Source organism: Cynocephalus volans, chromosome 12 (genome assembly GCF_027409185.1).
Source record: "Cynocephalus volans isolate mCynVol1 chromosome 12, mCynVol1.pri, whole genome shotgun sequence".
Classification (NCBI taxonomy): Eukaryota; Metazoa; Chordata; class Mammalia; order Dermoptera; family Cynocephalidae; genus Cynocephalus; species Cynocephalus volans.
Window position 1 is genome coordinate 7,766,033 of NC_084471.1, and position 286,607 is coordinate 8,052,639.

Genomic DNA, 286,607 nt, shown 5'->3' on the forward strand with positions numbered 1-286,607 from the left:
AAACGGCCCGAATGTCCATTACTGATGAATGGATTTTAAAATGTGGTATAAATGCACAGTGGAATGTTACTCAGTCTTAAAAGATGGAAGCCCTGTTGCAGCAGGTAACAGGATGGACCTTGAGGACATTATGCTCAGTGAAAGAAGCCAGTCACAAAAAGACAAATACTGTATGACTCCGCTTACATGAGGTCCCTAGAGTAGTCAAATGCACAGAGACAGAAAGTAGAGTGCGGCTTGCGGGGCGGGGGGAGAAGGGAGTGCGGAGGTGGCGCTCAGTGGAGCTTCAGTTCTGCAGAAGATAAAGTTCTGGAGGCTGGTTGCACAACAGCATGAATATACTGAATGCTACCAAACTCTACACTTAAAAATAAAGATGATAAATCTTATGCTATGTGTATTTTACCACAATTAAAAAGCAGTGGGGCTAACACCACTAATCAGTAGGGTTCCTGTCAGAGGGATGCATTGAGGGGAGTCTGGCCAGGCTCTCAGGCTAGAGTCCTGCACACGTAGGACCGGCTCCACAGGGCCCCACACTTGGTTTAATGCTGCTGTGGCCCAAGTGTTGGGGAGAGAAGGCAGCCAGTGAAGGTTAGGGGCAACCGCCGCCCCCAGCTCCACCACACTCCACCCTCTGAGGGGGTTCTGGGTGGCTGAGTGACTTGCCTGGGGCTCCCGGTGTGCGGGATGCAGGGAGCCAGGCCTGCACCCAAAGAGTCCATCCCACCCGCCTCTGGTTGGTCCTGGGTCCACTGGGGCTGTGAGGCAGAAGGAAGGCACAAGGCTGCCCTAGTGGTGATGTGGCATTTGGAGGTGGCAGAGGTGCAGTGGAGGCCATGGGATGGGAGCAGGTTGCCGCAGGTTGAGGGGACAGAGGGGCAGGAGGCGTGGGTGGGCACCAAAAGCAGAGGAGAGAGTGGCCAAAAGCCTACAGCACCTGGTATTCCCAGGCGATCTCCCATCCAAGTACTAACCAGGCCCAACCCTGCTTAGCTTCCGAGATCAGACAAGATTGGGCACATTCAGGGTGGCATGGCCATAGACACTGGTGGCTGTCCATAGGTGCCTCAAGAACCCACACTGCGGTGGCCTGTCCTGCCAATGTCCCCCAAGCACTGTTCTGCTGGCCCCTTAGCACCAAGACAGGCCAAGGGGGCCCTGGGGCAGGCCTGTCAAGGGTGGGCCTATGTTAGGCCTACCCGTGGGTCCCTTGGGCAGCCAGGCCAGCCCTTAGTGGTAGGAGGCCCTTACTGGCATGCCTGGCCAGGGCCATCTTTAGTGGCAGGCCAGGGCAGGAGGGGCCCTAGGGGCAGGTCTGGACTGCTGCTAATGGCCCCCCTGGTGTGGCCTGAGCTGCACCTAAGGAAAACCTGGCTTGGCTTCACCTGGCCTGCCACTAAGGGCCCTCCTGACCTGGATGGGTCTGTCACTCTGGGCCCCCCTGTCTGGTGCCTGTGATAGGATTTGACCAATGAGCATGCTCCAAGAAGAGACCAGCTGAGCATGTGGAAGACTATGTTACCCAACTGGGAACCACACTTTTTGTTGAATATTTGTTAGACAGTGAAACTTTAAAAGCCGGATCCCAGCAGAAGGCAGGGCTGGTGCTCACTCTCCTGGAGGCAGCCTGCACTCTGCCCGTGGAGTGTGTATTTCTTTCTCTTTGTATCAAACTTACCTTCAGCAAATGGCTGCTCACTCTCTTAAGCCAGCCTGCACTTGGTACTGAAATTTAAGTGTGTATTGCTTGCTCTTGTGTGAAACTTCGGGTGGGCTCTGCTCAGTCTCTGGAGCTAGGCCTCTCTCTCTCTCTCTCTCTCTCTCTCGCTCTCTCTCTCTCTCTGTCAAATCTGTATCGCTTCTTTGTTACATCAAACCTATTCTCACTTTGTTCTGTGACTCCACTCTTGAATTCTTTCCTGTAGCAGAGTCAAGAACCTGGTAAGAGGATGGGGTGGGTTCAGACTAACTACCAGGACCCCCAGACATCAGTAGGTGCCTCTTGAGTTGTGTGATCTCTCACGCCAGCACCAACTGTGAGTGATCAACCAATACTTCCCTGTGTTCTCTGTCCCCCGCGTGGGCCAAGTGTGATCATCGGTTCCTACTGAAAATTAGCAAAAACTCTGCCCTAGAAGAATCCCTCTATGAAATTCAAGTTCGTCTAATTATTGCTTCCACAACTCTGTTATGCCTTCAAAAATAGGATTTTTATAGTTTTTCTGGCTTTTTCCTAGTCATTGGGCTGTTGCAGTACCCATATCCTAATGAGAAGCTGAAGTCGTGGCACATTTGTTTTTTAACAGCTTTTATTGAGATATAATGTACATGCTGTACAATTTACCCATTTAAAGTGTGTGTGATTCAATGGATGTTAGTACACTCAGAGTTTTGCAATCACCACAATTGTAAAACTCTTTCATTCCTCCAAAACTAAATCCCTTAGTCATCATCCCCAAATATTCCATCCCCTCCAACCCTAGGCAATCATTAATCTACTTTATTTTCCTACAAATCTCTGTATTTTGGACATTCAATAAAAAGGGTATCATACATTACAGGTTGCTTTATGACTGGCCTCTTTCGCTTAGCATCATGTTTTCAAGGTTCACGCTAAGTTGTAGCGTGTGTCAGTACTTGAGTGCTTTTTATGACTGAATAATGTTTATTGACATGGATATCCCACATTTTATTTATTCATTCATCAGTTCATGGACACTTGGCTAGTTCCACCTTTGGACTATTGTGAATAATGCTGCTATGACCATTTGTACTCAAGGTTTTGTGTGGATGCGTAGTTTTATTTCTCTTGGCATATACCTAGGAGTGGAATTGCTGGATCTTGTGATAACTCTACACTGAATCATTTGAGGAACTTTCAGACTGATTCTAAAGTGGCTGCACCATTGTATAGTTTTCCCAGCCATGTGTGAGGGTTTTAATTTCTCCATATCCTTACAACACTGTTTTTATTCATCATCGTGATTATAGCCGTGGTAGTGGGTGTGAAGTGATATCTCATTGTGGGTTTGATTTGCATTTCTCTGATGACTACTGATGTCAAGCATCTTTTGATGTGCTTATTGGCCGTTTGTATATTTGCTTTAGAAAACTATGTATACAGATTTTTGGCCATTTTTAAAAAATGGGATATTTATCTTTATATTATTAAGTTGTAATTGGGTTTTTTTTTAATGTATTCTGGATACAAGCTCCTATAAGATATAAGATTTGTAAAATTTTTCTCCAATTCTGTGGCTTTCTTTTCACTTTCATTTTTCTTTTCACTTTCTTGATGGCATTCTTTGAACCACAAAAGTTTTTAATTTCGATGATGTTCAGTTTATCCATTTTTTCTTTCGTTGCTTGTGCTTTTGATGTCACGCCTAGAAAATCATTGCCTAATCTAAGATCATGAAGATTTACACTTATGTGTTCTTCTGACAGTTTTATAGTTTTAGCCCCTAAGTCTGGTTTTAAGGCATCTGATGGAAAATGCTGATGGGACCAGAGCCTGTGCTGGGAGGAAGGGGGTGCTGTGGGGTGTGAGAGGAGGAGCAGCTGGCAAGCAGGAGTGACCTGGATGGGACCCAGCTGGGAGGGGGCAGCTACGCTCCCAGGATCAGTGAAGGGGCCCTTGAGGAAGGGGGCGAGTGGAGAAGCATCTGGAGGACTGGATGGGGGTCTTTGGAGGTGGTCTCTGGGATGAGAAAGTCTGGGGCAGAGCTGTGAGGAGTCTGGAAAGCGACTGTGAAGTGATTCACTCTCCCCTTCTGTCCATTCCTCACCCACCTCCTGAGCCCTGGGGTCCAACGCCCCCAGGTCAGGGGTGAACTGGCACAGGAGGGTCCAGAACAGGGGCTGGAGAGCTGTCCCTCTGCTTTGCTGAGTGCCTTGAATTCTGTGACAACCCCCATGAAGGGTCACACAGGAGCTGCATGGGCACCAAGCAAGAGCCGTGCTCATTTTCCCAAGGGGAGCCCCCTCCCTGGGGTGGGTGGGGCCAGTGATCACAGCTTTCACTGTGACTCCACCCTTCCCTGTGTCCTGGCCATGCCCCCATTTGTTTCGTCTTTCTCATCCACCAATGGGCTCTGAGCATTGAAGCCACGCCCACTTCACTGTTGCCTAGCACCACCCCTCCCACTGTTTCTGGCTCAGTTGCACATCTGCACCATTGGCTAAAGGAAGCAATTCCCTAGTTCTTGGATAAAGGTGATGCAGCCCCCCTTTCCTTTTCCCTGCCCCGAGGTGTCAGAGGAAACCTGACAGAGGAAACTGGCTGTGGCCAAGAGAAAGGTATAGCATGTTGAGTTGCAGGCCCCAGACCCAGCCCGAGGCCCCTCCAGCAGTGGGACAAGGGCAGAACTCTGTGTCACTTCTGAGGCACACTCAATTGCCCCTCTATGCCTCTTGACTCCTCTCACCAAAGTCTTCTCAGCTACCCCTGTCCCCTCAGCGGCCCGGCCCCTGCCCTCTCCTGGCACCCCCTGTCATTACTGCCTGTAGCCCAGTCTTTGACCGGATGACCCAGTCCCCTAAGTGTTTTCACCATCTTCCTGGCTTCTCTGGTCATGGCACAAATTTCCATTTGGAAGGATACTCAGGACTAGTGGACTCAGGGCTGAGAGGTTTCTGGCTCCCTCACTGCCTTCACTTAGACATTGACAATCTGAAGCCTGCACTTCACCAGTGAGCTCGAAATGTTGACAATATCTCAGGGTGACAATTGGGAGTATGGGTTTGGTTTAGTTTTCTCCCAGGTTTCTACTCTCTAGAGACACTTTACAATTTATTTCTGAGTCTGTATCTCACATTAGAATTCCCTAGGATTCTAGGACAAGAGCACCTTTCAGTCAGTGCTCTCTGGAGGGAGATGTGTTTATTTTCTGTGCAACAAATCCTGGGCAACTGAACTTCACAGCTTGAATCTTGCTCAAATCATCTCAATCTGGGGTGGCACAGGATTCAGGGGGGGCATCTTTCTGAAGAATCAGATTTGCTTGATTCTTTTGAGAGAGAAAAAATCTATTAATGTAGTTAGGGGTGACATTCACCTAGATTTGTAAGATTGTAATAGACTTGTCTCTGAAATGATGCTTGGGTTGTTCTCTTTTTCTTAGGTCCCCAGATCCCTAGGGGTGTGCCCTCACTGACTTCTGCCATTAGGATACATGGACATAAACATTTGAGAAGTACAGCTGTACAGCTCTCATAGCTCTGTAAGAAAGGACCCCAATGTCTGATTTGTATTTGGCCTGCTGGCAGCTGCTGATTCATGACAAAGCCCCAGAAGACTGAAGTTAAGTTCCATTATATTGCCTTTTTATAGTCATGTTATCAGTCCATTTCTTCAGCCATTTAGTGATCATTACAACACCTTATAGGGTTGCTGGTGGCATTAAATCAGATGGTATAAGTAAGAATATTTTGTAAAAACTATAAAGTAGAATGCAAGTATAGGGGCCTACAGATCTCCTGAATATTACTGCTTTTTCTTTTCACAGTTAAGAGATTACCAGTGGAGACACAGCCCTGGTGGTCCTCTGGGAGCAAAGAACAAAATGAAAACTGGCAGTAGCCCTGATTCAGCCACTTCTGGGGGTTGCCAGTTGCCTAAGGAGGTGAGGCTCAGCTGGTCAGGCTCCTGGGAACAGGGGCTCAAGTGGGAGTAAGGGGTAATGGTAATAATCATGGAAGAAGTATCAGGCACTGGTTAAAAAGTCTAGGTTTGAATCCTACCTCTCCCCTTGCTAGAGATATGATTCAGGGCTCTTCTCTGAGCTTCTCTCTTGAAGCTGTATGCACAAAGATGGACACTGAGCTTGGCCGTCTCATTGGATCCAGCTGCAGGAAGCACAGGATGATGTTGATAACACCAAGGTCCAGGCCTCAATCCCTGTACTCACCACCACCACCAACACAACAACAAAAAATACAGGATGAGAGCTGCTCAGGAGGGGAGGGACAATGGAGCAGAGAGACCTTGAGAGGTGGGCACAGAGGGGCTGCAGGAGGAGGGCTTGGTCCAGGTCAGGCAGAAAAGAGACTTTTGCCAGTTGATGGGGAAGAAAAGACAGCAGAGGGACTTAGCCATTGAGGGGGACAGAGCATCTCCATGTGCACTCTAATCTCCTCTAGCCCACATCATACATCAGTGGGGAGGCCTTTGTGACATGTGTACATGAAGGGGCTGGAGGTAAGTGCCCTGCAGGCCAGCCTCCTGACCACCTCCCATGGTGGGGGCTGGGTGCCCCACTGCCAGCTGAGACAGCCCCCACGCCCACCCCTAATGATCGCTCTCTCTACCTCTCCCCCAGACCTCCTCCAACTCCTCCTCTCTGCGTGTGCCTCAGAGCTGGCGCCTAAATCTGGCAGTAGCCCGGGACACCAGCTACATAGAACATAAACATCAGAGGAGCATGATCCAGGAATTGGTAAGAGTTCAGTGGGGTCCCATGGTACCATGCTGCCAATACTGGGCTCCAATTTCCCCTTGGGGCTCTGAAGGAAGGGTCTGGGGTCCCCTGGTGCCAAGGGAGAATGGGGTGTTTGGGGCCTAGGTCTCAGCGGGAGGGACCCCAGACCATGTAGCCTGGCTCTTTCTGTTGCTGCCCTGTCTGCCCACTCTCTCTTCTCCAGACACCCCTGCTTGAGTCCTCACCACACGTGCCCTGGGCTGTCCCCCTGCTGGAAACTAGGCTGACTGTTGTCAGAAGCCCTGTGTTCCCACCCTGACTTAGTTCCTGCTTTGCTTTGTCTTTGGTTTTGGACAAGCCACCTCTCCTATATGGGCTTGAGTGTCCTAAAATAGAATTAGAAGGTGTCAAAGGTCGCTTTCACCTCTAAGAATGAAAGATTTCTAGGCACACTTGAAACATCAGGGAGACAGGGATCTTGCCTGTCCTTTTCATTCCTGGATCCCTGCTATTAAGAACAGTCCCTGACCCATAGTGTGTGGCTCGTGGTGAGTACATACACCCTAGTGAATCACAAGCTATGAGAAGGGAAGTCTTTCCTTTCTCAGCCTCCATTTCTAGAGGTTTCTGTGGCTGTCCTTTAAAGAGAATCCAGATTCAGACATTCAGCTCTGTAGCTGTGAGTGAAAACCAACGAAGAACCAAATGCTCTCTCCTTGGGAGTTCGAGGAGCGTTGGTCAATTTGTGTCCCCATATGGTCTGAGAGCTTTTCCTTGAAAATCCATTCCTGTCCCCTGCCCACCACTCTGGTCTGGGGAACGGAGCTGAGTGGGACAACCTCAGTCACCTTCCTGTGACTCTCCACACAGAAAAAACAGCACCAGGAAACTGGATCAACTGGAAAGAGGAACATGATCTCTTTGTTTCCACATTCCATGTCTGATGGCTTTGGGGACAGACCCAGATGGAGAGGCCACAGGCTTGTCCTGCCCACTCCCAACCTGGACAAGGCTCACCCCTGCACCCCACCCTCAGCCCTACAAGTCCCTGAGAATCTGGTCTCACTGGTGGGCCTGTCCTAGGCCATTGGTGGCATTCCGGGGTCCTGTCCCTTGCTGTTACATCTCTACCTCCCCAGTGAAAGATGTTTCTTCCCATAGCAGGAGAGTAGGTGTCAGCAGGTGAGCTCCCAGTGGGAACGACTGCAGGTGAGAGGACTGTACGGCATCCCTCACATCCCATAGAGAACCTTCCTTTCCCTCTCTCTCAGCACCTGTTTGGCTTTTCTCACAAAGGCTCAGTTCTGTACCACTGATGTCTTAATATCTAAAAAGGCACAGTTACAGAGAGCCCTGGCCGATGCTCACCATGAGTTCTGGCAGAAAGCAGGTGCAAATCTGGGCGCCCTTCCTCCCTCAACCAGGTGCCTTGGCGGGCCTTCGGGGGAGTCCTTTGGGCTCCATCGTGACCTCTGTCATTCCAGCGGAGTGTGAACATCTGGCAAGCTGCCTGTACCCACGTGAGCAGCAGATAAACGAGCTGCAGTGGAGTCTGACCGCTGTCTCCCCACAGCAGGAGGCTGAGGGTCTGAGCTCAGCCACCTGCCCTCACGCTTGCACCTCCACCCGCAGGGGAGAAAATGGGCTTAGAGAATTAGATAGACCCAGATGTTCACATCCCAGCTGTAAGCGATCTTAGCACTTAACCTCTAATACTGTGTATTTTATCTACAAAATGGAGATAATAGTGGTAACTCCCTCCTGTGGTGGATGTGAGGATTCAATGGATTGTTAGCATCATGCTGGTGACACACTCAGTACAGAGTCAAACGATGGTAATGACAGTCATAACAAAGGCAACATGGCCCGATATCCCTGGCCTGTCAGCCAGCTGTAAATCAGATCTCTTTCCCTTCCTCTTCCATGCTTACTGAGTTCTTAGTAAAACCAGCTGAGAACATGGGCTTCGAAATGCCTTGAAAAAGATGTCAAGTGTGATTCAGGGGGAGGAAATGTCACTGCCGAGTGGTTGCTGTGGGTGTCGGTGCTAGTGTGCCCCGACTACACCTTCTCCCTGCCGAATCCTGACTTCGCCTTTCTGTATTTGCAGTCCTACCATGACTTGAAGAAAGAGTGAGATGCTCTCCACCTGCGCTTGGAGGGCGACAGGTAGGAAGGGGAAGGTGGATGGCAGGTCTGGGGGCCTCAGCACGGGTGAGGTGGTGGGAGGTGGGAGGGTACAGGTGAGCACAAGGGGGATGCACAGGTTTGGACATGTGCAGAGCCAAGCTCCGGCCCCAGCTGTGCCAGTGACTCATGTGTGGCCTCAGGCAATTCACGTCCACTCTCTGGACTGGCACTTGTGACTTTTGGTTCTTGGGGTCTCCTTCCCATGCCATGGTCCTCTGGTTGTGTGTCAAAGTCAGTGCATTGATCACCAAAATGGTCCTTTCTGTTCCTCATTCTTTCCATTCTCCACCACCTCTGGCCATAGGAACAAATATGAGGACCTCAAGTGTCACCAGTCCCAACTGAAGGAGAAGCTTCTGGTCCTTGTGATGGAGAAGGCAGCCTTGAAGCTCCAGATGAAGGAGTTTGAGACATGGAAGCTCCTGCCACAACAAGTGAGCAGCTGCAGCCCAAGTTTTGGTTTTATGGGGGTGCAGTAGAGAGGAAGGTGGCAGCCTGTCCGTTCTGCAGCCGCTCCCTCCATGGCTCACGCCCCTGTGCTCTGGGCAGGTGCACACTTTGAGGGAGGACCATGGCCTGAGTCAGGTCCAGGAGCCGGAGACCTGCTTGGCTGATGTAAGCAGGCAGACAGGTAAGCTGGGACTGGGGTGGCCTGGGAGCAGGTGGGGGAAGAGAAAAGGGGTTGCTTCAGCAGATGGCAAGTCTGCTCATCTGAGCCTCAGTGTCTCTGTATGCAAAGAGGGGTGGAGTGCCCATTGTTAGCCACCCACAGTTGTCTTGAGCACAAGAATGTGAGAAACTCTATTTGAAAGTGTTGGAATGATTGACCATCATCTGGGCATGAGGAATGATTAGCCAGGAAGCCATGGTCTGGGGCTAGGAGCCTGAATTAAGAGCTATGGGTTGAGAAGAGGGTTTTGTGCAACTCCAGAAGCCAGAGGCCCTTATCATCTGATTCCTTTCTCAGCTGAGCCTCTGCCTCCAGCAGGACCCAGTGAGGAAGAATAGTGACTACAGGTAGAGGTGGGGCAGCTCCAGGTTCTGGTAAAGGACAATGAGGGTCTGAGCCACCTGAACCGGGAGCAGGAGGAGCGGCTGCTGGAGCTGGGGCAGCTGCTGGGCTCTGAGGCAAGCAGCACAGGCAGGTGCTGGAGGGCACTCAGTGCCACCACGCCACCACCAGCTGCTTGCTGTCCCAGGTCTATGAGCTCCAGGAGCAGATGGCTAAGCTGTAGACTAGCTTCATCAGCCTGGTGCGCCACCCACCCTGCCAGCCTTCCCTCCACACTCACCCCCTGGGCTTTTGTTTGCCCACCTGTAAAATGGGGTGGTGGAGACCTCACATGAAATGGTACCTGAGAAGGCACCTGCGAGCCAGTGCCCTGTGCTGTGGGTCTCCAGCTGCATCAGGGGGCCACCGATTGCTTCTCTCCATCCAGACCAATTAGAACATGGAGGTCCCCGGTGCACTGCAGTCGGGGCAGCATATGAAGATGGAGCTGGTTGCAAAGTTGGGCCAGAAAAGAAAAAAACAAAATAAGAAAAAGAAGAAGAAGAAAACACCAAAAAGGAGAGGAAAACACCAAGAAGAAGGAAAAAACACCAAGATGAAGGAGAAAACACCTAAAAGGTGAAAATACCCAAAAGAAGAACAAAACATCCATAAAAGGAAGAAAACACCCAACATAGGAAGGAAACACCTAGAAGAAAAAGAAGACACCCAAAAGAAGAAGAAAACAACCCAAAAAGGAAGAAGACCCCAAGCAGAAGAAAACACCCCAAAGAAGAAGAAATCACCCAAAAGAGGAAGAAAACACCTTAAAATGAATAAAACACCCACAAGAAGAAGAAAACACCCCAAACAGGAAAATTTCAACAAAATAAGAAAGCCCCAACAAAAACAAGAAACCCCCTGAAAGAAAACCCTAACAAAAAGAAGAAAACTAAAATAATGAAAACCCGAAACTCACCAAGAATAAGACTCTCATTAAAACAAGAAAATCCTAACAAAAAGAACCCCCCCAAAAAGGAACCACCCCCCAAATGTAGAAACCTCCCCAGAAAAGAAAACCCTAATGAAAAGAGGAAAATCAAAAACAGAGAACCAAAAATACAGAAGAAAGCAGAAGAAGACAGAAAAATACACACACACACACACACACACACACACACACACACACACACACCCAGAAAAAATACAAGAAATAAAAAATAGTAAAAACAGAGAGAAAAAACAGACAGCAAGAAAAAAGAAAGAAAAAAACCATAAAAGGGAAACAAACAAAAAGACAACAGGAAAAAACAAACAAAAAAGAACACACAAAAAGAAAAGACAGCCAGCCCATGGCTCACTTGGGAGAGCGTAGTGCTGACACCACCAAGTCAAGGGTTAAGATCCCCTAACTGGTCATTCTCAAAAAAAAGAAAAAGAAAAAGACAAGAAAGCAGCAGGGTGCCCTTACTGTTAGTCCAGCCTCAGGGGCCCATAGGGGAAGACCTGTGCAATTGGTCCCTTGAGCAGGCCAGGTCAGGGGGCCCTAGGGTCAGGCCAGGGCAGGGGGGTCTTTAGTGCCAGGGCAGGCCAAGGAAGCACTTAGGGCAGACCTGTCAGGCCAGGGGTGCCATTAGTGGCAGGACAGGCCAGGTAAGGCCAGGGGGGTCTTAGAGGCAGGCCAGGCTAGGCCAGGGGGGCTGTTAGCACCAAGACAGGCCAAGGGGTCCCTGGACAGGCCAGTGACAGGGTGGCCATTATGGCAGTGGTCTTCTAGGAGCAGACCAGTAAAGGGGGGCCATGTGGCAGGTCAGGCCAGGCCAGGGCAGACCTTAGCAGTAGGAAGCCCTTGGCAGAATGCTTGGCCAGGACAGCCCTTAGTAGCAGGCAAGGGCACAGAGGCCCTAGGGGCAGGCCAGGCCATGGGGGCACTTATTGGAAAGCAAGCCCAGCCCTCCCCAGCATCTTCACAGGGAGCAGGTCCTACAACACTTTATTTTTGGTCGTCTGGCTCCAGGACCATGAGAAAAAATTTCTGTTGTTCTAAAGCACCCAGTACTTTGTTATGGCAGCCCTAGGAAACTCATATAGTTAGTATACAACTGATTTGAAAACATAGTAAATAGGATATTTCTACGAAATCTCTATAGAAGGCTTTCCTTGAAAAAAATACACATTGTTTTTAATGATACATTATCAAACATAATAATTAAACCCATATCCAGGAACTTCATTCAGCTCTAAGTAACAGAAATCTCCCCAAATCTAATGTATGAGGAAGATATTTGTTCTCACGTACGCCTGGGTCAGCACATTTAGAAATACAATAGGTAACAAACTCCTGTGTGTTGTTTTCTTGTTTTGCTGTGACACCGTAGCTTTTTCTTGATGGAATGAGAGTCACAGAGCCACTAGAAGTATTAAGAGAACAAGATGCCAACCATACAAATTAGACCTTACACGAATATGTAAAGGTCTAGACTGGGGAATCAGAACATCAGAGATTGCCAACCACGACAGTCTGAGTCAGTGGCCTGGAGAACTGGAGGGTTTGCAGAAAAATTCAAATTGTGGGTGTCATCACACGGCTATATCCTTGATACCAAGCTCATGGACGAGTCTGTGGAAGACTATACCTCTGACAAAATGGAAATCAAGCAGTTGGTGTTTTTTTGATGATACTCTTGATTGGCAGGGCAAAGAATCCAGAAAATAAGCTGAAGGCTCGTATCCACAAAGCCCATATGCATCATGTCTATTTTCATTTATTGGGACCTTAAAAACAGTTATAGCTTCTTCATTTCTTCTAAATCTCATGCAAGTGAGGCTATTGGTAAATTCAAATATGGAACAAGAACGGGAAGGGATTCTGGCAAATGCAGTTCCTAACATTATCTACATTGACATACCACAATCCAGAAGAACTTGGGACTGTACTCTTTGAAGAATTTTGCATAATTACAAGTTCCTGCCAATTATTTGTTAGGAAAATGGAATAAGGTTCCTTTGACTGAAAAATAAAGTACTCTCCCAGTAAGAAAGGTAGAAAATACAATAGGCAAGTGATATCCAATATGTGCCACACTAAGTCAATTTTAAAAAAAGAAAAAAAATACTAAAGTGTCATTGTTTCAATAACCCTTTATTTAGAGAACAATTTAAGAAACTAAACAGAAATTAGGCCAGCTGCCAAAATTAAAACAAACAAAAAAGAAACTAAATAGAAATCAAACCTATGTGCATATTAAAAATACACCTCAAATCACCCATAAGTACAACAAGCTGTAAAGACAAAAGTTTTATTTACTGAATTGTAAGAAAAAACAATACTTGCCAAAATTCATGTACTATAGCTAAGAGTAGTTAGAATTATTTTTCCCTTAAATGTTTATTTGTGGACAAACTATAAACACACTCCTTACGTGCACACTTTAAGGATGAGGTTCTCATAAAGGCAATATTGTATTTCCAGCATTTATAAGATTACTGCCCTGGTGTGAGTTTTCTGAAGGACTACAGCTTAATCCATCTGCAGGAAGGTGTCCCACATCACACTTGTAGTGTTTTTTTGCAGCGTGTGTTCTCACGTGTCTTCTTAAGGATGAGGAACTGAAGGCTTTCCCACACTGCTTACATGCATAAGGTTTCTCTCCATTGCGCAGTCTCACATGCACTGGTAAAGATGATGGCCATTTGAAGACTTTCCCACATTCCTTCATTCATAAGTTTTCTCTAGAGAGTGTGTTCACGTGAGTGTGTGTTCAGGCCAACTGAAGGCTTTCCCATGCTGTGTGTGTTCATAGAGTTTCTCTGCAGCATGCCTCCTCATGTGTTTTTGTAAGGATATGTGGCAGTAGAAAGCTTTCCCACACAGCTTGCCCTTGTACAATTTGTCTTCAGGACGTATGTTCTCAAAACATGTTCTCAAAAACAGGCAGACAAACTGAAGGCTCTCCCTCACTGCTTACATTCACAGGGTTTCTCTCTAGTGTATGTTCTCATATGCCTTCATAAGGATATGGGCCAATTAAGAGTTTTCCCCCACTGTGTGCATTCGTAGGGTTTCTCTCCACTGTGCACTCTCAGATGTCCTTGAAAGGATGACAGATGACTGAATGTTTTCCCACATTGGTTACATTCATAGGGCTTCTCTCCACCGTGAGTCCTTTCATGTCTCTGAAAGGACAGGGGGTAAATGAAGGTTTTCCCACACTGTTTGCATTCATAGCATTTCTCTCCAGGGTGCATGTACCATGTGTCTTTGAAAAGTTGAGGACTAACTGAAGGCTTCCCCACATTCCTTACATTTATATGGCTTCTCTCCAGGGTGACTTCTCACATGACTACTAAGCTTGAGAAATCAGTGAAGGCTTTCCCACATTGCTTACATTCTTAGGTTTTCTCAGCAATGTCAATCCGTATATGCTGATTGAGGGAAGACATACAAGGAAAGGTTTTCCCACATAATTAAAAAGCACAAGGTCTCTCTCCATTGTGGGTTCTAACATGCATTCTTAGGTGTGAATGACAACCATAGGCCTGCCCACATTCCTGGCACTGATGATTTTTGTCCAGTGTGAACTTTGATGTGACTCTTGAGGGATGAACAATGCGTGAAGACTTTTCCATATGCACTGTATCCATACTGGTTTAGTCCAGCAGGAATTTTCTTGTATGGGTTAAGATTTGGAATCTGGCTGAAGGCTTCTCCTCACTGATTTATACTTTCACAGAGTCTCTCCACCATGTAATTTCTAGCACAAATGAAAAGCATGTTATTAATGTATTGATTAATAATTATTTATTAGTATTTATTAATAAGTATTAGGATTGCATTTTAGGTAAGTTTTTCAGTGAAAGAGTAGGTTTTCTATACTACCTGCATTGTTTGAAGGGGAATAAACTGAACGCTCTGCAAGAGCATTTGACCACTGCTATTATTAAAGGTGTTTCTAATATATGGGGTTTCTAGATAATTGCTTCCAAATGAATTATGTTTCCGACACTCAATGTTTAAGTCACATTTACAGAAATATTTTTTGTAAATTTCTGTGAATAAATTTGGAGCTGAGCTTATATGAGTTTTCTGTTTGTTACCTTTCTAAACTTCATAATATACTAAGTAAGATACTCTCCTGGAATACGGCTTTCTCTCTTTTTTTTTTTAAAAAGATGACTGGTAAGGTGATCTTGACCCTTGGCTTGGTGTTGTCAGCACCACACTCAGCCAGTGAGCCAACCAGCCATCCCTATATAGGATCCGAACCCGTAGCCTTGGTGTTATCAGCACCACACTCTCCCAAGTGAGCCACAGGCCGGCCAATACTGCTTTCTCTTGAGTGTGACTCACCCCAGATTTCTCCCCTGTTTTGCATGCTGATCTTCAATGCTAAGGTCTTCCCAAATTTTTCCTAAAACAGAGGCTCAGGAATCATTTCTGGTGAACTTTGCTACCTTAGTTTCCTTAGTTACTTTTTCTCCATAAATAACCTGCTGAGAAACTGACCCATTGGCCATAAATTGAGTTTCATCATCTGAAACAAAAAAGTGAATACATTTTATGAGAAACAAGGCACCTGTTAGCCAAAAAAGACAAAAGGCATTTATCCATTTTAGGACTTCATCAAGCACAAGGGGTCAAAATGGAAAGCAATTTAATGAACACAATAAAATCATCACTGGGCTGCAAAAACTAACTTCCCTGGGCCATGAAACATATCCATAAGGATGGCACTAAGGAAGATTTCTTTATAGGAAGAAAATTTCCCTTTAATACATAGATTCTCATTCTCACAGAAAAACTATTAGATTCTAGCTCCATGACAGCCATGACTACTTCTGTCTTATTTACCAGTACACTGTACTGCCTTTCCACATTCCAAGTCTTGGAACAGGCTCGATGTGTAAGAAATACTTGATCACTAAATGACTAAGTGAAGGAACGATGCCATCCTTACCTATTGAGGCCAGGTTCTGAAAAGTTTTGAGCATCACATCTCTGCAGAGGTCCCTCGAGCAGAATCCAGCAAAGCCCACTCCTCCAGGTTGAAGTCCACAGCCACAACCTCAAAGATCACTGAGTCCTGCAACATCCAACATATGTGCAGGATCATGGCTGCGACTGGAAGCCCGGGCACTGTACTCCGTCCATACAGAGTCCACACAAGATGCTGTGGCCTCCCAACATCTGCCCTGCAGCACTTGTCAGACCTCTTCCTCTGTCTACACTCGCTTCCTCATAGATTTAACAGCACCGCTAACACACTGAACTGGTCTCTACATTCTTACTAGGACCACTTCAGGACGTATTCCTATCAAAAGGGTTTAGAGATTGGAGATATCAAAGAAATGCTATCCAAATGAAACAAATATTTGCATTTTAAGGCCAACAGTCCCTTGTGACACAGACTCTTTTCAGCTCCCTCTCTGCTGCCCACTACATCACTCAGCACTCCATGAGCACAGAGTCAAACCCAGATGAGGTTTTAAGGTTTATCAAAGCACACTGCAGGACTGGGAACTTTTCCTTCTCTTCCCTTCCCCACACATGAGGCCCAGGGGTCTGTGAGGACCCAACTTGCAACAAGGGCTGGGAAGCCACAATGTCTCAAAGAACTCCAGGCCCAACTGGCTGAATGAAAACATTCTTTTGGAGAAGCACTAATTTTAATTTATTCATGTAATAAGTACCATAGGTTCAACCTCTACTTTTTCTCTCTGTGCATTTTCATGGAAACAGGAAGTTACTGAGAAATCAGAACTCAGGAAAGAAGGAAAAGGTGTGAGAATTTAGACCTCAGCATATTCCCTACACTGCTGAACCGGAACCTCAGCGGGGGATCTGGGCGGCCGAGTGACTTGCCTGGGGCTCCCGGTGCGCAGGATGCAGGGAGCCAGGCCCGCGCCCGCAGAGTCCATCCCACCCGCCTCTGGTCGGTCCTGGGTCTGCTGGGGCTGCAAGGCAGAAGGAGGATCTTTGGGGTGATGGAGATGTGGCAGGGGTCATGGGAGGGGAGCGGGTTGCCCCAGGTTGAGAGGACAGAGGGGCAGGAGGCGTGGGGGGGCCCCAAAAGCACAGGGGGGCTGGACAAAAACCTACAGCACCCAGTATTCCCAGGCGGTCTCCCATCCAAGTACTAACCAGGCCCGACCCTCCTTAGCTTCTGAGATCAGACAAGATCAGGCATGTTCAGGGTGGCATGGCTGTAGACACTGGTGGCTGCACCTGGGCACCTCAAGAACCCGTGCTGTGGCCATACCACCCTGTTTCCTTGTTTAGTTCTCCTTTTGCTTAATGTTGCGCCTTTTTTGTATGTTATAGGTTTCCCTTAACGTTTTTGGTCGACTGTCGAAACTCTCTCTTTGATGAGCCCTTCTCCTGGCTTCAGCTTAAATACCAGCGAACAGGGCTGCTCTCTAAGGACACTGGCTCAGCCGTCCCTTCACTAATTTTCTAGCCTACTGCCGGTGTATTTACCTTCTCACAGTCCCTCCTCTTTTCACCTTAAGATACTCGACGGTTTTGTTCAGAAAACTCACTCTTTCGGGAGGTTCTCTTTTTTTGCTTGGTGGCAAGTATTTGTCCTTATTTTTATTGGGATTTCCCCATTCGTCTGCTCTCATCGCTTCTTCCAGGAATTCCTCACTCTTTTGTCTGTTGGGAGCAGCTCTTCTAGTTCCAGCTGTGTCACAGATTTCTAGCAAATGGTCACTTAGGTGGAAAACCAAAGCTGGAAACATATCCATCCTGGATTAAGACTATTTCTGCAGTTTAAATATATTGTCACCAAAAGAGGCTAGTGTTCTAGAAAATAACTTTTAATAACCAACATACAGTGTACATATTCACACAACTTCATACAACTGGTATCCTTCAAAATGGTCAGCCACCAAAAAATATATATATATCACCATGATCATCCATTGTGCCCTGAGTAGCCCTAGATGAGACACCCCCATATCAGCAATCACCTTGCCGTGCCCAGCAAATCTCCCAGCACTAGTGATGGTGCATCCTCAGTGACCACAAAGGCATGAGTTAAAGATGGATGATCTTCAAACAAAACCTTTTAGAGTAATTCATTTATTTGGATGCTTTTGGTGTTTAGATTCCTGGATAATTAACCTCCTATTATATCTTTATATTTCTTCTGTCTTTTCCATGAGATTTTGGAGTGTGAAGAGATAAATATGTACATTAAAATGTATACATACATGAGCTGGCCAGTTAGCTCACTTGGTAAAGCATGGTGCTGATAACAGCAAGCTCATGGGTTCATAAACCCATACAGGTCAGTCACCAAAAAACAAAACAAAATGTATATGTATATGCATTAAGTATAATTTAAGAAGCATAAAAAATCTGAAGGTACTTTAAAAAGTTCATGGAAAGAGTCATATTGTTGTAGCAAGTAAGACTGAAGCCATGTTGGGACCTCAAACTGCATGGGCTCTAAAATATTTTAAAAGGACAGTTTTTCTTTTCTTGGCTTGAATTTCTCTGAATTCCCTCTTTTCTCATGGTTGTTTGACATTTTGAACCTCGGTTATGGGGCAAGAAGACATTATTTACATGAATGTAAAGTTGTTTTCCAGTCAGCCTGGAGCTGCAGACTTGCACACACTACCCAGACCTTAGGAAACCACGGAAGACATCAATAAAGCTGTGCTGATTCCACCCTCCAGCAGGACCCTGAGATAACAGCAAGGACAGGAGCAGAAACCAGACGGAGCCTTGGTGAGACCTTGCACCTGGCTCCTTGCAGGGAGACACAGGTTAGCCCAACATCTCTCCTCAGGTCACTGATATTCCTGAATAAAAGCTGACTTCCATTTTCACAAAAATTTGACTTTTGAGTAATTTGCTTTTGAAAGGGGGCAAGTAACCGGACTTGTGCACATTAAGAAATTTTGGGAAGCATCAGCCAGGAGCTGAGTGCCCCCCGGTAACAATGTTATCTCTCAATTCTATTTTACCAAGAACTTTAAAAAAATACCCTCATGTGTTCAGTGTACCACTTTAAAATTAGAAAAGGCTTTTTAAACTGTATTTTATGAAAGCTTTTAAAAATCATAAATTAATACTTTTGTCATACTAAAAAATTCAGACAATAAAAATATAGGCTGTAAAAAGAGAAAGTACCTTCTGCTATTCCAACTTCCAAAGAGAATGACTCTTAATGGTGTTGTGTATTTTTTTTTCAGATTTTTTATGTTTCTTAAATTCTATTTAATGCATATACATATATATTTTTAAAATGAGATCACACTACTCAAAGTAATATAACTTGTACTTTTTACTTAACATAGCACGTGTATATTTCCAGGTCAGTACACAAAGATCTATCCTTTCCTTTGAATAGCTAAATACTATTTCACCAAATGAGGAACCTTAATTTAGTCAACCACACTTCTGCTAAAAAAAAAATTATATTCTTTTCAATTTTTCATTATTATAAATAATCTGCTGCTGGTAACACTAAGGTCAAGGGTTTGGATCCCCATACTGGCCAGCCATCAAAAAAAAAAAAAAAAAGAAAAAAGAAAACAGAAAAGTCTGCCTTAAATGCTCTTGCATATATATCTTTATCTGTGAGATAATTCGATGAAATAAATTCCTAAAAATCCAAGCATATAATTAAAAATTTTGATGAATACTGCCAGATTGCCAGCCTTCAAAAAGCTGTGCTAATATTCCCTGCTACCAACAGTGAATGTGAGTTCTTGTTTTCCATATCCTTTCTAACATTGGTTGTAGCTATCTTCTAAATTTTTACCAATTTAACCAATAAAAATACCTCATTGAAAATTTTAATAGTTATTAATGATTTGGACATCTTTTCACATGTTTATTTACCCTTTATTTTATTTATTTATTTTTTGGAGGCTGGAAGGTCTGAACCCTTGACCTTGGTGTTATCAGCACCAGCCTCATGAGTTATGCTGTTTTTTGTTTTTGTTTCTTTGGACCTTGGTGTTATCGACACCGCACTCTAACCAACTGAGCTAACTGACTAGCCTTTGTATTTACAACTTGTGAGGATCTTTCTAGGCACTACAAGAAACCAAGTGGATGTACAGGGAAAAGGTTAATGGTTAATGTTAAAACTAAAAACCCATCAAGAAATCTGAAGTTTATCCTTTTTTACTTTTTCTTTGTGGCTAACCTATACATGGATCCAAACCCATGACTTTAGTGCTGTAAGGCTGCACTCTAACCAACGGAGCTAACCGGCCAGCCTTTCAGCTGAGTTTTATCTTGATGGCCATTGGAAGTCCGTGAAGACTTTTTAAAAATCTGTACATGATTAGATTAGCACAGTGAGTCAATCCGGCAGTTTCTGTCCCTTTCCTCTTGGGACTGCCTAGCTCCCAGTTAATTCTTCACATTGGCCAGAACTTTCCTAGTATTTACTATTCCTTGTAATGTTGGTCTCCTCCCACTGTATCAGAGCCTTCTGGTATTTTGCCTCCAGGTCACTGTATTCGAAATGACCTGTATGTTGCATAGGGGCAGAAGGAAGGGGTAAAACTATTAAACACCCTCCGAGGGGCTATCCACAAGGGATTTGAAATCTTTTCAACACTCCTGAGAGATGGAGATCATTATTCCCATTTCACAGTGAAGAAATTGTAATTAAGAGGCTGGGATTTGCCAACACCCAAACAGCTAGAAAGTGTAGGAGTGGAGATGTAAACCCAGTTGTTTCTCCTCTTTCACGCTCCTTCTAAAGTGCACGTTTACAACTGAGATGTCTGGGATGTGCTTTTTTATTATGAATTAAGTCAGCAAGTATTTGTGCAACTCCCCTGTGCTATACAAAGCACAATACCTTTTGATGTAGTTATCCCCAATTTACAGACGAGGAAACTGAGGCTCAGAGAAGTGAAGTGACCTGCATAAAGCCACATACCTAATCGACTTTTGGGGCTGGATTCAGATCCAGATTCGACTTCAGTTTTAAGGTCGTCACTGGCTCAAGTTGCCTCTGTCTAACATAAGTTTACCATATATTTTGAGGAACACTTCACAAATGAGGTGATTTTTGAGTGGGCCATTTATTGATTACTACATGCTCAGAGCAACATGTCACGTTATCCTTACAACACCCCCACGAGGTAGGTGCTACCGACAGTCCCAGTTCTCCAGATACCGAGGCTGAGCGGTGGGGGTACAGACAGCGCACCGGGCCCAGGGCCCTAACCATCACACTGCTCTACCTCCCACTTTTTAGGCTGAATCCCACGCCCCAGCTCCTTCTCAATCTCATTTCTGAGCCCTGCAGGTTGTGAGGGTGGACGGCTCTGCACTTTCCAGGATCTAAGCCAGCAAACAGCGGGCTTCCAATCAGGGGAACAGACACACGCCCGAGAAGCCTGACCCCGGAAGTAGTCGCGGTGCCGGCGGCGCGTCTTCAGTTACCAGGGCGCCGCCCCGGAAGTAGAGCGCGGCGGGCCGGTCTGCCGGGCGGCGGAGTCCTGTGAGAGCCGGATTGGGGCTGCAGGCGGGGCCGGGCGCGGCGCAGGGCGGCCGTCCCACGCGCTCTTCGGCGCCCGGAGCCCACAGTTGAGGCCCGCCAACGCGGCCGCCGCCTTCCGGGCACCGAGGGTGTGGCCGTGCGCCTGTGGGCGAGTGCGCATGCGTGAGCGGGTGTGAGCGCCTGTATCTACGCGGCGCGGTTTAGATGCTGGTCGCCGGGTCCGGGTCCGCGTCCGCCAGGAAGCCTGCGCTCACCATTGTGCATCTCTTCCTTCTCCGAGTTCCTATGACTTACCTGCTGCCGTCCGATCATTGTAATTGCATCGTTATTCTTATTCCCGATTAGCCCAGACTTTCATGGTTGCTAGACTTTTCCCATTCATTTGCAGTCTATTGTTTCTGTTGGCATCTTTTGCAGGGCGCAGTGTACCTGTGGAGAGAACTCGGAGCAGGAGACGGGAGCCTTGTGTTCCCCGTCCTGCTGGCTTCTCTCTCGGTGGCAGGACCAAGACAATTCTCTTGGTTTCCCCGTCAGTGAATAGGGCGGGGCGTGGGCAGGCCTTCGCTACGTAGAGCATCAGGGGCATCAGAGGGGATTGAGTCTAGAAGTGAAAGTATCTTGTAATTGTATGCCGTTTTGGAGTGCACAAAGCAGGTTCTTTGTTAAGGAAACATTTAATGAGTCCATTGCATTGCTAGGCGGTGGCAGTACAAAAAGATGGGCCCTGCTCTGCCCTCAAGGGATTACAGACACTGGTAAGCAGTCGCTGTGGAGTATGGCCCTGTCACCCAGTGGAGATGGACAGTGACAATACAGCTGCGAAGGAATGTCTGTGCTGATGTGAGGTCATTTATGTTGCTATTTATTATTTTCCTTAAAAATAGCTCTTTTTTCCTTTTCAAAGACTTGCTGGAAAAGAATCCATATGACCCAGAATCCTGGCCTCCCTGGGACTTCATTGAAATGGGTTGTGATCAAAATGTCTAGGATAGCAGGGATGGGGGGAGAGGGCTCCCATTTTTTGATGGCTGGACCCAGAAGGACGAAATGATTCTCATGAATGTAAGTTCTCCTTTGCTTGTTGTTTCTTCTGAAAGGTTGGCCTGACTTTTGTCTGGGGGTGGTAAAAACTGCAGGGAGTGAAAGGCTGGGGTTGCAGGCCTGTTCCAACAGGCAAATGTTCCCACACTCTGGAAGTCAGCTCAACTCCCAGCCTGGTGTTTCATGCTCCTGGTGAAGCTGTGGAAGTCTTTATGGGTGGTTGTTTACATGTCTCTCTCCCCTGTGGGACTGACAATCCCTGTAGGGCTGGACTGCACCTAATTCACTGGTTGATACAAATAGCACTTGTTTGATCATGTGTTGAGGGAACTCATTTATGTATTTTTAATTCATCAACTATTTATTGAGCATCTGCTATTGCTAGACATGGTTCTAGGTGCTGGAGATTCAGCAGGAGGGAAGGCAGGATATTCCTGCTCTCGTGATGCTGACATGTCTGCATAGAAGACAGATAATCATCAAAGAACCACATGCATGGACTAGACCAATTCCTTTTAAACTTGAGCGTTTGTAAGAATTACCTGAGAGCTCAAGATAGCCTCCTGGACCCCAATCCTTGGTGGTGAATTGTACATCGTTGGGTGAGCAGGAGCTCACGAATCTGTATTTCTAACAAGCTCCAGGGGATGCCGATGCTGCTGGTCCATGGTTTGGGTAGGGCTAGAGTGAACAATTTTGTACAACCTGAGTGCCCCAGAAAAAGTGAAGTGAGTTCGGAGGATTGAGATTGGGTGGTCAGTGAAAGCCACTTGGAGGAGGTGATCTTTGAGAAGGGGTCAGATCTGTGGGAAGAGCAAAGGCTTGAAAGAGGCTGCAGCTTGGTGGGTGTGAGGAGCTGAAAGAAGGCCAGGGGCTAGAGAGGAGTGGTGGGTGACAAGAGTGGTGGGAGACAAGGGCCAAGAGGTGATGGGGAGCCCAGATCACATAGGGCCGGCCTCATGGGTCTTGGAAGGACTGCAGGTTTTATTTTGAGTGTGGTGGAAAGCTACAGTGGGCTTATGAGCAGAGTGACCTGACTTGATTTGTGTGGGTCAGAAGATCCATCTGCTGTTGAGTGGGGAATGGGTTGCAGTGGGGCCAGCATGTTAGCAGGGACATCATTCGGGGCTTGCTGCGGTTGTCCAGAAGAGTGGGGAAGGTGTGGAGAGACTAGGATGGACTTGGAATCTTCTGTAGTAGACCTAACAGGATTTGCTGCTGGATTAAATTAATAATCACTTTGTCCTCAGGGCCACAGTTGAACTTCATTGTGTTTTCAAAACACTTTGCCATAGGGTGGGGTTTACAGCTTGTTGAATGTGTCTCTCACCCCCCTGGATCTGGACTGTCCAGTCAGCTTTTTGTCTCCCTGTCACATGCCTGGCACCTAGATGGATGAAAAGCTGGACTCTCCATAACCCCGACTCCCAGGCTGTCGTGGGAAACCTTTTTCTCAGGCTTGTGAAGATCCTTCCCACTTGCCCCTGGAGTGGGGCCCACATTGTCTGCTGAAAATAACCAGCAGCTCTCTGGTTTCAGGATGGCTTTTTGTGATTGGCACACCTCAGACAGTGACAGCCCCAACTACAATTTTAAGCTGTATTCAGCATAAAGATCAATAAGTTGTTCCTGGTTAGGTTTTTAGGATGCTCAGTCTTAAAAGTGGCTGACCAAGTGGCTTCACATTGAGATGTGGGGCTGGTTGGTGAGCTCAGTTGGTTAGAGCGCTGTGTTATAACACCAAAGTCAAGGGTTCGGATCCCCTTACTGGCCAGCTGCCCAAAAAAAAAAAAAAAGAGAGAGATTGAGATGCACCAATTCATGTGAACCAGTAGAGATGTAACATGTCAAGCTCATGACACAGTATATTAACCCCGCTTCTGTTTTTCTGTTTTAGGAGAAAGTGACAAACAATCTGACATCAGATAATTACTTTTCTAAGGAAAAGGGCTTAGTATTTCTTAGGGTTGGGAAGGAGTTCAGCCTACTCTTCTATACCTTGGGAATTGGACAGTTGGTTGATTTGTTTGTTCGATGCAATTTCTGAGCCCCCTCAACATGCCTGGCCCTGGCTGGGTGTTGGAGTAGAGAGACGATCCAGCCCAGTCCCTGCCCCGCAGGAGGCTGCAGTCTGACATGGGAGGCACATGTAAACCACAGATGCCACATGGTGTGAGGGGGAGGCCATGTAGGTTGTCTACAGGTTAGTCTCTCCTGTGCCTTTTACTCTCTGAGCCCCCACTTTCCTCCTCTGTAAAATGGGGAGAATACCTGCCTTATGGCATCCCATGAGCCATAACAACGTACATGGTAGAGAAGAATAGATATAAACTGCCCAATCCAGTGCCCCACACGTCCTAGTACTTACTAAGTAGTAGCTATTGTTATTAGCAGTAATATAATATGTCATTACTTACTCTGTGAAGGTGGGGTCTGGCTCCAGCACCCAGCCCAGAGCCTGGCAGGTCACTGTAAGAAGGGGCTGGATCGGGAGGAATGTGCGGAGTTGAATTGGGGAAGCTTCAGGCAACATCTCTTCTGCTGGATGCACTTGTTTCCAATCCAGTTAACTTTTGGAGTGCCCGCTGTGTGCCTGGTCCACATCTGCATTTCCTGCAGTAATCCCAGCAGAGCTGCGAAGGAGCTGGTGTTTGCATCTCCATCTTTTTGACTGGGGACGCTGAGGAGAGGACTTGCTGGTGTCTGTGGCTCAGCCATGTCCGCGCCGGAACTGAATGAGGTCTTCAAGCATCAGGTGTGGCTGTAGCTACGTTCCCTCCTTTGGCTGTTCCTGAGGCTGCCTTCTCATTGGTTCTTTGTGGTGGTTCCCACGCTGATTTGGAGCATTTCTGAAAAGAGAAGTGGCCTTAGTTCATTTCTTTCTTTCTTTCTAACCATAAATAACTATCTTGTCTTTTTGTGTATCACTTTGCTGTGCCCTGTCTCCCACATACATATTTAAAACTCTTTATGGGCATGAATTTCTCATTCTTTTTTCTCCCCTGGTGTCTAGGATGGTTACACTTGTGTTAGTTTCCTAAGGCTGCTCTGACAAAGTACCACAAACACAGTGGCTTAGCGAGGCCAGACATCTAAACTAGAGGTGTGGGCAGGGCCATGCTCCCTCTGAAGAATCCAGGGAGGATCCTTCCTTGTCTCTTTCAGCCTCTGGTAGCCCCAGGCAGTTTTGGCTTATGGCAGCATAATTGTGGTCTCTGCCTCCTTCACGTGGCCATCTTCCTTCTGTGATTCTGTGTCCCTGTGTTTTCACATGACCTTCTCCACCTGTGTATGTGCAAATGTTGCTCTTCTTATAAGGACATCTGTCATACTGGATTAGAGCCCACCCGAATGACCTCATCTTGACTTGATTATATCTGCAAAGATCTCGCCTCCAAATAAAGTCACATTTATAGGTACCAGAGTTAGGACTTCCCCATATCTTTTTGAGCAAGAGTTCAACCTGTAACCCATCTCCAGGGGAGTGACTATGGAAAGCAGAGAGTCAGGTTGAAAGGACTGACGTGTGAGGATTTGTCCACTCACTCCCTCGACCCATGGATATTTATGATGTGCCTAGCGCATGCCAGTGGGCCCGGTGCTGGAGATAATAGGGTCAGGCAGCATGGACTGAGCTGTGATGCAAATGCCCACATTTCAGTCTAGAAGGAATCAGTGGAATGAGTGGGAACAGGTGACTAAGCAAGTCCCTGCCCTCATGCATTTGTGGAAGGAACGTGCATAAAGGACCGAAATGCAAAGTAGGCAGTTCTCAGTGCCAACAAGGATGACAGGAGAGAGCACAGTGGCTGGGAGGCACGTTACCTGGGCTGAGGAGGGCTCCCTGGGGAGGTGGCCTCTGGACTGGGCCTCACGTGGCTGGTAGGAGCTGGGGAAGAAGCAGTGGTGAGGTGCCATTACGTGGGCAGGAGGGAACAGCACAGGCTTTCGGGCGGGAGAGGAGGGCTGGGTGCATGCACAGACCACAGGGAAGCAGTGGGGTCAGCGGCGCGAGGGGTGCATGAAGTTCAGGTGTGTGACAGCTGGCAAAGGTTGAACCAGTGAGTGACACGGTTCAGAAAGACTTATCATGGCAAGGGAGGACTGAGAGCATCTTCTGGTGTGTCCTGTGCAACCAGATGCCAGCCACAGAATGTCCTGGCTGGTCACGGTTTTGCTATATTCATAAAATTGTTAGTGTCTCTTGATTTTGTGCTCTGTACATTTTGTCTGTGTATTACTTTGTTTTAGGTGAGACCCAGAGGCAAGAGTCAGTAAGACTGAAGAGAACTTGGGCACTCCCATTGGCTCCATAAGTGCCTATGGTAGGTACAGCCTGAGATGGTCCCATTAGTGACATTTGTCCACCAGTGGGAGAGAGCGAGCAGGGGGCCGGGAGAACACCTCGTGGTCTGACTGATGCCTTGGCTTCCTCAGAGGCTCCGTTTCCTGCTCAGTAAAAAGAAGATGAGGATATTTGCGCTGAGTACCCTAGTGGTTTGGGGTCATCCACGTAGAAGCGTGTTAGGGCTGGAAAAGTACTGTACAGGAATAATCATCACCTTCCTTCTGCTGTCAGCCCAGGTGGGAGTCCGTGACTGGTGTGAGGTCACCCGATGAGATTGATGTTTTAAGTACGGTGTGTGGATTGTGCAGCCGGGGTGATTGTGGCGTGGGGTCACCTGGCTGCAGGGAGAGACTCACCTGAAATCCTGGTTCCGCAGTTGGACTCTAGGGGGCAGAGCACGAACAGGGTTCTTCCGGGATTCAGGGCTGTCAGCTGTTGTCATTACACTGTGCCTGAGGCACGTGGGATTTGCTCACACTCCGGGACCTGAGTTAACAGCATGTGGTGCTTTGGCTCTCACTTTCGTGCGGTGACTGCCAACGTCCCACGTGTACCATCACCAGTCACTAACAGCAATGGTCATTTATATGGCATCTTGTAGTTTGCAGAGAGCAATTCCATTTATCCCTCACACTGACCCTGTGGCCTGGGTATTGTCGGTATCCTGCTGAAGCCAAGTTCACATAGGGAAGTGGCGGGCTGTTTGGAAAGAGGTGGTGCTTTAGAGTAGGATCACCCTGGGTTTGAATCAGGGCACCGAGACTCCCTTGGATCTGCTTCTTACATGGGTTTGGTTTTTTTTGGCAGCTGGCTGGTATGGGGATCCAAACCCTTGACCTTGGTGTTTTCAGCACCATGCTCTACCAACTGACCTAACCAGCCGGTCCCTTACACAGGTTCTTAACCTTTGAGCCTCAGCTTGCTCATCCGTGCAGTGGGGATGATGACGATGATAATAGCGAGTATTTCCTGAGTGCTTTTCTACATGCCAGATGCTGTTCCCAGTGCTTGTCATGTGTTCACTCATTTAATCTGCACTGTAGCCCGTGAGATGGGTAGACACTGTTGTTATTCCCATTTTACAAATGGGGACACAGAGGTTCAGAGAGGTTAAGTAACTTGCCCCAAGTCACACAGCTAGTGAGTGGTGGAGCCTGGCCTCCAACCCAAGCTGCAGACCCCGTTCTCTACCACAGTTCCCTCTCTGTGACACTGCCAGCCGTGCCAGGAGTGTGAGAGTGAGCGGGCTGTTCTCGTGTAGGTGCTATCACAAGTGCCTTCTTTTCCCTTTCCCCAGGTATATCAGGGTCCCCGTCTCCACATCCCATGCCTTTTCTCCTACCAAGCTGCCCCAAAAGTGAAGTCGTTGCAGGTCCATGGAGGGGCCTCCATTTATGAAAGGTCCTCAGAGCTCATAGGGTGCCCTGGCTTTCCAGACTGGTTTTGCACGGAACCCATTCTTCAGATGAACTTGTACGTAGAAGTGTAACAAATACAGCCTTCTCTGTTGGAGCTGGGGTGGGAGCCCGAGCAGTTTGATAACCAGACTTTTTAAAGGAGGAAACTGAGGTCCAGAGAGGTCAGATAACTAGCTTAGAGCCACACAGTGCTGCTGACAGGCTTGCGGCTGCAGTCAGTCAGTCTGTGGGAAGTGGGCACCCAGCACAGGCCAGGTGTGGAGCTGGGCCCTGGGCATGAAGCCGTGAAGAAGAAAGCCAGCGCCCTTGGCTGCAGCGGGGACAGGGGATGTTAAATACTGAACTTCAGGGGTGTGGAGGGGTGGAATACTTGATGTGGAGGGTCAGGGAGACTTTGTGGAGGATGTGATATTCATTTGTGCTGGCAGATGGATGGGAGGTGGCTTAGACAGGCAGAGAGGCCCAACAGTGGCCAAGACCCTGAGCTGGAAGACCGTGTGGCAAGGACAGAGAGGGTGCAGGAGAAGGTGGCTGAAGATGTACCTGGAGAAGCAGGTGAAGGCCAGGGGCCTGCATATTTTAAGTACACTGGAGAGCTGTGGAGGTTATTCAAGGGGAGTGACGTGGTCAGAGAAGCACTTCAAAGATCACTCTGTGGTTATGGGGAATGAATTGGAGCAGAGCAGGAGAGGAAGCAGGAGATAGGACCTGAGGGGGGAGATGGGCTGCTCAGATTGAGAAAGGTTTGCCAATTCCCACCCACCCATCAGAACGGCTCAAGGGTCCCCTGCCCAGAGAGGGGACCCTTTCCCACTTGCCCTGTTTAGGGCCTGTGCTCCTGCCTCTGGCTCTCATAGCCCCATGTGCCTCCCACTTATGGTTCTTGGCATAATTGCAGTGGAGCATTAGTTGATGATTGTTTAACAGCTGCCTTTACCTCCTGCAAGACCAGTGTTTCCCAGCCTTGGCACCATGGACATTTTGGGCTGAATAACTTGTTGTGGTGCCATCTGTGCATTATAGGATATTGAGCAGCATCCCTGCCTCTGCACCCTAGATGCCAGAAGCATCCCCTCCCCAAGTTGTGACAACCAAAGTATCTCTAGACAATGCCAGATGTCCCCTGGAGACGGATCGCCCCTGGTTGGGAAACTGCCCCTGGGGTAAAATTAAGCTTTGTGTGGGAGATAAGAGCTTGTTTGCATGATGCTTAAAGGATTCCTTGGGTTGGAGAGCAAGTTAGTTGTTGAAGTTCTGTAGCTCTAATTACTCGATCTCTTCCAGGATTATGGCAGGAAAAGTAAAGTGGGTCACTGATATCGAGAAGTCTGTGCTGATCAATAACTTTGAAAAGAGAGGATGGGTCCAAGTGACAGAGAATGAGGACTGGAATTTTTACTGGTAAGTATAAAAAGCTGGATTTTTTTGTTTTCCTGAAGTCTACCTGTCAGTTCTTTTTTTTCCAAAGAAGCCCCATTTTATCAGAGAGATCATACAAAGCCTTTCCCCCTAGGAAAAGCTCTGCTCCTTGTCTTGGGGTGATGTGGGCCCCTTGCTCAGTTCCCAGCTTTCTCTCCCAGAGGTACTTCCCACAGTGCTCGGAGGGTTTGCAGAGACAGCTGACACGTGTGTAAAGGCTGTGCAGGCTGTCAGTGAGCATTTGATTTCCAACCATTTCCTTCTTTTGGATGCAATGCTGCGATAGTATTACTGATTCTAGCCCCTTGGATATGGAGTGCACCTTTTGAAGGATTGTGACTTCAGAGGTAGGTGTCTTCATGCCACCGTGTAATCTCCTGTTTCACAGTTTTCCTCCCCAGGCACTTGATGAGCACATGAGATAAAGCCATCTGTTAGTATACATTGTCAAGTCCCACACTTGCTGTTTATCAACCTGGAATGTGAAGTCCAAGGATGTTTCAGCAGAGCCAAGTGTGGTTAATACTGCGGGAAACTTGGATGAGAAACGAGAGCCTTCACTGCCGCCTTCCAGTGAGCATTCGTGCAGCTGGTGGCGTGGGGCAGGGAAGAGGACCATGGAAGAGGGTGTGGTGCCTCGTTTGGCTTCCCTCTCATAGGCCCAGGGGGTGCTAGTTGGACTGATTGAAAAAAAAACAATAAATGGAAAAGTGTCCCCACGAGGCACGACCCACCCACACCCTGTATCTCTCCATTCTTGGCTTCAGTCCTCACAGTACCTTGGGGACCCCAGGACTTAGGCACTTTGGGGTGCCCAGGGAGGTGTGGTTTTCTGCCACCCTGCAACCAACCCTGCTGGCCAAGGAGGCTGCTGGTGCCAGAATCCCCAGGGGGTTTGCCACAATCAGCTGCCCAGCACTGGGCCACTTCCAAAACTCTGGTGTCCCTTGGAGGGGCCCAGTGATACCATTACACAGAGAGAAGACTTGCCCCAAATCACTCAGCTACTCAGATGCTTGCCCCCCAATGCCCATTCCAGTTGAGGAGATCCAAGGAGTGGCCTGGGAAGTTGTGGGTGCAGATCAGGTAGCCCTAGAGCAGCGCTTGGTCCCCTCCCCAGGCCATCTAGGCACTGGGCATAGATTTCTGAACAAAGATGATTCCTGTGCCCCTGTCCCTTCCACAGTGGCCTCCATTCTCCTGGGAGAGATAAAGCAATAATAAAGTGAACTGTTATACAATGTTAAAAAAAAAAAAATAATAATAATAATGGAAAAGTGGGTCACATTAGGAAAGGAAAAGCAGTATTCTGGCATTGACTCTGGATGGTGCTGCACCCAGACAGAAGGTGGAGTCATCCTAGACTCCTCTCCCCGCCCTGTCTCCCCACCAGTTCGATGGGGAGAGGTCTCGTGTCCTCCTCCACTCTCTCTTCTCTTTTTCTCCTCCCTTGGCAGCCATGTGGCCTGTTCTGCTCCCACCCTCAGTGATAGCCTCTGAACCAGGCTCCTTGCCTTGGAGCAGCCTCCACCCTCTGACAGGATGCAGATCTGGACACTGCACTCTGCCCTCCCAGCCCACTGCAGCTCCCAGGGTCCGGGGCATTGCAGTGATTCTTTGAAGTGTTGGGGGGCTAAGGGAGGGGCATATTAGGGTCTCTGGGGGCTTTTGCATCCTACACATCCCACTTCCACTAGACACTCTCTCATTGCTGCTGCCACCTTGAGAGGTGTTACTCGGCCTCTCTCCAGCCACTTCCCTTCTTCCCCACTACCCCCAGTTCATTAGGCTGACATTTTTCACTGCTTACTCATGAAGACATTTTTTTGTACATGCTCTGCTTCCTGCCTGTCCCCTCCCAACCCACACACACACACACACACAAGCATGGTGAGCCCCAGCCCATCCTTCAGAGATGCAGTGCAGCCACGGGTCGGAAGCCCAGACACTGGAGCCTGATTCTGCCTCAGTTCACATCCTGGCCCCTCCACTTGCTGTCTATGTGGCGATTAGTAAAGGACTTGATCTCTCTTTGCAAATGCAGTTGTTTGTGAAGTCCAGAGCTAGAGCAGTGCCTGGCGTGTCCCGGCTGCTCTGCAACTGTGTGCCATCCCTGTCTTCTTCACTCACCAGTGCACGTGCTACCTGCTCCTGAAGCCACACTGCCTCTCCCAGGCTCCCGGTTGCTATACTTGGATACCATGGCAGCAAGTGCTATGTGCTGTGGCTTGTGGTCCCTGCCTGTCCCCTCTACAAGACATGAGAACCTCTTGAGTGAGGACCTTGCCTGGTTTATTTTGGTATCCCTAGAGCCTGGCACAGGCCTGGGCAGAGCAGGGAAGGACGACCCTTGCTTTGCTCCTAATGACAGTTAAAGTTGCCTGCCCCTTCAACCACAGCCCAAATTCTCTTCAGGAGCGCGTTGGTGGAGTAATTCAGCACCTGTGTACAGTTTGGCGTCTTTTGTATTCTCACTTCTCCATTGTGGAATGAAATCGTTCAGCCAGTGGCCTATTTTATTGGTGCTCTGAAAGAAAAGGCTGAATGAGACCTTTGTAGCCCACAGCTCTATGCCATGGGCTTAGCAGGAGCTCAGTAAGTTCTTTTTGGCAGACTCCTAGCAGGTAATCAATGCTTGGGCAGGGAGTTGAGTGCCTCCCTTCTTCAGGCCAAAGCTGAACAGTAGAATAGCTGTGGCTGTTTAATATGTTAAGAGCTCCTGCTGTAAGCACTAAGTGTACTGTCAGGTCTTATAATTGGTTAGGGTGAAATATTGGAAACAAATGTTAAGTACATTAATTGAATGAATTATGGTACAGCCATTAAAATAATTATGACTATTATAGAGCAGTTTGGAAAATTACAGAACACTAAGTAAGAAGCAAAAAATGATGAAATTGTGTTTGTATTCCGATACTATGCAAAAATAGTTTGCATATGAACAGGAAGTGGAAGGAACATGAAACATGAAAATGACTTTGCAAGGGTGGGTGTATCAGTTATCTGTTGCCAAATTAATGCTGTGTAACAAGCACCACAAAACTAAGGGGCTTAAAACAATCATTTTTTATTGTTCGTGAGTTTATGGGTTTAGCTGGGTGGTTTTTTTGGTATAGCAGGGCTTAGCTGGTCTTGTCTGGGCTCATTCATACATCTGCTGTTGGCTGGTGGGCAGCTAGAGCTTGGCTGGTCTAGCATGCCTCAGCTAGGATGATAAGGGCTTTTCCACCATCTCTCACATCCCTTCTGCCACCTACCTGGGCTTGTTGTCATGGTGATGGAGGGGTCCAAGAGGGAAAGTGGATGTTCTCAAACCTTTTGAGGCCTAATCTCAGGATCAGCATGCCATCATTTCTGCCACATTCTTTTTGGCCAAAGCAAGATAGAGGGTCAGCCCAGATTTGAGGGATGGGGAAATAGGCTTTTACCTCCCAATGGGAGTTGCCACAAAGTTACATGGGATGTGGAAACTGGAGGGATGGGGAGTTGGGGCTGTTTTTACAGCCAGTCTACACAGCAGGTACCTATTACAAAGAGCCCTTCCCATCTTGGAGAAATGACCAGTTCCAGACCTAAGGAAGAAATATGCACAGTCAGCTTGGAACAGCTTGTTGTTGCTGAAAGCAAGAACATTATCGAGGACTACTGGAGTCATGTTAATAGGGCTCAGGAGGCAACTTGAAGAGCTCCTTCTGCCCCAAATGGGGTCAATTTGAGCATCAGTAAGAATAATTGCAACAGACTGAAGCTCATTATTATCTGTTTGAAATACAAAACCAAAAAACCCCCAAGGCCATATACCCAACTCATGGCAGATGAAAGTTGGCCATGAAATTTTTGACACTGCTCCTTTCTAAAGGTGGATTCTTGGGGGCTGCCTGGTTAGCTCACCTGGGGAGTGTGGTGCTGATAACACCAAGGTCAAAGGTTACTGGACAGCTGCCAAAAACAACAACAAACACACACAAGTAAGTGAAGGTGGGGTCTTTGTCTCCTTCCCGTGAATTTGGGTTGGCTCTCTGACTGCTTTGACCAGCAGAATACAGTAAAAATGATATGTGTCTGGGCCTAGGCCTTAAGAAATTAGCAGGTCCCACTTCTATAAGAAACTTGCAAGAGGCGTGAACTGCCATGGAGAGGGTGACCACCATCCTGAGACTGTCATGCCACAGCGGCCATGTGCAGGCACGGTATGTGGCAGTTACAGCTGCACCTAGCCTTCCAGCCAGGCCTGCTAAGGTGCCAGACATGTGAACGAAGCCTTCCTGGACCCCAGACTAGCACATCTGGTGGCTGAAAACCACCGAGTGACTGAGTTAGTGCTACGAGGAGCAGCAGAACCCTTAGCTGAGCCCTGCCCTGGGTCTTGACCCACACACCATGAGACCCATTAAAGGGCTATCGACCTAAGTTGTAATGTTGGGGTAATTTGTCACGTGCTAGCAGACAACCACAACACAGCTCATTGCCCACCCAGGGAGGGTGGTGGGGAGCCAGCTTTTTATTTTGAAAACTGATAAAGGGAAAGAGTCAAGCACTGATTCTGTCGTTCTTGTATGAACTGTTTCTCAGGGTATCTAAAATGATGAAGGGAAGTTTCTCCTCACAGAAATATTCCTGCCGATAAATGAAGGAAGAATAAAAAAGTAGAATATCACCATGAAAAAATGAATGTAAAATATCTCATCAATAATCTCTCTATTTGTTATGTCGAAATGATAATATTTTGTTCTTTTTTTGTTGTTGTTGTTGTTGTTCTTATTATTAAAAAAAATTTTTTTTTTGGCAGCTGGTACAGGGATCGAACCCTGGACCTTGGTGTTATCAGCACCATGCTCTAACCAACCGAGCTAACCGGCCCGCTCCTCAAATGACAATATTTCATATATATTGGATTAAATAAAATATTTTCTTTAAAATTATTTCTCTTTTAACTTCTTTTTAACTTGGCTACTAGAAAATTTACAGTTCTAGATGTGGCTCTCAGAGGGTTTCATGTTACATTTCTGTTGGATGGTGCCACCCTAGGCCGTGCTCATGAATCGCTGACATCCCCCTCCCCGGGGCTGCATGTGCCTGCTGATGTCGGGACACATGCGGGATGTGGCCTCAGCAGAAAAATTCACCCGAAGCCAATCATCCCTCTGGGTCTGACCCCTAATGTATAGGAAATTTGGGGGCCAGGAGACCATGCTAAATAAGGAACCTGAGGGAACCCCTGCAGGACAGTAGCCAGTGTCCTCAACGATTACATTGCATAGGAAAAAAACAAAGAAAAGGGGGTGGAGAATGTTTGGATTAAAAGCGCTGTGAGAGGCTGGATGGTTACTCACTGGCTAGAGCATGGTGTTGTAAAAGAGACGTAAGAGACGGAACAACTAATCAAAGGTCTGGCCCTTATGTGCACAAACTATAAAAAATATTTACCAGAAAAAATATTCATCAGATAATTAGGGAAATTTGAAGACTGATTAATATTTGATGATATTCAAGAATTACTGCTTTTTCTTAGTTGTGATAATAGTTTACAATAGGATACCCATAATATAAAAAGGAGTCGTTAACGGTTAGAGAGTCTTACAGAAAGATTTTGGATGCAGTATCTGGGAATTGCTTCAGATTAAGCCAGTGCCGTGGGCGTGCGCGGGGTACAGACAAAGCGAGACTGGCCACATGCTGTCAGCTGTTGAAGTGGGATAACAGGGTTTCTTTACGCTTTTCTCTCTACTTTTGTGTGTGGTTGAGCTCTTCTATAATAAAAAGTCAAAAAAGGTTCCTTTTATTCTAGTGAATCAAAAGAAACCCCTTGGGTGCTCTAGGCACCCTCTTTAGATTTGTGCTGTGGGGTGGTGGTAGGGTTGCGGGGGACAGAGACCACAGAGCGACAGGCCGCCTGACAGTTTGCCTGATTTTGTGACTCAGCAGCTCCCTTGTGGGTACCAGCTCTTCCTTTCTGCATACCCCTTCCCTGTGGGGTTGGTGCAGATGGGTGGAGCAGGGAGACCATGGCTTTCTTTGCAGTTAGCCAGGAAGGGGATCTGATCCCTTGACCTTGGTGTCATAACACTGCACTCTAACCAGCTGGCCAGCCCTGACAGTGACTTTCTTAGAGGATTAGAGGGAATCCGTTTCTCTTTCAACTCTGTTGTCCCTCCTCCCCAGTGAGCTCTTCAAGAATATGAAGTGCTGACTCAGGGTCCTTAAATAACCCCTGTCATTTTGGTTTTAATGGGTCCTTGACCTTCCTGAATTTGGAACTATCGCGTGAATACTGTGTGAGTTTCCTGACTTCACAGTCTGAGCGGGCCTGCCTCTCGTTTGTTAGTTAGCAGCGTTAGCAGTAGTCAGTGCTACCACGCAGCAGTAAACATTTATTGAGCACCTCTGCTGGGCCAGGGTACAGAATCAAAACAGCTCCTGTCCTCAAACCGTCAGGTCATGGCCAGTCCCTGGACACATTCTGTGCCACTGCGGGCTGAGCAGCCCCTGGCTCAGGTGCTGGGTGTGTGGGGGGTACTGGTAGGGGATCTAGGGGGCGGACCTCCTGGTCGGGGGTTCACTGGGGCTGTAATGAGAACTTGTACCACACGACATGGGCTCTGACCACGTCCTTGCTGTGCTTGTGTTCTAGGATGAGCGTGCAAACCATCCGAAACGTATTTAGTGTGGAAACTGGGTATCGGCTCTCAGATGATCAAATAGTCAACCATTTTCCGAATCACTATGAACTGACCCGGAAGGATCTGATGGTGAAGAATATTAAAAGATACAGGAAAGAGCTAGAGAAAGAGGGGAGTCCTCTGGCAGAAAAAGATGAAAATGGAAAATACCTCTATCTGGGTTTGTGCTTTTTTTCTCTGGCTTCATTTTAAGTAAATAGCCGAGTGTTTTCCTTCAAGGGCACAGGCTGTGGGTGGTGGTGGTTTGCCGTGGTGGGTGAACATCTGTGGGTGTCTGTGTGGGTTGCGGTGAGCACATGCTTCATTTCAGTTGTCTGCAGAATGGAGGATGGGGTGGTCGGGTTTGGAATCTGGGTTTCTGTGGGTGCATGGGGGGCGGGGGAGAGACTTCCTTAGCTGCGTACTGCTGCAAGGGGTCATCGCTGCATCTAGCCATACCCAGGGAGGTCAGTGTGTCCCTGTCCCACCTGATGAAAACTAGACTGTTGGATAGTTTCAGAATCTCTTTACATACCTGGGCAGAATTATATAACCAACATCACTCGGCCTCAGTTTTCTTATCTGCCAAATAGAATGATAACAGTGCCTAGCTCACAGGTTGCTATGGGGATTAAGTGATACAGATTTGTTAAGTGCTTAGCCCACAGAGCTCAATAAGGAAGTCCTCATTCTGTTATATGCTGGGTGGGGGTGGGGGTGGTGAGGCAAGCCTGAAAAGGCCCTGGCAGAAGCTTTCTGTCCATGGCCACTGTTGGGCTGGCTCATTGCCAGCACTGAGTGTCCTTGCCTTTCAGACTTTGTCCCGGTCACCTATATGCTGCCTGCCGACTACAACCTGTTTGTAGAGGAGTTCAGGAAGAGCCCGTCCAGCACCTGGATCATGAAGCCTTGTGGCAAAGCCCAGGGAAAGGGTATCTTTCTAATCAACAAGCTCTCGCAGATCAAAAAGTGGTCCCGGGACAGCAAGACATCTTCGTAAGTGTGGGAAACCACCATTCTGTGTGCCAGGCCTGGTTGGCAGCTTCGTGCCGTTCTTTGGTCTTTTGGCCATGAGCTGGGTGGCCCTCATTTGCTTCTATTGGTGTGCATCATTTGTCACATGGTGTCCCAACAGGGCTCTGTGGCTATGATAGCATAACCATTACAGACTCCCTGAGGGAAATGGGTGCAAGTCATGGGCAGGGGCTCACAAACTGGTGGGAGACCTGGACAGGCGGGGTGGTTCTGAGGCAGCAAGGCACATGCTTGAGACCCGGTGCTCAGTCGTAGGCTCTTGGGTTTGAATCACAATCTGACACTTACTGGTCAGTGCCTTAGATTCTTCATCTGAGTAAACTGGGGACCCCCACAGCCCCCCTCATGGGGGTGTGGTGGGATGGAATGAGTTAACGTGGGAGGTGTCCAGGGACACCTGAGTGAGCGGGCATCAGGTCAGTGTGCTCCTGCAGTAGTCTGAAGGTCAAATCCAATGTCCTTTTGGGTCCACCAGCTCCTCTCTGCCTGTGCCATGTCCTTAGCTGCTCAGAAGTGCCCGGGAGCCACTGGAGCGAAACCTCAGTGTGATCTGTTCCCTGTGGGCCAGGGTGGCAGAGTGCAGTACGTTTCAATCTGATTACACTAGCCTCCAGGTGGATCAGGCCCAAAGAGTACTTCCCTGAGTGGGCTCCAGGGGCTGTCCTGCAGCTGCTGGCACCATCCCCTGCGGTGGGGCTGGGGGTCCTCCGTGGATACCACCTCTTCTTTTCTCCCTGATGAACCACTCTCATTTTATGAGAGACAGGCAGCTTGTTACCAACCAACTAAATACACCTTTGGTCTTTACCATTAATTTTTTTTATTAGTCTTTATTTTTTAAAGCAGTTTTAGGTTCATTGCAAAATTGAGCAGAAGATACAGAGATTTCCCATATAACCCCTGCCCCCGCACATGCACAGCCTCCCCCATTATCAACATCCCCCACCAGAGTGGTACATTTGTTATAATTGACGAACCAACATGGACACATCATCACCCAGAGTCCATAGTTAACGTTAGGGTTCACTCTGGATGTTGTACATTCTATGAGTTTAGACATATGTATAATGACATCTAGCCACCATTACAGTGTCATATGGAGCAGTTTCACTGCCCTCAAAATCCTCTCTGCTCTGCCTGTTCATACCTCCCTCCCCCCTAATCTCTGGCAACCACCAGTATTTTTACTGTCTCCATAGTTTTGCCTTTTCCAGAATGTCATACACAGTAGTTGGAATCATACAGTATGTAGCCTTTTTAGATTGACTTCTTTCACTTAGTAATATGCATTTAAGGTTCCTTGTAAGTAAGCAACATGCATTTATGTCTTCTCATGGCTTAAGAGCTCACTTCTTTTTAGCACTGAATAATATCCCACTGTCTGGATTTATCAGAGTTTATTTATTTGTTCACCTGCTGAAGGACGTCTTGGTTGCTCCCAAGTTTTGGCAATTATGAATAAAACTGCTGTAAATATCCTTGTGCAGATTTTTGCATGCTCCTAAGTTTTTAAGTCCTTTGGGCAAATGCTAAGGAGTGTGATTGCTGGATCATATGGTAAGAAAGTTTAGTTTTGTAAGAAACCACTGAACTTCCGAAGTGGACGTGTGCTGTTCTGCATCCCCACCAGCAGTGAGCAAGAGTTCCTGCTGCTCCGCATCCTCACTGGCATTTGGTGTTGTCAGTGTTCTGGATTTTGGCCATTCTAATAGGTGTATGGTGGCCTGTCATTGTCGTCTTAACTTGCATTTTCCTGATAACATATGATGTGAAACATATTTTCATCTGCTTATTTGTCATCTACAAATGTTCTTTGCTGAGATGTTCATTAAGGTCTTTGGCCCATTTTCTGATTGGATTGTTTGTTTTCTTATTATTGAGTTTTAAGAGTTCTTTGTATATTTGGAATAACAGTCATTTATCAAATGTGTCTTTTGAAAATATTTTTCTCCCACTCTGTGGCTTGTCTTTTTATTCTCTTGACAGTGTCTTTTGCAGAGCAGAACTTTTAATTGAAGTTCAGCTTGTCAATTCTTTCTTTCGTGGATTATCCCTTTGGTGTCATATATTTTTACATCTAATTTTTACTTTTTCTGACGTGTTTAGGTTCGTGTCTCAATCTACTAAAGAAGCCTACGTGATCTCTCTTTATATTAACAACCCGTTACTAATCGGTGGGAGGAAATTTGACCTGCGTTTGTATGTTCTGGTGTCTACATACCGCCCGCTGCGCTGTTACATGTAAGAATCCCTAGGGTTCTGTTGCTATTCTTAAGATTGTGTTTCAACCTAATATTTCTTTCTTTCTTTCTTTTTTTTAAAGATGACCGGTAAGGGGATTTTAACCCTTGACTTGGTGTTGTCAGCACCAGGCTCTACCAAGTGAGCTAACCAGCCATCCCTATATAGGGATCCAAACCCTTGGCCTTGGTGTTATCAGCACCATACTCTCCCAAGTGAGCCACGGGCTGGCCCTTAACCTAATATTTCTTACTCCTTAGCACCATTATGAGGTTAGTAAAGCAATGTATATACTGTGCCTTGCACAGGGTAGGTATTGAAGAAAACATGTGAATCTTACAAATAAGAAAGCAGCTGTTTTAAAATCTTAAAACCAAAAAGTAGCTCTTTTTAGAGAAGGAAATAGTATGTTTATTTATGCTTCTTCTCAGAGTCTGAATTAATCTAAATTCCCGCATAGGTATAAGCTTGGGTTTTGCCGGTTTTGCACAGTGAAATACACCCCGAGTACCAGTGAGCTGGACAACATGTTCGTTCATCTCACCAATGTTGCCATTCAGAAACATGGGGTGAGTATGTCTTTTCATTTATGCTTAAGGAAATGGACTGACTTTTTCTATTCTGCAAAAGAGGACAGGGTGGGTACAGTAGTGATATTCAAGGTATATCTTGACCTAAGGCCCTGGCACCGATGGGTGTGAGGCTCTAAGCATCAGGTGTGGATGTCCTGGGGTGCATCAGCTGAACACCAGTCTGGGGTGGGGGTCGTGGGGCACTTGGAGAAGGAAGGCCACAGGTTCAAGACCCTCCTTTCCAGTTCTGTGATTTGGGGCAAAGCAAGTCAGCTGGAGCCCCAGTTTCCCCATTTCTAAAGGAGATAATAGTATAGATGTTCCTCGACTTACAATGGGGTTATGTCTTGATAAACCCATCATAAGGTGGAAATGTGTTTAATAGCCTTAACCTACCAAGCATCACAGCTTAGCCTCACCTACCTTCAACAAGCTCAGAACACTTACCTTAGCCCACAGTTGGGCAAAGTCATCTAACACGAAGCCTATTTTATAATAAAGTGTTGAATATCTCATTTAACTTAGTGAATACTCTACTGAAGGTGAGAAACAGAATGGTTGTGTGGGCACTTGAAGTACAGTTTCTACTGAATGTGCTTTGCTTTTGCACCATTGTAAAGTTGAAAAATTGTAAGTCAGGGACCATCTGTGTGACCGCACAGAGTTGTAGGGAGGATTGCAGAAGCTGACCCACAGGCATAGCCATTCATCCATCAACAAATACTCACTGAGCACCTATGTGGGTTGTTCCCATTCTAAGTGCTGGGGTACAGTGATGGGCACAAACTACCTTGATTCCTGCTCTTGTGGAGCCTAGAGCCTCTGGGGGGAGACACTTGTCAAATAATCACAGTGCTGAATGTGTAATGACAAACTGAGCCGCTTGTCCTGAAGGTAAGGAGCCATCATCTAGAAGAGCATGGAGCAAGGGAATCCCCTAGTCCAGTGGTGCAGGAAGGCCTCCCCCCAGAAGTGGTACTCGAGCCAAGATCTGTACTATGAGCAGGGATAACCTGCAGGAGGTGGGGAAAGAGCCCTGGGGGGGGCACAGCGGGTGCCAAGGCCCTGTGGCAGGACGGGGCATTGCAGGAGCCGAACGGAAGTCAGCGTGCTGGAGCCCCCAGCGTGAAGGCAGACCTGCCGGCACTTGTGGGTTCTGTTCAGGATTGGGGCTCTAATCTAGTCCTAACAAAAACTGAAGTTTTCATTTCTTTATGAAAGACTCTTTCTTCTTTTTGAATCTTGCTTGAATGGGAAACCTTGAATACCCTGGTCTTTTTTATAATTTGAGGAGAAAGAGAGGGAGTATTGATATAAACTAAGCTTTTCTGAGTACATGGCTGAAGAGTTTGGTTAGAGCAGTCTGGGCTTCATCCGGTGCCCATCACTTACCTCTGTGTGACTTGGGCGAGTCATCCCTACACCTCATGTCTGCCAACAGGAGCCACACGTGGCTCTGCCTTGTTGGTCATGAAATGACCGTGGCCACTGTTTACTGAGGGCCCGAGTGGTCTTGTGTGTGAGCTGACCCCAGGTCACCTGCCCATCAGGCTTTCCCGAGAGCAAACCAAGTGAGTGTCATTGTCATACTTATAAAGGGTGGAGTAGAAAGAATGACTCATCCAAGGCCTTATTAACAAGAATTGGGAAATGATCTTGTGGGCAACTCAGCACAAAACTGTCAGCCTTTTGAGAAGTCTGAGCATCAGACCTCTTGCAGCACATTTAGTAGAGTAGGAGGTGTGGGCGGGAATGGCCATGACAGACACAGGTCTACCTGGTGTCAGCGTCCTTGGGGACCACACAGAGTATCTTGGCATGCCAGTCCTCCTTGACCTGGGAGGGGCCTTATCGGAAGCCTGGTTAGCTGGGTCACTTATTTACATCAATAAGAAACAGAAGCCACCTTTAAAAATCCCCAGGAGAGCACAGAGGCGGTCACATGTGTGGTGCTTTTAAATTGTAGTGGGCGGCACAGGTGTGTCTTAGGTTGGTTTCCCCAGGAAGGAGACCCTGAGGCAGACATCAGTGTGCAGGAGGTTTATTGGGGCCCAGTGTCAGGAGCAACACCAGAGAGGTTGGGAGAGGAGCGGGACCTGGCAGAGGGACAGTCGAGCTGTGACGCTGCTGCAACTGAGGCCTCAGGTGACCCTGGGGTTGGGGGGACGCTGTGGAGCTGGGGTGGCCCTGCAGAGCTGTCCCAGAGGGAAGCGGGGGTCTGACCCTGGCATCACCTACTTATATCATGCCAACTGCACCGAGGGAGGGTTGTAACCTTGGACTAGGCACATCCTTTAGCCAAGGGCCACTCCCAGGGAGGGTCTCAGCTGGAAGAACGCATGCCTTGGTCTTGAAGGGAGATTGGGTAACAATCCACAGCATGTGCTGTCCAGTATAAGTGAGAGGTTATGAGAATATTAGTGAGCTGAGCATTTAAAAATGTGCGCGTAATAGGAGGCCCAGATCTCCATGGGGCAGAGGTCCCATCTGCCTCGTCACTGGGTGCCGCACACCCAAGGGGCACTCTAGAAATGATTGAAGAATGAAAGAGCAAGCATTGGAGTCCCCAGGGTGCATAGCCCGAGAGGACCCCACCCCTTTTCCATCCCAGGAAGACTACAACCACATCCACGGGGGCAAGTGGACCGTCAACAACCTGCGGCTCTATCTAGAGAGCACCCGCGGCAGAGAGGTGACCAGCAAGCTGTTTGATGAGATCCACTGGATCATCGTGCAGTCCCTGAAGGCCGTGGCGGTGAGTGCCTGGCACGAGGGTGGTCTGGGCTGGGAGCCCGGGGAGCTGAGCGGGGAGCCAGCAAGCTGGCGAGCGGTTCTCAGGAGGTGTTCGGGAGTCGGGGATGCTTGGTGTTCTTTTGCTGAGAATACCTGTTTTCACATCCCCACTGCCTACACATCTGCCAGAGGCTGAGGCAGTTTCAGGAAGGGAGAGGGGCCAGCTTCCAGCTGGTGCTGCCCAGCAGGGGCCACGGCCAGACCCTCTGGCAAGGCCGCAGGCCCTGGATCCCTTGTGGAGGTGCAGAGTCCCCAGACACCGTTATCAGCTCTTCCTGTGCCCACTGAATCCATAGTGGACATTTTGGCATAAAGTGATGTTTTGGAGACAGCGTCCTTATTTTTAGGCATCTAGACTTTGCTATTTGGTAGATATTTAGGGCTGGAAATATTCCACGTTTTCTTTTTTTTTAACCTCAAATCTTATATTTGTTTGCTGGCTTGCAGTTTGTGTTTTTTTTTTACAGTTTTAAAGCAGGGAAGGAATAAACATTTGGGCACCAGCCCACTGGCCACAATTTCCAGTGCTGCACAGATGGTACCTCTGAGGTGTTTTATTGCTCCTCGCGACTCCTGAGAAAATGGAGGCTCAGCCCTGGAGCTGGGAAGTGGAGGAACAGGCTCTGGCCTGAGCCCACAAAGTCTGCCCATCTCACCTGTTGGCAGGGGGCGGGAAAGCAACCAGACCCTTCTGCCAGGGTCACTCACAGGGGTCTGTCTCTCTCGACCTGTGCAACCTGGGGACACATGGCCCAGGCCCTGGGGAGTCAGTGACATGTCACCGTGTAGAGAGATTATGTGTGGGGGGGATGGCGGGGTACTTCCCATTCTTTTAATAAAGGTGCTTCATCAAACTTCAGAAGCTTAAGGGATTGCCAGCAAGTTGAAAAGCAAAAAAATGCCCTAGCTGGAGGGCGGCGTGTCTCCCTGTCCTTGGAGCTGAGGGGCTGTGAGAAGAGCTTCACCCCACGGGGTCACACGTGTATGAAGTGGCTTTTCTGGAGAAAGTGTGGTGCAGAGTTGGCAGCGCAGTGGGCATGTGTGAAAATACTTAGATGAAACCTTCTTGGTGGAAGATGGAGGCCTTCTCTCCCATTTTCACCTGTGAACACGCCAGCTTATACTGAGCCTCCCTGTATGTGAAGAAAATTACAGACAGAGGGGTGACTTCTGGGGGCACCTTGACTTTCTGCGTCCTGAGGGAAGCTCTTCCTGCTTTTAGAAGTGCTCCGTGAGCATTGAGTGTGGTTTCACTCTTTGTCTTTGATTTGCAATGAGGATTTGAGGGAGAAAAACCCAGGATCTGTTCATTGCTGGAGAGGCATCTTGGGCTGAGTTACACGACTCTTGTCCTATTGACACCTCTTTGTGCCTTAGAAGTGTGGGTGGTGGGTCACAGGTGGGGAACAGTATGGAATTCTAGGCTCAGACGTGATTTCAAGCTGGCCCCACCACATTCCAACAGGTGACTTTGCTCAGGTGGCCAGCCTATAGGGCCTCAGACACCTCAACTGTGAAATTGGGACCATGACACCAATGTCATGGGGCAGTTATGTGAGCCGTGCTCTGCAGAGGTGAACTTAATGATTAGGAAGAGTTAAATGCCATTAATCCATTAACATACGTGACGGTGTGAATCTTTTTTTTTTTTCTCTGACCAGTAAGGGATCAGCATGGTGTCATCCGCACCACGCTCAGCTAGTGAGCGCACTGGCCATCCCTATATAGGATCCGAACCTGCGGCCTCGGTGCTACCAGCGCTGCACTCTCCTGAGTGAGCCACAGGCCAGCCCGACGGTGTGAGTCTTAATGCCTGATTAAACTACAGCCCTTTCCACTCCCTTCCTAGCTTAGTCTCCTCTGGATTGGCAGAGCTCTGAACAAAAAATGGCTGATTAGGTGGTGCCTGCTAAAGGTTAAGGGTGAATGACTTCGCTGGCTTGGGCTCTGGACAGCATTAGGCCCGAACGAATACTAATTTCACCACCCCGTAATCCAGCAGCCCAGCAGAGTCCAAACTGACCAGAGAGGTGGCTCCCCGGAGAGGCCCAAGACCCGAGGCAACCACACACACAAGGCACTAGAGGCCAACTGAGCAGTCACGGAGGTAGCCATACCAAATTGGCAACCACAGCAACATCTTAGTTAGTCAATAGTCTCAAAGCGGTGGACTGTGAAACCCCCTGCCACAATGAATAAACATGAAAAAAAAGATACCAGAAATACAAAAAGTCAAGAAAGTACACCACCAAAAGTTAATAAATCTCAAACTCTAGATCCTATAGAACTAGAAGCCTTGAAATGTCTGACAAGGAATTTCGAGTGATAATTCTAAGGAAACTGAATGAGATACAAGAAAACTCAGCTAGACATCATGATGAAACGAGGAAAAGTATACAGGACAAGAAAGAGGAAATGTACAAGGAAATCAATGTCCTGAAAAAAAATGTAGCAGAACTTGCTGAACTAAAGAAGTTATTCAGTGAAATAAAAAATACAACGGAGAGTTTAACCAGCAGGCTTGTCGAAGTTGAAGAGAGAACCTCTGAACTTGAAGATGGGCTGTTTGAAATAACACAAGCAGACAAAAAGAAAAAAAGAAAAAAGAATCAAAGACATTGAAGAAAATCTGAGAGAGATATCAGACAACCTTAAGCGTTCAAATATCCGAGTCATGGGTATCCCAGAAGGGGAGGAAAACGGAGATTGTATTGAAAACATATTCAACAAAATAGTGGCAGAAAACTTCCCAGGTATAGGAAAAATCACAGATCTTCAGATCCAGGAAGCTCAACGATCTCCAAACGTATTCAACCCAAAAAGGCCTTCTCCAAGACAGGTTATAGTCAAATTGGCAAAACTCAGAGACAAAGAGAGAATCTTCAAAACTGCAAGAGAGAAGCGTCAAGTCACCTATAAGGGAGCCCCAATCAGGCTAACATCAGACTTTTCATCACAAACCCTAAAAGCTAGAAAGGAATGGGATGATATATTCAAAATACTAAAAGACAAAGATTGCCAGCCAAGAATACTCTACCCTGCAAGGCTATCCTTCCGAAATGAAGGGCAAATAGTATATTTCTCAGACAAACAAAAACTGCGGGAGTTCACTACCACACGACCACCCTTACAAGAAATCCTCAAGGGAGTACTGGGTTTGGTTCCTGAAAAATAACTACCACTGCCATAAAAACCCAAGAAAAATCAAAACCCACTAGTATAATAAAAGTGGCATTCATGAAGAGAAAACAAACAAACAAAAATGCTATCTACAACCTAAGGAACCAACAAACACAGAAAACAAACAATAAATCAGAAAGCAAGGAACAAAAGACACCTAACACAACCAAACAACCAATAAAATGCTAGGGATAAATCAACACCTTTCAATAACAACTCTTAATGTAAAAGGCTTAAATTCCCTAATCAAAAGACACAGAGTGGCTGACTGGATTAAAAAGGAGGACCCAACTATATGCTGCCTACAAGAGACCCACCTCACCCATAAAGATTCACATAGACTAAGAGTGAAAGGATGGAAAAAGATTTACCATGCAAACAGAAAAGAAAAACGAGCTGGAGTAGCTATTCTTATATCTGACAAAGTAGACTTTAAACTAAAAACCATAAAAAGAGACAATGAGGGACACTACTTAATGATAAAAGGACTGATCCATCAAGAAGACATAACAATCATAAATATGTACGCACCCAATGTTGGAGCAGCCAGATTTATAAAATAAACTCTATTAGACCTAAAGAAGGAAATAGACACTAATACCATAATAGCAGGGGACCTGAACACCCCACTGTCAATATTGGACAGATCGTCTAGGCAAAGAATCAGCAGAGAAACACAAGATCTAAACAATACTGTAGACCAATTGGAATTGGCAGATATCTACAGAACATTCCATCCAACAACCTCAGAATATTCATTCTTCTCATCAGCACAAGGATCATTCTCCAGGATAGATCACATATTAGGTCACAAATCAAGTCTCAATAAATTCAAAATATTGGAATTATCCCATGTATTTTCTCAGACCACAATGGATTAAAACTAGAAATTAATAACAAATGAAACTCTGGAAACTATACAAACACATGGAAATTAAACAGCATTCTACTTAATGACATATGGGCCCAAGAAGAAATCAAGCAGGAAATCAAAAAATTTATTGAAACTAATGAAAATAATGATACATCATACCAAAACCTGTGGGATACTGCAAAAGCAGTATTAAGGAGGAAATTTATGGCATTAAATGCTCACCTCAGAAGAATGGAAAGATGGCAAGTGAACAACCTAACATTTCACCTTAAAGAACTAGAAAAACAAGAACAATCCAAACCTAAAGTTAGCAGATGGGAAGAAATCATTAAGATCAGAGCAGAACTGAATGAAATTGAAACCCAAAAAACAATACAAAAGATCAATGAATCAAAAAGTTGGTTTTATGAAAAGATAAATAAAATTGACAAACCATTAGCATGGCTAACCAAAAAAAAAAAAAAAAAGAGAGAAGATTCAAGTAACAAAAATTAGAAATGAAAAAGGCGATATTACAACTGATTCATCTGAAATACAAGGAATCATTCAAGACTACTATAAACAACTATACACCAACAAATTTGAAAATCTGGAGGAAATGGATAAATTTCTGGACACACACAAGCTCCCAAAACTGAACCATGAAGACGCAGAAAATTTGAACAGACCAATAACAATAAAGGAGATTGAAGCTGTTATCAGAAGGCTCCCAACAAAGAAAAGCCCAGGACCAGATGGATTCACAGCAGAATTTTACCAAACATTCAAAGAGGAATTGACACCGATTCTTTACAAACTATTCCAAAAGATTGAAACAGACACAAATCTCCCAAACTCATTCTATGAAGCAAACATCATCCTGATACCAAAACCAGGTAAAGATATAACCAAAGAAGAAAACTACAGGCCGATATCCTTGATGAATATAGATGGAAAAATCCTCACTAACAAACAGAATACAGCAACACATATGTAAAATTATTCACCACGATCAAGTGGGATTCATCCCAGGGATGCAAGGTTGGTTCAACATACGCAAATCAATAAATGTGATACACCATATTAATAAAGTCAAACACAAGGACCATATGATCATCTCTATAGATGCTGAAAAAGCACTTGATAAAATTCAGCACTCATTCGTGACAAAGACCCTCTATAAGTTAGGTATAGAGGGAAAGTATCTCAACATAATTAAAGCCATATATGACAAACCCACTGCCAATATCATCCTGAATGGGGAAAAGCTGAAAGCTTTTCCGTTAAGAACAGGAACTAGACAAGGATGCCCACTCTCACCACTCCTATTCAACATAGTGTTGGAAGTACTAGCCAGAACAATCAGAGAAGAGAAGGAAATAAAGGGCATCCAGATTGGAAAAGATGAAGTCAAACTGTCCCTGTTTGCAGATGACATGATCCTATATATTGAACAGCCTAAAACCTCTACAAAAAAACTCTTGGGATTGATAAATGATTTCAGCACAGTAGCAGGATACAAAATCAACACACTAAAATCAGTAGCATTTCTTTTCTCCAATAGTGAACATGCAGAACGAGAAATCAAGAAAGCTTGCCCATGTACAATAGCCACCAAAAAAATAAAATACTTAGGAATTGAGTTAACCAAGGAGGTGAAAAATCTCTATAATGAGAACTACAAACCACTGCTGAGAGAAATTAGAGAGGATACAAGAAGACGGAAAGATATCCCATGCTCTTGGATTGGAAGAATCAACGTAGTGAAAATGTCCATACTACCCAAAGTGATATACAAATTCAATGCAATCCCCATCAAAATTCCAAAGACATTTTTCTCAGAAATGGAAAGAACTATCCAGACATTTATATGGAATAATAAAAGACCACGCGTAGCCAAAGCAATGCTGAGCAAAAAAAATAAGCTGGAGGCATAACACTACCTGACTTTAAGCTATACTACAAAGCTATAATAACCAAAACAGTATGGTACTGGCATAAAAACAGACACACTGATCAATGGAACAGAATAGCGAATCCAGAAATCAACCCACACACTTACTGCCATCTGATCTTTGATAAAGGCACCAAGCCTATTCACTGGGGAAGGGGCTGCCTCTTCAGCAAATAGTGCTGGGATAACTGGATATCCACATGCAGGAGAATGAAACTAGACCCATACCTCTCACCATATACTAAAATCAACTCAAAATGGATTAAGGATTTAAATATACACCCTGAAACAATAAAACTTCTTAAAGAAAACATAGGAGAGACACTTCAGGAAATAGGACTGGACACAGACTTCATGAATACAACCCCAAAAGCATGGGCAACCAAAGGAAAAATAAACAAATGGGATTATATCAAACTAAAAAGCTTCTGCACAGCAAAAGAAACAATTAACAGAGTTAAAAGACAACCAACAGAGTGGGAGAAAATATTTGCAAAATATACATCTGACAAAGGATTAATATCCAGAATATATAAGGAACTCAAACAACTTTACAAGAAAAAAACAAGCAACCCAATTAAAAAATTGGCAAAAGAGCTAAATAGGCATTTCTCTAAGGAAGATATACAAATGGCCAACAGACATATGAAAAAATGTTCAACATCACTCAGCATCCGGGAAATGCAAATCAAAACCACACTGAGATACCATCTAACCCTAGTTAGGATGGCTAAAATCAAAAAGACCCTGAACGATAAATGCTGGCGATGTTGCGCAGAACAAGGAACTCTCATACATTGTTGGTGGGACTGCAAAATGGTGCAGCCTCTATGGAAAATGGTATGGAGGTTCCTCAAACAATTGCAGATAGATCTACCATATGACCCAGCTATCCCACTGCTGGGAATATACCCAGAGGAATGGAAATCATCAAGTCGAAGGTATACCTGTTCCCCAGTGTTCATTGCAGCACTCGTTACAATAGCCAAGAGTTGAAACCAGCCCAAATGTCCATCATCGGATGAGTGGATACGGAAAATGTGGTACATCTACACAATGGAATACTACTCAGCTATAAAAACGAATGAAATACTGCCATTTGCAACAACATGGATGGACCTTGAGAGAATTACATTGAGTGAAACAAGTCAGGCACAGAAAGAGAAATACCACATGTTCTCACTTATTGGTGGGAGCTAAAAATTAATATATAAATTCACACACACACACACACACACACACACAAAAAAAACAAAAACGGGGGGGAAGAAGATATAACAACCACAATTACTTGAAGTTGATATGACAAGCAAACAGAAAGGACATTGTTGCGGGGGAGGGAGGAGAGGGAGGAGCGAGGGAGGTTTTGGTAAGGGGCAACAATATAATCAACCACAATGTATATCGACAAAATAAAATTAAAAAAAAAAAAAAAAGTTGTAAGTACCCAAGAGCATCTGATAAACCTTCATTATGGATGTGATTTTAATTAAGGGCCTAAGAGTACTTGATTAAATACGTTCATAACTGATAAAAAAAAATAAAAAAGAAAAAAATGGCTGATTAATCAAGAAAACCTGAATTCCTGTATTCTGGCCCCCTGGCCCCTGGCCCCCTGGCACCTCTGAATGTCTCTGAAAAGCTGTTGGATTTCTAAGGCTGAGGGTCTTTGGAGCAGGGATTTATTTATTCAGTTTTTTTTTTTTTTTTTTTTTGGTGGCTGGCCGGTACAGGGATGGAACCGTGGACCTTGGTGTTTCAGTACCACAGCACCACGCTTATTTATTCAGTTTTTATTCATTTAGCAAATACCCGGGTTTTACCAGGTATGCTGTCTTTAGAGCATCTAGGGCGAGGCAGACAAGGAAGCAGGTATATGAGCAGGGCCTGGTGTAGCACCTGGGCTCTCAGACCATGTAGGGGTCCTGGACCCAGAACACAAGATGGGACAGAGAGACTGAGAGCACAGCTTGGTGGGGCGGGCAGCACGCTCAGAGGGCTGGAGACAGAGCAGTGTGTGGAATGACAGACGGGTTAGCCACTTCCCATCCTACAGACGCTTTCTGGGACAGTGGTCAGCACTGGCTGGGGCTAGGACACTGGGCTGTTAATGGAAATGCAATGCCACTAAATTATGTGAGGACACAGCCCACCAGAGCCTAGCTTTCCTCCCTCGGCAAGTGAGAAGGGTGGTCCAGGCTCTCTCTGCCTGACGAGCTTCCATTTTAAATCAGGCGTTTTTCATAAAGAGCCCCCACCCCACAGTGGATAAAAGCCTCACTGCCGCTGCCGTGTCTCTGAGGTTTGATAGCTGGTTCCTGGGAAGAGGTAAAGCTCCAAACTGCTGGGCCGATCCAGGAGATTTGCATCCGGGCAGGCTGGGGGCACCAGGGGTCTGCTTTGTTGCAAGCGGCTGGTGTTTCCTGTGCACTTGGAGAAGTTTCTCTAAGGCATATCTAGGTGAAATGGAATTGGAAATTACAAAGAGAATTCAAACATTCTCAGTAAACAGGTGTGCTCTTGTCACTGAGAACAGAGGATCATAATCTGGCTGCAGGCAGCCAGGTGGACAGCCTGTGTGTGTCTGTGGCGAGGCCGCCTCTACAGGCTCCCGAGCTTGGAGCTGGACTTCTGTCCCCTCTGAGGACAGTCTTGCGCCAGCAGCAACATTTAGTGTTAGTCGTCCAGCCTCTGATGAGTGAGATGTGGAGACACAGTTACTGCTTCACCAGGTCCCTCTCAGGTTGAAGGGTGCTCAGTCTCTAAGCCCTGTGGGAGCAAAAGGCGACGCAGAGGGAGGGAGGGAGGGAGGGAGGGAGGGTGGCAGGAGGGAGCGAGGCCAGCGGGCAGCCTCAGCAGGGAGGGTGGGAGCCCTGGTCACAGAGAGTCAGCACTGTGAGGAGGGTCCTGCTGGTCTCGGGGATGTTGGTCGTGGCTGTACCCTTTGCTTCTGGCTATGTAACCCGCGGGTCACTGTCTCTCCAGCCTGTGATGAACAACGACAAGCACTGCTTTGAGTGTTACGGCTACGACATCATCATCGATGATAAGCTGAAGCCCTGGCTGATCGAGGTAACTGCATGAGCACCTGTACCTGGTCACAGCCCCCCTTCCCGGATGCTTCTGCCCTGAATCAGGCTGGGGACAGGTGTTTAGGTTTGACAGTTTGCTGATGGTTGAGATACATATGCACACCCGGTCCTTCTCCCATGAGCCCAACCCACAGAGAGGGAGCTGTGGTCCATCTCAAGTGACGTGGTGGCTGCAGTGCTCAGGCCACCAGGGTGCTTCCAGACTAGTTCATACTCCATCAGTTCTGTACCCTGTCCCACGGGCCCTCTCCTGTCCTCACGCAGGGCATGGTTCCCATCCAGGAAAGGAGCTCACAAACCCCAAAGCCCTTGGCCAGCGGTAGCATGCTGTCCAGAGATAAGGAATGTTGTTATTCTTTGGCCTATATGGAGGCATAGCTTGGAAGTGTGTTCATCTGCCTGTTTCAAGGAGTAGAGAGGATGTAGCATGGCTGTTCCAGAAAGAGCGAGGTGCACACGCCATCACTGTTCAGCAGAGCCTTTTCCTGGGGACAGCCTGGCAGGTGCTTCCTGAGCAGCAGTGGGCGCTGGCGCACCATCTGAGACCCAGACCTCACGCTCCCCTTGCCAGGGTGCTCTGCAGTTGATCTGAAGCCAGGAGGAGCGTCAGGCCTCGGAGGGGACAGGGGTCAGACTGCACTGTAAGGAGGAAGGCATTCCAGTTCTGCCGGTTCATCTCCCTGGAGGTCCATCTCCCTGGAGGTGCCTCTGAGCACGGGTCTGCTCACCACGCTCATGTGGAGGTGGATGGCTCAGGCCCTTCAGCTCAGTCTCATTTTGAGCCAGGAAACCCGAGTCTCCAATAGCGAGTTGTAGGGAGTGGTATCTTGGGCGAGTCAGCGGGGACTCCTGCAGGAAGCTGCTGGGAGAGCCACGTTTTCAGAGAGCGAGCTGGTTCCACAATGGTGTTTTTCAGGTAACTCACGTTATGCTGGCAAAGTGGGGGGGGGGGGGGATAGACACGCAATATTTTTCTTGTCCTCCATCTTAAACAGAGTAATTTGTAACTTGAATGGAAGTCAAAGTTTCTTTGATGAGCTAGGATCTTAATTGTGAACATTACTTAATATAATAATAATAATTCTTAATCTTCACAGATTCATAATGAGACCTACAGTATTAAAACATACTACGGTGGTAACTTTAAGGGCAGCTGAAGTACATACAGTTCTCTGACACAGTACAAATTAGGTACTCTGCTAGCAGCACAAAGACACAGTCCAACTGGGAGAAACCTGAACAACTGGCAAATTCGCTGCTTCTAATCTCCCATGGCCTGAAGCAGCTAGCCGGGGTCATTAGAACTGTGCACAAGGTCGTGACTGAGGGTCTGTGGGACTATCTGCAGAGTAAATGTCTGTGTTTTAACATGTGGCTTTTGTGACACTGCTGAGCTTCTCAGAGGCCTTATGGGACGGACTTTCCATGTACTGGATGGGTTCCTCATTGAGTTAGAATATGGCCTTATTAGTGAGATATTACTCTCTCAGCAAAAAAGGAAGCCCACTGCCTTTACTTAAACCCCTAAGGGCGCTTGGTCAGGGTCCTGTGGTTCACAGATCCTGGCAAACCTTTGGGCAGCTCTTGGTACTGAGGACAGAGCTGATCACACAGGTAGGCACTGAAATTATGTTTGTGATGTGCACTGACCCAGAATTTGTGTGTGATAGCTGACTTGTAGATCATAATCCTAATTCTGTCTTTAAATATTATTTATATTTCATCTAACAGCTAATAAAAATAGATCACAAAATGCTTCCTGTATAAGGTGCTCTGAAGGTATTAGATATTAACTGTATATATAGAATATATAGATTTTTTTTTTTTTTTTTTTGGTGGCTGGTACGGGGATCTGAACCCTTGACCTTGGCCTTATAACACCACTCTTTAACCAACCGAGCTAACTGGCCAGCCCCATTAAAAATATTAAATGACAGCAACTTTACCTAAACTGTGTGGTAGCCAGCATTTTCTTCTGGAATGCACGTTTTCATTCAGAGGAGTGAGTGAGCCAAGTGAAGAATGTGGGTTTTTTTCTTCTCATAGGTTAACGCATCCCCATCTCTTACCTCCAGCACCGCCAACGATCGAATCCTTAAGTACAACCTCATTAATGACACCCTGAACATTGCGGTCCCTAACGGCGAAATTCCAGACTGCAAATGGAACAAGTCCCCCCCAAAGGAAGTTCTTGGCAATTACGAAATTCTGTAAGTTTGCATATGACTGTGCAGTTATCCTGTCAGACTGAGCTGTGCTGAGAACCAGTTTGGATTCTCTGGGTATATGTTGGCTCGCCGCCTTTGTGCAGAGTGGTTCGTTTAATGATGTTGTGGGATAGCTCATGTGGTAGCAGAAAAGCTTCTGTTCTTCTGCTTAATGAATATATAAGAAACACTTACACACTCCAGGTACTGTGTCAGCTGCTGGGACTGCTGGGAGCAGGGTGGACACAGTGTCTCACACAGGTCACGTGGGCTCTCACACCCTGGTTCTTCCACGTGGAGCTGTGGGACACTGAGGAGCTCACTGCAACTGCATGAGCTTCCTTTTGTACGCCTTTACATGGGGAAGGTATGATGTATCTTACAGAGTTGGGAAGGAAAAAATGATTACAGCAGCTAACCTTTGGGGGCTTACCACGTGCCAGAAGCTGCACTGAGTGCTTCACGCACATTACCGCATTTCCCTTCCCCAGCAACCTTATGAGGGGAGTGGTAATATTCGCTCCATTTTACGAAAGCTTAGAGAGGTCAAGTGACATGTTGGTAGTGACACAAGTGGGGACAAAGTCAGAGCTCATCAGGCGGGCATTGGTTGAACAAAGTGTGGTGCATTCATGCTGTGGAATGTTGGGTGGCCATGAAGAAGAATGACCTAGAGCTGTTCTGTGTGCCTGGAGGCTGAGCGAGTGAAACAAGCCACAGAAAAAGCACGCACAGTGACCTCAGACCCTGTGTGCGCCCGTGCTGCTGTGCGCAGTGGTTCGGGTGTGAGTGGATGTGCAGGGAGGTGTGGAAGGACACGCCTTAGGTTGTCACGTAGGTGCTGCAGGGCGGGGTGAGGGAGGGGAGGCGAAGAGGAAAACAGATGGTACCAAAAACAGAAGGAGGGGATGTGGTAGGATAATATTCACACCCTTCTGTCTAGGCAAAATGTGCATGCAATTTAAAATTTTTAGAAATGAAGAAATATTTAGTGACATTTATACGCACGCATGGAGATCTCAGGCTTGCAGCTGGTAGGCAGTGCTGGCTGGAGGATTTGCACCCAGACCCTGGACTCTGGAGGCCATGCTTGGCCACCCGCCGTGAGTGACATATGGTACCGGTGCACAGCGCAGCAGCTCATCTTCCAGGGCAGCGAGGAGGTGGAAGAGGGGTTCAGAAGGGAAGTAAGCAGAGTCTCCAGGCAGTGCTAGGGGCCTCCACAGGGTGGTGGTCATGAACTTCAAGGGCAACCAGCCAGTGTGGTGGACTGTTCTCTGCAGCCACGGTCAGCTGCCCAGGCTACATACAGGGTAGGCAGAGAGTTGGGTGTGACCAGGGTCAGGGGCTTGCCAGGCAAGAGGGTGCTGGTGATGGGAGACGAGGGCAGTGAGGGGCAGTGAGAGGGTGGCAGCTGATTGGCGTCCCATGGGGAGGAGGCACAGTGGTCAGAGGGGGAGGGCTTGCAATGGGGATTTTGCAGGGGTGCAGTTACTTAATGTTACCAGGTCAGGAGCTACCATGGGGAGGGGACTTAAGTGGGGTGGAGGTCAGGGTCATCAGAGGTCAGGGAACTGGGGAGGTCTCTTCTGTTTGCTGATTGCTCTTGCCGGCAACTATGAGCCAGGAGCTTGAATCTCCAAGGAATTAGGGCAGTGACCTCAGGATTAAAGGTGCCACACGAGGAGGGGGAAAGGGATAATTCTGCTGACCTGGCTTGGGAGGAGTTGGGAGGTTTTACAGAGGACACCCCCTCCAGGCCCAGGGGTATGACAGGTGGGAGAGAAAACAGCCTCCACCCAGGGAGATGACATTTTCAGGGAGAGCTGGGTTCCGTCAGAGCAGGAAGGGGAAGGACATGGTGGCAGGCACAAGGGGTTGCTGGTGATGGCTGGAGAGGTGCAGAATGCAGAGGCAGAGATTGAGGATAGTCAGACGGGGCCTGTGCAGAGAGGCATGGAACTGGCCGTGCGGAGGTGCAGGTGCTATGAGGGGTGGATGTCAGCTGCCATGGGGCCTCGTGGGCTCAGTCCAGAGGGACTCAGCGGTGGGCAGTTATGGGGGGCGTGCGAAGTGAGGCCTATGTCGGGGGAGTCCTTCCAGGAGCACGGGGGCCTTAGTGGGTCCCTCTTGAGTCCAGCTGAGGGAGGCAGAGAGGCTGGTGTGTTGGGAGCAGGTGGGTACCTTCCTGTCCAGCTCATGGCCTCCTTGAGGGAGTGGCCAGACACTCCATTTGCAGGTTAAGCAGCAGAGATGAGAGGCCTCACTGCTTTTAGTTGGAGAGACAAAAAGGTGACTCGTCCCTGGTCCGTTCAGCCATCATCTCCCCACTCCTGGGAGGTAACGGAAGGTTCTCGTGTGGAGCCAATAGTCCCTAAGCCCTTGCGTTCAAGGCTCGCTCCCCCTGACACCGCAAATGATCAGGGTTGAGAATCCAAGTTTGGTGTTCTGGTTCCGCCTCTTGCAGCAGAAGGGAGCAGTGTGACCGGGAGGGGAGGAGGGGCCATGCCAGGCACTCACGTGTCATTCAGTGCTCATAGGAGCCCTGCACAGTGGACCAACATGGAGAGCAGGAAGCTGGCAGCACGAGTTCACGTGCCCTCAATCACCCCCCTGGCCTTGGCCCATGACACCTGCCCCTTTCATCTGCCTCCTCCAGGCCTCAGTGGCAAAGTTGCCAGCTATACTTGTACAGCCTTTAAAAAAAAAAAAAGACTGTCCTGAATCCTAACAGTGTCTCAGTTGTGCCCACTGAAACCCGGAAGAAAGGCTGCTAGAGCAGGAACTTAGGAGAACCATATTCTCTCTGATTCTCCTCTGCATTAGCTGGATAAGTAGCCAGACCTTTCCTGATGCCAGCTGCTTGCAAATGCTCAGTTTTGTTTGTTTTGTATTTTAAAGCGGCACAGACCAGCACAGATGCACAGCAAGACTGGTGACCCATATGTGTTCCTTTCCTCCCTTCATGCAGCAGACCCTTGTCCCCCTACCCCCTCACCCCATGAGTGAGCTGCTGGGGACACCTACCGTGGGCTGATCAGTGTTGTCTTGTACATGTTTCCTTTGGGGTCACTGCTAAAGTTGCCCTAGTGGCCTATATAAGATGTCAACTGCAGGGAGGTGAGGTGGGGGAGGACTGTCCACAGTAGCAGTTTAACAAGGTTGTGCTTGTAGGCTCTGCGGCCTTGGGTAGCATTTGGTGGGCACGTGGGCTGGAACCAGGTGGGGTAGGGTGAGGGCAGGACCTGGTCAGGCTGCCCGTCTGGATGGCATCGTGTCTGCCATGCAGCAGCCCAGCAGCTGTGCATGTTGCCGGTGCTTCCAAACGAGAACTTACTGTGACCCCAGAGCTGTTTCTGTGTCTAGGTATGATGAAGAGCTGGCCCAGGGCGACGGGGCTGACCGAGAGCTGAGAAGTCGCGTGGGCCAGTCGCTAGGGCCCAAAGCAGGCCGGTCGAGAGACTCGGGGAGAACTATCCTCACGACCTGGAAGTGACCGCCTGCGAGAACAGAAGACTCCGACCTGGACCTTATCAAAACCACTCACTCTACCTGGCTCCTCCTGAAGACCTGTTTTGAAATTTCTTTTTTCTAGAGCTTTTCTCCTTTCGTACGCCCTGTAAATAAAGAAGCTTCTTTGGAAGGTTCTGGAGTCTATTTGATGAGGGCTGGAAGAACTGATTCAGATAAATGTATAAAAGTAGCTCTTTTGACAGAAAGTAACAGCTTCAGCATGTGATTTAGTTTATTATAAGGTATTCACATTAAAAAAATGTTTGCACTAAATTAAAAACCAAAGCAAAACCGAATACCTTACAGAAGAGTGCTGCTGTGTGAAAGTGGCGTGCTAAACTGACAGCTGTTTTAGTTTCATCCTTTTTACTTGACTGTGATTTTTTAGAAAATAGGCAACTAGAAATATTCCTCTCTAGTTTATCTTTACGAAGACCTTCGTCTAGGTGCTCTCAGAAGAGACTTGAGTTTTCTAGATGAGTCTGTCAGAAGTTGAGCAGATGTGCACAGGCGGTTCCCGCAGGGTGGCTTTTCTGATGTCGGCCTCTCGGTTTGCTGCAGACTCAGGTGAGCGCTGTTGGCGGCCAGCAGCGGGGACAGGCTGTATGATGTGGCATGTTCATGTGAAGCCACCTTGGAGTCCGGTGACTCATAGAACAATATGGGGAGGGACCTGAGTCGGTCAGGGGAGTTCTCAGCGAGAGCCTGTGACTGGCAGCCATATGATACCTGCTCGCTGATGGAGGCTTCGTTCACTGTCTCAAGTTTATACTTAAAACTCCTCACTTGTTTTTTGTTCGTGGTATTCTGTTGAGTGCACATGCTTCAGGGTAGGGGTCTGTGGTACTACATGTAGACATGTGTCAAGTGTACATGTCATATCATGTGTGAGTATATGTGTGCACATATATTTTTAACGATGTTTCACTGCCAATTTGGGAAAAGGTCCTTTTAAATGCTTGTGGTACAATATAAAGTGAGAGAACTGTAATATAAATGGTACTTAGCCAGAATCCAAATAAACTGCAGTTTGGGGGGATTCGTCTGCTGTTCCAGTTTAATGATCTGATTTATCTGTGCGTTTCGTGTGTTCCTTGATACTTAGGTTTAATGTCATTTGCTGTTGCTGGCGGGTGTGGGATCAAGTCTCTGAGTCAGACCTGAGTTTGAGGCCTGACTCTGCCATTTATTAGCTGTGTCCCAGGGCTGTCCCCTGGGCTCGTTGGACCTTTGTGTCCTAGTATATAAAATGGGGACTAATTATATTTGCCCCAGAAATAACGTGCCACACTACACAGGGCCCTGCTTGCCCTGCCTCACTTGCAGCTCTGGTCAGTCTTCCTGCCCCAGGGTGGCGTGATCTGTGCACCTGGTGGCCTCCCCCTTGCTTCTGCACCCAGTGGTGAAAGATGATTCCCGCTTGCCTTTACCAGCCTTCCCACCCAGACGCTCTTTAAGCCTGGTTCTCAGTTACGCTGTTTTGCTTTTGCCTCTCGAAGGCTCTGGGAGAAGGGTGGGGCCCCTGGCTGGAATGCCGCTCTCGTCTGAGCATCGAGGCCAACTCAGTCTTGTTGGAGCCGTGAAGTTGTTGGTTTGCCGAGGGCTGGTTGCTAGGTGAGAGTGAGTCTCCGCTAAATGAATTTATATCAAATATTGACTGTTACATTAGTGATGTCATGTTCTGGGGCAGATGTTTCCTCTGAACACTTCCAGAACACACCCGGGTAGGAAGTGTGCAGTGCCCAAAGCAGGCCATGGTGTCGACAGCACTGCTTGCCGCTCGGCCCACGGCTCCAGCAGTGGCCCTGCTTGGTACCTTCTGGGGTGACAGTTTCTGTTTTCTTGTCATCCCCTGTTATTTTTTCCCTCTCAATAGGGTGGGTTCCCAGGCCTGAGGGTTGCACCCTCTGGTCATTTTCATGATTTTTGATATGTTTGATTTTTTCCAGTGTAAACTCATCACCCACCAGCTCCCACATGGGCTGTCCCCAAGTCTTGGTGAGGTGCTTGAGCCCTGGATGCATCTTGTCTCCCCCAGCAGTCCCTGAGCCTGGCGACAGCCTCTTCTACTCCACCTCCTACCTGGGCCACTGCTGGAGTCCCCATGGGGCTCACCTGCAGCCCCGTCCCATCCAGCGTCTGGCCAGCCATTTTGTCCCCACACCCCAAGAAACCTCCTGTGCTTGGGAGGATGTGGGAGGCCCCCAGCCGCAGGCTTCCACCTGCCCGCTTGCCTGTCTCCTCTGTTTACCCTGCTGCACTCACCCTGTGTCCACCAGCCCCAGGCTCACCTGACTCTTCTCTGCATGGGTCATCCTTCGCCCTGGAGACTGGCCACTCCACCTCCCTTCAGGTGCCCTTTTCAGCTCTGCTGCCGAGTGCCCAGCTCTGGGTCTCCCCTACATCAAGCCAGCAGCCACCTGTGGCCCAGGGAGGCAGGCAAGGGTTGTTCTGCTGCAGAGCCCTGAGCTCCCCTGCTGCAGGGACCTTGGCCAGCAAGTCTAGACCCAGTGCCTGGCACTACTCTGCAACCCAGCACCCACAGGGTGTTTATCGTGTCATTTAACATGCACTGTGCCCAACTGGAGTGCCCTCGAGGTATATCAGGACCCTTGGTGAGCCAACGGGAGCACTGGCCAATTTTGTTTCCTGCTTCTCAGTTAGGAAGATGGGGCATTTCTACATCTTTTCTCATTTGCCCAACCTGAACCACATTGTATCTCACATGCTTTTAAGTTACAAATGGCATTCTCCTGATTTTGTCCCTAGGAGCATTCATTCGAAGTGAATCTACTAGCCCTCTGTTAGCCAGAACAACCCTAGGGGACTGCAGCATCCCCTGCAGGCAACCACAGGCTTCCCCTGCCTGTCACTTGGCCAACTTTTTTTTGGTTTTCAAGTTTAACACACTTGTTTTTCTTATATAAAGATGCTGTGTGGTTGTCCCAGCCAGGGTCTGGGCTCTCTTCTCAGGTCCTCTGGTGAATTTTCATGAGACAACGAATTGCTGAACAAAGTCTTCTTCCAGAGGTCAGGGGTGAGGAAGCTGTAGCTTGGATGGGACATTGAAGGTGGCCTCGCAGGGTGGCCCAGGGGGCTGTACAGCCCCGCCATCAGCAGCACCTTCTTGGGCACGGGAGCCGGGGATTCAGTTCTCTAGGGACCAAGTCCATCCCACAGAGCTGTGGTGCCAGAGGCTGGTGGGGGCTCCCCAGCCTTGTCCCCATGGCTCCTCTGCACAGTTGAAGCATGACCAGGGTGGCAGCCCATGGATGGCAACAGCTTTTTTCTTGGAGCCCTTGGCATCCCGACCAGCCTGGCTGTGGAGCCCCTAGTGCAGCCCAGGCTTGGAATCTGTCCTGCTGGGTCTATTTCTGCAGGGGCATCACCCGCAGAATCTCAAAGATATACAATTTCTTAGTGGGTGTGGTGGGTTGAGCAGTGCCCCCCCCATAAAAGTTCACATCCACCCAGAACCTCAGAATGTGACCTTGGAAAGAGGGTCTTGGCTGATGTAATTACTTAAGATGAAGTCATCCTGCTGTAGGGTGGGCCCTAAATCTAGTTACTGGTGTCCTTATAAGAAGCAGAGAGGAAATACGCACAGGGAAGAAGGCGGTGCAAAGACGGAGACAGAGACTGGAGCGAAACTGCCCCAAGCCAAGGGACACCAGGAGCCACCAGAAGGATTCAGAGGGAGTGCAGCCCTGCAGGCACCCAGATTTTGGCCTTCTGGCCTCTGAACTGTGAGAAAATAAGTTTCTGTTGTTTTAAGCCCCCAAGATTGTGGTCTTTGTTTAGCAGCCACAGGACACTCATACAGCGGGTAAGGATGGGAGTGGGCTGCGGAGGATCAGTCCTTGACCAGGTGCGCACCTGCTCTCGGGCTTGTCTCCCTGGGCCCGGGCCTCAGCCCTGCCCAGCCTCTGAGGGTCCCACAGCACAGGAGTGACCTGTGGTGTGTTCTCAGAGGGGAAGCCTCCCGGTTTTGACCTTCCCTGCAGGCCCTGGGCTGCTGCTTCCCAGCCCGACTGCTTGGACCTGGCTGCATCTCCATCTGTGATCTCTCGTTATTCTCTCTCTGCATTTAGTACGAGTGGACACGCCACACTGGTCCTTTTGTGTCTCTCTAGTGTCTGATTTCAGGGCCATTCCCAATGCCTCCCTCTCTCACCTCTTTTTTTGCTTTTTTGGCAGCTGGCCGGTATGGGCATCCGAGACCTTGACCTTGGTGTTACAACTCTGCCCTCGAACCAACTGAGCTAACTGGCCAGCCCTTCTCTCCCTCACCTCTTAATTCCATTTGGGAGCCACATCCCCTTGATTTTTCCTGCCCGAATTCTGTCCCCTCTGTCACCCCTGCCCCCATTCACTCTGCCACGCCACACGTCCCCATCCCCAGGCCCTCCCACCTCCCCTGCCCCTGGAACCGTCTTTCTGGAGAGCACGTCCACACCCTGGCCCCACGGGGCTCTCACACAGGGTCAGGAACAGAGGCTGAGGGTACTGAGGGAGCTCTTCCAGGGAAAGAGTGTGCCTGGGAGAGGAGCTGGCCCGGGGCTGTCCTGCCTGTTGTGGCAAGGACTCTGGGCAGGCTGGAGTATGAAGCCCCGTCTGCCAGCCCATTGGCTCGCACCTCGGGCCTGATGTCCGTTCTGGCTGGAACAGCACACTGGGCTGGTCAGGCCACCGGGCACAGAGATCCGGATGTACCCCCAGCCACCCACACAGCAGGGCCCTCTCAGGGGGGTGGGGGCTGTGGCTGTTCTGTTCCTCTTCTGTCCCCAGACCTCAGGTCCTGCCGGCCTGGAGCTGTCCACAGACGGTGTGGGATGACGGGGGGTGAGGAAAAGACTTCTTAGAGGAGCCCACAGAGGCACCAGGGACTGTTCCAGCTGGAGAGGAAATTCGTGGTGGGCTCCTGTCCTCTGACATTGTCCCCAAGAAAAAGCAGCCCCAAGAGAGGAAGTGGGCCTCTCCTCACAGCGTGGTGTCCTCCTGTTGGACACAATTGCACAAAACATCAACAGCAGAAAAGGCCACTCTGACTGTGATAACAAGACACAAACAAGACCCCTCCGTAATCATGTGTGAACACAGACAACAGCAGGAGCAGTGTTCAGACAAAGGCAAAAAACATGCAAACACTCCCCTGGCGCAGCTAACAGGGGTGACAGCAGTGGCTTCACCATCACAGCTCCAGCCTCGCCCTGGGCTCCTGCCCTAGAGACGAGGTTGTGAAGACAACAGAAGGGCCTGTGCATGTGACAGCGCCCGGTGCAGAGCAGAGCCCCGCCTCCTCAGCCCCCCCTGCTCCCCGACCCCTGCCCCCTGCGGTAAGTGCGTCCCACCACCTGCTTCCAGTGACGCCCCATGCTTCCCGCGCCTAGTGCTGTCCCTCCATCTGCGACAGAGGAGCCATCCCAGCACTCCGCTCATGCTGCTCACCCACGAGGCTGCTCCTGGTGGCCTTTGCGGGAGAACACGAGACTGTGAGAAACTTGAATGATTTAACGTGGGGAATCCCCCTAGCACTGACATGGCTGAGTTTTGAGAAAGATGGAACCCTTCCCCACGGTTGGCAGAGGCCCTGTTTAATCTCGGGCAACAGGCAATCCCAACTCCTCTTCAGCTGCTGCTGCAGACGCTGTGGGTGGCTCGTGGAGCCCCAGTGGCAGCTTGGAAAAGGAAGCTGCCCTGGGGCTCCCACACACAGGGTGCTGCCTTCACTGGCAGGTGGGGAGAACCGGGCAGCAGTGTCCTTACTTAACTTTCACAAATTACATTTCCCACAAAGCCTTCGGGGTGCACTGAATTTTAAAAAGCACTACCACCTAACTTGAGAGCCACGGGATGTTGCCATGGGAAGAAGCCTTGGCCCTCACGGGTTCAGTCCTTCATCAGGCAGAGGGGGAGCAGACCACGAGAAGGGCAGTGACTCCCCAAGGTCACACAGGTAGCAAGGGCAGAGGCTGCATTGGGATGTGGTGCATGTGACTTCCCATCTGGTTCTTTCCAGCGCACAGTGCTGCCTCCATATTGAAAAGGCAGAGGTGGGTCTGGCCGGTTAGCTTAGTTGGTTAGAGCAAGGTGTTATAACACCAAGGTCAAGGGTTCAGATCCCTGTACTGGCCAACTGCAAAACCAAACAAAACAAAACAAGAGGCAGAGGTGGAGGCAGAGACTGTATTAGCAGGGAAATACCTGGTCACAATGACAGTGGGACAACATCCAGGTGGTGAAATTGGAGATTAAAAAACCAGCAAATACTGGTGGCCACTCATTACATATAAGGTTTGGGAAATCAGAAGATGCACATGGGAGACTGCAGGGGGTGACAGACAAGGACAGAATTAGGCATCAGAAGACCAGGGCCCTCTTCCTGCCCTACTGCTTGCTCGCTGTGTGACCACAAGCAAGTTACTTAACCTCTCTGTGCTTTGCTTCCTCATCTGCCTGGTAGAGATGATAACTTGTGCCCCATCTACCTTATATGGCCATCACAGGGAAGAGAAGATAATGATTGAAAAAGTGTGAAGCCAGTATTAGTTAACATTTTTTGCTATAACTTCTATTTTAAGACCTGGGGCCTGCCCTCGAGGAGTTTACAAACGTATGTGGACAAGGCATATGCAGGAATGAGACAGACAGTGGAGGCTCGGTGCCACAGAAGAGCATGGACGGTAGGTGCTCCAACAGTCCTGATCTGGGCTGGCAGGGTGATCCGGGCTGGCTTCCTGGAGGAGCAGCTCGAGCTGCATCTTAAAGAGTGAGTGGAAATGGCATGGGAGGTAGGGGACTAATGGGGGATAACTTCAGAGAGAAGGTTCATGGCCAGATTATGAAGGCTATCTAGATAAAGAATTTGGACCGATTCCATAGGCACTAGGGAGCCATTGAATGTTTTTGAGGAGTAGAGTGACAGGATCGGTGTTCTTGGAGATGTGACTCTGAGGGCAATCCGGAGGTGGGGAGAGGCTGGAGGGAAGTCCAGCACTGAAGGCGGCTGAGGAGCTAGGATGTGAACTAAGGCAGGCACTAAAGCTATTAGCGTGAGGAGCTGTGTTCAGGAGAGACTGCGCACAGAGAGAGGATTGCTGGCGCCAGGAGCAATTCTCAGATGCCCAGCAGGGGGCAGATGTGTCGAAGGGGGTTGAACCTTGAAAACAGAAGTAAACTTTGCAAGGTTGCTTTAACTTTCCAGAAGCTGTTCAGAGAGGTCACATCACTCATGGTTATGAAATTATGCTCCTTCGAGGTAAAGATCAAACAGCAAGACAGTCACTGGTTAGCTTCACTTCCTGCATCTTGTACTAGTTAAAACGAATCAGAACTTTCAGAATAAGAATTAAAATAAGGTCTATAAGAAGTCTAGACTTGTAGGCAAAGTCTTCTTTTGTGCGCAGGCATCTTGGACAGAATCCTCTCCCCAGCAAACAGAAATCCACTTTCTCATTCAATCAACCAATATGGACAGAGCATCCACTATGTGAGCAGCACTAGGTGCTGGGGGCACAGCTGTGAACAGGACAGCCAGGCCCCTGCCTCATGGAGTCTAGTCTCAAGGGGAGAAAGGAGAGAAGGGAACAGTCAGAAAGGAAGGGGAAGAGCTGTGGCCGGAGAGGCAGGCACTGGAGGAGCCCCAGGAGGGGACAGCCAAGGGCCTGGAAGGAGGGAGTGCAGCCGGGTAGAGGTGTGCGGGGATGGAGGGGCGTTGGGCAGCAGGGCGAGGAGGCTGGGCTCTTGGGTTGTGTCTGGACTGATGCTGAGAGGATCAAGAGAGTGACAAGTGGTGTGAGGTGGCTTAGAAGGGCTGGTGCTGGGCACAGGTGACGACTCCTTGTCTGGAAAGAGCCCTGAGGTTCAGAGTGGGCCTCAGGGATGAGTCTGTGCCAATTGGGGCGGTCTGGGCCCCTCACTTAAGCTGGCCCAGTCGGAGCTGCTCTCCCAGAACTTAGCAGCTGAGTTGTTGAGGTGGAGTCAGTCCCCTTGAAGATGAGTTCCAGAAGGAGGCTGAGGTCCTGGGGTGCACGGCTCTTCCTTTCCCTTGCCCTGACCATCCGATGCTTCCTGAAACTTCACGGACCTCCGCTCGTCTCCTGTGACACTGTCCCTTCTCCTGCTGTGTGTAGCCCGAGCTAGCTGGAGTTGGCTTCCGATGCCTGTAACCAAAAGAACCTCAACCTATAGAAAGACCACTCGGGTTACCATGTGGGGAACAGATGGGAGAACAGTCATCCAGGCTGGGGACAAAGGTAGCCTGGGGTGGGCTTTGGAGGCGGGTGAGGGAGAAAAGGGAGGTTTAGGAAGGAGATGGACAGGCCTTGGTGGGGAGGGTGGGTGAGGAGGGGACACGCAGGTTTCTAGATGGGGGCCATTCACAGAGGGTGCTCTGGGCGGGGGGTGCGGGGGTGGGTGGACAGGGTTCTGGGGAGGATGGTGACTTTACTTTTAGAGATGTCAAGCTCAAGGAATCTCGGGGACATTCAAGTGGGGTATCACATTGGCATCCTGGGAGTGTGAAGGCGGACTGGGGTACGGAGCTGAGGGCTCTCAGCGTGGAGGTGGGAAGGGCTTCTGCAGGAGGGGCTGCAACTGCCGACGGAGGAGGGAGGCTGTCCCGGGACAGAACCTCAAGGAGCCACGACAAGGGCGTGCAGAGGAGCAGGCGGAGGAGCCGGTGCAGCCCCTCACGTAGGGACATGTGACGAGAGCTGCCTGGGGTCATGGAACCTGAGACTTGAGCGGTGGGTGCCCTTGGACTTGAGTGCGGGGGGCCGTGCGAGCCTGGCCAGAGCACTGCCATCGCGTGCTAGCGAGGCCTGCGACCGTGCAGACGAGTCTTTCAAGTGGGGCGGCGGGGAGAGGAGGACGGAGGGTCCTGGAGGGGCAGGCACTCAGCTGAAGGCCCTGCGTCGTTCTGTGTTGTTTTTGATGACTGGCCTGCACGGGGATCCAAACCCTTGACCCTAGGTTATGACGTTTTACAAGCTTCATTCGTTCACGTCACCAGTATGGACACTGGGTGCTTGCTACGTGCCTTAAGCTGTTCCGGGTGCCGGGGATGCTTCGCTAAACAGGACGATGCAGTCCCTGCCTGATGGAGTATAAAGTCCGGTGGGTGCTAGAAAAAAGCATCTTTTTGAATAGCTTTATTGAGATATAATTTACAGCCGTAAACTCACTCATTTTAAGTGTAGGATTCAGTGGTTTTTAGCAAATTCAAGAGCTGTACAACCGTTGCTACTATCTAATTTAAACCAGTTCCGTTATCCCCAACCAGATCCTGCACGCCCCTGTGCAATGCTCACCGTTCCTACCCCAGCCCCTGGCAACCGTGAGTCCACTTTCTGTCTCTACAGATTTGCCTCTTCTGGACATCTCATGTCAGTGGGGTCCTGCAGTGTGTGGCTTCTTCATCCAGCTTCTTTCACTTAGCTACCATGTTTGCGTTCCGTTCCTTTCCGCGGCTGAGTGCTCTGCCATTGTGTGCACGGATATACTGCGGGTTTCGTCTCCCCATTTCCCGGTGGACGACATTTGGCAAAAGTGGTTTTCACCTTTTGGCTGTTGCAAAAAATGTTGCTATGAGCATTCGTGAACAAGTCTTTGTGGGGACAAATTCTTTCATTTCTCTTGGGTAGATACCCAGGAGTGAATTTACTGGGTCATAGGTAAATTTATGTTAAACTTTTTTAGAAACTGCCAAACCAGTTTCCAAAGTGGCTGCACCATCCCACATCCCCACCGGCCCTGTGCGAGGGTTCCAGTTTCTCCACATCCCCAACAACACTTGTTACCATCGGTCTCTGATTATAACCATCCTAGCGGGTGTCTTGTCCACCACACATGCCCACACCCGGCATGTAGGAGGCACTGGATAAATGACGGTTGAATGACAGAAGGAACCCAAGGTGTCTACGCATTTGTGATAGTCCTCACCTTCCACTGGCGTCACTCCTGGTGGTCTTTGCTATCCATCCCCAGTCTGAGATAAGGAAATACTCGAGGGCAGGGGTGGCATTCTGTCCTCTATGCCCAGGGGACACTCAGTGGTCACTTGGTGCAGCATTTCTGGACCATGTCAGACCAGCAGACATTGGAGGGCACTGGCAAACCAGAGAAAGACCAGAAGGCAGGTGAGAAGTGGTTACAAAATTGAAGACATTTAGTCTCAACAGGAGAATATTTAGGGCTGATGCAAAGTGTTTAAAGGCTATTAGTGAAGAGGAGTGACATGTAACGCGTGTGCTTCGGAGGGCAGGGGCAGTGGGCAGGAGAAACAGGGAGGCAGACGCTGGCTCAGTTAAAGGAGGTGTGCTGCGAGTGGGGGAGCAGGTCCCCCATGCAGTCTTCCAGGCTTATCTCAGCATGGCTGTGGGAATCACACTCAAGGGAAGCATGGGCCGCCAGCCCAGTGGCAACCACTGAGCCACTGCTGGAAGTGCCCTGGGCTCTCCTGAGCCCAGGTGGTGGGGGGCCAAGGGCTCTGGCCATGATCCCCTGACACCTGCAGCCAGCGCCCCATGGCAACCACCAAGCTGCCGCAGGAAGTGCCCCGGGCCTTGGGCCTCAGCCATATCCCCCTGACACGTACAACCAGCCCAGCGACGACCACCAAGCTGCAGCAAGAAGGGCCCCAGGTTCCTGAGCTGGGACGGTAGAAGGTGAGGGCTTTTCCACAGCCCCCCGACATCTGCACCCAGCCCAGCAATGACCAAGCTGGAAGCTCCCCAATCTCTCCTCCCTCCCAACTGCTCCGCGACAACATCCTAGAATATAAGAAATAATATTAATAAAATTTCATTTTCTTTAAAAAAAAGAGAGAGAGGTGTGGGAAAGAAGAGGAACAATTATGCTCGCAGGTCCTAGAAAGGGAGGACAGCACACCATGCAAGGGCCTGATGGAGCTCCTGGGGAGCAGGCACCACCGAGCGTGAAGGGAGCCACCAGAGAGTGAGGGCTGCCAGCAGCTGCCTTTCCTGGTGGTCAGAGTGGAGGATGCAAGGAAGAGACCTGAGAGGGTCCGTTGGTGTGTTTGCACGTAACTAGGCCACAGCCAGGGGATGGCGAGAAGGAATCTTGGGGCAGAGACCAGGCTTGTCACACTGGTGCACTTGGTCGCCAGGGTATTCTCAGCCTGTTTGGGGGGATGCTGAGGCATCAGGAAAATATAGTTTTAAAAACTTACAATACAGAGGACCTTCCTGTCAATGTTGCCTGGGTGTCAAACGGTTCATCTTATGAGGGAGTGAGTCTCCTGTGACAGGGAGAGTTCAAGCAGAGGCCTGATTCCTCCTGGGGGTGTGGCAGGCAGAGAGGACACATGGAGGAGCAGGCTGGAGCAGGTGGCCCATACGGCCTTCTGCCTCTGAGCTGCTGTGAACCCCTTAGCTGAAGGCACAAACTGTGCTGACCCAGCTTTCAGGGGAGACCTGGAATTTTGATCTGAGACTTCTGGAAAAAGGGAAAGAGCCATTGCAGCGTTGGAGAAGAAAGACAGCTGTGTGCAGGCGCCAGCCCGAGCACTGGCCGGCAGGCAGAGGACGCGTCCAGCTCTGTGCTCTGAGAGTGAATTTCTGTTCAGTCGCTGATCTGTGGAGTATCCCTCTAACCCATGGAAGGTCTGCCCCATGAGGGCAGGGATTTGTTATCTCATTCACCGTGGCATCCCCGGTGCTCAGAACAGTGTCCAGCACATAGTAGGTGTTCAGTAAACCTCCAGCTTCAAAGCCTGGGCTCTGGAATCAGAGTTGCTCGTGGGAATTCCTGACCACCTACTGGCTGTGTGATCTCAGGTCAGCTTCTTCACCTCTCTGAGTCTATTTCCTTGTAGATGGTGACATAAGGGTGACGGTTATCCCTAGCTGCCAGGTGGACAGAAACAGTGGCTCAGCTTGTGCACCTTCACCTGGGTCCAGCCCTGGTTGCCTCCCTACTATTCTTAGCAGTGATGATGACACACCTGTTGTTGGGTGCTGCCCATTCCCTTCCCACTGTCCCCTGGGCAGGCAGTTTTCAGCCCCTGCCCACTGCCTGCCAGCTCAGCTTGTGGATAGCAGCCCGTCTGGTGGAGCTGGAACATGGGCGAGAGCCAGAGGAGGGGGGGTGCAGGGCTGGCAGAGCTGAGTCACAGCCAGAAATCCGGGGGTGTGTCACGGTGACACACACTCAATTCCGGCCTGGAGGGTGTTGTGTCTCATGCCTCGCAGGCAAGTGAGCCCAAACAGAAAGGCTTTGAGAAAGGAGGAAAAACAGGAGGACAAGTGGAAATTTTTGACTAACAGCTGCCCAGGCATCCCTTCAGCTTGAGAGCAGCTTTGGAGCATCAGCCCCCAACCCGGACCTGTCACTTGGCCTGGAGTGGTTTTCCCCATTGTGGATACAGTCGATCCTTCCGGCATCCCCCTGCCCAGCCGTCTGTGCCCCTAGCAGTCCCTCGCTGTCCTGCCTCAGGGTCGCAGCTCATGTAGTTCCTATACCGGGCATACTCTTTCCCTCCTGCCTCCACCTGCTGAAATCCTTCTCATTCCAAGGCCCAATTAAAGCACATTTCCTTGAGGCTTTCCACCATCTTCTGGAGCAGCCCCTGCCACCACCCTTTGCCTGGCCTTGACATTGCAGGCCTTGGATAGCACCTGGCACGTTGGGGCGGGGGCTTCCCCACTTCCCTTACTCTCAACCCTCCCTCCTCTGCTAAATCATCCGTCCTTCCTCCACCCCAGCTTGAACTGCTGTTTGATAGTTCTGATGACCTCAAACATATAACTCCACACGTTTACCCAAATTTCTTATAGGTGCTTTTACTGTTCTTACAGTTCTCTGACACAAGAGTCTGTGCCATGAAACGATATCCCCATTCCTGTATTTACCCAAAGGAGTTGAGAACTGATGTGCCCACAAAAACCTGCCCACACATGCTTACAGCAGCCTTATTCATAATTGCTAGAACTTGGAAGCAACCAAGGTGTCCCTCAGTAACTGAATGGACAGACAAACCGTGGTGCATTCATACAATGAATAGTATTCACTGATACAAGGAAAAGGATGCTCGAGCTGTGAAAAGACATGGAGGAACCTTAAATGCGTATTGATAAGTGAAAGAAGCCAGTCTGAAAAGGCTCCATACCATATGATTCCTATTATATGACATTCTGGAAAAGGCAAAACTGTGGAGATAGTAAGAGATGAGTGGTTGCCAGGGGTCTGGGGTGGGGAGGGAGGGATGAATAGATCGAGACAGGCGACTTTTAGGATGGTGAAACTGCTCCTTATGATGTAGTGTGGATGGACACAGGCATCGGTCAAAACCCATAGACAGTGCAGCACAATGAGGCCTAATATAAACGGTGGACTTTAGTTAATAATAACGTATCAATATTGGTTCATCAATTGTAGTGAATGTTCCATGCATATTATTTACAGGATGTAAATAATAGGAGAAAGTGGGGGAGGGAAGAAGGAGGTATGTGGGAAATCTCTTTACTTTCCCCTCAATTTTTCTGTAAACCTAAAACTGTTCTAAAAAAGCAGTCTGTTATTAATTTTTTTTTTTTTTTTGTCTTTTTGTGACCAGTAAGGGGATCGCAACCCTTGGCTTGGTGTCGCCCGCACCGCGCTCAGCCAGTGAGTGCACCGGCCATTCCTATATAGGATCTGAACCCGCGGCGGGAGCACCGCTGCGCTCCCAAGCGCTGCACTCTCCCGAGTGCGCCACGGGGTGGCCCTATTATTAATTTTTTAAGAAATCACCACTGTTTCTCTCCAGCACTGAGGACGCTTACGCTCTGTCGTTTCTTCATTCTTCCTTTGGAAGCCTGCATTCCCTCTGCGACCCGTCGCCTCCTCAGAGGCCTCGGCCTCAGCAGGCGCAAAGAGGCATCTGTTAAATTTCCTGTGGCGCTGTGGGCGAGCTGGCCACGGGCGACATGGTGTCTGCTGCCAAGGAGCTTGCACATTGGAATTCGGTCAACAAACAGTTTCCCAGACCTGGGATGGGTGACCACGGTGGGACTGGGGGGCTTGGGTCAGGCCTCACATGGGGCAGGGGCTCAAAAGGCCAGGTCAGGGCCGACCCCGTGGCTCACTCTGGAGAGTGCGGTTCGGATCCTGTATAGGGATGGCCGGTGCGCTCACTGGCTGAGCGCGGTGTGGGCGACACCACGCCAAGGGTTGCGATCCCCTTACCGGTCACAAAAAAAAAAAAGGAAACAAGGAAAAAAAAATAATAATAAGGCCAGGTCAGAGATGGCTGGATTTGGACCCTGGCAGCATCCTCACCCTCTCGAGCAAGGTTTTCCACTTCTCTGAGCCTCACTTTTCTCTTGGGTAAACCAGGAGGGCAATTGCTACCTCACAGTGGCTGGAAGGGTGAGGTCCACTGTCAGATGTTACATTCCTGGTCCCAAGGGGAATCTGTAAATGGTGTCACTTTCTGGGCACCCTCCCCTACAGTTAGGCACAGGGTGTTGCCCCTGCCTTGGGTCCCATGTCATCTGGTTGGAAAGGGGAGGCCAGGTAATTTGGGAAAAATGCAAAGGTTACATAACTGCAGTTTGGCAAACAAAGAGAGAAGAAGAGTTACAGGAGACAATGTTTGCTTTCTCAGGAAGAGGTGCCACATCTCCAAAGAGGGAGTGGGTGGTCTCAGGTCATCCAGGGAGAGTCTCCCGAGGAGGGTCTCTAGGGAGGAGCACCACGTGTTTGGGAGGGCCTTTTGGCAGGGCAGGGGAGCTGCAGGAGCCAAGGCGAGGAGGTGGGAGGGGCGCGGGGACTGGATGGGTGAGGGCACCACACAAGCAAGCCTGGAAATGAGCTGCCCGCATGTGGCTTGGCTCCACAGCCAGGGCTCAGAGAGGCCAGTGGGCCCGGAGGACTGGCCAGTGATGTGGCCTCTGCTCTCCCTGTGCCCGTCTCTGTTGAGAGACTCAGCATGGTGTGGGCGAGTGCAAAGGGCTGGCTTTGGAGCCATATGAGTGCTATGCGACCTTGAGCAACTTACTTTACTCAGTTTCCCCAAGTGCAAAGTGGAGTTGTTGTGAGGAAACGAGTGGCTATGTAGAAAGCACTAAGCACATGGCCTGCCACCATGGGAAGGGGTCAGTTGGGTGGCAGCCAGCTCAGCCCCTCGGACCCTTCGTGCACCCAGCACAGGGTCTGCTCCAGTAGGTGGCTGACTGACCCACTGACTGCATGCATGAGTGAGTGGGTGGCTGTGTCCCAGGACCAGTTCCAGGAAAGGCCTGGCTCTGGGTACCGGCTGCCTGGGCACACAGCAGGAGTGATATGACCTGTAATTAACCCAGGCCAGGCTTGGCAGGTGGGTGGGCGCGCTCTCCCTGGTGCCCACATGATACTCCCATCAGCTGTAATGAGGGCACGTGCTGCAATCTGAAACCCAAGCCAAGGACTGGAACCAGTTGCACAGAGAACAGAGTTGTCACAACAGGAAGGGCGCGTTCAGAGCCAACGGAGGGACAGCGGGAGGGGGCCTTGGCCTGCTCTCCTGCACTCCAGGCCACCCAGGAGTTGCCAGGACCCAGAGGCCTAGAGGGTGGCTGCCAAGAGTGTGCCCTTGTAGGGAGCCCCTGACCTTGGTCTTAAGCTGTAGCGACAGTTGTTTGCCCGCAGCCTTTGGGATCTGCCTGTGCTCCAGCCCTTCACTGTCACTGTACCATACCTGTCTCTCAAATGTGTGCTTCCAAGTCCTGCTTGTCTTCTAGGACCTGCTCAAACTTCACTTCCAGAGCCTCCCCGGGCCCACCATGCACTGCCCGGGCCCCCTCGATCCCTGCTCACAGCTTCTCCTCTGGTCTCCCATCCAGCATGAGTCACTTGAAGGTGGTGAATGTGTATGTTTTGCTCATGCCTAGCACAGTACCTGGCATTGTGTGTCTGTGGAATTAAATGAGAGGGAGGGAGAAGGCATTTGTAGAGAAAGAATACCGGAGCAGGAGCCAGGAGACCTGGGTTTGAGAGGGTCTCTGACGCTTGGCCGACTCGCCCGACTTCCCTGGGCCTTAGAAGGAGGTTAGGACTCACCTGGCCATCCTTTGGGGTTCTGGCTTTGATGGTCTGTGGTCCCAAATGCTTGACATGGCCGCCTCCTGCCACTCGCTCCTGCCCACTCCCTGCCCAGCACTGCACTTCGACATGCACTGGTCCCCCACGCCTGTTCACTGTCTGACGACACATATGGTCCACTCGCCACCATTTATGCACTGAAGAGGGAAGGGAATATCCCTTCGTCACACGCTTCTGAGCATCTGCACGTGGTATGCACAGCTCTAGGTCAGATGGTTCTAAAGCCATCATTGACCCAGGCTGGCTTGGACCTACTATCTGCTGCCCAGACCCAGGGAGAAGAGAAAGTGGGTGACAGTGGGCAGCTGTCAGAGCAGAGGGGGTGCTTGACCTTGAGGTGGAGTTCGCCTCACCCTACCCGTGGGAGTGGGCACGCAGGCTGCGGGGCGGGGTGCCTGTGGGATGGAGGGATGGTGCCTGCATTCCTCTGTGGGTGATAACACCAGTGAGCCGAAAGTCCAGCTCCCCTGTGACACATCCACCCTCAGGAGGCGGCGCCCCATGGCTCCACTGGTCTTGGGGCAGGGAGTGGGGGTGGCAGGGCATCCGAGAGTGAGCCTGCCCAGCGCCTCAGCACTTGCTCTTCCCCTTTACAGACCGGGAGGTGGCTCTGGGGCAGGGCATGATGACATGGGCCCATAGCCAGCACGTGGCTTATAAAGGAGGTGTGGGGGTGTGTGTGGGATTCCAGTTCATCTTTGTTTTTGTCCCAGGATGACAGGAGGGGATGTTGGCTAAACTCTTGGGCACAGGTTTATGGCATAACTTGCTGTTTGTTTGTTTCTGTTTGTTTTGTTTTTAATAATTCAGTTCATTTTCTCTCCAGCGTGAAGGTATCCATGCTCATTATAGAATATTTGGGATATATTGAAAAGTAGGTAGGAGAGAAAAAAATCACCCATGGGCTTAACCATATTGACATGTCGGCATATGTATTAGTTTCCTGGGGCTGTCCTAATAAAATACCACAAACTGAGAGGCTTAAAACCACAGACATTTATTCTCTTACAGTTCTGTAGGCTAGAAGTCCAAAATCAAGGTGTTTGCAGGGCTGTGCACCCTCTGAAACCCGTAGGAGAAAATCCTTTCTTGCCTCTTCCAGTTTCCGGTGTTGCTGGCAGTCATTGGCATTCTTTGGCTTGTAGAGGCATCACTCCAGTCTCTGCCACCATGGTCACTTGGCTGTCTTCTCCTGGTGTGTCTGTCACACCAGTCAAGGATGAAGGGTCGACCCTACTCCACTATAACCCCATCTTAACCTTATCCATCTGCAAAGACCCTGTTCCCAAATCAGGTCACATCCACAGGTACCAGAGTTAGGACTTCAACATATCTTCTTAGGAGAACAATTCAGCCCCTAACAGTGTATTTCCACAGAGGCGGCACAGTGGTAAAGCCCACTTACCTGCTGCACAGCCTTCCCTAAGCTATTGCACCTCTCTGTGCCTCGCCTGAGACGTGCGCCTCTTAGGGTCATTGTGAGGGGGTCACATGAGAACACCGCCTCTTTCCTAGTTAGCCTTCAGTAAATATTAATTATTGTTATTTTAAGTCTCCTACTGTACATTTTATAGAGTGTATATACGAGGGTACTTCAAAAAGTTCATGGAAAAATAGAATTAAAAGATAGTAAAATCTTTCAATAAACTTTTTGAAGTACCCTCGTCTATGTGTGTGTGTGTGTGTTTGTGTGTGTGTATTTATACCCACACGATTTTGTAGTGTGCTTTTTGTATTTCTTCCGTGTCATGAAATATTCCTCATTATCTTAACTGAATGCACATAAACAAATCATTTACTACACATTTATTAATTGTTTCTGTTGTCTGTCTTTAGTTATGTTTAGAAGGCCCTTCCTTACAGAGGTGAAAACAAAAGAGAGTGGAGAATTCAACTGAAACAAAAATGGACCCTTGATGAACACTCCATACGCCATCCTGGGTTGGACGGCAGTGGCGGGGTGGACAGGAGCAAATCTAGAAGATGCGTACGCACGTTCTTTTGTTCATTCACCCAAACATTGCCTGAGCATCTCATCTGGCCCTGGCCCTGCTGTTAGGGTTGGGGACACAAGAGAACAAAGGCAATCCTGGCCTCAAGCTCACAAAGACAATGCAGCATGACAAAAGTCACTCAAGGAACTGGGGAGGGACACCAGCTCAGCCTGGGCACCAGGGCAGGCTTCCTGGAGGAGGTGATGTGATGCCTCAGCAGAGTCCTGAGGACCAGTCAACAGGGACTGGGTGGGGCCTTCGGGACCCAGAGGTGGGAGAAGCCTTGGAGGCCTTAGAGGGCTGGAAGCAGCTCAGGACGATCGGTGGCATGCAAGGTGCTTTCCTGCCTGTTTTACTAATAATCTTTTGAAAGCCCAAGAAACTGAAACAGTTTGTAAAGAAGAGGCTGGAGTGGGCAGGCTGCCTTGTATGCAACCACCCTTTGGACATGCTTGTTGAGTTGACTAAACAGAAGCCAAGACCTTCATTCAATAATTCAGCAGAGTTGTTGGGCCCAGCAGTGACCCAGGTGGTATGCCAGGTGCCGGGGGAGCAAACCAACCTTGCTCTCCAGGAGTTTTGAGTCTAGAGAAGTGGTTTGCAACTGCAGACCCCAGACATTTTTGGTCGTTGTTGTTATAACTCGGGGTGGGGGGGAGGCACTCCTGACATCTAGTGGGTAGAGGCCGGGGATGCTCCTAAGCACCCTGCAATGCACAGGACAGACCCACGACAAAGTTCTTCAACGTCAGTGGGACCAAGGTTGACAAACCACAGTCTAGAAGGGATAGTTGAATTGAATAAAATCACATCACAAATATAGACAGTCATGTGCCACGTAACCTTTTGGTCAATGACAGACTGAGTATACAGTGGTGGTCCCTTAAGATTATAATACTGTATTTTCACTGTCCCCTCTCTATGTTTAGACACATAAATACTTACCGCTGTGTTACAACTGCTTACAGTATTCAGTACATGACATGCTGTGCAGGTTTGTAGCCTGGGAGCCAGAGGATATACCGTCTAGCCTATGTGTGTGGTAGGCTACCTAGGTTTGTGTAAGTGCACTCTGATGTGCGCACAAGGATGAAATTGCCTAACGACGCGTCTCAAAGCGTTTCCCTGTCGTTAAGCAACAGATGACTGTAATTACAAACTGTGATGAACGTTCGAAAAGAAAAAAGTGGGAACCTCTGTGCCTTTGACTGGGTGCTAATTGGCTCAGTCCAATTCAGCTTTCCTAATTGCTGGGGGTGGGGCGTGAAACTCTTTTTAACCCTGTGTCACCCAGGCCTTTCCTCCTTTCTTCTGACACCAGAAAGTGACTGGGACCCAATTAAATACTTAGCCAGAGGGTGAGGGTCAGTGGGACCAATGCTTACTGTACTGCTGTTGTGACTGTGGCGTCATGCTGCGTAGGATCCCGTGCCCAAGACCATCCCACCTGGCAGTACCCCTTCAGATGAGTTGTAGACGCCCCCAAGGCAGAGTCTGAGCTGGGAAGAAAACTTGGCAGACTCTGTCCAGTCTTTCACAGATGGAGATCCAACAAGTCAGGCAGAGGCACAGGGCCAAAGCCCCACTGCCCAGCAGGACCTTTGTAATAGCTGGTCTGGGGCCTCGTGAGGCCCTTGATGGCTCCCCACTGTCTTCAACTGTGGCTTCAAAACTTCTTTATGTTTTTAACTGTGGGACTTTCAGTGAAATATTACATGTAATCAATAGCAGCATTTTATTTCTCTTGGTGTACACTTATTTTACAATGTACATATTGGTGTATAAGTTATTATTATTATTATTATTTTGGTGGCTGGCCAGTGCAAGGATCAAACCCTGGACCTTGGTTTAGAAGTTCAATTTTGCAACATTTATTTGTTATAAAGTGAAACAGAAAGAGCAATGTCACTTTTTAGATGAATGCACATTTTGAGACTGTTCTAGTTTTTTTAAAAATTAGTCTCAGTGTCTAATTTCATTTTGTATCAAGGAAATCTGAATTTGCAGAAGTAGTTGCATATGATAACATTTTTTAAAAATCTGATTTACAATCACTAGATACCCTTCAATTGATTTGATCCAGGAGTTCACAAAGGGTAAAATGGTACTTTGATTTCAGAATGGAATCACTGTGGCTCTCAGGATCTCCTCCTGTTCCCTAATAGCAGGGACTCAAGGGGGCAGTGTCCGAGGGAGCTTATATCTTCATCCTCTGGTAGAAAAGACTGTACCTTAAAATGTATCACATGAAGTCTGGGCATTGTGTGGTTTTTATTCAAAGTTTCAAAACAGTCACTTTGAAATTGTTGACACTTGGTCCACTTTGGTGCAGATGGTGACACTGTAACCCTGAACCCTCCAAAGGTGCTTTTCCACTTAGTAGAAGATAGAAATATCCATCAGGAGTGGTGCTCTTAAACAGTGGGACGTATAAGAAGCAATTAAATAACTTGAGGAAAATGGAGTCATCCTGATTCAGGGTGTCCTGGAGGTGCCCACTTTGGAAAGCCCTGTCCATATGATGTACCGTATGTGCCTTTGGGTGGGAGCAGGCTGTAGTTGAACGGGGCACTCGCATTGGACTTCCTGCTACAATTTTAAATGAGCAGACGTGAACAGGCCAGAATGGAACAAAACAAAACAAAACCAAGCAAGAAGGCCAGGGTAATTGGCTTCTAATCAATGACACATTTACAAGGAATTTGTATCTTTACACACACTTGGCAGGGGAGCCCTTCATTCTGAGGTATATGCAGAAATGTGTTCCTGTGGCCACAACAGTTAACGCTTTGGTGTCTCCAAAATATTAGCAGTTGATGCAGAGCACATGTTCTTAGGTCTGTTTTCCCCCCTTTTAATCACAATTAAAGAAAAAAATATATATATATATTAATATATCCTGAAGCCCTTGTATAAAATGCGTAGAGGTTCTTGAACTCACTCAACGACCACCAACTGTGCCAGGCCCTGTCCTAAGAACATTGCAGATATGAACTCATGAATCCTTACAGTTTTCCTAAGCACTAGGTTCTGTATTGGCCCCATTTTATGGTTGAGAAAACTGAGGCCTGGAGTAGGGAAGAAACTGGCCAGGGTCTTGCAGCCCCTTGAGGCTCTGCTGCCTTTGCCACCCTGCTTGCCCTTGCTTCTCCTCATGCCTACAGAGCTCTGGCCCAGAGGAACCCTGCTCTCTCCCTGGAAAGCAGGATTTCTTGCTTCTGGCCTTTGTGGTCTGTCATCTTCCATCCATCTCAGCTCAGTTAAACATTGCTGTCTTCAGTATTGTTGCCCTTCTTCTGTTCTAGACTCTATGTTATTGCCAGATCTTCCCAGGAGCATGAGCAGAACCCAGGTCCACCCTTGAACCAACTGGCCCTGCTCTGCCCATTCTAAACTTTGGAATTAATTATTGAGTAAATGCCTATAACAGATTTTGATTTTTTTTTCTTGAAAGAAACATTTATCGCTGTACAAGAAAGATTATTTTACCAGCAGTACAATTTTGGCTGGATGTTTTTATTTCTTTTTGGAGAATGTTTTGTTCTCTGTGAAAGTATGTTTTAACCTGGACTGTCTGTTTATCCAGGCTGCTTAGTGGGAGATGGTTAATCAAGGACTAACCCAATCCGGTTCAACTGAAGACAGCTCTGTCGGAGCTGTCCTCATGCGCACATTGTGTGGGAAGGAAGGATCAAAAGAGCAGTTGGCAAAGCATGACCACGTGTGCGCTGCCCTGACACTGAGCACTCCCAGCCACGCACCCATACTGCTTTCCATGCTCTTAGCCCACAACCCTGCTGCTCTGCCACTATCCTCTGTCCTGATAGAGACACAGGACAGACAGCTGCAGTGACATGCCCTAAGACCCTTGGCTGGGAAGTGTGGGGGCTGGATTGGGCTGTTTGAATGATTGAAGAAGGAGGCTGGACGCAATGTTGTGAAATGTTTGTGGGGAACAGGGTTGGGGTGTTTGCAGCTGGCAGAGGGGTGCTCTCTTTGGAAAGATACCCATACGCTGCCGGGACAGAACGTCTCAAGACCTGAAGAGTTCAGGTAACGGTGTCAAACTGCCGGCCACGAGAAAGTGAGAGGATTTTGTTTTAGTCTCAAGAAGGAGAGGGAGAGGATAGGAGAGGGAGTGTGAAGGGAGCCGCAGGCATGTGCAGTGGCTGGACCACTCTGTGGGTTGCGTGGCCCAGTGGTGCCCCCTGGGGCCAGGAGGCCAAAAGGTCTCAGGAGGTCTTGCCTTGTTGTGGGGCAGTGGCCAAAAGGTCTCAGGAGGTCTTGCCTTGTTGTGGGGCAGTGGCCAAAAGGTCTCAGGAGGTCTTGCCTTGTTGTGGGGCAGTGCCTGGCTTATGCCTCCGTGTGGCTTCCAGTCTCCAGGAGCCCCTGCGAGACTCACCGGTGCTTGCTGTGAACTCTTCCAGGCCCTATCCTTGTGTGGTAGCAATTATAGAGCTCGTACCATTCTGTATCCAGCTTTGACTTTTACCGTTTCAGTTTAAGCATTTTTCCATATTGCCACACCGTCCTCATTACCATTCCCGAGGTGGTGGCCTGGAGCTGGCAGAGGCCTATGGTCGGTCGTTCGGTCGGTCGGTCATTCGGTCGGTCGGTCAGGCCTGCCACTTTCCTGCTTCATGTCACCCCCCAGCAATTTACCTGGTGTCATCTTCCTAAAAGCTCCCTTGGGCACGCTGTTACCATCCTCTGCACCAGGGCTACCTGAAGCCATGCGGGAAAGAAAGTGCTCAGAACAGTGCTCAGCGAATGTCTGCAGTTTTGAACTCACGATTATTCCCCTCTGGAATGGGATTACCACCCTATCAAGCACGGCTGTGAGAGAACTGGAAGGAATGTGCGCACACTGCGGGTGCCCAGCCGTCCTGCGCTCTCCGGCGGTTACACGTGCGGCCACGCCGCTCTGCCCTGTTTAAACTAAGCGCGCTCGAGTGCAATACGTTCTGATGGCGCGAGTCTGCGGAAGCCCTGATGACATGTGCGTCTCTGAGTCCCCTAGGAGAGGAAACTTTCTGAAGGACTGGTTTCCTTTAAGTCCCCGTCAGATGCGGTGCCGCCCTGCCGAGCCCCGAGCCCCTGGGTGCCAGCAAGGTTGCAAAACTCTGGCCCCAGGGAGCAAGCCCCGCGGCCTACCACGGGGAGCAACTCTCTCTACTTTGGCCGGGTCGCCCTCAGAGCAGATTGAATAGGCGCCCCCTCCTTGATTGACAGAAGAAGCCGCCAATGCGCGCCCAGGGGAACCCCCTTGTGCGCACCAGGGGGCGTGCCGCCTCGTCGCTCCCCTGGCCCAATCCGGGGCGCCGAAGGGGCTGTGGGGCGGGGCTCAGCGCCCAGCAGCCAATGGGGCGAGCACAGCGGGCGCGGCGGGGGCGGTGCGGTCGCGGCTGGCGGCAGAAGTGGCCGCGGCGTTTCTGGGCAGGGCAGGGCAGCTCGGCCGGATCGAGGGCTGGAGCCGGGACCGGAGGCAGGGGCTGGAGACGTGGTCGCGGCCGGAGCGGGTGCGCTGCGGATCCGGAAGCGAGCGGTGCCGAGGTGAAGGGCGCGCCGCGACGGTTGGGGTGCCGCGGGCGGGACGCGGACTCGCCAGTCGGCGGCCGGGCCCGCACCCTGTCAGGGCCGCCGCGCCGAGCTCCGCGCCCGGAGGGAAGCCGTCGGGCCGCGCCGGCCGGCGCGCGAAACTTCCTGTCTCGGTGGGAGGGGGCGTGTGTTCGGGAGCCCGGGCGGCGCCGGGAAGAGACATGTTGGGGGCAGCCGGAGGGCGAGCGGGACCGGCTTGGGGAGGGGGTGGGAGCGGGTGAGTTCTCCGGGGTTGGGGGCTTGGCGGAGAGGGAAGTTGAGGAGCAGGGCCATCGGGGGTTAAAGGGCTGCTGACGGGGGCGGGGGCTGTCGGCAGCTGCAGAAGGGGGAGGTGGGCGACTTGAGGAGAGCCTGGGAGGGAGCCGGGCGTCCGAGGGGTGCAGAGGGGCGCGGGGCGCGCGCGGTGGGAGAGAGCTGTGGCCGGGAAGCGCCGGTTAGAGGGCAGGGCTTGGTCCGGGGGTGGCGTGGCGTGGCGTGGCCGGGCGGGACGACGCGGGAGCAGGCAGGGCGCTTGCGGATGCGCTTACTGGGGGCGCTTCGGTGACCGTCCTCCATTTCCTTCCTTGTCACCCTCCCCGTCGTGGCTCTACGTGTGTGTTTGGGGGAGGTGAGGGGAGCAAAGCCCATCCTTGCGAGCAGGTCCTAGGGCTGGGGGATAGGCAGGAGAGGCTGGAGGTGTTTGCCCTTTTGACCCTCGGAGAATCCCCAGACTTCTTGAATGGGAAATGTGAACTCCGTCCCTCCTCCTCTGGGACTTTCCATCCTGAGAGGTCAGTGCTCGGAGAGGTAGTGATTTCTGCTACTGAATTTCAGTGATTCGTTGGGTTTCGGCACCATCAGAGACGTTGACTTTCTTTTTAGGAGTTGGTCAGGGGTGCAAGCTCTGCTGTGCCCTTGGGGCACACACAGCAGCAGCCTTTGAGGTAAACACGCCCTGGAAATGCCGCTCTCAGGCACTTGGGTGGGGTGTGCTTACCATTCCTGGGTCTTCTCTCCTTTACCCCAACTGTGCTGTTTTTATGGTTGAGGAGAGTAAGCTACTCAGAGTCTCCACGGCTACTCCTTACACTGTTTACTAAACACTCCCTGGCTGTCCTGATGAAGATCAGGAGAACACTGCAAAGAATTTAAACCTGAGCTGCAGATGGTGAGTCCACACCTTCCTTCCCTCCTCTTTGTTTCCTCCCTTTGGAGTTATTCCGATATGCTGATGTTCTGTTTTAACCCTCCCAGGATTGCCAGTTGGAGCCCAGAGCAAGGGGATCAGCCAGGTGGGCAGGGTTGAATGCCAGCCCTCATGTTCTTGCTCAAAATGTTCTTATTCCACTTGATTCACAAGCCCACCCGCAGCCTCTGCCTAGAGGCGTTGAATGGGTGCCAGTGCAACTTGGATTTCTCTTGATTCACCTGGAAAACTTTCATGTGTGTGCATTTAAACTTAATTCTAGAGTTTGGCAGTCTCCTTGGTGAGGTTGTGCTAGTTGAGATATGAGGCCACTACATCAAAAACTTTTCTGTGGTGTATTTTTCTTTTGACAATAGTCTTGAAGCTTTAAAGAAACCGGCCATTAGGCTGATGCTATTTATTACTTGGGGAAGAAATGTAAGGAGTAGATGAGTGATTAAGTCTGTACTGTATTCACTTTTTTAAGAATAACAACTCATGTGAATGGAAATGGCACTCTTAGCTCATGCTGTTATGGGAATTGGAACGTTATAACTTTTAGTCTCAAATGTACAAGAGGCTGTAATATTTAAATAGAGGCTATAATATTTAAATAATCTAAAAGTACTCATATGTAAAAAACAGAATCTGGGTTTCCAACATAGCCAGCTGCAGGGAGATAAGATTGGTTTTCCCCTAGTCCTGGGCACCCAGTCCAGATCTCTGATAGCCAGGCGTTTCTGGGGTGGGAGCAGAGGGGGCATTCGTCTTTAGCCTTATCGTTTCTTCTCTGTCACTTGAAAGTCCGTGCTGACTGAGTTAAGGGCATGATGCTCAGGCTTCCTGCTTCTGAAGGGGTCACCAGTTGATGATTCCAGAATGTTGTGGAATGTCAAAAAGATTGCAAAGTTGTTTTTAATAATAGTAATGGCACCCTGTGTTTAGAGATTGCCGTAGCATTTACCGAGTGCTCTCTGGCCATCCTCACTTGAACCTCCCAGCTGACTTGGGCCTTCCTTATCTGCCATCAGATTGTAATGGCAGTTTCGTGGAGGCCACCCTGTAGATTATGCTGGTAATGACCATGTTCACGAGAGTGATAGTGCAGGCTCAGTTTTTTTCTAATGAGATTGTTTGAAACTACCTGCATACCTGAAGGTAGCACAGCAATGCCTTAGTTACGAAGTCAGTTTGCATTCCACAGGTAGAGTCCTTTCTTTATGGCATGGCAGTGATCCTTCTCATACCTGAAAGCAAATCCTTCTGTGCCTGAAACTTGACTCCTGATGGGTTCCAGTGGTCCTTGGAATAGTTGTGTAGGAATTCCTTTAGATTTTTAGTATTCAGATCATTGCTAACTGGAAACAGTCTTAAAAAAAGAGTTCTCAAAATATTCTGTGCAGTGCACCCTTTTTGACATCTCTGTAGTTCCAAAGGTAAACTGCTCAAGGGACCTTGGCCATCTGAGAGCACAAGTTTTGGTATTTTGATTAAAAACGCACATAAGACAAAAAAAAACCCCAACTTCTTTCTTAGATTATATATTGACTTGTGTTTGTTCCCATGATTGCTTGTTAATGTATTGCTTAATAAAACAGCACCATGTAGTCTTATTTTCTTGTTTCTTAGAATATAGTCCTTTTTATTTTCAATCTTAAAAAATCATTTATATGTTTCTTGGCTCCAGGCACTGAATTAGGCAGAGATGAGAGTATAGAAATGAATAAAGTGCTGTCTCCATTATCAAAGACCTCAACAAGTAGCCTTAAAAGGGATAAGTAAGGATAGAAACTTTGCTGTAACTTTAGAAATCGTGTGTGTGTGTTGGCTTACATAACATACTCTGTGGCTATATGAAATTTATGTGATTTTTCTTACTCCCCAGAACATGGGATAGTGTGTGGGAGGAGCGTGGATGGAGACCAGGAGCTCTGGGCTCTTGTCCACTTTTTCCCTGACTAACCCTGAGCTCTAGGACAATCAACACAGATCTTAGGGTCTTAGTTTTCATATTGGTAAAATGAGAGGCTTAGAGGTTCTTAACCTCTAAGAGAATCTGATAACAACTGTAACCCTTTCCCAGAAAGCACGCGTGTGGACAGCTTCAGGGGTCTGGACCCAGATTAAGAATTGGATCATACCATCTTAAGTTCCCTCTTGCCACTGATATTCTGTAATCCTATTTTCCCGGTCATCTTTGAGCTAGTAATAATGATGACTTGTATTTATAGAGGACACACATTCCAAAGCATTTTCACCTATCACTTTTTTGTCCTCAAAACATTTCTGATTGGTGTGGGTGGAGATAGATGTTCCTTCTCGTGATGAAAAAAGGGATGCCAGGTTTGGCCACCATTATGATGGGATCAGACAGCCAGAGGCCTGTCTTGGAACCAGAACTGGGGTTCCTGGTTGCCAGCTTGGGGTTTTTCCATTAGGTTTTGCTTCCTTGGTGTTTGTCATTACGAGTTATGTTTGGCAGTGTAAATGTCCCAGAATGTGTCACTTGCAGAGGAAACTATTTGTTCATCTGCTTAAAGACTGTTTTTCTGTCTGAATTTTGATCACTAAACACCTTTCTGCCGGACTGTGAAAAGTTTCTTTGTTTTTGTTATTTTTTCTTGCCACATTTTTCATTGGGACAAATTTGTAGGATTTGGGTGGGTTTTTTTTTTTGTTTTTTGGACCGGTAAGGGGATTTTAACCCTTGAATTGGTGTTGTCAGCACCATGCTCACCCAGTGAGCTGACCCGCCATCCCTATATAGGATCCAAACCTGTGGCCTTGGTTATCAGCACCACACTGTCCCGAGTGAGCCATGGGCTGGCCCAGGATTTGGGTGTTTTGAGCAGGTTTATTTCATGTTTATTGATTAAAGAGTACATTGAAATGATTACTTCTCAGTTGCTTAGCACTTGAAAAAATTGTGAAATAAATGTTAAGTGAATATTCCAAATATTTGACTTGTCCCATCCAAATATGTCCTCATAGATGAGATGCTCCCTGCAGCCTAAGAGGCCCCTCTTTGGGCCCAGAGCTGCTTGGGTGGGTTTGAAAGTTGGGTGTGGATTGTGCCAGTGACCATGACTGTCCAACAGTGGCTTCTTGCGGCCTTCTAGCCAGGTTCCTAAAATTTACGGGCTGATTTTTTTCAGTTTATTAGAGTACAGAGTACAGAGTCTCAGCTATATGAAGACTTCATGTATGCAAAAGAACACTAAACTTTAAAGCCTCACACATGTTAGATAGTCTATTTCTGATGAAAATAATCATCATAATAAAGATGTTTTGAATACTCAGATATGGAAGTTGATAATACTTCATACAGTAGGTATCACTCAAATGTGTGTGTGGAGGAATCCACCTGTCCTTCTGTTTCGTTATGTCTGGTACCTGTAAGGGGAGGGCTGACCATTAATCACTGTTGAGGCATGGGGGAAGGTATTTGTTCATTTTACAATACATTCTTCAGGACATCTGAGAGGACAGGCAAACATGGACATTGAGGCTGTTGGAAGAAAAGACTGAAGTCATATGTCAGCTTCCCTAAGTGAGGAACTGGTGGAGGCAGTCAGTGAATTTTGAACAACAAGCAGTAGAAAATTGCCAAAAGTAGAAGCCTGGTGAGGAAATGAGGCTGTCAGAGAGCAAGGCCTGGGCTGGAGTGTGCGCCAGGCTGCTGCCCCTGGCAGGATGGCATCTAGCCAACCACACGAATGTGCAGCGTGGACCTGCCATGCACCTCCTTCATTAAACTCTGCTAGTATTTGTGAGCACTTACTCTGAAGGTCAGCCCTTCCCTTCCGTTGGCCTCCCGTCTGTGATTTAAATATTGATAAGAGTGGCAGAGTTGTCAGCACTGAGCTGGAGGACGCTGTTAAGCTGCTACGTGAAAGTACCTGCTTTTTATTTTCATGTCATTACCTGGGCTGAGAGCATTTGCAGGCTATCTCAGCTGCTCGTGTGGAGGGAGTACCCATGGGTGAAGGGAAATGGGTAAGGTAGGTCGAAGGGGGCCATCCTGGCTTCTGCGTTTGTGGTGCCCCTGGCTCTGCCCTCAGCTCCGGGATCCCAAGATTAAGGTGACTTGCACTCTTTAGAGGCAGCTCAGTGTAGGATGCAGGCCTAGAAACAATCCCTTATCACTGTGACAGTACCAGAGAGGAGTGTGTACAAAGTAGAGGGGGATAGAAGAGGGTGAGTCTGACTGCCCTTAGGACACTGCAGAGAGCTGTGGGAGGTGACTTTGGAGGGGTTTGCAGAGCCACAGGTGCTCTCCAGGTGGTCATGATGGCAAGGAGCATTCTGGGCAGAGCTGCAGAGTTGTAAAGAATGTGGGATACAAGTGGCGTGACCTGATAGGGGCTGTGGTGGATGGAGGGAGGGTGGGCGTCAGGTTGTGACTTGCCTTGTAGGCCAAGCTTGGGGATTTGGGCCTTCCCTTGGAGGATGGAGTTCAATGGGGAGCCATTTCAGGGTCTTAAACATATCAGGATGAAGATCTTTGGTGAAGCAAGAGGTCAGTTGAGAAGTCAGATGTAGATGGGGGAGGGGTGATTTAGGTGACTCATTTTCATAAAGGTCGCCAATGTCCTTGGAGGCTTAAGGATTGCCATCAGCATTCCTAAGAAGCAGTGGTTCAGCTCTAATGGGGCTTCCAGAGTGGGAATGGATGGCCTCGGTCTCAACCCAGCGTCTGCCTGCATTTATGGTTTGGGTTGGTAATGTAACAGCTGCCTGGGCTCTGCGTCTCTTTTCATATGGCTTGTGCTCACAAATCCATGAGGTTAGTATATAACGTTCACTGTCAGTTCCTGCAGAAGAACCATAATATTGCAGTAAGGTGTCAGCAGTTGAAAACATGGTTTGGAGTCACACAGCCCTGCGTTTGTGTTCCAGCGTCACCACTAGGTGACTGTGTGACCTTCCTTGGCCAAATGCTTCAGCATCTCCATAACCAGGTGTCTTGGTCAGTTTGGGTTTCTATAACAAAACACCATAGACTAGGTGGCTTGTAAACAACAGAATATTTCTCACAGTTCTGGAGATTGAAAGTCTGAGATTAGGGTGCCAGCACGGTTAGGTTCTGGTGAGGGCCCTCTTCTGGGCTGTAGACTGCTGACTTCTTGCTGTGTCCTCACAAGGTGGAAAGAGTGCATGAGAGCTCCTTAGGGTCCCTTTTATAAGGGCACTAATCCCATTCAGAGGGTTCCACCCTCATGACATAATTAGCTTCCAAAAGCCTGACCTCCTAATACCATCACATGGAGGAGTAGGATTGTGACATTTGCATTTTGGGGGGGTACAGTACCCTTGTACCAGGAAACTGACGGCCCCTTTCCCCTAGGATCATGGTGTGGCCCTGAGAGCTCAGCACATCTGCCTGGTCTGTAGCGCTTGCTCCGTAACTTTGCTATTGCTTGAAGTGCAATGTCTACTCAAGTGAATTTGCTAATTAAGCAAATATATCCTTAAAGTGCCCAAATTGACTTTATTTTATCCAATTTTATTGAAAATTCTTCCAAAATGTGTTATTTTTCCCTCCAGCCAAAGTATATTTAAAGTGTTTGGACTGTTCCTTGGTGACTTGGAGCCACAAGGATGCTGTCAGGGGTCATTGGTGTGGGCAAAGCCTCAGGCCCTACATGCAATACCTGTGTATCCTGGTACTTGCAGGGCCTGTCTCCTCTCTTCTCACCACCTCTGAGCTTCTGTCTGCTTCTGTCTCCTTTGTCAGGCTAAGGGCCTGAGAGTGGTTGTATGCTCTCTGCCTTGCAGAGGCCTTGCTCCCTTCAGGGTTGTGAGGGTTCTAGAAAGCCTGACCCTGGGATGAAGGGATGTTGTTGTGACTACATTAAGGGACTCAGAGTTAGAAGGGAGTGTGTATGATGTGATGATAGCTCATATGTAGGTGATGAAAAATAGAAGGGCTTGAAAAAGCAAGTGATGAAGCCATATGTACACTGATCACGTGTATAAAATATTGTTAAAATAATCTGCAGCAATGCATATTTTAAGGTTGTCGAATTATGGAAATTTTCTCCTTGTTTTCCAAACTGTACCATTGCCCTTTTACTTTTAGAATTAATATTTAAGTACTAATATGACTTTATAATGAAAATAAGTGTATATATAACAACAGCTTGGTACAAAACAGGCATTTGGGGTGTGTGTGTGTGTGTGTGTGTGTGTGTGTGTGTGTGTGTGTGTGTGTGTGTGTGTGTGTGTGTGTGTGTGTGTGTGTGTGTGTGTGTGTGTGTGTGTGTGTGTGTGTGTGTGTGTGTGTGTGTGTGTGTGTGTGTGTGTGTGTGTGTGTGTGTGTGTGTGTGTGTGTGTGTGTGTGTGTGTGTGTGTGTGTGTGTGTGTGTACCAGCCCTGTATAGGCAAGAACTTTCCCACAGCCCTAATTTTGTTTTCAGAATAGCCTTGTTGGTTTGCTTTGCTCTTCATTTCAGAGGAGAAAAGGAAGGGGCATTTGAGGGGTCAGTGGCTTTGCCTGAGGCCACCAGCCAGGACCCCACTTGGGCCTCTGAGCCTAAGCCCAGAGCTCCCAGGGAGGCTACCTGCAGGGTGGTCTTTAATCACTGTGGTTAGTGTTTCAAAGTTTCTTATTGAATTAAATGAAATTTTATTATTATAAAGTGATGCCCAAACTGTAGTTTGTGAACATTTTCATATTTTAAACTATGGTGGTGTTCTATTATACCAAATTATGTTGTCGCCAACTGAGCATGCCAAGATTGTGAACTGTGGTTTTCAGAGGAACCACAGAGCAGGCTCTGCTCCCTGCGCAGGCCTCCATGCCACTATTAGAGGGTTTTGTAGCTGGTCGATTTGCTGGAGCTGGCCTGCCTGGGCACCGTTTAGCTTGGACATGGCAATGTTTTAATTGTGACCTTTGCATCCACAAATGTGTCATCAGATGAGGAGTCTGGCCATGTGCCACAAAAGGGGACGTGTATGGGTGGGGCAGAATCAGTGGTGAGGGGGCTCACCCTCTGGGAGAGGACCACATGTGCTGAGACTTTCAGAGGGACCATATGAGAAGCTTTACATCCCTGCTCATTTTTAATTCTTGCAACAAGATGGTCACCATCAGAGTCGACCCTCAGCCTGGCTCCGAGTCCACTCTTGTTTCTCTTTGTCTTGCTTCCTTGAGTAAGTCGATTCTGAGTTAATTAATCTTCCTTCTCCACCTCTGAGAAACATAGAAATGAGGCAAATTATGTGGTCTTCTGTTTTGTTTAGGATAGGATCTATGCTTGCAACTAACTTGGTTACGATTAAAACTGAAAGTCACAATAATTTCCACAGCAGGGAGATAAGGGCAGCAAAGGGAGAGTTGCTGGCTTGTGGTCAGGGCGGTGGGCGACTTGGTCCTCCACCCTCTGGTGCTCTCCCATATGGGACAGTGCCCAGGATTCCTGAGGCTCTGGCTTAGGAGTGCTGTTGCTTCACCTTTGGTAGCTGCATTCTAAAAGGTGTCTATATGCTATTTAAAAGCGGTTAGTGGAGGGAGTAGAAATTGCATTTCCATAGAGCATTCATTTTGCACTGCACTTTGTGAAACTGTGAGAGGTCTTCACATTTTGTTTATATTGTGATATCAAATGAATATCATTTGCGCAGGTACATGTTTTTTCTTATGGTTGTGATAACTCATTTTTGTGTCAAATGACTTTTTTTTCTTTAAGGTTTTAAAAATAGAAGGTACAACATAGAAAATAGAGTTTTCTGATTAAATAATTTTCTTTGTACTTCACTTTCTACATGCACAGGGGTTTTTATGTACCTTAGATGAAGTGACACAGAAGCAGCAGTTGCCACCGATTGGCTGCCTACTTTGTACCAAGCTTCGGAAGAGGCAAGAGAGATGTGTTGCCTCAGTCCATTCTCACAGCACTGCTTTGAGGTTATGAATTTGGACATGAGGAAGCTGTAGGTAGTGAGATCGAGTGCTGTGTCCAGGGTCATCCAGGTTGTAAACAGGGAAAGGATTTGAAGCCTCACATGCCTGTCTTCTTTTCAGTAATTGACACTCTTACTATAATGGTGTTATTCAGATTTACTTAAATGTTTCATCAGATATTTTCCATGTTTTACCATCATCTTGAAAAAGATTATTAATGGTTGTCTTATCCTGTTGTAGTAATGAGATTAAAACTTTCCCTAGTACTGGACATTTTAGGTTATTTCCACTTTTTTTGCTAATGTAGATGAATTTGCAATTTACAGTTTTACTTCTCTTTTTTCATGTGTGTAATTAGTTTCTCGGGATAAATTCTTAGAAATAGAAATCTTGTATTAAAGGGTATGAACATCTTAGAGTGTTTTGAATGCCTGCTCTGCTGCTTATAAGTTTATTTTTCTGATATTTTTGGTAAAAAAATTTGGGGGATTCTTTCTCTTTAAAGGTGCCTTGTCCTTTAGAACTTTCAGGTGTCTGTGAGATAAGAAACTTTGTGAGGTTTCTTAAATGAGTCACATTTCCTTCCTAAGTTTCTGGATATCATTTTACTTGAATTGGATGCTTTACTTTCTTTTTGTTTTTATTTATTTATTTATTTATTTGGAGGTGGCTGGCCTGTACAGGGATCTGAACCCTTGACCTTGGTGTTACCAACACAGTGCTCTAACCAACAGAGCTAACTAGCCAGCCCTGGATGCTTTACTTTCATAAGCAAGAAATAATCTTTTAGAAAGTTCTTACTACTTTATTATTAATCACCTGAGCTAATGTTTTACATTCGCAAGGTCGTAAATGTTTGTGATTGCATTCCTTCATCAACTCAGTTGTCATGGTACTCTGAACCACAGTATCTCATAGAACTTGTTCTGGTTTTCTTTTCCTCACTTATGATATGCATATTGGGGAAAACTATGCAAGGTTATTTCTGCTGATATCATTCATAAATCAGAACAGCCTGGTGGGCCATGTGATCCTTTGGAGTTTGCCTCTGTAGCTTCTAGATGCTGCTCTCATGGTTGTTCCTATCTCTGTTGCCGGAGACGAATATTGCAAAGGGAATATATTGGGAGGTTTATAGCATTGGTGCTTATTCTTCTTGTGTTTTTATTTGATTGTTTGCTTTTTCTGTTCTGAAGTCCACTGTGTCCTTCACTATGTCTCCTCCGCATGGGATGACATACTTTTCCACCTTCCAACTGTCCCTTAGGTATTCATTCTTAGACTGAGCAGAGTCCTCCTTTCCTTGTGGCTCATTTTCCAGGGTCTACAAAGGACAAAGTGCTCAGCAGGGACAAGGAGGGGCTCCAGGTGTGGAGCAGTGGCCGGAGGCAGACCTCAGCTCTCGCCCTTGGGTTCTCTCCCTTGGATTCCTACTGGGCCTCTGCCATATCCACCCCTTTTCCCTCAGGGGCCGTTTTCCATTTAGTTCTCCTGTATTACCATAGGCAAAAACTCGCTTTTCTTGGTTCTTCTTATCCCAGCTAAGAAAAACTGACATTCACAACAACACAGAACAAAAAGACCTTACAACACACCAAGGTAGAATAAGAGGATGCAATCACAAATAACACAGAACCATAACATGCGTTTTGTTTCCCAAGCTCAAGTGGGTTTTGATGCCACCTCTGTAGGGCTAGTCTAACTGCATTGGCTCTGCTAGGTGCTGCTGAGCTTCCCACTTCCCCTCCCCACCCCTGTTTATTCTGTCAATAAAACCAAATTTTAGAGTAATGCTTTGCTCTGTGCTTGGCAGTCTGCATTTTTATTACAAGTATGGAAATTGTACTTTGCCCTGGTTTCTACAGATGCCTAAACATGCCCAGGTTGCTGTTGCCTAGGCAACTGGCTGAGCTGTTTCTTGTGTGTGTGGTGAAGGCTCTGGCAGGGGCTAGATGGAAGCTCCAAGTCACCCTTAGAGTTTTTCAACCAAGCTGGTTGGTCACCACCATGCCCCAGAGGCCCGTGCTCTTAGCTTCCCTTTGACTTTTTCAGGTTTCTCATTTTATTTAACCAAGAAATCCCTATGCAGCTGCCCAGACTTGACTGGGTGGCATGGAATGGGGCTGGTTTGTTTTGAGACTGGACCTTTGGTAACTGACCGTGAGGCATGATTCCTTAGCAGCCCTTGACCAAGCTTTATTCTGTGTTGGACAGGGTGCAGGGGCTCCTCGTGTTGTCCCATCAAGTTCGTTTTGCTTCTTAGACCTGAGGTGGGTTGGTGGGGCCCAGAGCTGGGCCTTGCCTGAGAGTCCCACAGAAAATGGGGTCTTGCAGTGGTCAGAGTGGTAATTCTGACCATTCATAATTCATGGGAAAAAAATAATGTAATTGTATTACTGGAGTGCTACAGTGTGTCTCCTTTTAGGAAGATTGAGTGAAATGGTTGGTGTAATAAATGCCAGACTTATCCTTTGTTATTTTCTTTAATACTGCTTTTATTTCCTTTTTGGATCTCCTTTTTTTTTTGGCAGCTGTCCTGTATTGAGATCTGAACCCTTGACCTTGGTATTATCAACACCTGGATTTATTTTTTCCTTCTTGTAAGTGTGGGTTTGAATTGCTTGATGGGGATGGGGAATGTCTCATTGCTTTTCTTTAAAGCTCAGACAAGTCACCTTCCTTGACATTTTTATTTTTGTGTGTGCTTATTTCCAGAGTTGTGCTTATTTGGACCTATGCTTTTCTGTCTGCTACTTGTACCAGGAACTTACAGGTTCACGAAATTTAGAAATAGTTTAAAATAACATGCATTCTTATTAACAAGTAAAGAGGTGAGGGGGGAAAAAAAAAAACCCTCAAATCCCTGCTCTCCAAAATCTTCTGTTAGCCATGGCAGAGGTGGAGACAAAGTCTCAGCCCACTGGGAACTCTAGGGAGTGCAGGATGTGTGTGTGTGTGTTGCGGGGTGGGGGGGGGGGGCGGCGGTCCCTCCCTGGGGTAGAGCTGGTGAATTACCAGACCCTATAAAGGCTGTGAAGCCCTGCTCCCCAGTCCCTCTGCAGGCTTCTGCCGCAGAGGAGGGGCTGACTTTTGGAGCCCTGACCTGGAACCCAGGTTGCTTTTCTTTTAGGAAGGCCGCTCTTGGAAGCAGTGGGACAGTGACAGGCCTCTCTTGAGTTCCAGTCTTGGGCCAGTCCAGTGCCATGGGCCTACAGGTGTGTATGGCTCACAACCAGTCATTATTAGGTAAGGAGCTTGGCAGCCAGATTGCCCAGGCTTGAATCCCAGCTCTGCAATTTATAGTGAGATCTAACTCACCTTTAAAATGGGGATAATGATAGGATTGTTGTACGGGTTGGACGAATGAACGTGTGCCCTGCACTGGGGACAGTGCTGCTCCTAGAGAGCTCCATGTAGCACAACCTGTTGGTGAGTCTCTGAGCCTCCTGAGCATCCTGTCATGGGGCTTTTTGGTTCCCACTTTACAGTTGAGGAAATGGGTTCAGAGAAGCATCATAACTCCTCAGACCCAGGTCTGCCCCAGGGTTCTCTTTTTAGTGTATCAGGGGTCCCCACAGTGGCCCTGACTCCCCAAGAAGTTACGGGGTGACTGCAAAGGGACTGCTTCCTCCAGGCATAGTTTGTAGATGGACTTTTTAATGCCCTAGTACACCCCCCCCCCACACAAACAAAAACATTTATATGTTACTGTATATAAATGATGCTGTGATTATTATTAAGATACTAACCCATTTTAAAACTCATTTTAAAGGCTATTATAGTAGCCTTGTTGGTCTTAAAAAAGGGACCCTTTTTGGGGAAGAGTTCAGTGGAAGGTTATTGTTGCCCTTTTCCTGTGCCTGTATTTTAGTTTGTGTCCTTCTGTCTGTCTGGCATTTGCATGCCTCATGGATCAGAGCATGTTGGGGAGATGGAGTCCCTGGTGTGCCTGGGCTGAGTTGTAAACTAGAAGCAAGGTCCGGAGCCTAGAATCCAAACCAGGCTCAAACTAGAAGAATACCTGAAGTCCCCATGGGAGCAAAGAAAGTTCGCAGTGGCTCTAATAGGATTCTGCTGTGTCCCTGGATTCTCTGGGGACATTGCACTGGCTCACCCTCACCTGTCTTTCTTCGGTGCCTGCATGGTACTGAGTGATTTTTATTTTTTATTTTTATTCAACAAATTCCTACATTTCCTCCTGCTCCCTCTTTAACCTGACACTCTAGTTACAAAGTACATTCCTGAATCTAAACCTCAGACTTAAGGGCTGGAGACTGTCCCTGGCTAAGTGGGCGATTGTGCAGAAGCCTTCTCTTTCCTAGGAAAGCTCTACTCTTTGTTAAATTTTCCTCTGTAATTTTACTGCCCTACTCACCTAATCTTGGTCATTGGCATTCTGAGACACATGGGTAGATCTCAGCAATGTCTCTTGACTGGTTTTCGGGTCTCATGTCTCCTTCAGAACTTCATGAAAATAGATGCTCTCCCCTCAGATATGGACTCAAACATTTTCGCATGCAATTCTCATGGGCTCATAAATCCCCATTCATTCATTCAACACGTATTTGAATAGCTGCCACGTGCCAGGCGCAGTTCTAGGCACTGGGATTACAACAGGAACAAAATAGACCAAGACCTTACATTCTAGTCAGGGGAGACAGAGCATGATTAAACATTCCCTGGCCCAGTGTGGAGGGAAGGCCAGCCTCAGTGGTCTGGAGGGTCCAGGCCCCATCCCACGTGTGTGGGGCCAGGTTCATTGCCAAACTCCCAGTTTCCTTCCAGCCTTCACCTTCCTGAACTGGTTTTTGACTTCACAATCATTATCATAATGATTTTTTTTTTTAAATTTGGCTGGGCGGTATAGGGATCAAACCCTGGACCTTGGTGTTATGAGCACTGGTCTAACCAACTGACTTTTTAAAATTTAATATTTATTGAAGCTTATTTTGTGTCAGGTGCCCAGTTCTTGCATGATCACACTTATCCTCATGACAACTTTGTTTTGCAGTGAGAAAATGGCTTAGGCGAAGTGACAGTCCTCATAGCTAGGAAGTGTGGTGTGTTTTTTTGATCAGTGTGCAGCTTGGGGTTATGGAACTCAGCAAGCCAGGCCTGAGGACACCATCAGAAATGCCAAGAAAAAAAATAAGTGTATTCATTTGTCCTGGATCTCCATTCTCTGCTGGTTCTTTAAGCAGTCAGAAATTGGTTACACAACTCTCACAATTGCCTTGCTCAAGGAGGGGAGATGTGGGTGGAATATGGTTTAAGGCCTCTATGTGGTGGACATTATAGACACTGGGAGTTATCAAGTATTTATATTTACTGTTAGCAAAATTGCATAATCCCATCCTCAGTCTCAAATAATGGCCTTGTGAATGACATTTGAAATGCATATTATTTAGTTCTTAGCTGAAGAGATTTATATGCACACTGGTTTTTCCACACCAGACAGTTGTTTTCTTGTTGTAACTTTTAAGGCACTGCCTAATGGATAGAGTAATTTCCTGAAAAGATGCTTTAAGAAACCTTGTCTCTTCTGTGGAGGGTGGAGTGAAATAGCATTAGTGATCTTGATTCAGCCTCTGACATAACAGAATCATTATTCTGACTGGAAGTTTGCAAGCTGCTGTCTTCCTGGCATGGACAGCTGCTAGTTCTTTAAATATTTACATTTAATAACTTTGTAGCTCTGCTTCCTTCTAAGGCTTGCCACACTTCACATCAGACACAAAACTGCGCTTTTGGAGTTATTTTGAAACATGACTAAATGCCAGGGTTGTTTCTCTACAGTCAGCTCACATTATGGAGGAAGAATTGGACTGCTTTGGGCTCAGTGCTAATTGCAGCGCAATGTCTTGTCTGGACGCTGGCAGTCGGGGTCCAGAGCAGCCCTGAGGCTGGGAGGGAAGACGTTGTCCCCTTTGTCTGAACAACCAAGGGGTGATTGTTGGAAGCAGAGTCCCAAGGGAGGGTTGGGGAGGTAGTCTAAATGGAGTTTCCGGTCTCAAGGGGCACAGCACGGTTGGGGGAGTCCTGGTCTGAAGTCCAGTAAGATGGAGACTGGTAGTGGGGGTGGGATGGGGATTGCTAACAGGAGAGAAGGGTCTCTGAGCCAAGGAGGAGGCCGCTGTTGTGACTGCTTTCATTGGCTATGAGGCTGTGGCTCCAGGTGTGGATGTGCAGTGGCGCTCGGGGGGGCTACAGGGGCGCCCCTGGCCTTTCATATGTCTGGATTGCCCTAGATTGGGCATGTGGGACTCCTGCCCTGGGCCTTTCTGTGTGATTCTCCCCACACCACAGGGTGAGGAGTCTGAGAGGCCAAGGGGTGGAATCTGCCTGAAACCTGTGCCTCCCCTTCTAGACCATGCATGGGGACAGAGACCCTGGAATTCCTTGTCCCAGTAACCACAGCCCACTTACAAGACATGCATGGGCCTCTTCCCTGGGTGTGCACATGCCTGGGGACGAAGATGTGGTGGCCGTGTGCAGGGAGTGTATGGGGATGGAGCTTGGATGTGCAGGCTGGGGTGCCCCCACATGTGCGCGCAAAGGTCCTTGTGCTGCAGGATGCTGCTCGGGATTCATGCGTATACTTGGTTTCTTGAAATAATAAAGCCCATGCTTATTTATTGGGTGTGTTTGGTCTGACAGGTGGGGCTGGGGTCTTGCCTGGGGCCCCCAGTGCATGGGGAGGTGGGTTCGAGGTCATGCCTGCCCCCTGTTCAGCTGTTCTTACCACCAACCAGCAGCACATGAGGAGGCCCACTTGCCACCACCGTTTTACCCAAAGTTTCAGTCTAGGGCTTTGCTGATGATAGCTTTTGGATTTTGTTAGCATTCTGGCACAATATCAGAAGGATTCCAGTCGATATCATGGTTTTCTTTAGAGCTCATATTTTACTTCCGCTTTAGCTCAGCAGACTTTAGCCTGGAGGAATCTCAGTGAAGGGTTTTAGTGTTGGTGTGTGGAGCTTTTCCTAGCAGCAAAGCACAGGTGCCTGGGCCTGGGGGTAAGTAGCTGTTGAAGAAACAAGTCAGCTTACTTCCTCAGCTGCGTAGCAGCGCTCCAGAAACCTTTCGGGGCTCGTTCTTCTTATGACTTCTTGTCCTTCATGAAGGGAGAGAAGCAGTGTCTTGGTCCCACAGTGCATGTGATTGTCCCTAGCGCCACCCTTACAGGAGGAGGAGCTGCCTTTTGGTATATGGGAAATAGAGAGCTTCTTCTCGGGCCTTCAGCAGTGTCCCCCACAGCAGGTGACAGAAGGTGGTCTGAAGCCACGTTCTCGCCAATGTGAGGAAAATAAGGACCATGTAGTTTTTATAGGTGTGAAGTTAGCAGCTGCCCTTTCCTGGGAAGGGCTCTCTTTCAGTATGATGTTGTGACCACTGTCTCTTTTAGTTTAAAATCATCTTTTTAGTGTTGGTGATAAGAGCTGATAGTTTTTGAAGAGTATTCTTACTTGACAAAATAAAAAGTTATCACCCTTATGTTATTCTCCTCCTAAATTTTAAACAGTTTTATCAAGTTATGATTAACGACAATAAGTTGCATATTTTTAACGTATACAATTTGATTACTATTCGACACATGAGTACACTGTTAAACCATCACCACAAACAAGATTGTGAAGGCATCTTTCATCCTCAGAAGTTTTTTCCTGCTACTTTGTAGTCCCTTCTGCCCCTCCCTGCTCCCACTGCTCTACTTTCTGTCAGTATAGATTTGCTTGCATTTTCAAGAATTTTATATAAATGTAATTATACACTATATACTCCTTTTTAGTCTGGTTTCTTTTACTCAGCAAAATTATATTGAGATTTATCCATGTTGTAGCATTTATCAATTAGATTCATTCTTTTTTTATCCATTATATGGATATGCCACAATTTGTCCACTCACCTATTGATGGACGTTCGGGCTATTTCTAGTTTGAGGTTTTTACAAATAAAGATGCTATAATCATTTGTGTACAAGTCTTTGCATGATGTATGCTTTCATTCCTCTGGAGTAAATATTTAGAGTAGAACAGCTGGATGATATGGTAGTTGTACGTTTAACATTTTGAAACACTGCCAAACTGCTTTCTGAAGTGCTGTTAGCATATTACATTCCCACCAGCAGTGTGGGAGGGTCCCTGTTCCTTCATTCCCACCAGCAGTGTGTGAGGGTTGCTGTTCCTCCACATCCTTGCCAACACTTGGTATGATCCGTCTTTTTAATTTTTGCCATTCTGGCAGGTCTCTAGTGGTATCTCATTGTGGTTTTAATTTGCATTTCCCTAATGGCTAATGATGTTGAGCAACTTTTTGTGTCCTTATTTGCTTTCTGTATATCTTCCTTGGTGAAGTATCTATTCAAATCATTTGCCCATTTAAAAAGTTGAGTTGTTTGTTTTATTACTTAGTTTTGAGATTTCTTTATATATGTTGGATACAAGTCCTTTATCAAATATGTGATTTGCAAATATTTTCTTCCAGTCTGTGGTTTGTCTTTTCATAATTTTTTTTTTTTTTTTTTTTTATTTAAAGATGACCAGTAAGGGGATCTTAACCCTTGACTTGTTGCTGTCAGCACCACGCTCACCCAGTGAGCCAACCAGCCATCCCTATATGGAATCTGAACCCATGGCCTTGGTGTTATCAGCACTGCACTCTCCCTAGTGAGCCACAGGCGGGTCCCTGTCTTTTCATACTTTTAACAGTATCTTTTGAAGAGCAGGAGTTTAAAAATGTGGTGAAGTCAATTTGTTCTTTTAAGATTGGTGTCACAACTAAAATATTTTTCTAATCCAAGGTTGTAAATGTTTTCTCATGTCTCTTCTAGAAGTTTTATAGTTTTAGGTTTTACATTTGGATGTGTGTGATCCATTCTGAGTTACTTTTTGTATATGGTGTAAGGTACGAATTGAAGTCTGTTTTTTACCTGTGAATATCCAATTGCTGCAGCACCATTTGTTGAAAAGTTCTCCAAATTTTGGGGGAAAATTTCTAATCAGTGAAATCCAAAGGTCTGGGAGTCATGGTGCTAAGTGCATGGATCTCTTGCCGTCATGACTATTTACTGTTCTTCTTAGCTTCATAGAGCCTGGCTTTCTCCTTTTTCATGTTTATCCTCAGCCCCTTGACAGCAGTAGCTCCATTGCTGGATAGTGAGTGGGAAAGGGCCTGGGCGATGCCCACTGATATCTTACATGTTCTGTCTCCGTCTACTCTGGACCACACAGAGCTCTGGGCACAGAGGCTTTATGGATTTGCTGGTTGGTGGGTTCTGGGCAGCCTCTCATCTCCAGAGATGACTATGGAGGCCTGCCAGGACAGAGAGGTGAAGGGACAATTAGCCTTCTGTGGTTGGGTGGGTGGGGCAGGGCCCCAGGCCTGGGACAGGGCTGCTGCTGAGGAGGGTGGGAGGAAACATTCCCCATTTTGCAAGGGCTGACAGTGGTGTGACTCTGGGAACGTGGCTCCACTCTGGGCTGTTGGCCCTCCTCTGCCCGGCTTTGTGATTGTGTGTGGGGGGTGTGGGATGTACACTCTTTTTTTCCCTTCAGTCACAAAGCAGCCCTGAGCAGTCTCCATGTTTGTCTTCTTTTTGGCCTATGGACAGTGGGTCTGGAGTCATAGACTGTGGGTTCTACTAGTAGTGGCACTACCAGTGCTACTACCACCTAGTGATAGAGCTTTTCCTTTGTTCTAAGCACTGTGTGTATATAACCTTTTTAGTCCTCACGATAACCCTGTGAGATGGCTACAGTTCATTTTGCAGATGAGGAAACTGAGGCACATAGAAGAAGGTAAGAAGTCTTTGGGCCATGACTCCCGTTATTGAATGCTGAAGAATAGATTTGGTTTCACATTGTTCATTAACTCTTGAACCAAACAAGAAGAGTGGTTTGCGCATGGCTCTTTTCTGAGTCTTCATTTCTTTATCAGTGATGGGGAGAGCTGGGCTGTCTAACTGGATTAAAATTCTTTAGTGGCTCCCTGTTGCCATCTCAATCACATCCAAACTCATTGGTCTGACCCCTTCAGCCTCATCTTTTGCTACACTCCTGAACTTCTTGTGTTTCTCTCTCCTAAAGTGCTTTCTGCAAATGCTGTCACCTCTGCTGGGAATGTCCTTTCTTCCCATCTTTGCCTGTGGAACTCCTACTCATCTTTCAAAACTCAGCTCTAATTTTACCTCTCCCATCCCCCCAGGTGTCCTGCTCCTGGGCCCACAGAGTACACAGTTCATACCTGTCCCAGTGCTCCTCACTTGTGGTATGGCTGACTACCTATGTGCCTTGTCCTGCAGGGCTAGGAGCTAGTTGAAGCAGAGGGCAGGGACTGCCTTTTATATTGGAATCCACCGTTCTTGGCTCCACACTGACATTATAGGCAGACAAATTTTGCAGGCTGAACAAATGCATGCATGCATAATATGGGGACCCACCCATTCTAAGACTGTGTCATTCTTTGTGAGGAGTATCACTCCTTAGCCCCAGTCTGCTGGTTTGTGAACATCCATGACTGCAGGTGCCCACGGCTGCCCTCATGACGAAAGGGACACTGACTAACTGCAAATGGATTCAAAAAGCATCTTTCAGTGATCTGTTTAAATCCTGGACTTGCTTACATAGATTTTTATTTTTTCTCTTTGAGGAGAATGAGTTTTCTATTGTGTTAATAAACGTACTATTTCTTTGACCACCTTTAGCTCATGGACTTGAGTTTATTTTCCCCCAAATTTAGGTGTTGCCATTGTAATTTTTATGGTCAGTTCAAAAAATAATTTGAGGTTTGTTTTTTTTAGGGGGTGGCTGACTGGTGTCGGGATCTGAACCCTTGACACCTTGCTCTAACCAATTTGAGTTTTTGAAAATGTTTCTTTGGTTATAGGGGGGTTGGGGCCACTGTGTATCAGAATGTATGAAGTTAGATGTCTCTTTCTGAAAAAGAAGGAAATATTAACAGAGTTGAGAAATGTTAACAGAATTGCATATAGTGCAGAGAGCTTTTTTGAAATGTTTTGCTGCATTTCACTGAAGTCATCATACCTGTGACTACATGGTTTTACTTCTGAGCTGCTGTTGTTCAAGGAACAGTTAGATTTTAGGCCAGTGGACCCAGAGGCTAGACTCTTACGGACTGTTGAGATTTGAACCTTTGAACCAAATTTTTAGCTCATTGCGTAGTGTATTTTTCCCCTTAATTAGTAGGAGGCAGGTTAATCAATGTGACCTGTCTACTTTTACATTTGCGGGAGGGGCAGACGGAGGTAAGGGAGGTAGAAGTTTGAGTTGCTTCTTTATGAAAATGAGTTCAAGTTTTATTTGGTTGTGGTCTAATCCTGCTGCTGGCATGTGCCTGGCAAGCATCCTCATCCTCCTCGGGAACCCTCTGACTGTGAAGGGACTTGGCAGTGGCCATGAATGAAAACCGTTTCAGGGACTATCTATTCCCTGTCTTTGATGCCTGGGGCTAACTTAAATTTCTTAAATGGTTTTTCTTTCAATGATCTTTGGAAATGGGTATTTTAAAATGTAATTCCTGGAGGCTTTAAAATAAGGAATGAATGAATGAAAGTACTGTAATGCTGTTCTTCTGAACATGGTGCCGTGGGTGTTTGTGTGTAGTGGTCATTCCTGAACCCAGTGTGGGCTGTCTTGAACCACCATGGTGGGTGGCCAGGGAGGTCCCTCAGCTAGCTGTGTTTAGGGGTGTTGTCTAGGGGCTTGAGATGGAGTTCTCTGTGGGAAGCTAAGCAGCCCATTATAGTAACAGTGGTGATCAGTGTTTGAGCACCTACCGTGTGGCGGGTACTTTACGGTTATATCCAGTTCTGAGCTCTGCAAGGTTAGTGCTGTTATCTCTTTTTTACATATAAAGAAAAATGGAGGCTCAGAGGGGTAGTTAAGATATTTGTTCAAGGTCACACGGATAGTAAGTGACAAGAGTCAGGATTTGAACCAGATTTGGTCTCTGTGTGTTGTGTATGGATTTAGATACAACCCCCAGTCATTGAAAATGTCTTTTTGGGGCTGAGCCTGTGGCGCACTCAGTAGTGCAGCGCGGCGACGCTCCCGCCGCGGGTTCGGATCCTATATAGGAATGACCGGTGCACTCCCTGGCTGAGCGCCGGTCACGAAAAAAAAAAAAAGAAAATGTCTTTTTGAACTGGCCGTTTTGCTCAATTGGTTAGACTTCAGTGTTATAACACCAAGGTCTAGGGTTCAGATCCCCCAGACCGACCAGCCACTGAAAAAAGAAAAAAATGTTTTCTCTTGTTGACTAAGTATCAAGGGTGTGGTGTTCTCTACAGGCTGTCAGAGTGGTCTGAATGGTTAGTTAAGTCTTCTCAGAAAGTGGAGGATCTGTTTTTCTGTGTGTAGGTATGTGTAATTTACGTACAAGAAAATTCACTCAAGAAGTTTAGATCTCAGGGACTTTATTATAGGCAGTGGGAATCAACAAAGGTTTTTAAGGTGAAGAGTAAGGTCAGTTCAGATCTAGGTTTTGGAAGGTTTTTCAAGATTGAATAGAAAAGCATAGAGATTAGATGTAGAGAGAAAAATGTTTATGCAAAGCTTCTGCCCCTTGTGAGTTAGGGTCTTTGCAAAGGTGGTTCTCGCTTCCTGGAATGTTGCCTGGCTGGCTCCTCTCATCCTTCAGGTCACAGCACCAAAGCCCCCTCCTCAATGGCCACTCAGTCTCGTTTTGCTCCCTGCTGTATGTCTGACGTCATCGTGGTCCCACATGGATCTCCATCCCTCCGTTAGACTGTCACTGTCATGCAAGTAGGGGCATGTCTGATTCTGTGTCCTCTGTTCTCTGAAGTGCAGGGGGGCCCTGAAGGGGTTCCATAAACGTGTGTGTGAATGAACAGTTGAGGTGCGAGGTCTCATTTGAGTGGTGGTGAGATGGAGTTGGTCTGGTGGTAGCAGGGCTGGAAACAGGTAGCAGGGTGAGGGCTGGGGAGAGGGGAGTCAAGGTCATTTTTGTTAGGTGTTTAATTTCATTTGACCAGATCAGCGCTGCCCTTGATTCATACTTGTGGGTGTTTCAGTTGGATGGCTTAAATACTGGCTGTGTGCCAGACTCCCTGACTGCTTCTGCAGCCAAGCTTTGGGGATTACAACATTGGCATCATTTTGTTTAGCTTGATCGCTCTTTTCTTTCTGTTTGGCAAGTCTCTTTTGCTAGCTATCATTTCCCTCTTTTAAATATCTCAGTGTAGCTCCTGTTCCTCCTTTTCATGTTTCCCTTGTCTGTTGCATATGTTTTCTGTATTAATTTTGGGAAAAGGGAAATCAACTTGGGGTTGCTTGACTAAGACTAAGACTAAGGGGATGGTCAACTGTGAAACTAAAGCATGAGCCTCCTGACACAGGACATTTGCAGTGGGCCAGACCCTGAGGCTCAGTCAAGATCACCTTGTTGTATCCTTTGCACTGGTGATGTGGGCGGTGAATCCAGGCGGCCAGTGACTCTGTAATGGACGTTAGTCCTGAAGTCAGCAAGGGGAGGGCTTGGTGGAGGTGGTGGGACGTGCGATAGCTTCAGGAATGTGGAGTCTGGGGTGAGAACCTGGGTTTACTCAGTGATTCCTGGGTGGGGATGGGCTGTGGCTATGGGGGCACGTCTCAGATATCCAGGACTTTTTCAAACCTTATCCCTCCTTCCAGAATGTGATGTGATGAAGAGTCAGACAGAGGGTTAAAAACCAGCTGAAGCTTGAGTGTTTCAAAACCAGATAGGCCCTTCTCAGGGGTTGGCCAGGGATTGGTGGATGCTGTGGCTGGTTGGGGGTGCTGCTGATCCTGGAACTGGGTCTGGATGTAGAGGGAAGTGAAGACAGCAGGGGGCTGGGAGGCCAGGACCACAGAGGTGCCTTCAAGCGTGCTCATCTCCTACTCTTGTGGGCGGACTGTGGAGCCCATCAGGAGCAGTCTGCAGGGAGCCAGCCAGCCTCTGGGGGTGAGCACCCCGACCCGAGAGGTGTGCAGCTGAAAGAGACCTCTCTCTGATTTCATTTTTTGTAGGAAGCAGCCAGCTTTCCTGACCTTTGGTTGCCAAACAGAACAAAAAACCCCACATATATCTATCTAGAGTTTAATTTAGAATAAGAAAAACTAAGTGTGGTCCCCACTTTTGTATTTGTAGGGAAAAATAGGAAAATGGTCTCAGATGTTCAGAATTTTGCCAAGCATTTACGAAAACATGCATGAGTGCCCAGGTGTTCCTTGGCTATTGTCTGATGTAGATGTGCGTGGGCACTCAGGTGTCCTGGGTTATGGACTTAAGTGTAAAGGATGAGTGGCTCTGATCCACGGCGCCCCCCTCCCCCCCCGGGGGTGGTCGTTACTGCTGCTGGAGGCTCTTGCTGCCAGTGCCCCCAGGATGCCCTGAGAGGCCACTGCTGCTGCTACGGACTGAGCTCGTGTCATCTGCCAGTAGCTCCCAGGATCTTTACCAATTACCTATCGTGGACCTGTGTGTGAGGGTTCTGGTGACCCAGCCTGGCATGTGAGAGGTCTGGTGACCCAGTCTGTAGGATGGGTTTGAAGGATCTGTGGGCCCTAGCTGTAACAATACAAATGGAAAACTTAGTATGAATAAAATAATGAAACATTTTGACTTTAGCTCTGAATTGCTTTAGCAAGACGGTATTCCTCCCACCCTGCTTTTTTCAGGCAAGTTAGTAGTTAGTTACCACTGCTTGCCTTTAAGATCTCATTATTGTCAAGCTGGTGTATTGTAGATGTGCCAAGTAAAGGAGACAGTATCTCTTTGTAACAGGGAGGTTTTCTACCCTTCCTGGGGTTAAGTTCATCTTGTAAGGTTGAATAGGCCACAGCTTTGCAGCCTTTGGAAGAGGTAAGGTAAGAGAAATTTCACTTTCTTCTGGTTTACTTTGCTCCTTATTCCCAGGTGCCCTGAAGCACACAGATTAAAGGGAGTAGTTTCTGCACCTGGAGCCTTCTTTGCATTCAGTGTAGCTAATCTGCTGTCCTGGGTCAGGCATAGTTACTTTATAGACTGTGACTGTAAGGGTCACAGTCATCATTCTTTTCTCCCCAGCAGGTGGTTTTTTTTGTCTCATCTTCAGCTTCAGTTTGGGGAGATGCGCAAGTGTGAGGTGGGAGTGGTGTTTACATATCCACATCAGAGCAGCTTCAAGGAAGTCTGGCTCTTAGGGCTTTTCTTTTAGGCTAGAAATGGAGAATTCTGCAGTCTGTATTCTTATTAAATTTGTCCCTTTCTTTAAACAAATTATATAGTTTTGTTTTCATTGAGAACAGGAAAGAACATTTTTAACACCCTGCTAAGTGCTGTGCCCATAGCCTGTGCATAGCTTGTAGTCCCAGTTTTTCACTAGTTTATTTCTGTCTCCTCCACGAGGCAGTGCTGTCCCAGTACTTGATATGACACCTGGCCAGTGGTCAGTCAGCATTTATCTCATGAGACCGGGACCAGCCACCAATGATTTAACTGAAGAAGGATAAAGCTAACAGTTTTTTTTTTTTTTTTTTTTTAAGTTTAGGCATTTTATTTTTAACTTAGAAAAACTGGTGTACTTTCATTTGCCAATCTCTTATTTTCACTTTGAATCTCCTGGTCAGAACTGCCAGTTATTTTCTTGCATAAACCGTACCCATAACTTATTGTCTGTGATATCTGGTTTCTGCTTAAAGATAATTGAGAACTTAGACGTGAGAAGCAACATGAGTGTAGAATTCTAGATTTAAAATTTTTTTACCCAATCATTTACATTTGTGTCAATCACCCGTCTTACCCTTATGTATAATTTGGTCAGCAGGTTTTCTTTAATTTAATTTTTTAAAACTTGTAGTTTTCATAGAAACAACAGTGCACTTATTTCATAGGTTTATATATTAAGCATGTGTATATATTTACTCTATGTATATACAAGAGTACTTCAAAAAGCTCATGGAAAAATAGAATTAAAAGATAATACAAGTCTTTCTGTGAACTTTTTCTTTCTATTTAGGCAGGTGGGCAATATGGGGATCTGAACCCTTGACCTTGGTGTTACAAGGCTGTGCTCTAACCAACTGAGCTAATTGGCTAGCCCTTTCTGTGAACTTTTTGAAGTTCCCTCTTATATGTATATTTACACTAATGACCACAAATGGCATAATGCAGGGGTTGGGGATAAACATGTATTCAGCACATTGGGCATGGTGCATGTCTGTTTGCTACATGTGATCAGCATGCCAAGGGGGCTCCTCAGTGAGTTAGGGATTCTGCTCTCAGGAAGCTCCCAGCCTAGAGAGAGCAATACCTGCATTTAAATAACTATAACTCAAGTTATAAAGTGGCAGGTGCCTTACGGGAGAGCAGGGAAAGGATCAGAGGATTCATAGAGAAGGAGGTACTTGACATGGGCCATTAATTTCTTTCTGTGTTTAGCTGAGTATTTCTATGTTTAGTTAAATATATTTTTCTATGAGTGGCGGTGTGAGCAGAGGTAACTGTCACTGGGCAATGGTAAGGACGTCTGGTGTTTTTGAAGTTCTATGCCTCAGTCCTTCATAGAGGTATGGGCTCTTTCTCCTAAGTGACAAAGCTTCCTAATACCCTGGTTGTCTGTGCTCTGCTCCAGGGGGATTTGGGCAAGAGAGACACATTCCTTTCTGTCAGAGTACAGCATACCAAGCAGGGTGCTGTAGCCTAAGCTATCCTGAGCATAAAAGCAATTCCTTGGAAGACATTGGGTGGGGTAGCCTTGCAGACGGAGAGGAAACCTGGAAAGGAGCCAGGGGAGGGACCATTGTTTGGAAGGGGTGGGGAGATTCCCCAAAGCCCAGCTGGAATGCTGTTGCCAGGAGGAGGAGGAGGAATGGGTCCTGGGGAAGGGGCAGCCTGTTTGCCTATGCTTGGAGAGCACCTTGTGGAATGGGTAGTACGGTAACCAAGGGCCAGGATGCAAATGTACTTTAAGATGGGTCCATCTGAACTTCTGTAGGCCAAAAAGCATAGCACATCATTAACAGGAGCTCAGAAATGTTGCCAGACTGCCTCCCTAAACTTACTGTCAGTGTGTGCATGGAAACCTTCTGGAGTGCTTCCCTATGTGGGTGGGTGAACTCGAGTGAGGAGAGGAGTTGTCATCTAGTACTGAAGAGCCCAGCTTTGCAGGCAGTCAGCAGAATGAGCGTGGACTCTTGGCTGTGCCACTGACTCCATGTGGGCCTTGTGCTCTTCTTTAATTGAGTGTAAACAGAGGCTGTCTGCAATATTATTTTTATTAGATTTCTCAGAGATTCAGGTGATTGCATTTGTTTCCACATGCTCATACCAAGCGAAACAAAAAGATGTAAACAGCGAGGTGGTAACAAACCTCCATTCCAAACACTCTGAAATGACCCAGCCTTGACCGCTTTGGTGTAGCAGAGCCTTCTACAGCTTTCTCCCAACTCTCAAAAACATAAACACTTGCTGTTTTCACTTCCTTTGAGCTTATGCACTCCTGAATTTAATCTTTCTTGAGAACAAAGATCTGAAAAAGTGTGCGGCATGTCGTAGGCATTCATTGGTGGGTGAGTGAGTGGTGAATGTTGTACTCTGGACCTCTCACCAGGTGAGTCGTTTTTAGTAGTTGTGCCAGATTGAATTGCTTCAGCCTTTTTGCAGACTTGTACCAATTGTGTATGAAGTCACCCATTTTTGGGCATTTCCACTAGCACTAGATGTGTTTTTTTTGATAATTTGATGGGTAAAAATATTCTGTTATTTTAATTTGTATTTTCCTGAGTACTAGTAAAGTTGAGCATCACTTCACATGTTTATTGGTTGTTTGTATTTCTACTCTGAATTCTATCCTTTGTCTTTTTGTTCCCCTACTGGATTGTTTTTCCTTTCTTTTCTTTTCTTTTTTTTTTTAAGAGATGACCGGTAAGGGGATCTTAACCCTTGGCTTGGTGTTGTCAGCACCACGCTCTCCCAAGTGAGCTATCCGGCCATCCCTATGTAGGGATCCGAACCCCTAGCCTTAGTGTTATCAGCACCGCACTCTCCCAAGTGAGCCACGGGCCAGACCCTGATTGTTTTTCTTTTCAATTTTTAGGAGCTCTTTGTATATTAGGGCTATAAATCATTTGTTGTGTGTACTGTAAATATGTCCCCCTTGGCTATTTCTATAACATGCTTCTACGGTATTTAGATGTCTTTTGCCATAAAATTTTAAGATTCTCATGTAGTCAGATATGCCTCTTTTTCATAAAAGTGTTTGGGTTTCCTGTTCTATCCATGGTCAAGAGAAAACTATAGACCAATTTCATATACTTATATGTATGCATAAACACATATGTATGTCTATATATATTTGCAGCATTTCTAAATAAAAAAAATTGAGTACTGTAGTGTATTAAAATATTAATTCTCTATGACCAAGCAGGGTTTATTACAGAAGTGCAAGGATAACCTAACATGAGGAATTGTGTTGGCTGAAGAAAGTTCTGTCTTGGTGCTGAGAGCATGGTGTGTCCCAGCCCTGCCACCTACTAGTTTTCTGACTTTGGCCAAGTTATTTAGTCTCCTCATTTATAAAATTGGCAGGACAAGAAAGGCAGCACCTTATAGGGTTGATGTAAGGATTAAATGGGATAATGCCTGTAAAGTGGGTAGAACAGGCATGGTGCCTGCCGAAGTGCTCAGTTATTGTTATTCATAACAATTCACTACATCAAGTTAAAGAGAAAAACCACATGACTATATTACCATGTTTAAAAAATTTATATTAACTTTCTGAAGCTAATCCTAATAAAAAATCTAAGTAAAATATAGAAGAAATGTACATAAATATAGAAACATTTACCAAAACCCAGCAGCAAGCTTGTTAAATGGCCATTCCACTACACTCCAGCCATTACACGGAGGCCTGCATTCAGCACTGTTGCTCCAAATCTGTGAGCCCCTAGATGATACTGTGCACTTGGCAGGCTTGTGGGGAGAGGGGCCAGAGGGGCGATTAAGGCAGCATCTGTCCAGCCTGGGCTGGCCTTGGTCACGCTCTGCTCTTGTTCTGCTCTGTCGGGAGCAGGTGACTGCCTGTGCCCTATGGCCTGCACTTCCCACTGGCCTTTCATTGCTGTGGGTGTGGCTTCTGTCCTTTCACTGCAGGAACCAGGAATTCCTGGGGTTGGGCAGAGAAGAGGATTGTTAAAGTGATAAGCCACTTCAAAATAGTCAGAGGAGCAGTTTTGCCTATTGGGAACCAAGTGTGACATCTAGAGCATGGAGGGTCAGCAACAGGCAGGTTAGCGCAAGCAGGTCAGCATGACAGGTGCCTGTGGTTCTGTACTCCTTGTAGGTGAGGAATTAGTACAGGGATAGTTTCTAACCTCCCCCTTCTGCTTCTACATGCAAAATAACTGAAGGAATGTTCTCAAAATGGGGGGGGCGGGGCAGGTGGAGGGAAGGCGGAAGGCTTGAGTGCTCTGAATCCCGGAGGACTTCAGGTCAAATTGGACCTTCTAGACTGGCCTAGAAAGCCATGGGCTGGAAGTGGAGGCAGGTCTCAGCATTGGCCTACTTTTGGCCCAATGTTTATTGAACACTTGTTTCCTTTTTGGGGGTGCTGCAGGCTGATAGAGGGATCAAAACCTGGATCTTGGTGTTATTTTATTTTATTTTCCTCTGTGGATGATTATTTATTACATGAGGCAAAGAGGAGGGAGCAAGACCTACGGCATTCTCAGAAAGAATGGGCATGAGCTGTACCCATTTACTGAAAAGCCACTTTTCCCTTTTGATTTACCTTTTTACAAGTAGGGAGTGAAAAAGGTCCAACACTTGAACAAGCAACTTTCCGTGCTGGGTGTTGAAATGCAAAGTATGGCTGGGAATCAAAATGCCCCCATGACCTTTAAATACCTATATACATCTGCAACATAATTTAAAAAGGTCTTTATACAGCTTCATAGTTTTTTATGTTATAACACCATGCTGTAGCCAAGTGAGCTAACCGGCCAATCCCACTTGTGTTTCTTTCCTTGTGTCTTTCTTATGGCATTTCTCTCATCTACCTACCTGTAGTTTAGAAATGTTTTATTAGTTTAAAATTCATGTAGAACAATAGGCGATGGGTATATAAGTTTTAAAGCATAATAATAAATAGCTTCTTGCTGGAGAATTAAATCATTTTGCACCACAGGGAAGCTTCTAGTGGGTGCCTTCTGCCAGGGGTAAAGCTATTCCAGAATATTTTATTCCCTTGGTGGTTGGGGTTTTTTTTTTGCTTTTTTGCAGCTGGCCGGTACAGAGATCTGAACCCATAACTTTAGGGTTATAAGGCTGCACTCTAACCAACTGAGCTCACCAGCCAGCCTTTTTTTTTTTTTTCTAAAGAATACTTTATACATATATATGTATCTGTAAATAATATATTCAGTTTTTGCTTATGAGCTTTATAAAGAGGGAATCATAAGTACAGTCGTCCCTTGGTATCCATGAGGGATTGGTTCCAGGACCTTATGCAGATACCAACATCTGTGGATGCTTAATAAAATGGTGTATTTGCATATGATGTACACACATCCTCCTGTATGCTTTGTCATCTCAAGATTACTTATGATACCTAATACTATATAAATGCTATGCAAGTAGTTGTTACACTGTATTATTTAGGGAATAATGACAAGAAAAAAGTCTGTACATGTTCAGTACAGACACAACTAAAAAAAATTTTTTTTTGATCTGCAGTTGCTTGAGTCCATGGATGTGGAACCCACAGATATGGACGGCCAACTGGAATGTGCAAATTGCTTTTTTCATTCATTTTTACTGCTGAATAATTTTCTTTTTCTTTTTCTTTCTTTTTTTTTTTTTTAAAGATGACTGGTAAGGGGATCTTAACCCTTGACTTGGTGTTGTCAGCACCACACTCTCCCAAGTGAGCTAACTGGCCATCCCTATGTAGGGATCCGAACCCATGGGCTTGCTGTTACTAGCACCGCACTCTCCCAAGTGAGCCATAGGGCGGCCCTACTGCTGAATAATTTTCCATTGTGTGCATTGTGTTAGGATTTTCCAGAGAAGCAGAGCCAATAAAATGTATGCAGTCAGCACTCCTTATCTGCAGGTTCTGCATCTGCAGATTCAACCCACTGCAGATCAAAAATATTTGAGGAAAATAAAACCAGTAAAAATAACAATACAACAACAAAAAAACCAAAATAATACAGTATAACAACTATTTACATTATGGTAGGTATTATAAATAATCTAGAGATTTAAAGTATTTGGGGGGATGTGTGTAGGTTATATGGAAATATTACAGCATATAAGGGACTTGAGCATCCTCAGATTTTGGTATCTGTAAGGGGGTTCTAGAACCAATCCCCTTCAGATACCAAAAGATGACTCTCTCTCTCTCTCTCTCTCCATATATATATATATATACACACACACACACATATATATGTATATATATATGTATGAGATTTATTATAAAGAATTGGCCTGTGCATTTATGGAGACTGGCAGGTATAAATCTACAGTGTGGGCTGGCAGGCTCAGGACCCAGGAGAGTTGGTAATGCAGTTCCAGCCTGAAGGCTGGCAGGTGGAGAATTCCTTTTGACTTGGGGGAGGGTCAGACTTTTTGTTCTGTTCAGGCCTTCAATTGATTTATTGTATGAGTCCCACTCCCATTGGGGAGGGCAGTGTGCTTTATGCTGCTGATTAAAATATTAATCTCATCCAAAAACACCGTCATGGAAACATCCAGCATGTTTTATTAAATATCTAGACATCCCCTGGCCCAGGCAAGTTGGCACAAAATTAACCATCACATACACAGACCATAATTTATCATTCTCCTGTCAGCAGATGTTGGGTTTGTTAGGCAATTATGTTTTAGCTGATGTCTAAGATGGTGGTGCGCGGATGGGAGGAACACCCAAAATGGCTGTGAAGAGTTTCAGGTCCCTAGAACAGCACGTTTTCCGAGAATCACAAGAAACCCCCTCCCCCTTCCTCACCACCACATCCCCTTCCCGTGTGCTCGAATTTCTCCACCTATAGAAAAATCCCAACTCAGCTTCAACCCCGCTCGCTTCCCTCCCCTTCCTTTTTAGCCAATAGGAACAGTCCAGCTCAGCCTGACTGGATGTAAAAGGCCCAGCCCGATTCCCCCTGCTGCTGCTCCCACTTTCAAGAGGGTAGTCCGCCTGTTCATTTCCCTGCCTGATACACTTTGGTTGAGTCCCTGTCTCCTGGTGTTTCTTTTGCACTTAGGCTGGAGTTTTTTCCTTTCAGAGTTGCTTCCATTTTTGACCATTATGAGTACCGTGGCTATGAGCCTTCTTTTTACAGGTGTCCTGATGCATGTATACACTCATATCTCTAAGATTTATGCTTAGAAGTAGAATTGCTGGCTCCTGGGGTAATGTGCTCAACATGTGGAAATGCCACACCTAGTGACTGTATCAGTTTATTCTCCCATCTATCATGATTGCCAGTTCCCATTGCCTGCATCCTCACCCAAACTGGTTATTGTTACATTTTTAAATTGTGCCCATCTAGTGAGTGTCAAATGTTCTTTTATTCTGGCCGTAATTTACCTCTCCCTGGTTACTGACACGGATGAGCGTCTTTTCACATGGGTGCTGGAAATTCATGGGTTCTCTTTGGTGACATGCCTTTTAGTTCTTATCTCATTTTTCTCTTGAGTTGTCTGTATTTTTCTTACTCATTTGTATCGATTCTTTATCCATTCTGAATACCAGTTTATTGGTTATATAAGGTATACATATCATATCCTACTTTAGATGTATACTTTTTCATTTTTGTTATGTTGTTTATTGTTAGACATTTAAAATTTCAATGTAGTTGATTATATTAACCTTTTGTTTTATGATTGGTACTTTTTATGACTTTTGTTAGGAAATTCTTTTCTGCCTCAAAGTCATAAAGATATACTTCTCTATTTCGTCTTAACAATGTTAAAGTTTTGCTTTTCATATTAAATCTTAGTCCATCTGGAGTCGATTGCTGTAATTGCTTTTGTGTTTGCTTTGAGGTAGGGATCAGTTTTGTTTTCTTCTATATGGATGATTAATTGACTCAGCATCACTATTGAGTCCCCTCCTGTGCCTTGGGAGACTGTCTCTACTATATAAGAAGTTTAGAAATATGTGTGGATTTGTTTCTTTTTTTTTAATTAAATTTTTTTTGTTGTAAAATATAAATAACATAAAATTTACCATTTTAACCAGTTTTAAATGTACAGTTTTGTGGCATTAAGCGGATTCACATTGTTGTGCAACCACCACCATCATCCATCTCCAGAGAACTCTTTCATCATATCCAGTGGAAACTCTGTAACCACTAAACACTAACTTCACATTTTTCCTTTCCTCCAGTTCCATGGGTCTGTTTTTTGGGCTCTCCCTCTCTTTAAAAAAATTTTTTTTATTGTGTTAACAACAACTCCCCATTTCCCCCTCCCCCCAGCCCTTGGTAACCACCATTCTACTTTATATTTCCATGAGTTTGATTATTCTAGGTACCTTACATAAGTAGAACCATACAGCAATTTTTGTTTGTGTATGATGGGCTTATTTCACTTAGCATGTCGTCAGGGTTCATCCATGTTGCAGCATGTAATAGGATTTTCTTTTTCAAGACTGAATAATATTCCATTGTAAGGATGTAACCACGTATTCTATCCATTCATCTGTCAAGGACATTTAGATTGCTTCCACCTCTTGGCTATTGTGAATAGTGCTGCTGTGAACATGGGTGTGCAAATATCTCTTTGAGATCCTGCTTTCAATTCTTTTGGATATACAAGGGTACTTCAAAAAGATTTGTATCATCTTCTAATTCTATTTTTCCAGGAACTTTTTGAAGTACCCTCATATACCCAGAAGTGTGATTTCTGGTTCATATGGTAATTCTATTTTTAATTTTTTGAGTCACCTCCCCATACTGTTTTCTATGGCACCTGTACCACTTTACATCCCCCAACAGTGTAGAAGAGTTCCGATTTTTCTACATCCTAGCCAAGACTTATTTATTTGTTTACTTTTTTATAGTAGCCATTCTAATGGGTGTGAGGTGGTATCTCATTGTGGTTTTGATTTGCATTTCTGTAATGATTAGTGATGTTGAGCATCTTTTCATGTGCTTGTTAGTTATTTGTATATGTTCATTAAAGAAATGTCTGTTTTAGTCCTTTACTCTGGGCTCTTTCTTTGAGAGATCAATTTGTCTATTTCTGCATAGCTTTTCAATGAGTCTTGATATCTAGCAGATCAAATTCCCCACTTTTTCCTTCTTCACAAGGGTCTTGGTCAGACTTGACAATTTGCTTTTTTTTTTTTTTTTTTTTAAATACATTTTAGAGTCAACCTGTGAATTTTCTGTAAACAGTATGGAGCTAGATCTTTTTAAAGAAGTTTAATTTGACAATCTCTCTTTTAACTGGCAAATTTAGTGTATTTGCATTTATTGGGATTACGGATATGTGTAGACTCTCTAATCCCTTACTTGGTGTTTTCTATTTCTCCCACTTTTTCTATGTTGCTATTTTTTCCTTTCTTACTTCCTCCTGTGTTGATTGAGATTCCCCCATCTCCCCATCTGCTATTTGTCATATTTCTTCTTGTACTCCTTGCCTCCTCCAATTTAGAAAGGTGTATGATCTATTTTTGATCTTTTAGAGGTCACCCTTCAGATTTTACTATTTAACAGTCTTAGTAGCTTAACTCCACTTCCTGGAAATTACAAGGACTTTCTGTGAGCTCCAATCATCTGCTTATTTGCTATTGCTATCCAGTGTTGTAGTCTGTTTGTTTATACCCTACACTTTTTACTAACACAGTAGTTTTTTAGATTTACCCATGTTTTTGCTAATTTCTCCCATTCCTTCTTGCAGTTCAGATATTTCTTCTATTTTTCCTCTATTTGTTTTGGGGTTTTTTTTTGTTTTTTTGAAATCACTTTGTCTTTAGAATATGAAAAAAAAGAATTCAGAATTCAGTAATTCAGAATATGAAAAAAAGAGTCAAAGTTATTCTCTTTAAGGGCCAGCCTGTGGCTCACTTGGGATAGTGTGGTGCTGATAACACCAAGGCCAAAGGTTTGGATCCCTATGTAGGGATGGCCGGTTAGCTCACTTGGGAGAGCCTGGTGCTGACAACACCACGTCAAGGGTTAAAATCCCCTTACCAGTCATCTTTAAAAAAAAAAAAAAAAAAGCTGTTCCCTTTAAGGGGGATGCTACTATGATTGCCTCATACAGGCATGATCAAAGGCCATGATGGGGCTGGGTTTCAAAGAGCATGGGTGATAAGAAGGCTTCATGGCTCACACATTGAAGAGTTTGGTTGTGGAGTCTCTGAGGGGTAGCAGGTGACAGAAGAGACATGAAATTTATCCTGGGACAGGGTGTGGTTCCTTGGTCATTAGCACCCCAAAGCATTTCTTGATGATGATTCGATGTCATGAGAACCAAGCTGGATGGGCCGAGCAGGTTTCTCATCCATAGGGTCAAATTTCTTCAGTGTACACACAATCTTCCTGCTTAGTGAAGTAATACTGGAGAAAAATGACCACTCTTAAGCCAGAGGTTCCAATTCTATTTGCAGCTCAGTCTGCCTGACTGCCTCATGTGTTTTCTATTTTTCCTGTTCTTAAAGTATGTTCTTTAAGATGTTGTTTAGTGAAGGTCTACTAGTGGTAAACATTCTTAGTTTCTTTTTAATTTGAAATGTTCTTAAAATATAGTTTTCTTGGTGCACAGTTCTAAGTGGCCAATTAGATTCTGAACATTTTGAAGATACTATTCCATTTTTTGGCTTCCACTGTTGTTGAAATCTGTTGTCAGTTTTATTGTTATTCTTTATAAATTGATCTGTCTTTTCTCTTTGGCTGCCTTAAAGATCAGTGTTCTACAGTATTACCACAGTATGTCTGGGAATGGCTTTCTTTTTATTGATCCTGCTTGGTGGTTCCCGTATCTGTGGATTCATGTCTTTCATTGGTTCTAGCCAGTTTTCAGCTATCGCCTCTTCATTTTACCTCTCTCCATCATCTCAGTTCTCTCCTCCTTCTGAGACTACAGTTAGACTTATGTTAGAAATTCTCAATTTCTTCTCTATTTTCTTAACATTTACTTATTTATTTATTCATTCATTCATTCATTCATTCATTCATTCATTCATTTATTTATATTTCCTTGTCCTCCTTGGCTGCATCATGAGTCATTAAAAAAAAATCTCTTCTGTTATTGTTCACTGTGTCTAATCATTGTTAAATACATTTTTTGAATTTTTTACTTTAGTGATTATATCTTTTTAGTTATATTCTTAAAGTTAGATTTATTGCATATATTAAAGTTCATAGTTTTTAGGTGTACAGTTCTATGAATTTGACAATTATATATAGTCATGAAACCACAACCATAATCAAGACATAGAATACTTTTTTTTTTTTTTTTTAAAGATGACCAGTAAGGGGATCTCAACCCTTGACTTGGTGTTGTCAGCACCAGGCTCTCTGAAGTGAGCTAACCGGCCATCCCTATATAGGGATCCGAACCCATGGCCTTGGTGTTATCAGCACCACACTATCCCAAGTGAGCCACGGGCTGGCCCTAAGATATAGAATACTTTGATCATCCCAGAAAGTTCCTTGTGCCCCTTTATAATCAATCTTCTTGCTCCAACCCAGTCTGTGGAAACCACTGATATGTTATCTGTTGTTATAGTTTTTCCTTCTCCAGAATGTCATATTACTGGAATCAATCAGTATGTAGCTGTTTGTGTCTGGCCTCTTTCATTCAACATAATACGTGTGAGATTCTCCCACGTTGTTGTATGTGCCAAAAATTATATTTTTAAATTCTAAAAATTACATTTCATTTTTTTTCAAATCTACTTGATTTTTAAAAATAACCTCTTGCTACTTGTTCATTTCTGATTCCATCTTCTATTTCTCTGAACTTCCCACCGTAGTTATTTTATGTGCTATATTTGACAATTCTAATTTCTAGGGTCCCGGGTGATTTAAATTTCTTGTTTGTCATTATTGCTGACCCTTATTAATGGTAGATTAAGTGTGTTTGTCTTTAATTAAGATCATCTAATAGGAACTCATTATCTGAGAATTCTTAGGGCCTAAACCGGACATGTTTTCCTCCAGAGAGGATTTGTATTTGCTACTGGCAGAGACTACTTTAGCCCCCTTTATAGATCCTTTATAAAGCTAAAGTCAGAGGTTTGATTCCCCCACACTGACGTGGGCCTACGGTGAAGTCTTGTCATCCAGGGCTGATTTTGGCGTTTGCTCCCAGGGTAATCTTGTTCTTTCCATCTCCATTTAGACGCTGGTTACTTACTCTGGTTTCAGCTTAAAAGTGTTTGTCTCCCCTTTGGAGATTTCCTTTTCATTCCTATAAGCCCAGCAATTAAATTATGTTTGTATATTTTATCCAGAGTCTTTTATTCTTTTATTGTTTTGGGTGGGCCTGTCATAGTACCTGGTCAGCTTACCAGCAGAAGAGGAAACCTTCCTCTTTCCTATTCTGCTTTTAATAGAAGTATTTTACTTTTATTTTCCTTATGAGTAAATCACAAGAATGGAGACTTTATCTAATGGATTTCTGTATCCCTTAAAAGCACTTGACCTTATGTTGAGTGTATGGAAGGAGCTTAATAAATGCAAATAATTGAGTATTGGCATTGGGATTGAGGGAAGCAGTAGGTTAAACGGACTTGGACCTATGAGACAGTGATACGAGAGTGGTCACAGTGAGACCAAAATGCCACCTTTATTACAAATATGGCAGATGTGGTGGACATAGCTCATCTGTAGTGCTAGCAGATGGGCTTGCTAACTCTCTCTGACCCACATTGTGGGCCCCGGCTCAGCCTACTCGAGGTTAGCTGGTTCTGCAGAGCAGACAGACTTGCTCCAAATGTCTGCCTTGCATTGGTCTGGGGTGGAGAGAGAAGGAAAAGAGGCCTAATTCCCATTGCACATGATCTTTTAATGGATGATCTCCATCTAGATAGGAAACCTGTTCTTGGTAGCTGATCCCCCCACCTGCCAGGAAGAGCACCCTACTGTTCTTTAGTGGGGAAGAGTTATGCATGGCATAGACTAGGAGCACTGAGGGAATTTCCTTCCTCATGGAAATCAGTGGAGAGGGGGAGCAGACATCCTTCCCTACTATTTGGAAGTGGATGGGATAAAAATAGAAATGATATCCAATTGATAGGTGTGGTGCCTGCCATCTGGTGCCCATGGGGAAGGGCTATGAGTAGATGATAAAGGTACTAGCGCCTCGGCTGAGCTGGCTTTTTGTTGTTCATTGTAGCTAGTTATTGGTAGGCCAGGTGGAGGGTGACTGGAAGCAGAGTAGATATAGGGATTTGGAGGGAAGGAGACTGAGATTTTGAGATACCAAGGGGCTGCCAAGATCAGGTACTTTATCTTATTTAATCTTGGATTTTTGGCAACCTGTGAGGTGGGAGATGCTGGTCCTCTTTTTTAAAGTTGAGGAAACTGAGACTCAGAGGTACATCACCTTGTGATTCCATAGCTAGTGGTCCATGAGCTGGGGTTTGTACCAAGCTATGAGTTGAGACTGCACTTCTGTTCTTGAGACTTGATATCTGAACCTGAGCTGTGTCTGCCCAGGGGTGAGGCTGCCATTTCTGTCTTCGGGTTTTTCCCTTTCTTCTTTCAGTGCATGCTGTGCCTGTAGGTGCTAAGCCCTGTGCTAGGTGGCAAGGGAACAAGAGCAGTTAGGGATGATGGAGATGGGAGTGGGGGGGACAGGCATAGGCATAAGACTGGCATATAATGAGCCTGCTTGCGTGGCAGCTTAGGGAGGGGAGCAGCCCGCCTGTATTAGTCTGTTTCTGTTGCTTATGACAAAATACACAGAACTGGGTAATTTGTAAGACAATGAAATTTATTGCTTACAGTTTTGGAGGCTAGTAAGTCCAGGGAACATATCTAGTGAGGGTCTTCTTTGTTGATGGCTTTACAGCGATGCGGGGGTCTCACATGGCAGAAAATGGCAGAGCAGAGAGAGCCTTCAGAACCATGCCATGACCACCATTAAACAATCAACTTAATCACCTCTTCAAGGCCCCATCTTTCATATACCATAGTAGGATTTCCCACCCTGTTAACACTATCACAGTGGGGACGAAGCCTCCAACACATGAAACTTAGTGGGGACACAGATCCACTGCATTCAATCCACTGCATCACCTATTCTGGGTCTCTGGAAAAGGGGACCATGCCTAGCACCAGTGTGGGGCTTGCCAAGCCTGGGCAGAGAGCAGGCACATTGGCCCAAGAGACTGAAGCTATCAAATGTGTAAATTCCAAAGCATATTTGAAGCATTTCCAACTTAATAAAACATATAAAGAATGAATGGAAAAAGCATATGTAGACTTTTTCTCAATGTGAAGTTAAAGGATGAAGCTTTAGGAGAATGGTGTTGAGCAGTGACACTACTGTACAGATTCCCAGTTGCATAATTCAGAGCACTAGGGAAGTTTTGACCTGCATTTTGCAAGACATTCATCAATTACTGGGTAAGTAAGAATAATGAAGTTGTTCAGGAGGGACTGCCTCATTGGTGAGAAACATTGTAGGGTCTGTCATTTTGAAACTGTTGTTCTGGAGTACAAGTACAACCTTCTTTAGAGTGTCTTCTGCCTGTCTTTTTTTTTTAAAGATTGTTTTAAAAATATCACTGCTAGCTTTCCCTCTTTGTCTTTCAGTAATTTTGTTGCAGGACATTTTTTTTTCTACATTTTTATTTTTTTAAAAGAAAATGTAATTTTATTAATATTATTTTTTACATTCTAGGATGTTGTGGAGCAGTTGGGAGGGAAGGGGAGAGGGGAGAGGGAAGGGAATGGGATGGAAGAAGGAGGAAGGAGGAGGGGTGGAATTGAGGCCTGTGGCACCCCCCTCATTCCCACAAGGGAGACCGGGGGGCTTCCAGCAGTGGCTGGGTCATTGCTGGGTTGGGTGCAGATGTCAGGTGGGTGTGGCAAAAGCCCTCACCCCCTCACCACCCCAGCTCAGGAGAGCCTGGGGCGCTTTCTGCTGTGGCTTGGTGGCTGACTGCGGGTGTGGTGGGGGGGAGCATGTTGTAGGACATTTTGGACAGGAGTGTTTTATAGAAGTTCCTGTTTTGGCTAATGGTCACGTGGGCCAACACCTGACTGCTCTGTCAAAGGGGCTTATTTCTGCCCTGACCCTAGCTGCAAAGGTCATCTTGAATGTGTTTCAGAATGAATTTAGTCCCCACGTGCCGTTCATAATTTGAAAATTCAGGTGTGTACTTTTATTTCTAGAATTTTGTCCTGTTTCAGATATGGGAAGATGCTGTTACAAAGAAACACATTTAAAGCCGTTTAAAGCATGACTATGTTCTTAGTCTGTGAGGCAGTAGGCCCAGTGGTTCCAGACATGGTCTCCAGGTCCGAAAGCCAGAGGTAAAATTCTGCTTCTGCTGCTTTTATCCTGTCCCTGTGCAGAGCTACAACTTCAAGTGTCCTAGTGCACAGTTCTGACCATAGTTCATCTCTTTTTCTAGATATATAAAGAATTATTTTTGTAAAGTGGGTATCACATGGTGGTTTGTAACACTTCCTCCTTTTATCGTTTCAGCTTAGTGTTAACCTGCAGACTCTCAGAAACTGCTGAGTGAATGAAGAGAGGTGCAGCAGGGGTGGGCTGGAGAAGAGGGGGCTGTGGAGGGGCTGGGGTGGTGAGGGAGGGTGGGCAGGCCAGGGAGGTGCAGGGAGACTGCATTGCTGCCTGACCAGCACGGCTGGGTGGAGTGGGGAGACCACACAGGGCAGCCTCGTGGTTTGGAAGTCACTTCTTGCTGTCAGCACTATTCATTACCACAAATGCTTTGTGTCTGGTCGTGCACTGCTGTTGATCACCTGGTGTGACCTTCAGCTTATAGAGAGCCCTGCCTTCAGTTCCAGGTACTTATTACTGTCTTTGAGATTTTTAACAATTATTTTATTTCTTTAGGCTTCATCTTCCCTGGCTAAATTTTAAAATGAAGACCACATACATGGTCACTGACTCCTTTTTGCAAAGGACATAATGAATATTAATGAGTCCGTTTAAATTTTTATGTTATTATTTCTGTAATAAACTTTTTATTTTGGAGAAAGTTTAGATATATAGGAAAGTTGCAAAGATAATATAGAGAGTTCCTGTATACCTTTCACCCATTTCTGATGTTAACATCTTATGTAACCATAGCACATTTGTCAAAATTCAGAAATTAACATTGGTGCAATATCATTAGTTAAACTACAGACTTTATTTGGATTTCACCAGTTTTTCCGCTGATGTTCTCCTGCAGTTGTAGGGTCCCATCCAGGTTCCCAGGTTGCATTTATTTGTCATGTCTCCTTAGTCTCCTCTGATCTGTGACAGTTTCTCAGACTTGCCTTGGTTTTCATGACCTTGTCAGTTTTGAAGAGTGCTGGTTGGATGTTTTGTGGAATGTCCCTTAATTTGAACTTGCCTGATGTTTTTCATAGCTTTAGACTGGGCTTATGTGTTTTGGGGAAGAATCCCACAGAGGCGAAGTGCCCCTCTTATCACATCTTAGCAGGGGGTGCATGATATCACCCCGACTTATCACTGATGATGTTAACCTTGCAGGTTTACTATTATTACTTCTTGGTTTTATACATGCTGTAAGTGGCCCTGGTTCCCCACAAGGCTGCTGATCCCTTCAGGCCAGGACCCCTGCTCTGCTTGCTTTGTGCGTCTTCTCACCCAGTGTGAAGACTTGCTGTGGGTGCCAGTGTCAAGGTGGGCCCACCAGACAAGATAGAGAGTGTTTGAGCTGCATGATTCTGTGAGCAGTTAGCAATTTTCCCATCACAGGTGAAATGAGATTGGCCGTGTGTGGATAATTGTTGAAAATGGGGGTCATTGTTCTAGTGTCTCTACTTTTTATATGAATGACATTTTTCATTAAAAAAGAAAAAGAGAAAAATGTTTCCAATTTACAGAGATGATTGATCCCAGATTGTTTCAGCAGTGTACGTGTTAGTATGTTGGTTGTTGCCAGAGTTGTTCAGGCTGTTCTTCATCTGAAATGTATTTGGTTCTTCCCAAGGCCTCCATAAGAAGAAAAACTTGCCTCTAAACCAACATTAAACTTTACCACTAATAACAATTTAATAATAATATTCCTTAACATCTTTGAGGGAGAAAAGTCATTGGTGTGTCATCAGAAAAGAATTGCAATTAAAATGGGGTTATGAATTGGTTGGAATACATTTATAGAATAGAAAGACAGAAAATTGTTGCCATGTAAATTTTTTTGGAATATCTGAATCTAATGAATTCGGACACAGCTTATTTCTTATCACGTGTGTAGTATTTTGATATCTCAAACTGTAAGTTTGGTCTTTCAGTGAATGTAGTAGACATGTACTGATAGCATTTAAAGATTCTAGTCCACCCTCCTGGATCCAGAGACTGTTACTAATAGGTGGGGGAATTATGACTGCATTGTGAGTTGGAGTGTGGGGGACAAGCACAGAGGGACCTAGGGTCTGGGTAAACACACCCTGCCTTTGCACACTCCCCATTAGCAGGTGAACACGCAATGATAGTGCTATGAGTAGTGAAAGTGAATGCTGTCACAAAACACACACACAAAACAAGCACCTGTGGCATCACATTTTCAGAGAGTCTTAGTTCTGGAGGTCAGTACTAACTACTCTGAGCAGCAGGTCCAGCACTTCTCACCTGAAGCAGGCCTTTATAGCAGCTTCACATGCACGTGCTAATTGTATGGGTTTGGTGGTCACCCTGTTCTGTGGGTCATGTGGGCTGTCAGGGGCATGAGGATCTTTTGTCCCCTCTTAGGGAAGGTGCAGTCTGGCTGCTGATTCCTCTTTCTCAGGGTTCTCACTGGGAGGGCCAAGTTGTAGCAGCCTCAGAAGTCTCCTTCCGGACTAGCTGTGAGTGGATAGTGCAGGTGATCCCTTCATCCAGCCAACTAGGACTTGCTTACTCACACAGGTATCTCCCTTAGACCTGCATGGAATAAATTCAGGGTTTTGAGATCTTAAAGAGCTTCCAAGTCATGTGGCCGAAGAGCTGCTTATAGCCAGCCTTCAGGAGAGTGGCAAAGCCCACACATCGAGGATGAGGTCACTGGTCAGAGGCTGGGGCCAACACCTCTGCTTTTTGCATGTAGCTAGAGAGTCTTGACCCTTCCTGGGATTTATATGTTGTTGTTTTTTTATAGAAAGGGTTCTTAAAATCTCAGACTTAGCTTTATAGAGTGAATTATGTGGAGTAACCAGGAGTTGAGTCCTTTTTCTTTCCCACATGAAATACTGACCAGCTGGTAAGCCAGCTGTAGGGGGAGGCATGCCTCCCTCTGTAGGAGGAGGCTTCAGAAAGGCAGGCTTCAGTTGGTGGAGACTTTGTTCAGAGTTTATCCAGAATTAGGGATTTTACAAAAGCCCTGCAGGTGGGGGTTTGCTGTGACCTCACCATACCTGTCAGTTTACAGAAGTCTTTGGAGTGTTGTGGTCTCAAACCCCGCCTCAGTGTAACACTGGGGCTCTTGACAGCCTTTCATACTCTGTTTCGGCCTTGTCTGTCCAGGCTAAAAAATTTAGAGGGGAACTTACTTATTCCTTCATTGTAAAATCAATACTTTGCAAAATACAAATACAAATATTCAAAAAAAGAAAATCACTATTAACACCTTGATACACACTTTTCCAGATCTTTATATTCACACATACACACAGATGTAATTTTTAAAAACAAAAGTTGGATCATACTATTTAAACTATTTTGTAACCTGTATGTATTTAGCTTTTAGTTTTATGCCTTGCCTGAACCACATCTTGAGCCGTGTCACCTGTCACAAATGCCAGGTGACCACCCCCAGGGCTAGAGTCTTGCTTCCTCGTGGGATGCCTGCCAAGGTTGCTTGCAGTGTGTGTGCCACAGCAGCCCTGACTTCAAGCAGGAGACCTGAGAGTTGCTGTGGACTAGACATTTTCTGGTGCTCAGCCAGTCAACCTCTTGGCAGAGTCCCCTTGCTTTATTTCCCTTCACGAGACCTTCTGAACCAACCCTTGTCCATATCCATGCACTTAGCTCCTGGTGGCCATTGTGGGTTTTCCAGTAGCTTCCATTTGGATTTCCGCGGCATGGATTCATAGACTTTCTCACATTTATTGATAGTCTGCTCTCTGAATTTCCTGGGTTAACCTTACACTACTACCACCTAAGTATTCGTTCTCCCATGTTTCAGCCATACCTGTAGAGAGGCCCTACTCTGACTCTGCTATGATTTTAATTGTGCTGGACATTATTGGGAGCTCCAAGCTCAGTCACCAAGAGATAATCTTAATGGCTAACATTCAAAATAATTTGTTTAGGCCATGTCCTGTGCCAAGCACTGTATGTATGTTATCTCATTTAATCTTTACAACTCTGTAAGGTGGTTACTGAAGCTGTCTTTACATTACACATGGAGGAAGCAGAGGCTTAGAAATTAGCAAGGTCATGTAGCTGCTCACTACTGCCCCTTGTGTTGCTGTGGCCCACTCAGCTCTGCTTTACCCAGGCAGATAGATATGTGTGGAGGGTCCACTACAGGACCAGCCTCTAGTAGTTACCATGTCCTTGCATGGCATGTCTCATCTGACGCTGAAATTTGACTGGGGAAATTGTGTTAAAAATTGTTTAAATATAGTAGACTTCAATTTTAAGTGGCAAATTAGAAGAAAAACATGTAATTTAAAAAATGGGATACATGTAAGTTTGTAGTTCGTATTCTATTTATAATTATCTCCATATTTCTGAGAATGGAAGCTGTTAGAAGTTAGTGACCATGTCTTTTAAACTGAATTTATATAACACTCAGCAGTGCCCAGAGGCTTCAGATGTGTACTTAACTACACACCAAGTTGAAGTACAATATTGAAAATCCTGAATAAGTGTTCAAATCAAATGTTTTCTCTTCTTGGCATGTAAGAGTCCTTGATCTTTTCCCATCTTTCCCATTTTCTTTTCCTTAGCACTGATCCAATATGGAAAAGGAGAAAGGAGAAGATATGGAAGAGTTCTGGAATGCTTGGGACCACAATTTCATTTATTTATGTATTTATATCCCTTCTGGTTTCACAAGGATTTGAGTTGGTTGGGACTACAGGGAAAAAAAAAAAAAAAAAAAAGGCAGACCTGACTCTTTCTTTGCCGTCCCCAAAGCAACAACAATAAAATAGATGTTTAATTCTGGAAAGAACCTGAGATCACTAGAGCTCTCTCATGCTGTCACGGTGTGTTTGTGGAGCCCCAGGACAGGCTCTGCCTCAGGGGAAGCCAGGCATAGCAACTTCACACAATGCCACTGCTGTGTGACCATGGGCAAGCCACTTTCCCTGAGCTGTAGTTTTCTCATCTGAAAAATTGGGGCTGTGCTTTCACCTTGCAAGGTTGCCATATGTATACAGTCATTGTATATAAAAAATACTGGCAAATAAATGTGTCTGTCATGTTATAAAGTATGCACTTATTAATAGTACCTAATTTTATCATCTGTTCACAGGGTTTCTAAACACCAACTCCTGATACTATTTTCACTGGCATGCAGCCAAAATATCAACAGTGTGATTATTCTTTTGTAAAGCTATAGATATTTAGTTTAAGACTTTTCATTTATTCTGAGGTTGGACTACTTGTTTTTTGTTGTTAAAAGGCCTTTTTTGTTGTTAAAATGTCTTTAAAATGAAATAATGAGAGATGATAGTTTTTTTTCCTTTTTTCATTGCTCTTAGTAGGCAAAATAAAGTGGGCAGTCTTGTGTTGCCACTTTTCCTGCCCTCAGTAGAAGACACTGGTTAACAGTTGGGAGCTTTGGTCTGGACCCTGCTCTCCCTTGGGGAAGGAGGAAGCCACAGCCAGAGAAGGAGGCAATAGCCACAGGTGCAGAGTGTCACTGCCTCTTCTCTACCTGACTCAGCCCAGGACCTACCTTTCCTGGGGAGTTCTCCCACATCTCTTCCTTACCCCCTGCCTCAGTCCATCTTAAAGACTCCCTGCTTAGTTCTGTTATGTGGCACTTTTCATGCTGTATGGTCCTTGGGGTACTTGTCCATCTGCCTTGCTAGACTCTAAGCTGCCTAAGGACAAGTGTGGTGAATTATTTAGTTTGTAACTTCCAGAACCCAGCATAGAAAGGGTGTCGAATAAATGTCAGATGGCCGAATTAAAGTATAAACAAATGAGGGGAAAAATCATACGAAGAAAACATTAATATTACATGCCCCTAACTTTATTCCTGAAAATACCCGCAAACTCACCATGAACCTTGCTCAGCATTCCTTTTTGAATTTCAGACCTTCCTACTGGGATCATTTTCCATTTTTAGGATGATGGTTACTGAAGGCTCCAGCTGTTCCCAGGACCACGGGGCTGTGTGACATCTTAACTGCTGAGATGTTGTATAAGAAATCCATGTGTTACATTTTCTGATGGCATTTGGGGATTTTATAAAATGCGTAAGAAAAAAAAAAAACATGTTCCTTCTGTCACTTCGGTGCTCTGAACTTTTTCCTCAATTGGGCTTTCTTTTAATTAGTCTAGCTTCATTTTTTTTTTTTTTTTTTTTTTTTTTTAATTTCTTTGGGCAAGTGCCAGAGACGCAAAGAAGCTTATGTAAATGGTTTTAACTTTTTTTACTTTGCCAAAGATAGGAACCGGTACTTAGCTAAGCTTTGTCCTGGCACCTTCTTCTTTGATAGAGAATGTTAGAAATTTGGCTTGATTTATTCGTTTTTTTGTATATGTGTGGGAGGAATAAAGGCAAGATGGCTCTGTTTACTTCTTGGTTCATGAAAAATATGAGAGGCGAACAAGTAGGACTTGAAAATAGCCACTGCCCTCTCTCCCATGCACCCACCCCTACCCCCGAAAAAAATTGACCTATCACAGTGTTTTAATGTAATCTATTTACGAATATGGTAGGTTTCTAGAATTTAAGATTTACTTATCATTTGAAGATAAAAGCTAATGCCTTAAATTATTGTATTAAATTTTACTGTTTACTGACTATCAGCCTTTGAAATCTGTCACTGAAATCTGCCATTTCTTTCTTTCTTTTTTTTTTTTAAAGATGACTGGTGAGGGGATCTTAACCCTTGATGTGGTGTTGTCAGCACCACGCTAGGGGAAGAGCTAGGGGGACAGAGGGGTGATATCTATAGAGTACAAGGCTTTTTTCGGAGATGATGAAAATATCTTAAAATTGACTGCGGTGATGGTTGCACATACCTGTGAATATACTTAATACCACTGAATTGTATACTTTAAATGGGTGAATTGTTTGGTATGTGAATTATATCTCAGTGGAGGTTTTTTTTTTAAAGGTAATGTGGTATTAGAGCAAGGACAGATCAATAGAGGAATGTGGAAGAAATCACACTGTAGAAGACTTTTCTTTCCATATGATACAACCTGTTGCTAAATATCCTAATTTTCCTCACAGGTCCTGTTCTCTGGGAGGCATGAGTGTGGTAGAAAGAGGATGGGCTTTGAGAGTATCAAGTTGACCAGAATCTGAATCCCATTCTGCCATTACTAGCTGGGTGACCTTGGGCAGGTTGCTTAGCCTCTCTGTGGTGGTTTTCCTTCCTGTAAAGTGGCTAGTACTACTTATAGTCTTTTAAAAGAGTTTGGTAAATGGCAGCCATTTTTACCCTGTGGCAATCATATTAAAAAAGGCATCGGATAAAAGAGGCAGCTTTGTTGGGTCCTTGTCCTGATGTCTTTGAGTTTGCTAGGTTAATGAATCTGTTTGCTGGAATTGCCACTGGGAGAATCCCCCTGTCATGTGCTGATGTTGTGTATTCAGTCACTGGATGAGGACTGAGGTGGTGGGGGCCCCTGGCTCTTTAGGTAACATGGTGGACTCTGTTTTTGAATTTTTTTCTGCCTTAATTCACATGGTTTGAGCAGGCTGGTGGCAAGCTCTTGGAGAACCAACTCATGTCCCCTCTTTTGGAAAGTCTTCCCTGTCCCCCACTCTGGGTCATTGTTCCCTTCTCAGAGTCCCTCAGCCCTTGGGACATGCTGGATTCCAGTATTTATTTGCTTATACTGTTTTTATGTATTTACTCTGCCCTGCAGTGGACTGTGGGCCAATTCAGGGTAGGGATCTTGGCTTCTTCAACTGTAGGGCCCAAGGCCCAAAGCACTGTGCCCAGCACTAATGTTTATTGAATGAATGCCCAATGGCTTCAAGTCTTTGGTGACAGAAACCAGATGAGAACTGGAAATACCAGCTTAGGCTCCTCATGCCAGAAGTTAGCAGGTGGGTTTCCCTTGAGCAGTGTCCCTGCTCCAGGACAGAAGAGCTGCCTGGGCCAGTCTTGTCCTCTGCTCACCATGGGGAATGTGGAGTGGATATGTATCTTCTGAGAGGGCACCTTAAGGAATTAAGCCCATGAAATATATGCTTCCTCTCTCTTTTTTGTGGGTTGGTTTCAATCTCTATTCTTTCTTGTAGTATTTGTATTTTTTGATATTGCATAAGATTTTTAAAAACTTTTTATTGAAGAATAATATGCATACCTAAAAGTGCGCAGGTCATAAGTGTGCATATCAATGAATTTTCGCAAGTGCAGTATACCCATAGCCAGTTCAAGAACTGGGATACTACAGGAAGCCCTCTGGGTACCGCTCCCCGCCCGCTCTCCCCTGCCCAGTCCTGGCTTCTAACAGAGTAGATTGTTGTACCTCTTCTTGTACTTTATCTACAGGGGATCATACAGTGTGTATTCTTGTAGGCACACACATTTTAAAATTAGGAAATAAGATCTCTTCCTCTCCACCTAAGGTTTTATTATTGTTTTTTTCCTTCACTTTTCAATTCTTTGTAAAAATTGAAGCAGCAGGGTGTTTTTTGTTTTTAGTTCTAGATAATCACACTTACATATTTGAGTGCTCTAGTTCTTAGGATACAGTCTTACTGCTGAGAGACAGGTCCCCTGCCTGTCTCCAGGGGACCTCTCATCCCCAGTCCTGTCCCCTACATCAGGCTTCCTGTTCATCTTCCACTGAAAAGCTGTTTTGCTCTGTGTGTGGAATCACAGAAAGAAATTGAGTTTTACATATAGGGACAATGTAAGATTATCCCTTGCAAGTAAGTCCCTGTCACTTAGACTGCTCTGACGCCTGGCTCCTTAGATACAGAGCAGCATGTCTTTTTTCCTATCCTAAGCAGAAGGATCCCAAATATGAGAAGAGATTCTGAGAATATCATGAACAGTGTAAGTTAGTTTTTATACATGTTGATTTTGGGGAGGGTAGTATGAATTTTGTTCTCAGACTTTTCTCCCTTATTTTTCATGGAAACACCAAGATTTCTGTTTGGCCACTTTCTGGAAAGAGAGCTCTTCTGTGCTGGCCACAGCAGGCAGGAGCGCAGTCTGAGAACCTGGGGCTTGTACAGTGAATGCAGCAGTGTAGGGGAATGACCTTATCTCGGCAGCCAACAGGAAATGATGAAATGTGCTGGGAGAGTTCGGCTGGGAGACGGAGGTCAGACATACCAGCGGGTCGGAAAGAGGCAGGTACGGAAGCTGATCTACAAGGTTAGGCAGTTGAAGCCAGCTGCATTTGACAGAAAAACGTGAGTGTGCTATTTAAGGCTTACATTTCCTTTAAGATAGACCTTTTGGAAAGTAGAATTTTCATTGTTTTTTTTTTTTTTTTTTTTTTAACTGAGCGGTTGATTTAACAGAAATCTCACCTTCTAAGCAAGCACACCTAGTTTTTGAGATCCTTGGCGGAATTGTTCAACCAGTTCAATATTAACCAGTGTGGAATGTTTCACTGAGAATGCTTTGAGAAAATGTCAGAATAAGTGTTTGATTTTCTTGGTGAATAGATTTTGGCTTAAATGAAGAATTGTGTTTTATAATCTTTGACAGATTTTAGAGTATATGTGTGTGCTTCTTTCAAAATAGATGGAATAACTTTGCAACTTTGCCTTGGCCTGTTTTAGACTAGCTTACATACTTTCAACTGTGTTTTTTTCTTCCTGAATAGCTAAATGAGTTACTTGAGTTAACTGTTAATAGAGGGTTCTTTTCTCTAAGGCAGCATGTTTATTACATGCTGCCATTCCTTTACTAACAGCCAAACCTAATCTACAAACGTGTACTTGGGAACAAATTGGCTTTTCCAGTTGACTGTGATTGTGTTTCATGTCCCTTTTCTCCAGACTCCCTGAATTAGCATGCTGCCTGCTCCAAGCCCCCTCCCTGTCCTCCTCCTGAGTCAGTTCTTTATTTCTCTTCTCAGCTGGACCCAGTGCCCTTGTCCCCATCTAAGGGCTGTCACTAGGCCCTTTGTTTATATTTTTATTGGATAGTGAAATGTGAAAGTTTTATTGTTTTAATAACTGAGTAGCTTTATATACATATTTATTTCTTATCTTGGAAATCATATTCTGGAATTGAAAAATTATAGCTCTCTCCTTTATTTATGCAGTACTTTAACTCTGATTAGAAGATATTTAAAAAAAAAAATCCTGATATTAAGTGATCCATCACTAAGTTAATTAAGTTTATTGAATGACCTGGTGCTGTGAACATTAAAAAGGCAGTGTCCTCTTTCTGTTCTTTAGAAAATGCCATGTCGGACCAGTGTGTGCCACGTAGAAAAACATGCTTTCTTATTAGGTTGTTCCCTGCTGTGATTTGTGTATTTCTAACACTTTTAGGGTTGCATAGGAAAGGTTTTTAGAAACCCCAAAGTATGTAATATGCCTTTTAGAACTTAATTGGGTCCACTGGTTTTGTCTTTGCTGTTGTAGCTGTGAATATCTCTTTCTTCAAATCCCTTCCTTCTTGGCAATAAGATATCTTACTGAATTCTGGGTGAACTTTAAATGCAGCACTTATGAAAATAATAAAGAGGTTTCATAACTTCAAACCAAGGAATGTCTTACAGGTAGGGAATATATACCAGTAAGTAAAAGTAAGCCTTTCTTCCCCCCCCCCCCTTTCTTTTTATATAGTTAGTCCTCTGACTCTTTCAGTTATCCACGTAATTCTATTATTCATTTGGTGGCATAATTTAAAAGGTAGGAACATGATATTTAGAGTTGTAATGGCTCTTAGAGTCAATATGGCCAGGCCCCCTCATTTTAACAAAGGAACAGAGAGACAGAGGTGAAATGACTCATCCAAGGTCACATGGCTTGTTGGTAGCTAAGTGAGTCTGGAACTGAGGTCTCCTGACTTCTGGGTCATTACCCTTTCCATTTCTCCACGTTATAATCTCAAGGTTAATAGCACTTGGCTTTTTTCTTCTGATGAGTCCATTTAATTTATTTCATTTTCAAAAACTCAGCTTTTATTCACTAATGATTTCTCCATAAATACCATTTGGCATAGCTGTATAATTAACTACCTCAAGTACAAAGAGTATTGACATTTCTCCCTCTGAGAGTACTTTTTCTTAAAAATAAAGAGTTCTCTGTTTTACAAACTTTTTCTTGCCTCTCCCCTGAATTAGGTCTTACTCAGTTGTTATTGGTATAAGTGAGCCTCATTATATCATTATCTGCTAGATGAGAACGGCAAACTTAGTAAAATCATAACTAATAAAAGAAACAGACAAGTACTCAGTTCTTTTAAAGAGAATTCTTCAGGGGCTGGCCAGTTAGCTCAGTTGGTTAGAGTGTGGTGTTTTAATGCCAATGTCAAGGGTTTGGATCCCTGTACCGGCCAGCCACCAAACATAAAGAGAATAAAGAGGATTCTTCAAGGTGTGAAAGGGAAACCCTGAACATATCAGCCCCTATTTTTTATTATTTCAGCCCCTATAAGAAAATACTGACAACTCTTAAGTTTGAGCTGGATTAAACAGTTTTTGTGTATAAAAACTTTAAAATAATACATTACAATATAAAGGCAGAAATAATTTAATTTATGTAAATGGAATTTGCTCTCAACTTTCCAGAATCATTAAAAATAGTCTCTGCTAAAAATTGGATTTGAATCCTTCTGAAATTCAGGGGTGGGAATTAGATGTAAATAGAGGTGTGCTGAGAACAGTGGGTGACTGTTCTTAGACCTTGAAGTGGTTACCAGTGTCTGTCCAAAGTCACCTTAAAATGCCTTGGGGAGGTTCACAGAATAGCACTCATTTGTGCTTTCTAAAGTATTTAGAGTATATGCCTTGAATAATTTCTGAAACAAGTATACTCCAGGAAAACCGGCATTTTTGTAAATATTTTAATTGTACTTGAAATTGAGCTCAATAACTTTATACTTATTTTAATTTATAAAACCCAGTAACGAAGTGGGATACATGGGCAGTATTTTTATGCAACGGGTCAGAACTGCATCTTCCCTCCTGGTGTTCTAGTGGGCACTTTTGGTCAATATCCTTGAAGAGGCTGCTTTCAGATGGCGAGCCGGATGACCACGGCCTGGGGCCTAAACAAAGAGGGAGGCTGCAGGCTGGAGCCGGCTTCCGGAGTACCTTGGTTCTCTTCTCCCTAATTTAGTTACCTTTGTTCCCCAATTAGCATTTTATACTTACTGTTATATTTTCAGTCCATATTAAGTATAGAATATTTCACTTGACATCCTTTTCTTAATATACGACTATAATTGACCTTCTTCTGTCCTGGTCAGTAAGTAATTTGATACCCTTCCCTCCCTGGCTGCTAGTTTCTGCCCACACCGTGTAAATTCTGTTATGTTTGTGAGATTTAAATGCGTAGAGGAGATACCAGACTGCTGCTGTGCTGGCTTCGCTGCAGAGTGAGGACGGATTAGAGCAAGCCCTGTGGCTGCTGTTGGCTCAGAAATCTTGGAAAGTTTGTGCTGTTGGCATCGTTTGGGCTGTTGGCTTTTGGGTCTTGTCCATTCCCATCTCTGCTCGGCATGTCTCTCCAGACCACATTCTAGTGGTAGCCTCAGAACCGCCTCCTCTAAGACTCTGAAAAAACTTCTCCCAGCATCCTAGTCCTTAGAGCAGAGTAAAGAGGAGTGTGTGCATGTGTGTGTGTGTGGTGAGATAGCAGTAATGAAAAACAAGGATCTTTGACTTGACTGAATGAATGAATGAATTGTAGTGTTTCCCATTATGTAGAGATACTTTTGAGGGTACTGTATCATGTTTCACTAGGCTGGTCTAAGTGCATTTGTACATCACAGTTCTGCCTTGATGCCAAGTGACAGGCTAGGTGTCAATATTGAATGTCTCCTCAAGCTCTGGGACTCTGGCCTAAATTTTTTCTTATTAGACTCTGTCATACATGATTAATAAGAGATGAATCTTTATGTGAACTCATGAGGCATAGGGTTCTCTTTTTGGGAAACAGTCTAATGGAAAGTACTCTAAGGGCCGGCCCATGGCTCACTCGGGAGAGTGCGGTGCTGATAACACCAAGGCCCCGGGTTCGGATCCTATATAGGGATGGCCGGTTAGCTCACTGGTTGAGTGTGGTGCTGACAATACCAAGCCAAGGGTTAAGATCCCCTTACTAATCATCTTAAAAAAAAAAAATAAGTACTCTAAATTTGAAATGTGTGCCAATGGTCATCACAATAGTATGAGATTTGAATCTTCTTTTTGTTAATATGGAGCCTGTGCTATGAATTTCATAGTCAGTCTTGTTTCATCTCAGGATATGTTCTACAGTGGAGTCCTTGAAGGAGGTCCGGGGAGAATGATTTTGCTGGAAAATGCTTACTTGACAAAATGTTGTTGATGTAATTAACAGGCCAAAACATTGAACTTCCCAATTTGGAATTATTTCTTTGATTCTTAAAATACTGCCTGTGATATTGTGAAACGTATATATGGTCTTTGTCCAGGTTTCCTGTCTCACAACTCCTAAAATCCTTTGAATCTCCAAAGTGATGTGTCTTTTGTATGTGACTGAGTTGACAGATGGCCTGGTAGCCCTAGGTAGCTTCAGGATTGGGGCTGGTCACTGGAAAGACCATGGCAGGGTTAGAGGGTTGGGACTTTCAGCCCTACCCACCAAACTCTGAGTTGGGGAGAGGGGATGAAGGTTAAGTTGACCTGCCAGTAGTTTAACCAATCACACCTACATAATGAAGCTTCCATGAAAAACCAAAAGGAGTGGGTTCAGGTGAGCTTCTGGATAGCTGGACACGTGGAAATTCCTGAAAGGCGGTGTGCCTGGAGAGGCCATGGGAATTCCCTTTCCAAATGCCTTGCCTTGTGCATTTTCATCTGTATCCTTTGCAATATCCTTTATGATAAAATGTAAATAAAGTGTTTCCCTGAATTCTGTGAGCTGCTCTAGCAAATTAGTTGAACCTGTGGAGGGGGTTGTGGGAACTCTGATTTATAGTTTATCAGAAGCATGGGTAAACCAACCTGGGGCTTGCGATTAGCATTGGCAGTGGGGGGCAGTCTTGTGGGACTGAGCCCTTAGGTAGATAGTGTTGGAATTTAGTTGAATTAGAGGATGTTCAGCTGGTGTCCACTGCAGAACTGCTTGCTTGCATGGTGTGTAGGGAAAACCCCACACACATCTGGTCGCAGAAGTAGTCTGTGTTGACTACTGAGTGAGAGAATAGGAAAAGCACTTTGGTTTGTTTTTTTCCCCTATATATCTTATATATTTGTAGTGCTAGTTTAACAAAATAAATGAGGCACAGGGCAATTTGGAGGACAGTGAAATGATTTTTCTATGCTTCTTTCTGGTATGAACTGACACATAAAGAAAAAATAGCACAGGGCATAGTGGGTTGATCAACAAGTATCTCTTGACCTGGAAAACAGAAACTTTGGTTCACTTCTCCCATAATTTAGTTACCTTTGTACCTTCCAAGCTGTGAGGGTGATCAGCTCAGGTCCACTTAGTCAGATCCCACTCTTACTGTGCAGGAAGAATGTTACATAGCAAGACTATGAGGCCATGCAGAGAAGCAGCAGGACCACTTCTGGAGGGGAAATCTTTGCATATTTAACTTTGAACTCTAAGACATTAAATTTATTCTACGCATACCCAGTAAACTGCTGAGGTTGAAGAGTTTGAATTTGGGATGGCAGAAGTTGTCATAATGAAAAGTCACGGTGTGAGGCTTATGTAAACTGTGATTGTCTTGACACCTGACAGCTTTAATTGGTGGAGGTGCAGGCACCCGAGTGAGCTCCGTGCTTATTTCCAGCCACCCGTTAGGTCACTACCGAGAGGGACAGTCCACCTGGATGTTGGCTGGCTGGATCAGTTGATTTATTCATTTGTGCATGCATGCATTCATTCATTCAATTTATCCATTTGGTCTCTTCAAGGCATCAGACACTGTGCTAGACTCTGGGGATCCATAGATGATTGAGTTCTTGCCCCTGAGATGCTCACAGTCCAGTGGGGTAAGGAGAATTCTGAAAAGCTGGGTGATGAGTCTTCTTAAAGAGCTATCAAGACCTCCTTTCCCCTGTGAAGGATGGGAAGGTTGAGGTAGACTTCCCAGTTTGGTGATGAATTTTGGAGGGAGTGGTTTGTCAGACAGACAAGAAGCAGAGGGAACAGGGCTGGCTGGTTAACTCAGTAGGTTAGAGTGTTGTGCTGATAACACCAAGGACTGGGGTTCGATCCCTGTATTGGCCAGCTGTCCAAAAAAAAGAGAGAGAGAGAGACAGAGAGAAGGTAGCAAAGGGAACAATTTATGCAGAGGCAAGGAGGTGAGGAAGAGTATGCCATACTTGAGGGTTTGATGTGGCTGGAGTGCAGTATATATATGGATGTGCTTCAGGTACTCCAAATTTATCAGACCCAAACCAGTTATTTTCCACCCCAGACCAGTTCTTCTAAGTTCTCTGTTTCTCTTTGTGCCATTACCACCCACCATGCCTCCAACATTAGAAACTCTTAATCCCTGTCCCCTCATCTCCTCATTCCCAGGCATAATGAGTCATTATATACTCTCTCCTGGAATATATTCCTCTCTCCGAGAATATACTCCTCTTTTCTGTTCTCTTAGTAATTTCCCTTTCTCTGTTCTTGAACCCCTAGAACTGCTCTGTCCAATATGGTAGCGACTAACCACATGTGGCTATTTACATTAAAATTAAATAAAAAGTCAGATTCCGCAGTTGCACTGGCTGCTTTTCAAGTGTTCAACAGCTGGTGGCTGCCATATTGGACTGCCCAAGACTAGAGGCTCTGTGGCCTGTTCTCCACTCTGTCTAACCTCTTGATAAGACCCAAACTCTTTAGAGTGTCAGTCACCACCCTCCAGCCTAGTGGCACCTCTTCTGCCTCATGTTCAACTACTCCCTTTGTCACTCTCCTGCTGTCTTAGTCTTGATTCTGTCAACCCTTCTAACCTCCGTATGAGCTGTTCTTATGCTCTCCAGATTACCATTCCCTCTCTGAGCATTCCTCTCTTCGCTGGCTTTCCTTGGGTTAATCTCTTTATCCTCCACTGTACTTGCAGCCACACAATTATACCTGCCTCCAAGAGGGTACATGTGGTGCTTGTCCTGTGGTGTCATCCTTGTCTTTCATGCCTACACTTATGGCAGCTTAACTCTAGTTAAGCTCTGGGGACAGACAGGCTTAGTTTCAAAACCATTTACTAGCCAGGTGGCTTTGGGCAAGTTATTTAACCCCTCTGAGTCTCAGTTTCTTCATCTGTAAAATGAATAATGGGTATTTCCTCATGTTAAATGAAACTCCCAGCACAGTACTCAAAGATATGGCTCTCAAATCGTAGCTAAGAGTGAGCATTCTAGATAGACACACTCACTGAAACCATGTCATCTGCCAGTAATGATGATATGTTTCTTCTTTTCTAAGAGACCTTTACTTATTTTTCTTATTGCATTGGGCAGGACCTCCAGTAGGTAAGAAGCCTTTTCATGTTCCTGTGCTTTCTGTTTGCCACAGTTCTGCTGAGATTTTTTTTCGTTTTCTTCTGTTTTGATCGAGTTCCACTGGGCCCACTCCTCTTTGCATTTATTTTCTCTTAGTTTAGAAATTAAATTCTCAATCTACTACTCCTTTAGTAGTTTTCCTAGATATTTTCACACACTTAACAAAATCTAAAGTAACGTCTTTTCTTTTGAATAATGGAAAGATTTAAAATATTTTAACTCCATACTCCCCCAACTTGTTCAGTATTTGTTTTTCTGAAATTTTTAATCTTGCAAATCAGATACTATGTTTCATACAGGCAGTGTTGTTTAGACTTATCCACATATTTACCAGTATATGTGCTTATCATTCTTGTGCTTCAGGCTTTTCATCTGAGGTCATTTCCTTCCACCTAAGGTATAGCCTTTACAATTTCCTTTTCTGCAGGGTTTTATGGCTGGTTAATATTTTATCTGTCTGAAAAGGTCTAGTTCTTTGTTCTTAAAAACTGGTTTTGCTGGGTGTAGTAGAATTCTTAGTGGGCAGTTACTGAGGTTCAGCATGTTGGACATACTATTCCAGTGTTTTCTGGCTTTCACTGTTGCTGTTAGTCCAGTTGTTCTCTGAAGATGATCTGTCTTTTTCTCTCTGGCTACTTTTATAATCTTTTCTGTAACTTTGATGTTCTGCAGTTTTACTTTAATTGTCTTAGTGTGCTTCTCTTTAAAAAAAAAAAAAATTCTTGCATGGGTTCATTGGGATTCCTTGATCTGTGGTTTAGTCTTTCAACATTCTGAAAAAATATCTTTAAATACTGCTTTTCCCCTATTTATAATGTTATTTATTTCTGCAATTTCATTAGATGTAAGGTTGACTTCACTATTTCCTCCAAGTGTATTAATCTTTTTTTCATACTTTCTCTCTCTGTCTCTTTGTTACCTTAGAAAGAAAGTTGACTTATCTACTTACTTATATCCTACAATTTCTTCTTTAAATTTGCTGTGTTGGTGTCTGTAGATCCCTTTCTTTCAAGCTCAGTGATAAAATTATATTTTATTCAACTTTTAAAATTTTTCAGTAGGAGAGTCATTAAGATACCTGGTTTGTCATGCTGCTATGAACGGATGTGTGTGTCTGCCAGAGCCTCGCATCTTCCTTGACTCGTTCATTTGTTTATTGTGCACCTGTTATGCACCGGTGCTGGGGATTTAGGGTGAACAAGACAAAAGCCTGGTTCTTAAGGAGCTTACATTCTTGTGAGTGGAAAGAGAAAATATATAAATATATAACTTGGTGGGTAGGAATGAATGCTATTAGGAAAATAAAGCAGAGTTGGGACTGGAGTGTCAGGAATGGGGAAGGATGAGGGAAAGCTTTCTTAAAAGGAAGGTGGTATTTGAGCAGATATCTCATGCTGTGAGGCAGCAGGTCTTGCAGACACTGGAGGAATGGTGTTCCTGGCAGAGTTCAAGAAGCAGGTGCAAAGGTAGGCCTGAGCTTGTTGCATTCAGAGAACTGCAGGGAGGTCGTGTAGCCAGGGTCTGGGGTGAGGACTGGAAGGAACTGAGACTGGCACTAGAAGCAGGGGCCAGATTGAATGGGACCTTGTAGGTCAAGGCAGGGAGTGTCATTAACTGACAGGCAGCTGTGGGCAAGTTTGGAGTTTGGTGGCTTGAACCAGGATAGCTAAGGCAGAGGTGGTGAGAGGTGGTCACATTTGGCCCTCTTTCCAGGTGGAGATGATGGGATGTGTGTGTGAGGGAAGGAGAGGAGTCAGGGATGGCATTGAGACATTTCTCCTGAGCAGTTGTGAAGATGATGGAGTTGTTTTCCGAAAGGGAAAGGGTCAGAGAGGAGCCCATCTCGGGGATAGAGGAGCAAGAGGTGGGTTTGGGCCAGTGGTTTGAAGAGACCTGTCAGCTGCCCAGGAGGAGATGCCCAGCCAGTGGCTAGGGCTGTGCAGCAGCTCAGGGAGGAGTTAAGGCAGGAGACATCAGCGCTTGGATTGTATTTAAAGTCACAGGAGGGAGAGGGTTACCCAGGAAACGGTGTGCACAGAGAAGAGGAGGCAGAGCGCTGAGACCTAGGCCCTTCAGGTCTGCACAGGGTGATGAAGGCACTGCTCGGCGCTTTGCAGGACTGGCTGGAAGGTGTGTGGGCACTTGTTCCTAGTGAAAGCACGTGATGCCGCAGGCCAGCTGTCAGTGACTGTGAGATAAGGCGTGCAGATTCCTTTACTGGAAAAGCTTGGAGGGCCGGCCTGTGGCTCACTCGGGAGAGTGCGGTGCTGATAACACCAAGGCCCCGGGTTCGGATCCCATATAGGGATGGCCGGTTAGCTCACTGAGTGAGCATGGTGCTGACAACACCAAGTCAAGGGTTAAGATCCCCTTACCGGTCATCTTTTTAAAAAAAAAAAAAAAAAAAAAAAAGCTTGGATTTCATGTTATATAAAGGGAAGTTGCCTATGTCCTTTTGAATTTTCAAAAGTAACCCAACCAATATATTCTTATGGCAGAAAAATTAATACAGATGTGCAGAAAGAAAAACCCCGAGCATGCATATGCCATCATCCAGAGATAATCACTGTTAACATTCATTCAAGAGTTGCTCAAGTGTCACTTCCTCAGGACACCTTCCCTGACCACAATCCTGTCTGGGTAGACGCCATCACAGTCCTTAACTCTTTAACACTACTTGCCACGACATTACTTCTGGTATGGGTTTTAGTCATCTGACCCCCACTGGAATGCCAGCAGGGATTTGCTCATTTCCGCTCACGCCTGGATCCACATGCCTAGTGTGGTGCCTGGCACACAGTAAGCCTTGGTTACATTTTGTTAAATGAAAGAATTCATGTTTTGGTACATATCCTCTGGACTTCTCTTCTGGGCAGTCACCCAATCTTAAGCATATATTTTTAAATAAGCTCAAGTGTTCAGCTTTTTAGATGTAAGAATGCTACTTATGGTTTCGAATGTTCCTGCAGACTATCTTTGCACTAGTTGGCTGTCGGGCTGTATTTTCGGTCTGTTTCCGGCAGTGGCAGCCGCACCAGCGGCTTGGAGCAGTTCCCCATCTTGCACCTTGGTTGGCAGACGCTGTCCTTTATGCTGGTCCTCACAAGACTGCAGCCCAGGCCTTCTTTCCTTTTCCAAACTGCTGATGCACCTGCCCTTCCTCCCTTCCCCTTCCCGCCACCCCCCTTTTCCTCCCCTTCCCTCTCTCCCTCCCTTCCACCCTGACAGCCTAATTGGTGTTTCCTTGTCTTCTCTTTCATGCCTACACTGTGAAATCCTGGACTGTGGGGCCATGTTATTGATTTAATTTTACTCCTGTCACCCAGCTCTTAGCAAGGTTTCTGGCACTCAGAAGGTCAATGTTTATACAATATACTTTTTAGAAATTAGAATTTAGAATATTAGGAGAAATATACATAAAATGATGAAAACATCATTGTTTTGGCTTAATATCATTTTAATCAGTGTATCAGAATAAGTTAAATATATTTTTAAAATATTTAAAAATTTGGGACACAGGTTATTCCTTGAGCTAGCCAAACTGTCAGATGTTTTATTGAGGATAGGCTCTTTCTGCCTGTGTGTGTGTGAGTGTGTGTGTGAGAGAGAGAGAGAGAGAGAGAGAGAGAGAGAGAGAGAGAGAGAGAGAGAGAGAGAGAGAGAGAGAGAATGTGTGTGGGTGGATGGGTGGGTGTTTGTGTGTGGTTTGTAAGTGAAATTAAGACAATAACCAAGACATATTCTTCAGGGTTTCTTAGATAATACTTATTATTTATGGTAATTAAGCATTTTGTCATAGAATTGTCATGAATTTTTCCCCTTTGTAAAATAGTGGAAATGTTTATTGGTCAGGTAGCATCATGAAAAAAAAAATAGGTATAGGAGACTTAATGGCGAAGATTTTGTTTTGTGTTCCTGTTGTGTTCAGTGGCACAGCCAAGGATGGGTCTGTAAATCCTGCTTGCTGGAGTGACATCTGCCCTGTGGGTGTAGGGTATGGCCAGAGAGGCTGGGAGGAGTCATAGCAGGGACGAGGGGGTTGGGAACTGGAGATTAACATTTACTGTGTACCTAGTGTATGCAGGAACTCACATATAATGTGTCATTTCAGTTCCTCATAACTTCCCCATGAAATATTTCAGCCATGTTTATCCCCATTTTACAGATAAGAAGAATGAGGCTTAGAAGTTAAAATTTGCACCGTCACAGTTGTCACAGCTAGTTCAGACCCTGTTCTCTTTCCACTCTCCTCGTTTCAGAGAATCTTTTTCTATTGATTTTAAGCTTGGTTTTAGCCCATTAATTTCGGATTGTTGCTTGACAAGTGGGTTCCCTGTTCCCAAATTACTGGATAGGTCTTTCTTCGTGTTATGTGATTTTTTTTTTTTTTTTTTTTAGTAAAGATCACTGTCAAGTTGGAACTCAGTTGTTGGTTTGTAACACCAAGTCCAAACTGGCCCAGTATTCTTCTCTACAGTAGAATGCTTTGGCTCCAGCTGTTAACGTGAATAAAATAGAGAAGGTGGCACCATAGTTGAGTGCAGAGATGCCTACAGGGTATTTAAAAACCAAGTCCTTTTGTGGTTTGTGTGACTTTTTAACTTCTAAGATACATATTCATAGTATTGCTTGAGACGTATTTGAGCAGTTCATTTCTGGACAGAGCTTCTGATGGGAGTGACATCTCCTCCCTGGTTTCCTAATGTGTGATGGGCTCTTATCAGGAAGTATGACTTGCCGTTGCTGGTTGGTGGATGGAACAGAAGTCACTCATGTGGTAGTGTAACAAATGACTCAGGCTAGTGTCTGGCCACTGGCACCCTGTCATTTGTAATGATCTCTCTGCTTCCTGAAAAGCCACAGCAGCATCCCAGGGCTTGCCCTCAGGACCAAGCCTGGCCCTGCACTGTGCTGTTTTCTGGTCATTCAAGTTCCTCTACCTGGGATGCCTTTCCCTGCTTCCCCACCTGGTGAATTCCCACCAAAATGTCAACACCCTGGCACCCTTTCTGGACCCTCAGTGTGTCCCCATAGCGTTTTGTGCAGAACTGCCTTCTAGTACTTGGCCACTGTGTTGGAGGAGATTGTTCAAGTGTCATCAACCCCGAGAGAAGGGAGTGCCTTGTGGTGGGCCCTTGGCTTTTTGGCTTGGTAGCAGGGCCACAGTAGAAGCTGTAGTCTTCATCACTCTGGCCACTACTGATTGTGGAAGACCCCATACTCCAGGTGCTGATGCTGTTTGATCTGCACCACCTCTAAGGCAGATTTGATTCCATTTTACAGTGTCAATCATAGTCCTCAGGTGTTCTGCCTGAGGTGACTGGACCATGCAGCTGCTGGCGTGTCCTGTGAAGAATCACAGATGCAGATTTCAAAGACCTGCTGGGTTTGTGCTTCCAGGCTGGCCATGTTCTTTGGCGTTGTTCTTCTTGCTGCCTCTAATCTGCAGCCTGGCAGCTTTTACTCCTTCTGCCAGAGCTGCAGTCCCTCTCAGTTAGACGTTGGGGTAGGGAAGAGCCTCCGAAACTGCTGCTTCTCCTTTGTGGACAAAGGGCCACAGAGGCCCTTTGTGTGACAGGAAGTCCTGCTTCTGAAAGGGGCTTTCTCAAAGTGGAAGCCTTGAAAGAAGCTGAAGTGATGACCTGGGGCCACTCTGACTCATGTGTGCTGTTAGTAATGCCCTTTGTCTGGTCTTTGGGAACCTGCTTCATAGACTTGGAGGATGGCCTCGTAGCCGTGCTCGGCATTTCTCTTCTCCCTCTTTCCCCATCATGTCTGCCCTTGATGAATGTCTCCATTTTCTGGCCTGAACAAAGGACAACCTCCTGACCCATTCTGTGTTTTTTTCCTTCTATGTGTGCTAGAAGAATCTTTCTATTTCATCTGGGCCTATGTGACTTTTCTTTTTTAGGGCCTAAGTGCATCTCTTGATTAGGAAAACTTGCAGCTTAAGGAAGAGATATCCCACCAGGCCAGTGCTTCCAACTGAGAAGGAATCCTTGGGAAGCACTGATGTAGCTTAGTAGCTGGCCCTGGTAGTGCTCCTCAAAGCCTGCACAAAGGGAGTGGAGCGTACAGGGCATTTCAGGGACTAAAGATGAAGCAAAGGTACCCAGGTCAACAGCCCAGCTCCCTGCAACCTCCTCATTCATGTCTCTTGTATCTGTGGCCATCTGTCACCTGTCAGATATTGTGGGTAGGATGTGAGGACACCCTGAAGTGAGAGGGGCGCTAGTGGCATAGTTACGTGGATGTGTCCTCATGAGCTCTCCCATCTTCACTCATGTGCTCTCCAATCTTGATCCCAACTGGACATGAGAGAGGAGCGAGTGAGAAAGAGAGAGAGAGAGAGAGAGAGTGTGTGTGTGTGTGTGTGTGTGTGTGTCTGTGTGTGTGTGTGTGTGTGTGTGTGTGTGTGTGTGTGTGTGTGTGTAGCTTGTGTGAAGGATTTTGAGATGATGTTGGAATAACACCACTTTAGTCCTTGGCATGCAGCTTTACATGTTGTGACCTAACTGGGACTCCTTGCTGTGTAGACATGGGGGTAAATCAGCGAGACCTTGTTTTTCAGAGCTGTAAAATGGGTCTTTGTTGATGTGATTGCTTGGGCAGTCAGTGTGGAATGTTTACTTTGGGAGGGCAGAAGAACCACATCTGTTGAATGTGTTTAATTGAGGCTAATAGATACTCTGTTGAGATTTTGGTGACCATAGTCATAAGCCTTTTCCGTATTTAGAACTATATTAGTCTGTTTTGTTGCTATAACAGAACACCTGGAACTGGGTGATTTATAAAGAAAAACGGCATGTATTGCTTACAGTTTCTTAGGCCAGGAAGTACAAAGTCCAGGGAACACAGCTGGTGAGGGTCTTGGTGGCGACAGTGACCCAGTAGTCTCACACTGCAAGATGGTGGAATCAGAGAGAGCAAGAGAGAGAGAGAAAGACAGACTCTCCTTTTATAGCCCTCAGAACCACACCCCTGACCACCATTTTTAATCCATTCACTACTGCCCGGTCCTACAATCTAACCAGCTCTTCAAGGTTCCACCTTTCAATTACCATAATAGGATTTCCAACCCTCTTAACAGTCACAGTGGGGGCTAAGTGTCCAATACATAAAACTTGGGAGACACAATTCAAGTTTCAGGGAGTTTTGGGGGGACATAATTCAATCTACTACAAGAACGGTAGGAAATCATAACTACAGTGCCTGTTATCATCTAGCCTACTCCCCACACTGTGGAGAAGTGTCAGGAGGGTGTGAGCGCGACAGACATGAGAATGAATTTGGCCCCCTTCCCCACTCTGGTTTTAACCTGGGACAGGCCACACACATGTGCCTCAGGCTTTGTTTCGCCACACATACAAGGGTACCTGTTGCAGGCTTGCCGTGAGCATTAGTGGCAGTGTCTGGAGTGTGGCAGGCCCACAGCATTGCTGTTGTCACTAGGTTTGGAAGGTGAGAATGTGCAGAGCTCCTGGATGCGGAGGTGCCAAGTGGTTCCTTCCCTGTCCTGGGACCAATCGTTAGGCTTTCTTATCCTTGTTCTTACATGCCCTTAGGCCATGGCAGATTTAGGGCACTCATACTTTTGGAGGCAACCACCCTGGACCAAATTCGTTGAATTGCATCATGCTCACATGTGGTTTAAACTTTTTTTATGTTGTAAAACTAATTGAAAGGATTTTTATAATTTTACTTTTGAAACTTTGGCTATGAGAAATTAATTCCTCCTCCTCTGCCCCCTCCACTAATTAATTTGTGTGTCTGTTCAGGGAGCACAACATGTGTGAAGGGATGGAGCTGAGCGGAGTGTAGTGCTTGTGCAGAGCTAACTGCTTTTTGTTAAAGGCAGCCAGAACCTGTCCAGTGTGACTGGGAACACAGTGTGAATGTTGAGGCCGGAGTGGGCAGCAGTTACAGCTCGGAAGCCCTGCTGGCCTTGGGAAGAAGTCTTGGTGGGATTTCGAGTAGAACCACAACCTGATCTTTTCAAAAGACATTTCAGCCAATGCGATAGCATCATGGGGAATGCAAAGAAAGGGGAGCAGACTGGTGGCTGTCTGTCTGTTAGGAGGCTGGTAGGGATCGAGGCAAAAGATAGTGGTGGCCTTAACAAATGTAGCCATCATTGAGGGCTTACTAGGAGGATTTTGTAGATATTGATGAGCTGGTGCTTTCAGGTCTTGGAAGCTGATTAAATGTGGCAGAGTTGGTGGAGGGGTTGGGTGGGGGAGGAGAGGAGTTATGGGCTTGAGTTGCCAGGAGAATGGTTGAACCATTTCCTGATGTGGGAAACCAAGTGATGGGAGTGGGCTTGTGGAGGGCAGGAGATGGTTTGCGGGGACAGTGTGATGACCGAGTGGAGGTGTCCAGTAGATGACTGGACGTGTGGGTCTGAGCAGGAGAGCAGATCAGGGGGGCATGAGGTTTAAGGTGGTGTGATGTGTGGGAACAGAAAGGTTTGCTTAGGTAGAGTGTGCACTGGGCAGGGGAATGCCAGTGCCCAAAGCACGGTTTGAGAAGGCGCAAGCATTCTGTGGATGCCAGGGTCATGCTGCAGAGGACAGTGTGCAGGAGCGGGATTGGGGAGACCTGAGGGCTTTCTGACCGCCAGCATGTCACCTGCTGAGAATGAGAGGGAAGGGACATTCAGGGAGATGCCAGAGGCGAGTGGAGGATGGTGCAGAGCAGAGGCGGGCTGCTGGGAGGCAGCAGGCAGTGAGAAAGGTCGCTGGATGGGGTGCGAGTTCTGCAGTCGTACCCAGCAGGCCATCTGGAACTGTGTCAGGAGGCCCACAGTGGGAGGCCAGCGGGTCGCATTTTCACCAGGCGACCAGGTGAGGAAGAATTGGACTTCAAGGAGTGGACAGTCATGTACAGCCCAGGAAAACAGAGAAAAAGGAGGTGTGGTGGGGGTCAAGGCCACAGGGCGGACAGATGGGTCTGTCTGATGATAGACAGCTCAGTATTACTGCCCTTTGAATTACTGGTGAATTTTTCCCGTTAATGTGAATATTAGTTTAAAGGAAGAAAACATGATTTTTATAGGTACAGGAGGAGGCTCTATGAATAAAATAGGAGTCAATTGAAAGTCAACACTGGGGGGTTTGAGAAAGTGTCTGGACAGTTCGAATGAAACGTTTATTGTGTGTGTTGACCATTCTGCGAGGCACTTTGGCACCCACAAAACACGGGAGACCATTAAAGGACCTCCTAGGGGCCCGACCCTGCTTGTGTCTCTCCACCTGATATTGACAGGTGGCCTGCCTGCCTCTTTGAACTTCAGTAACACTACTTACTGAGGATTTTCTTCCTGGTGTTGGAGAGCTCACATTTTAGTGAGTTTTTCCCTGTGTGAAGTTGTAACCCATTCCATTGAAACATCAATCCAGCTTTGTTATATGAAGGAAGAATAATATTTCTCTTTCTCTCATTCAAATACATGAATCTTAAAATGTATACACTGAAGTCATTTTACAGAAATGAGGCTAGGAGCTCTCAACTCCCTCACCATGGTCTCCTCCAGCCCTTTTCACCCAATGGCTTGGTTCGTCAACTTGGTTATTTATTGGTTTAGACAATCAGTCATTTAGCAAATATTTGAGTGTCTACTTCATACTAAGCTCTGGGGATACAAAGATGAAAATACACAATTCTTGCCTTTAAAGTGTATGTGTAATGAATGTCTATGTGAGATTTTATTCTGGTTTTTTGCTTATGCCCGGTTTCCATATAATGTGGTTTACCTTCTTGTCCTTCATAATGGCTGTGTGGTGTCCATTCTGTGAATCCATCGTTTTCTTGGCTTTTGAGCATTTGACTGTCTCTAGTTTTTGCTGCTATAAATGTTACTGTGACGAACATTTTGTTCAAACTATTTGTTTTCTTTGAGTTTATCTGCTTGGGGCATGTTCCCCAGAGTGGGACTGCAGGGTCAGAGGTTGGTAACTGTTATCTGCCCTATTCTGTATTTCCAGATATTTCCATGAAGCCCATTAGCAATGTTAGAGTACATTCCTATTTTTCTATAGCTGCACCAAAACTGGCATCATCGTATTAATTTTTCCATGTTATTTCCACTTTTGAAGGAAGTTATGCTTTTTTCCCCCCACAGTAATCTGTTAGATTTGGCTAGGTTATACTGCAGTAATAAGTGAATCACAAATCTCAGAGACTTATAACAAAAATGTCTTTCTCACTCACTCTGCATGTCCCTTGTGGGGTGGCTGGGGGTGCATTTCCACACAGTCACTCAGTGACCCACTCTCCCATAGCTGCCAGTCAAGGTGCCCTCAGTGGATGTTACAGCAGAAAGGAGAGTGTTGGGGACTCTGTATGGACTTTTCACTAGTTCTGTGGCCAGAGCTACTTCTGCAGTCTTGCTTAGCACATAGAACCTCCATGAACATTCCTCTCTCTGCCTGGCTGTCTTTTCTCCTGCTTGCTTATCTCTAATAACCTCTTTGTACAGTGGAATTGGATCCTCAGTATTTATATCGGTCATTAATATATTTTAGCTAATAAGGTTTTTATCAGTTGTATCTTTTTTTTTTCTTTCCACATTACATTGGATTGTGCAGAGGTTTAAATAGTTACATAAACTTTGGGCACATCCATGTTTTTGTCTGATATCTTTTGTTTCTTTAATATCACAAATTTATCTTTTTCTAACAGCCAGCAAATGAGTTTTGTTTTTTGTTTTTTTGAGTTGCTTAAAGTGGATTTTATATGGCTCCTTATGACACTTTAAATTCATCGAAGTATATAATGTCAAGTGGTTTTGATCTAAGTTAACTTTGGTCCTTGGCAAGGCCTATTTGTTCTGCAATATTAGAAAAAAACAAGCACAACAGTGCAACGCCCCTTCGTGATAAAAACACTCAACAAACTAGGAGCAGAAGGGAACTCCCTTGACTGGATAAAGGGCATTAATGAATATTTACAATGCTGGGAGCAAAAGACTGAAAGCTTCCCCCTATGATCAAGAATATGACAACAATGTTTGCTCTTGCTACTTCTATTCAGCATTTACTGAAGATTCTAGCCAGGGCAGTTAGGCAAGAAAAAGAAGTAAAAGTCATACAGATTGTAAAGAAAAAAGTAAAACTATCTCCATTCGCAGATGATGTGATCTTGTATGTAGAAAATCCTAAGGAAATCATTGAAAAGTTATTAGAACTAATATACAAGTTCAGCAAGTTTACAGGATACAACATTAATATACAAAAATAATGGTATTTCTATAAACTTAGCAATGAATAATCCAACAAATGAAGGTAAAATAATTCTATTTATAGTAATATCAAAAAGAATAAAATAATTTAGGAATAAATTTAGCAAAGGAAATATAAGACTAGTACATTGAACACTACAAAACATTGCTGAAATAAATTGAAGAGGACCTAAATAAAAGGAAAGATACCCCACATCCATGGATTGGAAGACTTAAGATTGTGAAGATGGCAGTACTCCCCAAACTGATGCACAGAGTCACCACAATCCCCATCAAAATCCCAGCTGCATTCTTCTTCTTCTTTTTTTCGTAGAAATCAACAAGCCAATTCTAAAATTCCTGTGGAAATGTAAGGGACCCAGAATAGTCAACAGTTTTGAAGAAGGAGAACAAAGCTGGAGGACTTCCCAATTTCAAAAATTTATGCAAACCCATGATACTCAAGACAATGGGGTACTGGCATAAGGATGGACATATAGTGCAATGGGGTTGAATCAAGAGATCAAGAGAACAAAATCAAACCCTTACATTTATGGTCCGTTGACTTTGGAGAAGAATGCTAAGCCAGTTCAATGGAGAATAGAATAGTCATTTCAACAAGTGGTGCTGGGACAACTGGATATCTACATGTAAAAGAATGAATTTGGATCTCTGCCTCACACCATGTACAAAACTTAAATCCAAATGGATCAGAGAGCTAAATGTAAGAGCTAAATCTATAAAACTCTTAGAAGAAAACATAAGCATAAATCTTTGTCACCTTGATTAGATTATGGTTTCTTAGATATGACACCAAAAGGCAAACTGGCTAAATAGTTTTATTCCTTTGTCTATTCTTGATAGACGTGTTTGGGGCTTTTTTATTTGTATACAGAGAATTTTATGCTTTTTGAATCTCCTAACTTGTGACTTCAGGATTAAATTCAAAGCCCCACGTAGGGGAGGAGAAGGGGGGCTGTGCCAGCTTGAAAGGAAGCAACTGGGAACAGAGAAGCCCAGGGATTGGGGTGGGCCCCCTCTCCATGCTAGTGAGGGCACTGTGTCCCTGTCCCCAGGGCAAGGCTCACATTCTGGTGGCACCACTTTCTATGTAACTTGCTGACCTCAGAGGCTGGGCTTCTCTGCTCATCCCTTTCGAGGTCTGTGGAAGGAGGAGTGGATATTAAGGAGAAAGTGTGGGAAGTGCCGGCGCCCCTACTGTGCTCAGTTTTCTGAAATTCAGAGATGAGGACGATATGGGCTCACCATCTAGTGACTTACTCTGCAATGCGTTTCTTTTCTTTCATTGCATAGAATAGGAAATCTGTTTTTGGAGTAAAATGACTGTCCTGATTACTGAGTAGTTAAGAAGGAGTTTGGGTTTTTAAGCCAGCATATGTTTTCCATTTAGTTTTAGTTTTTACTTCTTAAATGACTGACTGTGTAATAATAGTACTAAGTAACACTTGTTAAGCCGATGACAAGCATCATACTCCTTGTGCCTCACAACCTTGCAAGGAGCTTCCCTTCAGCAGGCTGCACTGATGCATGGGGCCAGGGGAAGAACCCAGTTCTAGAAATCTAGTAATTGTGTCTGGTGCTAAGTAGAGCGTTTCCTCATTCAGCAGTTTCTTAAAGGCGTGGGAGATTCAGATCCTACCTACAAGCGCTCTCTAAGAAGTCAGGAACTTTATCTTGCTCACTGTGATCTCTTGTACCTGGAACATAGTAGCTACTCAGATATGTTAATTAATGAAGAAGTGAATGACTAGAAGGCCTGGTCACAAGATGCAATGATGGTGACCTTTCATTTGGCCCGAGAGCCAAGTGAGGCAGGGAATGTTTTTCCCTCTTTTACTAGGTGAGGAAACTGAGGCTGGTGGGGAAGTGACTTATCTAGAGTTAGGCAGCTTGTCAAGGCTGGAGAGAGCACCAGAGTCCAAGTCTCCTGACTCTATCCTCCCACCCAATCCTGAAAGCAGAAGTAGTTTTAAAATGTTGCCCAGTGGGAGTATATCCCATTCCTACTGTAGGGTTGGCCCTCATAGGAACTGTGGATGGGGAGTGACTGGACTCGGACTGCATGTTTCTGGTTCATCTAGGCCTGCTCCAATTGGGTCACCTCTAATGATTTCTTTCAAATCTTTAGACTCTTCCTGTACATTTTCTTACACTGCTCTTTGCATTCTCACGTTAATACCAGATTTGAAAATCTGTCATTTTTGTCCTTTTGGAAGTAACTTTTTCTATTTTAAACCCGTGGAGCATCAACTCAGTATTTAGATTGGGGAAATCTTCAGCCTGAATCTCCACATTCCCAGGGTGCTTAACAACCAGAGGTCTAAAAAAAATATTGCTGTAAAAATCAGTCCAAGGCACAGATCTGTCAGCCGACATGTTTCCATTACATAAGAAAAATGAGTTTGGGGGACATATCTAACTACACACTGTTAGCTCCAGCTCTTCATTAACTAGGGTGGATGGACTAACAGCTGAGGACTGGACTGAGACCAGGTGATATTGGGCCTGTCCTACCTTTACTGCTTATTCTCTGTGACCTGCAGCAGTTATTACCCTAGAGCATGCCATCTGAGATGACCAGGATGGCTGGCCATCAACTCTTTTTCTTTGAAATATTAGGATGTAAAAGACACCAAGGGTAAATAAAACACAGTTATTTTAAGGGTTACTACATGAATCTACATGTAGTATTTTTTATGCTAATTTCTTACATACAATATCACTTTCTCTACCTTCAGCTTCCAGTGCAGACAGCAGCACTTCCTCTCTTCCCTTCCCCTTGTCTCCTGTCTCATTTCTTGAGCATGTGTTTTGGGTGACACAGAGATAAAAAGAGCAGAACCTTCGCGGAACTCCAGGTGGATGAGGAAAAAGGCTCGTCGGAAGCCGGGCACAGGCAGCAAGAGGAGGATGCTGGCTGTACCAGGTTGTTGGGAGGGAATGGTGGAGCTAGAGGACCCAAGGAACTTCCAGGTGGCCTGTTCAGGGCTGTTGGTGTTTATACACCCTCTGCTTGATGTGGTTCTTGACACACAGCACATACCCGGTGAATTCTTTTGAGAAGGAGCTTCCCTAACTGCTTCTGGAGCCTGCTGTGCCATAGAGTCCGTTGTCAATCCTGTGATTTACCTTCACCAGGAGAGGAGGTCAAGCCTTAGCACCTCCTTGCATGTTTCCAACGTGAGGCTCTATTTAGTGTTTTCTGCATCAGGGGCTTTCCTTTCTTCTTCAGGTCAATTTTAAGAATAAAATAAACTGGAATACCTTTCTCTGGGATCTTCAGAACCATCTTGATTTTCAACCTTGGGCCTTAGGAATTCACTGCCCAATATTCTCTATTCATAGTTTCTGTTTCCTCATGAGTCCAGGAAACAATTTAGAAACCAGATCCCTAGTGCAAATAAAGAGTGAGCAATTTCAAAAGACCTTCCCCAAACTTAAGTGACTGCTTGGTTTGTTTCAAAAACATTTTAAATTCTGCTCAGTTTAAATGGCATCAGTTCTTAGGGCTGTCAGCTTGAATCTTTCTTGTTTTGCTCTATGCACAAATGAAGGCAGAGGGCCATGTGCTAGGCAGGAACAGGCGAGTCTCCTTCTGAAGTTCCTGAGTGGAAGACCAAAGCCTTCTAGAGCTGGGAGGACAAGCCCCCAGGGCTCCATGTCTGTGTGGCTGGTTTCCAAATAGTGTGGGATCCCAGGGATGCTGGACTTTCCTGCTCCTTGAAGCCACATGGGTTTGGTGGAAAGAGCTCGAGGCCTTTGTCCCCACTCCTCACCCACAGTGGAGCCTTGGACAAGTCTGAGGCAGGAAGACCTGAATTCAGGGGGAGATGGGGGACTGTGATAGGTGTGTGGGGGAGGAGAGGGCAGTAGGTGAAAGTGTGGGCGATGCTCATTTATGTGCCTGAGTCCTCGAACAGGACTCTTTGAGGACAGGGACCACGTATATATTCAGCACAAGGTAGTCACTGAGCACATGCTTGTTAATAAATGAGCCAGGAAACCTAGTGGAGGGTTCAGAGGTGGACATTGGTGGAGGGATAGAAGTTGGAAGAATGAGGTCGTTTTGTTTTCCCCCCAGTGCTATTGCTGCCTGCCAGCCGTAGCCACCATCATCCCACTGGGAACGACTGCATCCGCTGTCTTGCTGTTCCTCAGACATGCCAGGCAGCCGCCCTTGCCTTTGTCTGCACCCTTCCGTTTGCTGAGGCTGCCTTTGCTCTGGAGACCCACATGGCCCACTGCTTCCCCTCCTTCCTGTGTCCTCTGAGCTGTCACCTTTTCAGTGAGATCTCTTTAAAAGCGCTGTCTCCTTTCCGCTTCGTCCCTCTTCCCTCCCCCATCGCCTTTCCTTGCTTTATTTCTCTATGTAGCACCTACTGTGAGATTTATTTTCTTTGTCAGTCATGTGAGCTCCATGAGGGAGGGGATTTTTGTCAGTGCTGTGCCCCGTAGGATTCTCCAGCACTCAGAACATGGTGTGGCTGCACAGGCTCCTGATACATACGTGTTGAGACAATGGGGAGGAAGCAGGAGGGCAGGTGGGTTGGCAGTGCATTCCCAGTGCGCATGTGCTAATGTAATTAAAATAACCCCCCTTTTCTTTTCTTTTCTGCTTCGATGTATTTAAAAATCTTTCCTCATATATTGTTTGACACAAAATGATGCATAGTACATATTTTCACTTTAAACTTCAGACCAGTTCTTCCTTTGCCTATGCTGCCAGTTTCCTCTTAGAATACTTGAGTCTAAGTAGTACTTAAGATCACATACTGTATGAACAAGGAGACCGAAGGCCTGAGGAGTCTTGTGCTAAGACCAAGGTCATTCTGCTTCATCTCATTAGATTTATACCAGAGCCAGGGAAGAGAACCAACATGCATTATTTGCCAGATAAATGACAGGGATGTCCCTGCCCTGTCTAAGCTACTCCTCAGTAAGAAGTCTCCAGGAGGCAGCATTAGCCCTGTTTTATAAGTGGCATTCTGAAGGTCTTGTCCAGAGTGACAGAATTTGCCCGGATCACACAGCTAGTAGGACTAGATGGCTGGGGCATCTGTTCCCTGTTAGTGCTTGCAGTGGTGCTGTGGAACCTTGTGGGACGTGCAGGGGTTCTCCAGGTCTCATGCCATTTGACATTGCTGCTTGTCAGGCCAGTGCGTTCCATTGTTCCTGCCAGTGAACGTGTTCCTAGGTTGACCTTGTCTCTGCGGGAAACAAAGGAGACCCAAGAACTAAGTGTCCCCTCATCATAGTGTTTGGGTGTTTCCTCTGGAATTTTGGTAACAAACCAAATTGAAATTTCAGTGATTTTGGCACTTGAATAATTTATTTTGCAAAAGATTGAAAACTCAGCCTTCACAAAGTAAATTTTAAGGGGTTGCCTAAGTACAATTACTTTATTGAAGCTGTTTACCAACTTGCAACAAAGCTTGTTTGCAAACAAGTTTTTCTGGTGCTCTGACTCCAAACAAGATTGTGAGTATGTAGTATGTACACACCAGGTCTCTGGAAGTGTGGAAGAGTGGCAGTTTGTACAGTAGAATTTTTCTTTTTCTTTTTTTTTTTTTTTTAATGGGAAAAGGAGAGAAGAAATGTGAGTTAGGGCAGGGGAAAGGGGAACAGGGAGGTCCTGGTCTAATGAGGAATATGGCATGTACACTCCTGGACTCTGAGGTTTCCCAAGAAATCTACTCCCTGGTCCATTTCTTCCCTCAGTAACCTTTACTGAGCAGCTGCAGGTACCGCGAAGCCTGATACTGCTGGTACCAGGGAAGCCAGGTGATTGGGTGCAGTCACCAAGGACCTAACAACCTGGTTGGGGAACTAGGAATGCAACCAAGTAATGGCACCGTGGAGGAACTATAATGGCACCGTGGTGGACATAGGGTCACTGGGATGGCAAGGGCTCCTTGAACGAGGTGACACTCAAAGTGGGCCTCAGGGTGAGTGGGAGTTGAGCAGGAGGGATGGTCTCAGGCAGTGCACACAAGATGCCTTAAACGTTTTATGTAAATGGTGGAAGTTGTACTGTAGTTCTTTAGCAAACTTACTATATTTGAGCACTCAGTTTTTTAGCACACTCTGGGGCCTCAGTTATACTTTTTGAATTTAGTTTGGTTTTTGTTAAAAGCCTCAATGCTCTCTGCCATGAATGCACATTTCCAAACTCTAACTTTAAAACATCTAAGGTCTTATTCATATCAAATTGCTGGTAAAATTAGAGAACATTTTCAAAGCTCCTATTTTGTTTTTACTCTCTTTGTCTCACGTTTCTCCAGTGGAGAAAAAGCCTGGAAGACAAGTATGTTAAAGAACTGGCTGTTCTTGTAAGTATTAGAGAGAACAGTATGAGTCATTATTGCTTTTTGCTGGTATTTTAGTATCCAGTTTATTTTAAAATAGTTCTGTGCAACTGGAGTTTCTTCCGTAGTTTCTGTTACCATGGCTCCATAATATTTCTTCAAATCTGCTTGTTCATACTTTCACACACTTCAGCATCAAATTTACAGTTCCATAGGATCAGAATATCTTATTCATAATATCCAAGAATGTTTCTCCAGCTGCAATAGCATTTTTCTCCAAATGGGAAAAGTTAGCTGTTTCTATCACTTGCAGATGGTGGGAGGAGAGAGGGGTTGGTTCTGTGAAGGATGGTGGAGTGGGTGGGGAGCTATTAGGGCTCCCATCCTAAGTAGGATGGGAGTAGGTGGGCCCACATCATCTGTGTGGAGCCATTTCCCCTTTAGGTCCCTCGCTTGAGAGTACAGGGTGGGCAGCCTGTGGGTTTGCCTGGGAAGTGTTGGCATTGTGCTTTCTGGTCCAGACATCTCATAGACACTTTGTTCTTGGGTCTCCTCAAGCATGAGCATGGGTTTGTTCTCTTGCTCTTATTATAATAATAACTCATTATTTTTTGGCTGCTGGCCAATATGGGGAACTGAACCCTTGACCTTGGTGTTACAAGGCTGCGCTCAAGCCAACTGAGTTAACTGGCCAGCCATTATTTATTTAATCATTTATTTTTGGACTTGATTGAGGCTTCCACTTTGGGCAGTTCATTTTGAGAATCTTCAGTCCAGAGAAAAACAATGCTGGTTCTGGCAGTCACTGGCAAAGTTTGCCTTGCCCTGTCTTTCAGGCATCAGGATTATTCAAGGAGATCCTTTTCTGCATTTCATTGCTTGGAGAAATGTGTATTCCTTAAAGGATTGTTCAGATTTTAAAGAAAGTCCCAGGGGTATATGGGAAGTGCAGAGAGAGTTTGTTTTTAATCTCTTGCAGTCTTTGTCTCCCTTCACTTTTCAGGGATATCTAGGCTGTCCTGTGACACATAAAAGTAGTATCAGGCTAGGTTCTGAGCATGCGCTTGGGGCCAGATGTTTTCAAATTCTGCTATAAATATAAATACTGGCTCAATGATAGAGGAATTCCTGATACTTGAGAACTTAAAGTGCTGTGTGACTGGACCTTTTGTCTCCTAACACAGTTGGTTCCTCTGATTAAAAAGGACCCTTTAGAAGAACAAAAGCAAAATAAAAGTGTGGATTTCTAGTGGCATGTGGTTCTAGGGTGCTCTGGAGGCTGCCCAGGAGGCTCCAGGTGGGAAGTTCTTTTGACTTAGTGGCTGTACAAGCTGGCCATTGTTGGAGAATTGGCTTTTTGCCTCTTTTATTTTTTTAAAATTGGCTTTTTAAGAATCACCAAAAAATTAAGTTTTGCTCTCTGCTCAAGAAATATTTGTCGTTAATAATCTGAGTAGTCTTTTTTCCTTTCCTGTGTAATCCAAGAGATGTTGGTATCCAGCCTTTGTGAATAAAATTGATAGTAAATAGTATATTATTGTGAAGATATTACTTAATATTCTCTTATAAAGTCAACACTTTACTCTCTGCCACCATTTCACTCATAAAGATCTCAGCATGTGTCTGTCAGTTTTAATAAAATTTAGGGATGACCTATTATGTATGAGATACCTTTGTGAAATTTACCGTCTAAGGGGCAAAGCAGACTATACACAGGTAAAAATTTCAGGTAGTGATGTGTGCTTTGGAGAAATATAAAAAGAGTTAGGAGAGAAAGTAGCAGGCTAGAGTTGGTGGTGATGGGAGGTGCAGCTATGTTCTCTGAGGAATGGTCCAGATGGTGTGAGGGAGCTGGCTGTGCACTTATCTCAGGGAAGAGCATTCCAGGCAGAGGGAAGAGCCTGTGCAAAGGCTTTGAGGCAGGGATGAGTTTTGTATGTTTGAGAAACAGCAGGAAGATCATTGTGCTGGAATAGAGCAGGGCCAGCAGGTAAGGGAGAGTGGAGGGGACGGGTGTGAGGGCAGGCAGGGGTCTGACCATGATGGGACTTGCAGCATAGGGGAGGAGTTAGGGTTTAACAATGATCAGATGGGTTTGGACCAAGGACATGACATGATTTGCATATTTACAAAGTTGCCCTGAGGAAACTAGAAATTGGAAGTAAGGGTAGATTTTCTCTTCTACCTAACATTCAGGTTTCCTGGAAAAACATTAAAATTTTGTTTTCATTTTAGCTTTGAAAACTTAGTGTTATTAACACCACCTGCATCCCTTATGATCTGATATTCTGTGAAATTTTCTGGGCCCTTTTGGGAGACAGGTATTGTGTAAGATATTGTGTAAGTGAATACACCCTTATCAGGTAATAATAATAGCAACATGATCTCTGTATGACCCCCTTAATTTAAAAAAATGTAACTATTAGTAGTGCTTAAAATAATTCCTAGCCTAGCCAGCAGCTGGAAGATTACAAATTATGAGAAATTTACAAAGTTTAAACCACATGGGATTTTTGTGTAGAAATACACCAGTTCCTCCTTCCTTCCTCACTGTTCCTATTTCAGGGTCAGTTTGTTCCCATTGACACTGACTTGCCCGTGCTCCTTCGTGCCCCCACCTTCTCACCTCCACCCTTATCTAAGGTTTCTTCACTCTGGGACCCCCTACCCTGGCCCCTGCCCCTGCCCCTCTACACCTGCCTGATTCCCGCTGACTTCTCACAATTCACCTTGGTGGCACTGGCTGAGAAGCTGATTCCTCAGCACTGGGTGGAGAGCAGCTACTTCCACACTCAGGTGAGGCATTTCATTGTCCCAGCGATCCCTAAGAGTGGGAGGCAGTATTAGTCCTGTTTTCTAGATGAGACTGCGGCTCGGAGGGTAACTTGCCCCGGTTATCTAGCTAATATGCCATAGGGCTAGGATTCATTCATCATTCATTCATTCTCTCACATATCATTGCCTCAAGAATGCCAGGCACTGTGCCCAACCTTGAAATTCAGCTGTGAATGAGACAGGCATGGGTGTGTATCTGTCTTCCTTGCCACCCTGAACTGCTTGAGCAGGAAGCTTCCAGAACAGGACACCTCTGGCAGGCGCTCAGGGAATGCCGAGTGAGTGAATGAATGAATGAATGAATGTCAACATTCTACCCCTGTTGGAGCCCCGGCTGGAATGCTGCCTCCCATAACACCCAAGCCTTTGATCTGTCTGCATCATGCTCATGTTACTCACTTCTGCCTAGCCTTGGTGTCTTTTACTGCTCATGTCCCACCCAGGAGGCTGCACAGCCTGGTGGCTCAGGGAGGCCCTGGTACACCTGGCCAGGGTGTGAATCACAGCTCTGCCACTTCCTAGCTGTGTGACTGCTATGGATCAAATGTGTCCCCCAAAAGTTCATGTGTTGGAAACTTGATCCCCATTGTAACAGTGTTAAGAGGGTGGGAAATCCAATTATGATATTTGAAAGATGAAGCCTTTGAGAGGTAAATGGGTTAATCTTTTCATGTAGTAATGGGTTGATGGTTTAATGGGTTGTCATGGGTATGGACTGGTGGCTTTATAAGACAGCACTTGAAAGAGCTCTTGTGATCCTTGCCGTGTGATACCTTGCATTGCCATGGGACCCTGTAGAGAGTTCCCACCCAGAAGATAAGTTCCCAGGATCCTGGACTTCCCATCCTCCAAAACTATAAGAAATGAATTTTATTTCTTTATGAATTACCCAGTTTCAGGTATTCTGTTATGAGCGACAGAAAACTGAGTAATACAGTGACCCTGGACAAGTTATTTAAACACTTTTATGCCTCCGTTTCTTCATCTATAAAATGGGGACAATAACAGTAGCTGCTTCATAGGGCTATTCAGGGAATGCATGGTACCTAGCACACGCACATGCTCAGTAAGTACTGACTGTTATTATTTCTGCTATCTGGTAAAGACAGGAACTGTGTTCCACACAGCTCTGACGGCGTTTTTTAACCTCCCCGCCACTCTTCCCATGGTGTCTGGCACACAATCAGTGCTTAGTGAGTGTTGGACGAGGGAAGGAAAGAAGGTGTCTTTGCACCAGGAGATAGTCATAGGACTGCCGTGACTGTCCAGGGAGGCTTCCACCTGTGGTGATGTGCGTCTGATGGCTGCTGAGCCTGTCAGGCAGTGGCCCTTGTGAGGCCATTGGAGCAGGACGACTTGAGACTGTGGTCAGCTTTTGGTGCTTTTTTTTTGGTGGCCTTTTCTCCTGGCTGTCCTGGGTTTGAGAGGTTTCCTCTTTTTGTCCTACTCAGCTTTCCCTTCTCCTCACCTTGTCCCCTGTCAGACTGGATGTTTTGTCCAGTAAATTATTATATTAGCTCTTGTGTTGCCCAGTATCTTTTAGGTCTTTGCTGCATCTGCTGCAGCTTCAGTGGGTATGTTTCTAAAATTACTAATTTCATTTGCTTAATTATTTTCATTCTTTCAATCAAGGAAACACATGTAAATACATTTTACTTACAAAGAATATACCAGGAACTTGAATATTAGCTCACATTAAAATCCTCTAGCTAATCTAACATCTATCTCTAAGATTAGGAATATTAATAAGAAATAAAATATAATTACTTCAGGAGTAAATTTATTTTTGAGCTTGAACTGCCAGAAACTTTCATTTTATAATTCTTAAATTTTCCCATTGACCCAAACCAGATTAAGAGGTTGGATAAATAACCAAAACCATGGAGGTGTTTTTGTTTTTTATCAGTATGCTTTTTCTTTCAAAGTGACCTACTTTCTTACTTCCAAAGTAATTTTATTTTATTATTTTTTTTGGCAGCTGGCCAGTACAGGGATTAAACTTTGGACCCTTGGTGTCATCAGCACATGCTCTAACCAACTGAGCTAACCAGCCAGCCCCCAAATTCATTTTAGAAACATTTCAATTAATCTAAAAGTGAGACTGTCACTTTCAAAATTCACTTATTCAATAATGTTCCACCTCTTTTAGCATGTGGTGAATGTGGATGTCCGTGTACTTCCTGAGTCAGGATTGAGTGGGTGCTGGGCTCTGCAAGAGACGTGAAAATAGAGTCTAGAGAGGGACTGGGCCCTGAGGCGGAGGTGCTGAGCATGCTCAGTGAGGAAGTCCAGGCTGCAAACCTTGGGGACCTGGTGCTGCTGCATGTTCTGGCTGTGGAACCTAGGGGCAGGAACCAGGAAGTTATGTTCGTTAGGACTAGGTTTGGCTGCAAGTCACATTGAACTTCCAGGTACCAGTGGTTTTAAGAGAAAAGTTTATTTCTCTCATCCTCAAAGCACAGAGGTGGCATTCCTGGGCTTTGGGCACACCAGAATGTGAGACACTCAGACTTCCTCTGTCTCATGTCATGTGAGGCTTCATTCCCCAGTCTAGTTATTGTTCAAGGTGGGAAAAGTATGACATTCATATCAATACAGCTAACTTTGTACTAGGAATGCGATACAAAAGTAAACTCCATGTGACTCCTGCCCTCAACGATCTTGCGTTCTCATGGGAGAGAGAGATGTGTGGATAACTGGTCTGCATGTCAGGTTGAATGGAAAGAGTCCTGTAAGAGAGAGACATGGTGCTTGGGGAAGCCAGGCAGCAGAGCTGAATTTTGGCTGGGAATAAAGAAAGGCTTCGTGGAGGTAGCATCTGATCTTGACCTTGAAGAATAATTAGTATCTGACAGCCTTCTGGGAGATGGTTGCAGGAAAAAGCAATAATGTGAAGGGAGGTACAAAGGCTTGAAAGGGCTCTCCTTGGAGGATCAGGGTGTTGAGAGTGGGCTGCAAGGCCCGGGTGGTGGGTAACTCTCCTGCATTGTCTGAGTGGGAAGTAGGTCATCATTCTAGAGAGGACATCACATAATTGGCAAGATGTCCCCTGTTGTGTGGTCAGTTTGACATCTATTCTCAAAGGTGAACAAACTAACCTTGAGAGAAAACCAGGCAGGATCATTTGTGGGGCTGAGTTACTCTTCTGTCCATACTTTGGAAGCAGGATTAAGCCATTTGCAGGTGTGCTGCTCCCACCTAATACTTAACCCACTGAACCCCCCAGTGTTGTCGCTGTGCCTGACCTTCCAGCAGCCACTGACAGAAGGTCCTTAGTGAGAAGCCCTGGGACCTGAGATCAGAGCACCTGTCACAATACAACAAGGCTGTGATTGCTGCTTTTTGCTTGGTTTGTAAGATGTACGTGTTAATTGATACCGACTTGCTCTTTAAACTTTAGCATTCATATGTGCAGGACTTGTAGCAAAGACGAAATCCTGTGTCACTAGCATTGTAAGTAGTTTCTATGGTGTGGATGTGCTGGGGGAGCACGTGGTTTATGTTGACTGTGGCTTATTTCACAGTGAGGCCCTGAGAATGAGTCCAAGCCTTACCTTAGGGTCCTGCTGAGAATGCCCTCATAGGGCCCTGTAAGGCTCAGGTCTGACGAAGAGGGAAGGCACTTTGCAGCCATGAAGGTCACTGCAGATATGCACTCTTCAGATTCCTTGGCTTTAATCCTTGCAAGTTCTCCCATAGTCTATTGCCAGTAGGAGGATGTTTTAAAACATTTATTTATTGAATCATAATTGATTATACATATTTGGGGGGTTCAATATTGACATACATTAATCAAATCAATATTACTAGTATGTATATATTGTTACAAATTGTACTTATGGGCCGAGCCCGTGGCGCACTCGGTAGCGTGCTGCGCTAGCAGCGCGGCGACGCTCCCGCCGCGGGTTCGGATCCTATATAGGAATGGCCGGTGCACTCACTGGCTGAGTGCCGGTCACGAAAAAGACAAAAAAAAAAAAAAAAAAAAAATTGTACTTATTCTTTATGCCCCTTGTCCAATCTCTCCCTCTGCCCTCCCACCTCTGATAACCCTAGATTTCTTCTCTCCTTCTGAAAGAGTAATGGTTACTCTGTTGATTTGTTGCCTAGATGATCTGTCCAATGCTGAGAGGTGTGTTCAGGTCCCCCAGTATTATCATAGAGCAGATGCTTCTTCTATCACTCTGGAATGGGCTTTGTGGAGGGAGACATCCTCTTCTTTTCTTTGGTCTCTGCTGGTGACTCTCCTTGTGTCAATGTACTCCAGTGGCTGGTGGACCATCTGCGTGGTGGTTGTGATGTCTGGGCACTTTTGAGGCAGCTGTGGTTACTGTGATGGCTGTGGTGGACCACCCACATGGAGATGATGTTTTTGGCATGCTCCTTGGTGCTGGCAGTGTGCCTGGTTGTAGTGGTGGTGGTGGTGGGGGTCCGGTCCCTGGATCCATGTCTCAGGACCTCAGGCAGGCCCCAAGGCACTGGCAGTGTACCTGGTTGTGGGAGGGGGGATCGGTCCTCAGCTCCATGCCTCAGGTCCCCTGGCTGGCTCAAGGTGCTGGTGGTGTGCCTGGGCTGGAACTAATTTGTTATTCTTTGCTTACTTCTAAAATGGGAGAACTTCCTGTGGGAAGCAGTACTTGAACTGTGTGGTTGAGCTAAATTGCTGCTTTGCTGCTGTTTCCCTAGGGAAGGCTTTTTGTGCAGCTCAGGGTTTAGTGGTTGACATTATAGGTACTTCTGGCTCTCCAGGGACCCAGTGCACCTGGGTTGTGTAGAATCTCTGATCTGGGCCTGAGTCTTTTCATCAAACTGCACCACCTTCAATTCTATATTCCTGACCAGTCTCCCCTGAGTGGCCCTATGCTGGTTGGGGGGCAGATCAGCTGTTCTTGCTATGCCCCAGTGTTCTCTCTGTGGGCCCACCTCCCCCACTGCTTGTGCTACAAACATTTCCCATGGGATGGGCTGTGCTCTGGTCCCTTGAGATGACTCACTAGCTTCTGAATGGCTCCTTTTTTTCAGTTGTTGTGGCTCCATGCTCCTGTGTGGGTCTGCGGGAACCCTATAAGTGGTCTTGCTGTCCTGGGGACCACCAAGGCCCTCTTCTCCCCTGCTGCCTCCAAGCAACTCCATCTGAAGGGCACAGCTGTGGCTTCTGCTGGCTCCTGCTCTATGAGCTCAGCAGCTCCAGCCTTAAAGTGGCCACGACCCAAAACACTCTGAGCAGTTTTTTCTCTTTCATCATGGTGTCTCCTGCCTTCATGAACTCTGTAGGCTCTCTTCCTCTTCTCCTGAGCTCTAGCAGCCCCAGCTTGGCTGTTGTTGTTTTTTTATAGTTATAAATTGGTTGATTTGTGGGAGAGAGTGATGATGGGGACCACCTATTCCGCCATCTTGACCAGAAGCCCCTAAAACATTTTAAACTCAGGAGAAATCTAAGAGTTTGTTCAGTCTTACTCTCTTCTTTTCAGGTGAAAGGTAGTAGGATGCTGAGGAGATAAGGGACTTGCCCAAGGTCTCTCAGATGATTAACGGCAAACGTGGGATGAGTCTTCGAAACTTTGGCCTTGAGAGCCCTTTGTAAGAGTAAAAGATAACTTTGAATCATCAAATATTAAATTATGTTCAGTGTAGCTTTATTGGTTTCGTTTAAAGTATGTGTCTGTCTGTGGCAATTTTCTTTAAAAGTTGGTGTGTCAGGCAGGGTAAACCCAGTGATTTCCATCACCAGACTGATTAACCACAGAGTCTCCATTCTTGCCCCTTGGGGTGTACTTCATTGTGTTCAGGCATTAGCACTGTCCCACTAAGTTTAAAGGACATTGGTCTACCAGGATATCCATAGGTGACACCCTCTGACAGCTTATATATTAAAGGAGTTTCATATTTAGAATTTTTAAAATTATGTTTATTTATTTGAAATTTCTTAAAAACAAAAACAAAACAAACTTGATTTCTATACCTTACGAAGCATGAAATTAGAAGCTATGGTGAAGCTCACCTGTTTCCACTATAGCCAAAGTCTTGTTTTCATGTGAGCCCTTCTCTTTTCCTTTTTTGGTCTATTTCTTATTTATGTGTAATATTGTAGATGATATTTCACCTCCCACAATATTCTCAGATTCATTATTTGAAGCAAATAGTGAATTACTTTAAGGACTCCCAAAGGCAGTCTATTTTTTGCTGAGGTGTGTCTTTGGGTCATTTGTCTCCTACACCTCTCAGGGTATATTTCCATCCTTTCTCGTGGGTGTGTAACCCACCCCTTAAATGCAGGTGGAGGATGTCAGATTGAAATCTTGCTTTTTAAACTGTATCCAAGAGGTTTGCCAACCATCTTTAGAATGCTTGAGACAGAGAGCCCCTGGTGAAGTACCAGGACAGAAATGAGAAGCTGTACATGCCATGACATTCCCCAGCCTTGGTTCTGACTAGGGATGACCTCACACCCCTGACATCTGACTGTGAGGGCTGGTGCAGTAGAGTGTGGAACTACCAGGTGACTTTTTACAGTGATTGAAGATGACAGGGAGAAATGCTTATTATGTAGTTGAGAAAAGCAGACCGCAGGGTGGCTTGTTGGCCGAGTGTACTGTGAAGTCAGGCCGTAGATGACAAGAGAAGGGCTAAGTCATGAGAACAGAGGTCAGTGGAACAGCCTGGCCGTGAGGAGCCTCATTGGCTTTGACAGCTCCATGCTAGCCAGAGAGCAGACGTGGGACTTGAAGCCCCTGTGGGCTTAGCAACGTGGGGCAGGAAGAGCAAGGCTAGCGGTGCCAGGTTGTTCCACCTGAATGGGAATCACATGCCTTGGAGCTGATGGCGTGCCTAAGCACGCGTGATAGTGTGGGATAGCTTCACTGGGTTAGTCTGCTTAGAGAAATTCATTTTTCCCTAACCTTCTCCAAAATGATTTTTTTTTTTCCCTGTGGGAGGAAGAGGACAGCTCTGCTGTGTTGACAAAAACAAAATAAGATGCATGTTCTTCCCATTCTTTTTCTCTTCATAACTGTGGTATTCAAGAGTCTAAGCCATGTTTATTTTCAGTGAAATTGTTCTGTGTCCTAAGGGAGTTCCTAAAATTCCCCTTCCTCTTACCAGCTCTTTCTTCAGTTTGCAGTGGACAGTTCTGTGCTGCAAGGTGGTTTGAAATCCTCTGCTAGCTGGCTTGAGTTTTCAGGTGATGGTTTCCTCAGCAACCGTGAGCTCTGTCTATCCAGAGATGCTGACTAATTTTTAATCTCTGGAAGCACCTTTGAGTGTGTTATGGCTCACACTGCCCAGACTGGTGGATTCTTCCGGAGGGGCCTAGGACTTGCTGAGCTGCAGGCCTCAGTATGCTTCCCTTTGAGGGGGCAGCCTTTCAAACCAAGCATTTTGCTATGCACAGACTGTTTTGTGTTGTTGATTTAAATGCACTACACAATGTTCCAGAGAGATATAAGTCACTTTATTTGCTGATCTCTATCTCTTCCCTTTCAGGATTGTTCATTTTTCCAGATGAAATCATTGGAAACAAAATGGGTCGTGCTAGATATTTGAGCTATAAAATAAAAGTTCCTGCTTTGGTAATGGTGCAAAGCAGTGTATTAACACAGGCTTTACCCCTATGAGCACCCACTGTGTAGGAGGTGGCTTGAGGTCTACAGAGAAGCAGGAGACCCTATCCTTTCTTGCAGGGACCGGCTGGACACACAGGGATGGCCTGCGCCGAGGCTGGCAGCAGGGAGGGCCTCCCATGTGGCTGGTGGTAGACAGCTGGGGCTGAGCCACATGCACCCCACCATGGTTGCTGAACCCATTTGTGGTTTAGTTTAACATGTGCAGTAGTGTTTATAAAAGAATTCTAACCATTAAAGTTAAAGCATCTTCAAATAAATGCTCCAGTTATTTTCCATCTGTCTTCAGTCTACATAAATCAAAATTCCCCAGACTCTTCAGTTCAACTTTTCTTATGCTGAGTTCATCTGGCAAGTTTTTACAGAGTGGCTGCTTCATGTAGGAAACTGGATGCTGGGGCTTTAGCAGTGAACAAAATAGACAAGAATCCCTGCCCTCCTGGAGCTTACATTCAAGTGGGGCGACAGACAATAAACAAAACCATTAAGTAAATCATGTAGCTTTTTAGAAGCCAATACATGCTTGGGAGAGAAACATAAAGCAGGCAGGGGGGTTGGGGGATGGGTCAGAGAAGACCTTCCTGCGGTGGTGGCTGACACAGGCCTGTGGTAGGAGGAGGACCAGCCAGTTGGCCGTGCCTGTAAGTGCCAGGACCAGCAGAGGCCGCTGGCTGGAGCTGGGGGTGTGGGAGAGAGGTGGCAGCAGGGGGCCAGGTCTGAGCATGAGGAAATTTAGTGGGAGGCGAGCAGTGGGAGGTGAGCAGAGCGCAGGCTGTGAGGACCTGGGCCCTTACTCTGCGCGAGTCAACAGGCTAGAGAGGTCTGACTTGCATTTTGATAATATGCTAGACCCTTCATAGGAGGGTCTTCAGAAATTCATGGAAAGATTCGTGTTATCTTTCAGTTCTATTTTCCATGAACATTTTGGAAGTGTCTCCCTCATCTCTGGCAGTATCTTCTCACATCTGTACGTACGGTTCTTCCTCACTCTCTTCACGGGCTGGCTGGTTGATTCTTGATGGACATTGAAGTAGTTTTCAGTGTTGTTTTGTTTTTGTTTGTTGCTATTAAAAACAACGCCACAGTGAACACCTGCACTTGGCTCTCTTGGGTGAATTTATCTGTAGGATAAATCTTCAGAAGAAATAGTTGGGTCAAAAGATGTTTTTTTTTTGGTAAATATGTCACACACTGAGAAGGTGTGTGACAACGCACACAGCCGCAGTTAGTTCTAAGGACAATTATTAAATGAATATGCATGCATGTGCTCAGTTTTTAATAGTGTATCTTGTCAGTACTTGAGGCTTTAATTTTTAAAACCAGTAGCACAGATATAAAGGTCTGTTACCATGCTGCTTATTGATACCATCAGATCAGATCATTCCTCTCTAACGTCCTCAGTGCTGTCCCCACTGCCCTCCTGCAGACATGTGAGTTCCTGCCTTGCTGGATGCATGGGCATTCCCAGCACTCTCCCTGTGCCTCAGCCTGAAGGGCTCCTCCCCTGTCCTTCATATGGTCACTCCCCATCTTCATGGGGTTCACAGGCCACATTCTGTCTCAGTGAGCCCCTAACTCTTGGTCTTTTTATTTGTGTTCTATTGCTTTTCCCACTCGGCAGCTGTTTTTACTTTACTACTTGTCTGTCTGCCTTAGTGGGATGTCAGCCCCAGGAGGGGCAGGAACCATACTGTGTCTGTCTTGTTCACTGCTCCATTCCTAGGCTTGGAGAAGTGCCTGGCACGGGATAGGTACTCAGAAATATCAGTTCATGTTTATGAAAGAAGTACGAGCTAGAGGAGTGCCTGGCACATGGCAGGTGTTCACAGAATGCGTGGGTAAATATGTCCCTTACTTAAGGAGTGATCTTCCCCTCACCCTCCAGTCAAAGAGTGGCTTAGAAGAAATCATAGTCATTTCGCAATTACTGAAGCATTTCTGACTTTTGATAAAGAAGAGGAAACAAGCCTCAAGTGCAGTCTGTGCTTACTGTGAGGTGTATAGAGCAGCCCGGAATCGGGCCAGCCATGTGTGGTGGGGACAGTGGCAGTGAGGACACCTTCCTTGTGCTGCCTGCTGTGTTTAGAGAGGATTAAAGAGGAAGGCTTTCTCCCGAGACTGACTTTTAGGAAAGACGAGCAACTTGTACTTTCACTGAGAATGTTCTTGCTTTATAGTAATAGCTGTTTGGCTTAAAGAATGACCTGTTCTGTTATTTGTTTTTGGAACAAATTAAGGGCATTAAGGGGAGCTAGATTTCTTTATGTAATATGTATCTTTTGTTTACCTGATACCTGTTATCCAGCCCAAAAGGGAGGAAGGAGGTTGTGCCCAGCTTCCAGCCTGGGCCAAGGGCACCCGTGGCAGCCTCTGTTCACCTCTGAGGCTCTGCACTCCGTTTAAGGAGTGGCTCTGACTCTCAGTGTTTACATGAGTCAGTGGCAGAAGTCTCTGGAATCAGATCTGCAACAGTTTGCCCTACCTCAGTCGTTCCTGTTTCCCAGATTCCTGAGGAGTGCCTCTTAGAACATCTATTGAGGGCCTACTGTGTGCTGGCCTGGAGGACCACTGAATGCACTTTCCATGAGGGTGGGGATGATTCGAACATCTTTACACTTAGGATTTTCTTGCTCTCAAGTTCAGGTTTGATGCTTATTACTGCTTCAAGGGGGCCGACAAGGCCCCAGGCAAGAGCATGCTGTCTCTGCCCTCTATGACTGGAATTTTGAGGTCTCTGAGGAGAGCCGGCATGAAGACTGCCCATTATCTACTGATGACTGGCAGTTGACTGGTCGCAGCAGCTCTGCACTCCTCCAGGGGAGTCAGGAGGCTAGAGAAAGGCCGCAAGTCCCCACTCTCCCGTTCACTCACTCAGACCTTTATTGAGCACCTACGATGTGCAGCATTAGAGCTAAGTGGTAAGTGAGACACATTGTGGAGCTCACAGAACAGGGCTCCCCTGCCCTTCCAGCCTATAGGACCTCTGGGGTGGCTCTTCCCCACTCCTTAATGAGTCCCTTACTTGTGTCTCTTTGTCCTCCTGTTTTATGTGATAGGAAATTCCTGTGGTTTTATCATGCAGGTGACTAGCTTCATTGTTAATCTCATCCATTCTGTTATGCAGACCAGTATTAAAATGTTTGTTTTGGTAATAAAGTTCCTAAAAATTAGAAAAACTATGTTCTGATTTCCCGATTGCTCCTTTTTCATAGCAGCCTGTTTGTGTTTTATGGTTACAATAACTCTTGATTCTCTTGGAGAATTCTTACTGGAGCTTACTAGAGTTTCTGTCTTCTTTCCTGAAGTATCTGTTTTCCCCAGAGGTCAGTACAAAATAAAAGCTGTCCTGTTTATCTTGGTTTTACTCTTCTGTGGTTTAGTATTTTATTTTATGATTATTAATTTATGATTCAAGAACCTTGTTATCAGTTCATGTTTATGAAAGAATAACGGGGCTCATGGTCTAGGAAGCTGAACTGGTCCCTATGGGCCTCTCCTCTAAATGGGAGGGTGACCACCACTCTCTGCAAGAAGTTGGGCATGGCCCTAGCTGGGCTTCCCTGAAGGACATCTGCATTGAATGTTTCCAAACGCAGTTTTAAAAATGACTCTGATGATTGCCCTCTTCTCCCCTCCCCAGAGCCATGCATTTCTCAGCCCTAAGCTTGGTGCTTCTACCCTGGCAAGGCTTACCCCACCACTGAAGTTTTGGGTGGGTTTTTTATTTCCTCTCAGCCCGTATACCTGTCTGCTTTCTTCCAACATGTGCTGCAGCCTGCTGCTGTGCCACTGCCTTGCTCCTCTGTGTTGTTACAGCTCCCACCTTGTCAACTCAGTGAACCCTTGAGGGGAAGGGAGGGGGAGATGCATGTGCCTCTCTTGAACTGGCTGTTTTAATGTCACTTTTTGGAAAGAAACAAATTTGAAGGAAATGTACGGGAAGCATATTTTCTTATCTTTGTTTTTCCAGTTGTGATGGGAAGGAATCCAGAATAATTCAGTCTGCACTACCCCATCCCAAAGGCTCATTTCAAAATTGGTTGTTTGGAGTTCAGATGGCATGATCCTGTTTCATCTTGTGTGGCACAATGCACACAAGGTAGAATGCAGGCCGGGAGCTTGTGCAGGAAGGGCGCATGTCCAACAGGGACACTCTTCCTTATGTGCAGCACTTGTCAGAGTTCACAGAACTCATTCAGCATTATACTCAGGTATTGGAGCTCATTTTCTTTAGGAAGAAACAATTAGTCAACTGCTGGATGCCAGACAGTCGGAAATGTGCAGAAGAAATGCCAGATCTAGTCCCTGTCTTCAGAAAGAGCAGTAGTGACTCATTTGTCTGTCACTTTGCACTTTCCCAAAGTTCTCTTGCACTAATTGTTGCCCCAGAGCCTCCGCCTTACAGAGGAGGACAGTAGCTCTCCGGAGACCAATGACTGAGTTCACAGAGGTCGACCTGAAACTCATTTTCCACTCAATCTCGCACTATCTTCAGATGAAAAACACCCAATTAATTATTAAATACACAATTTGTATTTTTTTGCATCAATAAATAGGTTTCAGAAGCATCCAGTACCATCTAGCATTAGGGAACACCTTGTTCTGCAGCATGTGCACAGGCCCGGTAGTCATTGGGGCTGGCTCAGGACCCAGGAAGAAAGCATGAAGCAGGACCAGGAAGCTGCCCCACCTGATCTGTTCCTTCGGAAGGAATATTTGCCTTCAGAAGCCATCTCAGTTTCCCTAACTTACGTGTTTTTTCAGCCCGGTGGGTGCTGAAAGCAGATTCATTTTTATGGTTAATGACATTTGTGGGTGAAAGGAAAACTCTGAGTAATATTTGCTGACAGGCCCAGTGCCTTTGGGGGTGTTTTGGAGATCTAGTATTAATAGGAAAGCCCTGAGACTCAAGCCACGTTTCTGAAGGAGCAGTCTCCAGTCACGCAGGCTCCCAGATTCTGGGAATGACAGGTAGCTGGACATGCCATCCCCTGCCGAAGGGGGGCAGCACGTAGTCAGACGGTCTGGGGTGAGTGCTGGCCTAGCGTTTATGAGCTGTGGGACCCTTGACCAGTGACTCAAATCATTTGTTACCTCGGTTGCCATCCTATATAACGAGGACTATAATACATCTTTTGTAGAGTTTTTGAGGAACAAAAATAATATGTCTAAAGCTCACCTAGACCACCTGGTGGTAGTAACAGGTCCTTAGTGAATGGTTGCTGCTTTGACAGTGGTTTATTCCACTTCTGGAAAATTCTTACCCTGGACTCCCAGGTGGAGCAACAGAACCATCTGGTTGAAGCAGGCTTGCTTTATTTGACACAAACGTGGCAGACTCCAGCCAGAAGAGCCTTTTTTGGCATCATAATTCAGTTATCCAATAGTTATTGAACACCTGTGCAGTGCCATGAGGCAGCTCCTGCAGTTCCTTGGTGGTGAGCATAGCTCTTTGGGTTGTGGCCTGTCCGCGCTGGTCCTGTTTGGCAGCTGATCCCCCCCCCACTCAGGAGGCAGGAGCATTCAGGTGAGGGCACACTATAGCAGAGGGCTAATGTTTGTCTTGACATTAGGGGCCTTTTGTTCCAGAAGCTCATTTTCTCTTAGAGCACAGGCTGTCCTGTGCCTTCTTCTCTTACCTTAGAGTTATTTGTAGTTCTAGGCACCTCAGTCACACATGTCCACTCCCACCCCCACTTGGGAGGGAATGAAGTGGTGCCTGGAACAAGCTGTGAGGGAAGAGGGCGAGTTGTGTTGTCTTTGGGTGACAGAACTATGGATAATCCTTCTTCCCTTCTTTCCTTCCTTCCTCTGCCAAACTCTCTTCTCTGAGTTCTCTACAGGAAACATGGATTACTTTTGTTTTTCTAAGTTATAAATACATTTAAAAAAAAAAAAGAAAAAAGAATGTCTAAGTTGATTGGTACCTTAAACTACTTACATCAAGTATTGCCTTTTTTCTTGTCTTGTATAAATATGTAGAGCAGACATCTTGAGATATTATTTTGATTGTCATCAAGCATTTATTACCAATTTCACTTTATTTACAGTTTTAAAAGGGCAAAGTAGGGCCGGCCCGTGGCTCACTCGGGAGAGTGTGGTGCTGATAACACCAACGCCACGGGTTCGGATCCCATATAGGGATGGCCGGTTGCTCACTGGGTGAGCGTGGTGTGACAACACCAAGTCAAGGGTTAAGATCCCCTTACCGGTCATCTTTTAATAAAAAAAATAAAAAAATAAAAAAATAAAAGGGCAAAGTATTTCTTCTGTTTGCATATGACAAAATTTGACATTTGAGTCTTTCCTGATTTTCCCATTATTCTAGTCCAGTTTAATTGTTTTTGAGTATTATTTAAAATAAATTAGGCTGGCTGGTTAGCTGAATTAGTTAGAGCACAGTGTTATAACACCATGGTCAAGGGTTCAGATCGCCATACCAGCCAGCTGCCAGAAAAAAAAAAAGGAAAAAAAGAAATTGAGGTCAGCACATGGACTATTTGTATTCCAATACTAGCTCAGTTCTTGAAATTTAGATATCCACTAAATGAATGAATGAGACTCACCAAGAGCAGCTGATAATGGCAAGTCTTCCCCTCTTTCCAGTTTCAAGTTGACACAAGACCATTGTGTCACTAAGCCACGTGATATTTCCTGGGCTCTGTCCTTACACTCCCCTCCTGACTATCTCTGAGCCTGAGCCTGGGTGTGGTTGGTGTGACTCAAGAGGTCATGTGGGCCCAGGAATAGTGGCTGATCATTGTACCATTTTCAGTCAGGGGTACCAATCAAATCCCAACTATAAAAGAACAAATCCAGCTGTGTTCATTGTGCAGAATGCTTCTTGTATGAGCCCCGAAGGCTGAAAGCTGAGTCTTTTGCTTATGTGAAATTACCAGTCGTGGATTTCCAGGGATGGATGAGATTTCCTTGGCCTCCCTTGACCCATCTTGACCACGTTACAGACAGGAAGCCCTTCTCCTGTGCATTTGAGCAGATTCCATCTGCCTTAAGTCCCTTTCCTGATTTCTCTATACCATATGTTGGAAAGGACTCCTGCTTTCTTAATATTTTCATAGCATTTTATTCATAATACCTATAAACTGCTCATTATGTGTAATGTACTGTAATAGGAAAAACTTGAGTTTTAGGACTAGACTGAACCTGGTTTTGAATGTTGGTCTCACCACTTATGAGCTGTGTGACCTTGAGCAGGTAACTTGACCTTCAGTTTCTCATCTGGGAAAAGGAAATAAAGATACCTACCTCATGAGACTTTTATGAAAAATAGATTATGGAAGATAGCTCAGATTGTACTTAGAAGGTAGTTTATAGCTTTAAGTGCATATATTAGAAAGAAGAAAGGCTAAAAATTAATGAATTAAGCTTTCATTTCCAGAAGTTAGAAAAAGATTGAACAACAGCTTGAAGCCAAACAAGGTAGAATAAAGGAAATAATAAAGGGAGGAAATTGGGGAACAGAAAACAAATATTCAAGAAATAGGTAAAATAAATGAATGAATGAATAAATGCTAAAAGTTGACTTTTTTTTGAAAAAGAATAAAATTTGATAAACCTCTGATGAGACTGATTAAGAGAAAAGCACAATAAACCAATGTTAGGAATGGCCATTACTATGGATCCTTCAGTCTTTAAAAAGATTATGAGAGGAAATATGAACAATTTTATGCCAATAAATTTGAAAAAAATGAACTGGACTCCCTAGAAAAACACAACTTTCTAAAATCAACACACAAAGAAATAGAAAATACATGAATAGTCCTATATCTATTAAAGAACTGGAATCTATAATTAAAACTGATGAAGAAAATTTCAGGCCCAGATGATGTCCGTGACAAATTCTGCTAAACATTTAAGGAAAAATGAAGCTCATCTTACATAAATATTTATTTGTTATAAAGCTCTTAGAATTATAGTAGAAGGAAACTTTACTAGTCTGAAAAGTGATATTTCTAAAAAAAATTATAGCAAACTTTAATGGTGCAGTGTTGAAAGCTTTGTCTCTGAGATCAGTGTCTATGAGATTAGGAAGGGTCTCTACATCTTATTGGAAGTCCTCTCCAGTGCAGTAAGGCAAGAGAAAGAAATAAAAGCCATAAGAATTGGAAAGGAAGAAATAAAACTGTCATTCTTTTAATAACTTCTTCAAATGTATACATAGGAAATCCAAACAGTTTTATAGCTAAATTATTAGAAATAATAAGTGTTGATGTTATGACACCAAGGTCAAGGGTGCAGATCCCTGTATTGGCTGGCCACCAAAAAAAAAAAAAAAGTGTGAAATTGCTGGATACATGGTGACTATACCAAAATCAGTTCTACATATTAGCAATAATCAACTAAAATGAAAAAAATTTTAAAGATATTTATAATATCAAAAATATTAAATACGGAGTAATATACTAACAAGTATGCAAGGACTCTTTACAAAAGACTTGAATCACTATTGACAAAAATTAAAGAAGGCCTGAATAAGTGGAGTATATAAATCATGAATTAGGAGACAATGTTGTAATGATGTGAGTTCTCTCAGAGTGATCTGATGATTCAGTGAAATCCTAATCAGGATCCCAGCAGAGTTGGTTAGTTGGCGAATTGAACAAACAGGTTTTAAGATGAATACGGAAATAAAAAGGGTCAAGCATAGCCAAGGCACTCTGGAAGAACAAAGTGGAGGACTTCCTGTGCTAGATACCAAGAATTCTTATAAAGTTGCAGTAATGAAGACAATGTATTGTCACAGGACAGAAGGTGGCATAGAGAGCCTAATAAAGATCCACACATCTGTGACAAAGGTGGCACTGCAGAAAAGTGAGGGAAAGAAAGCTCTTTTCATCTTGGACATCCATATGGAAAGGACGAGACTTACATGTCACATCATATACAAGCATCTTTCTGGATGTGAATGTACCAACTGGAAAAAAAGTACTCCCAATCCTTTAAAAGGTCATAAAGATGGATGAATATCTTTATGATTTCAGTAAAAGGAAGGACTTCTTAAACAGGACATAAAAAGCACTAACTATAATAGACAATATTGATAAATTAGACTGTATTAAAATTAAGATCTATGCAACAAATGACAACACCATAAAGGAATGAAAAGGGACACAGAGCAACACGTGTAATTTACTGGCATCGATGAGAGAAGTGCAGATTAAAACCATAGTGAGTTACTGCTCACATCCACCTGAAAGGAAGGCTAAGATCAACAGACTGTTCATGAGAACAGGACGCTTGCAGTAGTCATGAAGGCGCAGCACCCAGAAGCATATGTCTAGTTTTTCATATTTTATGTTGTGGAAGATTTGGGCTCAGCACTGAGGTGGTTATGGTCAGTGGTTAAGAGCATGGCTGCTGTCTACCTGCCTTTATTCAGATCTCAACTCCTCCACTTGGGCAAGCTCCTGCTGGTCAGCTCTCTGATGCCCCTGGCAGCTCTACAGCACCTTGGTTTGGTTTGGTTTTGAAGTACTTGGCTTCTGTGTTAGTCCGTTTGTGTTGCTCATAACAATACACGGAACTAGGTTGTTTATAAAGAAAATGAAATTTATTCCTTACAGTTTCTGAAGCTGGGAAGTCTAAAGTCCATTTAGTGGTGGTGACAGTGACCCAGAGGTCTCACCTTGCAAGATGGTGGGAGCAGAGAGAGCAAGAGAGACAGACTCTCCTCTTTTAAAGCCCCCAGAACCACGCCCCTGACCATTTTTAATCCATTCACTACTGCATGGTCCTATGATCCAATCACTTCTTCAAGGCTCCACCTTTCAATTACCATAATAGGATTTCCCACCCTCTTAACAGTCACATTGGGGCCTAAGTTTCTAATACATAAAATGGGGGATATGATTCAAGCTTCAATGAGTTTTGGGGGGACATAATTCAATCCACTACAGCTTCCAAGTACCATAATCTGTCTATAGTTTGTATCTATTGCTGCACAGTGTTGTGTTTACCTTTGGAAGCTCTGCAATCCACCAGATTAAACCCTTTTAATTAACAATTAGATTTTAAGTTATAGGACACCTGATTTATTTAAACTTGAGATCATTTTTGTAAAACATCTTGGTGTGATGGAGAGAACATTCCCTTAGTAAACAGGCAGAGTGGGTGTTAAATGGTTGTTTCCCCACTCATTGCTTGGGTGACCATGACAAATTACTTAACCTCTCCAACTATAAAATAAAACAAAGGTAATAATAGTAATAATACTCACTACGTAATTATAACAATAGTAAATACGTACATTATTATTTGCTACATCCATAGCACTTACTATGGACCAAGTATTATTCTGAACCCTTGTGTGTATTTGCCTCTCACGGCAGTTCTGTGACTGTAGGTTCCATTATTGTCTGTCTTTTACAGATAAGGCAATTGAGGTTCAGAGAGGGTAGGTGACTTGCCCGCTGTGCCCAGCTAGTAAGAAATGGGTCTGGGGCTCAAGCCTAGGCAGCTAGACTCTGTGTTCCTTCCTATGGTTCTAGATTATCTCACAGAGAATCATGAGGATTAATGTGATAACATATAGAAGACTACCTGGAACAAAGTCCTGTATCTTGCTCAAGAAGTGTTGGTCACTCTGGCTCCCCACCCCCCATTGCTAAACTGAGGCTTTGGACTCCTGACTGTGGTAGTTAGCAAGGTCTCTCATCTTTGGCCGTGAGATCTGAACACAGTGTGAGGGAAAGCAGGGTTTTTCCTTTTACCAGGAAGTCAGAGGGTCTCATCTGGACTGTGGACAGGTCATTCTGGCAAAGTGATTTGTGCTTATGAACGTAGTGGGGGTCCTTCAACTTCTCCCCTTTAGCAAGGGAAATAATCGCCCCTTTACGCTTGCGTGATTATAATCTGTTACTCAGAAATGATGGATGTAGCTTGTATGTCTTTATCTTGCTGAGCCTCACACAGATGGTGTCAGTATCAACTGGTCTGAATTTGGGGCTGAGATGAGTACAGATTGTGGGGGAATGGGGATGCCCAATACGAGTGGCATGTGGTGGAAGCTCAGTGGAGAGTGCAGTTGGTGTGGATGGTGGGATTATTTCCACTCACATTTATCCCAGGTCCTAGCCCTGCTGGATGGGTAGGATGGATGAGGGCAGGGTGAGCCCGAGACATGGGGACTCTTCCTGCTTTTGTGTGTTTGCCTCACACATTCTGAGGAAGATTATCTGGTAAGGTTATCATATCAGTTGATCTAAGGACAGAGCGGTTCTTCAGAAAGTTTTTTTTTTTTGTCTTTTTCATCTTTTTCGTGACCGGCACTCAGCCAGTGAGTGCACCGGCCATTCCTATATAGGATCCGAACCCGCGGCGGGAGCGATGCTGCACTCCCAGCGCCGCACTCTCCCGAGTGCGCCACGGGCTTGGCCCGTTCAGAAAGTTCTTTGAGCTTCAATAAGATGTTGAGGTTTGCTTGTTGATTTGAAATACACACATGTCAGTGCCCAGAGTGGGTTGAAGTTTACTGGCTTTCTCCTACCCGAAGGAAACATTTTATAGTATTCTGTACGGAAGACGATGGTAGAAATAGGAAGTTGTAAAATGGAGATGACTTGCTTTTTTACCTTGGAGATTTAAAAACCACAATGATGTATGTTTTTCTTTTATAGATTTGTCTACGGATTTTGAGCATCTGAAGCTGACCCCTGAATCTAAGCATTCCCTGCTGCTCCCTCACTCTTTGAAGAAATGTCTGTCACTTATGATGATTCCGTTGGAGTAGAAGTGTCCAGCGATAGCTTCTGGGAGGTAACGCCTGTGCTTTCTTCCTGATGAATCAGACACCAGGCTGATGGTACCTGGCAGGCCTTTTGATTTTTTTTTTTTGGTGGGGGTGGGGGAGATGAACACACCCCAAAACCAACCAGGCGTTTGCAGTCAGATCTAGATGGCAGCAGAAAAGATGTGGACAGCTGTTTTTAGCCAGTTCGGGTATGCCCTGGCTACCAGTGAAGGCAGTGAACTTGAAAAGTATGACATTTAAAGAGGTTAGGGGTGTTTATTCAATATCCTACCAATTTGTCCATCCTCAGCTCTTCCTTCTTATGTTTAGCCACTGTGTGACTGGGAGAGACATGTACTTATTACCAGCCATAGCCTGAGAGGCAGCTTTACTTTTCAGTTTTGTATAGAAACACGATGGCTGTGCTGTGACAGCATGCTGGACACTGCAGGCAAGCGGCCAGAGGACCAAACAAACCGCCCTCGAACTTGTGAGAGCATCTGCCTTCCAGTCTGTGCCTGGAAGGAACTCCCTTCCTGATTGGATTATTTTGCAGTCTTTGGAAGTCATTCTTCCCGTGTCCCACTTATTTTTCCTGCTTGCTTGTTAAAGGAAAATCGACTTTTAATCAAATTTTGTCCCCATGACAAAACCCCTGGAGCTTTCCTACCAGTTGTGGGCTTCATGGAAAAGTATTGGCTTTGCCACCCCTCCTTACACTCCCATCTACACCAGTGTTTCAGTAAATTTGATTTAGGATGCCTAGAAATTGTAAGTATGTATCCTTTTTTGATTTGTATATTATTGTAATTTACACAATCAACTGGGTTTGTGAACCATATTACTCCTAGTATCTAAAATATTGTGGGTGATTTAATAAATTTTATATTTATTTTTTGCACTCAAAAAGTACTGGCTTTGAAGTTGGAAAGATCTGGGTTCTGATCCCGGCTGTGGAGTTATTAGCTATGTGACCTTGGGCAAGTTGCTTGACTGACCTGAGAACCAGGGTCTTCATCTGTGAAGAGGGGATAATGCTGGCCTGCAAGAGAGGCTGCCAGGATAAGACACCCATTGGGTGCTTTCCTGACACACTCCAGTAGTAGAAGAGACAAAGGTGATGCCCTGGTGTTTGCTGGGGACTGGCATGAAGTAGTTTTATAAACCTAAAGCAATGAGGTGTATAATTTTGTCTGAAATCAAATACCGTCTGATATTATTGTCTAATAGAGACAAGTGATCACAGGGGCCCAAGTTTTAAAAGAAAGATGGGCAAGGAGCTCAAATTTCTTTTTTTCTTTTTCTTTTCTTTTTTTTTATGGTGGCTGGCCAGTACGGGGATCCGAACCTGTGACCTTAGTGTTCTAAGGCTGCACTCTAACCAAAATTCTATCAACACTTTTCTTTCCTATGTATTGTGCAAAAAGGTTATTATTGACTTTGAGCTGAATATTCATTTTATTAAAAGTATGTATTTTCGGGGCCGGCCCGTGGCTCACTCGGGAGAGTGCGGTGCTGATAACACCAAGGCCCCGGGTTCGGATCCCATATACTGATGGCCGGTTCGCTCACTGGCTGAGCGTGGTGCTGACAACACCAAGTCAAGGGTTAAGATCTCCTTACCGGTCATCTTTAAAAAAAAAAAAAAAAAAAAAAAAAAAGTATGTATTTTCTGAGTACCTACTGTGTGCTAGGCCCTGTGAGGATACAGTGGGAAATGTGACAGACTGAGTCCCTGCCCTAGAGGAGCTGGCTTCTGCACAAGCAAAAATAAATGGAAAAGCAGAGGGAGTGCAGGCACTCTCTGCCCCTGCCCCTCGGCTGGTACCGGCCTTCCTTGGGGGTATCCAGGCCAGAGCTCAAATTCCAGTAATCAGAGAAGCACATCTGCCCAAGAACCATTTTACTCAAGGAAGAAAGACAGTCATGGACTTGTCGCCAGCTGCTTGGCAGCAGAGGCACTGCCATGTGCATTCTCAGAGATGGTGGTGAAATCAGGTGAAGCTGTATTAGAACCAGCAGTTAGAAGTTTGGAGGTGCCTCTGTGACAGTGCTGGAATTCTGGGCTGCTCCTCTGTCCCCATCTACAGGTACAGGTTCACAGGCAGGCAGGTCCCACTTCTGGCCTTCAGAGGGGCTGTGGCCTTGCCATTGTTGCAGAAGCCTTCCTATGAGCTCCTGTGATGCTGGCCTCGCTCTTTTCAACATGAAACCAAAAGTATACATAGAAACCTTTAGAGTGGTAGGGAGCCTTTCTGTTTTGTAACTGTTGTGACATTGCTGGCTGGTATTAATCAGTGCTTGCCTTGAGCTCGGTGGTGTGCAGAGAAGATAAGTGCACTCAAAAGGTTCTTGTGAATGATAGATTGGAGAGGCAAGGGGATAGGTGAAGACATTGCTTTGGAGCCAGGGGGGCTGGGTTTGATTCCTGGCTTTGTCACTACCTGTGTCTGACTTTGGTCAAGTTACTAATTTTTCTTGGCCTCAGTTTCCCAATCTGTAAAATGGAGGAAGTAATGGGATTCACATCCTAGCACTGTTGTGAAGATTAAAGGCACAGATACATGTAAGTGGAGTGGGTCAGCACAGGTCTGGGGCTCTGTCCCTTTGGTGGGGAGTTGCAGGTAGGCAGCACACACGCTGTCTACCGTCTGTGCCTGCAGTGCCTTTGGCAGCATGGTTTTAATTACCCACATGGTGGCAGAATCTGCTGGAAAAATTTAGTAGCTAAATATAGTGCTATTACAGAAGTCTTCAGTTGCTTGTTAAACATTAGGTGAAGATTGCCAGTCTGTATTGTCAGTATATATTAAGTCAAGTAGATTTAACAAGCTTAGTCACTGATTTAAGCTCCTATGCTCCCTGTTAAATTCTCAGCTGCGATAATGTCAGCAGACAAGAGCATTTCCTTCTCCCAAAAGAATGCTCCGGCTGGCTCTGCTCTTCTTACAATGCTGTCCCTGAAATTGCTCTTCAGCTTGTTCTGATCAGCAGTGCCATCATCCCCCTCCTGCTCCAAGGCAGAGCCGCTGCTCAGCGAGCCGGCCCTGCTGGGCTCTCAGTGACTTAGGTGCACGCTGCCAGCTGCATGTCTCTCCAGGTGGCCAGCAAGGTCCTCTTTCCCACAGAAGGCAACTTTTCACAAAGAAAGCCTTATGGTATCAAGATGGAAAAGTTTTTGTGCTTAATTTTACTCCTTCCCACCAAAAGGTACTAACTGGAATAGGTTATTCCAGAACAATCTTCTGCATGCTGATTGTGTGCCTGCATGGGAGGGACATGGCCCTGCCCTCCAGGAGCCTTTGGCTGTGACATTTGGAGGGCTAAGACAGACACTAGGCAGATCATCATGCCATGTGCTGGAGGATTTGCTGGGGCTCCCCCTGGGATGGGGGCAGGAATGGTGGCATTGGTACTTAGTAAGCATGTTTGCTAGATGGATGAGTGAACAACTGCTGATCTATGGGAGGAGAGATTACCCACAGGGACATCATACTGAATAGAAGTATTTAATGGGTGTTTGGAGGGGACATTTGCTACATTGCTATATTAGTCTGTTTATGTTGCTTATAACAAAATGCCTGAAACTGGGTGATTTATAAAGAAAAACAAAATTTATTGCTTACAGTTTCTGAGGCTGGGAAGTCCAAAGTCCATCTGATGGTGGCGACAGTGATCCAAGGGTCTCACATTGCAAGATAGGGGAAGCAGAGAGAGCAAAAGGCAGACTCTCCTCTTCTTTTAAAGTCCTCAGAACCACACCCCTGACCACCATTTTTAATCCATTCACTACTACATGGTCCTACAATCCAATCTTCAAGGCTCCACCTTTCAATTACCATAATAGAATTTCCCACCCTCTTAACAGTCATAGTGGGGGCTGAGTTTCTAATACATAAAACTTGGGGGACACAATTCAAGTTTCAGGGAGTTTGGGGGGGACATAATCCACTACAATTGCCCAGCCCTATAGTAAGAGAAAAAGGAGAAAGAGGGAGAGGGGATATCTGATTCCCACAATGAAGATAACTATAATGTAGCTGGGAGGAGAGAGGATGATGGCCTCTGCAGAGTATGACAGCAGCAGAGACCCAGCCCCAGCTCTTCCCCTCAGTGACACAGAGTTCAGGGGAGGAAGGTCTGCTGGCCAGAGTCAGCAGAGGAGGCCTCTGGGTGGGTAGGGTTGGGCCTTGAATTGGGAGCAGCGAGAAGGGACAGCATTCCAGTCTGGGGCAAAGTCTGGAGGCTGGAGTGGGCATGGTCTTGCTGGGGGCCAAGGACCTTAACCTCTTTGGAGCCAAGGCCCTGTTTTGGAGCAAGGCAGGAAATCATGCAGGATGAGGACGGTTGGAGCTTGGTGGAGGCTGTACCCTCAAGTGGTTGCTCCCTCAGCAAGTCGGAGCCTGGCATGTCCTTGTCTGGGGCTTCCTAGTGGGTGTGGGGCAGCTCAGTTGCTTCTGGCAAGTCTTCCTGGCTTGCTGTAGGAGCCTGTGGGCCCTCCTACTGTGTCTCTGCTACCAGGCCCTGCTTCTGAGCCTTCTCTTTGGCTGGTGTACAGAGAACCTGGCCATAGGACACTGGGCTTTTCAAGCATCACCAGTGATTCCTGGGAAAATCTGGCCTCCTCAGCTGTCTGCAAGGTCTGGAACACGATAGCAGGTCTATCCCCAGCAGGGCTGAGGGCTGCTGCCCACACCTCTGAGGGCTCCTTGGCAGCCAGGCTGGGGATGCAAACTCTGCTCATTTCAGGAACTGGGCCCTGAGTCTGCCTCAGCAAAAGTTCCTCTGAGGCAGGATTTCTGCTCGACTTTCAGCTGTGTGTGCATTTAGAGCTTAGATCCCGTGGATGAGCCAGGCTGGGTCTGACTTGTCTGTACTCCCTTGTGGGCACAAAGAGGCTTTGAGTAGAAGAACATTTAGGGGATGAAGAGGACATAAGTATGTTTGGGAGTGTTAGCTTAAAGAGAGTTGGCCCGTGACTCTCGATGCATGCTGTCTCCTTCAGAGAAGGCTCTCCTGCGGGCTGTTTTTGGCTTGCTCTGAGCCGGGCTGCTTCCCAGACTCGAGTGCTGCAGAGACAGCACATCATGTGAAAGTGCCTCCATGTCTGTCGTCGTTTTGTCTGGAAACCGTCTGTGTGGAATGGTGCGTACTTTGGCCATCCTTCTAGACCAATTCTGTAGCTAACGTATTTAAAAGATGTTGCTACCCTGTGTTCATGGGTTCCACAAAGGCTGATTGGCACCTGCTATATCCAGGCCCTGGGTAAGTCCTGGGGACCCAAGATGGGCCTGCCAAAGCCAGCGTTGAGTGGCAAGCAGTTAGGAGGCAGCAGGGAGAGTTCCGGGAGTGCAATGCTTGAGGCAGGCGGCCATAAAATCACCTTGCTGCTCAGCAGCTGTGTTCTCTGGCCGCCCTCCAGGTACACAGACCTGGGTGGCCTTTTCCATATAATGGCCTGTCCGTGTATGTCAGTCCTACTGGAACAATGTGCATGAAGCCTACATCCAAGGGCTCCTCAGTAGGAGTTGCGCATCAGCTTAATTGTAACCCCACCATGCTCAGACAGCTCCTAGGAGGCTAGTGGCATGCTTTAGTTTCACTCAGGTTTCTAAGTATAAGCATTATTCATTCTTTCCACCGAACTGGTATCTGCTGAGGCATGAGCAGGGATTAGGGCATCAGCCTCCCCATTCTGCACCCCACTGCTAGACAGCCCATCCAGAACAGCAAACCTGACAACTCCCTAACCTGGTGGAATGTTTTCATTTTCTACATCTCTTCAAAATAAAACCTCACTCTTTACCAGGGCTAACACACACAAGCGTGTGTTGGCAGCTAGCTCGACCACCTGGCCCTTCCTGAGCTCCAGCCAAGCTGAGTCACCCTAAGCTCCCATCCACAAAGAGCTGTATCCCTGCTGGGGTAGGGGTGGCATTTTTTCCTCCAAGTGGACCTCCATTTCTTTCCCATGAGCTCCTCCACCAGGAAATCTTCCCTGAATGCTCTTGGCAGGCCTTCCTGCATGCTCATCCCTGTTTGTTTCTCCCTCCATGCTATGAATTCCCTGTGGGCAGAGACCTGTCTCTTGCCTGACAATCTGGGCCTTAGCAAAGTGCCTGATACACCGAATGATTGTTGAATGAATGAGTGAATTAATGGTTGAGGGTACAAGTAAGTTAGAAAGGATGAGGTTTAGTGCTAGGTAATAAGGCATGTCCTGCTCATAAGAAGCTTACAAACAAATACTGCATTTGTATTTGGAATTAAAATATGTATAGAGATAACCGTAATACTGAGCACAAATCATTCTTTCAAGAAACGTTTATAGAGGACCTGCTATGTGTCAGGCCCTATTCTAGGCCTTGGGAATACAGCATGAATAAAGCAGACAAAGTGACTAAAAAATGGTCCTGATCAAAGGCTGTATGGATTCAGAAGAGGACTTTTCCTGCTGCCTGGGTGCATAAAAGCTGTGTTGGAGGTGTCTTTTGACTGCCAGCTCCAGGACAGCAGTGACTTTTTGTTTCCCTGTTGCATCCCATGCAGGGGCATGTACACTAAGTGATAATTCGTCAGGCTGCATGCATATGATCTGTGTACCTTTCTGTGGGCATGTTAATCTACAACAATGTTTAGAAATGAAAAATGTGATCGTGGCTAGTACTGATTGTGCCAGGCATCTCCTCTTTGTCCTCACAACTGCCTTCTGAGGTTGGGATCTCCGCTTTACAGGTGAGAAAACTGAGGCACAGAATGGTGTGGAACAGCCTAGCTTCACACAGATAGTAGGTGATGAGATTTGGGCCTAGGCAGTCTGACTCTAGAGGCTCCTCTCCTGCCCCTGCTCATGGCTTCCTGGGAGCTCCTTACAGAAGAGAATTGTTCCTTTGCAATGATTGCCACACATTGAAATGCTACTGCTTTGGTTCAGACCAGGCTCCACCATTTGCTGACGTGTGATTGAGGGCTCAGAGAGTGAAGTAATCTGCTCCGTTTCCTAGGTGGTGTCATGGCATTGCTGATTCCTATTTCCTAGAATATTCATAAGAATTATAGAAAATATCCACAAAGAGCCTAAAGTTGTGTGTGGCATCTTTTAACTTTTTTGGTAGAAACTCTTTATCCTACCCTGATGTTACACACAAAGTATAGACATGCCACATTCTTTGGCAAGTAGTGTTGCCTAATCTTTGTGTAAGGTTCTTTTCCTTATTTTTAAAAAAGCTGCATTTCTGATGGCTTTTGGTGATTGTGGGATTTCTGAACAGGCTGCCATGGCCCACTGTTCAGAGAGTTTATACCCACCTTTTTAGGAATGAGTTGCATTCTTGTGAATTTCTTCTAAGCCAGTGAGAAAATACAGATTTCCTAAGATCCAGCTCCCCTTTAGTGTGTGACCCTCCCCCTGAGCCACAGTGGATACTTCCATTATGATTCAAGTAGTGGACTTTGCCATCCCGAAGGATGGATCAAGGCCCTAGACGTTTGGGCTGCCTTTGTCTTGGCCTGGTTTGAGTGACTCTGAACCTCATGACTCTTCAGAATTATGGTTTTCTGAAATGGGTGGTTGGATTCTCATGAAAACAGGCAGAAGTCAACATTAGACACTGATTTTGACATTGAGATTAGAGCAGAAAGCAGTCTTTGCTGCCCAGTCTCTGTGCAGCCATGGAGTGTTTTCCAATGGCAGTTATGGGCTTTCCTAAAGCCATCCTTTATTCTCCTTGGTCGTTCAGTTCAGCCCGAATGTATTGAGTACCCACTACGTGCCAGGCTTGGGGCTGGAACACTGAGGCGAATGTGACAGAGACAGTCCCTATCCTCATGGAGCTCCCAGGCCAGCAGCAACACTCAGTTACACCAGTGACTTAAGTCTTCCTTTGACAGCTTTCAGCACTCCTGACATACCTGTCTGCAGCTGCCATCTGTAGCTTGGCAGGAACAAGGCTTGTGTTGCCAGCGCCTAGAACTAGGCACTGTACTTGGAAGGGACTTATGTACTTGAAGGAGTCGGGGGTGGTGGGTGGCTGGGTAGAAGTGACTGAGGGTTTCACAGGAACTCTCCCGCTGGTGGGCCTAGCATGTCCTCTAAAGGAGCCTGGGTGCCAGCAGCTGTGCAGAACTGGCCTGGTTCCAGGCAGGTACTGGGCCCACAGACAGCTCACTGTGTGCAGCATGTGCACAGCAAGGTAGACCAGCCCAGCTCACACTGATCCTCTTCCAGGCAGGGAGGCTGCAGGGAACCAGCAGTGTGGTTAGTTTTGGCTGGCTGCTGCAGGCCATAGCATTTGTCATTTTGTTTCCAGCTCATGCCCTTGATGTACAACACCTACAACATTGTGTCAGCCTGTGCACTCACTCATTCCTGATGCTGGGGAAGATCCAGTTGTGCTTTTAGCAGGGAAGGGAAAGCCAGATTTAGGTGTGTTGCCGCAGGTCACCTCAGCCGACAGTGGCAGCCTACTGTTGGTCTGTGACAGGCTGCCGGCATCAGGTGCATCCCAGCCACTGCTGACCAGCACTGGGCCAGCGGCGCCCATAAGTACACTCACATCTGGAGTGTATCTTGTCTCTGGGGTCACTGGGCACCAGTGTGGCAGAGCCAAGGTCAAAACGACTCCCCTGCCCAAGTAGCCCCTGTGGCATGGGCTCCACACTTAGTCCATTTCCGCAGCCACATGCGTGAGCATTGCACACACAGAGACAGGAAAAAGTGGAGGAATTAGATCGTCTAATTGTTCTCAATGCCAGATAAAGAGTCGTTCAGATTTTGCCTTGAGAGAATTTAAAACTTCAGGATTTTGTGCTATCAAGAAACTTATCCTCTGAAGGTAAATTTTTATTTTCTCATTTGATTTCAGTGATGTCAAAGTAACTTTTTAAATAGCTGCTTAAAAAACACATTTTCCCGGGCTGGCCCCGTGGTTCACTCAGGAGAGTGCAGCGCTGGTAGCGCTGAGGCTGCGGGTTCGGACCCTGTATAGGGATGGCCAGTGCGCTCACTGGCTGAGTGTGGTGTGGACCACACCATGCCGAGGGTTGCGATCCCCTTACTGGTCAAAAAACAACAACAACAACACATTTTCCCTTTACACTCAGCACACTTTTAGAGAAAGAGGGGTGGGTCTTTGGTGCTCATCTAGACTGTGGTGGCTTAGCTCCACTGAGACATTTGTGGACAAAAGTTTGTTTGGACTGGGCATTGGTGTGGTTGGAGCTGAGGTGCTAGATATTAGAGATGGGCATGAAGGAGCTCACGGTCCAGTAGGGTAGGAGGGAGGTTGGGAGGGCAACGGAAGTCATGAAGTAAACGAGGGATTCAGATGCAGGGGACCAGGGCCAGGATAGAGGTGGACCAAGGTCAGGGGCAGGGAGACTGTGGAAGAACCAAGTTGGGCAAGGGAGGGGAGGGGATGGAAGGAGACAGGAAGGCTTCCTGGAGGAATTGCTACTCTAGCTTTTCCCAGCTGGCGATTTACCCATGAGGTCATTTGGCTTTGTATCTAAGGGATTGACCCAGATTCAGTCTCTCTTTCATTATTAGTCAGGGCTTCTGTGGAAAGCCCTGGTCTTCTGCAAGCACTTACTTACAAACTGGAAAGACAATCTCGTCATCTCAGTGGTGGCTGCTCTCACAGCAGTGAGGTGCCTGCCCTGCTCATTAGGCACCTCCCTTCAGTGTAGGGAGAATAGAAGAGGCAGCCGCAGAGCTCGCTCCTGCCATTTGCTGGGCACTCAGCTGAAGGATGAGCAAGTGGGTGCGCTTCTGCCCAGGCAACTGGGAGCTCTGGGGGGTCGTGGGGTGATGGTGTAGGTGGGGCGGCTGCTGTGGGCATGAATGCCTGTGTAGGGTGCTGGGGGCCTTCCTCAAGGACAACCATGCCACACGCTTAACATGCGCCAGGGGAACAGAGAGTTGTGAGCCTGGCCAGCAGCCTTAAGGAGAGGTTCAGTCAAAATAGCTTTGTTTAAACACATCCTTCCTCTCTGCATTATTTATTTTATGTGTTCTGCCTTTAGAATAGGGTCTGAAAATTGCAGTGTCTAGGATTCTATTTCATCCGTTTTTTAGTTATCACTTTGAACGTTTTGATTAAAGATTGATAACTAAATTGAACTTTAAAGTTGTTGAAATCTGGGCTGACCAGTTAACTCAGCTGGTTAGAACACAGTGTTATAACATGAAGGTCAAGGATTCAGATCCCCATACTGGCCAGCTGCAAAAATAAACTCAATTATTGAAATCTGAGATTTGTACTTTTCATCTGTCAATCAGCATGGGTGCCTTTGCCAGGCAGTGAGCCTCATTTTCTTTACCTTTTCACATGAGGAATACAACTTCTAGGAACAGAGGATGGGGCCACTCAGTGCTGGGGGCAGGAACCAAAAGCCTGGAGTTGGTACAGGAGTGAGGCTCCAAGGAAATGACAGGACTTGTGCTAGTCAGAGTTTTTGCTGAGCTCGCAGACAGACTTGAGATGGTTTGGAGACTGAGACTGTTAAGTAAATAATAGCAGCAACAGTAAGCCCAGCCCAGGTAAGGTAAATAGCATCCCCCTCTTTTGCAGATGGACATCCCCAGTAAAGCTAGGTATTTGTCTGGGCTGATGGTTTAGGAGCTCCTAGACCTTCTGTTCCAGGGCTAGGGCAAATTGGAAACCCAGATGGTAGGTGAGCTGGAAGGAAGGCTGGGGACCAGGAGAAGTGGAATCCTATAGAAATGAGGATATGGAGAGCATAGTTTGGCATCTGAAAGTAAGGCACAGACTTGTTAGTTTTCCAAAGACACCCCTTACACATTGGTGTTTTGAAGCACAGGTGACAGATTTCACAACCCTGAAGTCATTTGTCATCCCTCTTTGGAAAGGAAGATTCAGAGTAGGGGTTGGGACAGGTTTTAAGAAAGTTGCCTGAGATAGGAAGCCCTGCATGGGGATGCCCTGTGGGTATGTATAGGATGTTTCTCCCCCTGAATGTGGGTGAGAGGTCGTGATACTGCAGAGCACAGTCTTGGTGAGAAGGGACTCAGTCCTGGAGCCCTCCTGGCCTGCCTGGGACACAGGTAGGCTTAGGGGTAAACTAACTCAGGCCCTGGAGTTCACTTAAAGCTTTAGGCTGCAGAGGAGGAATGGCGACCCTCTTGCCACTCTGTGCTTCCATTACTCTCTCACTAATGCAACAGGAGCTTTGGGAATTGCCCACCTGTCATCCGTGGAGTTACTAGCTGATGGGGTGCTGAGAGCTGATGCTTTTAAGCTGTTGCTGGGAGAGATGGTGTGACTCATTGGAATAAGAACTTGATAAAGGATAATGAGTTACTTCATTGCCCGTGCCTCTGAGGTCTCAGCAGCTTCTCAATCCCCTCCACTCTACATGGAATGGAAATCCCAGCTCCCAGCACCATTTGGGCTCTGAGAAGATATTATGGGGTGCCCTCTCTGTGTCTGGCATGGAGGATGGAGATCCTTGCCCGTGAAACCCAGTATTTTAACACATTTCGTCATGTGACAGCAGATGTCTGTGCAAGGGAAAGAGGGAGAGGTGAGCTGTGGTGAGAGCGTTCACAGGGGGTGGCATAGCATAGAGCTCATGCTCATGGGCCTCACGACATCTTGCCTCAAGCCTTCAGAAACTGGGCTTGCCTCAGAGTTCCCTTCAGCTGTCATCTCAAACGTCACTTCTTCCAGGCAGCCCCGCCGACCCAGTGTTACTTCCCAGAATTTGTTGCTGTCTGTAATTGTGTTATCTGGTCATAAGTTCTATGAGGGTGGGGACCATGATAGTTTGTTCACCATTATATCCTTAGTGCGTCATGTAGTCCTCGGCACACAGTGGATGTTCATTAAAATATGTGTGAGTGACAAGAGGGTATTGCTAGACCTTCAAAAATGGAGAGTGGCTGGCCGGTTAGCTCAGTTAGTTAGAGTGCAGTGTTTTAACACAAAGTCAAGGGTTCAGATACCCATAATGGCTAGCCACACCTGCCCCCCCAAAAAAGGAACGTTATGGGTGCTTCAGGGGTAGCCAGCCAGCTGGTTGCATTGACAGATTCTGTTAGATTAGAACTCCTGGAATTGTGAAGGGCCTTTGGAGGTGATCTGATCCTCTCCCTACCCCTCTCTGAATGGACGAGATGAAGAAATGGCCAGCGAGAGGTCAGGTGTTGTCAAGTGGAGGCTGTGGCAGGCTGATAGTGTGGCTGACTGGGAGGAAACCCAACCTGCTCTGTAAACCCATTGTATCCCAGTGCATTTGACCCTCACAGGATCAGCTCTGACTCCACCTTGCAGCTGAAGGGACATAAATGCACAGAGAGAGACATGTACAAGGTCACACATTTGAGGGCAGCGCCAGATCTGTGCCACTCCCCTCATGAGAGCAGCTGGAGGGAAGGAGGCCTCATTAGAAAGGGCCGGGCAGTCTAATGGATTTGAACCAGATATCAAAAGCTCATTTTGCCCATCTCGTTACCATCTGCAAGACTGTAATTAAGGAATCCCCAAAAGATTATATCTCAACCTTGTCTTCCAAGGTGACAGAGGTGCTGGAGCTTCTTGGCATACTTTATCAGCTTTGGGTAAAACACTTGACTTTGCTTCTATGGACTTGCCAGAAGGGACACTAGCAGAAGCTTTTCCTTTTTGGTCAGCTTAGCCCAACTGGTTCACCCATGGATCTCCCTGTCTAGGGCATAGAGGGAGCAGTGGGGTGCTGAGACCTTCAGAGTTGCAAGTTGAAGGGGATGATCATTCTGAAGGTAAACCTAGGCCATCTTTGGCAAGTGGTCCTAGTACTTTACAGGTTTGGCATTCCTGGGATGAGTCTTGTGGGCATTCAGGTGGAGGCAGGAGTGGGGCCTGTGCACTGCTCTGCAGTCCTCTTTTTGGCGGCTGGCTGGTACAGGGATCAAATCCTGGACCTTGGTGTTATCAACACCACACTCTAACCAACTGAGCTAACCGGCCAGCCTTGCTTTATACTCTTGACCTCGGTAACCTTTGCTGGAACCCTCAGGGCTGGTTGGAAGCACACACATCACCTGACATCGACTCATTAAGTCTCAGCTCTGCATCCTCTCTGATCTTGGCCCTGGGAAGTTCTGGCAGGTGGGCTCTGCCTCTTTCTGGCTGCATGATCATGGGTAACTGCACCTCTTCAACCTGTTTTTTTTCTGTAAGCTAGAGACTCTGATAGTACCCACTGGCTAGGATTGTCATAGATGAAATGAAGTGACACATGTAAAGCTGTCAGCACACTCACTGCCTGGCAAATCATAGACATGCTCTATTATGATGCTGCTGCTGATGAAAGACAGTATATGGCGCCTGTTGCCAAGAGGCTTGTGGTCCAGCTGGGGAAGTGAGGCTAGAGTGCAGGAGGTGATTTTGAGACAAACTGTCACTGAGGGGCATGGGGACAGTGTTTGGAAAGGCCTCCGTGTCCCCCAGCTGGACCAGCCAGCAGGAACTCTCAGAGGGGAATTGGTCTCTCCTATCTGGGAGTGCAGGTGACACAGGCAATGCAGGTGCTCCTGCTTGGTGGCGCATCACGGAGGGAAGGTGTCAGGGAAGCCTCCATGGGGAAAGCAAGCCAAGCTTCAACAAAGAGCGGGGACTGGGGCAGGTAGGATGTGGACTCATTCAGCAATATCCGACCCTTTCTCCATGTCTCTACCTACCCTCGATACCTAGTCCCCTCCCCTTTTTTAATGGTACAGCTTTTGTTAGCATGTGTTCTTGTAAACTGTATTCCTGCTTCATGTGCAAGCATTTTTAATTTATATAAATAAGGCCGTGCTCCACATCGTTCTGTTTCTGTTCAGACTGCAGTGTGTCCTTCACGTCCTTCCTCCTGCAGCATTGCTGTGTCCAATGTTTACTTGTGCATTTCCAGGGAGCAGCCCCCTACCTGCCCTGGGACCCGAGGGAGCTTTTCTGTGAGGACATAGGTCCGGAGTGAAATTGCTGGGTCATCATAGGGTATGTGCGTGCTTAATGACTTCATTACTGCTTGGTACACTTGCCATTTCCTGCTCACTAGTCTTTGCCAGTCTGTAGGGGTAGAGAGCCCCCTCTGTTCTAGGGCACATCCTTCCAGTTACGCACGAGTGGGAACATCTCTGAATGTTGTGAGCCCCTGGCACTCCTGCCCCGCTCTGAAATTGCATGTTCAAATCCTTTGCCCATCCTCCTGCAGGCCCTGTCTTTTTCATGTTGGTGTATAGGACTTCCTGGGATATTCCAACTCTTATTTATTTTTAATTTTTTTTAAAAAAAGATGACCGGTAAGGGGATCTCAACCCTTGGCTTGGTGTTGTCAGCACCACGCTCAGCCAGTGAGCAAACCGGCCATCTCTATATAGGATCCGAACCCATGGCCTTGGTGTTATCAGCACCTCACTCTACCGAGTGAGCCACGGGCCGGCCTATATTCCAACTTTTAGATCCTTGTCAGTTTCAGATGTGGCCAATGGGGAGATAATATTTGCATTCTGTCTGATAACTGTCCACGGTGCCAGTTTCTGAACAGAAATTCTTAATTTTTGATGTAATAAAATTTATATACTCTGTGTCTGTATGTATAATTGTAGTTTTTACTTTTGAAATGTTAAGGAGCCCTACACTAACTTGTAAAAAAGCAAAGGTATTCACCCACATTTTCTTCTAGTCACTTTACTTCTTTACCTCTCATGTTGGGATCTCATGTCTCAACACTGAGACAGCCAGAACCTCACTGGGGTTCCTGGGGGAGTCCAGAGTCCATTAGGATTCCTTGTGGCATTGAGATCCGCCCTAGGCAGGAAGAGGCAAGACCTCCCTTGGTGCCTCAGGGTCAAGGCAGCACACGGAGAGAGAGGCTGACTCCATTCTTACTTGGGCCACTGACTTCGCCCTAGGAGTCTGGCTGTAATTGGGTAATTTATCTGTGAGATGGGCCTGGTGGCCACAAACCAGAGACAATAAAATGGAAGGTCTATGTAAAGAGACCTGTATGTGGCTCCCTATAAGTCCCCCTGACCTGCTAGCCCTCTGTTAAAAATAGGTAGTAGTCAATGAGCCTGCCCTGGGGCCCAGCTCTGGCAGTGGGGTCTGGGTGGGACCCTCTCACCCACTGGAGGGTCCCCCAGGTCTTGCTGGCTTGCTTCCAAATCCCAAGCTTCCATTGCCTGTGGCCACTGTGTTCCAGAAAGGAGTTGGCCAAGATAAGTAGGGTGTAAAGTTAGAGAAGCAAATGTTCTCCAGCTGCCTTATGAAACATGTTTCCAGACAGTTTACACCTGGATGCCTACAGGATGAATGAGTAACTGGTGGGACCTGTTTGGACAGTCTTTCCCAGCAACCCTGTAATTAGAAACCCCATGGCTTTCAGGCAGAGCCCACTGTCTCTGCTCCTAATTCCACTGATGTTTCTACACAGGGATCCTGCAACTCTAGCCTTAGACTTATCCTACCTGACTTTAAAACCAAGACTCATCTGATACTGGATTCTCAGGGCCTGCGGCAGAGGAAAGCCAAAGGAGATTAGAAGCCTGGCTTATTGAAAGGAAGGCATTGTGTGGCCAGGAGGAAGGAGGCAGCCTGGCAAGTTCTAGGCCTTGGGGAAGGGTGTTGTGGATCGAAAGTGGATTAGGATTCCTGGAGGCTGTTGGCCAGGCTTTGGGTGCAGCCTGAGGCAGAGCTTGGTGATTGGGAGGAGTGTGGCCCCAAGGCCTACCTCCAGGGAGGCAGGAGAGTGGCCCCAGGAGGACTCTAGAAAAGAGGTCATTCTAGGGCCAGCCTGTGGCTCACTTGGGAGAGTGCGGTGCTGATAACACCAAGGCTATGGGTTCGGATCCCTATATAGGGATGGCCGGTTCGCTCACTTGGGAGAGTGTGGTGCTGACAACACCAAGTCAAGAGTTAAGATCCCCTTACCGGTCATCTTTAAAAAAAAAAAAAAAAAAAAGTTCTGCTCCTTTCCAAGCCTGGTGGGTCCAGTCTGGAGAAGGTGGAAGCACTGTATGCATAGGTGACCAATGCCCACCCAAGGTGCCTGGGAGCCATTACCTCTCTCCCGTCTCTATCAGACCTCTTGCCTGCTCTAGGTCCCTACTCCTGCAGCCCCAGTCTCAGGAGGCCACTCTCTCACTTTCCCTCCAGTATCCTCCCTAACCCCCTGAACCCCAGAAGTCCTCAAGCATGGCACCCTTCAGGATGAAGGGCCAACCCCGATGGTTTCTCACCATCTGAACCCCTCCCCCATCTCCAGTTGGTTCCCTACCTTCTGTGTTTCATTCTCACAGCACCCCAAGGTCACCACACTGTCACACCTTTTTCCTTTTGCCGGTGCTATTCTCTCTGCCTGGAATTTCTTCCCTCACCTCACCTCTATTCTGGCTAGCCTTCTACCTGTCCTTGAAAATTTCCTTTGGATGTTGCCTCCAGTATATCTCCCCTCTAACTGCCTTCCTCCTAGTGTCCCAGTCCCAGGGCCATGTGGCACTGAGTTCCTCTCCCCAGTTCCTTAGAAGGGGCACATGCCCTGCAGTTGCACCCAGGCACAGTTATGTTGAACATTTGTCTTTTGTCTTAGTATCTGAGTGGGGTGAGCCTGAATTTAGAGGAAATTCTAGCTCAGAAAATGGGTATTTTGTGAACAAATCAATTGATGGTTTTGGAAGAAAGCTTGTTTATTTTCAACTTCTGCATAAAGTTACCCATTTGGTCTTCTTGAAACAAGCTAGTGATTTGAAAAAGTAAAAGAGAGCTTTTTAATTACAAAACTGATAGAGCAAAAATAGTTAACCATATATGTCTTGATTTTAATGTATGACCAATTTGTCAAATATTTGAAAATTAATTTTCTTGCATTTAAAAGACCAGTCGTCGTTAGACCTGGATTTTTAAAAAATGTGTGAAAAAGAGAACATGCTTTGTTAAAGAAAGCTTGTGGATAGCAAATAGGCATGAGAAAAGATGCTCAGTATCACCAGACATTAGGGAAATGAAAATTAAAGTCACAGTGAGACATTGCTCACTCTAAATAGAAAGGCTAAAATAAAAACAAGAAAAATCTGACAATACTAAGTGCTGATGCAGATTCAGAACAACTGGGACCCTCCTACATTGCTGACAGGAATGCAAAATAATGCACCACTTTGGATAATGGTGTGGCCGTTTTGTTAAATGTACACGTGCCATGTAGCAATTCCACTCCTAGGTATTTTCACAAGAGAAGTGAAAATATGTGTCCACACAGAGACCTGTAGATGACATGTCAACCTAAAATGAGCGAGAGAGAAACCAAATCACCAAAGCAGAGCTTCAGTCGGGTATAGTGGAGGTTACAATCTGGTATATGCATGCTGTGACAGATATAGCACATCCAAGGGGTTTGGGATAACAGGGAAAGCTTTTAAAGACAAAGGGAGGAGTCCACGTAAGCTGTTTTGAAAGAAAGACCATTGCTTACAGGGGCTTGTTGCAGGAGTTAGCATTAGCTCCTTGGTGGAGGCAGATGTTGTGAGGCACGTGTCCTTGTGAAAGTGGCTGCAGTTTCCAGGAATTTCTTACGTAGTTCGCATCAGTCATATGTGCGAGGGCCCTTCCTTCATGGCCTCCTATCTCTGTTTTGTTAGGGTTTGACATTAGTGACTCCATTTTGATACTGATAACTTTCACAAATGTTTATAGCTTCTTTATTTATAATTATCCCAAACTGAAAACAACCCAAATGTCCTTCAAGGGGATGAATCGATAAACAAATGGTGGTATTACCATACAATAGAATACTGCTTAGCAATAAAAGGGAATGAACTACTGATCTAGGCAACAACATGGATCAGTCTCAAAAGCATCAAGGTAAGTGACAGAAGCCAGTCACGAAAGCCAGGCTACATACTGTGTGATTCCATGTATCCTGAACATCTGGAAAAGGGACAAAAATCACATCAGTGGTTGCCAGGGACTGTGTGGGAGGGATGGACTGCAAGAGGGGGCACCAGAGAACTTTGAAGGGGATGGAAATGGCCCGTACCTTGATATGGAGATGGTTATACAATGGTACACATTTGTCGAAACACATGTAAGTGGGTGACTTTGCCTGTCTCAATTTAGAAGAACAGCCATCAGCAGCTTTGCTCCTAGGACAACTGCCACATTGCTCTGTCACTGGTGGTTTATGGAGATGGCGATTTAAAGTGATGGCGTGTCATGAGCCCACATGGAGCTGTCTCACTTAATAGGAGGCAGCGGGACCAATGATGGTGGAGCATCTCTGCTCCTGTTATCTGGCTCACTCCCTTCTCCCCTTGGCTCTGCGCTTGCAGCCTGCTGCCTGTCCCCAGCAGTGGTTGCAGGGCTACCACAGGCTCCTGTGTCACCTCCTGGACCAACTGAGAGCTTGCATGGAAACCTAAGAGACAGGCTTACTGAAACATCCTTTCTGTATTCATCGCTGCTTTTCAGATTTCAAGAACAGCAGCTACTGTGTGTGCTGATGGGTTGTACCAAATTGTGAGTTGTTAAGAAATATCTTTTTTCTTTTCCCTAAATCTCTTCCCAAGCGCTTTGAAAATCAGAGAGGTGGGAAGGTTTCTAGAGACCCAAAATACACATTTTGATGCTGATTACTCGTTTGAATTCTGTCTGTAACAGGGAGATGAATCCAGCTCTGCATCGTGGTTTCACGTTGACTGTTGAGGCTAAATTTGGGCTGTGATTATCTTAGCTTCTCTTGCCACTGGCTCAGCAATACTGAGTTGTGTTTTGTTGGGTATTTTTTTCATCCTGCTGTAAATTTCAAACTGACAGCAAGGCCCCACTGTAAGGGAAGCGAGCATGTGATGTCGCTTCCAACGGATTGTGAAAATGCTTGCTTTTGCCTTTCTAAAAGGGGCAGATGAAGCATGGAGTTGAAGCTCAGCATCAGCTCCCGTGTTTTGATGAACTCTGAACTGCCAGCCTTGCTGAGGAATTACAGCCAGGCCACACCTGGGCTGGAGGGGGTCTGTGGAGGGAAGGATGACTGATGACGAGTCTGAGAGCTGTTCCCACATGCCAGTGAGCCCCCTGGAAATCACACCGTTCATCTGGACAAGGCTTCCCAGGCTAACTACCTTCAGGGGCCCTTGTTGTCACCAGGGCTCTGGTTCCCATAGGAGTGGAGTTATCTCAGCCTGTCTAGAGCTGTGGCCTCAGGGACAGCCCTTCCCTTGGGTGCTGCAGCTGTCTTCTCTCCCCTTGCCCATCTCTATTCAGGACCCATGTGTTTTGTCCCTTTGCAGGATCTTACCACCCCTACCTGCCTTCCTGCAGACCCTTCCAGAGCCCTCCTCCTCACCTGGCTAACTCAGCGCAGGATAGGAGGAACTTAGGTGGTTTGAATTGTTCATAAATCGGAGTTAAACAGGCTGCACTGTTTATTTCTACAACCTGCACTGCAGAGAGAAAACTCTTCCTTTCTGCAAAAGCAGGCACGTAGTCCATCCTGTTCTCTAGTAACTTCCAGAATGACTCTAAACAGGTAAAATACTGAGAATTATCAGCCAGGCAAAGAGACTGTTAGAAAAGGTAAAATTGACAAGAGCTTGACTAAGATTTTTGAAGACACTGGGAGAAAAAGAATGAAAATAGATCATTTTTTTGTCATATTTCCTCTGGGTACTCAAGTATCAGCTTCCTTGTATCCTTTCAAATCAGTGGCTCAAAGAATGAAACATACAGATTTTTACCCCAAATTAGCTGTTTACATTTTCTCAATTATTATTCTTATTTATAATTTACATGAGTTAGTTTCTCCTTCCATATTTGAAAAAAAAGTAGTCAAAACTGCCCTTGGCCCTTGACAAAGAGAAGAGTCTGAGATTTGCCACAAAGACTGTCCTACCAGGAACTGTTAGCTCAGCCACTGTGGCCACGGGATCTTGGCAAACTATGTATCTTCTCTAAGCCTCAGTTTCCTTATCCGTAAAATGGGGACAGTTATTCTAGTTGGTAAGGGGTGGCAATATTTGGAGGTATGAAACACCTAGCATGTGCCTGACACAGAGTAGGTGCTCAGTAAGTGGGTATAGTGGATTGAATTATGTCCCCCCAAAAGTCATTGAAGCTTGCTTGAATTGTGTCTCCAAAGTTTTATGTATTAGAAACTTAGACCCACTGTGACTATTAAGAGAGTGGGAAATCCTATTACGATAATTGAAAGGTGGAGCCCTGAAGGGGTGATTGGATTGTAGGACTGTGCAGTAGTGAATGGATTAAAAATGGTGGTCAGGGGTGTGGTTCTGAGGGCTTTAAAAGGAGAGGAGAGTCTCTTTCCCTCTCTGCTCTCTCTGCTTACACCATCTTGCAATGTGAGACCTCTGGGTCACTGTTACAACCACCAGGTGGACTTTGAACTTCCCAGCCTCAGAAACTGTAAGCAATAAATTTCATTTTCTTTATAAATCACCCCGTTTCAGGTATTTTGTTATAAGCAACATAAACGGGCTGATACAGTGGGAAATAGTGTTTATTGCTATAATTTAGAAGTAATAATCATCCAGCATGTAATGACATCAAAGCACAAAGCACCGAAGACATTTTTATACCAGCGGTAATCAAAAGGCCTTTAGCCAAGAATTATCTTTTTTTTTTTTTTTTTTAAAAAGATGACCGGTAAGGGGATCTTAACCCTTGACTTGGTGTTGTCAGCACCACGCTCACCCAGTGAGCAACCGGCCATCCCTATATGGGATCCGAACCCGTGGCCTTGGTGTTATCAGCACCACACTCTCCCGAGTGAGCCACTGGCCGGCCCTAGCCAAGAATTATAAGATCATTTCAATCTGAGTTATTAAAAAAATATTTTCCTGTTTAAAAAACAAAAACAACAAAAAGCCTTTTAGTTAGATGTCACCTACTCAGGGAAGGCATTCTGGCCCCTCGGTGTGTGTGAGATGCCCTTCTAGGCATCCTCAGCCCCGTGCTTCCCTGCATCATAATACTTCCCAAGCACGTCTGCCTCTCTTTTCGACCCATGGGTCAGTTTCTGCTCAGTACCAGGCCTAGAGAATCTTGAGAGGCTTCCGTTCACTGATTTGTATGTTCCTGTTAGGTAACAAGCCTCCTGGTTTTATTCCTAACAATGCAGTGTGCCTTTCAAACTATGGGGCAGGGGGAGCAGTAAGCACGACCCCTGAGGTGAGCATCTGGGGCCTGGTTGGCGTGGAGGCATTTGTGCAGCAGCGAGGGGCAGGCTGTCCTACTCCCAGGAACCTCACAGTGTGGTCTGTCTCCTAGGTCGGGAACTACAAGCGGACCGTGAAGCGGATTGATGATGGCCACCGCCTGTGCAGCGACCTCATGAACTGCCTGCACGAGCGGGCGCGCATTGAGAAGGGGTATGCACAGCAGCTCACCGAGTGGGCCCGGCGCTGGAGGCAGCTTGTGGAGAGGGGTAAGGAGGCCACAGCACAGGGCACCTCAGCCCTGGCGGCAGCTACTTACTAGCCGGGGCTCTGGGAAAATCGTAGACCCTCCCTGTGCCAGTTTCCTCTCATAAGATTGGGGCAGGAGTGTATCTCATAATTATGGCTGTGATTTTTATGGGGGGCAGCAGGTTGCCTGTCACCCAGTAGGCACAGGCTGCATGAGCTTTTGTCCCCTTTCCTTGGGGACACAGGACTACTCTGAGCAAGCAGTCTCCTGTTCAGTCCTTGTTGTCTGTAGGACACATGCTTGCCAGTGTAACTCAGAACAGTTTGTTAAGGGCCAAAACTTGACTAAGTTCCTATCAAATAAAAGTCCTTGCTGTTCAGCACCTTGGTTTCTCACATTGAGAGCTGTTTATTTTTAAACTTGGCCATATAGTAAATCAGACAAGACTAGATGGTGACAGCCAGCGGGCTTTCTAATTTTGAATTTTAAAGGGAATAACCATGGGTGTGTTTTGTGGAGGTTTTATCCCCTTTCCTCTTTACCAAAAAGCTCAGAAGATTCTGAAGCTTTCTTGTGTAGATTTGGACTGTGCTTAGGAACAAACTTACCAGCAGTAGAGAGGGCACTTCACTGATGACAGGATTTCCAGGGACAGAAGCAGATTAGCAGTTTCTTGGGGTTGTTTGGGCGCAACTCTTCTGTCATGACCAGCTATCCTCCAAAGAGCCAACCAGGGGGCCCAGGACCCTAGGTGAGGGGCCAGCCGTGTCTAGACCAGCTGCCTGTCCTTTCCCCTGAAGCTGAAATAGGACGTGGTGGGGGGCGCTTAGCACAGTCCTTGGTGCAGGGAGGAGCCTGGCTGTGGAGCTGCACACGTGGGTGAGGAGTAGCCGGGCATGGGTCAGCTCCCTCAGTGAATGGTAGCTGTTCCTGTTTCACTTCATCTGCCCGAGTCCCCTCTCTCAGGATCCGCTGTCAGCGCCGTCCCATCTCTTTATTTAGAACTTGAGGTTTACAAAGCACCCTTGCCACCCTTACCTTGTGGATCTGGCTGTGGTGCTGTAGACCGAGGCAGGACAGGGAGCATGTTCATTTTGTAGACACGAGGGATTAGAGGTTCAGAGGCATCCAGCTTCCATGGTCACATTTCCACTGTCCCAAACCCCAGAATTACGTGACCCCTCTGGGTTCTCACAGCCCAGCCTAGCCCACGCCTGTCAGTACTCAGCTCAGACAGTCACCGTTCGACCTTAAAGAAGGCCCTGGGTCTTCTCATTTGTCACCCTCGGTTCTGTTCTAGCTCTCCCTCCTTCCCAAGCCTCCCACCACCCCACCCTATTCCCTTAACAAAAATGACAGTCTGCATTAAGAGTTTCCTTCCTGAGCCTCATGGACTGCGATCAGTGAGTAGGGAGCGAGGTGACTCAGCCCCCTACCCTACCATGGAGAGATTTCCACTGGGGCCAGGGCAGGTTCCTGTCTCTTTCCCCTCCCTCCGCCCAGGACAGGGCTTCCATTCTGCGAGGAGACATTCTTCCATCCCACCAGCATTCTAGAGCTTCTTCCCTGGGGCAGAGTTCATGAGAGTGAATGAGTGTGGTCCAGGAGAGGGAGACAGGCACGGGGCTGGCAAGGAGCCAGTGAGCTCAGGAATCTTAGCACGGGGCCACTGCAGGGAAGGTGTGAGTGGGGGTGGATGCGGAGCAGCCTGGGAGAGCGCTTAGCTCACTTCAGGAGGTCCTCCCTTCTCTGGCCATCCTTGAGCAAATTAAGACTTCCACAGTGCAGAAATTTGAGTTTTTAAAGAGCTCAGTGGCATTAAAAAAAAAAAGGAGATACATGTTAATTCCCCAATTTTCCTAACAGAAGGGGGGAGAGCAAATTCAGTTTCAAGAACAGGGAGAGGTGCCTCCCTACCTGGGCTCCTCCTCGCTTGTCCCCCAGGATCCCCCAGCAGTATGCACTCCCCTCACTCCCAGGAATTCCTGCCCGCTGCCTTAGGCACAGGAGGCCACAGCTAGTAGAGGAAAAGCCCCACTCCTCAGGCTGGACACCTGAGTGGCAGACATTTACCCAGGTTTAAGACACTGAGTGCTTTATGTTCATCCTTTAAAGTTAATCCTGAAAAGGGAACAGAGCCAGTGAGAAAAATTTCTGAAGCAACCAGAAGGAAACCTTCTCATGGCCAGGCAGCCAGGCCACCAGCCTAAACTCCCGTGTGATCAGCTGTGGGGTTAACAGAGGAAATCCCTACCACTGGCCCTCTGCCCAATAACCCACAGCTTCTCTCCCATGCCCAGGGCCACAGTATGGGACAGTGGAGAAGGCCTGGATGGCTGTCATGTCCGAGGCAGAGAGAGTGAGCGAGCTGCACCTTGAGGTGAAGGCCTCACTGATGAATGATGACTTCGAGAAGATCAAAAATTGGCAGAAGGAAGCCTTTCACAAGCAGATGATGGGAGGCTTTAAGGAGACCAAAGAAGCTGAGGACAGCTTTCGGAAGGCACAGAAGCCCTGGGCCAAGAAGCTGAAAGAGGTGCCTCCTTCCTGCCGGCTGCATCCCTGCCTGGGCTCCTCCTCGCTTGTCCCCCAGGAGCCCCCAGCAGCACTCCCTCCTCTCACTCCCAGGAATTCCTACCAGCTACCTTAGGCACAGGAGGCCACAGCTAGTAGAGGAAAAGCCACTCCTCAGGCTGGACACCTGAGTGACAGACATTTACCCAGGTTTAAGACACTGAGTGCTTTATGTGCATTCTCTAAAGTTAATCCTTACCAGCCTATTTTATAGACTTGGAAACTGAGGATCAGACTGTGCATTGGTGGTAGAGCCCAAAACTCAAGCTCTTAACCATTAACAGTACTTCCCAACCCTGGGGAATTTTCTACTAGAGAGACTGAAAAGTCCCTTTAGTTTAGCATAGAGGATTAATTTAAATTTTTTCTTTCTTTTGCATGGGTTTTTCTCCTAAATTTGCAAGTGATACTGACATTCCTTTTTCTGAAAGTGGCAAATCAAAGCCATTGTTTCTGTCGGGCCTTGGCCAGCTGGAGGCTGTCATCCATTCCCTCCTGCCTTCAGCCTGACCCCCCATTCGTCACTGGAATGGGGTAGACGGTGGTAGACGTGCTGCCCCCTCCACCTAGCTTCTCTCAGGAGCTGTGCTGCCTTGCTTCTTAGAATCATCTAGAACATGCCTCTGTCTTTGGGTTATGACAGGCTTTCCTGTTCTCCCCATGTTTTGGCTTTTGCCACATCTCATTTCTCTTCCTTCTTGTCCCTGGCTCTATTCATAATGAAACTATTCCCATGTCACAAGGCCATTGCTACACTCTTCTTTCCCTCTAGAATGAAATCTGTGGCTTTGGCTCAAATAAGGAAGCATCTCTTAAATCAGTATGCATACACATACGTGTGTGTGTGTGTGAGTGTGAGTGTGAGTGTGAAGTGGCCATTAAAACTATGCGAAAGGTGGCCTGTCCTCCTGCCTTCCCAGCAAAGCCCTCTCGCTCGCATTGGGTTTTTCCTTTGGAATTTCCTTTGTGTTTGCTGTTCCAGCTGCCTGGCATGCTGTTCACTCAGATAAGCCACATCTCCTTCCAGCTATTCTGTATAAAATCCTGTCAGCCACTGCCAGTGCTTTCTGTCTCTTGTCCCTGCTTTATTTTCCTCCACAGCACTTAACCACCTTCTGACTCTGGCATTTGATTTTTCCTGCATTTGCCTCCCCCAAGCTGAATGAAAGCTTCATGTAATCCAGGTTCTTTTGTCTTGTTCTGTGTCCCTGATGTCTAGAATCATGCACAACACAGAGCATGCACACAGTAAATATTTGAGTGAATTCCTCTGTTATATCTAATTGCAATTAGAGTGTATATACAATTTTGTAGCCACTCTTCTCATCTTGAGCACAGGCATTTCCCCGAGATGTAACTAGTGAGGATTCTGAACTTTCAGCACCGTGGTGTTCAGGAATTCATTCTTCTTGTAGGTAGAAGCAGCAAAGAAAGCCCACCACGCAGCATGCAAGGAGGAGAAGTTGGCCATCTCACGAGAAGCTAACAGCAAAGCAGACCCATCCCTCAACCCTGAACAGCTCAAGAAATTGCAAGATAAAATAGAAAAATGTAAGCAAGATGTTCTTAAGGTATGTCATACACTTGCTTTTACACTTGAGTGTCAGTGTGTCACTTATCATGTATCTGGCACATGGAAAACCTTTTGTAACTGCTTGGTTGGATGGGTAGATAGGAGGATACATATCAAGAAGGATAAATATCAAGAAGCTTAGCACCTTACCTTTACCATAGCCATTGCCATTGCGCCCGCCTGTGATGAGGGGCAGATGAATGCCAAACTCAGGGGAACAAGGTTGGGGGGCACTTCCCAGGAAATTTTGAAGGGTGGCTGGTATTGCTGCGGGGAGGGAGCAGCATGTGCAGGACACAGAGGTGTGAATGGGTGTGGCCAGTGGCAGGGAACTGACCCATAAGCTGTTGTAGAGGGTTGTGAGGACCAAATTCCTAATGGCCTTGACAGCCAGGTGGAGTAAGGAGCTTGGGATGCTGCTGACAGGGAGCCAACAAGAAGGGCCTGGAGCCCAGGGAGGGTAGGGCGCCAAGAGGAGGGTCATAGTGGCTTAGAAGGATTGCTCTGTTTTGTATGGAGCGGGCAGGAGAGCACATCTGGGAAGCCCAGTACACTGAGACCCTAGGGAAGTGAGGGCTGGGAGAGGAGATGGAGCTGTCTTGTAACCTCAGGAGTAACAGGATGACAGGCCCCAAAGAGCACAGCAGAGGCTGCAGGAGCTGAGGGTGCAGATGGTAGCATTCGACCAAGAAATAACAGTGCACAGGCCATGTGGGGTCCTGGCTGTCCTTCTGTTTCTATCGTGAGGAGATTATCTGTCTCAGAGGGTTAGTGAGATGATCAAATGAGATGATTTTGTAAAAGCACTTTGTGAACTGAAGTGCTCCACAGAGATAGGTAGTAATTTTTCCTGGAAGATCCTAGAGTCACAGGATTTAAAAACTACCCACCATCTCCTTGTGATTTAAAAGTTCCCAGGAAGTGAGGGACTCAGCCCTTGGCCTCCCCTCCCCTCCTTTGTTCCGATGTAAGGGTGTGGGGACTGGAAGATATCATTGCCAGGGGCCTGCCCTGTCCAGTGTTTGGAGAGAGATTCCCAACCTGGATTTGCAGAAGAGATGGAATGAAGTTAAAGAGAGGCTGCTCTCTAGGAACAGGCCTTAAGGGTGGAAGGGGAAGCAGGAGTCCTGAGCCGATTCCTTACTACCCGCCAGCCTTTCCAGGCCTCAAATGAGCATCTCTGCACCCTTATGAATTAGGCGGTGGCATCCCTGTTTTGTAAATAAGGAAACCAAGGTCAGAGAGGTTAAATCATGTGCTGCCCAATAATGTGAGAGCAGGGATTCTGACCCCAGAGCCTGTACCCTTCTCCACCATTCCACACTGCACTGTCGTCAGCGTAGCAAGGGGGAAATGTCATCTACACGAGATCTCGTTATTCAAAGAAAGCATCAGAGCCCCTTGGAGAGCGGACCCCATTGCTAGGCCAAGAATGCAGCAGCCCAGGTGCCTCCACTGTGGGATCAGGTGAGGAACTTGGAACTGCCTGTTGAAGGGGGGGCAGCTGGGCTTGAGAAACATAAGGGCCAGGAACTCTAAGGCCTCTGCCAGGACCCTAGGGAATCATGTGCCCAGGAAAGCTCCTGGAGGAAACATGAAGCATCTGCATGTGCAGGGGTGTGTGTGTGTGGAGTGGTGCCTTTCCTATTTACAGCCACCCTGAACAGATACCACCAGATTGATGCACCTGCAAAACACGTGCAGGGCACGAGGTCATACTCGAAGTGTCTGTCAGGATGATTAGGGCACTTTGAGTTCCCTTCAGGGGCCCTCCCTGCCTCTGTGGTCTGGCTAGTGACCTCGGGACATGAGTGATCCTTGTGGGCTTAGAGTCCTGGAGAGGAGTTCAGTCCCTCCGCACCACCCTTCTGGAAGTAGTTTGTAAACCAGCCCTGATTGGCCGTGCATGTCCTTCCCCTTTCTTACGGGCCAGGCAGTGGCTGCGTCTTGCAGCATCCATCAGAAAGGAGCTTCTTGTGGGGCCGAGCCCATGGCGCACTCGGGAGAGTGTGGCGCTGGGAGCGCGGCGACGCTCCCGCCGCGGGTTCGGATCCTATATAGGACTGGCCGGTGCACTCACTGGCTGAGTGCCGGTCACGAAAAAGACAAAAAAAAAAAGAAAGGAGCTTCTTGTGTTCATGCTGAGATGTTACAGTCCTCACGAGGGGAAGGCTGCCTCTCACTTCGCTTCATGTGTCCATGTGTGGTCTGCATGGGGATTTTTCAAATAGCGATGACTCTGCTCATCAGCTGGCCTGTGCTGGGGCAGGCCTGGGACTCAGCAGGAGCGGCAGAGGCCAGGTGCCTGGGGAGCCCAGAGCAGGAAGCATCTCATCCTGCTGGGTACCCAAGGCCTGCCAGGAGGCTCCCAAGAGGCAGATGCTCTGTGTTGCTCTGACAGTATCCCCAGGATGTGGATGCTTAAATGCACAGCTGCATCTCACGTCTCTGAGCTAGGGCTTCTACACAGTGTCCTGGATGGTTGGAACTGAGCCATCTTAGGAGGCTCAGAAGCTGAACAAGAAACCACTGATGCCATGAGAGGGGCAGAGGGCAGGGGTAGGGTGGGACCTGCTCTTGGGAAGTTAGGGAAGGCTTTGAGAAGAGGGGTCTCTTTGAAGCATAAGGAGGAGTTTCCCAGGTCATGAGTGTGGGAAGCATATCTGCAAGGGGAACAGGGTGGGTGGAGTAGATGCAGGGCCCCAGGAGCAGGCAGAGAAGGTGCTCCAGAGGCCTGCAGTGGCTCAGGGAGTACTTGGTCCTTCCTCAGAAGGCCTGCACATGTTTCAGGGACAGGAAAGCATAGCTGACCATCCCCCTCACTTCTCAGGGTCTCAGTACTGGAAAAACTTGCAATAAATTGTAGCCCCAGCCCTGCTGTCCCTCACTTCACCCCAGGAGGATATCATGGTCCCACCAGCTAGCAAGCTCACCTGGCCACCAGACTGGTGGCCTGGCTTACCACCATGGGGTAGGTGCAGGGAAGTCTGTGCAAATGGGAGGTTAATAACCTCAAGGCACAGTCCTGCCAGATGAATGCTCTCATTTTAGCCAATTCTTAGGAATTTCATACATTTTCCAGCTGTCCCTAGTCCCTCCTGAGATAGGGCACACCTGCAGTTACTATTTCCTTTCTTGTAGTTCCCCTTCTCAGGGATAGCCTGAACAGAATGGCTGTGTTAGGGGGACGAGGGGGCTAGAGGACAAGGGAACAAGGGTTTTGAACACCTGCTTCCTGCAGCTTTGTGCCTGTTGTTGAAATATCAGAACACTGTAAAGGAGAAAGTGTCCCCATTTTCTGATAAGGACAGTGAGGTTCCAAGAAAACGAGAGAGTTTGCCAGTATTCGGCCCCAGGTCCATCTGGCACTTAAAGCCATGACCTTGTTTCTTGGGTGACTCACCGAGCAACTGCTGCTGGGGGTAAGGTTCAAAGGTCCAGGGTGACTCAGCATAGCCCTTCCCCACAGGGAGAGAGGACACAGGCATGTGACATCCTTGGGGACATGCACACTGAGCTCCAGGGTGACCATGCCTTCACCTACATCTACCTGTTTAGGCCATTCAGGGCCATGCAGAAGTGGAGGGACCAGGACTTGAACTTGAAGTCTGTCAGACTCCAAAGCTCCTGCTCTTTGGGTTTTGGAATCTAGGGAGGCCTGAGAAGCTCCAGGGTGGGTGGGGTGAATGCAAATGAGCCTTCATCTTGTGCCTGGATTTTCGTTTAGACCAAAGAGAAGTATGAGAAGTCCCTGAAGGAGCTTGACCAGGGCACTCCCCAGTACATGGAGAACATGGAGCAGGTGTTTGAGCAGTGCCAGCAGTTTGAGGAGAAGCGTCTGCGCTTCTTCCGGGAGGTTCTGCTGGAGGTTCAGAAGCACCTAGACCTGTCAAATGTGGCCAGGTATGTTTCCTTTGAGCTGAAAAACATCTGATGAAGTCAGTGAAAAGTTGCTTTTTAGTAAAACTCAGTTGCTGCTCCCGAGGCTCAGGGTGGCAGTGTTAATCAGAAATTCTTCTCCTAACTGTTAGGTTGTCCTGCTTTTCTGTAATCTTGATGCCAGGGTGGGCTGGCCCTTCTGCTGAGCCCATCTGCAGCTGCAGGTGCTGTCGGCCAGGGGGTGTCCCGCTGCCTGCGGAAGGCCTGGCTAGCCCAGATGATCGCTGGGCTGAGCAGACAAGGCACGGCACACTCTGCCAGCTCTGCATACAGGTCTGAGCAGGAAGGGAGGGCCGCCTATTCTGTGGCACAGCTAGGGCCAGCCACAGCCAGCGTATTTGAAATCTACCTGCAGGTGAGTCCAGCATTTCCTGAGCTGGGTGTGCCCTGCCCCCAGGACAGTCGTACTCTGAGGCCCTTTATGAGGTCTTTTTCTTCCAGAGCAGCTTGCTGCCAGCTGAGCCCTGGACTTCTTAGTGGTTCTGAGCCCCCTGGGGGCAGCATAGACCCTCTGAGACTCTGTTCTGAGTTATCATGACATGGCAGCCATGAGGTATTTTCTGCGCTTTCCTCATCTTTGGTCCTGTGACACCTTCATCAGAGTACAGGCTAGCTGAGGGCCGTAGACTTCTGTCATTCATCTAGCAGAGCTGTTTAGAAATGAATCACAGGTCAAGGCTTGTTCTTAATAGAAATTACGTTCTCTTTGTCTCCTTTTGTATAAAAATAATCAAATGCAACAATTATTGGGCAGCTACTCTGCCACCATCAATTATTCTTTATGACAGTCTTGTAAAGTAGGTGGCAATGTCACCATCTTATTGATGAGGAAATTGAGGCTGGGTGAGGTTAGGTGACCTGCCTGTGGCTGCACAGCCAGTGGGGCAGGGCTGGGGTTTGTGTCTAGCTCTTCTGTGTGTAGAGTAACTTGTGACTGTCCTCAGCTGCAGGCCCAGACTTGGCATAGCTTGTCTCATTGAGTCTTCCAAGCCACCTGACCAGTAGATGGTGTAGCAGAGTATCAAAATCTGGGGGCTGAAAACAACAGAAACTTATTTTCTCCCAGTTCTGGAGCCAGAAGTCTGAAATTAAGGCATCACAGGGCCACATTCCTTCTGGAGGCTCTAGGCAGGTCCTTTCTGCCTCAGGGAGCTCCTGGAGTTTGCCAGTGTCACTTGGCGTGTGGCTGCATCACTCCAGTCGCATGGCTGGCCCTCTTCTCCTTCTGTGTCTTCCTATGGTCTTCCTCCATGTCCAGTTTTCCCGTTTTTATAAGGATGCCAGTCATATTGGATGAAGGCCCACCCTAGTGACCTCATTTTAACTTGACCTCTGTAAAGACCCATTTTCCAAATAAGGTCACATTTTAAGGTACTGGCATTAGGGCTCCAACATCTCTTTTTTGGATGACACAGTTCAACCCTTAACAGAAGGTATCATGCTCCCTCAACAGAGGAGGCCCAGAGAAGATAATGACTTGCCAGCCATATAGTCTATAAATGAAATATCAGCTCCAAAAGTGAGACATACTCCTGCCCTGCAGAGCAGCATTTCCAGGAAGGTGACTGGCTTGAGCTGCCAAGCAGAGAGTGCCCCCACACCCTCTTGGTGGTGGGTGGGCTCTAGAGTGCCCGTGATCTTCCCACGCTGTATTTGCACATTAGGATGTAAACCTTTTAGCTTTTCTGATGGAGACGAAGGGATGAGGGGGACTTTCTGACACTCTCCAGTTTTTTCTTCCACAACTCTGGACCTAATTGAATGGGACCACACTGAGTGGTGCCCATTTGGAGTGATTTGGAGTCAGGAGCCCAGGTCTGCCACCCACTTTGCATGGGCAAGTCACTTTTTCTTTCTGGGCCTCAGTTTCCTCATCTGACAAATGGACAGGTTAGGCTTGACGTTTCTAGGTTGGCTCCTAACCTTGAAGTTCTGTAGCACGGCCTACATGCTGGCACTTTTGCATTATCTGATGCAGAGCAGAGTGCAGTTGTTGTCAGCTGGTTTGATTTAAAACCCAGGGGTTGGAAGCCGAAGCTGTGGTGGTGGTTTGTCCCCCATCTGTGCATGTGGCAGGAGGGGGACCTTCCACCTGAGCCAGGGGAGAGGTGCTGCTGATTTGTGTCTATGAGGTCAACTCTAGCATGGACTGCAGGGACCATAGGGCCTGCTGTGGGCAGCACTGGGTTGGGACGAATGTGGCTGGTCCTTGCCTTCCAAAAGAGCTGTGCTCATCTTTCTAACTCAGCTACAAAACCATTTACCGTGACCTGGAGCAGAGCATCAGAGCGGCTGACGCGGTGGAGGACCTGCGGTGGTTCAGAGCCAATCACGGGCCGGGCATGGCCATGAACTGGCCACAGTTTGAGGTAAGATGTGGCTACGCACCCATGACCCATCAGCGTAGGAGGGGACCTGGCCCCACAGAGCTAAGTTATAGGGTATCTTTCTTGCTTCAGACTCTGGGTTGCCTTTGCCCTATTTATTAGGCAGCCTTTATGCATAGATAGGGTACAAACCAAGGTGATGTCTGGAGACTGGGGGGCTTCAGACAATACTGAAGGCCTTCTGAATCTCTGGTGAAGGTGCAATTATGTTCTTTCCAGTTAGGAACATTTGACTGTCTCTTGTTGACCATTGGCATTCCCTTCCTTGGGAGTCCCAGGAGCCACAGAATACACGGGAGCTTGGGTCTCTGTCCCACCCTGCAGGATGGCCAGGAAGCAAGCAGCCAGTGCCCCCAGACCTCACTCTCACTCACAGTGGACCAAGGGACGGGAAGTGGTCTCAGTGGGTGTCCCTCCTCACTTTCCACACTTCAGGCAATAAATTCAATGAATCTTGGTTCAGGACCAACTCTCCTCTTTTCCCATTCTGTGAGTTTAATCTTTTCAATATCTTTACATTGTAAAATGTGAGGGCCTGGGGATCTCAGGACTTGTCCAGCCCTGGGATTGGGTCACCAGGCCCCACCTGGCTCACCAACGGCAGCATAGAATGCAGTGGCTGAAAATCTTGCCACTCCCTGTTCCCTGAAGGAGGGATTTTCCCGTCCTCGTGACGGGCACTGAAGCACATGGCACCGGCTGACTCAGGCAGGGGATTGGGAAGGTCTGTGGGCGAGGATGCTGAGGGTGACCTCCTCTGCCTTGGGTGTGGGCCCCGTGGTTTCACCTGATCAGTAGCAGACTGCATTCAGGTCCTCCCTCATCACTGACCACCTGGGATGCTGAGCAAACCACTTGCCCATTCAGTGACGCAGTTTACCCATGTATCAAATGGGAACGTCAACAGCACCCATCTCCTCAGGCTGCTGGGGGGATGCCGTGACCTGGTCCATGCTGGGTTATTGACCCAGGGCCTGGCCTGCGAGTGCTGCCTGTTGTCAGGCCCTTGCCCTGGCCCACCACACAGAAGCCTCCTTGGCCCCTACTCAGCCTGCAGTTTCATCAATCTTCATGCCTGCACTTCTGTTTTCTGGACCTTCCTAAGAAGGTTTCCCCAAAAGACAGTGTCGATCCCTGCAGCTGAGTACTCCCTGCATTTTCCTCAGGACTCGGCCCCAACAGGAGGCTGCAGAGCAGTCCTTGCCCTTCCACGAGTCACTGGGAGAGGGTTGAGGGCCAGGGCCTTCCTGAGTGGAAGTGGCCTAGAGGAGACAAACAAAGCCCAGCTTCTCTTTCCCCGGTGACAGCACGCTGGGGAGAAGTGTGTTCATGTGGTGGCTTGTGCACAGCTGGGCTTCTGGTCTAGAGTGGGTGTTCGCTCCTCTGGATGGGCACAGGAAATCACCTGTGACATTCACCTGGGTCTCTTAGAGGTGCCCGTTAATACCCAGAGAGGGAATAGTGAGGAGGAACGTTTGACAGGTGGTCTTACTGGGGTGGGTGTTCCTCTTGCACACATTTGCAGCTGTTACAGGACTTTGCCTGACTTTCTCTAATGAAATTATTTATTTTTATTTTCCATGCCACAAGGATGAAGTAAGTTTCTATTTTATGACTAACTCCTTGAGTTCCAAACCCCCTGCAGTGTGTCCTCAGACCCCATGGATCTGTGTGTGTGGTGGTCCCCAGCCTGGTTCTGCGGCAGGCCAGTTCATGCTGTGTCATCAGAGCTGTTGACAGCTGACCCTTCCTTTCACAGTCTGCTTGATGTTGACCCCTCGGCCCTTGGAAGCTGCCCAATCTGGATGGATTTATATTCAGAGGTCACTGTGGGGAACTCTGGGTTCCAACTGAGTTCTCAGTCAACTTATTTTCAGTCTGAAAAATAATTAATAGGCAAAAAGTGACCTGGATTTGGGGTCAGGGGCCCAAGTCTGCCACCCACTCTGCATAGGCAAGTCACTTTTTCTTTCTGGGACAAAGTTTCTTCATGTGACAAATTGACAGGTTAGGCTTGATGTTTCTAGGTTGGCTTCTAACCTTGAAGTTCTGTAGCTACATGTGAGCCAAGCTGTGGCCTCAACTACACCAAGTCTAATTAAAGTTGTTTGATAATGGGTAGAGATGGGAGGGAAGGAGAATTTATTAAATTCAGAGGCACCTGCACACATAGACGTGTGTGCACATGCATGCAAGTACTTTTCTGGAAAATCAAGACACAGTCCCCTTTCTCCTTTTGTCCCCACTTTCTCTGTTTTTCAGCACAGTCACAGCTAGGAAAATAGGAACCTTCTAGGAGATGATACTTTGCTTGGTTAGCCCCCAGCATGCTGTTCAGATTGAAAAGGGAAAGTGGCAGGGAAGGAAAACACACCTGGGTGGCTTCTCCCCTCACAGACTGGCATAAGAGTCTGCTCATCTGCCCCTTTGTTTTATGAAGTGACCTGGCCCTGACTTTATTTGCAGTCCAGGGCTCATTTTCCCACGGTGTAGGCTTTCTCAGGTTCCCGCAGCCAGCTGTCTCAGCGCCATGACCCAGAGACAGTTTAGGTCATAAATGGGAAGGATCTTCAGCACTTCAGACAAGGCTGCGTGGCCTGGCCAACCTCCTCAGAGGGCTGGTTCCTGTCTACTTTGGGAGGTTTGAGGGACACCTGGTGAGGCCACTAGAGCCCATGCTGGCCTGAGGGGACTGGAGGCTGAGAGCCAAGATGGGTGTTGACAGGACTAGGAGGCTCCTAGGGCTGTTATGTAGGACTCCACGTGTTAGCCTTGGCCTGTTGTCACTCGCCCTGTGTCCTGGAAAGTCTCCTCCTCTGGGAGGTGGCTGCCACAGGCCAGGGTTGGGTGGTTGTAGAGATGAGCAGTGAGGAGGGGGTCAGGTCGTTTGGTCCACAGGCAGGCGTTGGGGAGCCTGCGGTCTGCTGGGAAACAAGGGAGAGCAGAGACCTTGAGGCTAAATGTCACTAACCATGCAGGGCAGAAAACTGGCTTGCTGGGTGGGTATTTTAGACTGACATGGCTTCCGACAGAGAAACCTCATGATTTCTCTCCCTTGGCACCTGTTGCCTAGGAGTGGTCTGCAGACCTGAATCGAACTCTCAGCCGGAGAGAGAAGAAGAAGGCCACTGATGGTGTCACCCTGACGGGCATCAACCAGACAGGCGACCAGTCTCTGCAGAATAAGCACAGCAGGTGAGTGGGCACAGCCTTGATCTGAAAAAGGCCTTCCCATGAGAGGGGTTCCCTTGGGTCATCTGCGTGGTCCTGGGACAGCCCCAACTTGGTCACCTGGGAGATTCCCCAGTGGCACAGGGACCCCCATGGATGTCTTTCCAGTGGCTTCCTGGGCCCCTGAGCTCTGTGGGTGGTGGCCTAAGGGTGTCTCTGAGGAGGATCATCTTCTGCCTAGTGCTGGAGATGCTGAAAGATCCAGAGAAGGAGCCTTTGTCACAGATATGCTTTATTCCTGCGTGAGAGGAGGAGCTGGTATCAGGGCTAGTCATTCATGTCTCCAGGGGTGGCACCGCCCTGCAGGGACACAGGCAGGAGGAGGTGCACCATCGTGGGTTCCCTTCAGGCGGTTCAGGTGCTGCTAAGGTTTGTGTTTACTTTCTGTGTAAGCACCAGTCAAGGGAGGGACAGGAGAGGACTGTCAGGTGTCCCCATTTCAAATCACCTCTTCACTGAGAGTGTTGGTTATTTATGACTTAGTCGTTGGCTAAAAATAAGTTGTGGATAGAAAGTCCTTAGAACTTTCTGGAAAGTTTGTGCTAGAAAGCGTGTCCTTCCTGCAGGACCTACCCAGAGGCTTCCATGCCAGGCTTGGTAGCAGTCACCTTGTGACTGGGACTGGTTGTCATTCAGCTACTGCGCACACTAAGTGCCCGTCCCAGGGATCAGGCCAGCACCTGTGTGCCCAGGGGCGGGGGAGCAGGAAGGATGAGACACCGCCTCAGAGGAGATGCTGGGGCTCGAGGCTGGCCCGGCTGCTGCACACACACAGCTGCCCAGCACCAGCCCCTCTCACAATAGTCTGCTAGAGAAAGGGGCCAAGGAGCGGGGAGGGTGCTGGTCTCAGGCACATGCCTGGAATGTCGGCAGCCCTCAGGCTGGGCCCGGTCCCGCTCACCAGACCAAAGCCGATGAGGCAGTTGCTGGCCCCTCGGGGTCACTGGTGACATTTGAGGTGTTGCCTCACCTCATCTCCTTGCACTGGGATGGGATGCTGGATGCTCAGAATCATCCATCAGAGCTTTGAATGCCTGTTCCCCAAAGCCCTGGGCTCAGAGGCTGGGGTCGTCCAGCCAAGGGAGGCCTCATCCATTGTTAGTTATGTGGTGGTGCTCTAAGACTCCCAGGGGACTGTCTCATTTTTTCATTGTGGTCTCCTTTATAGTGCCTAGCACCCTGCAGCCCTTCATCCCATCTTCCCCGAGTCCCAGCCCTCAGGCCAGGATTAGCTCTAATTTCTCTGGATTCCACTCTGGGCCTGCACACAGTAGGTGGTTGATACAGTTACAGATGGATTTTCTCTCTTTGGAGCCCCAAAGAATCCTTCTTTCTGCCTAGAAAGGGCTGCACTGCAGGCTTTGGTCCTGATTTTAGAAGCTCCAGCCTCAGGAGAACTGGGGAGCCAGTGCTGAACCCCTTAGTAGTCAGAAGGAGGGGGCACTGCGCTGTGGGGCCTGGAGCACTCAGGATCCCCCAGGAGCCCCCTGCCTGTCAGCAGGATTGAGCCTCCCTCCCAGACTGCCACCCTTCTAGGGCAGCTCTACTGCCCTGTGACTCACCTGTTCACAGCAGCAGGAATGAGGGCTGGGGAGGACTAAGAGGGAGCCCCAAACCTGGAAAAAAGTTCTGCTCAGCTGTGGTCTGTCACCCCTGCCCCAGGGCCCCTATTCTGGATTGACCACATCCAGATACAAGCAAGGAAAGGGAAATCTTGTTCTCTCTCAAACGCTTTATGCATGTTTAACAGCCAAAGTATTGCTACAGGTTTTGCTAAAATAATCTTTCTGTTCAAACAACATAGTCCTCCTCCAGTCAGATGAGGGGCTGTTTTGTCCCTTGAGTTCCTGGCCACCGTGATCCTCCAGCTGGGAGTCACCAGGATCCTTGGCGGGCCCTGCCAAGTTGGGGTCCCCTGAAAGCTCTCTCTCTCCCCATAGCAACCTTAGTATCCCGAGCAACCCTGCCCAGTCCGCGCAGTCACAATCCAGCTACAACCCCTTCGAGGATGAGGACGACACGGGCAGCACCGTCAGTGAAAAGGAAGACATTAAGGCCAAAAAGTTGGTGAACAGACAATTCCGTCTGGTTTCTACTTCGCTCACTCTGTCTGCTTCCCTTTCTCTCTCTCTCAGGGTCTTGCCCCCTTGGCACTCAGAGCAATGCATGAGGCCTTGCAGGCAGTGGGTACCTGCCACACTGCACACCTGCTGGCTGCCCACTGGTGGACAGTCTCTCTGGCGTCTCCATTTCTCGGGAGGGCACAGCTAACTATCTTTGATTGCTTTTTCTCTGTCTTCTGCTAACCCTTCAAGGCCCCAGCACCACCACCACAGGAAGACAGATGGATGGGGGGGTTCTGTGCTGGGGGACCTGTGGAGCAGGCCCCTGGGTCTGCCTCTGCTGAGTGGTGGTGTGGGAGTGTCCCACCCCTCAGGATGAGTGTGGTTAGCATGGATTTTCGCCAAGGCCTGGCTCCACCCAAGCTGGCCTTCTGGAGGGAGCTGTGTTCCTTTGGAAGCAGCCCCCAGCCCTGAGCCCTGAGGCTCCTGTGCCCTCCCTTGGTTGGGGCAGAGGCTCTGGGCTAGGGCAGGGGCTCTAGTGGGGGCCTCCCACTGTCTCCCATTCCTATGCTTAGGGCCCATGTCAACCCCTTTTTGCAGCGTGAGCAGCTATGAGAAGACCCACAGCTACCCCACTGACTGGTCGGATGACGAGTCCAACAACCCCTTCTCCTCCACGGATGCCAACGGGGACTCCAATCCGTTTGACGAGGACACCACCTCGGGGACAGAAGTGCGAGTCCGGGCCCTCTATGACTACGAGGGGCAGGAACATGATGAGCTGAGCTTCAAGGCTGGTAGGTGGGCTCCCAGCCAGCATCCCAGGGGGATGAGTGTTCCAGCCTGCTGGGGGAGGGGGTTGTCTATTTTGTTTTTTAAGTCTGGTAAAGTTCCTGCTAGTTTCACTTGTGGGTGCTCACTGCCCCACTTCCCCTCCAGTTTCAAAAGTAACAGTTGCTCAATGCCCAAACTCAGAAGACAGTGAGGCACGCCTTTTCCTGGGATAACCTCCCGTTGCTAGGCTGAGTCTGGGACCAGCAGGGCACTGGCCTGCCATGCTGAAGAGGGGAGGCTGGAGCTGTTGGCCAGTACCACCAGGAACCCCCCATGCACTCTGGGAGCATCCAGCCCTGCAGTTCCCCAAGGAGGCTTTCCTCCAGGGGCCACGGCTGCAGGTGAGCTGAGCCACAGCCTTGCCCAGACCCCCGTGTCCCTCAGCACAGCCCTGGGCTAGGCAGGGCCTTGTCTCAGGCAGTGCCTTTCATACATTCTTCCTGGGTCACATTGTGTACACATGTCTGCCCATGTAGACCTGTGCTGCCAGTAGCTGAAACCGTGGATACAGAACAGTTGGATCCTGATTACGTGTGCTCTGCCTGCAGAGATTTTCTATCCTTTGTCTTTTAGTTATTTAAATGCTGGTTGCGTTTCACCAAAATGGGCTGCAACCCTCCATTGAAAAGCACTATCTGTACAGGCCAGCCTCCAGAAAAAAAAAAAAAGTGTTCAGATCCTTGTAACGGCCAGTCGCAAAGAAAGAAAAAGAAAAGCACTATCTTATAGCCTGTCTAAGGAGGCCAGAGTGGCTTAGGGCCAACACAGTGGGCCCACAAAAACCCAAGTTTCTGCCCTCAACCTTGCCCTTTCCTTGAAGCCGCCCCAGCACCAGCATCCACCCCTCCAAGAAGAGGGAGACTTGGCCAGAATCCAGCCAATGCGGGCTGAAGCATGCCCCTTCCCTAGGCTAGACCACTGGGGAAGACTGTCGCTTCCCCTACCCTGACTCAGCTGTGCCCGAAGACCTGGCTCCTAACCCAGCCTCAGCTTCCTCTCCAGCACCCAGCAGTGCCACCAGCTGTCCCCAGACACTCATCCCAGGGTTGGTCGTCAGGTGCCTCTGGCTAGTTTTAGAAATTTTTTATGTGCCTTTAAACCATCTTCATCCAGTTTTCTGATATCTTTGATTGGGGTTGTTACCCCCTACTTTGCTGATTTATTTGTTTTCAATTTCTCATTTCTTCTTCAATCTTACCTGTTGGGTTTGACAGCAGTTTTACAGATTTAAAATGTTTCCTTCAGCTCCAAGTACATTGTCAAAAGCAAACTGATTGTAATGAATGTTTCTACTTACTGGTTCATGTTTTTACAACTTGAAAGCTTTCCTGTCCATTGTGTCTGTTTTCTGCATTATTTTGCTTTCTTATGATGTAAAATTAGTTCCCAGCCAGTGCCGCTTGTCTTATGTCTGCAGCAGTGCCCTGGCTGCTGCCACTTCTCACCTCACGGTGGTATCACGTGGCCAGTACCCCATCCTACCCTCTGCAGCCTCTGTGCAGGTGCTGGGAGCAGCAGCCCGTGAGGGCAGGAACAGAGAAACGCCAGGATCTGGCATGGGCGAGAAGGGAGGGGGAACATGGTGGTCACTAGGACGCTGACCCTGTAGCCCCTGCATTTCCTCCTGATGCTTCTCGAGCAGATTTGCAGGAGACCCGGTACAGACAGAGTGGCATGGCAGCAGGAGAAGTCACCGTCTCTAATGTGGGAGTAACACAGCTCACGCCAGTCAGGATCCTTTCATGTTTCAACACTTAATCTTACAGCACCCCCAGTCTATGGATGAGGAAAGCAGACCCCAGGCAGCAGAAGCAGGTTGCCCAGGTCTCCCAACCAGTCAGTGGTGGCTCTGGGATTTGAACCCAGCTAGTCCTGGGAGCACCCCAAAGCCCCAGGCATTAGCTGCACGGGCATCCTGTATGGCCACACTGCCATACAAAATAAAAATGTCAGGCAAATGTTGCTAAGCAACACATAATTGCCTGGGGGAAAATTATATCTTATTCTGAAAAATGGACTGAAATGCCAAAGAGAAATACAAAGCTGCAAACTTAATAAAGACAAAACAGCACCTGGGACTGTTTTCCACCCTTGCCAGCTCCTGCTGCTCGCAGGTTCTCCAGCCTTCTCTGCATCCAGTTCCCAGCCAGAGGCACTAGGTGCCTGCCTGCCTACCACAGGGCCCTGGGCTGCTCTGCTTGCCCTTGACAAGCAAACGCCAGACCTGGGGGCCTGCCCTGGTGCCACCTCCCCCATGGTTGCCTTGGTCACACCTTTGCTCTTGTCCCCTGATCTGTACCTTGAGGGACCAGGCTCCATCTGCTCCTCTCTTCTCTGTATCTCCTCTTCCGCCCAGGGCCTGGCCCGAAGTAAGGGCTCCTTCAAGTGTGAATAAATTAAAGATAAACCACACTAACATGTAGAACCACAGGGAGATTCCAGAATGTGCCAGTGGCTCCCGTTTCAGGGTGTCAGGAGGGGTTGACAAGTGTTGTCGCGCATGATCCTTGAGCCTGGTATTTGGACAGAATAACAGGTCTGTTGGTCAGGTGTGGCCCTGCCCCTCACACAGCCCAGAGTTTGGCAGAGGAGAGATTAACAAAGATGCAGAGACCACAGCAGCAAGTGTTGGGAGAGACACATGAAGAGAGAGCCAACTGGGGCCAGTGAGGAAGATAGCAGTGGAGGGTCAGGGACAGTCGGGAAGGCACAAGGCCTGCAGTCTCTGTGGGAACCATGTGGCAACTGCGGGTGGCTTGCCCCTGCGAGGCTGTCAGGCTTTAGTTCTCTCAGAGGCCCGTGACCAAAGAAGCAGCTTAAAGTGCAGTTTCATAGAGGAGTAACCAAGCCCTTGCCCTGCCCCCAGAAGAATGCCTGCCCTTTCACCCAAGCTGGAGACCCCCGTGGGCCTGGAAGCACGTTGCAGTGTGGGGCTCAATGTGAGGGCGGCTCTCTGACCCAGTGGTCAGTGTCACTGCCCTGTCACCAAGACTGCTTCCACTTTATCTTGCAGGGGATGAGCTGACCAAGATAGAGGACGAGGACGAGCAGGGCTGGTGCAAGGGACGCTTGGACAATGGACAGGTTGGCCTGTATCCAGCAAATTACGTCGAGGCCATCCAGTGACAGGCCAGTGGGCAGGCTGGCGGAGGGATGGAGGCAGCTGTCCCAGGAGCTCCGTTGGGCAGTGGCCCCTCTGGCCCCTCCAGCCAGCCACGTGGGTGTCCACGCCTTTTCCTGCAAAAGATGGTTCTGTTGCTCTTGGCTCCCATGAAGGCAGAGCTGGTCACTTCACCTGGGACTCAGCACCTTACCAAGTGCAGCTGGAGGGATCTGAGCACAGGAAGATGCAGTACAACAGAGAAATAGCCGGGCCCTCCTCCTGCCGCCCCACTGTCTGTGTGTTGGCTTATCATGGGTCTTATGTTCTTGACCTTGTCTCTCCTCCCTCCAAGTCAGTGGTGGGTACACTGATTCTCGCTCCACTGATTACTTTCTCTGATGAGTCCCATCACCTGCCACTAAATGAACAAACTTCCATGCCATTTTCCGAGTGAAGATTTTGAGGTTTTTAATTTAAAGGGTATGTACAGTTATACTTTTTTATATACCTGTTCTTCCATTCATTTATACTTAAATTATGGCACAGAGTGATGTACACCAGTCTAGAGGAAATGTGTCTCTATTTCCATGTTGTGCTTTGAAAGCCATGCCCCTGCATGGGGTGAGCTGCAGGTGATGTAGCTCATGTTGACAGATGATGTTTGAGGCAAGAGATTGTAGTAGAAAGATGGGAACGCGTTAACGGTTGTGAATGCTCTTTATGCATTCAGGGCATCTGAGTGGGGGTTTCAGAAATAACCTTATGTAGTACTCCCCAAAGTCACCATATTTAAAAATTATTTTCACTCTATTCTTGCTTAAAACTTTATTATTTTGCTAATTAACAGTTTTAACAGTGATTTGGGAGGTTAAAAAGTAGGACTTACTTTTCAAGCAAATGCATCTATAGATTAAGATGCTTTATATATTAAACTGTCATGTCTTGGTGTATATCTGTATATATTATTTGATATTCAGAGAATCTAAAGAGCTTGTCTACTGTTTTAATGAGATTTAACAGCTTTCAACAGTGGGTTTCGTTTGTAAACTGCTTGAAGTCCGTGGCACGCGGGCATGGGCCTGGCTGGTTGGCTGGGCCCCCTCCAGGCTTGGACGTGGGCCCCAGGACTCTCCTAGGTTGAGGCTTCTGCAGGGCAGGCTTGTCCTCGCTGGCCAGCAGGGGTCCAACTTCTGACTAGACTCAGTCCATGGTTCTGTAGCTGAATACTGTAAAAACACCGTGTCTTTGTAGCAGTCGCAGATTTCACAGTCATCCATGTTCCTAGTGAGCAAACGAAAGCTGGGTGTCACCCACAGCACAGGCCTCCCTAAGTGTCCTGGTCGCCAGAGAGTGGGATACCACGGCCAGAGCTGTGCTGTAGTCACACAGGGTGGGTGGGGTGTGGAGAGAACCTTTGTTTTGTGTAACTGGGACAGTGGTGCCACCACTGTCACCATCATAAGCTATGCATTACCCTCTTCAGCATGTCCAGTGAGCCTGACGTCTTGCTTGGAAAGTGCGTGTGCGTCTGTATCTGTCATGAAAACTTACCAGCAGAAATCCTCATTCCTGTGCTACAGATTTACCAAAAATTGTTGTCTTTTAAGTTTAGGAGTTCCTTTAATTGTGTAGTATTTTAGGAAAGAAATCAATAAACGGTTGATCTCGTGCATATGAAAGTCCCTTTGCTGCGCATCCACCCTCATGCCCACGTCAGCTGGTGGATGTGTCTTCCTTGGGGTTTACCAGCTTGGAGCTATGCGAGATCCAGGACACAAGACCCCTGCCAGACCAGAGGTTGGGGGGATTTGAGGCACCTAGGTCCCTTGGGGTTCCCCTCTCCCTGCCTCTGTGTGACCTTGGCTTCCCCATGGTGTGGGCAGTGGCTGGCACTTCCTCCCCCACCTGGACTGAAACAGCAGGACAAGACCAGCAACCTCCCGTCATCCGTAGTTCTCTGAACACATTTTCCTGAGCACCTACTGTGCGTTGGGCCTTGTGCCCTACTTTTTACTTATATTATCTGCGAATAACTCAACTCTAAACATCCTCAAGCATAGAGATGAGCCTCCCCACTTCCATATTACAGAGCAGCAAACAGATGCTCCAAGAGCCCAATTTCCCCCAGGAGTCCCAGCTAGTGAAGGTGCTGAGGAATCCTCTAGCCTCACCGGGGCGACTGCAAAGGAGGCAGTGGCAGCCCTGGCTGGTTGAAGAGAGAGAAGAAATGAACCCTGATAAGGCTGCCCAGAAGAGCACCCTGTTGGGGCGTGGGGACCGCACCAGGAGGCAGGAGGCAGGAGGCATGCAGCTGCCCCTGCACCGTCGCCTGGCCCCAGCTCAGCGAGACAGAGGAGACATCTTTGCCATCCTGCTGTCTTGTCTCATGGGTGACAGGTTCCCTGCTCTCCCAGCTTGAGGAGGAGTTGGAATCCACTGCAGTCTACCTGCTGCCCTGGGCGGACACCAGCTTCTGCCTCCCCTAGCCCCAGGCCTGGGCCCTAGTGAGCTCATCTCCTATCCATGGGTCAGGCTGGAGTCATCCCATTTTGTAGAAGAGGAAACAAGATCTGGAAACTCAGGTTCAGCGACTTGTCCAATGCCTCATGAGCAGAACCGAGATTCAAACCCAGGTCTCAGGGTGTTGAGGGCAAGCCCTTTCTTGCTGCCCTCCAGGGGATAAAGAGCAGCAGAAAGGCGGCAGGAATACTCGAAAGTTCAGATGAAACTACCCCCACTCTGCGAGGCCCTTTCTCACAGCCCTCTGTGAAGAATTTCACAGGGCCCCTCGCTGCTCACCTGCCCTCTCCTGCCCCCAATGAGCTTGGGAACCTCACCTTGCCCCTCTGAGCCTCAGTTTCCCTAGGTAGGAGTGATACCTGCTTTCTTGGATGGAAGGTTAGAGTAAGGGGGGGGAAAGCCACAGGCCCTCAGGGGGCAATTACTGTTACAAGTGACACTATAGGCTGGGGGCTGGGACCTCTTCCATCCTTGGCTGCCCCTCCTGCACCTGCAATACTGGGCCACCAAGTTGTCTTGTCCCCTCCCTCCTCCACCTCCCACAGCTGCTGCCCCATCAGGGCTGGCAACAACTGTCAGCACTGCCCTTCAGGGCCCCTGAGCTGACTGTTAGTGAGTCCAAGGCCCTTTCCTGAGCAGGAGCTCCACCGGGGTCGGGGGGTGGGTATTTTATTATCTCTCTCCAAGTCCCCCTCACCCCTGGTAAGGCCGGCAGGTGAGCAAGGGCAGGGATCTGACTGCTGCAGCTTGAGCTAAAACCCTGGGTCTTGGGAAGTTCCTCAGACAGAGGACAAGCTGCCTCTGCCTTCTGCGGCTGGGCTGTGCCAAGGCCTCAGGCACTGGGGCAGATTAAGAAGGACCCTGTGGACCCCCTGAGTAACCTCTTCCTAGTTTATGGGGATACTGAGGCCAAGTGAGGTGAAGGTGTGGCCTGCCCACAGGCATAGAGCAAGTGGTTGAGGAGCTGAGCAAGGCCTGGCCCGGGAGTAGCTCCTCCTGGCAGGAAATTGGCTGGCTCTGTCCTTATTTGTCCATTGGGCAGTTATTCATTCACCAAACATTTATTGAGCACCTACTGTGTCTAAGACTCAGTGGTGCCAGGACAAACATGAAGAGTCCATGTTTGCCCTTGGGAAACTCCTGTAGGCCCAGAGAAGGACACAAGTCGTTCTGACACCAAGACACGAGAGCTAGAGAGGAGGGGCAAGATGGTCTGCTGATAGGACAAAACAAAGGCCTCCCAGTTAGGCCCTAAGGCCCAGAAGGGCAGAGGACTATGTGGTCCTTGAGCTATTTCCCCCACTTCCAGTGGGAAGTGCCCCCTAGTCCCTGCCTGGGCAGGATGTCAGCTGTATCACAGAAGGACCGGGGATGACCTCGACCCCTGCGGGACCTGAAGCCCAAACAAGTGCCTGAGCCTCATTTGCTGCACAGTGAGGATGATCAAGTGGGGATGACTTCAGGGGTGTCCAGGAGCCAAGACACCCAGGTGGGTGCCCTGGCCTATAGGTAGGTGCTCCATAATCTTTCCTCCCCCGACCCCTTTCCACAATTTAAGTTCTCTCCAGGGTGGTGGCTGCCACCATTTGCTGCTACCCCCTTGCCCCCCATCCTAAGCCTCCTCCCCAGCCCCCAGCCCGTTCCCCAGACACCTGCAGGAGACAAGTGTCCCTCTCTGGGCCTCGGCGACCCACCTTTGTGGTCCCTGCAATGAGAGGGAGCAGAAGGGCCCTGGAGCCTCCCAGTGGAAGGAACCAGGGTCAGGATGAAGGTAGCTCCCCATGCCTGGGAGGGTGGACTCGGGACACACTGAATCTAGCCTGGCTTGCTCATCCCCTGCCAGGCATGGGCCACTGCCAGGCACAGGGTCTGTGGAATCACTGACCCGGTGGTATGGTCTGAATGTTTGAATCCCCCCAAAATTCGTATGTTGAAATCCTATCCCCCACGGTGATGGTATTAGTAGGTGGGACCTTTGGGAGGTGATTAGGACATGAGGGCAGAGCCCTCATGAAAGGAATTAGTCCTTATAAAAGAGGCCCGAGGGATCTTGTTGGCCCCTTCCACCATGCAAGGATCCAGCCAGAAGTTTCCATCTGTGAGAAAGTTGCTCTCACCATACATCGAATCTGCCAGCACCTTGATCTTGGACTTCCCAGCCTTCAGAACTGTGAAATAAATGTCTGTTTATACACCACCCAGTCTATGGTATTTTGTTATAGCAGCCTGAACACGCTAAGACTCCTGGGCACTATCAGTGGACAGGCAGCTTCTCGCCTGCTATTTCCAGCCAGCCTTGAGCTTAGCATTTATCAACTACATGCCAGGCCCTGCACTGCACACCTTTACCTGGAAATGGTCATCTAACTCTCTTCACAGTGTGTAAGCACCATCTTACAGGTGAGGCAACTGAAACCAGACAGGCTGCATAGCCTGCGTCAGCCCACATGGCAAGTGAGGGCAGAGCTGGGACTTGTACTCAGGGATGCCCAACTCCAGACAGCAAGCATCGACTCAGGATGGTTCTGTGGTCTAATGCAGTGGTTTTCAAACACCTGGTGGGCTTATTACACCTCAGCTTGCTGGGCGGCCTCCCACAGTTTCTGAGTTACTAGGTTAGGAATGGAGCACAGAGTTTGCACATCTGACAAGTCCCCAGGTGATGCTGGCCTAGGACCAACTTTGCCAACCACTGGCCCAAAAAGCAAGTCAGAGCTGCCAAAAGAACCAGCAATTCTATGTGCATATTAATTTGTATGACCAGCAAACATCCCCTAACACGAGCTCTTAGGTGCAGGAGCTGGGCCCTGGGAACCCAGAGACTGATCAGTTTGGCCCAGTGCCCAAGGATATGGGGACAGTATGGACAAAGAGAGCTCAGGGAGTGGGGGACAGAGGCCAGCATGACATCTCATCCCCAGCTGTCCCTACGATTCCCATGCCAAGCAGTAGGGAGGGTTAGATGGTGGCCAAGTCCAGGGTCAGATGGGCACCTTATTGTCACTGATGAGCTGCGTGCCTGCAGGCAGGTTCCTTCATCTCCCTGACCCTTGGTTTCCTTATCTGGAAAATGAAGAAATGGCTCCTGTCTTCCCTCTCTCATAATCATGGGACGTCACAAATATGGGTGCCTTATTATGAAGGTCATGTTGACCCCAAATATCATCCCAACTCCAGCTGATAACAACCAAAGTATGCAGATCGCAGGTGGAGACTCAAATCCTCCCCACCCAGTCGATGGACATCAGTGCTTCCTCCAGGCCACATGAAACTACACGCGGAGGTGGGATTTTCCACCAAAACCTGATAAAGGATTTTTTTTCTTCTCTGAAATTTTATGACATTGAACAGTCCTACAAAGGCATAAAAATGAAGTCAATGGTTATGAGTATGAGCTGTGAGGTCACATTCCCTGCACTGAAACTTAACTCCAAATCTGTGACCTTAATTAGCTTTGTGACCTTGAAGAAAGTACTTAATTTCTCTAATCCTTGGTTTGTTTGTCTCTAAAGTTGGAATAATAGGGCTGGCCAGTTCGCTCAGTTGGTTAGAGTGTGGTGCTGATAACACCAAGGTCCAGGGTTCGATCCCAGTATGGCCAGATGCTGAAAAAATTTTTTAAAAGGGAATAATTGTAGTACACATTTGTATTTCACTCTGTGCCAGGCCCTATTCTAAACTCATTAGCCTTTATTAACTTATTTAATCTTCACAGCAACCCATGAACTAGGTAATATTAATGTCCCTATTCTTATAGGTGAAGAAACTGAGACACAGAGAGGTTAGGTAACTTGCCCAAGGTGCAACAGCTACTCCATACAGAGCTAGGATTCAGCCCTGGGCAGGGCAGCCCAGGCCCCCTGTCCACTAGGCTATGCTACTGGACTATGAGGGCACCTGCCTCAGAGCAGTACAGCACTTGGCCCCATGCCTGCACCCAGTGTGCTCATTAAATGACATCTGCCACCACTGGGGTTATGCCATTTGTGGAACTGCCTGACGTGAACAGCTCCTCTGCTCTGGAGCACACTCCCTACCCCATCTTCACGGCTGGCCTGCCTCCCCCACTGAACAGGGACCCCATCGGGGCAGGAGCTGGGCCTTGGTCTCCCTAGCCCCTGTGTTTGTGGGTCTAAACTGAAAAGAGGAAATAAATTTAAGACCATCCAGGTTATATTGTATTGTTTTAGGCCGCTTCAAACCCTTTGTGGAAAGGGCTAGGAAAGGAAGGAAGGAAGGAAGGAGAAGATGAACAAATGGACTAAGTAAATTATGTCACTCTCTCCGAGGAAAGGACACCTAACACCAACTGTTGGTGGACCAAGACTTGGATGTGAGAAGGATACAGTGTGGTAGGCCTGGCCGACGGCCACAGAAACCAGGAGTGGCTGGCCCGGAAGTGTGACTTAACCCTGAGCCCAGTGGCCTTCGATCACCAAGGCAAGACTGTTGGCACATGAACTAGACATGGCTTTCTGGCCACTTCTGGGTAAAGACAGCCAGACTGCTCCTGCTCCTTTATAATATTTTCAAGTAACAGTCTTAATTATTTTTTAATTGTAAAAGGAACAAAGGCTCAGATAAAAATTTTAAAATTTAGTAAAAATATTCAGAAAAACTTTAAGTCATCTACAATCCTGACATCCAGAGGTAATGTTGCTAACATTTGGGTGACTTTTTTCTATCCTTTTTTCTTACATATTTACACTTTTTTGTTGCCATTATCAGCGTGTGTCTGTTTTATAAAACTGGCATCATGGGGCTGGCTGTGATGGAGATTGGATGTGTTGTCCCCTCCAAAACTCATGTGGAAATTTGATCCCCAATGTGGCAGTGCTGGAAGTTGATTGAGTCATGGGGCGGATCCCTCATGAATGGATCAATGCTCTCCCTGGGGAGAGGGGATTAATGAATGAGTTCTTGCTCTATTAGTTCCCACAAGAGCTCATTGCTTAAAAAAGACCCTGGCACTTTCTCTCTCTCTCTTGCTTCCTCTCACCATGTGATCTGCTTGTACCTGCTGGCTGCCTGCCACTCTTTGCCATGAGTAGAAGCAGCCTGAGGCCCATGCCAGATGCAGCTGTCCCAGAATTGTAAGCCAAATAAACCTTTATAAATTACCCAGTCTCAGGTATTTCTGTTATAGCAACACAAAATGGACTAAAACAGAAAATTGGTACCAGGAGTGGAGTGTTGCTATACAGATACTTGAAAATGTGGATGCAGCTTTGGAACTGGGTAATGGGCAAAGGTTGGAGGAGTTTGGAGGACTTAGAAGAAGAGAAAAAGACAAGGGAAAGTTTGGAATGTCTTAAGAGACTTATGTGGTGGTGAGCAGAATGCTGATAGAAATGTGGACAGTCAGAGGGAGGAGGGAGGGAGGTTTCGGTAATGGGCCACAATAATCAACCACATTGTATATCGACAAAACAAAATTAAAAAAAAAAAAGAAATGTGGACAGTAAAGGCCATGCGGATCATGAGGTCTTAGATAGAAATGAGGAACTTATTGGAAATTGGACAAAAGATAACACTTGCTAAACCATAGCAAGGAACCCGGCTGCATTGTGTCCATGCCCTTGGACTTTGTGGAAGTTGGAACTTAGGAGCTGTGAACCGGAGTATCTGGCGGAAGAAATTTCTAAGCAGTAAAGCATTAAGGACACTGCATGGCTACTTCTAACAGCCTACTCTGAGTTATGGCGGTAAAGGCATGATGTAAAGCCAGAATTTAAAATGGAAGCAGAGCGTAAAGATTTGGAAAATTTACAGCCTGGCCATGTGATAGAGAAGCGGAGAGCAGGAGAAAAATGCAAGGGTGAAGCAGCTAAACTGGTTGCTAAAGACTTTATCTTGGCGGTGAGGCAGCCAGATGCTAATAACCAGGACAATGGAAAAAATGTCCTAAAGGCATTTGAGAAGTCTGGAAGGGTGGCCACCCATCACAGACCCTAAGGCCTAGAAGGACTGAGTTATCCTGGAAGACAGACCTGGGTGCAGCTGCCCTCGGGATCCTATTCCCTGCATCCAAGCTTCTCCGGCTGGAGCGGCCCCAAGTGTGGGTCGTGCAGCAGCCCTGGAGAGTAGAGGCCTGAAACCTCGGTGGCGTCCACTTTGTGCTAAGCAGGAAAGTGGGGTCAGAGCCCCCACAGAGAGTCCCCACCAGGGAAATGTCTAGTAGAGCCAAGTCAGCGGGGCTGCCTCCAGGACCCTGGAACTGCATGGCCACTGGTAACATGCAATACCAGCCTGGAAAAGCTGCAGGCACCAGCGCAACCCAATGGGCTGTTCCTGGCAGAGATGTGGAAGCGAGGCTGCCTGAGGCTTTGGGGGCCCAGATGCCCAATTGTGCCCAGGATGCAGGACTTGGAGTCAAAGAAGATTATTTTGGAGGTTTAAGACATAATGTCCACCCTGCTGGGTTTTGGACTTGTTTGGGGACTGTTTTTCCTTTCTTCTGGCCTATTCCTCCCTTTTGGAATGGGAATGTATACCCAATGCCTGTTCCACCATTGTATCTTGGCAGTAGACAAACTTGGTTTTGTTTTTCAGGTTGACAGCTGGAAGGACTTTTGCTTTTGGTCTCAGATGAGACTTTGTACTTGTAAGTTGATGCTGGAGCAAGCTAAGACTTGTGGGACTGTTGGGATAGAATGATTGTATTTTGTATGTGAGAGTGACATGAGTTTTGGGGGGCCAGGGGCGGAATGATGGAGTTTGGATGTGTTGTCCCCGCCAAAACTCATGTGGAAATTTGATCCCCAATGTGGCAGTGTTGGAAACTGATTGAGTCATGGGGGCGGATCCCTCATGAATGGATCAATGCTCTCCCTGGGGGAGGGGGGACTAATGAGTGAGTTCTCGCTCTATCGGTTCCAGCGAGAGCTCATTGCTTAAAAAAGACCCTGGCACCTTCTCTCTCTCTCACTTCCTCTTGCCATGTGATCTGCTTGTACCTGCCAGCTGCCTGCCACTTTCCGCCATGAGTAGAAGCAGCCTGAGGCCCATGCCAGATGCAGCTGTCCCAGAATCGTAAGCCAAATAAACCTCCTTCCTTTATAAATTACCCAGTCTCAGGTATTTGGTATAGAAACACAAAACGGACTAAAACAGGCTGGTTCTCAGTTGGTTAGAGTATGGTGCTGATAACAACAAGGTCCAGGACTCCATCCCTGTATTGGCCAGCTGCCAAAAACAAAACAAAACTAGTATCATATTGTAAATGTAGTATTGTATCCTGCTTCATTCTCTTAACACTTTTTTTTTTTTTTTTGGTGGCTGGTCGGTACAGGGATCCAAACTCTTGACCTTGGTGTTGCAACTCTATACTCTAACCAACTGAGTAACCAGCCAGCCCTGTTCTCTGAGCGCTTTATCACGAGCATTTTCTCATGTCCCTAAATATGCTTCAATTAAAAATATGATGTTTATAATGTAGCTATAGAAAAAATATAATGCTTAATGGCTGCATGATATTCCATATGTTGTAAATTCTGCCTTTGCTGAGCATTTGTATTCCATTTTTCATTTTCAAGGTATAATTTACATACAGTAAAATGCACCCCTTTTAGTGTATCGTTCTTCAAATTTGGACAAATGCATACAGTTGTGTAACCACAGCCACAAACGATATAAACTGTTCCATCACCTCCCCAAGCTTCCCCTGATCCTTTGTAGTCAAAGGATCCTTAGGTCCCCAGTCTCTAGAAACCACTGATCTGTTTTCTGTTTCTATAGTTTTGCCTGTTCCAGATATCACATGAATGTAATCATACAGTATGTAGCCTTTTGAGATGGCCTTGTCTTCTTTCATTCCACATAATTCATTTGAGATTCATCCATGTGGTTTCATGTGTCAGTATTTTGTTCCTTCATATAGTGGGTAGTTTCTATCGAATGAATGTACCATGGTTTGTTAATCCAGTTGAAGGATGTTTGGGTTGTTTCTAATTTTTGACAATTATGGATAAATCTGTTATAAACATTCAAGTATAGGTTTTTGTGTAAACATGTTTTCATTTCACTTTCCAACTATTTTTGCTAAATTGCAAATATTATAGTAATGAAAATATTCCAAACCATTTATCCCATTAAAGGAGGTAATGGCATCAGCTTTAATTTCTTTTTTAAAAAAAATTCCAACACTGAGGTCCAGGGTTCAATCTCTGTACCAGCCAGCTTCCAAAAAAATTTTTAAAAAAGAAAAAATAAAGTTTTAAAATCAACCAATAATTATTTAAATATTTTACCTTTTCACATGGAGTGTTTGTGACTTTCCAAGTGTGCGCTGCCCGAGCAAACGGGTTGGTGAGAAAGATGAGGCTGCTCGTGCTTCAGGAGTGCATGTACCTGACCTAGACAGAAATGACATATCCAAGAGACAGTGTTCACTTCTCTTAGCACAAACTAAAGTCCACGGTCGTTGTCCTCTGGGGCAAGGGACAGGGTCTGTACTCATTCTCACTTTGTGATTCATCATACGACTGTCTAGGCATGTCTCATTTTTCCTTGAGAGTGGCATTTGGCTGTGAATGAATTAAACAAACAGTGCTGTTTCACTTGGCCATAGCTGCACCAGGATGTCTTCATAGAAGATAAAGGGTAAAGACAGTTTCACAGAGGGCCATGTGGGCCACCTGGCGGCTGAGCCCTTCTTCCAAAGCCCTCCTGTGTCCTATTCCTCGCATCTCAGATCCCATCCTTGTCCTCGGTTTTGTTCACTCAAGCTCTCCTTTTCTTTCTCATTCTCTGTCACTCTATTTTTGGCTACTTTTGGAAGACTTCATTCTCCTATGTGAGAAATGCCCTCACCTGTCCAAGGCCAAAGGATGGACACAGAGACACGAGGTACAGTGAAGTGAGACTTTAATTACAGCCCTATAAGGTTCAGGCATCTGAAGGGCAGGCACACGGGAAAGGGCTGCAGCAAGCAATTTATTCCCTAGTATGCAAATCCCTCCCCCCGCTTCCTCGTTGGCTGGGTACTAAAGGGTGCACAATCTTCCTGAACGACTGCTAAAATTTATTACTCCCTTGCAAGGAATTCGTGTCTCTGGGGGCTCAGGACAAGCCCACAAAAAGGGCCCGCCTACGCCCTGTGAAGAGAGACACCGGGGAATGAAGAAAACAGTGGGAGCTAGTAACTAATCACCATCTCAAGGAGAGCCTTATCTGTTCAGAGACCCTCCGGAAAACAAAAGGGGCTAGGAACTAGTTACCATCTCAATAAAACACCCTCAAATAAGTCATTTCTGAAAATGAATCACTTAGATTATTTTCTTACATCCTACTTGTCCAAGCTAGAAACGAGGAGTTAGGACACTGGTTTCCAGATAGCGCCTCACATTTTATTCACCTTGGGGGATAAATCCTTACAGATAAATCCCTTTATAACAAAGTCTGATACCTGCTAGAATGCAAATACTCCACAAGAGGGATACTACTTATCAGTCATTAGGAGAACAGGTCCTTCTCTAAAAACCTCTCTTTAGCTCCTCCAGAGAGAACCTCTCTCCCATAGCGCTCTGAATTTCATTATAGTCCTTACCATAATGTGCAATATTTAATTGAATGCTGTTTCTCCCGCAAGGATTTCCCAGAATGTCCTATAAACAGATACAATATGTAGTGTTATGACTGGCTTCTTTCTTCTTATGTGGCATAATCCTTTTTGAGATTCATTTATGTTATTGTCTCTATCAAGTTCTCTTTTATTGCTGAGTACTATTCCACTGTAGCGATATACCAACTTTGGTATATTTTGGAAAACTAATGTTTATCTATTCACTAGTTGTTTCCAGTTTGGGGCAACATATGAGAGTTCTAGTTGTTCCACTTCCTCATGAAGATGTGGTATTGCCAGTTTTTAAAATTTTAGCCACTCTAATAGGTGTATAGTGCTCTCTCATGGTTTTAATTTGCATTTCCCTAATGACTAATGATGTTGAATATCTTTTCATGTGTTGATTTGCATCTGTGTATCTTCTCTGGTGAAGGGACTATTCCAATCTTTTGACCTTTTTATTTATTTATTTATTTTATTTTATTTTATTTTTTTTTAAAAAAGATGACCGGTAAGGGGATCTTAACCCTTGACTTGGTGTTGTCAGCACCACGCTCAGCCAGCGAGCTAACCGGCCATCCCTATATGGGATCCGAACCCGGGGCCTTGGTGTTCTCAACACCGCACTCTCCAGAGTGAGCCACGGGCCGGCCCCATGACCTTTTTAAAAATTTTGTTTTCTTCCTGACCTTGCCCTGGGGGTAGAGGGATCTCACTTCTATCCTTTCTCCTGCAGCAATTAATTTTTGCCTATCCTCTTTTGGATTTGGAATTTCTGAGTTTTGCTCCTTACCTGGGAGCACTGGATCTTTGCCTGTGTCCTGAGGGAAAGAGTTTGCTGCTTTTGCTTTCTAGGAGAGAAGGTGGGGTTTGTGCCTGTTCCCCAGCAGCTGGATGCCTGCCCCACGGAGGGGTCTCTCTCTAGCTTCTTTCCCAGTCCCCAACTTCCTTATGAAGAAAGATTTCAAGTGGAAGTTTATGGAAAAGGGCTTGTGAATGAATGTGTACTCCCTCTGTATCTGAGGCCCCCAGCCCTCCAAACTGACATGCTAACCCAAACTTCACCGTTAAGAATTCATTAAAATTTTAGCTTTCCTGTTGCTAATGTGCATGGCAGCCCCTTCTTTCTCCTATGCTCTGCCAAAGATGAAGAGTTCTTGTGTTCTAGCTCTTTGGAAAGGTTTACCTCTCTTGGAATTCAGCATACTTGGTTGCCTTGCAACCTCATCTCCCTGGTGGGCTTGAGAAGTTATGATTTTGTAGATTATCCAGCCTTTTCTTATTGTTATGTTAGGAGTGATGTTCTTTTTACCTTTCTACAATCTAAGCCCATTCCACAAATCATTTTTGCTTTTTGGTGGCTGGCTGTTACAGGGATCGAACCCTAGGCCTTGGTGTTATCAGCATTACACTCTAGCCAACTGAGATAACTGGCCAGCCCCTCTCCCACTCCCCCCAAATCTTTATTAAGTGCCAGACATTGTTCTAGGTGCTGAGGATAGAGAAGTAGACAAAATGGATCTGATCACAAGAAATTTATATTCAGTGGTGGGAAGACAGCTAGGATATTATAGTATTTGATGGTAATAAATTCTATGAAGAACACTTAAGCATGTGGGACAGGACAATGATGGGCGTAAAAATGATACATACCCCACCTGCCTATTAGTGTAGATACCATCTATATTTCATTGCCCTTTTCTTCTTTTCTTCAGGAATCTTTATGGTGGAGAGTGAATTAGACAACATCCTGCCCTAATCTGACACATAAGTTAGTAAAATTTCAGCTCCAAATAGTAAATGGGACCATCATTCCCATTCCCATCAAAAAGGATCTGACTGCTCCTCATAAACATGCCAGGTGTTCTGTACAGGGCCAAACTAGTACCCAGCAGACACAAAGTACAGCGGTATATATGTATTTTTGACTCGATAAGAGGAAAAACTTCCAACAGTCAGAGCCATCTGCAAAAGTAATGTACTGTTCTGTAAAGTAATAAACATCCCTTCCTTGGAAAAGTTCCAACCCTAGGTTTATGAGTCCACATTCCCTGCAACCTTCCAACTTCCCCTGAAGGTATGTATCTACCCAGGCAGGTTGAGCGAACATTCTTAGCCTCTCATAGGAGAAAGGCCACTGCCAAAGGCTCTTCCAGGGCTTCCCTGGGCAGCCGCTCTCCCCTGCAGCTCAGGACAGATTCTTCAGTTCTTTTTTTTCTTTTTTTTTTTTAAAGATGACCGGTAAGGGGATCTTAACCCTTGACTTGGTGTTGTCAGCACCACGCTCAGCCAGTGAGCGAACCGGCCATCCGTATATGGGATCCGAACCCGGGGCCTTGGTGTTATCAGCACCGCACTCTCCCGAGTGAGCCACGGGCCGGCCCAGATTCTTCAGTTCTAACTCCTTTGCGCAGATGTGCAAACCACGCTTTAGGGAAGTGGATCCACACTCACTATTGTCAAACACGAGCCTGCTCCTGAGTTCGAACCCCCGTGGCTAGTAATGTCCCGCAAAAGGTGGACACAGCCCGAGGCGCTGGGGTTCACAGCCAAGCTTCCCTTGCAGGCTCATCAGCTGACTGCGCACTCCCTGCCTCAGCGAGGGCTGCTATCTGTCCCCTGACATTATACCCACGCGGATACCTTAAGAAAACCAATTTCCGGCACCGAAAGCTTCCCACCCAGGGCTTGACCTTGGCTGAGGGCAGGAATTAAAAAACGAAGGCGACTAGCGAAAATCCGGCGTCTACGCCACAGTCCTCCGTCTGTCGGGTGTCGGGGGACGACGGACGGGCCCTTTCCCACACGCCTCTGCTACTTGTCTCTGCCGCCCTCACGCGAAGAATGTGAGAAGACCACGGAAGCAGTTCGTCGGGCGAAATGGCGGCCAACCCCTCGAAATGCTGGTGGCTCCTAAGGCGGCACGCATGAGTCCACCAGGGACGTCCAAACCTGCCCCGCTTACCACCCGCCTGGGGAAGCGAACGCCTGAAGCGGCCACGTGGGCCTCCTGCGCACGCGCGTGCGGTGCCGGGGGGCGGGGCTTAAGCAGGGCGGGGCCAACGGTGCGTCGTAAGCGAGGGCCTCAGGGAAGCAGAGCGGCGCGTGCGCCCGGGTGTGGGCGGGGCCTGGTCCTGTCGCGCAGCCCCGCCCCCTGGTCGGTTTCTAGGAGGCGGCAGCCGCTCCTCGTCAGCCCTTCCCGGTTGGCGGAGCCAGCTGCACCCAGATTCTCTGGTGACGATGGGGGACCCCAGCAAGCAAGACATCCTGACCATCTTCAAGCGCCTCCGCTCAGTGCCCACCAACAAGGTAACGGCCTCGGGGCGTGTTCGGGCCTGCCTCGCACCGCTGCTGGACCCAGCGGGCTGCCCCTGCGAGCGCCAGCGGCCGCGGCGGTGAGAGGAGGAGCCGGCCCGGCCTGTGACACGTCGCACTGTGGGGCCGCGGCGGCCTGGGCCTCGCCGGGGTTCGGACGGCACCCCGCTCCCCAAGCTCCGCGACGGGGGGTCGAGGAGGGGGCGCACACCCGGGGCGGGGCGGGCTGCGCAGCGGGGGGAGGCCAAAGCGCCTGGGGGCTCCTGACACCTGGCCGGGGAGCACACACGGGGGCGGGGGAGTGGACATGTGAGTTCCTGGGAGGGCTGGGGGCGAGCACCCGGGGGCTCTGAGAGGGCTGGGTAGCAGGAACCGGGCTCCTGTGAGTGAGGGGCGGGCACCCGGGACCCAGCGGGAAGCTGGTGGCGCTGGGTGCGTGGGAAAGCTTGGTTTGCCCTCTTGCCACGGTGGAGCTCGCCTCTAAAGCTCCTCATGGGTGCCTGTGGGGGACCGGTTGGTTCCCTTTGTCCTTTGATGGCAGCCTCAGTTTCCCTGTCTGATAAAATTCCTAAGTGGTCTCTGCGATGGCTTCCAACTTTTTTTTTTTTCTTTTGCCAAGAAAGCCCACCACAGACCCTTTCTCTTTCCTCCCTTTGGCTCTCTTTGGAGATTGGTGTTTTCCCTTTTGTCTCCTGAAGCTGTTTTCCTGCTGTAACTTTTACAACTTTGTGCACCTGGAAGGAGGTGTTGTGATGATACGTGGGGCTAGGGTGACACCTTTGGCTTAGGATCACGAGTTGCAGCGGAACGTGGGAGAGTGCAAAGGGCTGTCGTGTCAGCGTGGACTCTCCCCACCCCTCTGTGACAGTTCTGTCTGATCCCCGCTGTCACCTCAAAGGGAACATCTGTTAATGAGCATGGTCATTAGCCTTGACATGATGGTATAGCCAATTCCTGAATTTTACAAAATTTAGGTGTTTTTGTTTTAAGTCTTGATGGCGGAGGGGAGCCCATATTTCTTTCTTTCTTTTTTTTTTTAAGATGACCAGTAAGGGGATCTTAACCCTTGACTTGGTGTTGTCAGCACCACGCTCTACCAAGTGAGCTAACCAGCCATCCCTATATGGGATCCAAACCCATGGCCGTGGTGTTATCAGCACCGCACTCTCCCGACTGAGCCACTGGCCGGCCCCAGAGCCCATATTTCTTACAGCCTAAGAGAAGTCAGTAAGTGAACAGTTGATTGGGGGTGACATCGATGGATGTAGGAAAGCTAAGAGGAGAACAGCTCCAGGAAGTCTTCCGTGCCCATTTTTTTACTCTCTTCTTGATTTTCAAATTTAGGTTCATCTGTTTATAGAGTGATTACTGTAAAACGAGACAAGATTAGGATCTGCAGTTAGCAATGTGGAAACGATTTTTTGTGAGCTTTATCTCAGAAACATATCAACAAGTATTCTTTGAATTCATCAAAGGGAAGGTGCCCCTTTTGAATAAGAAGTCAGTGTCTTTGTACCAAGAGACACTTTTGAGGGACGTGTGTGGGCTTTCTTGTAAATAATTATCCAGACTGCTGCTTTCTAGCCATGTCACCCTTGGGCAGGTTATTTGACCACTTTGTACCTTATTTTCCTCATCTGAAAATGGGAGCATGAACTGGATCTAACTCAAAGGGTTATTGTGAGGATTAAATGAGATAATCCATGAAAAGCACTTAGAGCAGTAAAGGCATATGCTAGTTGTCAATAAATGTCAGCTATTTTTTGGTGTTATTATCATTTTTACTATGAAGAACACACCTGTGGAAAGTTTTATATTCCATAATAGGAAAATTGTAAAAGCAATGAGCAGAAATATTTTCTAGTAATGTTTTACAGTAATATGCTATATTTCTTGGTTGAGACCTTTTATTTGATTATTGGCTTGAAACTATTACCTAAGCGAAGAAGAAAACTAGTTTAGTGATGTGGAAGAGTCAGATAATAGTAAGCATTTTAAAAATGGGATTGTAAAAAAGAGCTCTAAGATACATGAGACAGAAAAGGTAAAGAAAACAACTTGGTTTACTTTTAAAATATGGTAGCCAATTTCTTCCTCTTATGTATGATGATTTTCTCTGGATCAAAGGTTTTAACTCATAACAGTCAGTTTTCTAGTTTGTGAAATTGTTCCTTTTTGCTATACTGTTCCTTAGTTTTACATGGATTGCTTGCATTATTCATTCAACAAGTATTCACTAGGCACCTACAGTGTGCTAGGCACTGTGTAAAGTACTGAGGGTACGTACACTGATGGGTAAAGAGATGTGGCTCCTGACTTCAGGGAGCTTGTAGTCCAGTGGATGAAGGAGAGAGAAAGGACTGCATGGGGTCATGATTTCTGCCATGAGATGCAGTGTGGTGAAGGGGTAAAGAGGGGCTTCTGGGAGCAGGCTGCCTGGGGTCCAGTCTCTGTGTGGCTACTTCTTAGCTGTGACACTTAACTAAGTAATTCCTTAGTTTTCTCTAAAATGGGGATCAAGACTAGCTACATAATTTGCAAAATGTACAAAATGAAAAAGCAGTGCCCTTGCTTGAAAAGTGTTAAGAATTTCTAGATGAGACAGCAGAGCATGAAACCAATCACAAGCTCTTCCAGGTGTGGGATTATGTGCGACTGTATAGATCATCCAGGAAGCTGGCCCTGCTGGGGATGATAATAGCACCTTCTGTAAGGACTGTTATGAAGATGAAATTGGGTAAGGTGCCAACAACAGTGCCTGACATAAACACTTGATATTAGCTATTATTAGTTTCCTAATAATTGCTGTTCTTATCATTAGGCAAAACAAATTGTCAATTAATAGCAAAGTAGTGTGTTAGAATTTTTTTAAAAAAGCAAATGTCAGTCAAAAGCTATCTATTTTTTAGGGCCGGCCTGTGGCTCACTTGGGAGAGTGCGGTGCTGGTAACACCAAGGCCACAGGTTCGGATCCCTATGTATGGATGGCTGGTTAGCTCACTTCTGAGAGCGTGGTGCTGATGACACCAAGTGAAGGGTTAAGATCCCCTTACCGGTCATCTTTTTTTAAAAAAAAAGCCGCCTATTTTTTTTTTATCACCATAAGGACTGATATTCTGCTTAGAAAACCATATCTCGCCATTGGTTTGGGATTGCATATCAAAACAAAGCACAGTCTCCTGCTCCAACAGGAGAATCAGGGTAGCATTCGTGAGAGCCAGACTCATATATCTAACTGCCTCCTGACCTCCACAGGTCCCAGTCTCAACTCGTTAGCTCTTCCACCCCTAAAATTGCCCCTCCACTTGTATTTGCATTTAGTCAGTGCCTATGTAGTGCCACGCTTATCGCTAAGTTCAGTTGAGCAAGATGGGCGGGGCACCTGCCCTCATGGGGCTACATTCTAGCAATTCCTCAGCCTAGCTGGTAGGTCAGGAGGATGCTGAAGCCACCAAGTTGGAAACCCCACTGCTCTCTTCTCATAACCAGCCTTGTGACCACCTCAGAAGTGATTCTCAAACTTGCCTGCACTGGGCTGTACACAGCGAATCTGCTGTCACCTCCTTTTGCATTCGTCCTTACTTACTAAGATACAATCTTAGTCTTACCCACTAGACCACTAGACTGTGGGCTCCATGTGGGCAGACTCTTCCTGAACCACCTTGTATGTGCCAGGTACAGTACTTGATAGTATGTGCACAGCATCCATTGGTTGAGTGAGTCAGTGAGGGATTACAAACAGCCTCTCGAAGAACAGCACCTTTGGCAGAGTCAGTCACACTGTTTGGTGTCCCATGGAAGAGGACTTTTTACTCTAATGGCTGTTAACACAAGGCGTTTTAATTTCCGTGTCCGTGGCTCCACTGCACAGTAAGCTTTTCAGCGACAAGCACATGGCCTGGCAGGGAGTAGGGGCTCAACAGGTATTACTGGAATCAGGGACTCTGTCTCCTTTATATTTCAACATCTGTCGCAGTGTCTGGCACACAGTAGACAATCAATAAACACTGAAGTGACTCGACTGGCCCCTTTTCACGTCAGTTGTCACTCCACCCCCACTACTCCTGCACAATCAATGTGAGCCTATCATGGTGAGGGGCTTTAGAAAACCCACTCATGTTTTCCCTGTTCTATTGCCCTCAAAAGTCCAGAAGCCAGATCTTTCTTGATGATTGTAGTGTGGATAACCTTTACAAAAGTGGCTCTGCCTGTAAAGTATATCTAAAATACGTATTTTTTCTGGAAAAAAAATTACAAACAATTCTCCTATTAGTGAAAATTTTACTATTCTGTTGTTCTGAATTTAATTATAAATATTAATTTCCATGACAAGCATGGTGTACTTTTATGCTCCTTTTATCAGATGGAGAATGTTTGACTTCAGTGTCCAGGTTGAAGGGGCTAATGTTAATTTTTGAGCTGGCAATAGGTTTTGTAAGTTGTTTGCTTGATTAACAAATACTTACTGAGTGCTTACTATGAGTAAGGCACTATTTTTCAGGCTCTGAGATTAAAAAAATATATACACATCTATTCAGCAAACACTTATTGAGCATTTACCATATACAGGTTCTATGCTGGCAGGAAAGGAAAGCAGGTGATAGGGAAAGGTCCCAGCTTGGGGCTCTTGGTGCCCTCAGTGGGCAAGAGACATATTCCTTGGTTAGAAGCTATGTGTCTAAGAGTTATGAAAGTGATCTGGACAGAGTGGAGGGGGCAGAGGTGGAGAAGGGCACCGTATTTCATAGATGAACATCTCTCTTTTGTAATAGTTATCTTTGATGTGTATCAAATTTACCCCAAACTTAGCATTTTAAAACAACATGCATATATTCTCTTGTACAGTTTCTGAGGGTCAGGAATCTGGAGGTGGCTTGGCTGGCTGGCTCTGGCTCAGGGTCCTCAGGAGGCCGCAGTCATCTGTGAACTCCCTCACATAGTGGTTGGAGGGCCTCCACTCCTCGCTGGCTGTTGGACTGAGGGCCTCAGTTTCTTGCCACTTGAGCCTCTCCACAGGACTTCCTGAGTGTCCTCAAGACATGGCAGCTGGCCTTCCCCAGAGCTAGTGACCCAAGGTGGGGGGGGGGAGAGAGAGAGAGAGGAACCCGCAGGTGTTTTATAACCCAATCTCTAAAGTGACATACCGTCACTTCTGCCATATTCTATTGGTCACACAGACCACTTGGTAAAGTGAGTGTGGAGGTTGCACAGTGGTGTGAATGCCAGGAGGTGGAGATCACTGGGGTCATCTTGGAGTCTGGCTACCACACCCTTCTTCTCTGGCTGGGGACAGAAGAAATATGCACAAGTGCCTGCCATCTGGTGTACAGCCCTTGCAGGGGTTGTAAGGGCTAGAGTGTGCTGAGCAGGGTGACATCCCTGGCTAGCATTCATTTAAATGACTGGTAGGATTCCTTCAGGGGTAAGTAACGTTGGAGATGGTATGCAAACCTAAACTCCATTATGCACAATGTGTAGTGTTGCAATATGTGCATAATAACCTAGAATATGTTATATAATTAAAACATTTATTAATACAATTATATTAATATAATATTGTTATATATAACATAATAATTTTATTGTAATAAAAGAAATTGAAATTTGAGAGTTTAAGAAAACCTAGGTGAGATATTTTCTAATAATCAAGTTTTAAATTGTTTAATTGTAAATGTTAAGCAGCTTTCAGCCTAAGTCATGTGCTGTATCTTATGAGATGGCTCATTTGGCTAATATAAATTAATTAATAGCTAAATTAAAAAATTTTGTTTTCAGGTGTGTTTTGATTGTGGTGCCAAAAACCCCAGCTGGGCAAGCATAACCTATGGAGTGTTTCTTTGCATCGACTGCTCAGGGTCACACCGGTCCCTGGGTGTTCACTTGAGTTTTATCCGGTAAGTGAATCTTGTTTCACTGGGGCGGGAGTGATTACATTGTTACATAGGTGTCCTTCCCCTTTTTTCTTTACATTTGCTTTGATATCAAGTAAAATGACAGGTTAATCGTCAGTTATGGAGATTTAAGTCTTCTATCATTATGTAAACTGGGGTAATGAGTTATTTTCTATTCAGTTACCATTCTGCAGAGCTCTGTGTCGGGGACACTAGCGGCGATGTCAGAGACAAAGTGAGAACAGAGGGTTTGGAGCGGCGTTTCCTTTCTCTTCTGTAAAATGTACACACTCATGCCAGGGGGATTCAGGTGTTGTGAGTCCATTCCGCACCCCGTCACATGGAGAGTTCATGTGAATGTGGGAAGCCTTCTTCACATCAGGGTTCTGCTTCCAGCACGATCCTACAGCTCTGGCTCCTGAGGACACTGATAACGCAAAGCCCGACCAAGTGCATGATTTTTGTATGATTTTTAGTGGCAATTTCAAATGTGAATAACATGAACGTCTTTCTTCTGCCTTCATCTGAAGACTTAGCCCTTCTGGCGAGTAATCTGTCTTCGACTTCTGACACTTTGGCCGTAGCCCATATGGGCCTTTGTGTGCATGGCAGAAGGGTGCTACCTCTGGACGGACACAGCTCTGCAGTCCAGTGGGAGGCCGGAAGTGCCTTTACATGAAGTAAAATAAATTGAAATAATAAAAGGATTCCCAGCCAGGCTTAGGGCTTGGAAGCTGAGCAAGGCTTGCATATCAGCTGCCGCAGGCCATGGCAGGGCACTTTGCAGGGCCCCATGGAGCACTCATGGCTCAGACCCCGGTTGTTGCCTGCCTCCTGCAACCAGTTCACCTGTTCCCTGTCACTTCTTTTTCCAGGGCAGGAGCTGGCAAGGCAGGCGACTTGGAATAGTGGCGAGCAATTTTATTTTATGTTATGACTTAAGTAATATTAATACAATGTGATTACTATAAGAGAACATTTGTTTCTGTAGGATAAAATTCTATTATAATTCATAATGAGATACTTTTATGATAGTACAAAAACTGTATAGTAATAATTACAAGATAATTTTCTTTTTTGATATATTAAAAAAAACTTTCCTGATGCATAGAGTTTTTTCCAGAAATCAGTTTTTAAAGGTATGATAGGATAAATATTTATAGCCGTATAACTCCATGGATAATTATTTAGAAAAGGGAGTTATTTTGTGTTGATTTGATTTCAGAGTATCTACTAGTTTCTTCTTTTCTTTTTTCTTAGATTCTGGTCCCAGAATATTTTGAATACCACTGTCCTGTCCTTGTCTCTTTCTTAAATGTTGACGGATTTAATTGCCAAGGCATGTTTGTTTATTTCCTCCAATTTTTTTCTTATTGAGGTAAAATACACATAACATACAATTTACCATTTTAACCATTTTTAAGTGAACAGTTTAGTGGTATTAAATATATTCATAATATTATGAGACTGTCATCACCATTCATCTCCAGAACGCTTTTCATCTTGTAAAACTGAAACTCCGCGTTCTTCCCTCCCCACAGTCCCTGGCAACCACCATTCTACTTTCTGTCTCTATGATTTTGACTACTAAGTACTTCATACAAATGGAATTATACAGTAGTTGCCTTTTTGTTCCTGGCTTATTTCATTTAGCATAATGTCCTTAAGGATCATCTGTGTTGCAGCATGTCAAGATTTCTTTCCTTTTTAAGGCTAAATGATAGTCCATTCAGTGTATATACTTCAGTTTGCTGATCCATTCATCTATTGATGGACATTTAGGCTGTTTCCATGTTTTAGCTATTGTGAATAATACTGCCATGAACATGGGTGTGCAAATATTTCTTCTAGCCCCTATTTTCAGTTCTTTGGAGCATACCCAGAAGTGGAATTACTGGATCATATGGTAATTCTGTTTTCAATATTTTGAGGAACAACCACATTGTCTTCCACAGTGTCTGTACCATTTTATATTCCCACCCACAGTGCACAAGAATGCTAATTTCTCCACATCCTCACCAACACTTTTCATTTCTGTTTTTTTGATAGTAGCTATCGTAATGGGTGTGAGATGGTATATCACTGTGGTTCTGATTTGCCAGTGATTCCCCCATGATTAGTGATGTTGAGCATCTTCTCATGTACTTATTGGCCATTTATGTATCTTCTTTGGAGAGATGTCTATTCAAGTCCTTTGCCCATTTTTGAATTAGGTTGTTTGGTTTTTTGTTGTTGAGTTTTAGGAGTTCTTTAAATATTCTGGATATTAATTCTGTATTAGGATTTGCAAATGTTTTCTCCCATTCTGTGGGTTGCCTTTTTACTCTGTTGATATTGTCTTTTGATGCAGAAAATTTAAAAATTTTCACAAAGCCCAATTTATCTATTTTTTTCTTTGCCTGTGCCTTTTATGTCATATCTAAGAAATGATTGCCAAACTCAGTGTCATGAAACTTCTGCACTACGTTTTCTTCTAGTTTTTGGTCTTACATTTAGGTCTTCGATCCATTTTGAGTTAATTGTTTATGGTGTTAGGTAAGAGTCCAACTTCATTCCTTTGCTTGTGAATACCCAGTTTTCCCAGCACCATTTGTTGAAAAGACTATCCTTTCTCATTGAATCAAGTTTATTTATTTTTTATTTTTTTATTTTATTTATTTTTTTTTTCTTTTTCGTGACCGGCACTCAGCCAGTGAGTGTACCGGCCATTCCTATATAGGATCCGAACCCGCGGCCGCTGGGAGCGTCACCGCGCTCCCAGCGCAGCACCCTCCCGAGTGCGCCACAGGCTCGGCCCTCAAGTTTATTTTTAATGTACTTTTTCTTCCAGATTGATTGTTACCAGTTAACACATGGTTAACCTACCCTGCAAATGAAGACTGGACTTGAGGCAGTACATAATTAGTTTTCTTCCTTTCTATCTTTTTTGTGTTCCATCCCTCTCTCTGCCAAGTCCCTCCCGTCATAATCTGACCCTCCCTCTTCCTCACCACTAAGGCATACTCCTAGTGTAAACCACTCCAGGAAGTCAGGTGGTTTTCTGACGTGTTCCTCGCTGAGGCTGAGGGAAGGGCTGACCTACAGCCTGAGGAGGCTGGACAGCAGATCTGTTTGGGCAGGTTTAATTACTAGCCTTTTAAACGTGTGATAAATGTAACTGTATGAATCACAGTGCTTATAAATGATTCAAAAACAACAGTTAAAAATCAGTATATAACCAGAGGGCAGCAGTCTAGGATTTGGGCAAGAGAAGGTCAAGGATGAGAAGGTATTCAGTGTGGGTTTTTATTTTTATTTTTTTAAGGAGCATGGGGACGATACTCTTTAAACATTTTTCATTTATTAAAAAAAATTACAAACACTAGCTCATTGAAAAAACACCCAAGCAGTCCCAAAGTATAAAAAGTAAGACGTGTAAGTCCCTTTTCTAGAATACCTTTTTCCCCCTTTTTTTCTCTCCTGCCTGTCTGTCCCCTTGCCCTCCTCCCCCACCCTGTACCATTTCCCAGGAATGATCACTGTTCACGATGTGGCATGGGGGGTATGCATATTTAAGTGGAGTTTTGGGGGTTTTTTTTAAAGTAAAATTTCAAGTCAACAATTTTACAAAGAAAAAAATAATTTATAAACCGTGGCCTTTACTAAGCAAAGAGTGGAAGGCAGGTTAGGAGTGTACGAAAATGGCAAGCTGCTTTGGGAGCTGACTGCTCCCAAAGTGGGCCTAGTTGATCTAGCCTGGGCCCCGCCACCTCCCAGGGCTTGCGCTCTTCACCTCTGCTGCTGGTCTCAGGGAGCTCCTCTCCCTCCAGCTCTGCTGCTTCTCAAGCTTGCCCTTGAGTATTTCATGAGCTTATTAAAGGTGAATGGGATCGTTGCATTGATCTTGTTGGGATGGAGCTAGGGACAGGCTTAAATGCAACATAGATAAGAAGATAGACTGCAAAGTTCTGCATGAGAGAAGGAAACTAGTTGCTGTGCCTACTTCTGGTTGGACAATTGGGCAAAGCTGAAAAGAGGAGGAAACGTTTGCAATGAACTTTGAAGGTATGGTGAGATTCTGATAATGGAGGCAAGGCGGGGAAAATGGAGGTCAGCACTTCGACTTTAAGAAAAGATACGGAGGCAGGAAAAGGTGAAATAAATGCTTTGTGGCTCATTTTTGTATGCATGGGAAAATGAGAAGAAATAAGGCTCCAAGGGGATTTGTGTGACGTTGTGGAGGGTCTTAACTGCCAGACTGGGAGCTTATACTGAAGTTGACATGGCCTGGGGGGCAGAGGCAAGGAGCAAGGACACTAGAGCCCACCTGCTGGGGGGGCCTAACCCTGGCTCCATTCATCACTAGCTCTGGGTATGTTCCTTACTTCTCTGTGTCTTAGTTTCCTTTTCTTGTAAGTGGGGGTGGGAATGCTAGGACTCACCGTGTAAGGTGTTGGGAGGAGCGAGCAAATAAATCCACATAAAGCCTGGCATGTGGCAGGCCCCCAGCAAATGTTGAGAATGACCAGATTGGAATCATCTAGGTGCCTGCTCAGTGGACATGAGAGGAGGAGCTTTTCATGCTGTCACTTTTCGTGACCTTATATGAGGCAGCGAAGCAAGTTATAGACAAACAGCTGCCTGGAAGCTGCTCCTGAGCTAGTTTGTGAGTAAGTCTAGATTACCTGTGGTGTGGTGTATTCCATTTTAAATTTTGATTAGACGGAAACTTTGTCTTGTTGACTCAGTGAGATTTGTTCTGATTTCATAATCATTTAAATCTACTTACAAAAAATACAGGCTTTGGCAGCCATTAGTGAAACCAATTCATGCATTTTTAAGGAGGTTATATTTTGACTCATAGAAGGATTTTAGAGCTTGTGGAAAACTTATTTTCTCATTTACCTAATTGGTTAACAAGAGCTATTTTGTTAAAATGACACTAATTATTCAACGTTTCTTACTTTTTCTTTCTTTCTTTTTTTTTTTAATTAAAGATGACCGGTAAGGGGATCTTAACCCTTGATTTGGTGTTGTCAGCACCACGCTCAGCCAGTGAGCAAACCGGCCATCCCTATATGGGATCTGAACCCACGGCCTTGGTGTTATCAGCACCACACTCTCCCGAGTGAGCCACGGGCCGGCCCTGTTTCTTACTTTTTCTGCTTTACTTTTTTCTTAGCACTGTCACAGATCTTTCACATATCTCTTAATCTAAATTAAAGATGAGAAATTGCCTACAGGGAGTCATTTCCTCATGTGGGAATGGGCACTGAGGAGGAATTTAAGTTTCTTTTTAAGGTTACTCTAGTACATGTTCAGAGTTGATTATTATCAAAACCTTTTCTTTTGAAACTCCAACATTATGATAGAATTTCAGGCAGCTCAGATCAGGAACAATCCGCTTTTAGTTTTTAATCTTCGCTTCTAAGATATCTATATAGAAATGTTTGGCTTTATTTTTTAAAGGTAGTTTAGAACTAAAAATTACAAGGCAGGGCTGGCCGGTTAGCTCAGTTGGTTAGATCGCAGCCTTATAACACCAAGGTCAGGGGTTTGGATCCCCCTACTGTCCAGCCGCACCCCCCCCCAAAAAAAGTTACAAGGCTGATTAGGAAGGCTGGGTACTTGTTCCCTCAATTTTAGGACATGCTTCAGTTCAGCGCATTTTCAGGTACCTGTGATGTGCTGGGCTTGTGCTAGGAGCATGAGAGAAAAGTACAAGGCATTCCCGGGCCGCCGGAGGTTGCTGCTCAGTGGGAGAGGGGTGAGGATCACAGTAGGACACAGTGCGCTGGGTTATGTCATGGCAATGGCGAAGACGAGAAGTTCTCCATGTGGTGTTTACCATGAGCCAGGCACTGATCCACACACTTTTCAGATACCAGCTTATTTAATTTCTACAAGAGCAAGATGAATAATCCTATAATTATCCCTACATTACAGATGAGGAAAGTAAGGCACAGAGAGGTTAAGTCACTTCTCCACTGTCATACAGCTAGTAAGTGGCAGAGCCGGGATTCGTATTCTCTCAGTCTGTCACCAGAGACTGTGCTACCCTGTGACAGAGGGGCAGGGGGATGGCACACAACTCAGCTGGGGGGTTCTGAAAATGTGGTGCCTCAGCAGGGTCTTTCAGAACAAATACTGGCTACGTGGAAGATACATCACTTAATCATCTTCCTTGTGATCAGAAATTCTTAAAGGAGGTTTGCTTGTATTTTTTGGTTTTTTGGTTTTTTTGGTGGTGGGAGTGTGGCTGGCTGGTACCTGCTTGGTTTTTTTTTTTTTTTTGTCTTTGGGAAATCTGTTTCTTATAAAGTGAGGTTTAATTTTTTTTTAATATATATTATCATGAAGTGGATTTGTCATTTTTGTATTAGTATTAACCTTAAATTAACCATTTGCTTCAAAATAACTTTCTAGCATTTACAAAGGTTAAACAATACTCATAGGCATAGAAATTAGTAAATGGAAGGGCAGCAGAAAAGGAAATTTTTGGTGGATTGGTAGTTTCTTTTCTTCCTATCTTGCCCATTTTGTGAAGGGTATTTATTCTACCTTACCCATTTTAAAATGTCCACATTCCTTCATAGTTGGTTGGGGCAAGCTATTGTTGAATAAGGGGATGGCCGTGATTTTTGCTCATATGTGAGGACTCAGTGTAAGGACTTTAACTAACATCATTGTGCCAGTCAGATCGTGCATTACAGTTGATCCCTTGGTGAGTGTGCATTGTTGGAGCTTTAGTCACTGACCTGATCGACACTAGATTGATAAGTAGGGCATTGGGGCCGGGCAGGAGGCACTTGAAGGTCTCACTTCAGGAGCATTAAATCCTGCGTTTTCTCCTCTCCCTGCTGGTGTTGGTGTTGGTATTGGTAGGTCCCTTCCACCTTATGTTAAGAGTATGAGCATCCTCCAGGCTCCTGGTAGGGGTCAAACTGGACAAGGAGATAGCTGACCTGAAAAAACCCAAGCACTATGTCTATTTTGAGTAGAGACACACTACCAGATTCGAGCTACGACGATGAGAGGCAACGTCGGAGTTGTTCCAATAGCCGCATGAGGCTCGTCCTGTCCTGAGCCCCTGGGGAGACTGGCTGGAGCCAGGGAGGCGGCAGTGCTGCAGCCTGGTGGCCGGGGTAGGGGACAGCAGGTGCTCCCGGCCGTCCGCGCTGCTCGTCCTCGCTGCAGCCCCAGCGTCCTGGAAGCGCATGGCCCCCTTAACACCAACTCAGAATTCTTTAGGATCTTGCAGCTCGAGGAAATCTTGTTCTCCAAAGTTCAGTGGTTTGATTCTGGGGAAGAAAAGTACTAACATTTAGGAATATTCTTTCCATTTAGATCTACGGAGTTAGATTCTAACTGGTCTTGGTTTCAGTTGCGATGCATGCAGGTTGGAGGAAATGCTAATGCGGTAAGTTCGTCTCAAACTCCTCATTTTCCTTCTCATTTAAATATTTCTTACACCAGTAAAGCAGTTCAAGCTTGCATGTTTGGGGGGCCTGTGGGATAAGGGAAAGAGCGTGGTGGGCTTTAGGGCTGGGTAGACCCAGCTGACTTGCTTATTCAAAATCTGTTTAAGGACCAGCCCGTGGCTCACTTTGGAGGGTGTGGTGCTGATAGCACCAAGGCCACAGGTTCGGATCCCATATAGGGATGGCTGGTTAGCTCACTTGGGAGAGCGTGGTGCTGACACCAAGTCAAGGGTTAAGATCCCCTTACTGGTCATCTTTTTAAAAAAAAAACAAAATAAAAAACTTAGGATAAGATCTGGTAGGTGTGGGTGATCAATACCATTATTAATCAAATTAGGTTAGTGAAAGGATCACTTGTACAGGTTTTTAGAAGATCTACTTTAATTAAGATATGAATTTTATAATTCATGTCTATGCATGGATCCTCATGAGGTGATTGGAAAGCAGTTTCTTCTGATTATTTAAACACTTGCTTTATCATCTTACCTGTGTTGCAGTCTGTTATTGAAGAAATATTGCCAAATAAGGTAGATGTTAGTGTAGCCCTAATCAATTTGTCAAAAATTCTGATTTAGTGAAATCCGAATTGAAATTGATTGCTCATGAATTAAAGTATTGCTCATGTCCTGAGTAGAAAGTTCCTCCCAAATAACGTTGAGAATTACAGAGGCAGTTTAATGGAGAAATGGGGACCAGTTATTTCATTTTGTAATACAAGTCTTATATCTAGTTCTTCCAAAATATTAATGTTGCATTTGTGGAGGGAACTCCCTTTTTACAAAGAAAATTTTATTTTAGAATTTTTTATGACATTTAAATTATTGTGGGTTTTACTAGTATTTTTTAAAAATTTCTCAGTACATAAAGTAGTGGGTTTGGTCACCATGTTAGATTCAATGCATATTTCCATTAATCTGCATGCTTTCCTCTGTAGTCTTCCTTTTTCCATCAACATGGGTGTGCCACCAGTGAAACCAATGCCAAGTATAACAGTCGTGCGGCTCAGCTCTATAGGGAGAAAATCAAGTCACTCGCCTCCCAAGCCACACGGAAGCACGGCACTGATGTAAGTCCCGGGAGGTTGGGCTATCTCCTTAAGATGAATGTTCATTCCGGTGGAAAAAGTGGATTTTATTCCGAACAGTAAAACAGGGTACAATTGATTCTCCTTATTCAAGGTAGTTTTATGTTCTATAAATTCACCATGAATGCTGAAACATCACTCCTAGGGGAAATACAGGGTTAGGTTCCTAAAGCCTCTGGCTACATTTTCGTCATCCGATCAATACACAACCTCATTTAAGGTGTGTTTCTGTTTAAAGACACCTTATTTAATATACATTGTTGATTCATGAACACTGATCTCACAGCCAAGGGCTATGATGCTCGTCTAACATGTGTATTCCCTCCATAAGGCCCCTCTCAGCCTCCGTGTGCCCAGGAACACAAGACAGTCCTTCAGCATGCACTTGGGGGCTGTTTAAATGTTGAAATCATCAATAAAAAGCCAAAAATGTGGAAAACATGGCTCTAAGTGTCCTGCAGAACGGACGCTCATCTGCACGTATAAGAACAGATGAGCGGGCAGAGCATGCCTCGTTTGGCCGCAGCTGGGAGAGCTGTCGGTGGCGGCTCATGTTTTGCTGCTCTGCGTGTATCTGGGAATGACCTTGAAGACACCATGAGCACTGATTCGGGGTTTACAAGTGAATTTTAGCAAGTGGGTGAATTTGTAAATATGGAATCCGTGGACAATGAGGATTGACTGTGGTTTGGAACCTGCACTTAGACATGAAGTCCTTGATCTTCCCTTTTCAGAAATGGTTTGTGGATTTGCTATACTTGACTTCCTCAAGGTTTGGAAGCAAAATGTACTGGATTGACACATTATCAAACTGAGCTCAGAGGCCCCTGTGGCTTGTAACTAATTTTATAGTAATGGAAAGTAGCAATTTAGGAAACAGGTTTCTAAAAGGGGAGTGAGAGCTGTGAAGTAGAGCCCTTTCAGGCTGCATGAAAGCTCAGCACCCTGTGTGGTTTCGTTCCAGCTGTGGCTTGACAGCTGTGCGCTTCCACCCTTGTCCCCTCCACCAAAGCAAGAAGACTTTTTTGCCTCTCATGTTTCTCCCGAGGTATGTATTATTATGTGTAATGTTTCATATAACTTTGTTTTATTTATTTGTTTACTCTTTTTTTTTTTTTAAAGATGACTGGTAAGGGGATCTTTACTCTTGACTTGGTGTTGTCAGCACCACGCTCTCCCGAGTGAGCTGACCGGCCAGCCCTGCTTTGTGTGATTTTAAAGAGTGCTTACTATGACATATATACCTTATGAAATATATACCTTATAATATATACACCTTTTATAATATATACCTTAAGAAAGGTATATATTTTAAGTGTTTCAGTCAGGATACGGGCTAAACTGCTATAACAGACAATCCTGAAATATAATCACTTAAACTAGATGGAAATTAATTTATCATCAGCAGTTAGAGGGGCGCTGTCCAGGGTTGACTGGTGGATTCATTTTGCTGTTCTTAATATGTGGCTTCTATCATCTCTGGGTCTAAAGTGGCTGCTCCATAACTTTTGTGTAAATCTGGAATTATTCCAAAATAAAAATTTTACTTAAAAAAAAAGAAGGGAAGATAAAAAATTTGAGCATTGAAACAGAGATATAAGAGTAGACATGTTTTAATATTATCCTTCCTTTCCACTAAGCAAGTACCCAGAAGGTAACTATTTAAATATTTAGCTTTTGCCCCACCTTGATTGTTTTTGGCTGTTTTCTTGCTCTGTGTACTGGTGACTTTTCTCTCCTTGCTTCAGGTGAGTGGCACAGCAAGGGCATCAGCACAGCCAGAACCACCTTCTTTACCACCAAGCGCCGTGGAAACTGCTTCAGAAACTAACGGAGGTGGAGTCTTTAGAACTGTCCTGTAATGCTGTTCTGTGGTTCAGTGAACGCTAGGAAACTTAAAAATTAGGATGTGGACCCATCTATAATGACAGAAAGAGATAACCACGATAGATTATAAAGTGGAGAAGAAGATTACTGAACAAGGATTATGATCTCATTTTTGCAAAAAAAATAAAACATATACACACAGAAAAGATTCTGGAAGGCACACACCAGATTGTTAACTAGAGGATTAAATTACTGAGGATTTTTAATTTCTGCTTCATACAGTGTTGATGTGTCTGAACTTTTATAATGAGTATGTGTTACTTTCATAATCAGAAAACAAGATTTCAATTTAAGAACTTATATAAATAGTTGATACCTAATGATTGACATTTGATGACTTTTTTGTAGAATTATATTTATTATAAATACACTTATATCAATTGCTTACGTGTTAGAAATCACTGACATGAATAGTCAGTTCTTTCTGTTTTAAACTTGAACATCTTTTGTTAGCCAGAATGTTAGTGTAAATTAACAACAAAAATGTAACTTTTGACAACTAAGCAGTGAGCCCATGGGGTGTTGTACTGAAATAAGTGCTGGCTTATATAAACTGAGCCTGGAACAACTTTAAGGAACTTAGTGTAATAGGAAAGACTAAACAGTTACCGACCTTTAGACTGGGTGATAATATTGAGAAAATTTCTGGCAAGGATTTTGCTGGAGGGTTGGAGAGTAAGTGGTATTTATTAAAAGATGAGTCCTGGGAGAGAAAGGCATTCAGCTCTATCTGAGAGTGGAGTCGTGGGGCCTGTGGTAAAGAAAAGGAGTCACTTCCTTTGTATTGACCTATAGGTGTAAGGGTGGGAATGTCCAAGATTCCCATCAAACAACAGGTTTTACAATGCCAGTATAGGAGTGGGTCAGGATAGGAACATTTCCTGGAACACATCCCGGGGAACAATGCATTATTCTATAAGTGGAGTGGGACAAGTGTCTGGCATTTTGGAAAAAAATATAAAACAAAAGAGAATTCCTTCTGTACTCTCTACACCAAACTAAATTCAGGTGGATCAAAGATTTGAATGAAAATGTGATTTTCATCCTAGAAGAAAACATGAGTAAAGCTTTTCTGTAATCCTGGAGTGGGGAAGCCCTTCTGCACATATTCAAACTTTATAAAAGGAAGAGATAGATAAATATGACTACATACAAATTTAACATTTCTGTTCTGAAAAAGTACTTTAAAGTGAAGACAAATGATAAACATTTGCAATTCATATATAGACAAAAGGCTTGTTTCCTTAATATGCAAAGAACTCTGACATGGCTGTTTTTTGCATGATTTGCAACCTGTGATTTTTTTTCCACATTCTTTTTTTTTACTTATATGTCTTTAGATGCCTGCAAAGAAGACATTTGTACACCACTAACTGGAGTTTAGCTCTTTGATTTCTTAGCTTTACACTACACTGCAGGCCACACTGGCCCTTTGGTTCTTTTTTGTGTTTGCTGTTCTACTTGGAATGCAACTCTTGTGTTTGCCGTTTTACGTGGAATGCGACTCTCTCCTTTGATCAGCATGGGGCTGCCTCCTTATTGGAATTTCAGCTCCAAGTCCAGCCAGCAAGTGCTCCCAGCCACAGCTGCATTTATGGGTTTTGTCTACCTCATAGCACAGCACACCCCAGTTCTGGAAATTACCACATCCATTAGTTTGCATATCCCTTGTATATCCCTTCCTCCGGGCTGTGATCTCCAGGGAGAGATTCTTTTTAAGATGAGGAATCTGCCTGAGCCCTTGATGATTTACCATTATTTATAAAGAGAAGAGAAAAAATAATTCCAACATTCTCCTGGCTAACAAAGAGAACAGGTGTGTTATATATCTTCTGAAAGTACAGATGATAATTTGACTATTGTTACTATTAAAATTTCTTAGCATAAAAGTCCTTTTGAGATTGAAGGTTACATGCCATAGGAGACGTGTAAGCTCTGAAGTCCAGATGTCTCAGTTTGTTTTAGGAACAGCAACCTAAGTATAACTAAACACAGAACAAAATTTTATTCTTATAATCTACATTCTTAGCTGAAGAGTTTCTCCTAAAAGGTTTTATTGTTTAGAATTTTGTTTCCTTTTACAACTGCAACAGTACTTTCCTCTCCTCTGTCCAGAATTTTTCTTAATCAGCTGCTAATTAGGGAACCCAGTTGTAGGGAGGTCTCACTTAGGAGAACATGTGTCAGCACTGGGTGACAAGGTGATTTTAAGGATTACGAAGTGGAAAGGAGAGAACAAGAACTTTAACAAGCAAAACAAACACAGGGCGTGACATGCTCTGCCTGTATATTCTTGTTTTTGCTGTTCTCCAGTGCCCAGAGCAGGTCCTGCCCATAGTAGGTCATCAATAAGTGTGTTGTCAGTTGTTTTTCTACAAAGTATTTTTGTGGTCACTCATCATACTTTGCCAACTTAAATGCCTTTACTAGAGTTTATCTTTTAAATATTTATGAAAATGAAACAGAATTTCTTCTAAACCACTATTGGGCCTGACATTTTAAAAATAATAGCTTCATTGACATATAATTCACATACAATAAAGTCATCCTTTTTAAAGTATACAATTCAGTGGTGTTCAGTATATTCACAAGGTTGTGGCACCATCACCACTGTCTAATTCAGAATATTTTCATCACTCAGTAAGAAACTACATACCCATTAGCAGTTACTTCCCATTTCCCTCTGCCCCTGGCAGCGACTAGTCTACTTTCTGTCTCTATGGATTTGCCTATTCTGGACATTTCCTATATATGGAATCATAGAATATGTGGTCTTTTATGACTAGCTTCTTGTGCTTATAATTTTTTCACGGTTCATCCATGTTGTAGAATGTATCAGTACCTCATTCCTTATTACATATTCCGTATTATGGCCAAATAATATTCTATTTTTTGGATATACATTTTGTCCATCTATTTTTAAAAGGATCAAATAACAAAATATATTTTTAGTGAAGACTTAATAGAGTTCCTGACCAGGATCATTTTTTAGGTAAGCTAGAAAACAGAGCAGATTTCTTGACAACTGAAAATGTAGGTTTCTACCATTGATGTAATTGGTGTTAGAATTTCCAAATGTAACATACGTTGAGTGTGTAGTCCACATATGTGTATAGTCCACGTATCTCAGAACAGGTTACTTTAAAACTTTAGATTAGAAGGTAGAATTCTAAATGATATTAAAGAGACCACTAACTTTTTTATTCTATAAAGCCACTGGATAAAAAACATACTTCTATTTCAATGGACTTTTTAAATCATTTTTGGCAGCTGGCCGATAAGGGGATCCAAACCCTTGACTATGGTGTTATCAGCACCACACTTTTAACCAAGTGAGCTAAAGCTAGCCTTCTATTTTAATAGACTTTTAAATCAAATTCTTATAATGATAAAATAGAATATGGAGCTGAAAAGAAAGATGATCATTTTACAAAATTGGATATGTGGTACTGAGCAAGTTGAATTATTACACATTGAAAAGCAAGTTTGATGAGTATGTTCTCTGCATTAATATCAATGTTTTAAACTTTCAGGTGGACCAGAGCAAGGACCAAGTGTGGAAGGTATTAATGTACCATCAAAGGCTGCGTTAGGTAATATGCTTAAAACCGTATCTTCTTATTTAAAGCCTGAGATTCACTAAGGAAAAAATGACTCCTGTCTTTGCATTCTGCCTAGGTGTCACAACTCATGCCATTCACATAGCATTGCGACTAAATCTATTAATGAGATATTATTAAGCAAAAGATGCTGTTCTATTTTAACCAGCTTGATGATTATAAAATGCAGCAGTCTATACACTCAGCCAAGGTTGCTGTTGATGCTTTTGATTGGCTGGTTTACATTGAGCTGGTTTATATCCCCAAGATAAGCAGGGGTCAGAGCATCTACAACATTTCTATTTACTCAAGAACTCTTAGCATTGTCTTTTCTTTCTGATTTTATAATAGGTGAACTTAACCCTTAATTTTTCATTATCAGGGAATTATAATTTGAAATTGGTACATATTATATTGCATTAATTGGAAAGCAGCTGTTTTGGTGAAAAAGAACTAAACTATTAGACACGTTCCTGACATTTTCACCGTGTGTTAGACTCATTGGAGTTGGGAGCAGATTACATGTGACTACTCCAATACAAATCTGAAAGAAAGTGATAGAAAGAAAAATTCCCATGGGTGTCATTTTCACACTTGAAATGTAATGACATTAATCTCTCATTAGGGCTAAAGTTTGTAATCTTTTGCTGTTTGTGGTTTTATGCTACCATTTCCTATCAATGCACATTTTCATCATTGTAAGAAAAAATTAAGATTTTATTCTTGCTGGGTCTCTTAAGCATAATTCTAAAAGCTATAAATACGGGGGTACTTCAAAAAGTTCGTGTAAAAATAGTATTAAAAGATAATATAGGGCTGGCCCGTGGCTCACTTGGGAGAGTGCGGTGCTAATAACACCAAGGCCAAGAGTTCGGATCCCTATATAGGGATGGTCGGTTAGCTCGCTTGGGAGAGTGTGGTGCTGACAACACCAAGTCAAGGGTTAAGATCCCCTTACTGGTCATCTTTTAAAAAAAAAAAATAATACAAATCTTTCCATGAAATTTTCGAAGTATCCTCGTGTAACCTATGATTAAATTTACTCAGAAGATCATTTTTAAGAAACTTTCTCCAAAGGTGTCATATGTTTTTGTGCAATTTAAAAAGTACTGCTACTAAAATAATAGAATGTTTTATGTTTCTTACTGGCTAATATGATAAAATATATAAGTTAAGGTGAAAAAACACATCACTGACTGCTTTAGTTGTGAACATAATGCCTGGCTAACTTTGTATTTTAACATAATTTTTAAAAGTTTTTATTTATTTATAAAAGATGACCAGTAAGGGGATCTTAACCCTTGACTTGGTGTTGTCAGCACCACACTCTCCCAGTGAGCTAACTGGCCATCCCTATACAGGGATCTGAACCCGTGGCCTTGGTGTTATCAGCACCACATTCTCCCGAGTGAGCCATGGGCCGACCCTATTTTTTTTTAAGTTTTTAATGAGTAGAGCTTAATAGTAGAGTTTGTTCTAATATATATATTTGAAAAATGCTCCTGAAGAAAATACTGCATGGGGCAAGCTCAGGCTCTTTGTTTCTTTTCAGTGTGGTGTTCAAAAATACTTTTCGCTGAGTTTGGATACTGCGTGGAAGTACAGAGCCCCATTCTGATGAAGTTCTGTTAATCTAAAATACACTCATATACACAATTTTCCGGATGACAAACTAACATGGAAAATGTCATAGTCTCTTAAATAATAATGTGCAGTATCTTAGAATTTTTAAAAAGGCCACTAAGATAGAAGAAATATGTATGGTTTCTATTTTTCTGACTTCTTAATTTTTTTTTTTTTTGGCAGAGGTTTCCTCTATCATAAAAAAGAAACCAAATCAAGCCAAAAGAGGAGTGAGTATTATGTATAAATATCTGGTAGTTTGGCTCTCAAACTGAAAGGCCAGTTTAGTTTTATTTATTTTTTAATTTGAACCATATTATAATAAATGTGGCTTTTATAAAGAGCCTATGCTTTATTCAATAAGATGAATGTTATACTTAGTGAATATTTTCTAGGATGAGTGTTTAACATTTCTTCTGTCTAACAAAATTCTGAAAAAATTTAACAAAGACTCCTTGGAAGTTTCTGTCCTGCTTGCATTTCTGTGAGCATTGCCATCTTGTGAGGCTGAGGGCAGGCGTGGGGTGAGTTTCGGATGTGGTGGTGTGTTTCATCTGGCTCTGGGGGCAGGTGCCAGGGCTGGATCCTGGCTTCGCCACTTCCTGGCTGTGTGATCCTGGCCAGGTTGCTGACCGTGCATGAGCTTCAATTTCTTCATTTGTAAAGTGGGGATGGTAATAACTGCACAGAGCTGTGAGGACTGAGCAAGAGAACACGTGAAAAGTGCTTGTCACTGTGCTCGCGAACGATGAACCTCAGTAAATGTTAGCTGCAGTTATAGAAGTTTTCAGACAGCTTGGATAGAGTATAATCTTATGTATCTTCTAGCTTGGGGCCAAGAAAGGAAGTTTGGGCGCCCAGAAACTGGCAAATACGTATTTTAATGAAATTGAAAAGCGAGCTCAAGCTGTAGATAAGATGAAGGAGCAAGACGACCTTCGGGCCAGGGCGGCGCCTCAGGAAGAATCCATGTAAGTTTGATTTCGTTACACTAGTACGTTTTTAGAGAATAAAAATATTACTTAAACAACTGCAACATTTGCTTTCCACATGCCACTAATTTGTCTGTGGAGAGGGTAAGGCAAAATTCAGTTTTATGAAAACCGACACTGCATTGACACGTAGATTGGAAGGACAGGAAGGAGACTGGTGGCGAGGGACAGCAGCAAGTTCTTGGAGTTGTCAAGTGGGAAGGAAAGGACGGAGATGTATCCAGAGGTATTTACACGGGAAAGGTGCTCAACACCATCAGTGTTAGGGAAATGCGAATCACAGCCACAGTGACATGGCCACTTCACACCCACGAGGGCAGCTGGGACAGGAAAGACAAGACAGGAACACGTATTGTCCCAGAGGTGGAGAAACTGGAAGTCTCGTCCGTTGCTGGTAGCCATGTAAAATGGGCCCACGGGCGGTTGTGGAAAACAGTTTAGTAGTCCTTCAAAAGCTAAACATAAAGTTACCACGTGACCTAGCAGGTCTGCTCTCAAGTATGTTTACTCAAGAGAAATTAAAACATACATCCATAGATCCGCACAGAAGCTAATGCAGGAGTGTTCGTGGCCACATTGATCCTAATAGCCCCAAATTAGAAACAACCCAGTGTCCATCAGCTGACGAACAGTGAACAGAATGTGCTATGTCCATCCATACGATGGAGCGTTGTTCACTATGAAAAGAAAGTTCTGGTATGTGCTACAACATGGATAAGCCTTGAACAGTTTATGTGAAGGCTGGCTGGTTAGCTCAGGTGGTTAGAGCACAGTGTTAGAACTCCAGGTCAAGTGTTCAGATCCTCTTACCAGCCAGCCGCCAAAAAAAGGAAAAAGCAGCCGGTCACAAAAGACCACATATTACCTGATTTTGTTTATGTGAAGTGTCCAGGATAAGCAAATTCACAGAGACAGAAAGTAGATTAGTGGTTGCCAGGGGCTGGGGGAGGTGAGGATGGGGAGTGACCTCTAGTGGTTGTGGGGTTTCCTTTGGGGCCACTAAAAATGTTCTGGAATTTGATAGTGGTGATGGTGGCATAACCTTGTGAATATACAAAAAACCACTGAATTGTGTACTTTAAAAGGGTGTATTTTATGGCGTGTGAATTATATGTCAGGAATGAAATAAGTATAATGTGATGCCCTATAGGACTCAGTGACAGAATTCTAGATATATGATGGAAGGCTGTGGCTAGAGAGGCATTGCCAGAGGTTTTGGGCCTGAATCTTGAAGGAGAGGGGTGATGACGTCTGCACTGGGTGACCTGCCTGGACTGGAGAAGCTGGATGCTACCATGAGGCACCTCAGACTCAGGCTAGGAGCTGCACATTTTACCTGAGGGGCAGAGAGCCGTTGTCTTCAGAAAGTGAGTTTGGAAGTGATAGCCAGGACAAAGAGATGGGGAGGAAACTGGAAGGCAGGAGGCCAGTTCAGAGCCCGGTTTTTAGTAGACATTTAAGGCTCTTAGAGGTTTTCGTTTGTGTTGAAAATAGAAGAGAAATGTGGCCACCTGGGCTGCATGTGACTGAGTTTAAAGGAGCAGAAGGAGAGAAGGAAGGGAAGGGGTGGGTGGGTGTCACAGAAAGGAGGAGCAGCTGGGGCCTACTATTGGTGTATGTTTGTTTACTTTTTATGGTGTTCTGTCTTATTTTCATGTGTATTTTATCTGTTTTAGCTTGTGTTACTGTAAACTATCTAGTGAAGAAAATAACACCTATTTTATGAGGTTGTTTTAAGTATTAACTTAGTTAATGCTCATTAAAGTGCACCAAACAGTGCCTGGCTCAGTCCATGTCATTTCTCACTATTCACACTGACAGTTTGCTGAGTGGAATTAGGTAAAGCCAAGTAATTTGAAATGTAGTTATCTCTCCTGTCATTTAACTCACCGAACATAGGGGGCAGCACCAAACCGTATTTAGGTTGAAAATGGTCTGAAATTCTTTATGCAAAATTTACACTGAGTTGCCAGACTTTAATTGCTGTTACTAAGCTGGGTTTTTGACCCTGGGCAAAGGGAAAGATTATATTTGAGTGTTTAGATGGCTTCACTAGGCATTTGGGAGTGGGCTCTGTCCAGATTGCTTATGCTTGAAGTTTTTCCAGGGAGTGTGTAAAATCCAATGCCTGATCAGACAAAAGAGAAAAGAGATAGACTATAGAAAGCCTCAGCTCCCTTCCTTCAGGTAAGGTAGGTGGAGAAGCGTAAAAACACATGGAGTCTACCACCATACCAACCCGATTGCTCCCGCTCTCATCTGGTCTCAAGCTAAGCAAGGTCGGGCCTGGTTCATAATTGGATGGGAGACTGCTGAGGAAGGCTTAAGGAAAAAAAAAAACATACAGAGATTAGCATATTTATATTAGAAGCAACAACTAGCCTTCGCTTGTATCTTTCATTAGGACTGTTTAATACGTCATAAAAGCAAAGATATATCAGGGGAATTTTATGAATTTGATTTGGGAACCCAATTTGGCAATTTTCTTGGCCTTGTTCGGAACAGACGCACCACTATGCCTTAATCACCATCACTGCTGCTTATTCCATTGAAGGTCAGTTCCACAAGCCAGTGCGGTGCCAGCTAGGAGAAAGTGCACACGTTTCATCCTTAAGATTTGAGAATTTTATTCTGCAAGTTAATTTTCTTAATGGCTGTGAATAAAGTTATCACAGTTCAATAAACCTCCAGGAACAGCATTGGTTCTTCTACCATCAGACTATGAAACTGAATGGCCCAAGCAGTGCCCTGATCCTGGCCTTCTGGAAGTTTCTCAGCCCATCCTCAGAGGCTGTCTGTGTGCACACTTGGGGGGAAGGGTAGGAAGAGACAGAGCTGTCCAAGTTGCTGTGCTTGTTTGATCTGAGTGTCCTGTAGCCTCGCTTTGAGCCAGTGCCAGGAAGGGCTCCTGCATGTCTGAGAAACACAGTGTTCTGACTCCTTAACTCTGTTAGTGCTTCCAAAGCAGTGTTCCAGTAAGCCAGGATGCTAAAGTGTATGCTTGAGGGACAGACCCAGTCCCATGTCAGATGCGCATACTTGAGGTTTAGACCCAGTCCCGTGTCAGATGAGCATGCTTGAGGGATAGACCCACTCCCATGTCAGATGTCCTAAGAAGGAAATTTTCCTATGTAATCTCTTTCTCAGAGAAAGAGAAAGAACTTTTTCATTCCCACCCATTCATCTCTTCCAGAAGAATCTGTTGCTATAGTTATATCTATTCATGATTTGAAACAGATCTATTGTTTTCCTCCAAAAGTTATACTTGAAAGAATATTATTTATTTGCTAAGGAATAAAATACCCGTAACCTGTTCTGTAGGTATAATAGTAAAGGAAACAAACTACCGGATTAAAACAAAGAAATCCTGCTTGACTCATTAAAGGAAGGAAACAGCAAAAACAAGATTATTTTTTCCTAGTAAGAAATCCTGTTGCCATTCCCTGATACTACACAGAAATTTATTTATATTACTATGGAATTTATACAGTGCCTCTTTTATGAGGAATTCATGACATTCTACATGGTTTTATAAAATGGACAACTTAGAAATCCTTATAATGTAGGTACATCACTGTTCAGGGCCCTGAAATTTTGTTGCTGTCTTACTAATATAGTACTGCTGTTATTACTAATATAGGCATAGTTTTCTTTATGAAATATTAGGTGTTTATTGCATTTTCAGAAATCTGAGAGTAAGGACAATGTTTCATACATCTTTTTACCCCTTTGGTGTATTATTTATAACAGTATTTGGTAGAAGATCAGTGTATGACTGGTAGTGCTGAAGAAACTATTTGCTGCTGAAGGACTGTCCCATTTCACAGTGCTCTCAGAAGACTGATTACATAGAGAGACCCTATGGGAAATTATTTTGTAAACTATAGACTCCTTTTATAATTAAGTAACTCCTCCTTAATTTATCTATTTGTAAAATCAAATTTATGTGTATTTTTATCTTAGAGCAGACCAGTGAGACTGACCTTGTGCTTTGATATGTAATGTGGAAGTGTAGTAAAATAGTAATCCAAGTAAGAAATCTTGCTTCCTACTATCCTATGTATAAGTAATTTAGGCATACATTATGTTATTGTACAATAATAGGTAATATGAACTAAACTTGAACAGTAATGTAGGTTCAGCAGCAACGAAAAAGTGGCTGTAAACTTACTCAAATTTTCTTGAATGTCTGCTCGAAAAAGACAAGTAGGAAAAAATGCCATCTTGCCTTCATAATTGTTAATTATGGAAAGGAGCATGAAGCTAAGAGTATAAATTACATGTTTGATTTGGCTTAGTATTTTAATGTAAGAACACAAGATTAAAGCTGAATTAAGGAGCATTTGGCTTTCTGGCAGTGTCTCATCATTACGATTAGCCTATAAGGATCTTGAAATTCAAATGAAGAAAGATGAAAAGACAAACATGAGTGGCAAAAAAAAAGTCGACTCGGAGAGACTTGGCATGGGATTTGGAAATTGCAGAAGGTATGTGAAACTCTGCTTTCTTGGCTTTCAGAATTTAAAGCATTTTGCTAATCATGACTGGATTTTCCTTGGACCGTGTTAATTTCAACTTTAGAGGTATTTTCTTGGTATTCCTTCCCTTCTTTAATTGTTTTTGCTTTATTCTAGTGTTTAATGTAGTATGAAAAAATTCCAAACATGGTTCTTAGAAAAAGGAAATAGGTCTGACTTGTTAAACACACACCAGAGTGGATGCCCCAAACATAACTAATATATGTGACTGTGTTTTGTGGTTATAGTCCTCACAAAAACTTAATATTTTTGAAAGTTTACACTAAAAAAAAATTATTTTATTACTTATTAACCCTTCTAATAAATTTGTCTTTATTCTAGAGTATTGGTTAAAGCATTCACTTTTTGGTGAAACAAAAGTCTTTTTGAACTAACTGTTATAATTTTTTCCTGTTTTATTCTCTGTTTTCTCAAGTGGCATTTCACATTCAGTGACTTCAGATATGCAGACCATAGAACAGGAATCACCCATCATGGCAAAACCAAGAAAAAAGTATAATGATGACAATGATGATTCATATTTTACTTCCAGCTCAAGGTAATCCATTAAAAGTCACCATTAAAGTGTCATTTTGAAAAGCAGTGACTAGTATGGACTTATTAGATTATTTGCATTAGGAGAAAGTACAAATCAAGTAATTTTGTTGTTTTTAAAAGCTTTGGCTGGAGCCGAGGATATCCTTTGGAATAAAAATTGGGAAAACATTTGTTAGTGGACGATGTTTGCTAGTATTAAAATGTTTGATAATAAAATCAGCAACTGAGAGCTCAAATTAGAGAGCTGGCTGGTTAGCTCAGTTGGTTAGAGCATGGTGTTGATAACACCAAGGTCCAGGTTTCGAACCAGGTTACCAGCCTGCCACCAAAAAAAAAAACCAATAAACAAAAGAGAGTTCAAATTTGAGGTAGGGGAGAAGTATTAATCTAAAATGTGAAATTGGAGAAATATGCAAAATCCTGAAGGTATATATTAAGTCCAGCAGTTGGATATTTCACAGCTGTGCCTTAGGGCTTCAGCAGATTCTTTTGTTTCAGAATATCAGCTTCAGGAAACTTCAACTGGCAGGATAGAATATGAAATAAACTCTATTTGTGTTCGTGTGTTTATTATTGAAAAATAAAATTGCACTTTGAGGGGACCCTAGGATAAAGCCTGGGCCCCTGTCCTTCAGCACTCACCATCTGATCAGTGACAAAGATGCATAACTCTACTGGGAAGCTGATCATGGAGAATGAGGTTCAGGTTCAAGCAGCCTGCAGAAGCAGGGAGAACGCGTTTAAACTTGAATCGACTCACTTCGTGAGGTTCCCCCAAGAATCTGACCAGTACAGGGAGAGGCCTGCTTGCTAAAAAAGGCACCAAGGGAAACTGTGACTTCACTGGAGGTGGCACAGCTGAGGACAGAGGGATGAGAACATGGGCCCAGGAGCCAAATGGCCTGGATTTGAATCCTGACCCCACCACATACTGTCTGTGTGACCGTTGGAAAGTTATTTGAGCTCTCTGTGCTGCAGCTTCCATATCTGTAAATTAGGGATCCTAAGAGTACCTACCTCACAGGGTTTTGTGAGGATTAAATGAGTTACTGCAAATAGAGCATTTGGAATAGTGTTTGGTTGTTGTTATGTTTAGCAGCTATAATAATACAGAAACTCAGTTCAGGAGACATGTGGCTCAGTCTAAATGTTTAATTACTATTGTTAAGTAGTTAAATTAACCACATTGAGGGCCACCTTCAGGTTAGTAGTTTGTGAAAATTGAATATGTGCCTATTAGTAGCGGGCGGAGCTTAGCCAGAGGCTCTGTCGCTTACATCTCGGAGGGTGTAAGAGCTGCCTGGCAGTTATTACAGGCTTGAAGGGCTTTCATATGTATAACAGATATATATTTCATATATAGACTAGAGATAAATATATATTAACTATTAACTAGAATCTAATTGTGAAATTATATATATTCCTATCAAAGTTTGTAGATAAGGAATTGTATAATGTTTCTCTAAGCATAGCTCCAGATTATTTCAAGTGCAGGTATTTTGCAAAAAGAAAAGCTAGTAGTTGAGTGGTATTACATGTCACTACTTTCAGAGACTTGGATTGGTTTATTGTTGCTCAACTTCTGTAACCTGTATAATATACCAGGTTTTAGTTTACTCAGATGTCATACCCAAATCATGCTTTTTAAAAGTGTTTAAGTAGGGCCGGCCTGTGGCTCACTCGGGAGAGTGCGGTGCTGATAGCGCCAAGGCCGTGGGTTCAGATCCTATATAAGGATGGCCGGTGCGCTAACTGGCTGAGCGTGGTGCGGACCACACCATGCCAAGGGTTGCAATCCCCTTACTGGTCAAAAAGAAAAAAAAAGTGTTTAAGTACATTTTATATAGGATAAAATTAAATCCGTAATTTGATTTGGGAACTGCGTTCATATCAAGTCCTTTCGGATGTGGGCGTGAACAAGGGACTGAGTCTGGGTTGTAGGAAACGCTTGGTGATGCAGACTCTGCATTCACCTACGTGGCTTCTCCATGACGCCTTTTGCTTATTTCACTGCTCATTAGTGACTCCTGCAGATGATAGAGTAGGAAGATAAAGAAAACAAATTTCAAAAGGAAGAAAAAAAATTAAATTTCAAGTTAGGTCAGTACTGTTGCTTGGTAGCAGGGTTGGTAAGTGAGGTCACCCACAGAGATCCTCGCCTCCAGGTCACTGACAGGCTTCTGTGGGGCTTGATCTTCCCACAAGGCAGCTTCAAAGCCCTCTAAGGGGCTTCTCCTTTTTCAGAGGCTTAGTCAAAAGAGATAGCCCTCCTAAAGGCCTTTGTTGCTATGAAACGGTTATTTATGGTTTGAGACCTGGGAGCAGATGGTGTTTTTATATAGACCACACATCTGGACTCCCTCCAGAGAGACCTTGGTGCATCGTTTATTATGACCTGCAGGTGGTCTAATAGGAATGTAAGTGCCTCCTCTAGTCCTACTTGGTAGGGTGACCACCATTAGTAGAACAAGGGTTCTGTTAGGTACTTTGGCAACTGAAGTAAGATAAACATGGACTCTCTGAAAGCAAGTCTATTAGTTCCATGAAGAGCTCTTATTGCTTCCAAATTATTCATTAGCCCATTAGAACTCAAATATTATGAATTATGAAAGAGTACTGTTTCCATTAAAAATAAGATCAAACATATCCTTGTTTTTTGTTTCTTGTTGTTCCATTGTTTCCAGGATAAAAACAATGTAAGTATATATTGAGTACAGAATAATTAAACCAGAACAATTTGCTCAGCCTTATAAAGTCAGTGTGCCCTTCAATGGAATAGACAACTGTCTATAGCTGAAAATCAGATATAATGTGATATTGGGGTGCTCTTATCAAGGGGTTTTAAGGAATGTTTTCAGGGTTAGATGAAGAGAGTGGGAGAACAAAAATAAAAGTAAAAAAAGCATTGATAACTAGGGTCTAGAAATCAAAACATGAGAACGTCAGTAAAGATTTGGAGATCAGGAAAGGCTGCTGGGTTTCTGCAGCTCTCTGGCTGCTGGTCAGTCCTATTCACGCTGTCCTTCCAAGAGGCAGCTGGAGGCCTGGCTGGGCATCTGTCTGTTCCCCAGTGAGTGGCTAGGTGCCTCCTGCATTGTGCAAGAGCATAGAGAGCCTCTCTGGGTGGTGGTAGGAAGAAAAGGCCCCACCACCCCATTCAGGGACCACTGCGGTCACAGTGGGGTCCAAGCGGATGGCTGTCTCTCTCCTTCTAATTTTTGAATAGTTGTCATCCCATGCCCCTACATTTCAGAAGCACTTTGGCTTATAGGAATAAAGAATGTCGTTTCCTTAGAGTGATGCTGAATCTGCAAAATCTGAGTGCCTGAATCTCAGAGTTGTTAAGAGCTTGGAAATTCCAACCTGCCTCACTCCCCAACCCAGTGCTTGCACCCCCTCTGCACCCTCCGGGGGCCATCCAGCCTCCTCTGGGCTTGCTCTTCTCCTCAAGGCAGCTCTGTGAGAAACGCTACCTTACGCTATTGCAGCTCCCTGGGTTTCTAAGTGCAAAGCAGCCTCCCTTCTGTAAACCAGTTCACAAGCCCCATGAAGGCAGGGACTGGATGTGTCTCCTTGCTCTGTATCTTCCCCTAGCAGCCTGCCTGGCCCTCATAGGTGCTTATTACGTTTTTTAAATTCCTCATTGAACTGGTCTTAGTTCTTTCCCTTGGGCCTTACAGATAGGTCCCTCAACCATGTGAGGAAGACTTTCCAGGCCAGCATGTATCCACAACCTTGGAACCTTCCTTTGAGGTGACTTCCAGCCCCTTCCTCCTCCTAGTGACTTCTCTGAGCGGGGATCAGTGTCCCTGCTCCTCCAAGCAGAGCCTGGGTACAGTGCTGAGCTGCTTGGTCATCAGCTGCGGGAAAGCCTGGCCAGATTCCAGCTGAAGTCCAGGTCTGCTTTGAACTCTGTGTTTTCCTTCCTGGGGAGGAGCTAGTGTAACAAGATTTGTTCTTAACGACCTTCTTGCCAGGGAAGGTAGAAGCCACATGCATAAATTCTGCTTTCTCTCTACTATCAGTATAAAATGACACCATCTGTTTCAGACAGCAGATTTATCCTCCCCGCTGCCCCCCCCCTTTTTTTCCTACCAGGAAAAAGAGTATAGATGCTTATAGCATTTCCCCCCCAGATCTTAGCTCATCAGGGTTTCTGCCTATTTGTTCTTACTGGTCTGGCTGCCGTCTTATATTCATCTTTGGTTTCTTGCCCCTCTGACCGCCTAGGGTTTCCATGTTTTGTGCAACTCCTTATAACACGAGCTTGTGCTCGCCTAGTTTTCTGTGTGTTTTCCATCCTCACTCTCCAGAGAAGCCTGGGTTCTCCTCCACTACCCTTCCTTTCCTAAGACCTAAGCCCTGACCTCTTCCTTCATTGAGTGTGTGTCTGGCTGGGCTGTTTTTCCATTCTAACAAGGCGTGGTCACTTTTTATTAAGGTTCTGGCACATCCACCTCAACTATCAGTCTCTGTCCTATTCCAGGCAAACCTGCTGCTCTTGGTCAAAGATATTTCTCCAACCACAAAGGACCTAAAGCTGCCATTGAGTGCTGCCCTCTGAGCAGTGCCCTGCTCAGTGATGCTCAGCTAAGGAAGGTGTAAACAGACCCAGAAGGCCAGCATCTCCTCTGATGTGCTTACAAATCAGATCAAGTTTACTTCAAGCTCCAGACTGAAAGAGCATCTGCAGAATGGTTCATTGATCAATGATCTTTAGCTTTGTATCCAATTCCAGGAGGAGGTTAATTAACATCATTTATAGTCAACATGCATAACGTGGAAGGGATTGCCAATAAGAAGCTCCTTGGGTGGGCTCAGTTCTCCAGGCCCAGCAGCTTTATTTGTGACTACCTGCCCAGGCAGAACTAGACCTGAAGAGAATGAAATATGTAACCTCTGGTGGATAATGCTCGAAGATGTCACATTGTCTGGATAGGCTCGGTTATGCTGCAGTAATAAACATCCCCCCAAATCTCAAGGGCTTGACACAATGATAGTTTATTTCTGTTCACATAAAGTCTGCTGAGGGTGCAGGGGATTGTCCAGAGTATCTGTCTTCTGTGTGGCACCTTGATTGTCCAGACTGATGGAGATTTCATCTGCCTGAGACTACAGCACCTGGAAAACAAGACCTCTTCTGTGCGGCAAGGGAAGAGAGGACGGCAGGTTAAGCATGGACATTGAAAGGCCTTGGAAATGACACATCTTGTGTCTGCTCCTGTCTCATTGGCTGGATCTAGTCATGTGGCAGCCCCTTCAAGGGGGCAGAGAAGTACAGTCCCCTGCGTGCCAGAAGTGAGAGAACCCAATAAGTGAGCATCAGCAAGGGCTTCCAGAGTCACTGTTCTACTCTTATTCGTGCAGGTACTTTGACGAGCCATTGGAGTTAAGGAGAAGTTCTTTCTCTAACTGGGATGACAGTTCAGATTCCTATTGGAAAAAAGAGACCAGCAAAGATACTGAGACAGTTCTGAAAACCACAGGCTATTCAGACAGGTATGAACAGCAAAACTGGGGGTTGTAACAGTGAATCCATGCAATTCTAGGGAGAAGTTACTGATAACATGATGGCATGAAAACCTTTTGTAAGTAAATGATTTTGTTCTACTTATTCAAGAATATTCTTTTTATTTTAAATGAGTGATTCTAAGTTGGAAGTGCACTTCAGAATCCCCTATGGACCTACTAAAAAACATAATATGTGGAAACCTCTTCCCAAGAGATTCTGGTTCCATGGGTCAGAGGTGGCCTAGTCCAGGAATGTTTCACTTTTCCCTCCATTTTAAGGTATTATTTACATTAAAATTCACTTTTTGAAGTTACAGTTCTGCAAGTGTTGACAAGCACATACAGTCATGTAATATCACCAAAACCAAGATACAAAGCAGTTCCCTCACCCCCCAAAATTCCCCATGTCCTTTGTGGTCAGCCCTCCCCACCCACAAGCCCCCAGCTGCACTAGTCTGTTTTCTGATTTTTCCTTTTTTTTTTTTTTTTTTTTTGGTGGCTGGCTTGTCCACTGGTCTGTTTTCTGGCCTTATAATTTTTCCATTCCCAGAATGTTATATCAGTAGAATCATACCGTAACTGGCCTTTCTCATCTGGATTCTTTAACTTCTCTTGCACCTTTTATTGACACCTATTTATGATGTGGTGTTCATTAATCTTTATTCCTGAGTTTGTGTATCCATGTACCTGTTGAAGGACTGTCTCCAGCTTTTGGTGATTATGAATGAAGGACCGTATAATTTATTGTCCAAACCAGGGAACTTTTGAGAGTGCATGGGGGCACTACTAATATGTTGGGACCACAAGTGTAACCTGAGATTGTCCCAGATAACAGGGATGAACAGCCACCCTACTCAATTTATATCCTACAGAGCATAGAGCAGTGTCCTACATATTTTACAGTGTATTTAGTACTTACTAATTGATCTGAAAGATGAAATAACACATTTGAACTGAAATGTGAAATAACAGACTCATTTAAAATAAGAATTCCTTCAAATGTGTGATTTGGATATTTATCATTTTTTATTAGAACTTTCAGGCATTTTAAAGTGGCCTGAACTCCTTTTACAAAACTACTGCTGTTGGCTTTTTAAAAAATAAAAATGGAACATGTGTGCATTAGAAATGAGAAATGCATGTGCCTCACGTCAAATCAGGTTAACTTATTTTGGCTATTTCTAACTGTAGACCTACTGCTCGCTACAAGCCAGACTATGAGCTAGTTGAAAATACAAATGAGGCCCAGAAGAAGTTCGGCGATGTCAAGTCCATTTCATCAGATACATACTTTGGAAGACAAGCCCAGGCTGATGTAAGGGTCCAGAGAGTTTCTGTGGGGCCCCGTGAAGCAAGAAGGAGGTGCAGGTGTGGGGGCTGTGGCAGGAGGGGACGCTGCGTGAGAAGGACTGGGGCTGCCAGAGGCCCCGGCCCAGAGTGCTGGAGTCAGGACTCGAACCTGGGTCTGTCTGACTAACCACCCATCTGCTGCCTCGCCAAGCAGGGTGCTGAAGGCAGGGACTATGTCTCACATTTCTCTTATTCCTGTGTTTCAAATAGCCATTATTCAATAGCTTTTGAATACGTTTCAGGTGATTCTTGATATAGCTGTAGTTAATTTAACTGGGGTGGTGACTGGCTGGTACGGGATCTGAACCCTTGACCTTGGTGTTATGACATCAAGTTCTAACCACCTGAACTAACCGACCAACCCCGGATTTAATAATTTTTAACCATAGTTAAATGAAATTCATACTTCTGTTTGGGGGGATAGTTATTTATTTTCAGGTTGTTGCCTTTTTTCTTAGAAATGCCAGTGAGCTCATTTTAGTAGAATCTCGCTAAGCTGTAAGACTCAAGTGAAATGGAAGGACTTAAGTTTTCCCTCCAGTTCTGGAGTGCTTATGCCAAACTCTTGGAGACACCTGCTATTGCCAGGCTTCTTGGACCACACGGGGCATGCTTCCCTGGACTGTGCTGGTGTGATTTTGCAGCAGTGGGACTGTCACCATCATTTCAAGAGTAGACTTGCCTCTTGGCTATTCCCTGCCCCTAAAGTCTGCCTTGTTGTAAAGCTGATGGCATTCAAATGCAGTTATAATGCAGTGAAATGGGGGTCAGAAGAGCTGCCCAGCGGCCTTTCCTGACAGCCGGCTGGAAGCAACACCACGGGACGCTGTTCTCCTCTGGCTCCTGTGCACTGGCCATGGGGGCCGTGGTGTCGTCTGTTGGTCTGTCTGCCTGTGACCTGCCTCCCCCTGCGGAATGTGAGCTCATGCTGTCCATCCCCAGGGCCTGGCTGTGGCAGTGGCTGTTGGAGAGAGACAGCCAAGGGGCACAAATACATTCAAATGACAGCTTTTTGGTGATTCTTTTTGCAAAATTGCTTATGACATTCGGAGCCTTATGTGGTCCCTTTCCTTTCCTTCTCTAGTATGAAACCAGGGCCCGTCTGGAGAGGCTTTCGGCAAGTTCCTCCATCAGTTCGGCTGATCTGTTTGATGAGGAGCGTAAGCAGACGCCAGGTAATGGGGGCCCTCCTGAGAGTTGGTCCCTGTCGTGACTACAGGATGGACACATTTCATTTGGATGGGACTTTTCCCTTTTCCAAGATATTTTAGCACCCACTATTTGGTTTCTTATCTCCACTGTAAGTCAGGTAGATCAGAGTTATTGTTCTAGCTTCACATGTGAGGGATCAAGTCATGAAATTAAATCAACATCCCTACGTGACCTGGCAAGTCATCTTCCTGAAGCATGGTCATGGATGAGTGTGTTCCAGCACACATGAATGTGGTGTCAAAAAGCATGCAGCGTAGCCTTGGAGGTGGATGACCCTGGGCCCCGTGTGATGCTGAGACCTTGAGTAAGTTATGGCGCTCTTAGCCTCAGTCTCCTCCTCTGTAAAGTGGGTGGACAGTATCTACCTCACAAGGTTGTCATGAGGCTTAGATGAAATACTGTATGTAAAGTGCCATCCAGTGTCTGGCAGGTGCCTCGCAGTCCCCAAGGGTGGGTAGAGGCAGGTAGGAGCATGTGACCTCACCAGCAGCAGTCTTTCTGGGAGGACGGAACACAGCTTTGGAATTGGGCATGGGGAGAGGAACTGCCCATCTCTCCTATCCCTCTTCAGGGTCAGACCCCAGGGAGGAGGTGTATGGTTGTCCTGGGGCAGAGGGCCGGGCTAGGATGGGAAACCCTGTGAGCCTAGGCAGTGAGCCTCAGAGCACGGGCCCCTCACAGACCACCCAGACTGCTTCTGCCTGTGTAGCCTGAGCCTCAGGAAAACCATACCTCACAAGGGCCTCTGCCAGGCCACAGGTGCAAGGGATGGGCTCTGTGGTTAACACTAAATGGCAGTGTCCTCTAAGGTCATTTTAGGGGCCCACATAGCAACAGGAGAGCCATGGGGAGGGGGATTTCAGGAGCCAGGTATTCCAGGCCTAGCAGCCTCTGCACCCTCATTCCCAGCCCTGGAGGAGCTAGGTATGGCTCTAAGGAAGGCCCAGAGTTGCTCTGCATGGGGTGGCTGACCTGGGTGGCCGCTTGGCTGGACAGTCCTAGAGAACAAGTATTTTCTGGGTCCAAAGGGAAACAGCCTCAACAGAGAAGGTCATAGGACAGCCCTTCTGTGTTGGTGTCTGGAGGATGTTAGCGACCCTCCGTGGCCCTGGGGTGTAAGTGGGCACTGCTGCCAGATTGTCGTGCTGCATTGGGAAGGAGCATTCTATCCAGGTAGTGCCTAGTAAGCCAAGGGTGTGAGCTGGCAGAGTGGACAGCCAGGGGGCAGAAAGGCGGGTGGCCCTTCAAGGAGCGAAGGACCAGGGCCAGCACGTCTGCTGCTGCAAGGTTGTGGTGGGCAGGGTGGCAGTGGGGCTGCACCCACAGGTGCTGTCTCTGCGTGGGCCACGCACCCAGTGCCCACCCTTCCGCCCTGCTGCCCTTGGTCGGCTGCTTTCTGACTGGACCTGTCATGGCGCTGAGTGATGGGGGGGAAGGTGTGGCCCACAGGCTTGCGTTCTCATCTCTGAACTTTTGGTTCTTGGCCTTTTGTCAGAGCCACTTCCTTTCGTGACCAGCCCTGGCAGAGAGGCACCCAGCTGCCTTTGGAGGGTTCCCGGCAGCCCCGGCCAGCTGCCCCCACAGCTCAGGAGCCCCGATGCAGCCGGGCAGGCCAGCCAGAGACCTAAGTTGTTGACGATCGCTTTTGGGAATGTGTGTTTTGTAATGCAAACTCCTGGAAGTTTCTAAAACATTATTGTTTGTTTAAAAAAAAAAGCTTTTGGAGATCAAATGAGACCAGCCTTTCCAGTTGTTGAAGGAAAATTGTGGCTGGCATGTATTTACCTTCCTGTTCCCTTTCCAAGAACAAAGGTCCACTAACTTTTTTGGCCCTATGTGGGTGCCAGACAAACTGGTCCATGGCAACGTATGGTCACTGCAAGGGTGCACCCAGGGTGCCAGGTTATCCAGAGGCCTGATCCCCATGCCATGCTGGCCAGTCCACCGCATGGCAGAGCCTGTCCTCCCTCCCCAGCCTTCGTTCCAAATGCAAATGGACCAGCCTGTGGCCACCGCCTCCTTCTGCACCTTCCATCGGGCTCGTAGAAAAGATGCCTGTGATGACCGCCCTAAATGTGAGCACACTGGGCAACTCTTATTAAATATTTACTTCTTATTTAGAGTGCATTTCAGCAAAGAGCAAAAGCTGGTTTTAAGAAACTATTCTGTGTGCTTTTGAAGGTTTCCCCGTGTGTGAAATATCAGTGTCATTAGGTAGATCGTAGTATATACCTTTATAATTACTTTTGGGGAAAGAAGTGAAATGTGAAATTTCCAAATGTGAAATGCCTTCTGGGGAGGTGAGATACTTTTTTCTGAGGGTGAGGTTTAACCCAGGAGCCCTGTGATGTTTCTCACGGGGCCGTTCCCTTTCAGGGTAGTTGAAGGACAGAGCAAGAACACATGTAAGTGCCCACAGCCAGCCTGACATGATGGTGATTCCCGGCGTCACTCTCATGGAGCACTGTCGGCTGGGGGACATGGGACTGCCTTGGGTGGGACTTGGAGCCACTCAGGGCACCAGATGCCAGAGCAGGGGTAGCTTTGTGAGAGCAATGTTAGAACAAAAGAAGCTCAGAACCCAGCTTGCCCCTCTGTATATTTCTTTCAGGATAACAGTCTCTGATTGTTTCAGTCCTAGCGTGTCTGCCTGGGAGTGCCAGAGGCGCCACAGAGCCTTCGTCTCTAGGTGCCTGCTCTCATTCACCACAGGCACGTGTGGGGTCAGTGGCAGGTGGCTCGCATTTGTCCTCTGCATCTGGAGGTCTCTTGGCCACTCTCTCCTTTCCTCCCTGCTCTGGCCTGGAGTCCAGGAGTGTGGCCTCCCGGGGACCCACAGGTCTCAAAAGAGCTGTGCCCAGTCTGCAGTCAGGTGATTTTGTTTGGTTATTTGCTAAACATTTGTCAGACATCATAGCCATGCAGTGGCATTGCCACTGAGGTTGGGACTGGAGTCTCATTCATCTCAGCGAGTCAGTGTGTGCTGTGCCTGCCTCAGAGAAGTGGCCATTGGAGCTCTTTTTGTTCATGATTAAACTCATTGTTCTTGTAACCTTGGAAATACTTTTTCTCTTGGTTTGTGTCCATTTCAGGGAAATCGGTATGTAATATTCCATTAAAAATTCATTTTTGAAGAGCCTGTGAGTCGTCCTAGACTCCTCCGCTCCCTCTGCACACCACAGACCCACACGACTTGCATCTCCCCCTGGCATCCTCGAGTCCCTGGCCCCCACTGTGGCCAGGCCCTCGTCATCTGCCTGTGCTGTGGCCACAACCTCTGCCTGGCGCTCTTGCCTCCGGTCTTAGCTGCCCCCAGCCCTCTACTCCCTCCTCCCGGGATGATCTTTGGAAACACAGCCCAGTCATCCCTGTTTAAGGTCCTGCCCTTGGGTTGGAGTCCAGCTCCCCCATCTGCCTCCCCTGCCTTTAGGACCATGGCTCCTGTGGCCTTTCCAGCCTCATTTCTCAGCACTGACCACTTGCGCCTTGCTCCAGCCATGTTGAGCCTGTGGGGCCCAGAGCACAGTGGGCTCTCTTGGACCCCTGAGCCCAGAACGCTCCTCCCCGCCGTTCACCCAGACAGCCCCACCACCCGCACCTGGGAGCCTGGTTAGGCCCCGTTGGCATGTTCCTGCCACCCTTGTGTCTCACCACTGGGGCTGAGGCCCACCTGAATTCGCTCTGTGTCCCCTCCAGATGACATGGTCACCCTTTAGTGATGTTATCAGTTAATTGTCTGCCTTCCCCAGTAGGCGGTATGCTCTGGAGAAGCAGGTTGGCGATGGTGTCCTCAGTACCAAGCACACTGTGGATGTGATGGGAAGAGATACTTGAGAGATGGGGGCTCTGACCTAGTCCATGGGTCAAGGACCCTCTTCCTGAGGAAGCTCCTGGAGCTGTCCTTTCCTGGAGCCCACTGTGTAACCGAACACGTTGGGTTGTATCCGACACAGCAGTCCATCTCCTCCAGCCTGCCCTGAGAGCCCTCAGAGGAGACACAGCTCCTAAATCCTGTGACTGTGCTAGCCTTCTGCCCTGTTATCTGGAGTGAAGGGCCTCTAGAACTGTAAACAGTCAGCTGGTGGGGAGGAGGAGGGAGGAACCCATATCTGTGGCCCTCCCTGTGTGGTGGGCGTGGGAATGGTGCTCTGGGTTAAAGCACTATCTCTTCCAGGTGGTATCTGTGCTGCAGGCTAGCTCGCCAGTTCTCTTTTCTTCTTGGAAAGAGACCTGGCTGCTTGTTTCTATAGCAGAAGGTGCAGGTGGTGTAGGCAGGTCACGTGTGGGGTCTAGAGGGTAGCTGGTGTGGCTACCCCTGGAGACCTGCAGGTTTGCATTCGGCTCACCATCACTAAGTCACTCTAGCCTCTTACTATAATTGTATGACAAAAGTTCATTATGAAACCCCAGTTGTCAACCCTGGGAGTGTGTCAGATCCACCTAAGCACTGATGTGCTTTATCTGTGTTGATAGCAATAATTGTAATATTTATGTCAGGGCAACCAAAATGTAAGTGACAGAAACCAAGCTAACACTAGCCTGAGCAAAGAAGGTGAGAATCTGGGCTTCTGTGCTGGGAAGACTGGCAGTGGAGCCTGACCACAGCAAGCAAATGGCTCTTCTCATCTGAGTATACCTGAATCCCAGGGAAGGCTCTGATTGGTTAGGCCTGGGTCACGTGCCCACTCTATGGACAGGGGAGAGGTGAGAGGTGGTCCCCAGAGTAAGGGAGGTGGGCTTTTACTAAAAAAGGAGGAAGGAATGCTGAGCACACTAAAACTATAGATGATTGCCATTTGCTGAGTACTTACCTGCCAAGTTTGTGTTAATCACCTCAAGGAAATGGGCCCAGGGAGGGAAAGTAAATTCTCTAGAGGCACACAGTTTAGAAGTGGCAGTGCCAGGATTTGAACCCATGATGCTGTTAAGACCCCATACTAGATCTTCTCTCCCATGGGGTCTTGCAGCTGGTTCATGGTGGGGCTGGCACTTCAGCTTGAGTCCTGAGACCGCACTGGGTCCCTTTCCCTTAACCACGGCTGCTGCTCGTGAGGAAACAGGAGGGTGGGATCTGTGCTCTCAAGGTCGTTGAGTGTCCTGGGCACTGTGTGTGTCCTTGCCCTGGTACAGTGATGAGCCAGTGTCTGCTGTGTGTATGCAGGGAACTACAACCTCTCGAGCGTGCTGCCCAGCGCCCCTGACATGACGCAGTTTAAGCAGGGAGTGAGGTCCGTTGCTGGAAAACTCTCCGTCTTTGCTAATGGAGTCATGACTTCAATTCAGGTCAGTGAAACAGGGCAGCACTCACTGAGACAATGGTGGGTTCCTGGTTTTGAAAATGAGATTTCGGCCACTCTTCAATTGCTGGAAAATTAGATTGTGTATTAGTGATTTATATGTTTGCTACAGTATAACCCAGCACATTATGAAAACCAGAAATTATAATTTTATATTTGTTTAAAATTTTCAAATTTATGACCCTAGGGGAATTGTTACAGGAATTGTCATGATCATTATCCAGTTTTTTCCTAGATTAGAACAGAGAAATATTAAGAAAATAAAATTATTCATAATCTCACCTCAGACGGATTAACTTCTGTAAATATTTTGGTATATTTTATGAAAGTTCTAGATTTCTATGCATGTCTTTCTATGAGTATCTTTTTTTTTTTTTTTTTTTTTTTAAAGATGACCGGTAAGGGGATCTTAACCCTTGACTTGGTGTTGTCAGCACCACGCTCAGCCAGTGAGCGAACCGGCCATCCGTATATGGGATCCGAACCCGGGGCCTTGGTGTTATCAGCACCGCACTCTCCCGAGTGAGCCACGGGCCGGCCCTATGAGTATCTTTTTTAAAATTAAAAAGATATTATAGGGCCGATCCCGTGGCGCACTCGGGAGAGTGCGGCACTGGGAGCGCAGCAGTGCTCCCGCCGCGGGTTCAGATCCTATATAAGGATGGCCGGTGCGCTCACTGGCTGAGCGCGGTACGGCCGGTCACAAAAAGACAAAAAAAAAAAAAAAAAAAAAAAAAAAAGATATTATATTGTGTATATGGTTTTATATCCTACTTATCTCCGTGTTATGAACATTTCCATGTAATTAAAAATTCTTCATGGTGATGGGGAGCAATAATCAGCTACAATGTATATCGACAAAATAAAATTAAAGAAAAAAATAAATAAATAAAAATAAAAAAATAAATAAATAAATAAATAAATAAATAAATAAATAAATAAAAATTCTTCAGAAGCCACATCCTCTTGAGTGAAAATACATACAATTTATTTAACTATTCCCCAAGTTGGATATTTAGATTGTATTTCAATCTTTTAAATAAGCAAGGATGGAACATATACTTGTATATAACAATAAGGCTATCTCTGATTATATGAAAGGCTTATTTCTTGAACCTTCTTGTTTACGTCAAGTTATTTTAGAAGGATTCTATTATTTATGTGAAGCATGGCTCAGGGAGTGGGACCTGATCAACACGGACTCTGTTGCCTCTAAAGGAGGTTCCAGGGCTGGCCAGTGAGCTCAGTTGGTTGGAGCACAGCCCTCTAACACCAAAGCCACGGGTTCAGATCCCCATACCAGCCAGCTGCCAAAAAACACACACAAAAAACAGATAAATAAAGGAGGTTGCTGGTCCCCAGGCAGACGCTGCCCTGGCTCCAGGTTGGGAGGGTGTGGAGACGCTTGCCTACTGTGGAGAATTCCCTTCAGCCCGAGACTGTGGGTATCGCTGTTTTCACTGCTGTTAACACAATCTTCCTTTTTCTTGGCCCTTTAGTTAGAATTCAGAGCTCTTCCATGTCCCTTAGGTCAGCTGAGCCCACATCAGTCCTTCCAAGTAGGTGACATCCCTATTTTATAGATGATCATCCCTGTTTTATAGATTTCTCCCTTCCATATCCACATTCTACAGGTGAAGAAACAGGCACAGAGAGGTTAAGTTAGTTCCGCAAGATCGACAGCTAAACTAAAATGTCAGCATTTCAGAGTCCAAATGTATTCCTCTGTCCGCCCCATTGCACTTTCTTCCCAGAGGCCTTTGGCCTCCCACCTCTGTGCACCAGAGACTTTGCTCCCTGCCTCAGTCCTTACCACAGCCCGGGGAGCTGCCGAGGCCATGGGCGCTGGGGGCAGGATGTGAATCTGCGTAGGTTTCCGGAGCCCAGGTAGTGTCCTCAGCCTCGGGAAGCTGCAGTGGGGCCTGCTCCCAGTTATCCGCATCCGTGGGAGGCAGCAATGTGTCAGATGCCAGGTGCTGGGTGCCCGTGTTCATCGCAATGTTGGTTTCGGTAATGCTGACCATGCAGTGTGCGTGAAGGAGGGGTTGATGCTGAGTGTTTGTGAACTTTCACTTTGGTTCTCTTTTTAGGATCGCTATGGTTCTTAATACTGACATCATGATGTGCGTTTCCTGGAGAAGTTCTTCTTTAGATGAATCAGTGACCACATCACAGGCTGCCATGAAGACCAGACGATTTTGCAGATTGTTTTGCTACTTTTTCACATGGTATATATACATTTCTGTTTTTTAATATTGTTTTTGAGAAATTCTTGTCTTTGATGTATTAGAAGCTTTACTGTCATTTCTGTTTCACGTTACCCTTGCGCGTGCCCTCCTTTGAGCATACCCACGCATGTGCTTGCTTTGTTTTCTTGGAATCTTTAGTTTCAACAGCTGGGGCCTGGAGACTCCGGCTCCTTCCGCCTCTCTGTGGCTGAGAGCTTTCATGTGGGGGAGCAGGGTGGTCTCCTCGTGGCTCGTGGGCCAAGGGCTACCAGAACCAGCTCAGGCTAGATGCGCCTGGAGGAGGACTTTCATAGCACACACATTTCATTAAAAAGGGAGCAAAGAATGAAAACAAAAGGCCAAAAATGCCTAGTGTCTAATTTGACGGATTACTTCATTTACATTTCCACACAGTAGGGTGATTTCAAAACAATGTTTAAAGTCATCTGTCCGTTTGTAACTAGATTATTTTGTATGATCTGTAAATTTAAAAATATTTTTCAGTGAGTGCTTTTAACAAGCCTAAGCTTCCACATTGCCAAGGGAATGATTTTTATCTTTTTGACAAGGTGTGGCTGTTTGAATTTATGAGAAATGTAAGATGAGAACTCCCTAAGTGCGTTTATCAATCAATATGGTATATAGAATTAAAATAGAATAAGGTAAGAAGATACAGCTACAGAAAACAGTTCAGTGTGTGAGAAAATAGTAATTGTAATTGGGTAGTTTTGTTAATATTTTTTATCTTAATCTTAGTTTTCAAAAAATTACAGAATGTGTATAAATGAATAAAGAAAAATAATTTGGCTGTGTTTTAGACAGCATTAGAATATATTGTTCAGAACAGTAAAATATATTTGAAATCTGATGAACCAAAAATGTGGTTTCAAATGAATATTTTGTGAATCTTTCTTAAAAGCTCAAATTTGTAGACTTCTAAGTATAATAAACAGTTGCAGCAGATCACGTTGCCTACATTTTTTACAAAAGCTTTTGTAATAAATCATTGTAAATCAGGGCTCATGGTGTAACGCTGATGTACATTTGAATTATGGTATAATTCCCTGTGGATCTGTTTTCAATGCATGTTTGGGTCCTGATGTGCAGTTGTCATTAACTGGATGTTGTTCATAGCACGGTAGCAAAGTGGGGTGTGCTTGTTGAAAACGAGGGTGTGCAGGTCAATCTCTGGGAAAGGGGGCTGCTGTAACAAGACACCACAGACTGGGCGGCTTAAACAACGGTCATTTATTTTCTCACAGTCCTAGAAGCTGGACGTCCAAGAGTACGGTGCTGGCAGGGATGGTTTCTGCTGAGGCTTTTCTTGGCTTGGAGACAGTCATCTCTCACAGGGCCATTCCTCCATGTGTGTGCAAGAGGGGAAGAGAGAACTCTGGTGTCTCTTCCTACAAGGACACCAGGCCTATTTGATTAGGGCTGCACCCTCATGACCTCGTTAAACCTTAATTACCTCCTTAAAGGCCCATCTCCAAATAAGGGTCACATTGAGTGTTAGGGCTTTAATGTTTAAATTTGGGTGGTGATGGCAACACAGTCCATTCATAAGTGTCTCCAGGAAATCCCCACACTGGGTTAGCCCTGCTCCAAGCCGGGGTCCGGACTCAGCCCATTGCCTTGTTCTTCCCTCTCCCAGCAACTCTCCAAGCAGGTTATATTCCCATTTTACAGAGGGAGACTCTGCCCTAGGTTGCTCCCTATAACTCTAAGGGTGCTTTTCCCCCATCATTGAACTTCCTCACACCCCAGGCCTCTCTAGGACAGCTTTCTAAAATTCCCAAACAACATTCTCAAGGCCCAGCATCCCCAGGAGAGGAAGCTGGGCTACGTGCTGTGCCGTGCAGGGCTGGCAGCCTCACGATTCCCCTAACAGGTTCATTCCCCAGGAGTGTGTGCAGGAGTGTGTGTGTGCTGTGGATTTAGTTTGTGTGCTTGATTTGTTTATCATTGGGCCTTGATGTTTTATTTTGTTTTGTAATTATTTTGCAAGAGTGCTTCATATATTAAAGGTGTTAGTTAATATTTGTCTAATGAGACACATTTTGGATCTATTGAATAAAAAAGAAAATGTTTATAGGACAATCCAAGGCCCTGGTGGAAACCTGCAAAGACTGGGCTGAGGGGTGAGGTAAGGATGCTTTGCAGAGGCATTTGTTGCGCTTTTGTTCTTGAGAGCAAAGCCAGTAGGGGCTGGATGATGTTTCCGAGCCTGTGTGCCAAAGGGAGAGCAGACGGTGGGGCGGGGGTTCTGTCTTATGTGGCCTTTCCCAGGAACAAATTCTCTTTTACATTGCAGCTTTCTTTATTTGGCAGTTGGCCAGTAAGGGGACTAAACCCTTGACCTTGGTGTTATCAGCACCACGCTTTGACCAGCTGAGCTAATCGGCCAGCCCTTACAATGCAGTGTTTTTAATCACCTCAAAGAGCTGTTGGGAATGTAGGTAAATAGATGTAAATAGGGATGTGGGTGCTGCCTGGAGAGGGGCTTCCCTGTGAGCTTTAACCCAGCAGTGATCGCAGCTGCTCCTGGAAGGAGACAGCAGAGGCCAGGCCTCCAGCTCCTGGAGAAACCGAGGTCCCTCAACTGGGGCAGCAGAGCCAGAGGGAGGAAGCTCCAGCCCAGGCGCCCCTCCCACCAGGACCTCAGCCCCAGTACTAGACTCCCCCTCCTGGCTCACACAGCTGGGACACACAGACACACTGCAGACTGACCCTGGCTGCACACCTGCTGCACCCACCCTTGCCCACCTTGCCCACCTTGCCCTTCTAGATGCTCAGGCTGCAAATCTGTGGTCAGACGTGGACCTCCCCACACCCAGATCACTGTCAGGAAGTCCTGTGGGCACCCCTTTTGGAGGGCATCCAGAGTCTGGCCACAGCTCGCACACCACCAAGCTCTCACTGCAAGCCAGAGGGTCAGGCACGTCACTTCCAGAACCCTCCAGGGGCCCCATTCAGAGCATGCTCTGAGGTCCTGGCTGTGGCCTCAAACCCTGCAGGACCAGCTCTCCTGCTTCCTACCTCTCCCTGGCCAACTCCACTGTGCCCACACTGGCCTGGGCATCCTCAAGGCCAGGTGACTACAATCATGTAGTGGCCCTGATGTCCCTTTTAAAAATGGCAACCCTCCCCTGGGCACTTCTGACCTCCCAAACCTGCTCTGTTTTTCCTTTCTGGGAACATTTAGTGCCTTCTCCTCCCACTCAGTCCCAGGCTCTGTTCACTGGCTGTTATTCCCCCTGCCCTGCTAGAATGTAGGTGCCCTTGGGACAGGGTTGTTTGTCCCTCTTGCACACTGATGTCACCCCCATGCCTAGAAGGGTGCTGGCACACAGTAGGGCCTCAGTGAATAATTCGGATGAAGGGATTTTGCCCTCCCTCCACCCTGGGGAGGGTGATGCACAGGATGGCAGGAGAGGTCTCTGGAGCCTGAGAGGAAGGAGCAGGTGGCAATGTCAACCCCTTCACTCCTGTTCAGATGCTTTTTGCAGGTGTCTCTTTCACCACCGCACTCGTTTTGGTTTGTTAACATCCCTTTCCCTGTCCCCACTCTGCCCTTGGCACCCATGGACATCCACTGCTGCAAAAAGCAGGTGGCTCATGTGGGTGGACAAGTGACAACCTCGCAAGGTACATGTTGTGGTGGGAGGTGGCCACAGGGGTTGAGGACTCAGCCCAGCTTTGGGTTCTGGTTCTGCCACTGGGACTGGGTGGCTGTGACCTCCCACGGTCAGTCACTAAGGACCCAGCCCTGCCCCTGCGCTGCTGCTGCTGCGCTTGGAAAGGGGCGGACTTGCTCCACCCTGCCCGGCACCGAGAAACGCTCCGTGCCACTCTCGGGGTCACTCGCCCGACCGACCACTGTTTGCACTGTGTCCTGGGATCAATTTACAAAGGGCCACGTGCGTTCTCCTCCCTTCCATTCCTATTTATGCTCCTCTATTTGCAGTTCTTATCTTCCTGCCCACCGGGTCCTTTGTCCTGCCCAAAACAAGAGTGGTGGCAGCAAGGCCAGCTGTGGGACCAGCACAGATGCACGGACAGGCACACAGACGTCAGGAGTCTCTCTGGCTCCCTCTGCCTGGTGTCTGTGCTGGTCCCACTGAGGCAGTCGGGGTCGTGCTGCCCAGTCTGGCTGAGAACCCCACCTATGCCCCGGGCCCGGTGCTGACCCCTGGGCTCTGGGAGGCCCCCCTCAGGCTCCCAGGCCCTCTCGCACCCGTACCCTTCCTCCTTGCCCCGTGGTTAGCTGTGCCACACACCGCACACATGGACACTGGGAGGGCAGGCACAGCCTCGTGCAGCAGGCTCGGGTGGTGCTCTGGCCCTGCTGGGGAGTCACTCATTTCTCCAGGCGCCCATTTGTCCAGTGATGTTGAAGCATCACTGCTAGCCACCCGAGTCGAGCTCTACATGTTCCCATGGGGACACATCTCCCTCAAACAGTTGCCACAACCCAACATGTCCAGGCTGCCTCCTTCCTCACCTCCTCTCCCCACGCCAACTGGTCTCCCCGTGCCAGGGTAAGAGCCAGTGCCAGCCCGCCCCACCTGGCCCCCCAAGCTGCCTGGGTCACTGTTGCTGTCCCTCACCTTCCACATGCAAACAGCCAATGGGGCTGCAGCTTTTCCCTCCTGAGTGTCCCCAACTCCGTGGTCTCCACCTGACTCAAACCACTGCCATCACAGGCTGGGAAGACTCTCCAGCCCCCAAGGGTCCCTTCCTCCAGCCGCCCCCCATCTCTTGCAGGCAGTGGCCTTGTACCAGCACACTTGGCTTTGGTCTGTCCTCACCGTGGCCCAGGGACCCCGAGGGTCTCTGCTCACCCTCCGCCCCGTGCTGCCCGCAGGCCCCAGCACAGCTGGGCTCTGTTGCTCCCCGAGCCTCCAAGGGCCTCTGCCTGGGGGTAGCCTGCGGGTGAACAGGCTCCTGAGGCTGTGACAGTCTCACCGCTTCATCCTTTGAATGGAGAGGACAGCAGCACCCACCACCGCAGCTGCAGGTCTGTTGGGAGGAGCCACTTGCCCTGCAGGGTGCCCGGCATGCAGGAGGCAGGCGGTTGCAGCCCTGAAGCAACAGCCCCGCAGGCAGGTAAGCATCGCCCACGCTTCACGAAGGAAGCAGCACCAAGTGTGCCCCCAGTGTGCTCAAGTCACACTCTAGCTAATAGCAGTGGAGGGAGGGGCACCCGTTCGGTGCCTTCCAGTATGACACTCTATCACTACAGCAACTTCATTCATTCATACACTCATTCAAGCTCTCACACGCACGTCCGTGTGGCCACCAGTCAGCGCCCCAGCAGGCTCCCTCGTGCCCCTCTCCATCCCCTCAGTGGGGCAGCCACTCAGACTGCTGTCCTGCCACTCCATGTTCCTCAGGCTTTGGAGGGGAACTCTGGTGGGTCCAAGCATGGCCCCATCCCCCCTCTCTGGCTTCGGTCTAGCAGGTCTGAGGGGCGTTGGGATGGCCCAACCCCTGCTGAGCAGGGGTCCTTTCTGGAGGCTCTGGTAATGAATCTGCATCCAAGTTCATTCAGGTCATTGGCAGAATCTGGTTCCTAGCAGTTGTAGGACTAAAGTCCCATTTTCTTGCTGGCTGTCAGCCAGGGGCCACCCCTAGCAACCAGAGGCCTTGTCTGGTCCTTGCATGTGGGCCCTCAGTCTCAGAGCAGCAGTGGCAGGTGGAATCCTCGCCCTTGGAAGGTCTCTGGCTTCCCCTCCAGCTGTCTCTCTCTTCTGCTTCCAGCCAGAGAAAGTGTTTCTCTGCTTCTGAGGCCTACCCAGATAATGTAGGACAAACTCCGAGTGGAGGAAACACATACTCTGCTTTCCCTGCTGTCTCACCACAGACGACATCAACACAGACAACAGACTTCTGTGACCAAATGGGTAAGGATTTCCCCGCACACCAGCAAATAATTCTGCAGCAGATCAATTCCAACACTGTCAACTGCAGATAGTCTGAGATCCCACAAGTGAAGGGCTCAGTCCCCAAAGCTGCCCCCACTTCTTCAGATGTCAGTTGCAAGTTCAGGCCTTAGGAACTTCTGACCGACCAGCTATAAATTGGGGTTCCTGTGACCCCTTCTTCAGATTTGTTTGCTAGCACAGCTTACGGAACTCAGGGAAACACATACTTAGGTTTACCAGTTTATTATAAACGATATTACAAGGGATACAGATGAAGAGATGCCCGGGGCAAGGTGTGGGGGGAAGGCTCATGGAGCTTCCATGGCCTCCCCAAGGGCACCCCCCTCCAGGAAATTACACGTGTTTGGCTATCCAGAAGCTCATCCAAACACAGTCCTTTTGGGTTTTTATGGAGCTCTATTATATAGGCATGATTGATTGGTTAATCACTGGCCATTAGGGATCAACTTAACATTCAGTCCCTCTCCCTTCCTTGGACATTGGGGGTTGGGACTGCTTTGGCCTTTCTACCAGCCCCCATCCTGAAACTACCTGGGGGCTGCCAACCATCAGCCGACTCATTAGAATTAAAAAAGAGACACTCTGGAGATTCTAAGAATTCTAGGATTTCTGGGGCTGGCCCGTGGCTCACTCGGGAGAGTGCGGTGCTGATAACACCAAGGCCCCGGGTTCGGATCCCATATACGGATGGCCGGTTCGCTCACTGGCTGAGCGTGGTGCTGACAACACCAAATCAAGGGTTAAGATCCCCTTACCGGTCATCTTTAAAAAAAAAAAAAAAAAAAAAAAGAATTCTAGGATTTCTGCGCCAGGAAAGGGACAGGAACGTGGACGAAGACCAAATATATACTGTTTTTCAGAATATCACAATCTCCTTCCCTATTTTAAAATCCATAACCTTAATTACACGTGCAAAATTCCTTTTGTCTTTTTTTTTTTTTTTTTTTTTTTTTTGTCCTTTTCGTGACCGGCACTCAGCCAGTGAGTGCACCGGCCAGTCCTATATAGGATCCGAACCCGCGGCGGGAGCGTCGCAGCGCTCCCAGCGCCGCACTCTACCAAGTGCGCCACGGGCTCGGCCCCCTTTTGTCTTTTAACCTTGTTACTGAGACCCCAAAGGTCTGTTTGCTCATCACTCAACCAAGAATCAAGAGACAAGTGTTGGTGTAAGAAAGGGTGGCCTTTAATCAGGAAGCCGGCAGCCTGGGGAGATGGTGGACTTAAGTCTCAAAGACCATCTCTGCCTCCCCCAGGTTTGCCAAAGGGTTTTATTGGGGTCTGTGGTGGAACGCTGATTCATGGTGACCAAGGGGGACATGCACACATGCTTAAGTGTTTCAGATAATCATCAAGGCACTTCCCTGGTGGGAGCTGACCAGCGTCATACTTCATTCTCCATGGGCTCAGATCCTGTTATTCTCAAATAAGATCAGGTTAGTAAGCTAGTAAAGAATGGCCATCTGGGTTAATAATTTTTCTCTAATTGTTTGTGTACAATGTGAGAGGAAGACTCATTGTGTTCTGGCAATTAGCTGCAGACTATGTGGTTTGGGTTACAGGAGAGAACAAGTTTGCAAATTCAAAGGTTTAACAAAATGGAGTCACTTCTGTTCAGGCTGTTACAACCTAACTTCTTCACAGGTTCCAGAGATTAGGGCATGGACTTATTTGGGGGCTGTTCTGCAAGACCCCTGGCTCCCAGAATGCTGCCTCCTGTGCAGGGCCTGGTAACATCCTTCTTCTGCTAGTCTGAGCAACCCAAGAAGGAAGACCCAAAGACATGACATCATCAGTTCCCCCAGTAAAACAGTGCATCTGGTCCTCCTGACAGTGAGTCCCACAACCAATGAGCCCCACTTGCAGGCACAGAATATCCAAGCAGCTGTTTGGTGCCTCTCTCTTAAATATGAGCAGACAGCCAAGGATTACCAGATGTTTGAGAAGAGCATATAATATGAAAAATGAACACCAGACAATCATAAACAGGGCAATTTAGAGAGAAAAGATTATGCAGGAGATATATATTTTTAGTTATAATTAGAATCCTCAGGGAGATAGGAGAAAAGATATTGCACCTATTAAACAAAAACTGGACTCTATAAAATAAAACAATTGGACAGCAAGAAAGAGCTCTTGTAAATTAAAAATATAGCAGTATGAAATGAAGCGCAGCTCAAGAGAAGGGTAGAAAAAGATGACAGAGGGCTGGCTGGTTCGCTCAGTTGGTTAGGGCAAGGTGCTGATAGCACCAAGGTCCAGGGTCTGATCCTTCTACCAACCAGCCACCAAAAAGAAAAGAAAAGAAAAAGATGACAGAATCTTCCAGAAAGCAGAACAAAAAGTCAGAGTTGAAAAGGAGGAGATGATAAAAGATCAAAGCAATTAGAGAACAGATGCAGGGGGTCTAACCTGCATTTGTAATGACAGTATTGGATTATTCAGGGTTGCAGAAAGAGAGAACAGAAAAAAATGGAGGGAAGGAAATCATTGCAGAAGTAATTCAAGAAGATTCCCTACAAATGAAAGACATGATGACTCAGGGCCATGGGCACCTCACCATAAAATTTCATAAGACCAAGACAAGGACAATGCAGAGAGGAGAAAAATCAGGTTTCACACAAAGGGCTAGAAATGAGAATGATCTCAGGCTTCTCAATGGTGGTGCTAGAAGCTGGGGGACCCTGGAGCTCGACCGCAAAATCCTGCCAGAAGATTACTTCCCTCCCAGAATCCTATGCTCTGCCAAATGATCGGTGACATGAGAATAAAGTCACTGTTCAGTCACCCAAGATCCCAAAGATCTACTTCCGAAGCCCCTTTCTCAAGGAGGTCATGCAGGGCGTGCAAGACTCGAAGAGGAAGATCGGGGACCTGGAAGCGGGACTCAACCGGTAGCAGACAGTGGACACCCAGTGATAGTGACCAGGGCAGATGAGGACACGAAACAAGATCAACTCCAGGGAAAACCAAGAAATCAAGGTTGCTTCATGGCTCAGTGTGAGCAGCATTCACTTAGCAGTGCAAACACTGAATGTTGATCTAACCCAAATCATGATGGGACGAGGGGTAGATTCGAGGTCGTGTGTGTGAAGAGAATAAATTTCACTTCTAGGTGGGAAGTCAGGAGGCACTGTCAACCACCGAAGAATCAAGAAGTGTCATCTAAGCATGTGGTTTAAGGATACGGAGGTAAACAGGAGAAGAATGGACATAAACACTGAAACAATAAAACGTACAGGGACACAAGCCAGGGGTGAGGGAATGGCAGGCTGTTTCCTAACAGACGTATAAACCACTTGCGTCCTCAAGCCACACCCATGTGTAATTGGTTGAGTGCATGGGGGCGAGGGGACTTCAGACATGAGTCCCACCCAGGAGGGGTGGGTCTGCAGGGGACACATTGGACAGAGAGGCACACAGGACAGTGAGGGCTCGGCAAGCATGGGGAAGGGTCCCTCAGCTCCCCCTGGGATGTGGGCAGGGCGGGGGGGGCTCGAGGTCTGCAAGACCAGTGGCTATCCAGGGGGAAAAGAGGAAATTCCACCAGAGGGTCAGCAGGAGCCAGAAACAGAGTGGGGCATTCCTGGTAAAGTGGCAGGGGTGGTGCGGGGGGATGGGCAGTGAGGCCACTGCTGTCATTTGTTGGGCATTTACAATTTGTCAGACATGGTCTTGTGTAAGTTAAGGTTTGTGTTCAGTTGCTGGTAACAGAAAGCCCAAATCAGCATCCATGTACAGAAGGGTTTTTTCCCCTTCACATCAAAGCATCTGGAGGTCAGCACTTCTGCCAACTTCACGGCATGACCTTCAACCACATGCTCTCAAGATGGCTGCCCTAGCTCCAGCCATCAAGTTTGCATTCCAGGCCTTTTTGCTCACATCTTTTTTTCTTTCTCTCTCACATATTAATGGCCAGAAATTGTCACAGGTCCAGTCTGAGATGAAGGGGAGGTCAGGAAATGTTGTTGTATAGCTGTCTACATTACCCTTCCAGGAGAAATAAGGTTCTGTTAGTAAAGAACAGGCAAGCAGATGTTGGGCATGTGACCTCCGCTACAGGTGTAAAGTGCTGCGGACACACAATCTTGTGTAATGTGCACAGTAATTTT

At 46.3% G+C, this 286,607-nt stretch overlaps 3 protein-coding genes, 1 non-coding gene and 2 pseudogenes across 8 annotated transcripts; 3 read left to right on the plus strand and 3 right to left on the minus strand.

Moving 5' to 3' along the window:
• Positions 1–928: 928 nt before the first annotated feature.
• On the minus strand, positions 929–1,047 carry LOC134361372 (5S ribosomal RNA). Its single transcript, XR_010021403.1, has one exon. It is a non-coding gene; the product is annotated as a 5S ribosomal RNA (ribosomal RNA).
• A 15,648-nt stretch (positions 1,048–16,695) lies between these two features.
• On the minus strand, positions 16,696–16,814 carry LOC134361427 (5S ribosomal RNA; annotated as a pseudogene).
• Positions 16,815–21,067: 4,253 nt separating this feature from the next.
• On the plus strand, positions 21,068–57,576 carry TTLL1 (TTL family tubulin polyglutamylase complex subunit L1). 2 transcript variants are annotated; one of them, XM_063075723.1, is made up of 12 exons: positions 21,068–21,396; positions 26,376–26,449; positions 27,770–27,945; positions 29,175–29,291; positions 35,941–36,149; positions 36,784–36,964; positions 39,110–39,244; positions 39,705–39,813; positions 42,428–42,571; positions 51,582–51,668; positions 53,735–53,898; positions 57,262–57,576. In XM_063075723.1, the coding sequence occupies exons 2-12, from the start codon at positions 26,447–26,449 to the stop codon at positions 57,389–57,391; spliced, it is 1,455 nt and encodes a 484-aa protein (XP_062931793.1). In that variant the 5' UTR covers positions 21,068–21,396; positions 26,376–26,446; the 3' UTR covers positions 57,392–57,576. The 2 variants fall into 2 exon arrangements, with proteins under 2 accessions (XP_062931793.1, XP_062931792.1); XM_063075722.1 differs by lacking the exons at positions 53,735–53,898; positions 57,262–57,576 and adding an exon at positions 52,260–52,336.
• Positions 57,577–80,908: 23,332 nt separating this feature from the next.
• On the plus strand, positions 80,909–219,608 carry PACSIN2 (protein kinase C and casein kinase substrate in neurons 2). 3 transcript variants are annotated; one of them, XM_063074745.1, is made up of 11 exons: positions 80,909–81,038; positions 176,727–176,865; positions 198,103–198,259; positions 200,541–200,776; positions 202,230–202,385; positions 206,115–206,290; positions 208,575–208,695; positions 211,787–211,908; positions 213,885–214,007; positions 214,608–214,804; positions 217,855–219,608. In XM_063074745.1, the coding sequence occupies exons 2-11, from the start codon at positions 176,806–176,808 to the stop codon at positions 217,965–217,967; spliced, it is 1,461 nt and encodes a 486-aa protein (XP_062930815.1). In that variant the 5' UTR covers positions 80,909–81,038; positions 176,727–176,805; the 3' UTR covers positions 217,968–219,608. The 3 variants fall into 3 exon arrangements, with proteins under 3 accessions (XP_062930815.1, XP_062930818.1, XP_062930816.1); XM_063074746.1 differs by lacking the exon at positions 80,909–81,038 and adding an exon at positions 129,759–129,848; XM_063074748.1 differs by lacking the exon at positions 213,885–214,007.
• Positions 115,546–117,492, minus strand: LOC134391602 (H/ACA ribonucleoprotein complex subunit 3-like; annotated as a pseudogene).
• Positions 219,609–233,161: 13,553 nt separating the features above from the next.
• On the plus strand, positions 233,162–277,860 carry ARFGAP3 (ADP ribosylation factor GTPase activating protein 3). 2 transcript variants are annotated; one of them, XR_010021354.1, is made up of 17 exons: positions 233,162–233,335; positions 239,117–239,235; positions 246,559–246,631; positions 247,627–247,758; positions 248,741–248,824; positions 249,525–249,612; positions 253,197–253,256; positions 255,069–255,115; positions 255,714–255,856; positions 260,236–260,364; positions 260,831–260,953; positions 266,320–266,451; positions 267,655–267,778; positions 268,898–268,988; positions 274,187–274,308; positions 276,413–276,550; positions 277,813–277,860. XR_010021354.1 is itself a non-coding variant. In XM_063075588.1 (16 exons), the coding sequence occupies exons 1-16, from the start codon at positions 233,267–233,269 to the stop codon at positions 276,428–276,430; spliced, it is 1,554 nt and encodes a 517-aa protein (XP_062931658.1). In that variant the 5' UTR covers positions 233,162–233,266; the 3' UTR covers positions 276,431–277,495. The 2 variants fall into 2 exon arrangements, 1 of the variants encoding a protein (XP_062931658.1); XM_063075588.1 differs by lacking the exon at positions 277,813–277,860 and having other exon boundaries at positions 276,413–277,495.
• Positions 277,861–286,607: the final 8,747 nt, after the last annotated feature.

Coding starts and splice junctions, on each gene's coding strand:
- TTLL1 (XM_063075723.1), top strand. Junction 39,814..42,427: donor TTGCCATTCAGAAACATGGG/GTGAGTATGTCT, acceptor TTTCCATCCCAG/GAAGACTACAACCACATCCA. Junction 53,899..57,261: donor CTTGGCAATTACGAAATTCT/GTAAGTTTGCAT, acceptor TTCTGTGTCTAG/GTATGATGAAGAGCTGGCCC.
- ARFGAP3 (XM_063075588.1), top strand. CDS start 233,267: ATGGGGGACCCCAGCAAGCAAGACATCCTGACCATCTTCAAGCGCCTC. Junction 248,825..249,524: donor CCTCTCATGTTTCTCCCGAG/GTATGTATTATT, acceptor TCCTTGCTTCAG/GTGAGTGGCACAGCAAGGGC. Junction 266,452..267,654: donor ACCACAGGCTATTCAGACAG/GTATGAACAGCA, acceptor TTCTAACTGTAG/ACCTACTGCTCGCTACAAGC.
- PACSIN2 (XM_063074745.1), top strand. CDS start 176,806: ATGTCTGTCACTTATGATGATTCCGTTGGAGTAGAAGTGTCCAGCGAT. Junction 176,866..198,102: donor CCAGCGATAGCTTCTGGGAG/GTAACGCCTGTG, acceptor TCTGTCTCCTAG/GTCGGGAACTACAAGCGGAC. Junction 208,696..211,786: donor TGAACTGGCCACAGTTTGAG/GTAAGATGTGGC, acceptor CCTGTTGCCTAG/GAGTGGTCTGCAGACCTGAA.